Source organism: Phyllobates terribilis, unplaced genomic scaffold (genome assembly GCF_046119375.1).
Source record: "Phyllobates terribilis strain yellow unplaced genomic scaffold, ASM4611937v1 Scaffold_3__8_contigs__length_932513732, whole genome shotgun sequence".
Lineage (NCBI taxonomy): Eukaryota > Metazoa > Chordata > Amphibia > Anura > Dendrobatidae > Phyllobates > Phyllobates terribilis.
The window spans coordinates 613056848-613345205 of record NW_027362763.1 but is presented as its reverse complement, the minus strand read 5'-3'; the positions used below and the strand labels follow the sequence as shown (position 1 = coordinate 613345205).

The 288358-nt window shown below is 45.2% G+C and overlaps 1 protein-coding gene across 4 annotated transcripts; it reads right to left on the bottom strand.

The window, feature by feature from the left end:
* Positions 1 to 73879: 73879 nt before the first annotated feature.
* PDCD2 (programmed cell death 2) lies at positions 73880 to 244596 on the bottom strand. 4 transcript variants are annotated; one of them, XM_073671480.1, is made up of 6 exons: positions 244246 to 244590; positions 236673 to 236918; positions 196064 to 196225; positions 150380 to 150501; positions 127165 to 127278; positions 73880 to 76985 (listed from the first exon to the last, which is right to left on the bottom strand). In XM_073671480.1, the coding sequence occupies exons 1-6, from the start codon at positions 244529 to 244531 to the stop codon at positions 76824 to 76826; spliced, it is 1092 nt and encodes a 363-aa protein (XP_073527581.1). In that variant the 5' UTR covers positions 244532 to 244590; the 3' UTR covers positions 73880 to 76823. The 4 variants fall into 4 exon arrangements, with proteins under 4 accessions (XP_073527581.1, XP_073527583.1, XP_073527582.1 ...); XM_073671482.1 differs by lacking the exon at positions 196064 to 196225 and having other exon boundaries at positions 244246 to 244596; XM_073671481.1 differs by lacking the exon at positions 127165 to 127278 and having other exon boundaries at positions 244246 to 244592.
* Positions 244597 to 288358: the final 43762 nt, after the last annotated feature.

Below are 288358 nucleotides of genomic sequence, written 5' to 3'. Positions count from 1 at the left end.
TTGTCATTCATATTCTCTGAAACAAGGCCATGAAAAGAAAAAATCTGCCAGGGTATGTAAACTTTTGAGCACAACTGTGTGTGTGTGTATCTATCTATATATATATATATATTGTGACAAAGACACTGGTAAAGTGCTAGAGGGGAGATATGTTTCCCTGAGGCTTTTGGCGTCAGTGAATTAAAACCGTTAAGTTTCCTCCAGCACTTATATGTGCAAGGAGGGGTTGTCTCCATTTCCAAAGGGCGTGTTTTTATGAGAACAACCATAGAGCAGGTGGGAGGTTGTTTTCCATATGAGGAACCAGGAATATATGTCATATTTCATGCAGTGCGTGCTGTCTCCAATACGTGGGATGTACGTGTACTCACTTGAAAAAACGCATCAGACGGCATTTATCAGATGCACATAATAAATTAAGTATCAGGTGTTCTGCAGCATCAAGACATTTTTCGTTATGCCATAATGGAGATACTTCAACATTTATAGTAACGGGCATAGAAAAAGTTTTGAAACCTCATAGAGGGGGTGATCATAGGAGAAAACTGCTTAGTAGAGAAAGTTGGTGAATTTATACTTTAAATACACGTGTACCAGCAGGTTTAAATATCAGACATGATTTGATGTATCATTATGAGTGATTATTTATAGATTATTATGTTTATGTTCTTTTTTTTTTTCTCTTGGATTATTCACATTTATATGCATTGTTTCTATGCTATACGGTTTTAATATGGTATGCGTATTTAAATTTCTGATTAACCTAGCTTAGAACAGGTGCATAGCAGGACATGACATATAAATACCACTTCCTTGCTGTTTTTTTTGCTATGCAATGATTAAGAACTTATAGTTCGAAATGCGTTTGCTGTTCCTCTCCAAGGTGGACTTTTAATATTTTTTGCATGACCCAATAAAATATGGATTTTAGAAGATTTGTTCAGTTGGATTTTCCTGGTTCCTCATTGTTCGTCTGGTAGCACTCCGGCTCCGTGCTGTTGATCTTCTAGGTGGGTGAGCTGATTTTTCTCTTTCTTTTTCTGCCGTTGTTTTCCATATCTCCTCCCCAGGGTGTGGTCTGGGGAAGGTTTAAATACTTGGGCAGCTGAGGCATTTGCTTTGGTTTTTCCTGTTTGCCCAGGGGGTTGTGTTTTCTTTTGTGGACTCAGTGTTGGCTTATGCTGCACTTTTTTAATAAATCAACCAGAAGTTTTAAAGAGACAGCGTACCTGTGTCTACCTCCGGGTGCAGCTGAGCGAGCAATCTACCACAGGTGGTGGTAGAAATGCGGGCAAGAACCTCAGGAAACGATGACAGACATCATGGAGGACCTGATCAAGCACCTGGTGAAAGCTCAGCAGGAGACAAGCAAGATGTTATTGCAAGAGATTCACCAACAACAGCAGAACCAACAGGACCAGCTCTGACAACAGCAGCAGCAGATGGAATTGCTCGCAGAGGTGGTCCGGGCAAGAACAACAGCATCTCCCCCAACTCCAGGTGATGACGCATACGTCCGGAAAACGGTAAGCCGGGCCATGATGTGGAGGCATTTTTGACTGTGTTTGAGCAGGTGGCAGAGCGGGAGAAGCTACCGCCGAAGCGGCGATCGGAGGTGCTGGCCCCATATCTGACTGGTGAGCCCCAAAAGGCTTATTACGACCCAGTCTTGCAGGATGCCTAGGAGTATACTAAACTTAAAACTGAGATACTGGCACGTGCTGGAGTGACTATGTCAGTCAGAGTCCAAAGGGTTCACCACTGGGCATATTGCGGTGATAAACCCCCTCGCTCCCAAATGTTCGATCTCCTCAATCTTCTGCAGAAGAGGTTGCAGCCAGAGTCCTCCACCCCAGCCCAGATGGTAGAACGGGTCGTGATGGACAGGGTTGCCCAAGGTGACCACTGGAATGCGGATAACCTGGTAGGCCTCGTAAATGCCAGGTGGTCGAGAGGTCTCTAAAGAAGACGGGTGGTGCTGTATCCCCATACTGGGAAACTCAGAGGGAGCCCGAGTTCCAAAAGAGGGGTGATAGAGCCACTGGGGGGGGAGGGGGGAGAGTCCGAGGCCCCAAGGGTCTGCCAAAAGCCGCTGGGAAAGACTTGATCTGCTGGAGGTGCCACGGGCCTGGACACGTGGCCGCCCATTGTCCTATGACCTCTGAGCAGATGGATTGCAGCGTTGGAAGGCACTGTTCATACTACGCATACCCTTCCTGCAGTGTGGACTATCAGCCCATTGACTCTGTTAAGGGCCACACTTCCACACCAGTTGATCCCTGGGAAACACGGGGGCGTCGGCTGTATCCAGGAGACACCAAGGACTACCCCGTAGCCCAAGTGACTATAAAAACGAGACATGGTACTGGATCCCATGAGGTCGGGGTAGTCAGAGACTTGTTAAACCAGGTTATAATCGGGCAGGACTTCCGGCTGTTCTGGGACTTGTGGGGATAGGCGAGGGTACCCACTTGCTCAGACAAGAGCCGGTTCGTCCACGAAGAATTCCCATTACAGCCAGAGGCGGATGCGTTCCCCCTGTATGTCCTTGCTGGTGACGAGGATGAGACAGGGACCCATGAGGATGAGATTCCTGAACTGGGGTTTCTGGGGGGAATTTTGGTACTGCACAAATGCAGGATCTTACTTTGAAAGCGGCATGGGACAATGTGGCGGTGATAAATGGAGTTGCCCGAGAGTCGGGGGCTGACACCAGGTTTCCATATTTTTCAATCAATGAGGATTTGCTTTATTGGGTCACTAAACAGAGAAGGGAAGTGTTAGAGCAGGTGTTGGTACCAGAAACCTATAGGTGTGGGGTGCAAGACCTAGCTCTTTCTCATGTCTTGGTCAGGCATCTGGGCATAGACAAAACCCAAGAGTGGGTCCTTCTAAGGTTTTACTGGCCTGGGTGTCACCGGGAGGTGGTCAGCTATTGTTGGTCCTGTCCTACGTGCCAGCTAACTGCTCCCATGTCCCACTTCCGTAGGATGTCGTTGTACCATCCACAGACGGATGGCCTGGTGGAGAGGTTCAATAAGACCCTGAAGGCCATGCTTAAAAAGGTCATGGAGAAGGATGGTCGAGACTGGGATTGCTTACCCCCCTACCTGCTAGTTTCCATTAGGAAAGTTACCCAGGCCTCTACGGGGTTCTCACCCTTCGAGCCGCTTTATAGACGGCACCCTCGAGGACTGCTGGACATTGCGAAGGAGACCTTGGAAGCCGAGGTAACACCCCACCGGAGCGTCATCGAGCATGTGGCCCAGATGCAAGACCAGATTGCGAGGGTGATGCCGATTGTGAGACAGAGCATTCTTCAAGCCCAAGAGGCCCAGGCAAGAGTCTACAATCGCTTAGCGAGACTGAGGCAGTTTAGTCCTGGAGACCGGGTGTTGGTGTTGATCCCCACGTTGTAAAGTAAATTCATGGCTAAGTGGCAAGGGTGATCGAAAAGTTGAGCCCTATTGTCCTGGTGCCGAAGCAAGATGTAGAGTGGCGGTTCTGCAATGACTACCAGAAGCTGAATGAGGTATCAAAATTTGACGCGTATCCGATGCCCCACATCGATGAGTTTATTGAGAGGCCAGATATATCACCACCCTGGACCTAACAAAAGGGTACTGGCAGATTCTCTTGTCCCCAAGCGCCAAGGAGAAAACGGCCTTCTCTACTATTGATGGATGCTTTCAGTACACCAGAATGCCTTTCGGTCTGCAGGCAGCACCAGCTACCTTCCAGAGGGTCATAAATCGGATACCAGCCACTCATAAGAAGTATGCCGCAATTTACCTGGATGACATTGTAATATTCAGCCCGGATTGGGAAAGTCATTTACAGAAGGTCCAGGCGGTACTGGATACGCTAAGGAAAGCAGGGTTTACGATAAACCCAAAGAATTGCGCCATCGGGAAGGAAGAAGCAAAATACTTGGGCTACGATGTCGTAAAAGGGCAAAATAAAGCCGCAAGTAAAGAAGGTGAAGGCTATCCAAAACTGTCTGCAACTGAACTCCAAGAAGCAAGTTTGTGCGTTTCTGGGAATTGTGGGGTATTATCAACTATTTATCCCAAATTTCGCCAGGAGAGCCCCCCCCCGACTGATCTTCTTAAGGACACGAAGACATCAATGACCAAGTGGTCCCCTGAAGCGGAGATGGCCCTATGTAAACAGCCAGTCTTAGTAGCACCTGACTTCACTAAGGAGTTTATGGTTCAGACTGACGCTGTCACGCTAGGTGTGGGAGAACTTAGTGCAACACAGAGGGAAAAGGGAAACGGAGCCCAGACACTAGGGAAAGGGGGGAAGTGCAGACCTCCTAGTCTGGTCTAGCATCACCCTGTCTCAACTAACATCCCTATATTGCCTCCTCAGCAATCGCCGCATGCATGCCCCACCCTACTCTTCCTTGCATATGGCTACGGCTAGAGATGGAAGGAGATGAGCACTAGTCAACCTCCACTAAACTCTATAGACAACAAAGCTGGACAAAACAGGGGAAATAGCTTAGGTTTAGATGAACTCCAAATAAGCACACGGCTTCAAGCTCCAGAGAGGACGGAGTACTGCTCTTGCTAAGCTTCACAAGTAGAAATGGACATAGCCGGCGACTCCCTCTCAGACACACCAGGTATATATACACCCAGGCCCGAGAGCTAATTAACAAGAGAGAGGTAGCCGCTCGGTGCTAAAGACAGCCTCTTATCTAAGAAGCTGTCTGTAATGCCAACCGTAGAGATCTCCTGCAACCCACTGCAGGGCGACTGTCTGTCACCTCTTACACACTCGTGATAGACGCCTCCGAGGTTGGTTTGGGAGCCGTGTTGTCCCAGGAAATAGATGGGGACAAACATCCAGTCCTACTGCTGAGTAGGAAACTCTCCTCCTGTGATAAGGACTATGCCATCGTAGAGAAAGAGTGCCTGGCCATCAAATGGGCCATTGAAACCCTAAGATATTACCTGTTAGGCCAAAATTTCAGGCTAGTGTCAAACCATGCACTCCTGAGATCGATGAGGGAAAGGAAGGGGAACAATGCCCGGATAACTAAGTGGTTCCTACACTCCAATATTTAAGTTTTCATGTAGAGCACAGGCCCGGGAAACTACATGGAAAAGCAAATCCCCTGTCCACACTTCCCTGTTTAGCGAGTGAAGGTGCCTAAGCCCCCGGCTTTGGGCGAGGGAGGGGGATATGTGACTGGTAAAGTGCTGGATGGGAGATATGTTTCCCTGAGGCTTTGGCGTCAGTGAATTAAAACCATTAAGTTTCCTCTAGCACTTTATGTGAACGGAGGGCATTAAGTTTCAATTTCCAAAGGGCGTGTTTTTTGAGAACAACCATAGAGTGGGTGGGAGGTTGTTCTCCATATCTCCTCCCCAGGGTGTGGTCAGGGGGAGGTTTAAATATTTGGCCAGCTGAGGCAGTCAGCGTTCAGTAGGTCTGGAGTGAGGAACTCCAGAACTGTTTATGTGGAGTTATCCTGAACCACACAGAGTATCTGCACTCTGAGCAGGCGGATCCCTGCTTCCACAAAGACTATTCTTTTGTGTTGCCATTTTGCTTTGTCTTTTCCTGTTTGCCCACCAGGCTGTGTTTTCTTTTGTGGACTCAGTGTTGGCTTATGCTGGACTTTTTTAATAAACCAACCAGAAGTTTTAAAGAGACAGCGTACCTGTGTCTACCTCCGTGTGCAGCTGAGTGAGCGATCTACCACAATATATATATGTACCGTGGGGGAAATAAGTATTTGATCCCTTGCTGTTTTTGTAAGTTTTCCCACTGACAAAGACATGAACAGTCTATAATTTTAAGGGTAGGTTAATTTTAACACTGAGAGATATAATATCCCAAAAAAATCACATTGTATAAATTAGATACATTTATTTACATTTTGCAGTGAGAAATAAGTATTTGATCCCCTACAAACCATTATGAGTTCTGACTACTACAGACCAGTTAGACGCTCCTAATCAACTTGTTACCTGCCTTAAAGACAGCTGTCTTACATAGTCACCTGTATAAAAGACTCCTGTCCACAGACTCAATTAATCAGTCAGACTCTAACCTCTACAACATGGGCAAGACCAAAGAGCTTGCTAAGAATGTCAAGGACAAGATCATAGACCAAGCGACAGCCTCAAAATTTTATTGATTTAGAGATGATCTGCAAAGAGGAGTGGACCAAAATTCCTCCTGACATGTGCACAACCCTCATCATCAACTACAAAAAACGTCTGACTGCTGTGCTTGCCAACAAGGGTTTTGCCACCAAGTATTAAGTGTTGTTTGCCAGAGGAATAAAATACTTATTTCTCACTGCAAAATGCAAAAAAAATTATCTAACTTGTACAATGTGATTTTCTTGATTTTTTTTTGGACATTCTATCTCTCAATGTTAAAATTAACCTACCCTTAAAATTATAGACTGTTCAGGTCTTTGTCAGTGGGAAAACTTACAAAAACATCAAGGGATCAAATACTTATTTCCCCCACTGTATATACATATATACATACACACACACACATATATATATATATATATATATATATATACACAGCACAGACAAAAAGTTTGGACACACCTTCTCATTTAAAGATTTTTCTGTATTTTCATGACTATGAAAATTGTACATTCACACTAAAGGCATCAAAACTATTAATTAACACATGTGGAATTTTATACTTAACAAAAAAGTGTGAAACAACTGAAAATATGTCTTATATTCTAGGTTCTTCAAAGTAGCCACCTTTTGCTTTGATGACTGCTTTGCACACTCTTGGCATTCTCTTGATGAGCTTCAAGAGGTAGTCACCGGAAATGGTCTTCCAACAATCTTGAAGGAGTTCCCAGAGATGCTTAGCACTTGCTGGCCCTTTTGCCTTCACTCTGTGGTCCAGCTCACCCCAAACCATCTCGATTGGGTTCAGGTCTGGTGACTGTGGAGACCAGGTCATCTGGCGTAGCACCCCATCACTCTCCTTCTTGGTCAAATAGCCCTTACACAGCCAGTAGGTGTGTTTGGGGTCATTTACCTGTTGAAAAATAAATGATGGTCCAACTAAACGCAAACCGGATGGAATAGCATGCCGCTGCAAGATGCTGTGGCAGCCATACTGGTTCAGTATGCCTTCAATTTTGAATAAATCCCCAACAGTGTCACCAGCAAAGCACCCCCACACCATCACACCTCCTCCTCCATGCTTCACGGTGGGAACCAGGCATGTAGAGTACATCCGTTCACCTTTTCGGCATCGCACAAAGACACGGTGGTTGGAACCAAAGATCTCAAATTTGGACTCATCAGACCAAAGCACAGATTTCCACTGGTCTAATGTCCATTCCTTGAGTTCTTTAGCCCAAACAAGTCTCTTCTGCTTGTCACTTGTCCTTAGCAGTGGTTTCCTAGCAGCTATTTTACCATGAAGGCCTGCTGCACAAAGTCTCCTCTTAACAGTTGTTGAAGAGATGTGTCTGCTGCTAGAACTCTGTGTGGCATTGACCTGGTCTGTAATCTGAGCTGCTGTCAACCTGTGATTTCTGAGGCTGGTGACTCGGATAAACTTATCCTCAGAAGCAGAGGTGACTCTTGGTCTTCCTTTCCCGGGGTGGTCCTCATGTGAGCCAGTTTCTTTGTAGCACTTGATTGTTTTTGCAAGTGCACTTGGGGACACTTTCAAAGTTTGCCCAATTTTTCACACTGACTGACCTTCATTTCTTAAAGTAATGATGGCCACTCGTTTTTCTTTACTTAGCAGTTTTTTTCTTGCCATAATACAAATTTTAACAGTCTATTCAGTAGGACTATTAGCTGTGTATCCACCAGACTTCTGCACAACACAACTGATGGTCCCAACCCCATTTATAAGGCAAGAAATCCCACTTATTACACCTGACAGGGCACACCTGTGAAGTGAAAACCATTTCCGGTGACTACCTCTTGAAGCTCATCAAGAGAATGCCAAGAGTGTGCAAAGCAGTCATCAAAGCAAAACGTGGCTACTTTGAAGAACCTAGAATATAAGACATATTTTCAGTTGTTTCACACTTTTTTGTTAAGTATAAAATTCCATATGTGTTAATTAATAGTTTTGATGCCTTTAGTGTGAATGTACAATTTTCATAGTCATGAAAATACAGAAAAATCTTTAAATGAGAAGGTGTGTCCAAACTTTTGGTCTGTACTGTATATACATACAAACATGTATATATATATATATATATATATATATATATATATATATATATATATATATATATATATCTACATATATACAGTATATATACAGTGGGTACGGAAAGTATTCAGACCCCTTTAAATTTTTCACTCTGCTTCATTGCAGCCATTTGGTAAATTCTAAAAAGTTCATTTTTTCTCATTAAAGTATACTCTGCACCCCATCTTGACTGAAAAAAAAACAGAAATGTAGAAATTTTTGCAAATTTATTAAAAAAGAAAAACTGAAATATCACACGGTCCTAAGTATTCAGACCTATTGCTCAGACACTCATATTTAAGTCACATGCTGTCCATTTCCTTGTGATCCTCCTTGAGATGGTCCTACTCCTTCATTGGAGTCCAGCTGTGTTTAATTAAACTGATAGGACTTGATTTGGAAAGGCACACACCTGTCTATATAAGACCTCACAGCTCACAGTGCATGTCAGACCAAATGAGAATCATGAGCTCAAAGGAACTGCCCAAGTAGCTCAGACAGAAATGTGGCAAGGCACAGATCTGGGCAAGGTTACAAAAGAATTTCTGCATTACTCAAGGTTCCTAAGCGAACAGTGGCCTCCATAATCCTTAAATGGAAGAAGTTTGGGATCACCAGAAGTCTTCCTAGACCTGGCCGTCCAGCCAAACTGAGCAATCGTGGGAGAAGAGTCTTGGTGAGAGAGGTAAAGAAGAATGCCAAGATCACTGTGGCTTAGCTCCATAGATGTAGTAGGAAGATGGGAGAAAGTTCCACAAAGTCAACTATCACTGCAGCCCTCCACCAGTCGCGCCTTTATGGCAGAGTGGCCCGAAGGAAGCCTCTATGCAGTGCAAGACATATGAAAGCCGAAAAGAGTTTGCTCAAAAACACATGAAGGACACCCAGACTATGAGAAATAATATTCTCTGGTCTGATGAGACGACGATAGAACTTTTTGGTGATAATTCTAAGCGGTATGTGTAGAGAAAACCAGGCACAGCTCATCACCTGCCCAATACAATCCCAGCAGTGAAACATGGTGGTGGCAGCATCATGCTATGGAGATGTTTTGAGGGAAACATGAATGCGGCCAAGTACAGAGATATCCTGGATGAAAACCTCTTCTAGAGTGCTCTGGACCTCAGACTTGGCCAAAGGTTCACCTTCCAACAAGACAATGACCCTAAGCACACAGCTAAAATAACAAAGGAGTGGCTTCAGAACAACTCTGTGACCATTCTTGACTGGCCAAGCCAGAGCCCTGACCTAAACCAAATTGAGAATCTCTGGAGAGACCTGAAAATGGCTGTCCACCAATGTTCACCATCCAACCTGACGTAACTGGAGAGGATCTGCAAGGAAGAATGGCAAAGGATCCATAAATCCAGGTGTGAAAAACTTGCTGCATCATTCCCAAGAAGACTCGTGGCTGAACTAGCTCAAAAGGGTGCTTCTACTCAATACTGAGCAAAGGGTCTGAATACTTATGACCATGTGATATTTCAGTTTTTCTTTTTTAATAAATTTGCAAAAATTTCTACATTTGTTTTTTTTTCAGTCAAGATGGGGTGCAGAGTGTACTTTAATGAGAATAAAAATGAACTTTTTAGAATTTACTAAATGGCTGCAACGAAACAAAGAGTGAAAAATGTAAAGGGGTCTGAATACCTTGAGTACTCACTGTATATCTCCCCTATATAATCTTATCTGTCCCCCTCTCTACCACGGTCCCTGAGGAAGCAACAGCAAAACGGGGTTGCAGTGGTGCGAGGGGACTGTGGTATGTCAGTTTATTTGATTTGTGTTCTTTAATCACTTTAATCATGCACTTGGCAATGTGCTTTAATCATGTACCTGGTGATTATTCCCATCCATTTGGTCATCACTAGTGTACTAGTGTTGATCATTCCGATACTGAAACATCGGGTATCGGCCGATATTCGCGGTATCGGAATTCCGATACTTAATTCCGATACTTTTGCAATATCGTATACCGGAATCGGAAGTTCCCATAATGCAATGAGCCATTTTCATTTTATTCAGCCAATGAGGATCCTAAGAAGTGTGGGCACATCCTGTTAGGCATGTAGGCATCTTAACTAATGGCATGGCTGTGATTGGCTGCTGAAATGATGTCATGATGCACTATAAAAGCCGCCGCCGCCATTTCGAGCTCACTCTGCTGTGAATTCAGTTAGGGATAGGACGCTGTTGTTCTGAGGGACAGTTTTAGCTACCTATTTGGTCTATTCTGCTTTACCCAAGCTACTTTATAAATCGCTGTGCCTTGCAGTGCTAGTGCACAGTTCTCTGTGCTGTTCACCGCTTTCTGCAAGGTCTCTGTGTGTAAGTGCAGCTCACCCTGTAGTGTGTGCTTCAACCACGTCTGGTTGTAGTGCACTCAGTGTGTGTCACTGCCTCATACATTGTCCTTTTTTGCCAATTCATAATTTTTCCTGATATCTCCTATTAGTGTGGTGGTTCCATCTGTATTCAGCTAAATTGGTTCCAAGCACACTATATAGGAGTAGATAGAGAAATTTTTTTGGTCTTGCAGCGCTAGTGCACAGTGCTCTGCATCTGTACTGTTCACCGCTGTCTGCAAGGTCTGGTGTGTGAGTGCAGCTCACCCTGTAGTGTGTGCTTCAACCCCGTCTGGTTGTAGTGCACTCAGTGTGTGTCACTGCCTCATACATTGTCCTTTTTTGGCAATTCATAATTTTTCCTGATATCTCCTATTAGTGTGGTGGTTCCATCCGTATTCAGCTAAATTGGTTCCAAACACACTATATAGGAGTAGATAGAGAAATTTTTTTGGTCTTGCAGTGCTAGTGCACAGTGCTCTGCATCTGTACTGTTCACCGCTGTCTGCAAGGTCTGGTGTGTGAGTGCAGCTCACCCTGTAGTGTGTGCTTCAACCACATCTGGTTGTAGTGCACTCAGTGTGTGTCACTGCCTCATACATTGTTCTTTTTTGGCAATTCATAATTTTTCCTGATATCTCCTATTAGTGTGGTGGTTCCATCCGTATTCAGCTAAATTGGTTCCAAACACACTATATAGGAGTAGATAGAGAAATTTTTTTGGTCTTGCAGCGCTAGTGCACAGTGCTCTGCATCTGTACTGTTCACCGCTGTCTGCAAGGTCTGGTGTGTGAGTGCAGCTCACCCTGTAGTGTGTGCTTCAACCACATCTGGTTGTAGTGCACTCAGTGTGTGTCACTGCCTCATACATTGTCCTTTTTTGTCAATTCATAATTTTTCCTGATATCTCCTATTAGTGTGGTGGTTCCATCCGTATTCAGCTAAATTGGTTCCAAACACACTATATAGGAGTAGTTAGAGGAGCCTTTCTGCAGCATTGGGCCCTGCAACCCCAGCCAGATTAGTATTAGCCTATTTTTTGCAGCCTCATCTATTGCATTGTAGGTTACCTTCCTACATTGTAATAGCTACAAAAAGTTTGTGATACTATCGTTATTACATCTTTAGGCACATCCAGTGTCTTTTTGTGACAAAAAAAACCTAAATAAAGTTCACCAAACACTCCACTTTACAGTTGTGTAGGCCACATTAGCTCATATTAAAGTCTAGTCCACACTTTATAAAATTAGTGTTTCTTATACCTGTTAGCAGCTGTTCAGGAATAAGCACACTAAGCCCTTAGTACTTTTCTGCCTATCTTTATCAGTCTACCAAGATGAAGAAGGCAGGGAGTAAGGCATGTGGTCGTGGGCGTGGGCGTGGAGTTTCTGCAGGGAGAGGACGTGAGGATTCTGTGCCGGCAGGGAGAGGACGTGGGGATTCTGTGCCTGCTGCGGGCACCAGTGACTCAGCATCCCCCAGTTTTACCAGGGAACAGTCCTTTATGCGCAGCTTTGTAGGAGCTAGCCGTACCCCACTGCTGCGCGAGGACCAAATTGAAGCCGTTGTCGGATGGATGGCAGCTAACGCATCGACTTCAATTAGTTCCAGATCCTCTCAGGTCCTGAGCACTGAAGAGCACCCATCTGTCTCTTCACCACCTGCCAAATTGCCCAGGCAGTCAGAGAGCCCTGGACAGGAGCCATCTCTACTTCTGTTCTCTGAATCTCTTGGCTTGGAAAGAGGGGGCCAGCCAAGCAGAATTCGAGAATTTGAAGAAGAGGTAGTATGCAGTGATGCGCAACCGTTTTGTCTCTCTGAATCTGAAGAGGCGGGTGGGCCAGTGCCTATGGTCAGCAGCACACCTCAGTACGCATCTGATGATGAGACTCAGGTGCCACTTTCTGGTGCGTACTGTGCTGTCGAGACTACCCAGGAGAAGCAGTTGTTTGAAGAGGGTGGTGTAGATGATGAGGTCCTTGACCCATCATGGCGTGAGGGACAGGAAGGTGGTGGGAGCAGCTCTGAGGAAGAGATTCCCCGAACGGCCCAAAAAGGAGGGAGAGGGAGGGGGCAGACTTGGTTGCCTGTAGCCTCCACTTCGGCACCCATTAGGAGCATGGCTCTTCCAAAATCCAAAGCGGGCGCTCCCAAGACTTGCAGTGCCTGGTCCTTTTTTGACACAGTTGCAGATGACATTTGCTTTGTCAAATGCAAGCTGTGTAATCAGAAGGTGAAAAGAGGGAAAAGTGTCAGCAACCTCAATACCACAAATATGTGGAAACATGTGCGGACCAAGCACGTGGTGGAGTTACAAAAACACACAGAAGACCTAGGTCAACCTACAGCGCCACCTACCACCTCTTCAGCTCGTGTTGTAGCCTCTTCCTCCAGCTCACACACAGCTGGTTCGGCTTCCTCACAGGATCGCCATGGAAGAATCTCTGGCTCTGTTGTACAGAGACACAGTGTAATTCCACCCACAGCACCACTTTCCCAGTCATCCTCACACTCCCAGGCCAGTCTACAGCCATCGTTAGCACAGGCATGGGAGAAAAGGCGCCCATACTCAGCAAACCACCCCCGAGCACAGGCTCTGAATGCTGGCATTGCTAAACTACTGGCCCTTGAAATGCTATCATTCAGGCTGGTGGAGACTGACACATTCCGTAACTTTATGGCATTGGCAGTCCCACAATACAACGTGCCCAGCCGATTTTATTTCAGCAGGCAAGCCGTCCCTGCCCTGCAACATCATGTGGAGGGAAAAATTAAACATGCGCTACAAAACGCCGTCAGTAGCAAGGTCCACCTGACCACCGATGCGTGGACCAGTAAGCATGGACAGGGACGATACCTTTCCCTCACTGCCCATTGGGTAAATGTTGTGGAGTCGGCTACAGATCTAGAGAGTGGCGCTGTACGTGTTCTGCCAACTCCAAGGATTGCAGGAATCCAGTCTGTACACATTGACTCCTCCTCATACTCCAGTTCCTCTGAATCAGCGCTGCAGGAGCCGTCACGGTCTACCTCCACATCGACCCGTGAACGGTTGGTTGCCTGTTATGGTGACCAATATGAGCACAGCCGTGGCCAAACGTCAACAGGCCGTATTAAAATTAATTTCTTTGGGGAATCGAAGCCACACAGCGCAGGAGCTCTGGAATGCCATCAAGCAGCAGAGCGACATGTGGTTTGTGCCAGCGAATCTCCAGCCAGGCATGGTAGTGTGTGACAATGGCCGAAATCTGGTGGCAGCTCTGGGCCTAGGCAACCTCACTCACATCCCATGTCTGGCACATGTGCTCAACTTGGTCGTGCAGAGTTTTTTGAGGGACTATCCGGATCTTGATGCACTGCTTCACAAGGTCCGCATAGAGTGTGCTCACTTGCGGCGTTCCAGCAATGCAAGATCACGCATTGCAGCTCTGCAGCGCCGATTACGTCTTCCGGAACATCGCATCATATGTGACCTACCCACCAGGTGGAATTCAACGTTACATATGTTGGAGAGGTTGTGTGAGCAGCAGGCAGCAGTAATGGAGTACCAGCTGCAGCAGGCGCAAACAAGTCGCAGTGCGCGCCGTTCACACTTCACCACCACTGAGTGGGCCTCTATGAAGGACATTTGCCACGTTTTGCGTGCCTTCGATTATTCCACGCGGATGGCGAGTGCAAATGATGCACTAGTCAGCATGACTATCCCCCTTATCTGCCTGCTTGAAAAAACACTGCAAGCACTAAGGGACGAGGTTTTGGAAGAGGTGGAGGATGAGGAGTCACAAATGCCATATGCTTCTCTACAGTCTGCGCAACGTGGTTCCTCACAAAGGCCTAGGCAGGGGACACTTTGTGAGGAGGATGAGGAGGAGTCAATGGATGAGGAAGACATCTGTCCAGAGGAGGGAGGTACACAATGCTCTAGTAGTCAGTATCTAGAGCGAGGGTGGGGTGATGCAGAGCAGGCAGAGATCACACCTCAAGCAGGGGACAGCGTTTCTTGGCCAGTTGGCAGTCTGCAGCACATGGTTGATTTCATGCTGCAGTGCCTGAGAAACGACCGCCGCATCGCCCACATTCTCAACACGGCTGATTATTGGGTGTCCACCCTCCTAGATCCTCGCTACCGGGACAACTTACAAAGCCTCATAACACCGTTGAACCGGGAGCGTAAAATGCGGGAGTACCAAGACGCACTGGTGCATTCCATCATGTTCTCCATTCTAACCGAGAGCAGTGCTGCTAGTGCTTTACAAAGCAGCTCAGTGCATCGAGGCAGTGGAGGAAGCTCTGCACAAAGAGGGAGCAGAAGCAGCGCCTCAGCACAAGGCAAGACCAGTATGGCCGAAATGTGGCAAAGTTTTGTGTCCCCGCCGCCACAAATGTCTACACCATCACAGACGGCAACGTTTCCGTCAGATGGTGACAGACTACATGTCTTGCCCTCTTAGTGTACTCCCAGACGGCTCTTCTCCCTTCAAGTTTTGGGTCTGTAAGCTGGATACATGGCCAGAGCTTAGTCAGTATGCATTGGAGGTGCTAGCTTGCCCTGCTGCTAGTGTATTATCGGAACGTGTCTTTAGTGCCGCAGGTGGTGTACTAACAGACCGTCGCATGCGACTATCCTCCGATAACGTTGACCGGCTTACTTTTCTCAAAATGAACAAGGCCTGGATCTCTCATGAATTTGCCAGTCCTCTTCCAGAATAAATAATTGGTTGGCAACAGTATCCAGGTCTCCTGTTCTGTTCATGTTTCTACCACCTGAACTGTAATCCCTGAGCTCCAACACCGCCAGTTAGCACTCGGAAGTGCCGTCTGCACAGTCAACACTTGCTGCCATGTTATTTGGGTTCAGTAACGTCAGCTGTTCCCCTGCTGTGCGGACGGCAATTTCTCCTGCTCTGTCCACATTCTCACTACTACAGATTTTAAAGTTGCTCCAATTACACCTCTGGCTCCTCTGTTTTCAGTATTATCCCTGAGCTCCAACACCGCCAGTTGGCGCTCGGAAGTGCCGTCTGCACAGTCAACACTTGCTGCCATGTTATTGGGGTTCAGTAACGTCAGCTGTTCCCCTGCTGTGCGGACGGCAATTTCTCCTGCTCTGTCCACATTCTCACTACTACAGATTTTAAAGTTGCTCCAATTACACCTCTGGCTCCTCTGTTTTCAGTATTATCCCTGAGCTCCAACACCGCCAGTTGGCGCTCGGAAGTGCCGTCTGCACAGTCAACACTTGCTGCCATGTTATTGGGGTTCAGTAACGTCAGCTGTTCCCCTGCTGTGCAGACGGCAATTTCTCCTGCTCTGTCCACATTCTCACTACTACAGATTTTATAGTTGCTCCAATTACACCTCTGACTCCTCTGTTTTCAGTATTATCCCTGAGCTCCAACACCGCCAGTTGGCGCTCGGAAGTGCCGTCTGCACAGTCAACACTTGCTGCCGTGTTATTGGGGTTCAGTAACGTCAGCTGTTCCCCTGCTGTGCGGACGGCAATTTCTCCTGCTCTGTCCACATTCTCACTACTACAGATTTTATAGTTGCTCCAATTACACCTTTGGCTCCTCTGTTTTCAGTATTATCCCTGAGCTCCAACACCGCCAGTTGGCGCTCGGAAGTGCCGTCTGCACAGTCAACACTTGCTGCCGTGTTATTGGGGTTCAGTAACGTCAGCTGTTCCCCTGCTGTGCGGACGGCAATTTCTCCTCCTCTGCCCACATTCTCACTTCTATAGATTTTATAGTTGCTCCAATTACACCTCTGGCTCCTCTGTTTTCAGTATTATCCGTGAGCTCCAACACCGCCAGTTGGCGCTCGGAAGTGCCGTCTGCACAGTCAACACTTGCTGCCATGTTATTGGGGTTCAGTAACGTCAGCTGTTCCCCTGCTGTGCGGACGGCAATTTCTCCTGCTCTGTCCACATTCTCACTACTACAGATTTTATAGTTGCTCCAATTACACCTTTGGCTCCTCTGTTTTCAGTATTATCACTGAGCTCCAACACCGCCAGTTGGCGCTCGGAAGTGCCGTCTGCACAGTCAACACTTGCTGCCGTGTTACTGGGGTTCAGTAACGTCAGCTGTTCCCCTGCTGTGCGGACGGCAATTTCTCCTGCTCTGTCCACATTCTCACTACTACAGATTTTATAGTTGCTCCAATTACACCTCTGGCTTCTCTGTTTTCAGTATTATCCCTGAGCTCCAACACCGCCAGTTGGCGCTCGGAAGTGCTGTCTGCACAGTCAACACTTGCTGCCATGTTATTAGGGTTCAGTAACGTCAGCTGTTCCCCTGCTGTGCGGACGGCAATTTCTCCTGCTCTGTCCACATTCTCACTACTACAGATTTTATAGTTGCTCCAATTACACCTCTGGCTCCTCTGTTTTCAGTATTATCCCTGAGCTCCAACACCGCCAGTTGGCGCTCGGAAGTGCCGTCTGCACAGTCAATACTTGCTGCCGTGTTATTGGGGTTCAGTAACGTCAGCTGTTCCCCTGCTGTGCGGACGGCAATTTCTCCTGCTCTGTCCACATTCTCACTACTACAGATTTTATAGTTGCTCCAATTACACCTCTGGCTCCTCTGTTTTCAGTATTATCCCTGAGCTCCAACACCGCCAGATGGCGCTCGGAAGTGCCGTCTGCACAGTCAACACTTGCTGCCGTGTTATTGGGGTTCAGTAACGTCAGCTGTTCCCCTGCTGTGCGGACGGCAATTTCTCCTGCTCTGTCCACATTCTCACTGCTACAGATTTTATAGTTGCTCCAATTACACCTCTGGCTCCTCTGTTTTCAGTATTATCCCTGAGCTCCAACACCGCCAGTTGGCGCTCGGAAGTGCAATCTGCACAGTCAACACTTGCTGCCATGTTATTGGGGTTCAGTAACGTCAGCTGTTCCCCTGCTGTGCGGACGGCAATTTCTCCTGCTCTGTCCACATTCTCACTACTACAGATTTTATAGTTGCTCCAATTACACCTCTGGCTCCTCTGTTTTCAGTATTATCCCTGAGCTCCAACACCGCCAGTTGGCGCTCGGAAGTGCTGTCTGCACAGTCAACACTTGCTGCCGTGTTATTGGGGTTCAGTAACGTCAGCTGTTCCCCTGCTGTGCGGACGACAATTTCTCCTGCTCTGTCCACATTCTCACTACTACAGATTTTATAGTTGCTCCAATTACACCTCTGGCTCCTCTGTTTTCAGTATTATCCCTGAGCTCCAACACCGCCAGTTGGCGCTCGGAAGTGCTGTCTGCACAGTCAACACTTGCTGCCGTGTTATTGGGGTTCAGTAACGTCAGCTGTTCCCCTGCTGTGCGGACGGCAATTTCTCCTGCTCTGTCCACATTCTCACTTCTATAGATTTTATAGTTGCTCCAATTACACCTCTGGCTCCTCTGTTTTCAGTATTATACCTGAGCTTCAACACCGCCAGTTGGCGCTCGGAAGTGCCGTCTGCACAGTCAACACTTGCTGCCATGTTATTGGGGTTCAGTAACGTCAGCTGTTCCCCTGCTGTGCGGACGGCAATTTCTCCTGCTCTGTCCACATTCTCACTACTACAGATTTTATAGTTGCTCCAATTACACCTCTGGCTCCTCTGTTTTCAGTATTATCACTGAGCTCCAACACCGTCAGTTGGCGCTCGGAAGTGCCGTCTGCACAGTCAACACTTGCTGCCGTGTTATTGGGGTTCAGTAACGTCAGCTGTTCCCCTGCTGTGCGGACGGCAATTTCTCCTGCTCTGTCCACATTCTCACTACTACAGATTTTATAGTTGCTCCAATTACACCTCTGGCTCCTCTGTTTTCAGTATTATCCCTGAGCTCCAACACCGCCAGTTGGCGCTCGGAAGTGCCGTCTGCACAGTCAACACTTGCTGCCATGTTATTAGGGTTCAGTAACGTCAGCTGTTCCCCTGCTGTGCGGACGGCAATTTCTCCTGCTCTGTCCACATTCTCACTACTACAGATTTTATAGTTGCTCCAATTACACCTCTGGCTCCTCTGTTTTCAGTATTATCCCTGAGCTCCAACACCGCCAGTTGGCGCTCGGAAGTGTTGTCTGCACAGTCAACACTTGCTGCCGTGTTATTGGGGTTCAGTAACGTCAGCTGTTCCCCTGCTGTGCGGACGGCAATTTCTCCTGCTCTGTCCACATTCTCACTACTACAGATTTTAAAGTTGCTCCAATTACACCTCTGGCTCCTCTGTTTTCAGTATTATCCCTGAGCTCCAACACCGCCAGTTGGCGCTCGGAAGTGCCGTCTGCACAGTCAACACTTGCTGCCATGTTATTGGGGTTCAGTAACGTCAGCTGTTCCCCTGCTGTGCAGACGGCAATTTCTCCTGCTCTGTCCACATTCTCACTACTACAGATTTTATAGTTGCTCCAATTACACCTATGACTCCTCTGTTTTCAGTATTATCCCTGAGCTCCAACACCGCCAGTTGGCGCTCGGAAGTGCCGTCTGCACAGTCAACACTTGCTGCCGTGTTATTGGGGTTCAGTAACGTCAGCTGTTCCCCTGCTGTGCGGACGGCAATTTCTCCTGCTCTGTCCACATTCTCACTACTACAGATTTTATAGTTGCTCCAATTACACCTCTGGCTCCTCTGTTTTCAGTATTATCCCTGAGCTCCAACACCGCCAGTTGGCGCTCGGAAGTGCCGTCTGCACAGTCAACACTTGCTGCCGTGTTATTGGGGTTCAGTAACGTCAGCTGTTCCCCTGCTGTGCGGACGGCAATTTCTCCTCCTCTGCCCACATTCTCACTTCTATAGATTTTATAGTTGCTCCAATTACACCTCTGGCTCCTCTGTTTTCAGTATTATCCGTGAGCTCCAACACCGCCAGTTGGCGCTCGGAAGTGCCGTCTGCACAGTCAACATTTGCTGCCATGTTATTGGGGTTCAGTAACGTCAGCTGTTCCCCTGCTGTGCGGACGGCAATTTCTCCTGCTCTGTCCACATTCTCACTACTACAGATTTTATAGTTGCTCCAATTACACCTCTGGCTCCTCTGTTTTCAGTATTATCACTGAGCTCCAACACCGCCAGTTGGCGCTCGGAAGTGCCGTCTGCACAGTCAACACTTGCTGCCGTGTTATTGGGGTTCAGTAACGTCAGCTGTTCCCCTGCTGTGCGGACGGCAATTTCTCCTGCTCTGTCCACATTCTCACTACTACAGATTTTATAGTTGCTCCAAATACACCTCTGGCTCCTCTGTTTTCAGTATTATCCCTGAGCTCCAACACCGCCAGTTGGCGCTCGGAAGTGCCGTCTGCACAGTCAACACTTGCTGCCATGTTATTAGGGTTCAGTAACGTCAGCTGTTCCCCTGCTGTGCGGACGGCAATTTCTCCTGCTCTGTCCACATTCTCACTACTACAGATTTTATAGTTGCTCCAATTACACCTCTGGCTCCTCTGTTTTCAGTATTATCCCTGAGCTCCAACACCGCCAGTTGGCGCTCGGAAGTGCCGTCTGCACAGTCAATACTTGCTGCCGTGTTATTGGGGTTCAGTAACGTCAGCTGTTCCCCTGCTGTGCGGACGGCAATTTCTCCTGCTCTGTCCACATTCTCACTACTACAGATTTTATAGTTGCTCCAATTACACCTCTGGCTCCTCTGTTTTCAGTATTATCCCTGAGCTCCAACACCGCCAGTTGGCGCTCGGAAATGCCGTCTGCACAGTCAGCACTTGCTGCCGTGTTATTGGGGTTCAGTAACGTCAGCTGTTCCCCTGCTGTGCGGACGGCAATTTCTCCTGCTCTGTCCACATTCTCACTGCTACAGATTTTATAGTTGCTCCAATTACACCTCTGGCTCCTCTGTTTTCAGTATTATCCCTGAGCTCCAACACCGCCAGTTGGCGCTCGGAAGTGCAATCTGCACAGTCAACACTTGCTGCCATGTTATTGGGGTTCAGTAACGTCAGCTGTTCCCCTGCTGTGCGGACGGCAATTTCTCCTGCTCTGTCCACATTCTCACTGCTACAGATTTTATAGTTGCTCCAATTACACCTCTGGCTCCTCTGTTTTCAGTATTATCCCTGAGCTCCAACACCGCCAGTTGGCGCTCGGAAGTGCAATCTGCACAGTCAACACTTGCTGCCATGTTATTGGGGTTCAGTAACGTCAGCTGTTCCCCTGCTGTGCGGACGGCAATTTCTCCTGCTCTGTCCACATTCTCACTACTACAGATTTTATAGTTGCTCCAATTACACCTCTGGCTCCTCTGTTTTCAGTATTATCCCTGAGCTCCAACACCGCCAGTTGGCGCTTGGAAGTGCTGTCTGCACAGTCAACACTTGCTGCCGTGTTATTGGGGTTCAGTAACGTCAGCTGTTCCCCTGCTGTGCGGACGACAATTTCTCCTGCTCTGTCCACATTCTCACTACTACAGATTTTATAGTTGCTCCAATTACACCTCTGGCTCCTCTGTTTTCAGTATTATCCCTGAGCTCCAACACCGCCAGTTGGCGCTCGGAAGTGCTGTCTGCACAGTCAACACTTGCTGCCGTGTTATTGGGGTTCAGTAACGTCAGCTGTTCCCCTGCTGTGCGGACGGCAATTTCTCCTGCTCTGTCCACATTCTCACTTCTATAGATTTTATAGTTGCTCCAATTACACCTCTGGCTCCTCTGTTTTCAGTATTATACCTGAGCTCCAACACCGCCAGTTGGCGCTCGGAAGTGCCGTCTGCACAGTCAACACTTGCTGCCATGTTATTGGGGTTCAGTAACGTCAGCTGTTCCCCTGCTGTGCGGACGGCAATTTCTCCTGCTCTGTCCACATTCTCACTACTACAGATTTTATAGTTGCTCCAATTACACCTCTGGCTCCTCTGTTTTCAGTATTATCACTGAGCTCCAACACCGTCAGTTGGCGCTCGGAAGTGCCGTCTGCACAGTCAACACTTGCTGCCGTGTTATTGGGGTTCAGTAACGTCAGCTGTTCCCCTGCTGTGCGGACGGCAATTTCTCCTGCTCTGTCCACATTCTCACTACTACAGATTTTATAGTTGCTCCAATTACACCTCTGGCTCCTCTGTTTTCAGTATTATCCCTGAGCTCCAACACCGCCAGTTGGCGCTCGGAAGTGCCGTCTGCACAGTCAACACTTGCTGCCATGTTATTAGGGTTCAGTAACGTCAGCTGTTCCCCTGCTGTGCGGACGGCAATTTCTCCTGCTCTGTCCACATTCTCACTACTACAGATTTTATAGTTGCTCCAATTACACCTCTGGCTCCTCTGTTTTCAGTATTATCCCTGAGCTCCAACACCGCCAGTTGGCGCTCGGAAGTGTTGTCTGCACAGTCAACACTTGCTGCCGTGTTATTGGGGTTCAGTAACGTCAGCTGTTCCCCTGCTGTGCGGACGGCAATTTCTCCTGCTCTGTCCACATTCTCACTACTACAGATTTTAAAGTTGCTCCAATTACACCTCTGGCTCCTCTGTTTTCAGTATTATCCCTGAGCTCCAACACCGCCAGTTGGCGCTCGGAAGTGCCGTCTGCACAGTCAATACTTGCTGCCGTGTTACTGGGGTTCAGTAACGTCAGCTGTTCCCCTGCTGTGCGGACGGCAATTTCTCCTGCTCTGTCCACATTCTCACTACTACAGATTTTATAGTTGCTCCAATTACACCTCTGGCTCCTCTGTTTTCAGTATTATCCCTGAGCTCCAACACCGCCAGTTGGCGCTCGGAAGTGCCGTCTGCACAGTCAACACTTGCTGCCGTGTTATTGGGGTTCAGTAACGTCAGCTGTTCCCCTGCTGTGCGGACGGCAATTTCTCCTGCTCTGTCCACATTCTCACTACTACAGATTTTATAGTTGTTCCAATTACACCTCTGGCTCCTCTGTTTTCAGTATTATCCCTGAGCTCCAACACCGCCAGTTGGCGCTCGGAATTGCCGTCTGCACAGTCAACACTTGGTGCCGTGTTATTGGGGTTCAGTAACGTCAGCTGTTCCCCTGCTGTGAGGACGGCAATTTCTCCTGCTCTGTCCACATTCTCACTACTACAGATTTTATAGTTGCTCCAATTACACCTCTGGCTCCTCTGTTTTCAGTATTATCCCTGAGCTCCAACACCGCCAGTTGGCGCTCGGAAGTGCCGTCTGCACAGTCAACACTTGCTGCCGTGTTATTGGGGTTCAGTAACGTCAGCTGTTCCCCTGCTGTGCGGACGGCAATTTCTCCTGCTCTGTCCACATTCTCACTACTACAGATTTTAAAGTTGCTCCAATTACACCTCTGGCTCCTCTGTTTTCAGTATTATCCCTGAGCTCCAACACCACCAGTTGGCGCTCGGAAGTGCCGTCTGCACAGTCAACACTTGCTGCCATGTTATTGGGGTTCAGTAACGTCAGCTGTTCCCCCGCTGTGCGGACGGCAATTTCTCCTGCTCTGTCCACATTCTCACTACTACAGATTTTATAGTTGCTTCAATTACACCTCTGGCTCCTCTGTTTTCAGTATTATCCCTGAGCTCCAACACCGCCAGTTGGCGCTCGGAAGTGCCGTCTGCACAGTCAATACTTGCTGCCGTGTTATTGGGGTTCAGTAACGTCAGCTGTTCCCCTGCTGTGCGGACGGCAATTTCTCCTGCTCTGTCCACATTCTCACTACTACAGATTTTATAGTTGCTCCAATTACACCTCTGGCTCCTCTGTTTTCAGTATTATCCCTGAGCTCCAACACCGCCAGTTGGCGCTCGGAATTGCCGTCTGCACAGTCAACACTTGCTGCCGTGTTATTGGGGTTCAGTAACGTCAGCTGTTCCCCTGCTGTGAGGACGGCAATTTCTCCTGCTCTGTCCACATTCTCACTACTACAGATTTTATAGTTGCTCCAATTACACCTCTGGCTCCTCTGTTTTCAGTATTATCCCTGAGCTCCAACACTGCCAGTTGGCGCTCGGAAGTGCCGTCTGCACAGTCAACACTTGCTGCCGTGTTATTGGGGTTCAGTAACGTCAGCTGTTCCCCTGCTGTGCGGACGGCAATTTCTCCTGCTCTGTCCACATTCTCACTACTACAGATTTTATAGTTGCTCCAATTACACCTCTGGCTCCTCTGTTTTCAGTATTATCCCTGAGCTCCAACACCGCCAGTTGGCGCTCGGAAGTGCCGTCTGCACAGTCAACACTTGCTGCAGTGTTACTGGGGTTCAGTAACGTCAGCTGTTCCCCTGCTGTGCGGACGGCAATTTCTCCTGCTCTGTCCACATTCTCACTACTACAGATTTTATAGTTGCTCCAATTACACCTCTGGCTCCTCTGTTTTCAGTATTATCCCTGAGCTCCAACACCGCCAGTTGGCGCTCGGAAGTGCCGTCTGCACAGTCAACACTTGCTGCCGTGTTATTGGGGTTCAGTAACGTCAGCTGTTCCCCTGCTGTGCGGACGGCAATTTCTCCTGCTCTGTCCACATTCTCACTACTACAGATTTTATAGTTGTTCCAATTACACCTCTGGCTCCTCTGTTTTCAGTATTATCCCTGAGCTCCAACACCGCCAGTTGGCGCTCGGAATTGCCGTCTGCACAGTCAACACTTGGTGCCGTGTTATTGGGATTCAGTAACGTCAGCTGTTCCCCTGCTGTGAGGACGGCAATTTCTCCTGCTCTGTCCACATTCTCACTACTACAGATTTTATAGTTGCTCCAATTACACCTCTGGCTCCTCTGTTTTCAGTATTATCCCTGAGCTCTAACACCGCCAGTTGGCGCTCGGAAGTGCCGTCTGCACAGTCAACACTTGCTGCCGTGTTATTGGGGTTCAGTAACGTCAGCTGTTCCCCTGCTGTGCGGACGGCAATTTCTCCTGCTCTGTCCACATTCTCACTACTACAGATTTTAAAGTTGCTCCAATTACACCTCTGGCTCCTCTGTTTTCAGTATTATCCCTGAGCTCCAACACCACCAGTTGGCGCTCGGAAGTGCCGTCTGCACAGTCAACACTTGCTGCCATGTTATTGGGGTTCAGTAACGTCAGCTGTTCCCCTGCTGTGCGGACGGCAATTTCTCCTGCTCTGTCCACATTCTCACTACTACAGATTTTATAGTTGCTTCAATTACACCTCTGGCTCCTCTGTTTTCAGTATTATCCCTGAGCTCCAACACCGCCAGTTGGCGCTCGGAAGTGCCGTCTGCACAGTCAATACTTGCTGCCGTGTTATTGGGGTTCAGTAACGTCAGCTGTTCCCCTGCTGTGCGGACGGCAATTTCTCCTGCTCTGTCCACATTCTCACTACTACAGATTTTATAGTTGCTCCAATTACACCTCTGGCTCCTCTGTTTTCAGTATTATCCCTGAGCTCCAACACCGCCAGTTGGCGCTCGGAATTGCCGTCTGCACAGTCAACACTTGCTGCCGTGTTATTGGGGTTCAGTAACGTCAGCTGTTCCCCTGCTGTGAGGACGGCAATTTCTCCTGCTCTGTCCACATTCTCACTACTACAGATTTTATAGTTGCTCCAATTACACCTCTGGCTCCTCTGTTTTCAGTATTATCCCTGAGCTCCAACACTGCCAGTTGGCGCTCGGAAGTGCCGTCTGCACAGTCAACACTTGCTGCCGTGTTATTGGGGTTCAGTAACGTCAGCTGTTCCCCTGCTGTGCGGACGGCAATTTCTCCTGCTCTGTCCACATTCTCACTACTACAGATTTTATAGTTGCTCCAATTACACCTCTGGCTCCTCTGTTTTCAGTATTATCCCTGAGCTCCAACACCGCCAGTTGGCGCTCGGAAGTGCCGTCTGCACAGTCAACACTTGCTGCCGTGTTACTGGGGTTCAGTAACGTCAGCTGTTCCCCTGCTGTGCGGACGGCAATTTCTCCTGCTCTGTCCACATTCTCACTACTACAGATTTTATAGTTGCTCCAATTACACCTCTGGCTCCTCTGTTTTCAGTATTATCCCTGAGCTCCAACACCGCCAGTTGGCGCTCGGAAGTGCCGTCTGCACAGTCAATACTTGCTGCCGTGTTACTGGGGTTCAGTAACGTCAGCTGTTCCCCTGCTGTGCGGACGGCAATTTCTGCTGCTCTGTCCACATTCTCACTACTACAGATTTTATAGTTGCTCCAATTACACCTCTGGCTCCTCTGTTTTCAGTATTATCCCTGAGCTCCAACACCGCCAGTTGGCGCTCGGAAGTGCCGTCTGCACAGTCAACACTTGCTGCCGTGTTATTGGGGTTCAGTAACGTCAGCTGTTCCCCTGCTGTGCGGACGGCAATTTCTCCTGCTCTGTCCACATTCTCACTACTACAGATTTTATAGTTGTTCCAATTACACCTCTGGCTCCTCTGTTTTCAGTATTATCCCTGAGCTCCAACACCGCCAGTTGGCGCTCGGAATTGCCGTCTGCACTGTCAACACTTGGTGCCGTGTTATTGGGGTTCAGTAACGTCAGCTGTTCCCCTGCTGTGAGGACGGCAATTTCTCCTGCTCTGTCCACATTCTCACTACTACAGATTTTATAGTTGCTCCAATTACACCTCTGGCTCCTCTGTTTTCAGTATTATCCCTGAGCTCCAACACCGCCAGTTGGTGCTCGGAAGTGCCGTCTGCACAGTCAACACTTGCTGCCGTGTTATTGGGGTTCAGTAACGTCAGCTGTTCCCCTGCTGTGCGGACGGCAATTTCTCCTGCTCTGTCCACATTCTCACTACTACAGATTTTATAGTTGCTCCAATTACACCTCTGGCTCCTCTGTTTTCAGTATTATCCCTGAGCTCCAACACCGCCAGTTGGCGCTCGGAAGTGCCGTCTGCACAGTCAACACTTGCTGCCGTGTTATTGGGGTTCAGTAACGTCAGCTGTTCCCCTGCTGTGCGGACGGCAATTTCTCCTGCTCTGTCCACATTCTCACTACTACAGATTTTAAAGTTGCTCCAATTACACCTCTGGCTCCTCTGTTTTCAGTATTATCCCTGAGCTCCAACACCGCCAGTTGGCGCTCGGAAGTGCCGTCTGCACAGTCAACACTTGCTGCCATGTTATTGGGGTTCAGTAACGTCAGCTGTTCCCCTGCTGTGCGGACGGCAATTTCTCCTGCTCTGTCCACATTCTCACTACTACAGATTTTATAGTTGCTTCAATTACACCTCTGGCTCCTCTGTTTTCAGTATTATCCCTGAGCTCCAACACCGCCAGTTGGCGCTCGGAAGTGCCGTCTGCACAGTCAATACTTGCTGCCGTGTTATTGGGGTTCAGTAACGTCAGCTGTTCCCCTGCTGTGCGGACGGCAATTTCTCCTGCTCTGTCCACATTCTCACTACTACAGATTTTATAGTTGCTCCAATTACACCTCTGGCTCCTCTGTTTTCAGTATTATCCCTGAGCTCCAACACCGCCAGTTGGCGCTCGGAATTGCCGTCTGCACAGTCAACACTTGCTGCCGTGTTATTGGGGTTCAGTAACGTCAGCTGTTCCCCTGCTGTGAGGATGGCAATTTCTCCTGCTCTGTCCACATTCTCACTACTACAGATTTTATAGTTGCTCCAATTACACCTCTGGCTCCTCTGTTTTCAGTATTATCCCTGAGCTCCAACACCGCCAGTTGGCGCTCGCAAGTGCCGTCTGCACAGTCAACACTTGCTGCCGTGTTATTGGGGTTCAGTAACGTCAGCTGTTCCCCTGCTGTGCGGACGGCAATTTCTCCTGCTCTGTCCACATTCTCACTACTACAGATTTTATAGTTGCTTCAATTACACCTCTGGCTCCTCTGTTTTCAGTATTATCCCTGAGCTCCAACACCGCCAGTTGGCGCTCGGAAGTGCCGTCTGCACAGTCAATACTTGCTGCCGTGTTATTGGGGTTCAGTAACGTCAGCTGTTCCCCTGCTGTGCGGACGGCAATTTCTCCTGCTCTGTCCACATTCTCACTACTACAGATTTTATAGTTGCTCCAATTACACCTCTAGCTCCTCTGTTTTCAGTATTATCCCTGAGCTCCAACACCGACAGTTGGCGCTCGGAATTGCCGTCTGCACAGTCAACACTTGCTGCCGTGTTATTGGGGTTCAGTAACGTCAGCTGTTCCCCTGCTGTGAGGACGGCAATTTCTCCTGCTCTGTCCACATTCTCACTACTACAGATTTTATAGTTGCTCCAATTACACCTCTGGCTCCTCTGTTTTCAGTATTATCCCTGAGCTCCAACACCGCCAGTTGGCGCTCGGAAGTGCCGTCTGCACAGTCAACACTTGCTGCCGTGTTATTGGGGTTCAGTAACGTCAGCTGTTCCTCTGCTGTGCGGACGGCAATTTCTCCTGCTCTGTCCACATTCTCACTACTACAGATTTTATAGTTGCTCCAATTACACCTCTGGCTCCTCTGTTTTCAGTATTATCCCTGAGCTCCAACACCGCCAGTTGGCGCTCGGAAGTGCCGTCTGCACAGTCAATACTTGCTGCCGTGTTATTGGGGTTCAGTAACGTCAGCTGTTCCCCTGCTGTGCGGACGGCAATTTCTCCTGCTCTGTCCACATTCTCACTGCTACAGATTTTATAGTTGCTCCAATTACACCTCTGGCTCCTCTGTTTTCAGTATTATCCCTGAGCTCCAACACCGCCAGTTGGCGCTCGGAAGTGCCATCTGCACAGTCAACACTTGCTGCCATGTTATTGGGGTTCAGTAACGTCAGCTGTTCCCCTGCTGTGCGGACGGCAATTTCTCCTGCTCTGTCCACATTCTCACTACTACAGATTTTATAGTTGCTCCAATTACACCTCTGGCTCCTCTGTTTTCAGTATTATCCCTGAGCTCCAACACCGCCAGTTGGCGCTCGGAAGTGCCGTCTGCACAGTCAACACTTGCTGCCGTGTTACTGGGGTTCAGTAACGTCAGCTGTTCCCCTGCTGTGCGGACGGCAATTTCTCCTGCTCTGTCCACATTCTCACTACTACAGATTTTATAGTTGCTCCAATTACACCTCTGGCTCCTCTGTTTTCAGTATTATCCCTGAGCTCCAACACCGCCAGTTGGCGCTCGGAAGTGCCGTCTGCACAGTCAACACTTGCTGCCGTGTTATTGGGGTTCAGTAACGTCAGCTGTTCCCCTGCTGTGCGGACGGCAATTTCTCCTGCTCTGTCCACATTCTCACTACTACAGATTTTATAGTTGCTCCAATTACACCTCTGGCTCCTCTGTTTTCAGTATTATCCCTGAGCTCCAACACCGCCAGTTGGCGCTCGGAATTGCCGTCTGCACAGTCAACACTTGCTGCCGTGTTATTGGGGTTCAGTAACGTCAGCTGTTCCCCTGCTGTGAGGATGGCAATTTCTCCTGCTCTGTCCACATTCTCACTACTACAGATTTTATAGTTGCTTCAATTACACCTCTGGCTCCTCTGTTTTCAGTATTATCCCTGAGCTCCAACACCGCCAGTTGGCGCTCGGAAGTGCCGTCTGCACAGTCAATACTTGCTGCCGTGTTATTGGGGTTCAGTAACGTCAGCTGTTCCCCTGCTGTGCGGACGGCAATTTCTCCTGCTCTGTCCACATTCTCACTACTACAGATTTTATAGTTGCTCCAATTACACCTCTGGCTCCTCTGTTTTCAGTATTATCCCTGAGCTCCAACACCGCCAGTTGGCGCTCGGAAGTGCCGTCTGCACAGTCAACACTTGCTGCCGTGTTATTGGGGTTCAGTAACGTCAGCTGTTCCTCTGCTGTGCGGACGGCAATTTCTCCTGCTCTGTCCACATTCTCACTACTACAGATTTTATAGTTGCTCCAAATACACCTCTGGCTCCTCTGTTTTCAGTATTATCCCTGAGCTCCAACACCGCCAGTTGGCGCTCGGAAGTGCCGTCTGCACAGTCAACACTTGCTGCCATGTTATTGGGGTTCAGTAACGTCAGCTGTTCCCCTGCTGTGCGGACGGCAATTTCTCCTGCTCTGTCCACATTCTCACTACTACAGATTTTATAGTTGCTTCAATTACACCTCTGGCTCCTCTGTTTTCAGTATTATCCCTGAGCTCCAACACCGCCAGTTGGCGCTCGGAAGTGCCGTCTGCACAGTCAATACTTGCTGCCGTGTTATTGGGGTTCAGTAACGTCAGCTGTTCCCCTGCTGTGCGGACGGCAATTTCTCCTGCTCTGTCCACATTCTCACTACTACAGATTTTATAGTTGCTCCAATTACACCTCTGGCTCCTCTGTTTTCAGTATTATCCCTGAGCTCCAACACCGCCAGTTGGCGCTCGGAATTGCCGTCTGCACAGTCAACACTTGCTGCCGTGCTATTGGGGTTCAGTAACGTCAGCTGTTCCCCTGCTGTGAGGACGGCAATTTCTCCTGCTCTGTCCACATTCTTACTACTACAGATTTTATAGTTGCTCCAATTACACCTCTGGCTCCTCTGTTTTCAGTATTATCCCTGAGCTCCAACACCGCCAGTTGGCGCTCGGAAGTGCCGTCTGCACAGTCAACACTTGCTGCCGTGTTATTGGGGTTCAGTAACGTCAGCTGTTCCCCTGCTGTGCGGACGGCAATTTCTCCTGCTCTGTCCACATTCTCACTACTACAGATTTTATAGTTGCTCCAATTACACCTCTGGCTCCTCTGTTTTCAGTATTATCCCTGAGCTCCAACACCGCCAGTTGGCGCTCGGAAGTGCCGTCTGCACATTCAACACTTGCTGCCGTGTTATTGGGGTTCAGTAACATCAGCTGTTCCCCTGCTGTGCGGACGGCAATTTCTCCTGCTCTGTCCACATTCTCACTACTACAGATTTTAAAGTTGCTCCAATTACACCTCTGGCTCCTCTGTTTTCAGTATTATCCCTGAGCTCCAACACCGCCAGTTGGCGCTCGGAAGTGCCGTCTGCACAGTCAACACTTGCTGCCATGTTATTGGGGTTCAGTAACGTCAGCTGTTCCCCTGCTGTGCGGACGGCAATTTCTCCTGCTCTGTCCACATTCTCACTACTACAGATTTTATAGTTGCTTCAATTACACCTCTGGCTCCTCTGTTTTCAGTATTATCCCTGAGCTCCAACACCGCCAGTTGGCGCTCGGAAGTGCCGTCTGCACAGTGAACACTTGCTGCCGTGTTATTGGGGTTCAGTAACGTCAGCTGTTCCCCTGCTGTGCGGACGGCAATTTCTCCTGCTCTGTCCACATTCTCACTACTACTGATTTAAAACCTCCTCCAAATACACCTCTGGCTCCTCTGTTTTCAGTATTATCCCTGAGCTCCAACACCGCCAGTTGGCGCTCGGAAGTGCCGTCTGCACAGTCAACACTTGCTGCCGTGTTATTGGGGTTCAGTAACGTCAGCTGTTCCCCTGCTGTGCGGACGGCAATTTCTCCTGCTCTGTCCACATCCACTGTACTACGGATTTAAAACCTTCTCCAAATACACCTCTGGCTCCTCCGTTTTTAGTATTTACCCTGGGCTCCAATACCGCTAGTTGCTGCTCAGAAGTGCCGTCTGCACAGTCAACGCTTGCTCCAGTGTTATTGGGGTTCAGTAACGTCAGCTGATCCCCAGCTGTGTGTCCGGCAAATTCTCCTGCTTTGTCCACATCCACTGTACTACTGATTTAAAACCTCCTCCAAATACACCTCTGGCTACTCCGTTTTTAGTATTTACCCTGGGCTCCAATACCGCTAGTTGCTGCTCAGAAGTGAAGTCTGCACAGTCAACGCTTGCTCCAGTGTTATTGGGGTTCAGTAACGTCAGCTGATCCCCAGCTGTGTGTCCGGCAAATTCTCCTGCTTTGTCCACATCCACTGTACTACGGATTTAAAACTTGCTCCAATTACACCTCTGGCTCCACTCTGTTTTTAGTATTTACCCTGGGTTCCAGCACCGCCAGCTGGTTCTCGGTAGTTCCATTTGCTCTTGTACCTTCTGCTACCCATCCGGGTTCCAGTACCGTCAGCTGGTTCTCGGCAGTGACTTTGGCACGGGGACTTCCTCCTGCCCAGCCTGGTTCCAGCACGCCAGCTGTTTCCGGGTAGTGTCAACGTCACTTTGCCTCCAATGCGTTGTCCTGTCGTGTTGCGGTCGGGTTAGCCGACTCTATGGTGCCTGCAGTTTAGGTGACTCCTATGTGGGCTGCGGGATCTGGCAATGAAGGCTGGTTCCATAGTGCCAATAGGACAAGCACCCCCTGTAGGACTGTGGGTTTTGGTAACTGCGGCCGGCTCGCGGCCTTGAACTTTTTTTTACATGGGTACCTTCTGCTACCCATCCGGGTTCCAGTACCGTCAGCTGGTTCTCGGCAGTGCCTTTGGATTAGGTGCCTCCTTCTCGGTATCCAAGTTCCACCAACGTCTGCTGGTCCTTGGTAGTGCTTTCTGGCATAGGTACCTCCTGCTTAGTAACCGAGTTCCAGTACCGTCAGCTGGTCTTCGGCAGTTCCATTGGCTCTTGTACCTTCTGCTACCCATCCGGGTTCCAGTACCGTCAGCTGGTTCTCGGCAGTGACTTTGGCACGGGTACTCCCTCCTGCCCAGCCTGGTTCCAGCACACCAGCTGTTTCCGGGTAGTGTCAACGTCACTTTGCCTCCAATGCGTTGTCCTGTCGTGTTGCGGTCGGGTTAGCCGACTCTATGGTGCCTGCAGTTTAGGTGACTCCTATGTGGGCTGCGGGATCTGGCAATGAAGGCTGGTTCCATAGTGCCAATAGGACAAGCACCCCCTGTAGGACTGTGGGTTTTGGTAACTGCGGCCGGCTCGCGGCCTTGAACTTTTTTTTACATGGGTACCTTCTGCTACCCATCCGGGTTCCAGTACCGTCAGCTGGTTCTCGGCAGTGCTTTTGGATTAGGTGCCTCCTTCTCGGTATCCAAGTTCCACCAACGTCTGCTGGTCCTTGGTAGTGCTTTCTGGCACAGGTACCTCCTGCTTAGTAACCGAGTTCCAGTACCGTCAGCTGGTCTTCGGCAGTTCCATTGGCTCTTGTACCTTCTGCTACCCATCCGGGTTCCAGTACCGTCAGCTGGTTCTCGGCAGTGACTTTGGCACGGGTACTCCCTCCTGCCCAGCCTGGTTCCAGCACGCCAGCTGTTTCCGGGTAGTGTCAACGTCACTTTGCCTCCAATGCGTTGTCCTGTCGTGTTGCGGTCGGGTTAGCCGACTCTATGGTGCCTGCAGTTTAGGTGACTCCTATGTGGGCTGCGGGATCTGGCAATAAAGGCTGGTTCCATAGTGCCAATAGGACAAGCACCCCCTGTAGGACTGTGGGTTTTGGTAACTGCGGCCGGCTCGCGGCCTTGAACTTTTTTTTACATGGGTACCTGCTGCTACCCATCCGGGTTCCAGTACCGTCAGCTGGTTCTCGGCAGTGCCTTTGGATTAGGTGCCTCCTTCTCGGTATCCAAGTTCCACCAACGTCTGCTGGTCCTTGGTAGTGCTTTCTGGCACAGGTACCTCCTGCTTAGTAACCGAGTTCCAGTACCGTCAGCTGGTCTTCGGCAGTTCCATTGGCTCTTGTACCTTCTGCTACCCATCCGGGTTCCAGTACCGTCAGCTGGTCCTCGGCAGTTCCATTGGCTCTTGTACCTTCTGCTACCCATCCGGGTTCCAGTACCGTCAGCTGGTTCTCGGCAGTGACTTTGGCACGGGTACTCCCTCCTGCCCAGCCTGGTTCCAGCACGCCAGCTGTTTCCGGGTAGTGTCAACGTCACTTTGCCTCCAATACGTTGTCCTGTCGTGTTGCGGTCGGGTTAGCCGACTCTATGGTGCCTGCAGTTTAGGTGACTCCTATGTGGGCTGCGGGATCTGGCAATGAAGGCTGGTTCCATAGTGCCAATAGGACAAGCACCCCCTGTAGGACTGTGGGTTTTGGTAACTGCGGCCGGCTCGCGGCCTTGAACTTTTTTTTACATGGGTACCTTCTGCTACCCATCCGGGTTCCAGTACCGTCAGCTGGTCCTCGGTAGTTCCTCAGCTTTCTTGTACCTTCTGCTACATTTCCAAGTTCAAGCTTTTTGAAATGGTTCTTGGTAATCACTCTAGATCTCCCTGACGAGGACCCTGAAGACGAGGACCCTGAAGACCAACCCTAAGAAGACGAGGACCCCGAAGACGACGACCCTGAAGACGAGGACCCTGAAGACCACCCCGAAGAAGACGAGGACCCTGAAGACCACCCCGAAGAAGACGAGGACCCTGAAGACCACCCCGAAGAAGACGAGGACCCTGAAGACCACCCCGAAGAAGACGAGGACCCTGAAGACCACCCCGAAGAAGACGAGGACCCCGAAGACGAGGACCCAGAAGACCAACCCGAAGAAGACGAGGACCCCGAAGACGAGGACCCCCGAAGACGACGACCCTGAAGACCACCCCGAAGAAGACCAAGAAGATGACCCTGAAGAAGTTGACCAAGAGGACAAAGAAGAGAAGACAAGCACCAAGATACAGAAGAACAAGAGGCAGAAAACCAAGAAGCAGAAATACAAGAAGCTGCAGAACAAAAAGCGGAAGAACATTAAGCATAAGACTAAAAATCAGAGCAAACGATAATATCTAAATTATAAGCAGAAGATGACTAAGCAGTGTATGGGGGTGAGTCCGTTCCTCCTCGTGGTGCCCCTGGAAAAGACCTGCTGCTGCAGGCCAAACTGAACGCGGACAAATCCTGTTGTAAATCTTTTGTGACGGGCAGAACGAAAGGTGTAATGTCCAACCTTTTATAGATAACAACTACAGGAATGCCTGCCACAAATAAGAATATGATGAAGAAGAAGAATATGAAGAAGTAGAATATGAAGAATGTAAGAAAAAAGAATAATACGAAGAAGGTGAAGAAGAAGAAGATGAAGAAGGTGAAGAAGAAGTGGATGAAAAAGATGCTGAGGATGATGAAGGAGAAAGTGTGGGAGAAGTAAAAAAGAAGGTGAAGAGCATGGAAGTAGTGAAACATAAATATCTGACAAAATATAAAAATACTTAACATAGTTAATATTTCCGTAACTCAGAACGTCTTAAAAAAAAAAATTAATTCCTGCTATTCCATTTGATTGGGCTAAACCTCTATGCCTTTATTGTCTCCCCCACCTCCCCCAATACATTCTACATTATTCTTAGTGGTTTTCCTTCATGTAGAATTAACCTACAAGGAAAGAAAGGGTTTATTTTCATTCCGATATTTCTGTCCCATTGACTTGCATTGGTTTCCGGTATCCGAATCGGCGATATCCGATACTTTTTCGGTATCGGTCCGATCCAATCCGATCCGATATTTCCCGATATCGGAAGGTATCGCTCAACACTAGTCATCACCTATAATCACTAACTGCAAAGGCAAAATCTTGTCCATGTCCATAAAGGTATATCAGTAGGTTTAAAATTTAATCATGGGTCTTGTTTGTCCATTGAATTTTGGTAATATTGTATTTATGCACTTGCACTTTCTGAATTGATACATTTCCATGGACATATAGTTCTAATTATTATTTCATTGTACTATGCATTTGCATTGTTATGGAATGTACATTTTCATGGTTGTGCTTCACCTTTTTTATGTATGGGTGATGCACTAATTGCAGCCAGTGTTATGAGAATATGGTTACAAGACACTATAAGGATATGGTTGTAAAATGTTTATATTCGTAAAATATATATTTATTAGGGGTATATCTGACATGCCACCTGCTCCCCTCATTTGAGCTACTTTTTTATTTTGTCTGTATTGTTTTGTGTATTTTAACTTGTCTTTGTATTGTGTCCTTTGTTTTTATCTATATGAATTGTTAATAAAATATAGATTATTCATACTCTTTATTTGCATCCCTTTGAATATCAATTTTTTGGTTTGCTATGTTGTTGTTTTGATATTTTGGACTTTATTTATAGGTTACATTGAGAAACTCCTTCTGTTTTGTGGGGTTTATTACCGGACGGTAGTTGCCTGGATTCACCTTTCTTAAATATCAGTACCACATCAGCCATCCTACAATCCTGCGGCACCACCCCTGTTACAAGAGTTTAAGAATTATGAAATACATGAGTATGTCAATTACTGAGCTCAATTCCCTCATTATCTATGGATAATTGCCATCTGAGCCTGGGGATTTGTCAATGTTTAAATTTGCTGAGAAGCAGGCATACTTCTTTTTGTTTTAAACTAGTTATATTTGATTTTTGCCTTGCAGAAAGATCCTTGGAACAGACAGTTCATTGGTGAACATGGATAAAAAGTGCCGGTTTAATAGCTTAGCCTTTTCTTTGTCCTCTATAATGATCTTGTTATTATCATTTTTTAAGGGGCCGATGAAATCTGTTTTTTTCTTTTGGCACTGATTTATTTATAAAAATTTTTTGGGATTTATTTTAATGTCGCTGGCAATTTGTTTCTCTGTAGATAACTTTGCTAGCTTGATTTATTTTTAACATTTATTTAGATCTTTACACTCCTGAAATGCTATATCTATATTCTCGGCCTTCAAGATTTTGAATGCCCTTTATTTTTGTCTTATTAACCCCTTAACGACCACCGCAACACATTTTCATGGCGGCAGTTAAGGGTACTTATTCCTCAGCGCCGTGAAAATGCGACGCTGAGGAATTAGGCTGTAGTGCCCCTCAGAGTCAGAAATTCTCTGGGGTCTCAGCTCAGGGTTAGGGTTTGCCCAGGGTTAGGGTTAGGGTTAGCCCAGGGTTAGGGTTACGGTTAGGATTAGGGCTAGGATTGCGCTAGGGTTGTGATTTTTTCAAAAGTAAAGAAAAAAAATGATGACCATATGGCGACTAGTGTTGAGCGCAAGTGCTCGCTACTTGAGTTTGCATCGGGTGCTCGGTTATGCACAGAGTATCGCGGGTGCTCGAGTGACATGCTCAAGTCCTTGCCCCGTATGTTTTGCGGTTCTTACACAGTCAAAAAAACACGCGGGCATTGCCTGCCATACACGAGCGAAAACTCGTATGTTTTTTTGGGTGTCTAACAACCGTGAAACATGCGGGGCAGGGACTAATGACAACTTATTCAATATGATCACGTAATGTTATCAAGTTCTGTGTCGTACCTCTGACTTCAAAATTTCAAAGAAATGTTACCACTATTATGAAGTACAATATGTCACGAAAAAAACAATCTTGGAATCAGCGGGATCCGTTGAAGCGTTCCAGAGTTATTTCCTCATAAAGTGACAGTGGTCAAAATAGTAAAATTTGGCTTGGTCATAATTGGCTCCGTCCTTAAAGGGTTAAACTTTGTACTGTCTTATTTATCCAACGTTTCTTTTTAATCCTTGACATTTTATTACTAGAGGGTATACGTTTTCTACAGGATTCTAGTAGAATTTCCTTAAACATGCCTTATTTATGTCCAGTCATCCAGATTAACCTCTTCTCTTAACCCCTTAAGCCCCGAGGGTGGTTGGCACGTTAATGACCAGGCCAATTTTTACAATTCTGACCACTGTCACATTATGAGGTAATTACTCTGGAACGCTTCAACGGATCCCCCTGATTCTGAGATTGTTTTTTCGTCACATATTGTACTTCATGATTGTGGAAAAATTTCTTCGATATCACTTGCGTTTATTTGTGAAAAAAAAGGAAATTTGGCGAAAATGTTGAAAATTTTGCAATTTTCAAAATTTGAATTTTTAAGCCCTGAAATCAGAGCGATATGTCACACAAAAGAGTTAATAAATAACATTTCCCACATGTCTACTTTACATCAGCACAATTTTGGAACCAAAATTTTTTTTTGTTAGGGAGCTATAAGGGTTAAAAGTTGACCAGCGATTTCTCATTTTTCCAACAAAATTTACAAAACCATTTTTTTAGGGACCACATCACATTTGAAGTCACTTTGAGAGGTCTTTATGACAGAAAATACCCAAAAGTGACACCATTCTAAAAACTGCACCCCTCAAGGTGCTCAAAACCACATTCAAGAACTTTATTAACCCTTCAGGTGCTTCACAGGAATTTTTTGAATGTGGAAGAAAAAAATGAACATTTAACTTTTTTCACAAAAATGTTACTTTAGACCCAATTTTTTTTATTTTCACAGGGGTAACAAGAAAAAATGGACCCCAAAATTTGTTGTGCAATTTCCCCTGGGCACGCAGATACCCAATATTTGGGGAAAAAACACTGTTTGGGCGCACGGCAGGGCTCGGAAGGGAAGGAGCGCCATTTGACTTTTTGATTGTAAAATTTGCTTGAATAATTAGCGGACGCCATGTTGTGTTTGGAGAGCCCATGTGTGCCCAAACTTTGGAGCTCCCCCACAAGTGACCCCATTTTGGAAACTAGACCCCCCAAGGCACCTTTCTAGATGCATAGTGAGCACTTGGAACCCCCAGGTGCTTCACAAATTGATTCGTAAAAATGAAAAAGTGAAAAAAAAAAACACTTTTTCATTTTTCTGAATCAATTTATGAAGCACCTGGGGTTCCAAGTGCTCACTATGCATCTAGATAGGTGCCTTGGGGGGTCTAGTTTCCAAAATGGGGTCACTTGTGGGGGAGCTCCAATGTTTGGGCACACAGGGACTCTCCAAATGCAACATGATATCCGCTAGCAAATTGAATGGAAAATCGGCTCAAATTGTTAGCGGACACCACATTGCGTTTGGAGAGCCCCTCTGTGCCCAAACTTTGGAGCTCCCCCACAAGTGACCCCATTTTGGAAACTAGACCCCCCAAGGCACCTTTCTAGATGCATAGTGAGCACTTGGAACCCCCAGGTGCTTCACAAATTGATTCGTAAAAATGAAAAAGTGAAAAAAAATTTTTTTTTTCATTTTTATGAATCAATTTGTGAAGCACCTGGGGTTCCAAGTGCTCACTATGCATCTAGATAGGTGCCTTGGGGGGTCTAGTTTCCAAAATGGGGTCACTTGTGGGGGAGCTCCAAAGTTTGGGCACACAGGGGCTCGCCAAACGCAACATGGTGTCCGCTAACAATTTGAGCCAACAATTTGTTAGCGGATATCATGTTGCATTTGGAGAGTCCCTGTGTGCCCAAACATTGGAGCTCCCCCACAAGTGACCCCATTTTGGAAACTAGACCCCCCAAGGCACCTATCTAGATTCATAGTGAGCACTTGGAACCCCAGGTGCTTCACAAATTGATTCATAAAAATGAAAAAGTGTTTTTTTTTTCACTTTTTCATTTTTACGAATCAATTTGTGAAGCACCTGGGGGTTCCAAGTGCTCACTATGCATCTAGATAGGTGCCTTAGGGGGTCTAGTTTCCAAAATGGGGTCACTTGTGGGGGAGCTCCAATGTTTGGGCACACAGGGGCTCTCCAAACGCAACATGGCATCCGCTAACAATTTGAGCCGATTTTCCATTCAATTTGTTAGCGGACACCATGTCGCGTTTGGAGAGCCCGTGATGTGCCTAAACAGTGGAGCTCCCCCACAAGTGTCCCCATTTTGGAAACTATACCCCTCAAGGATTTTATTAAGGTGTATAGTGAACATTTTGAACCCAGAGGTACGGCACAGAATTTGTTTACATTAGGTCATCATATTGAATAAGTTGTCATTATTCTTGAGCGCAAGTGCTCGCTACTTGAGTTTGCATCGGGTACTCAGGTATGCACCATGTACAGCGTGTGCTCGAGTGACATGCTCGAGTCCCTGCTCCGCATGTTTCACGGTTATTAGACACCCAAAAAAAACCATGTGGGGATCGCTCGTGCATGGCAGGCAATCCCCGTAAAGTTTTTTGGCCGCGAAGCATATGGGGCAGAGACTCGAGCATGTCACTCAAATACCCACGATACTCAATGCATACCAGAGCACCCGATGCAAACTCAAGTAGCGAGCACTTGCTCTCAACACTAGTCGCCATATCGTCATCTTTTTTTCTTACTTTTGAAAAAAATCCCAACCCCAGCCCTAACCCTAGCACAACCCTAACCATAGCGCAACCCTAGCCCTAGCACAACCCTAGCCCTAGCACAACCCTAGCCCTAGCACAACCCTAGCCCCAGCACAACCCTAGCCCCAAACCCAGCCCTAGCCCAATCCTAACCCAAGAGTTTATTTTTGGCGCCGTTCCTTGTGCGGTATAAGTGATTAGATGACTTTATTCTTCGGGTCGGTGTGATTACAGCAATGCCAGAATCATATGGGGTTTTTATGACTGACAGCTGTCACACACTAAAAGACGCATTTTTTGTAAAATCTAGTTTTTGCATCGCCATATTTTGAGAGCTATAATTTTTCCAGATTTTGGCAGACAGTTATGTGACGGCTCGTTTTTCGCGGGATGACTTGACGTTGTTATTGGTACCATTTTCAGGCACGTGACATTTTTTGATCGCTTTCTATTCCGATTTTTGGGAGGCAGAATAAACAAAAACCAACAATCCAGGAATTGTTTTTTTTTTTTTCTTTTTTATTCTGTTCCGCGTGTGGTAAAATTGATAAGGCAGCTTTATTCTTCGGGTCAGTACATTTACAGCGGTACCACATTTGTATAATTTTTCTATGTTTTGGCACTTATACATAATAAAAGCTATTTTATAGAAAAAAATATTTTTTAGCATCGCTTTATTCTGAGAGCTATAACTTTTTTATTTTTTGGCTGATGGAGCTGTATTGCGGCTTGTTTTTTGCGGGACGAGATGACGTTTTCAGCGGTACCATTTTTATTTATATGCGTCTTTTTGATCGCGTGTTATTCCACTTTTTGTTTGGCGGTATGGTGATAAAGCATTGTTTTTTGCTTTGTTTTTTTTTTTTTTACCGTGTTCACTGAAGGGGTTAACTAGTGGGACAGTTTTATAGGTCAGGTTGTTCCGGACTCGGCGATTCCAAATATGTGTACTTTCATTGTTTTGTTTTGTTTTTTTTTATAATAAGATTTATTGATGGGTACATTATATTTTTATTTTTGGTGGATTATTTTTTTTATTTTTTTTTTATATTTTTGCAAATGTTTTTTTTTTTTTTTTTTCCACTTTCACACAGTTTATACACTTTATTACTTTGTCCCACTCTGGGACTTTCACTTTTTTTTTTCTGATCGCCTGCATGGCACAGGAATGGAGCACCATCCCTATGCCATGCAGGCTGTCAGCGGTGCACAATGTGAAGATTGCTTGGAGATGCACTGCGCATGTCCAAGCAATCTTCCTGCTCTCTGGTGACCCGGATGTTGTCATGACGACATCGGGTCGTCATGGCAACACCCGGGAAGCCTTTGCAGACTGCGCTGGAAGCCGGAAGAGGAGGTGAGTATCGCCGATCACCTCCCCTTGCCCCTGCAATGCCGCGATCGATTTCGATCGACTTCGATCGCAGCATAGCAGGGGTTAATGTGCTGGGAGCGGTGCAGGACCGCTCCCTGCACATAGTACCAGGTGTCAGCTGTGACAATCAGCTGACACCCGGCGGCGATCGCGCCCGCACAGCCTGTGTGCTCGCGCGATCGCCATGACGTACTAATACGGGTCTGGCTCTTAAGTCCCAGGGCACAGACGCGTATTAGTACGTCAGATGTTGTTAAGGGGTTAATTTGTGGAAATCAGCTTTCCTAAAGTTCCAGGCAATTGCATTTTCACTTTTGAATGTTTGTTTGGAAATTACAATAAAATTTACTATATTATGGTCACAGCATACATATGCTCACTGACCTGTAGATATGAAATTGTATCTAGTCTATTTGACAGAACCAGATTCAGCAAATTATCTCCCCTAGTTGGTTCATCTACAATTTGAGTGAGATTATGGTCTTGAACTGCGAATAAGAACTTGCATCTTTTAGCACAACCAGAAGATTCTACGTCCCATTGAATGTCTGGATAGTTAAAATCCCCCATAATGAGGACCCTATTATTATTTGCCACCTTTTTAAATTTGATGAAGCATTTCATCCTCTACTTATTCAAATATATTTGGCAAACTCCAATTAGCAACTTTCTATTATTGCCATCCCCATATACATTTACCCATACTAACTCAACATTGTCGCAGCTCCCTCCAATTGAGCACAGGTTTTAAGTTGGATTTTACAAAAATACACACTCCTCCACCTTTTTTGTCTTTCCTGTCCTTTCTAAATGTAGTGTAACCCTCTACGTTTGTCACCCAGTCATGGCTTTCATCCAGTCAGGTTTCCGTAAAGCCCATCACATCATATTCTGAAACCTACAGAAGTGTCTCCATTTCATTCATTTTGTTTGAAACTTGCTGCGTTTGCTAGCAGACATTTAATACTATTAGCCCATTTGTTACTCCTACTCAGTTCCCTACTTTCCTTGCAATTCCCAGCCCCCCTAAATCCTTATTAGCCCCTACTGTCTCACTCTCTTGGTCTACTCTATCCCCTTATTAGCACAATTACTCTCCCTCCCCAGATCCTAATTTAAAAGCTCCTCCATTCGTCTGACCATTTTTTCCCCTAAGCACAGTTGCACACTCCCCACTAAGGTGCTGCCTTTCCCTACTGTAGAGCCTGCAGCCAACAGAGAAGTCAGCCTAGTTCTCCATGAACCCAAACCCTTCTTTCCTGCACCAATTTCTAAGCCACTTCCTTATCTCCCTAAACTCCAACTGTCTTTCTAGTGATGCTCGTGGCACCGGCAGTATTTGTGAAAACACTACCTTGGAGGTCCTGGACTTCTGCTTCTGTCCTAGATCACTGTAATCATTTTTAAGGACCTTCCACCTCCCTCTAACTTTGTCATTAGTACCGATGTATACCATGACCGCTGGGTTTTCACCAGCCCCACTCAACAATTTGTCTATCCGATCCGCAATATGTCGAACCTGAGCACCTGACAGACAACACACCTACCCCTACCACGAACATCTGTCTGGTCTTTGCTGCACTTTTATTTCCCTCCTTCCTGCAGCAGCAGTTTTCCTGGTTGCTAGTAGCAACGTCCTGCTGTAGTGATCCCAGTCCTGGTCTTGCAATCCAGGCATGTTTACTAGGTTGTGCCCGATCAGGATTCCAGGTTTGCAATGCTTTTGAGTGTTGCAAGCTGTGCATTAAGATCCAGCAACTGGGCTTCCAAACTTGAAACTTGCTGACATTGTGCACAGACATATTCGTCTCAAATGGCTGTTCACAGCTTGCATATACAGGTGCATCTCACTAAATTAGAATATCATCAAAAAGTTAAATTATTTCAGTTTTTCAATACAAAAAGTGAAACTCATATATTATATAGAGTCATTACAGAGTGATCTATTTCAAGTGGTTATTTCTGTTAATGTTGATAATTATGGCTTACAGCCAATGAAAACACAAAAGTCATTATCTCAGTAAATTAGGATAATTAACAAAAAACACCTGCAAAAACTTCCTAAGCGTTTAAAAAGGTCCCTTAGTCTGTTTCAGTAGGCTCCACAATCATGGGAAAGATTGCTGACTTAACAGATGTTCCGAAGGCAGTCATTGACACTAAGTAAATCCAAAGTAAATTTTGCATTTCATTTGGAAATCAAGGTCCCAGAGTCTGGCACCTGTCCACATTGCCAAAAGTACCAATACCTGGTTTAAAAACAACAGTATTACTGTGCTTGATTGGCCAGCAAACTCGTCTGACCTTAACCCCATAGAGAATCTATGGTGTATTGTCAAGAGGAAGATGAGAGACACCAGACCCAACAATGCAGACGAGCTGAAGGCTGCTATCAAAGCAACCTGGGCTTCCATAACACCTCAGCAGTGCCACAGGCTGATCGCCTCCATGCCACGCGGCATTGATGCAGTAATTGATGAAAAAGGATCCCCGACCAAGTATTGAGGGCATTTACTGAACATACATTTCTGTAGGTCAACATTTCGGATTTTAAAATCATTTTTCAAGCTGGTGTTATAAAGTATTCTAATTTACTGAGATAATAACTTCTGTGTTTTCATTGGCTATAAGCCATAATCATCAACATTAAAAGAAATAAACACTTGAAATAGATCACTCTGCAATATTCTAATTTAGTGAGATGCACCTGTATCTCACAAGATGCACACCTGGTAGCATTGTCCACGGAGCACAAATTAAATGGGTATAAACAATACACAAAAAAGCAGAAAAAAAACAATGGAAAATGAGTAAGGAAAACACCAAACTATTCTTTTATGTTAAAACTATGATAGAGTTTTATCTGCCACCTCCGCACTTTAATGCAGCCTCTGCTCTGCAGCTTCATTGGAATTTGTAGTCCTCAAAAATAGAACAGCACAGGTGTAGCTGCTAGAATCTACTAGAACAAGCGATTAAATCACAGACACTTCATCACATAGACCAATCACAGGGTCCCCTTTTTTCCCTTTAAATAAGCATTAACCTGTCCACAGACAAACAGATACTTTAAAAATCATAAAAAGAAAATAGATGCGCTGCAAACCACTCATAAACTACAAAAAGAATGATTCCTACCTGTCTTAGAGAAAATGGTAGTCCAAACGAAGATATATGCGTGCAGCTTCCAGGGGTCCTTTGAAGAAGTCACAACTGCAACTAAAGGTGATCAAGCCATGAGTATTGCAGAAAATGGTTTCAAATGGCGTATTAACGCCAGAGATAGAGGGCTGCAGAGACTCTCAGAGACTCTTGGTTTCAGGTACATGCAGCCGTTGCACTAGGTGGATACAGGGCATATGGTGCTTTGAGATTGCGGCTCTTTGCCTATCTAATCTTACTATAGCAGCAGCACTACTGCAGTTTTTTACATTTTACTTTAAAAATCAATTACAGCAATTATACAGTTATCACACACTATGATATTGTGTTGAATTATGCACTTATCTGCCACGTCCACACTTAAATGCAGCCTCTTCTCCACTCTGCACCCTTGCTTAGACTCACTGGAATTTGTAGTACTCCAAAACAGCACAGCACAGTTGTTAAGTGCCCCCAAGAAATTTATTTAGCAGAAACGAGCAACTATAGTTCAATATTCCCATTTTAAAGAATTTCTGGTTTCCGTATCCTATCCAAGTATTAAGAGCTGATACAGTGGGGAAAAAAGTATTTATTCAGCCACCAACTGTGCAAGTTCTCCCACTTAAAAAGATGAGGTCGGCCTGTAATTGACATCATAGGTAGACCTCAACTATGAGAGACAAGATGAGAAAACAAATCCTGAAAATCACATTGTCTGATTTGGAAAGAAAATCAGACAGCATGATCATAAATGCAATTAAAATGCAACATAGGCTAAAAATACCACCAGAGGGTCCGTGTAAGGACCATCAATCCTCCTCCAATGTGCTCACTAAGGAAAAAATCCACAGTAGTGGATAAGTTGTCACAGGGATAAAAATACAATACCCTTAAAGGTACAAAACATATAAGGAATACATCTACTGTATGCTTATTATGAAGAACAATGTGTAAACAAGGCAAAATACAAGGTATATAATCATGAAATCTTCATTATATAAACCGCATGAGTACTGCTCAGGAGAGTGATGGCCACAACCTTTCAATACATACCATCCAAATAACCATAAAGATATTCAATGTGAGAGTATGAAAAAATATGAAGGTATATCAAGAGTGCATAGTGATATAAATAGACAAGAGCAAGTTTGCTAAGGCAAACTAATTCTATATAAAATCAATATAAGGTCAGGCTCAAGAGTAGATGTAGCCTACATTCTGATGCACAATTAAGCATGATAGAGCAAAAGAGTAAAAAAATCAAGAAAGAGGTTAGGCTTATGATTCAGGTCAATAAATTATAGTGGAACCTGTTTGCGGTATGGTAGTGGAGGAAGGACCTCATGCATATCGCCCACTAAAAGTGTGACTTCCTCAGGGGTAAGAGATAGATAGACTAATTCAAATTCGTTCTATATATATGACGCGCCCCCTGGGACATATTCCTTTTGAGGGGAATACCCGGCACCGGATCAGATGGGGGTTGTAGTCTCCGAGTGGCTGTGACCCGGCCCGTGCCCAGGGTGTCAAACTCAGTGTTATGTGGCAGTCCTACAGATGTTGTAAAGTTCTTCATGTCGACTACGCCACCCGTTGTGTTGCGGTCACTGTGGCCGCCGCTGCAGCAGGGTCCGCTGAGGCTGATGGTGTGGTGCAGCTTGGTAGGATAACCCCCAACGGGAGGGGTATAGCCTCAGGGGGACAGGTGCAGAGGATGGGGGTTGTGGTGGTGCTGTGCAGACGGCAATTAAAGACAGAGTCGGGTTGTGCAGTTTAGGGTGTTTACTCACTGCTGATGTCCCGGTCACTCCAGCTTCAAGTGACCACCCGAGCCGTGCTGCGTCCACCAGGTCCTGGATCCGGCCAACCCCCAAACAAGTCCGGAGCGTGGCCCTGAGCTCTCCCTCTGTCCTTTCTTCAGCCGTCCCCACCAGGGATCCACCTAGGTCCAGCTCCCTCGGGCCTTCTGTTGGGAGACCCTTGGCCTTGGGTTCCCTGACCCTCCACGTGGTATGCCTTCGGGGTGGATGTGGTGGGTGGCCGTGGCAGACACTGCCCACGGCCTCCGGTCTCTGGCTAGGGTGTGTTTTTGCCCCCACCAGTTTGGGTTCCGGTACCCTTGTGCTGACTCCTCACCCGGTGCTCTAATTTGGGTTCTTGGGTCCCTTCTGCTTTCCCCCTCTGGGTCCTTCTCTGCTCCACTCTCTCTCTCCAGGGCCACTCTTTCCTTCAGCTCCTCCTCTCTGCTTGCTGTCTGCTTCTCTCTTGCTGACTTGTTCTCTGCATCTGACCCTGATCCTAGTTGGTGCCCTCCTTATATATCCCTCTATGTGTGAGCTCAGGTGACCAGCACCCAATGAGCTCCTATCACTACCCAGACTGCTCCCCCTATCTGCCCCTACACTACAGGGATGTACCAACCCCCTCCCACTCCAGCCAGGGACAGACACGGTCGTACCTGCACATTTCTAAGTGGGAGTACCGTCGGCCTGCCCCCCGGAAATGGGATGTATGTAGTGCATGCAGCCTACCGAGCTCAGTTCCATACTCCATCCTTGCCCGGGAGTGGAATATCACACCTCTGGCTGAGGTGCAATACTCCTGTAGCAGCCGAATCCTCAGGGTGCTACATATACAGTAAATAATGAGATAATTATTACCATATGGAGTTGGCGAGTCCATGTTGACAAAGCGGCATAAGGAAGTACAAATTGTGCATACGCGGCCAGCATACCACAATCCCAGCGTCACCACTGGTGATGACGTGAAGAAATTACAGCGGATGCACGAAGTTGATTGAAAACAACTGTGTAGGTGTATAGTGTAAATAATGCACCTACTACGCCTACGTGTTGAAAGACCTGCATGCTAAGTGTGCAGGTGTGTGACATCACTAATAAGGTTGTCGGCAAGTTCTCAAAGCAGCGTCAGACAATACAAATTGTGCATGAGCACCCGACATGCTATAGTCCCAGCGTAACCACTGGGGGTGAAAGGAATCAATTATGGCATATGCACACAATTGAATAAGTGCAAGTATGCATGCGTGAGGTGAGAGTGATACACCTACTCTGCCTGCAGGTAGAGAAAGACTTTACATAGTATGTGCACAGGCATATGACATCACTGGTCAGGATGTCTACTGCAACTGCGCATAGGAATAAGTATAGAGCTGTGGCCACTGAATGACCCTAATGTAATGAGTACTTAGCATAATGTAATGAGTACTTAGCACGTACGACACAGATATTTAAGCAAAATAAGGAAGTGTGTCAGTCACATAATACCATGCTGAAACAAACTGCATGGATGCAGTTTGTTGTGACTAATCAATTTATAAAACACATAGCAGCAAATATACAGTCAACAGAGTTAACAAAATATGGATAAATAAAAAAGTTAAGTCACTAAAGTGACTAGTACACGCAAAAATTGTTAATTATCGATGTTAGCGGATATTGGGGTATATAGAAATTTTAGGGCGAGGATTAATTGTAATAAACAGGTAGAAAAATGGCCATTTTGCCATAGAGGAAGTTATCACTATTGTTGCAGTTGTCCAAAGCTATACGTGGGCCAAACTGGTCAGGAACTCTGTCGCAGAATCCAGCAACATATCTCTAATATTACAAAAGGTCTTGTAGACAAAAATTATTGTAGTATTACCACACTAGCATCCCAATTTTAGATCACCATAATGGATCTCCGAGACAGTTGCATGTTATGGTAGTGGATAAACTTGATTCGACAATCAGAGGTAGACGCAATAAATAGTTTAGCACCCAGAGGCATAAATGAGAAATTACTTTCCACTGGCTTCTATAAAAAGTGAGACATGTAGAACTTTTTCCACAGGGTTTTGATCACATCATACTTTGTCTCCATAGCCTTCGGCATTGTAATTATCACACCATTGTTATTATTTTTTCACTATTAGAATAGTATGTGTTCTGTGCTCTTATTAGGTCTATTTTATTTACTTCTTGTCACCCATTTTACCTCTCTCTCCCCCTGCTTAATTCCTATTTATTTTACAAACATTTTTTTACATCCCTCCATTGTGTCAATCGCACTGTCATTTATATTTTTTTAAATGTGTTTTATAGCACCAGTAACATTCGCTACTGTTTACTATATGATACACAATGTGTTGTGTCATTTAACATATGCATTTACTTTTTGAATGATTCTGATTATGGTACTATATCTTGCATACAAGATATATACAGCTGCATCTCACAAAAGTAGAAGATCATCAAAAAGTTAATTTATTTCATTTCTTCAATACAAAAAGTGAAACTCATATATTATATAGTCATTACACACAGAGTGATCTATTTCAAGTGTTTATTTCTGTTAATGTTGATGATTGTGGCTTACAGCCAATGAAAACACAAAAGTCATTATCTCAGTAAATTAGAATACTTTATAACAACAGCTTAAAAAAGGATTTAACCCCTTTCTAGCACATGACGTACTAATACGTATCTGCGCCATGGGGCTTAAGAGCCTGACCCGTATTAGTACGTCATATCTTTATTGCGGCACCACAACTTTGGTTGCAGTGATCGCATTAAATTTTCGGCGCTACCTTACCTCAGGGTAGATGGCGCCGTCATCCACCCCCCGATCGCTGTGATTGGCTGTTAAATTCTGAACAGCCAATCACAGCAATTCTCACTCTTTCTGGCAATCAGATTGCCAGAAACAGTGATGTGCAACCTAGGATCGGCGCTCCTAAGAGCACCGATCCTAGGCTGTTGCTAGGAGACCCCAGCCCTGGCCCCAACCCGCTATGATTGTTGCGATCGCCGATCACATCGATCATAGCGCTACCGCGCGGTAAAAGGCTGGTTGTGACCTGCCTGTCACCACCCCATGACCCCCTGTAATGTGTACAGAGGCCCCAGAAGCTCTGATTGGATTGATCGATGATGACATCGATTGCTCCAATCAGAGTACCTGAACCTACAGTACAGACCAAAAGTTTGGACACGCCTTCTCATTTAAAGATTTTTCTGTATTTTCTTGACTATAAAAATTGTACATTCACACTGAAGACATCAAAACTATGAATTAACACATGTGGAATTATATACTTAACAAAAAAGTGTGAAACAGCTGAAAATATGTCTTATATTCTAGGTTCTTCAAAGTAGCCACCTTTTGCTTTGATGACTGCTTTGAACACTCTTGGCATTCTCTTAATGAGCTTCAAGAGGCAGTCACCGGAAATGGTTTTCACTTCACAGGTGTGCCCTATCATGTTTAATAAGTGGGATTTCTTGCCTTATAAATGGGGTTGAGACCGTCAGTTGTGTTGTGCAGAAGTCTGGTGGATACACAGCTGATAGTCCTACTGAATAGACTGTTAGAATTTGTATTATGGCAAGAAAAAAGCAGCTAAGTAAAGAAAAACGAGTGGCCATGATTACTTTAAGAAATGAAAGTCAGTCAGTGCGAAAAATTGGGCAAACTTTGAAAGTGTCCCCAAGTGCAGTTGCAAAAACCATCAAGCGCTACAAAGAAACTGGCTCACATGCGGACCGCCCCAGGAAAGGAAGACCAAGAGTCACCTTTGCTTCTGAGGATAAGTTTATCTGAGTCACCAGCCTCAGAAATCACAGGTTAACAGCAGCTCAGATTAAAGACCAGGTCAATGCCACACAGAGTTCTAGAGGTAGACACATCTCTTCAACAACTGTTAAGAGGAGACTTTGTGCAGCAGGCCTTCATGGTAAAATAGCTGCTAGGAAACCACTGCTAAGGACAGGCAACAAGCAGAAGAGACTTGTTTGGGCTAAAGAACACAAGGAATGGACATTAGACCAGTGGAAATTTGTGCTTTGGTCTGATGAGTCCAAATTTGAGATCTTTGGTTCCAACCATCGTGTCTTTGTGCGACCCAGAAAAGGTGAACGGATGGACTCTACATGCCTGGTTCCCACCGTGAAGAATGGAGGAGGTGTGATGGTGTGGGGGTGCTTTGCTGGTGACACTGTTGGGGATTTATTCAAAACTGAAGGCATACTGAACCAGCATGGCTACCACAGCATCTTGCAGTGGCATGCTATTCCATCCGGTTTGCGTTTAGTTGGACCACCATTTATTTTTCAACAGGACAATGACCCCAAACACACCTCCAGGCTGTGTAAGAGCTATTTGACCAAGGAGAGTGATGGGGTGCTACGCCAGATGACCTGGCCTCCACAGTCACCAGACCTGAACCCAATCGAGATGGTTTGGGGTGAGCTGGACCGCAGAGTGAAGGCAAAAGGACCAACAAGTGCTAAGCATCTCTGGGAACTCCTTCAAGATAGTTGGAAGACCATTTCCGGTGACTACCTCTTGAAGCTCATCAAGAGAATGCCAAGAGTCTGCAAAGCAGTCATCAAAGCAAAAGGTGGCTACTTTGAAGAACCTAAAATATAAGATATATTTTCAGTTGTTTCACACTTTTTTGTTAAGTATATAATTCCACATGTGTTAATTCATAGTTTTGATGCCTTCAGTGTGAATGTACAATTTTCATAGTCAAGAAAATACAGAAAAATCTTTTAATGAGGTGTGTTGAAACTTTTGGTCTGTACTGTAGGTGACAGGGCGGTGACTGGCTTATGATCAGCCTGTCACCTCCCTGTGACCCCCTGTGGTGCATGCCCAGGCCCCAGCCATCTCTGATTGGTGCGATCGATGTCATCATCGATAGCACCAATCAGAGTACCTGACCGGGAGGTGACCGGGCTGTCACCACCCTATCACCCCCTGTGACCACCCTGCAGATCCTCACACTTGGTGAGGATTTCTACAGAGTGGTCACACTGATCTGCCCTGTGCTGGGTCTTGTAGTGCCACAGAATCTTCAGTGGCACCACAAGACCTTCTTCTCACCTGCAGTTGCTGCTGCTCCGGCGTCCTAATGCGGACTCCTGCTCTGTGTTCTTCTGCTGCGGATCCTGTTCCAGAGCCTGTTCCAGAACCTGCTGCTGATTCCCCTTCCCCCCATTTTTTTTTTTCGTGCGTACTGATCAACGTCTGTGCTCGCTGCTTCTCAGGACGTTTTTTTGTCCCTGTCAATTCCCCCCCCCCTCACTTTGCACCACCTCCGTGCTTGCATCCAGCAAATAATGATCAGCACTCGCACTCGCTCCTTTACCATTTTTTTCAACTAACCTTTTTTCTTTTCTAGAGGGCGGTCGCGCTGTCCGATTGTGCGCCGTGTGCAGTGCCACAGATCCCTCTTCATCCACACCAATCCCCCTCTCGCCCTCCTCCCCTTCCCATCCCCTTACTGCCACCAAGTGCTGATCATTACTTGATCAGTACTTGATCGCTCAATTGTTGTCCGTTTTTTTTTTTTCGTGCTTCCAGCAGTGGCCAAGCACTGATCAGTGACCACCGATCACTTATTCACACTCATGCTCAGTTTTTACACATCCTTGTCCTTTGCACCACATCCGTGCACACACCCAGCAGCTGCCGAGTGTTGATTGGTGACATAGTTCACCGATCCGCACTCGTGCTCGCTGTTTGCACCACCTACAGTAGTTCCTTTTTTCCCCTTTTTTTTCAGAAAAAAAAGTTCACACCAAGCACACTGACACAAACACACTCTAAATAAAGTACTGACACACACGCACCACATACATAACAAAAACAAAATGTTCCGCTCATCCCAAACTCGCTACTCAGCGGAGGAGGTATATGCTTTTCTTGCCTCTGACACTGACAGCGAGGATCCCTCCTTTCTATATTTTTCTGATTCCTCATCATCCTCCTCTTCCTCCTCAGGTGCTGCTGAATTGCCCCACAGTCGTCCTAGGAGAGATGAACCAGTGCCCCCCACTACTGACCCCGTATGGACCTCGCCCCCTGAAAATTATGAGTCACTGATTCCTGATTTCGTGGCGGAATCAAGTTTGACACCACCGGCTTCACAGAAATAGACTTATTCAAAGTCTTTTTCTCTGAGGATTTCATAAACCTCATGGTGGGCCAAACTAATTTATACGCTCACCAATTTTTGGAACAAAACCCCTCTTCATCATCTTCTAACTGGTCTCCTGTAGACGCAGTAGAAATTATGAAGTTTTGGGGCCTGGTCCTTCATATAGGGATCCTGAAGAAGCCAAAACTTCGGCAATACCGGAGTGTTGACGTTTTGTATAACACTCCAGTGTTCCGAATGGTCATGACCCGGAAATGTTTTCAGGCCATCCACAAGTTCTTGCATTACAACGATACTGTCCGCAAAGATCAGAGAGCCCTCCCAAAGACGCTAATTGAGCAGCTGCTCAAAAGGGGTGAAAGCAGAGCACAATGTAGCGACCACCTTCTGGTGGTCAACTACAAGAGGTATGTCCTTTTCTTGACCAATATACATGGTGATAGCAGCACCCTCAGCACTGTACGAGGTTCCACTACACAGGTCGTCAAACCAGACTGTGTAAGGGGGTTCAAGTACATGGGGGGAGTTGATCTCTCTGATAAAGTCCTCCAGCCGTACAGTGTTTTGAGAAAGGCCAGAGTGTGGTACAAGAAGCTGGCCATGCATATCGTTCAGATGGCAACGCACAACGCTTTCCTTCTGTCACAATATGCAGGCCAAACTTCTGTGTAGTACCTTCAGTTCCAGGAGGTAGTGATCAAGACTCTGATATTTGGCAGTGGTGATCGAGCGGGCCCCAGTACTTCTGGAACTGAAGGACCTCAAATTGTACCAGGCCAGAATTTCCCGGGAGAGGTCCCTCAAACAGGAAAAAAAGGTAAGTCACAAAAGAGGTGCCGAGTGTGTTATAAAAGGGGAATACGCAAGGACACCATTTATCAATGTGAAACCTGCCCCGACAAACCTGGCCTTGCATGAAAGAATGCTTCAAAAGGTACCATTCTTCCATGGACTACTAAATTCATATCTGACTTATGACAACCTGACAAACACTACACAACTGACGTAGTGTTCGTCAGATTGTCATACCTCAGTTCTGTAGAGTTCGTCGGGTTGTCCTACACAACTGACGTATGACACTACATTATGTAATTCAAAAATCAGGTATCGGTTCTAAATAGGGGGCACTTATTGGGCATTTCCACTGTCAAGGCACATCACGGGCTCTGAGAACGTGACATGACGCCTACAGACAATTCAATCAAAGTCTGCATTCCAATTCCTTCCCTTGAGATTTTAAGGTCCACTGTTACCCTTAAGAAACAAATTTTTTTTTTTTTAAGATTTTTGTGGAAAAAATGTTTTTTTGTTTCTTTTATTTTCACAAATCAACATGATAATTTTCTATGAAGCACCTGGTGATTCAATGTGCTCACCACACATCTAGATAAATTCACTGGGGGTCTAGTTTCTAAAAAGGGGACACATATTGGGCATTTCCACTGTTTAGGCACATCAGGGGCTCTGAGAACATGACATGGCGCCCACAGACAATTCAATCAAAGTCTGCATTTCAAAGCGTCACTCCTACCCTTCCAAGCCCTGCTGTGCGTCCAAACAATTGCTTTCCCCCACATATGGGTTATCAGCATACTCAGGAGAAATTGCACAACAACTATTGGGGTCCAATTTCTCCTGGTACCCGCTTGAAAATAAAAAAATTGCGGCAAAATTATATATTTTTCCACAAAAATGTTTTTTTTTTTCACGGCTCTACGTCATAAACTTTTGCAAAACACTTGGGGGTTCAAAGTGCTCACGACACATCTAAATAAGTTCCTTAAGGGGTCTAGTTTCCAAAATGGGTCAGTTGTGGGGTGTATTCCACTGCTTAGGCACATCAGCGGCTCTCCAAACGCGACATGGGGTCCACTGTCAATTCCAGCAAGTTTTGCATTGAAAACGTCAAATGGCGCTCCTTCCCTTCTGAGCTCTGCCGTGCGCCCGAACAATGGCTTTGCCCCACATATGGGGTATCAGCGTACTCAAGAGAAATTGCACAACAACTTTTGGGGTCCAATTTCTCCTGTTACCTTTGTGAAAATAAAAAAAATTAGAGTCTAAAGTAAAATTTTAGTGAAAAAAAAAATGTTAATTTTTTCCTTTCACATTCAATTAATTACTGTGAAGCACGTTAAGGGTTAATAAACTTGTTGAATGTGGTTTTGAGCACCTTGTGGGTGCAGTTTTTATAATGGTGTCACTTTTGGGTATTTTCAGTCGTAAAGACCCCTCAAAGTGACTTCAAATGTGACGTGGACCCTAAAAAAATGGTTTTGTAAATTTTGTTGTAAAAATGAGAAATCGTTGGTCAACTTTTAACCCTTATAGCTCCCTAAAAAAAAAAAAAATTAGTTTCCAAAATTGTGCTGATTTAAAGTAGACATGTGGGAAATGTTATTTATTAACTATTTTGGGTGACAGATCTCTCTGATTTAAGGGCATGAAAAACCAAAATTTGAAAATTGTGAAATTTTCAAAATTTTTGCTAAATTTCTGTTTTTTTCACAAATGAACGCAACTGATATTGAATAAATTTTACCACAATCATGAAGTACAATATGTCACGAAAAAACAATCTCAGATTCAGGGGGATCCATTGAAGTGTTCCAGAGTAATTACCTCATAAAGTGACAGTGGTCAGAAGTGGAAAAATTGGCCTGGTCATTAACATTATTTCGAGGGATGCCGAAGCAAAAACAACGAGTCTAAGGCCCATTATATGAAAAAGTAGAAAATATTTTATTAGACATTATTGTTTAAACAGTATCCGGAGTGACGCAAATATGCAACCAATACGTGAATAAATTAAAACATACTAAAAAATATATATATATATTGCAGCAGATCACCACAGGTTGCCGGTGTATATCTCACTGATATCCCCATTTCACCACTCATTATCACATAGAGAAAATACATATAAGGGGAAAAGGAGAAATCATCCCAATATCAAAGATTGTCATATCCAATGACTACTATATATAATGATCTCCCTCTCCTCCCTAGAAGCAAATGAAGAGTGGAATCTGATTACCTTTGTAGCGTGGCACCGGTACACTGTGTGATTCCCCGACGCGCGTTTCGGCGCTATTGCCTTTCTCAAGGGGAGATCATTATATATAGTAGTCATTGGATATGACAATCTTTGATATTGGGATGATTTCTCCTTTTCCCCTTATATGTATTTTCTCTATGTGATAATGAGTGGTGAAATGGGGATATCAGTGAGATATACACCGGCAACCTGTGGTGATCTGCTGCAATATATATATATTTTTTAGTATGTTTTAATTTATTCACGTATTGGTTGCATATTTGCGTCACTCCGGATACTGTTTAAACAATAATGTCTAATAAAATATTTTCTACTTTTTCATATAATGGGCCTTAGACTCGTTGTTTTTGCTTCGGCATCCCTCGAAATAATATTGATTTAAACGAGTGGTCAGAGATATATATCCATGAGTAGGTTGCAAAATGTATGGTGTATATATTAGATATTTAATCATATTAAGCAACTTAGTACTCTGTTCTAATTCTTTCTCTCTGGTGATTAACATGCAAACCACCTTGGGGGGCTAAAGGGGTTAAAATCCGAAATGTTGGACTACTGAAATGTATGTTCAGTAAATGCACTCAATACTTGGTCAGGGCTCTTTTTGTATCAATTACTGCATCAATGTGGCGTGGCATGGAGGCGATCAGCCTGTGGCACTGCTGAGGTGTTATGGAAACCCAGATTGTTTTGATAGCAGCCTTCAGCTCTTCTGCATTGTTGGGTCTGGTGTCTCATCTTTTTCTTGACAATACCCCATAGATTCTCTATGGGGTTAAGGTCAGACGAGTTTGCTAGCCAATCAAGCACAGTAATACTGTTATTTTTAAACCAGGTATTGGTACTTTTGGCAGTATGGACAGATGCCAAGTCCTGCTGGAAAATTAAATTTCCATCTCCAAAAAGCTTGTCGGCAGAGGGAAGCATGAAGTGCTCTAAAATTTCCTGGTAAACGGCTGCACTGACTTTGGTCTTGATAAAACACAGTGGACCTACACCAGCAGATGACATGGCTCCCCAAACCATCACTGATTGTGGAAACTTCACACTAGACCTCCAGCAGCTTGGATTGTGGCCTCTCCACTCTTCCTCCAGACTCTGGGACCTTGATTTCCAAATGAAATGCAAAATATACTTTGCATTTACTTAGTGTCAATGACTGCTTTCTGGACATCTGTCAAGTCCGCAGTCTTCCCCATGATTGTAGAGCCTACAGATACAGACTAAAGGACCTTTTTAAGCGCTTAGGAAGCCTTTGCATGTGTTTTTTGTTAATTATTCTAGTTTACTGAGATAGTGACTTTTGTGTTTTCATTGGCTGTAAACCATAATCATCAACACTAACAGAAATAAACACCTGAAATAGATCACTCTGTTTGTAATGACTCTATATAATGAGTTTCACTCTTTCTATTGAAGAACTGAAATAAATTAACTTTTTGATGATATTCTAATTTAGCGAGATGCAGCTGTATATAGCCATAATTATTTATAAATATTTAACTTTGTGTTCAACAATAAAGTGAATACTTCCATGGAAAAATGGGCATTTTCCTATCTAATCTGTTTATTGCAATTAATCCTCGACCTAAAATTTCTATATGTCCCAACATCAGCTAACATCGATCATTAATGATTTGTCACTTTAGTGATTTTACCTTTTTATTTATCCATATTTTGTTAACTCTTGACTGTATATTTGCTACTAGGTGTTTTATAAATTGATTAGTCACAACAAACTATGCATCCATGCAGCTTATGTTTCAGCATGTTATGTGACTGACATACTTACTGTTTTTGCTCAAATATGAGTCGTACGTGCCAAGTAGTCATTACATTAGGGTCATGTGTTATTCAGCTCTATACTTACACTTATTCCTATGTGCAGTTGCAGTAGACATACTGACCAGTGATGTCATACACCTGCGCACTTACTATGTAAAGTCTTTCTCTACCTGCAGGCGCAGTAGGTGTATCACTCACACTGCATGCATGCTTGTACAATTGTGTGCATGCGCTGTAATTTATTCCTTTCATCCTCTGTGGTTACGCTGGAATCATGTTGGGTGCACATGCGCAATTTGTATTGTCTGACGCTGCTTTGAGAACATCAACTGGCCGACAACCTTATTAGTGATGTCACACATTTGCGCACTTATCATGCAGGTCTCGTTCTCTACACACAGGCGTAGCAGGTGCATTATTTACACTATACACCTATACAGTTGTATTCATTCAACTTCACGCATGCGCTGTAATTTATTCACGTCATCCCCAGTGGCAACGCTGGGATAATGCTACGCTGGGTGCGCATGCACAATTTGTATTTCCTGATGCCACTTTGTCAACATGGACTCACCGACTCCATATGGTAATAATTCTATTAAATACTGTCTATTCAGAATGAATTTGGATCAGGCCCTCCAACTTTTACCCCTGAGGAAGCCACACTTTTAGATGGCGTTATGCGTGGGGTCCTCCCTCCATTACCATGCCGCAAACAGATTCCACTATCATTCATTGACCTGAATCATGAAGCTGACCTCTTGATTCTTTACCCTTTTGCGCCATTATGCTTAATTGTGCATCGTAATTTAGGCTACATCTTTTGGTAAACTGAAAGGGTTCGGTGGATGGGAATTGAGAGGAATACAGACTAAAGATAATATATTACATAATGGAATGCTCAAAAGTTTCAATAAACTTCAACAGGAATTCAGGCTCCCCCATGTATCCTTCTTCCAATACTTACAATTGAGACATGCGTTTCAAACTCCGTTTGGGAATACCATACCTCAGATTCAAAAAACCTATGTCCGTGAGTCATTAGTAGCTACAAAATTTACGTCCAGCCTAATCTCTATGTTATATATGCAGCTCGTGCAGTCTCTTTTCAACGAACATAGATCGAAGGTAAAATTGAAGTGGGAATCAGATAAGGGACAAATTACTCATGAACAATGCTAAGAGGTAATGGAGCATGTTCCTAGACTTTCTCATTGTGAGTTTCAGAGACTTTTGCAGCTATTTCTCATACACAGAGTGTATAGAACACCAAGTTTTTTATTTAAAATTGGGGTTTGCTCAAATGTGGATTGCCCTAGATGTGGCGCAGAGGATGTCCATCTAATGCATATGCTTTGGGAATATAGAAAGCTGGGCCTATACTGGAAGAATACCCTGGTTTTGTTACACAGGGTGTTTGGAATAGAGTTTTAGGCGGACCCTAAGACGTGTGTTGGGATATTTGGGTGAGTCAACTGATCTCGAATCTCCACTAGCCATTGGTGTGACACATATGTTATATCAGGCCTGTAAGTTAATCACAGTACATTGGTCGGATGTCCATCCCCTGTCAATAAATGAACTTATAAATAGAATAAATAACAACAATGTCTGGAAAAGGGAGTTTACAGAAAAAGAAACGCAATAAGGAAATTTGAAAAAATTAGGGGACCCGGGTTGAATGTTCCTTGCCTTTCGTCTGGAGTGTTGTTGCAAGATAGAATATAGCAATTGATGGTATCAAGATAAAATGCCCCAATAATACTTAGGAATTGACAAAATAACAAGACAAGGGTCGAAATGAGTAAAGCTGACTCCAGGAATTTTTGTGGTGCATTGAAGTATTTAAGTGGTTTGAACTGGTGCATTATCGGGGGGAGGGAGGGTGGTTCTTTTCTTAGTTTAGATTTTTCATATATTTCTAGTATAATAAAAAAAAATAAGGATGACTACAGTGGTGGCCAAAAGTATTGGCACCCCTGCAATTCTGTCAGATAATACTCAGTTTCTGCTTGAAAATGATTGCAATCACAAATTCTTTGGTATTATTATCTTCATTTAATTTGTCTTCAATGAAAAAACACAAAAAAGAATTGTCCTAAAGCCAAATTGGATATAATTCCACACCAAACCTAAAAAAGCGGGTGGACAAAAGTATTGGCACCCTTTGAAAAATCATGTGATGCTTCTCTAATTCGTGTAATTAACAGCACCTGTAACTTACCTGTGGCACCTAACAGGTGTTGGCAATAACTAAATCATACTTGCAGCCAATTAACATGGATTAAAGTTGACTCAACCTCTGTCCTGTGTCCTTGTGTGTACCACATTGAGCATGGAGAAAAGAAAGAAGACCAAAGAACTGTCTGAGGACTTGAGAAACCAAATTATGAGGAAGCATGAGCAATCTCAAGGCTACAAGTCCATCTCCAAAGACCTGAATGTTCCTGTGTCTTCCGTGTGCAGTGTCATCAAGAAGTTTAAAGCCCATGGCACTGTGGCTAACCTCCCTAGATGTGGACGGAAAAGAAAAATTGACGAGAGATTTCAACGCAAGATTGTGCGGATGGTGGATAAAGAACCTCGACTAACCTCCAAACAAGTTCAAGCTACCCTGCATTCCGAGAGTACAACAGTGTCAACCCGTACTATCCGTCGGCGTCTGAATGAAAATGTGACTGTATGGTAGGATACCCAGGAAGACCCCACTTCTTACCCCGAGACATAAGAAAGCCAGGCTGGAGTTTGCCAAAACTTACCTGAGAAAGCCTAAAACGTTTTGGAAGAATGTTCTCTGGTCAGATGAGACAAAAGTAGAGCTTTTTGGGAAAAAGCATCAACATAGAGTGTACAGGAAAAAAAAGAGGCATTCAAAGAAAATAACACGGTCCCTACAGTCAAACATGGCGGAGGTTCCCTGATGTTTTGGGGTTGCTTTGCTGCCTCTGGCACTGGACTGCTTGACTGTGTGCATGGCATTATGAAGTCTGAAGACTACCAACAAATTTTGCAGCATAATGTAGGGCCCAGTGTGAGAAAGCTGGGTCTCCCTCAGAGGTCATGGGTCTTCCAGCAGGACAATGACCCAAAACACACTTCCAAAAGCACTATAAAATGGTTTGAGAGAAAGCACTGGAGACTTCTAACGTGGCCAGCAATGAGGCCAGACCTGAATCCCATAGAACACCTGTGGAGAGATCTCAAAATGGCAGTTTGGAGAAGGCACCCTTCAAATATCAGGGACCTGGAGCAGTTTGCCAAAGAAAAATGGTCTACAATTCCAGCAGAGCATTGTAAGAAACTCATCGATGGTTACCGGAAGCGGTTGTTCGCAGTTATTTTGGCTAAAGGTTGTGCAACCAAGTATTAGGCTGAGGGTGCCAATACTTTTGTCTGGCCCATTTATGGAGTTTTGTGTGAAATTATCAATGATTTGATTTTTGCTTACATAGTTACATAGTTTATAAGGCCGAAAAAAGACAAGCGTCCATCCAGTTCAGCCTATTTCTTGTGCACTGCAGCTATTCCGCAGCGTTGATCCAGGGGAACGCAAAAAAAAAAAAAAAAAAACAAAACAAAAAAAAAAAAACATGCGGTATAGGCCAATTGACATCATTGAGGAAAAAATTCACTTCCCGACACCAATCTGGATTAATTAACTATCACTAAGCATAAGATGTCATTTTATTGTTCTCAAGAAAGGCGTCCAGTCCTCTCTTGAACTCATTAAGTGAGTTGGACATCACCACTTCCTCTCCCAGAGAGTTCCAGAGTCTCACGGCTCTGACCGTAAAGAATCCCCTTCTATGCTGGTGCAGGAACCTCCTTTCCTCCAGACGCATAGTGTGCCCCCTCGTCTTTGTCACCATCCTTGGTATAAACAGGTCATGGGAGAGATCTCTGTACTGCCCCCTGATGTATTTATACATGTTTATGAGGTCTCCCCTAAGCCTTCTCTTTTCCAACGTAAATAGGCCTAATTTTGACAACCTCTCTGGGTATTCTAGTCCCTCCATTCCCTTTATTACCTTAGTCGCCCTCCTTTGTACCCTCTCTAGCTCCAATATGTCTTTCCTGAGCACCGGAGCCCAGAACTGTGCACAATATTCTAAGTGCGGCCTTACCAGCGCTTTATACAGAGGAAGAACAATGTTCTCATCATATGCCCCTATTCCTCTTCTGATGCATGCCATGACTCTATTTGCCTTCGCAGCTGCTGCCTGACACTGGGCACTCCAATTTAATTTGCTATTAACCAAGACGCCCAGGTCCTTCTCCATGTCAGATTTCCCCAACGGTTTCCCATTTAATATGTATGGGTGACTGCTGTTTTTCTTTCCCATGTGCATGACCTTACATTTATCGGCATTGAACCCCATTTGCCATTTTTTGGCCCAACTCCCCAATTTATCTAAATCCTCCTGTAGCTGTGCCCTATCCTCATCTGTGTTAACTACTTTACAAAGTTTAGTATCATCCGCAAATATTGCTATTTTACTATGCAACCCTTCCACTAGATCATTAATAAATATATTAAATAATATAGGGCCCAAGACAGACCCTTGAGGCACCCCGCTAGTAACCCTGACACACCCTGAGCTTACTCCATTGATAACCACCCTCTGCTTTCTATCACTCAGCCAACTATTTACCCACTTACACACATTATCCCCCAGACCAAGCATTCTCATTTTATATACCAACCTTTTGTGTGGCACGGTATCAAACGCTTTGGAGAAGTCAAGGTATACAACATCCACTGACTCTCCCCGGTCCAGCTGTGAGCTCACCTCCTCGTAGAAGGCAATCAGGTTTGTTTGGCAGGAGCGATCTCTCATGAATCCATGTTGATATGGAGTTAGACAGTTATTATCATTAAGATATTCTACAATAGCATCTCTAAGAAATCCTTCAAACAATTTACCCACAACAGACGTTAAGCTGACTGGTCTATAGTTCCCAGGGTCACTTTTAGACCCCTTTTTGAATATTGGTACCACATTTGCTTGGCGCCAGTCTAGTGGGGCAGTCCCTGTCCATAAAGAGTGCTTGAATATAAGATACAGCGGTCTGTCTATCACATTACTTAATTCTTTTAGTACCCGGGGGTGTATGCCATCTGGGCCTGGTGACTTGTCTATTTTGATATTATTTAGGCGTTTCTGAACTTCCTCCTGGGTTAGGTGGGTGATATTTAGCGGAGGGTTTACTTTATCACTTTGCATTTCCTCCGATAAATTGTTTTCTTTTGTGAAAACAGTGGAGAAGAAGCTATTGAGTAGGTTTGCTTTACCCTCATCGCCCTCTATGATTTTACCCAGGTTATTTTTCAATGGGCCAACTCCATCAGTTTTAATCCTTTTACTGTTTATATAGTTAAAGAACAGTTTGGGATTCGTTTTACTTTCCTTGGCAATTAGTCTCTCTGTCTCCTCTTTTGCTATTCTTATTTGTTTCTTACAGATTTTGTTTTTTTCCCTATAAGATATTAGCGCTTCCTCGCTGCCTTCTTGTTTAAGTTTACCGAAAGCCCTTTTTTTGTTTTTCATTGCCCTCTTGACTTCCTTATTTAGCCACATTGGCTTCCTCCTATTCCTAGCCCTTTTATTCCCATAAGGTATGTACCTTCTACAGTGACTATGTAGGACTGTTTTGAAAATTTCCCATTTTCTATCCGTGCTCCTATTACTGAAGATACTATCCCAGTCTATAAGGTGAAGGGCATCTCTTAGCTGATCAAACTTTGCCCTCCTGAAGTTCAGTGTTTTTGTGACTCCCTTGCTGGGCACCCTACTGAAGCACATGTGGAATTGTATAATGTTGTGGTCACTATTTCCCAGGTGCCCCCCAACCTGCACCTCAGTTATTCTGTCTGGCCTGTTAGTTAATATTAAGTCTAAAAGGGCCGTCCCTCTAGTTGGTTCCTGCACAAGTTGTGACAAATAATTGTCTTTGATAATTGACAGAAACCTGTTTCCTTTCTGAGATCTACAGCTTTCGGTTTCCCAGTCTATATCGGGGTAGTTGAAGTCCCCCATAATAATCACCTCGTTATTTTTTGCTACTTCGTCTATTTGTCTCATTAATAGACTTTCCGTGGCTTCTGCTATATTTGGTGGTTTATAATAGACTCCTATGATAATTTTATTATTGTTTTTTGCCCCATGTATTTCCACCCATAAGGACTCGACCTCCTCATTTCCCTCCCATACATCCTCCCGTATTGTAGGCTTTAGACACGTCTTTACATATAGACAGACTCCACCCCCTTTCCGATTTCTTCGATCCCTTCTAAACAGACTGTAACCCTGTAAGTTAACTGCCCAGTCATAGCTTTCATCCAACCATGTCTCGGTTATTCCCACTATGTCATAGTTACCTGTAGATATTTCTGCTTCCAGTTCATCCATCTTGTTTGTCAGGCTCCTGGCATTTGCTAGCACGCAGTTTACACGATTTTGTTTTGTTCCAATCTTCTCCCTGTGGATTGTATTAGAAATTTTCTTACCTTCCTTCCAAGTATCTTGTCTTGGACCTTCTTTGTCGCACTTCATATCTTTCATTAGTATGTCCTCTGGTTGCATGTTCGTGTCCGGCGTTTTTCTTCCCATCCCCTCTTCTTCTAGTTTAACGCCCTCCTGATGAGTGTTGCGAGTCTCCTGGCGAATGTGTGTTTCCCGGGTTTGTTGAGGTGTAGTCCGTCTCTGGCAAGGAGTCCATCATAGAGGTAATTCACACCGTGGTCCAGGAATCCAAATCCTTGTTGTCTGCACCATCGTCTCAGCCAGCTGTTCACATCAAGGATCCTGTTCCATCTCCTGACGCCATGCCCGTCTACTGGAAGGATAGAAGAAAAAACTACCTGCGCATCCAGTTCTTTTACTTTCTTCCCCAATGCTTCAAAGTCCTTGCAGATTGTCGGTAGGTCCTTCTTTGCCGTGTCATTGGTGCCAACATGTATCAGAAGAAATGGGTGGACATCCTTGGGACTGATGAGCTTTGGTATCCTATCGGTAACATCCTTGATCTTCGCCCCTGGGAGGCAGCATACTTCTCTTGCGGTTATATCCGGTCTGCAGATAGCTGCTTCTGTTCCTCTCAGTAGTGAGTCTCCCACCACCACCACTCTTCTTCCCTTCTTGGCTGTCCTTTTTCTTGTCGCTTCTGGGTGTTTCTGGGTGCTCTTTTCTTTTTTGCTTGCTGGTAGTTCCTCATCCTTAGGTGTGTCATCTTCGTCCTCCACAAGTCCTTGGAATCTGTTTCTCAGTTGTGTGGTTGGTGGTGTCTCCATGGTCTTCTTGCTTCTTTTGGTCACTTGCCTCCACTTGTCTGCCTCTGGAGGTTCTCTGACGCTTCCTTCACTTTCTGTGACCAGTAGTGACGCTTCTGTTCTGTCCAGGAAGTCTTCATTTTCCTTGATGAGTTTTAATGTCGCAATTCTTTCTTCCAGTCCCCGCACCTTTTCTTCTAAAAGAGCCAGTAGTCTATACTTCTGGCAGGTGAAGTTGGTTTCAGCTTCTGGTCGATCTGTGAACATGTAGCACATGTTGCAGCTCACCATGTAGGTTGTCACATCTGCCATGCTGCTCCTTGTCCCTGCTGACTTGATGTCTGTCTTCTTTCTTGTGGTAACCTAGGAGAAACAAATTCGCGCGCCGTTAGGCGCGCGGTTTGGCGATGCTTTCCAAGCAGCTGGTCCCGGCTGTACCCAACGATCTTCTAGCTGAAGGAGACTCTTCGCTTTTCCCAGAAGGCACCTGGAATATGCAAATTGCCCTCTTCAAGCTTCAATCCCTGGTTTGGCGATGCTTTCCAAGCAGCTGGTCCCGGCTGTACCCAACGATCTTCTAGCTGAAGGAGACTCTTCGCTTTTCCCAGAAGGCACCTGGAATATGCAAATTGCCCTCTTCAAGCTTCAATCCCTGGTTTGGCGATGCTTTCCAAGCAGCTGGTCCCGGCTGTACCCAACAATCTTCTAGCTGAAGGAGACTCTTCGCTTTTCCCAGAAGGCACCTGGAATATGCAAATTGCCCTCTTCAAGCTTCAATCCCTGGTTTGGCGATGCTTTCCAAGCAGCTGGTCCCGGCTGTACCCAACGATCTTCTAGCTGAAGGAGACTCTTCGCTTTTCCCAGAAGGCACCTGGAATATGCAAATTGCCCTCTTCAAGCTTCAATCCCTGGTTTGGCGATGCTTTCCAAGCAGCTGGTCCCGGCTGTACCCAACGATCTTCTAGCTGAAGGAGACTCTTCGCTTTTCCCAGAAGGCACCTGGAATATGCAAATTGCCCTCTTCAAGCTTCAATCCCTGGTTTGGCGATGCTTTCCAAGCAGCTGGTCCCGGCTGTACCCAACGATCTTCTAGCTGAAGGAGACTCTTCGCTTTTCCCAGAAGGCACCTGGAATATGCAAATTGCCCTCTTCAAGCTTCAATCCCTGGTTTGGCGATGCTTTCCAAGCAGCTGGTCCCGGCTGTACCCAACGATCTTCTAGCTGAAGGAGACTCTTCGCTTTTCCCAGAAGGCACCTGGAATATGCAAATTGCCCTCTTCAAGCTTCAATCCCTGGTTTGGCGATGCTTTCCAAGCAGCTGGTCCCGGCTGTACCCAACAATCTTCTAGCTGAAGGAGACTCTTCGCTTTTCCCAGAAGGCACCTGGAATATGCAAATTGCCCTCTTCAAGCTTCAATCCCTGGTTTGGCGATGCTTTCCAAGCAGCTGGTCCCGGCTGTACCCAACGATCTTCTAGCTGAAGGAGACTCTTCGCTTTTCCCAGAAGGCACCTGGAATATGCAAATTGCCCTCTTCAAGCTTCAATCCCTGGTTTGGCGATGCTTTCCAAGCAGCTGGTCCCGGCTGTACCCAACGATCTTCTAGCTGAAGGAGACTCTTCGCTTTTCCCAGAAGGCACCTGGAATATGCAAATTGCCCTCTTCAAGCTTCAATCCCTGGTTTGGCGATGCTTTCCAAGCAGCTGGTCCCGGCTGTACCCAACGATCTTCTAGCTGAAGGAGACTCTTCGCTTTTCCCAGAAGGCACCTGGAATATGCAAATTGCCCTCTTCAAGCTTCAATCCCTGGTTTGGCGATGCTTTCCAAGCAGCTGGTCCCGGCTGTACCCAACGATCTTCTAGCTGAAGGAGACTCTTCGCTTTTCCCAGAAGGCACCTGGAATATGCAAATTGCCCTCTTCAAGCTTCAATCCCTGGTTTGGCGATGCTTTCCAAGCAGCTGGTCCCGGCTGTACCCAACGATCTTCTAGCTGAAGGAGACTCTTCGCTTTTCCCAGAAGGCACCTGGAATATGCAAATTGCCCTCTTCAAGCTTCAATCCCTGGTTTGGCGATGCTTTCCAAGCAGCTGGTCCCGGCTGTACCCAACGATCTTCTAGCTGAAGGAGACTCTTCGCTTTTCCCAGAAGGCACCTGGAATATGCAAATTGCCCTCTTCAAGCTTCAATCCCTGGTTTGGCGATGCTTTCCAAGCAGCTGGTCCCGGCTGTACCCAACGATCTTCTAGCTGAAGGAGACTCTTCGCTTTTCCCAGAAGGCACCTGGAATATGCAAATTGCCCTCTTCAAGCTTCAATCCCTGGTTTGGCGATGCTTTCCAAGCAGCTGGTCCCGGCTGTACCCAACGATCTTCTAGCTGAAGGAGACTCTTCGCTTTTCCCAGAAGGCACCTGGAATATGCAAATTGCCCTCTTCAAGCTTCAATCCCTGGTTTGGCGATGCTTTCCAAGCAGCTGGTCCCGGCTGTACCCAACGATCTTCTAGCTGAAGGAGACTCTTCGCTTTTCCCAGAAGGCACCTGGAATATGCAAATTGCCCTCTTCAAGCTTCAATCCCTGGTTTGGCGATGCTTTCCAAGCAGCTGGTCCCGGCTGTACCCAACGATCTTCTAGCTGAAGGAGACTCTTCGCTTTTCCCAGAAGGCACCTGGAATATGCAAATTGCCCTCTTCAAGCTTCAATCCCTGGTTTGGCGATGCTTTCCAAGCAGCTGGTCCCGGCTGTACCCAACGATCTTCTAGCTGAAGGAGACTCTTCGCTTTTCCCAGAAGGCACCTGGAATATGCAAATTGCCCTCTTCAAGCTTCAATCCCTGGTTTGGCGATGCTTTCCAAGCAGCTGGTCCCGGCTGTACCCAACGATCTTCTAGCTGAAGGAGACTCTTCGCTTTTCCCAGAAGGCACCTGGAATATGCAAATTGCCCTCTTCAAGCTTCAATCCCTGGTTTGGCGATGCTTTCCAAGCAGCTGGTCCCGGCTGTACCCAACGATCTTCTAGCTGAAGGAGACTCTTCGCTTTTCCCAGAAGGCACCTGGAATATGCAAATTGCCCTCTTCAAGCTTCAATCCCTGGTTTGGCGATGCTTTCCAAGCAGCTGTTCCCGGCTGTACCCAACGATCTTCTAGCTGAAGGAGACTCTTCGCTTTTCCCAGAAGGCACCTGGAATATGCAAATTGCCCTCTTCAAGCTTCAATCCCTGGTTTGGCGATGCTTTCCAAGCAGCTGGTCCCGGCTGTACCCAACGATCTTCTAGCTGAAGGAGACTCTTCGCTTTTCCCAGAAGGCACCTGGAATATGCAAATTGCCCTCTTCAAGCTTCAATCCCTGGTTTGGCGATGCTTTCCAAGCAGCTGGTCCCGGCTGTACCCAACGATCTTCTAGCTGAAGGAGACTCTTCGCTTTTCCCAGAAGGCACCTGGAATATGCAAATTGCCCTCTTCAAGCTTCAATCCCTGGTTTGGCGATGCTTTCCAAGCAGCTGGTCCCGGCTGTACCCAACGATCTTCTAGCTGAAGGAGACTCTTCGCTTTTCCCAGAAGGCACCTGGAATATGCAAATTGCCCTCTTCAAGCTTCAATCCCTGGTTTGGCGATGCTTTCCAAGCAGCTGGTCCCGGCTGTACCCAACGATCTTCTAGCTGAAGGAGACTCTTCGCTTTTCCCAGAAGGCACCTGGAATATGCAAATTGCCCTCTTCAAGCTTCAATCCCTGGTTTGGCGATGCTTTCCAAGCAGCTGGTCCCGGCTGTACCCAACGATCTTCTAGCTGAAGGAGACTCTTCGCTTTTCCCAGAAGGCACCTGGAATATGCAAATTGCCCTCTTCAAGCTTCAATCCCTGGTTTGGCGATGCTTTCCAAGCAGCTGGTCCCGGCTGTACCCAACGATCTTCTAGCTGAAGGAGACTCTTCGCTTTTCCCAGAAGGCACCTGGAATATGCAAATTGCCCTCTTCAAGCTTCAATCCCTGCTTCATTCTCTTTTGTGTTTTTTCCTTGCAAGCAAATTAAATGAAGATAATAATACCAAAGATTTTGTGATTGCAATCATTTTCAGGAAGAAACTGAGTATTATCGGACAGAATTGCAGGGGTGCCAATACTTTTGGCCACCACTGTATATAAAAGGTTGGATATGCAATCAAACGCAAAAATGATAATGCGAATCCCTGATGTGTACATATTTATATGCATGATATTGTTTTATAAATGACGTGTATAACAAATGTTACGCATCATGTATGTTTAATAAAAAGATCTGATTAAAAAAAAAGAATTTAGGTTACATCTACTCTAGAACCTGACCTTATATTGATTCTATAAAGGAATTAGTTCGGCTTAGCAAACTTGATCTTGTCGATTTATATCACTATGCACTCTTGATATACAGTTGAAACAAAAAGTTTACATACACTATATAAAAAGACACATATGCATGTTTTTCTCAATATCTGACATGAAATAGAATAAACCTTTCCCGTTTTAGGTCAATTAGGATTACCATAATTTTTAATATTTGCCAAATGCCAGAATAATGAGAGAAAGAGAGAGAATGTTTAAGGCATTTTTATTACTTGCTGCAAAGACAAAAGTTTACATACACTAAGATTACTATGTCTTTAAACAATGCGAATGCCCATATGATGATGTCATGTGTTTGGAAGTTTCTGTTTTGTGGCAACATCTGAGTTAATTAGAGAGATGTATTTTAATGCACACCTGAAACACACTGCTTGTATGTGTAAATGGGAAAGTCTAAAGAAATCAGCCAAGATATCAGGAACAGAATTGTTGACTTGCACAAGTCTGGTTCATCTTTCAAGATACCTGAAGGTGCCTCGTTTATCTGTACAATTATACGCAAGTACAAACATGATGGGAATGTCCAGCCATCATATCGCTCAGGAAGGAGACTGGTTCTGTGTCCCAAAGATGAACGTGCTTTGGTCCGACATGTGCATATCAACCCAAAGACAAAAGCAAAAGACCTTGTGAAGAGGATGGCGGAAGATGGTACAATTGTGTCAATATCCACAGTGAAACGAGTACTGTATCAACATGGGCTGAAAGACCACTTTGCCAGGAAGAATACATTACTCCAAAAGAAACATAAAAATGCCAGAATAATGTTTGCAAATGCACACAGGAACAAAGACCTTAATTTTTGGAGACATGTCCTGTGGTCTGACGAAACTAAAATTTTACTTTTTCGGCATAATGACCATTGTTACGTTAAGAGGAAAAAGGGAGAAGTGTGGAAGCCTAAGAACACCATCTCAACTGTGAAACACAGGGGTGGGAGCATCATGTTGTAAGGTTGTTTTGCTGCAGGAGGGACTAGAGGACTTCACAAAATAGATGGCATCATGAGAAAAGAAGATTATGTGGCAATACTGAAGCAACATCTCAAGACATCAGCCAGGAAGTTAAAGTTTGGGCGGAAATGGGTCTTCCAAATGGACAATGACCCAAAGAATATTGCCAAAATGGTAACAAAGTGGCTTAAGGATAACAAAGTCAATGTTTTGGAGTGGCCATCACAAAGCACTGATCTCAATCCTATTGAAAATGTATGGGCAAAGCTGAAAAGGCAGGTACGAGCAAGGCGACCCACAAACCTGAATCAGTTACACCAGTTTTTTCAAGAGGAATGGGCCCAAATTCCAACCAACTATTGTGAGAAGCTTGATGAGGGATATCCCAAACATTTGACCCAAGTCATTCAGTTTAAGGGCAATGGTACCAAATACTAATGACATGTATTGAAACCTTTGACTTTGCAGGAAGTAATAAAAATGCCTTAAAACATTCTCTCTCTCATAATTCTGGCATTTGGCAAATATTAAAAATGATGGTAATCCTAATTCCCCAAAAACGGGAAAAGTATATTCTGATTTCATGTCAGATATCGAGAAAAACATGGATGTGTCTTTGTATATAGTGCATGTAAACTTGTTTCAACTGTACCTTCATCATTTTTTTCATATTTTCACACTGAATATCTTTGGATGGTATGTATTGAAAGGTTGTGGCCATCACTCTCCTGAGCAGTACTCATGTGATTTTAGAATGAAGGTTTCATGATTATATACCTTGTTTTTATTTTGCCTTGTTTACACATCATTGTTCTTCATAATAAGAATACAGTAAATGCATTCTTTATAGGGTATTGCATTTTTTATCCTTGTGTCAACTTATCTATTACTGTGGATTTTTTCCTTAGTCAGCATATTGGATGATTGCCAGTCCTTATAGGGACCCTCTGGTGGTTATTTTTAGCCTATGTTGACTTTTTAATTGTTTTTATGATTATGCTGTGTGATTGATCATTAATAAAATTCTTTAGATTTTACCATTGGTAATCCGATCCTGAATATTCCATACACATTTCATTTTTTCCTTGTTATATTGCATTCATATTCCAAGTGTGTAGTTAGTGATCCAGGAAGATTAATTGTGCCCTCAGTTTTTTCCTTGCAAAAGGCCATTTTGTGACTCCAACTAGGAGCCTTAATTGACTCCTCAACTAGGAGGGTAAACTGAAATGTTATTTATCAACTTAAATGCTTAGCAATCCATCTTATGACACCAGAAAAGGAGGATCAACAGGACTTTCCTTGCTTTTGTTAAGTTACAAATCCCACTGGAAAGATAACCTGGAACCTAAAATGATTAACAAACTTAAATGCCAACCAGTCCAAATTATGACTCCAGACCACAAAAGATTAACTGGATTTACAATTAATTAATTTGGCTTATCACAACTATGACCAACTCCAATTAGAAGGATAAGTGGGATATAGATATTTTGCCAAAGTCACTAAAAGTCGACCAGTCCATTTTGAGACTCCTCACACTGGACTTGCAATGGTTTCATTCTGATTAGCACAACCATTTACACCTCTTACCAAAAGGAGAAACTTGGACATAGATGTTAAATGCAGATCAGTTCAATATGCTGTCCAAGTATGAGGGATTGGCTGGAAATCTGTTGGACTCACTGGTTACCCACAGGACTGTTTAATAGAATCACCACAGACCAACTGCATCATCCAGAAGCCACCCTAATATCAGCAGTATTCTTAGTAAAGGGAAGTGAAGCTCTCAGACCGTAGTGAAAAAAGACCTACAAGCCTCAAGTTGGCTGGCTAATCGAGCAAAAGCCATGGCCCTTTAATTTGTACATACCACTGAAAGTCATACTCCACCGAAGGCCCCATCAAGTCTTGCCGTGAGGCAGAGACGGCCGAAGAAAACCCTAGACCTGAGGTGGCAGGCTATTCCACACTATGGAGCGGCCGGAAACTCTTCAGACAGGCAAAACACGAGACAGGAGGTGGTAAGGCAAATATGAGACATTAGGCCATGCCTGAGGCAGTAGGCCCAACACACAAGGCCAGACATGAAGCAGCCGGCCCCACATCAAGGCCAGACACTACTAAGAATCGAACACAGTATCTGTTGACTAGACAGAATCTTTAACCAACTAAGCCACAACACCTAAACGAAAAATGCAAGGCTGCAGGCCGTGGTAGAATCACTAGGCTGCAGGACTACTGAAACACAAAAGCCCCTGAGGCAGACACCAGCACCTTGGTCAGACATCAAACATACAGGTGCTTCTCACAAAATTAGAATATCACCCAAAAGTTAATTTCAGTTCTTCAATACAAAAAGTGAAATTCATCATACAGAGTCATTACAAACAGAGTGATGTATTTCAAGTGTTTATTTCTGTTAATGTTGATAATTATGGCTTACAGCCAATGAAAACACAAAAGTCATTACCTCAGTCAATTAGAATACTTCATAACAACAGCTTGAAAAATGATTTTAAATTCCGAAATGCACTCAATACTTGGTCGGGGTTCCGTTTGCATCAATTACTGCATCAATGCGGCGTGGCATGGAGGCGATCAGCCTGTGGCACTGCTGAGGTGTTATGGAAGCTCAGGTTGTTTTGATAGCAGCCTTCAGCTCGTCTGCATTGTTGGGTCTGGTGTCTCTCATCTTCCTCTTGACAATACCCAATTCTCTATGGGGTTAAGGTTAGGCGAGTTTGCTGGCCAATCAAGCACAGTGATACTGTTGTTTTTAAACCAGGTATTGGTACTTTTGGCAGTGTGGACAAATGTTGGCTGCTGGAGAATGAAATTACCATCTCCAAAAAGCTTGTCGGCAGAGGGAAGCATGAAGTGCTCTAAAATTTCCTGGTAGAAGGCTGCGCTGACTTTGATCTTGATAAAACACAGTGGACCTACACCAGCAGATGACATGGCTCCCCAAACCATGACTGATAGAGGAAACTTCACACTAGACCTCAAGCAGCTTGGATTGTGTGCCTCTCCACTCTTCCTCTTCCACTCTGGGACCTTGATTTCCTAATGAAATGCAAAACTGACTTTCATCTGAAAACACCTTTGACCACTGAGCAACAGTCCAGGTCTTTTTCTCCTTGGCCCAGGTAAGACGCTTCTGACGTTGTCTATTGGTCATGAGTGGCTTGACACAAGGAATGAGACACTTGTAGCCCATATCCTAGATACTTCTGTGTGTGGTGGCTCTTGAAGCAATGACTCCAGCAGCAGTCCGCTGCTCCCCCCAATTTTTGAATGGCCTTTTCTTAAAAATCCTTTCAAGGTTGCGGTTATCCCGGTTGCTTGTGCATCTTTTTCTACCACACTTTTTCCTTCCACTCAACTTTCCATTAATATGCTTGGATACAGCACTCTGAACAGCCAGCTTCTTTAGCAATGACCTTTTGTGGCTTACCCTCCTTGGAGTTTGTCAATGACTGCCTTCTGGACATCTGTCAAGTCAGCAGTCTTTCCCATGATTGTGGCGCCTACAGAAACAGACTAAGGGACCTTTTTAAACGCGTAGGAAGCCTTTGCAGGTGTTTTTTGTTAATTATTCTAATTTACTGAGATAATGACTTTTGTGTTTTCATTGGCTGTAAACCATAATTATCAACAATAAAGGTGGTTGTCCACTACTTTAGATTACCCCCCCATTGCATCCCCCTGGGGCCCCTAAGACTTTTTGTAAATACCTTCTGTTACAGATAATGCCTTGAGTAGCGCCATCACTGGCCACTCACAGGCATCACGTGACCCCCGGCTGCAGCCGGCGCAGACATCCGCTGATGTCACGATGAGTGCTGGCAGCAGCCGGGGTTCTTTGGCTTCCTGGTTCCACGGTGGATGCCAGGCTGTGGACGGGGTTACCCCCCCGCGTCAGACCCGGCATCCACCATACGCTCTGCCCCGCCCACAACCCAGCGGCCACTGCGGGGACCCCAGCGCTGAGTCACACCTCACTTGTTATGACGTCAGCGTGGTGTCATGTGAGGCCTGTGATCGGCCACCGATAGCGCTGCTCACAGGCATTATCTGCAATGGAAGGTATTTACAAAAAGTCTTAGGGACCCCGGGGGGATATATTGGGGGAATAATATAAAGTAGTACACAACTTCTTTAACAGAAATAAACACTTGAAATAGATCACTCTGTAATGACTCTATATAATATATGAGTTTCACTTTTTGTATTTAAGAACTGAAATAAATTAACTTTTTGATATTATAATTTTGTGAGAAGCTCCTGTAGGTTTGTACTGAATTGCTAAACATAGATTTTCCCAGACTGATGTTAACATTTCAGCACCCAACTGGGCCCCTGTAAATCACTGCCATACTTACTAAAGATTGCTATAGAACACGCCATGGTGTTCTAGGATTCACAGCTACTCCAGCCATGTGTTCAAGACTCCTACATCCAAAGAACAGGAAACCACATTGAAGGAGGATGTGGGAGTTGCCTTTTTATTTTGTGCTCTTCCTGTCCAGTGATAGTGGCGTATCTCACTCGCTCAGGTGGTGTCATGGGTGAGGGGAAAAACAAACCATACTTAGAACAGAACAGAATATACTTTATTAAAAAAAAGTGCAGTCAAAAACACTTTGGGCATATAGCTACATCTAGATGGGAGATTATTATCATAGTAGAATGATTTACATCAAAATGTGATACCTTGGTAGGAAATTAATACATTGATTCATGTTCTAACTTAAAATCGTAAGTGGCAATCACTGTGGGTGGTTACAAGGTTTCATAGTTATAAAGGTTGAAGGTACATCGAATTCAAGGTGTCGTGAATTGCATAAGAGAATTTAATTTGTAATGAAAAGCAGACAAGGTACAGGAGAAAAGCTGAAGATCTTGGTTCAAGAGGTTTAACAATCAGAATGCAGTGATGGTATCAAATAGGAAATGTCACTGAAATATACAGTTCTAATACAGCACATACTTGTAAGCAAGAGTTAGTTTTATCTTTCAAAACTGGCACAAGGTATGTTGCATTGCTTTTATTAAAAAAATATGTAGTTTATTAAATAATTACACAGTTTTATGTAAATTTTACCCACAAAGCAAAGTGAGTTTGTACGCTTTAGAAACACCGTCCTTTCTAAGATCAGTATATAATTGACAGACCCATTTAGAGCATGTGTTAACAAAATGATGTAGTGTAAATGGTGTTAGTACATAGAGAAAAAAATTACATTTTCATAAAATAAAGAATCCACCTCCATGCTGGCAGTCCTAAGAACAGGACTGCTTAGAAATTCAATTAAAGAGCACTGTTCTATGAAACAGCGTCTGCTTCCAAACTTCCCCCTACTACAGTGGCCCCAACCTATATAACCATGAGAGCAACATTCAACTCTGAGAGAGGGTCATGAACCATATTCCGTTCCGACAGAAGGTCACGAGCCACATCCAGCAGGAGAATTCGCGTAGCATGACGCCAGTGGATGTGTCTATGAGTGGTGGTTAAGCTGCCACTAGTCTGCCAGTCCACGTCTATCCTCTTCCTCAGCAGATGAGAGTGGCTTTCTCCTCAGCCACATCCAGCACCCACCCTTCCTCAAAGTAGTGGCAACAAAAGCCTCCATTACAGGTATAATGATAACCAAAGTTTTTCCACAGAAATCACCCCAAAGCAGTTTACCAAGATCCAGGGGTTCCCACAATACCCCCATTTAGTATTCTCCCTTCAAGCACCCCCAACACACTGTCGCATCCAGCTTCAAGCACCTACTCTGACAAGTAGTATTATCCTGTCTCCAGCGTACCATACTTAAATTATCTCTAAACCCTTAAAGACCAGTGTATATGTGCATCCAGATCTGCTCTTCTGTGCTGGGCTACTCCCAAAATTCACCATTTTGAGATGTGTTCTTCATTCTTGTTTGCTAGACCTGGAGCTGATGCACCAAGCTGGCATACAGCCATGAGCCACAATTCATGGGACCACGAGCCACATATGACTGCAGAGCTACAGGTTGGGGACCTTTGCCCCACTATATGTTGGAGCACCTATTCCAAACTAAGAATATTGAGATTGAGTATCAAAACTGATGAGAATAAGTATCCATGCTGCTCAAAGACAGCAATCAACATCCAGTTTTCCTTTTCTGAACAGCACTGTTTAAAAGCAATCTGTCAGTAACATCAACCCTCCAAAGCCACTATATGTAGGCCTGCTGGTCTTTGAAATGTAGATCCATTGACAGGTTTATATCTTACATTTGTTGCTATGTGATTAGCATCTTCATGCACATGAAAATACTGCAGCAGGTAAGGAGCTATTGCATCCTCAGCTTTTCCCTGCCTAGCACCAAGCTCTTTAGCTTGATTTGTAGTTCACATTCAATTAATCAAGCTAAAGAAGTTGTTTCTAGGTGGGAAAACAAAGTGGGGAGACAGTGGTATTTTAAAGTCCTCTGCCATATCCAGGGCACTTAAAGGGGTTTTCCCATGAATGAAAGTTGATTTTAATCAATAGATCTTGTCATAATAATAACTTCCACAATTTAATGTGTTTAAAAAAAATGTTCCTGTGGTAAGATAATCTTATAAATGTGCCGAAACACAAACAAAGTTAACTGCGACGCTGTTAAGACACTGGTGAATCTGTGTCTATTACTGTGCAATGATGGTGTCTGACCATGTAGGAACATGGTCTGATCATACCACATCAACTGGGCAGAGGATGCAAGAGAGTATACAGACATTACAGCACGGGATCACAGCTGATTCTTTTTGTGAGGTAAAACATTTCCCTGCCTGTTTTTAAACAATGTTTAACTTCACAGAAAGAATCAGCTGCAAATCCCTGCTGAAATGTCTGTATACTCTCTTTTGCTTCCTACCCTGCCCAGAAGCAGTGGTATGATCAGACCATGTTCCTGTACATGGACAGACACCATCATTACACAGGGGAACATTTATAAGATTATCTCTGCACAGGAACATTTTATTTAAATACATTCAATTGTGGAAGTTATTAGTCAAAGTTCTATTGTTTAAAATGAACTTTTGTTCCTGGGAAAACAAATTTAACGCCTCATTTGCATGAAAACTATAGTTACTTGGCAATGCAGGAATAAAGATATAAATATTTCCATGGTTTTACATTTCAAAGACCATTGTGATCATGTATGCAGTTTGAGGTAGGAGTTTGATCTTACTTACAGATTTCCTTTACTGAGCATTGTGTATTCTATAGGTAACAGGTATGTGCTTACAATACTGAAATCCTCTGTGCATTAGTTTCACTCACCTTTAGTATACTGTATCAATCGTCTAAAAAAAACAGTTGCTATTTGAAGCAGCTGTACAAACATGTCATACATCTTCTTGAAGATGTTAACTTTCCCTATCAAGGCATAACTATAAAAAAACTGTCTGCAAACTTAACCAATGCCATGTTCAAATATGCAACAAATGTAACCAAGAGAACAATGTCCTTTTAGGTAGCACATGACTGTCAAATATCCGTGCTGTGTACTTTACATTTTGTCTGCTGGCATATCTTGTTTCCATAAAAACTCTTCAACATAATGGGTTTCCGCATTGCAATTAGCAGAGCAAGTGTAGACCGCCAGTACACCCCAGTCAATGCTCTGCTGAAGGCTATCCACTTTCAGATGGTTCAGTAGCTGTGGCATGACCTGGAATAAACCAGAAGTATAAAGTGGCATTCAACTCAACTAAAAAAATTATTCAATAAATTATCTACAAAGACAATATTGCAGGACATAGTTACATAGACCTAGGTCCATCAAGTTTGACTTTACTCCACCAATTATACATGGTCACTAAATCTATAATATAGAGGGAGATGTGTCCATCTGTCTGAAGCCCCTATAGACTGCGCATGCGCCTGCACAGTCTGGCCCCAGAAAGAAGAACGTATGCAGCTGTTACAGGTAAGATAAGTATATGGTGCTGGAGGTCGCGGTATGCGTAGGCACTGAACGTATACCGCGATCTCTGGTGCCATACCTAACCAGGAGAGTGTTGCTGCGGCGCCTCTGTTCGGAGGCCAGAAGAGGAGTGTGGTATCGGAATCGGCGCACGCGCATAGGGCGCTGTCTAGTGCCATTTTAGTGAAGACACTGTGTCTTTAACAAAATGGCGTCGGACAGCGCGATATGGACACACGTGTACTCCAGCGCCACACTCCTCCCCCGACCTCCGGATGGGGGTAGCACAAAAGAGGATGGGGGCAGCACAGAAGAGGATGGGGGCAGCACAAGAGAGGATGGGGGCAGCACAAGAGAGGATGGGGGCAGTACAAGAGAGGATGGATGCAGCACAAAAGAGGATAGGGACGCAGGATGGGGGCAGAACAAAAGAGGATGGGGGCAGCGCAAAAGAGGATGGAGGCAGCACAAAAGAGGATAGGGGTAGCACAAAAGAGGATGGGGGAGCATATACCAATAAAAATGATCGCCACCCGGGCACAGAACGGGTTCAATAGCTAGTTAACTATAACCCACCATCTTATGTGTACTGAGGAAATCTGGTACTAAAACTTAAGTTTTAGTCAAGAGATTCAAGGAATCTGGTAACCCTAACAAGGCCTTGACTAGCGTTCCTACAGGCCGACAGGCCCAGGTACTGCACCTGCTCAAATTATTAAGGATCATCAAACCATTTCCCGTGAAATAAGCCCCCCTCCAAAGGACAAGATCTGGACCATAAGAAAGCCTTGTAGTGTCAATGATCACCTAACTCTATGCTATCAAGTGTAGATTGAGCATCCCAGAATGTCAAAGAGATTCTAGAAACCAGAAGAAATATTTAGTACTATATTATAATCCGACTTTAACAATCTCTTTTTTTTTGCATGTGTTCCTTAGGATGTAATGTTACATAGGTTGAAAGAAGACCTAGGTCCTTCAAGTTCAACCTTCCTCCACCAATTGTACATTTTGTCACTAAATGAACAATAACCCACAATGTTATGTTATGTGTATCGAGGAAATAATCCAACCCTTTTGGAAAAGCTGTTATAGTGTCTGCCATTACTACCTCTTGAGGGAGGTCATTTCACATTATAACTGCTCTAACTGTAAAGAACCCTTTTGTATTTATCTGCCCGAATCATCTTTCTTCCACCTGTAATGAGTGACCCCTGGTTCTTAGTATGGTCTTTAAAAAGAATAAGTCATGTGCCAGTCCTTTGTACTGATCACATATATTTATACATTTAAAGGAGATCTCATCTGAGAATTCTTTTTTTCTAAGCTAAACTAGCACAACTTTTCCAACATAACTAACTTCTAAATATCAGTTTTAAAATGTGGAGCCCAAAACTGGATCCCATATTCTAGATCTGGCTTCATAGGTGATTGATAAAGGAGTACCCATAGGTTGAGATTGCGGGATTTTCTCGTTTTTTATACATCCTAAAATCTTGTTTGCTTTTGTGGCTGCTGCTTGACATTGAGTGCTGCTACTCAGCTACTTGTAACCAGAATATCCAAGTTCTTCTCCAGTTCTAAAGTCCAGAGTATACATCCATTTAATGTATATGTAGCAATAGGATTACTCTGACCTAGGTGCATTACTCTACATGAAATCTCATTTGCCAAGTGTTTGCCCATTCAGACATCTTATCCACATAATTTTGTAATATTTTAATGTCAAGGTCAGATTTTAATATCCTACATAGTTTGGTGCCGTCAGCAAAGACTGTGGATGGGATTGAGAGGAAAGCATCAAAGTCATTAATAAAAGAGATTAAAAACATACATTGCTAGCACAGATTCCGGCAGTACCCCACTGCTGACTATATCCCATTTAGAGAATGTACTATTTACAACAACTCTTTGTCTCCTGTCTTTTAGCCAGTTCCTTACCCATCTACATATACAGGTGCATCTCACAAAATTAGAATATCATCAAAAAGTTAATTTATTTAAGTTTTTCAATATAAAAAGTGAAACTCATTATATAGAGTCATTACAAACAGAGTGATCTATTTCAAGTGTTTATTTCTGTTAATGTTGATGATTATGGCTTACAGCCAATGAAAACACAAGTCATTATCTCAGTAAATTAGAATACTTTATAACAGCAGCTTGAAAAATCTTTTTAAAATCCGAAATATTGCCCTACTGAAATGTATGTACAGTAAATGCACTCAATACTTGGTCAGGGCTCCTTTTGCATCAATTACTGCATCAATGTGGAGTGGCATGGAGGCGATCAGCCTGTGGCACTGCTGAGGTGTTATGGAAGCCCAGGTTGCTTTGATAGCCGCCTTCAGCTCTTCTGCATTGTTGGGTGTGGTGTCTCATCTTCCTCTTGACATTACCCCATAGATTCTCTATGGGGTTATGGTCAGGCAAGTTTGCTGGCCAATCAAGCACAGTGATACTGTTGTTTTTAAACCAGGTATTGGTTCTTTTGGCAGTATGGACAGATGCCAAGTCCTGCTGGAGAATGACATTTCTATCTCCAAAAAGCTCGTCGGCAGAGGGAAGCATTAAGTGCCCTAAAATTTCCTGGTAGACGGCTGCGCTGACTTTAATCTTGATAAAACACAGTGGACCTACACCAGCAGATGACATGGCTCCCCAAACCATGACTGATTGTGGAAACTTCACACTAGACCTCAAGCAGCTTGGATTGTTTGCTGCTTGAGGTCTTGTGTCCATTCTTCCTCCAGACTCTGGGACCTTGATTTACAAATGAAATGCAAAAGTTACTTTGCATCTACTTAGTGTCAATGACTGCCTTCTGGACATCTGTCAAGTCAGCAGTCTTCCCCATGATTGTGGAGCCTACTGAAACAGACTAAGGGACCCTTTTAAATGCTTAGGAAGCCTTTGCAGGTGTTTTTTGTTAATTATTCTAGTTTACTGAGATAATGACTTTTGTGTTTTCATTGGCAGTAAACCTTAATCATCAACATTAACAGAAATAATCAGTTGAAATAGATCACTCAGTTTGTAATGACTCTATATAATATACGAGTTTCACTTTTTGTACTGAAGAACTGAAATAAATTAATTTTTTAATGATATTTTAATTTTGTGAGATGCATCTGTAGTTTCCCCTATTCCTACTTCTGGAGCTCCAGCATAAGGCTGTTGTGTGATACACTATCAAATGTCTTTGCAATTCCACTTTGTTTTCTTTATTTTGATGCTATGCACAAGTTATTTTTTCTAGTCCATCTTAAAAGCAAAATGAAGCAACTCAACTTTGCAAAACCTTTAAATTACAGTATTCTCATTGTTTTGTGCCTTTATTTTCTTGGCATCATAAAAAAACAAAAAACACACACCCTACTATAAAGCAGGAGTGCACAACTGCAGCCCAGGAGCCACATGCAGCACTCAATATCATTATGTGTTTCCCCCAAACATATGGGCAGAAAAATACTATGCAAGAGAATTGAGTCTTTCGACGTGTTCGGTACTCCAGAAAGGAGCAAGTGAATTTGACAGGTGGCCTTCTGTGTCTGCTCCACTGTAGTTTATTAGGCAGTAGTCACTCAACTCTCAACCTCTATTGTAGAGAACTATGTGTAGTCATGGCCTTTTCCTCAGAGAACATTGTTAGGAGGCTGTCGAAGAGTATTTTACTGCAAAAAAGCATAAAAAAAAAAAAAAAAAAAAAAGACAATAGGAGTTGGACCCTTAAAGAGTATTTGACGCAGGTTTTATGTAGATTCAGGAGAAGAATCTATTTCATGATCTTGGTCAAAAAACCTATGTTATCCCACCATTAGAGTGCTGATTAGAAGAAGTTAAGAGTCCTGTAAGTAGAATTTGTACCTATCAGACATTTATAGCATATACTTTAGATACACGATAAGTGTCACAGAAGGTAATACCACTTTAATTTTTAGTGCGGCCCTTTGGGATGGTTTCAGTATGACAGTGTGGCCCTCGGACCAAAATAGATTGTGCACTGCTGCTGTCAATTTTGAGCCTGCAGTCAATTTTACCTGTCCCTTATTTACTGGCCTTCCAAATGTATAGAAACAAAAAGTACGGAATAAAATAAAAGGAAACTATAGATCGTGAAACAGCGTATCAAGCTCAGTGCAGATTTCATTTGTCAAAAGCAGTTTAATCCCTTCACCCCCGAGCCTGTTTTCACCTTTCAGACCAGGCCAAATTTTACAATTCTGACCAGTGTCACTTTATGGGGTAAGTTTAATATGCAAATTGCCTCTTCAGAGAGGAAGAGGACTTGAACTCTATAGCACCACCTGTTGGAAGCAGCAATACTATGTGGCGCCTCTGCGGGTCCAGTCGCCACAGAGATACTGCATCTCAGCCAGAGGTTAAGTAACCCACTCTGTAACATCCCTGGCGGTGTGCTTGCATAGTGCACTGCCTCCCACCATGCAAGACCGCAATCTTACCCTTCAGTCCAGCCTGCAAACCGTGCTCCAGTTCATGCTGTGTGCATTCCTCTGGACTGTCTGCTTAGGGCGGTGGCCCGGTTACTTCCTGATTCTTATAGCTGCTGTGGGCACACCCCTAATGCGCCTCCAGCCTATTGCTGTCAGTTACTGGATATTTAAACCCCCTCCACCCAGAAGGAGGTGCCTGAGCAACACCTTCACTCAGTTTGTTCTTTGCAACTGTATTGCCAGGTCCTGTCCTCTTACAGGTGACTTCTAGTCTGTTTCCGCCTCTCTGGGGGCTGCATTCCCAGACCTGTTACTTCTAGTCCGTTTCCGCCATCTCTGGGGGCTGTATACCCAGACCTGTTATCTGTGACTTCTTGTCTGTTTCCGCCTTCTGGGGGCTGTATACCCAGGCTCGTTTCTGTATCTCGCTGCAGTATCAGTTCCTGTCTGAACTGTCTCCTAGCCTGTTACCTGCTTTTTCTCTATGTCCGTACCCTCCCTTTTCCTGCAGTGTCTGAACCAGCACCTACTCCTACTCGTTGTCTCTGTACTTCAGTTTGTGAGTTTTGTGTCCACTTGCTACTTCATTGTAAGTACCTTGTGTGTATCTGGTTCTGGTTGACCCTTTTCCCTTCCTCTGTATCTACCTCCTCAGCTTTAGCCATCTTCCTGCATCTTCCAGTCTGTTCCAAGTGAACAGAGCCCTGTCCTCTCTGCCAGCACCGTCAGGCCAGTTCTGCTCTGCCTTGCTCACCGCTCCGGCTGTTCCTCTCTGCTCTGCCTTGTCCACCGCACCTGCGGTTTAGTTCTGCTCTGCCTTGCTCACCGCTCCGGCGGTTCCTTTCTGCTCTGCCTTGCTCACCGCTCCGGCGGGTCCGCTCTGCCTTGCTCACAGCTCCGGCGGTTCCTCTCTGCTCTGCCTTGTCCACCGCACCTGCAGTTTAGTTCTGCTCTGCCTTGCTCACCGCTCCGGCGGTTCCTTCCTGCTCTGCCTTGCTCACCGCTCCGGCGGTTCCGCTCTGCTCTGCCTTGTTCACCGCTCCGGCGGTTCCTTCCTGCTCTGCCTTGCTCACCGTTCCGGCGGTTCCTTCCTATTCTGCCTTGCTCACCGCTCCGGCGGTTCCACTCTGCTCTGCCTTGCTCACCGCTCCGGCGGTTCCGCTCTGCTTGTCTACCGCATCTGCGGTTCTGTTCCTGAATCCCAGTCTGTACTGGACCCTATCCTGCCTGCGCTCCAACCTGCTAGTGCCTCCCTGTCTGCATACCAGTCGTGCTTGCCAGTATCCTCCCGTCTGCACTCCAGCCGTGCCTGCCAATACCCACCTGTCTGTGTGCCAGCCTAACCTGCATGTTCCTGTATTCCCCGGTGTGGGTCAACAGCTGTGACCGGGGTCTGACCTGGAGTAGCACCTGGTCCCTCTGCTCGGTTCCTCCTTGGTTCATGGAGTCATTAGCCGCCGTGCGACCTTGGTCGGATCGGGTAGATACTTAGTTACGCCCCTCCAGGCACTCCTCGGCTCATGGTACAGTGGGATCACTAATCATGCTCACGCCAGTCAGTCCGGGCGTGAGCGTAACAGTTTGCTCAGGCCATGGTTCCCGTTGAGCCCCACGGCCCTTCGCTCTCAGATACATTTGAATCCGTATCTGGCGAATACGTGCAGCAAGAAATTTTTTTTTCGCAAGCCGAGGTCCCGGCGATTTACGCACCAGACCAAATGGATCTATCAGCACTCGTTCCTGCGGATCTGCCACGGTACTATGGGGATCCAAAACGAAGCCGTGCGTTTGTGGAGCAATGCATGCTGCATTTCAAGTTCTATGCTCACTATTTTCCTACCTATTGAGTTAAAGTGGCATTTATGATGATGCCTGGAAATGGATCACTCCCTTATGGGAAGCATGGGACCCTAGCGTCTTAGACTTGCAGGCCTTCCTGGTGGCTTTTCTAATGGTCTTCGATGGCCCTAATCCTGAAGCCTCTGCTAATATCCCAGAGCAGCCCCGATGGGTAATGTGTGTAGGTAGTCTACCAGTGCTCCAGCCTGAGGAGACTGCTGCCCACCCTGAATCCACACAGGATGACTATGCTCCACAGAATACTTCTCTTCCCAACTTCAAGAGATAGTCCAGACGTGCAAGGCGTAGAGGTAAACCGTCACGCCAGGTTCTGTCCTCCCAAAGACCTCCTGTTTCCCAGCCTGTAGAGGCAGCTTTCCGCACAGAATCCATGAAGGATGATGTTTTCATTAACAAGTTTATGGACTATAAGCCTTTTTTTTTGGTTATTGTACATTTCTGCCACGTTTGGTGAGCGAATCAGTGTTGTCTCTTTCTTCTTCCCTTTTTTTTGATTATGATTTATCCCTTTTTATTTTTATTTTTCATTTATACTTTGACTTGATTGGAATGGCATTGATGTTGTCATCTCTCAATTGGGCCTATTATGGTACCGGTTTATTCTTTATACTTTGGTTGATTACTGATATTAATATGGTTATTAGCTATTCAGTATGCATCACTTTCTTGTTTCTAAAAATTCTTCCTTTTTGAGAATCCATAAGTATGAGAATTTTCACTTGAGCGATGGTTTGTAATTGTTTCCGCTATATATCGTTTGTTTTGTATAACCGTATGTTATGAAGTGCTGTAGTTCAAGTAACTGGTACGTAGTTTGAGTACCCTTCTTTGTGAATTGCGTTACCTACGCAGCCGGATTTGGAGTTATATGCAACATCCGGAACAATGAGGAACGGCGTTTACGTAGTCCCCTTAGTTTTCTTTGGTGTCTGCGTAACCGGAAGTTGCGTTGAGCGTAACTCCCGGAAATGATATTGAGCTGCGTATGGTGGATATCATGGAACGCTGCTTGCGCTTCAGGAGGTAAGGTAACCATGCTATTAACTGCAGGTGTTTTGCCTGATTTAATATTGGCTTCAATTAAGGGAAGTATATATATATATATATATAGAGAGACCATGTGTATTAGTTCACATACGGTGCTTTTTGAATTATGGAAGCACACATTTGTTGTGCACCTACTATGGGCTTTCTCCTCTGATACCGTCTGTCCCCTGATGAGCCCCATACTGAGGAGGGGGTGAAACGCGTAGGGACTGGGACTAGGTGGATGGGACCTCCTGTTTGGCATATGACTTTGGGACATTCTTTTATGGACTTTCTCTGGATAAACCTGAATGGATGCACCTGCTGAAAACTTCCTATTGTGAACCTTTTTTTGGCTGGATGATCTCCATGGTCCCCTTAGGAGCATTGCCTGGAAGACATCATCTGTCATCTCAGAAGTAGTATGCCTAAGCTAAGTCCATTTATTTAATTTTTGCAACCACTTTGATAGGATATGCTGCATAACTGCTGATGCTGGGATGTTAGTAATGGACATTTTGTTATTTTTTCTGAGAAAAAACTGCTGCATAATTGCTGATGCTGGGACAGTATGAATGGTCGTTTCGTCTCTTTTTTGATATTTTTTCTGAGGGACTATTAAAATTGGAGACATTCATTGATAACCTTCCACTAGTGATCCACTTTTTTATGGCCCCATAGGAAATAATACTGATGAGTATTGATGGACATCTCAGAAGAATCATTCTACATTTAGTTCATTTTTTGCATTTTGTCCATTTATTTAAATGTATCTTTGATATCCTAATCTAAGTCCATTTACTCAAATTTTGCAACTACTTTGATGGGATATGCTGCATAACTGCTGATGCGGGGATGTTATGAATGGACATTTTTTCATCTTTTCTGAGGGACTATCTGTATAATTACTGATGTTGGGACATTATGAATGGACATTTCGTCTCTTTTTTTATATATTTTTTCTGAGGGACTACTACAATTGGAGAGATTCATTGATAACCTTCTATTAGTGATCTATTTTTTGTCATCTTATTATGGCCCCATAGGAAATTATACTGATGAGTATTGATGGACATCTTAGAAGAATCATCTTATATTAAGTTCATTTTTGCATTATGTCTATTTATTTATCTTCTGATATCCTAATCAGTACTTTATGCCTTGAATTTTTCTAGCATTTGACTATAATTGATTATCTCTTTTATGGTCCCATAAGGAGTATTGCCAATAAGTACTAGCTTATACCCCAAAAAACGGGTTATTTATGATTGAGTCTATTTCTGTTATTGTATGTGATTGATATCTTGCTACTTGAGGTCCCTTAAGTAAAATTTTCAATAAGTGCTAGCTGATACCTCAAAAAAAACGGGCTATTGTTTTTTTGAGTCCATTTTTGATATTGTAGTTGATTGGCATTTTGCCATTTGTAACGGGCTATTTTCGATTGAGTCCATTTCTGATATTGTATGTGACTGGCATCTTGCTATTTGATCTGACATTTTGTAATTTCATATTAAGGTAATTTATTATTTTTCTATTGGAATATTTATCACTTGTCTGTGTATGGGGATATAGGGAGAGGTTAGTTATACCCACCGATGAGCGGGGACACCATTTGAACCCTAAGGGTGAATAAATACTCGGCTATTAGGTGGGATATTATCTGCTACTAGGGGAACCTAGGGCAATTTTGGATTGTGGTTATACATCCCTCCCCTTATAGGATTATTGAAATACATTAAAATATATATCTCCTTTTGTGTGTAAATTCTGTTCCATAGGTACTATTGAGTACAATTTTTAAAAATAATTTATTAAAGGTATTTTTTAAGGGTCTTTTTGGTTTTTGGTTGCTTAGCTTTGTACCCTGGTTTTCCAACTTTTGTTGGTTGTTGTTTTTTGTCAAGCTATCTGATAATAAATGGAGAGAGACTTTTTTGCACCCTCTACCTGGTACTTCACCCACTTCATCCAGTAAGCCTGGCAAAGTGAACTTTGAAGCAGTGATTACCCCCGAGTCTCTGCACCCCTCCAACCAGGCGGAGGACCTCCAGTTGTCTCCTGAATGCACCAGGGTGCTACCTGATAACAAATGGAGAGAGATTTTCCTGTGTGCTGTTCCTGGTACTTCACCCACTTCATAGGTTGCTGAGGATGGCTTGATAGGAGGAAGCATCCTAGTCACCAAGATGTTGAGACCAGTTTTGTTTCCTCTAGTGAACAGAAGAAGTAATCCTCTTGAAGAGAAGGATTGGCCTCCAAATTCTCTGCAGAAGACCCTTGCAGGCCTGAAGAAGAGGGGGCGTAAAGGTGGGGGGGTACTGTAACATCCCTGGCGGTGTGCTTGCATAGTGCACCGCCTCCCACCATGCAAGACCGCAATCTTATCTTTCAGTCCAGCCTGCAAACAGTGCTCCAGTTCATGCTGTGTGCATTCCTCTTGACTGTCAGCTTAGGGCGGCGGCCTGGTTACTTCCTGATTCTTATAGCTGCTCTGGGCACACCCCTAATGCGTCTCCAGCCTATTGCTGTCAGTCACTGGATATTTAAACCCCCTCCACCCAGAAGGAGGTGCCTGAGCAACACCTTCACTCAGTTTGTTCTTTGCAACTGTATTGCCAGGTCCTGTCCTCTTACCTGTGACTTCTAGTCTGTTTCCGCCTCTCTGGGGGCTGCACTCCCAGACCTGTTACCTGTTACTTCTAGTCCGTTTCCGCCATCTCTGGGGGCTGTATCCCCAGACCTGTTATCTGTGACTTCTTGTCTGTTTCCGCCTTCTGGGGGCTGTATACCCAGGCTCGTTTCTGTATCTCGCTGCAGTATCAGTTCCTGTCTGAACTGTCTCCTAGCCTGTTACCTGCTTTTTCTCTATGTCCGTACCCTCCCTTTTCCTGCAGTGTCTGAACCAGCACCTACTCCTACTCGTTGTCTCTGTACTTCTGTTTGTGAGTTTTGTGTCCACTTGCTACTTCATTGTAAGTACCCTGTGTGCATCTGGTTCTGGTTGACCCTTTTCCCTTCCTCTGTATCTACCTCCTCAGCTTTAGCCATCTTCCTGCATCTTCCAGTCTGTTCCAAGTGAACAGAGCCCTGTCCTCTCTGCTGGCACCGTCAGGCCAGTTCTGCTCTGCCTTGCTCACCGCTCCGGCTGTTCCTCTCTGCTCTGCTTTGCTCACTGCTCTTGCGGTTTCCGCTCTGCTCTGCCTTGTTCACCGCTCTGGCGGTTCCTTCCTGCTCTGCCTTGCTCACCGCTCCGGCTGTTCCTCTCTGCTCTGCCCCTGTTCACCGCTTCGGCGGTTCCTTCCTGCTCAGCATTGCTCACCGCTTCGGCGGTTCCTCTCTGCTCTGCCTTGTCTACCGCACCTGTGGTTTAGGTCTGCTCTGCTCACCGCTCCTGCGGTTTCTGCTCTGCTCTGCTCACCGCTCTGGCGGTTCCTTCCTGCTCTGCCTTGCTCACCGCTCCGGCTGTTCCTCTCTGCTCTGCCCCTGTTCACCGCTCCTGCGGTTCCTTCCTGCTCAGCATTGCTCACCGCTTCGGCGGTTCCTTCCTGCTCAGCATTGCTCACCGCTTCGGCGGTTCCTCTCTGCTCTGCCTTGTCTACCGCACCTGTGGTTTAGTTCTGCTCTGCTCACCGCTCCTGCGGTTTCGCTCTGCTCTGCCTTGCTCACCGCTCCGGCGGTTCCACGCTGCTCTGCCTTGCTCACCGCTCCGGCGGTTCCACGCTGCTCTGCCTTGCTCACCGCTCCGGCGGTTCCACTCTGCTCTGCCTTGCTCACCGCTCCGGCGGTTCCACTCTGCTCTGCCTTGCTCACCGCTCCGGCGGTTCCACTCTGCTCTGCCTTGCTCACCGCTCCGGCGGTTCCACTCTGCTCTGCCTTGCTCACCGCTCCGGCGGTTCCACTCTGCTCTGCCTTGCTCACCGCTCCGGCGGTTCCACTCTGCTCTGCCTTGCTCACCGCTCCGGCGGTTCCACTCTGCTCTGCCTTGCTCACCGCTCCGGCGGTTCCACTCTGCTCTGCCTTGCTCACCGCTCCGGCGGTTCCACTCTGCTCTGCCTTGCTCACCGCTCCGGCGGTTCCACTCTGCTCTGCCTTGCTCACCGCTCCGGCGGTTCCACTCTGCTCTGCCTTGCTCACCGCTCCGGCGGTTCCACTCTGCTCTGCCTTGCTCACCGCTCCGGCGGTTCCACTCTGCTCTGCCTTGCTCACCGCTCCGGCGGTTCCACTCTGCTCTGCCTTGCTCACCGCTCCGGCGGTTCCACTCTGCTCTGCCTTGCTCACCGCTCCGGCGGTTCCACTCTGCTCTGCCTTGCTCACCGCTCCGGCGGTTCCACTCTGCTCTGCCTTGCTCACCGCTCCGGCGGTTCCACTCTGCTCTGCCTTGCTCACCGCTCCGGCGGTTCCACTCTGCTCTGCCTTGCTCACCGCTCCGGCGGTTCCACTCTGCTCTGCCTTGCTCACCGCTCCGGCGGTTCCACTCTGCTCTGCCTTGCTCACCGCTCCGGCGGTTCCACTCTGCTCTGCCTTGCTCACCGCTCCGGCGGTTCCACTCTGCTCTGCCTTGCTCACCGCTCCGGCGGTTCCACTCTGCTCTGCCTTGCTCACCGCTCCGGCGGTTCCACTCTGCTCTGCTTTGCTCACCGCTCCGGCGGTTCCACTCTGCTCTGCCTTGCTCACCGCTCCGGCGGTTCCACTCTGCTCTGCCTTGCTCACCGCTCCGGCGGTTCCACTCTGCTCTGCCTTGCTCACCGCTCTGGCGGTTCCACTCTGCTCTGCCTTGCTCACCGCTCCGGCGGTTCCACTCTGCTCTGCCTTGCTCACCGCTCCGGCGGTTCCTTCTTGCTCTGCCATGCTCACCGCTCCGGCAGTTCCACTCTGCTCTGCCTTGCTCACCGCTCCGGCGGTTCCTCTCTGCTCTGCCTTGTCCACCGCACCTGTGGTTTAGTTCTGTTCTGCTTTGCTCACCGCTCCTGCGGTTTCCGCTCTGCTCTGCCTTGCTCACTGCTCTGGCGGTTCCTTCCTGCTCTGCCTTGCTCACCACTCCGGCGGTTCCGCTCTGCTCTGCCTTGCTCACCGCTCTGGCGGTTCCTCTCTGCTCTGCGGTTTAGTTCTGCTCTGCTTTGATCACCGCTCCTGCAGTTTCCGCTCTGCTCTGCCTTGCTCACTGCTCTGGCGGTTCCTCTCTGCTCTGCCTTGCTCACTGCTCCGGCGGTTCCTCTCTGCTCTGCCTTGTCCACCGCACCTGTGGTTTAGTTCTGCTCTGCTCACCGCTCCTGTGGTTTCCGCTCTACTCTGCCTTGCTCACCGTTCCGGCGGTTCCTTCCTGCTCTGCCTTGCTCACAGCTCCGGCGGTTCCGCTCTGCCTTGTTCACCGCTCCGGCGGTTCCTTCCTGCCCTGCCTTGCTCACAGCTCCGGCAGGTCCTTCATGCCTTGCCTTGCTCACCGCTCCGGCGGTTCCTTCCTGCTCTGCCTTGCTCACCGCTCCGGCGGTTCCACTCTGCTCTGCCTTGCTCACCGCTCCAACGGTTCCGCTCTGCTCTGCCTTGCTCACCGCTCCGGTGGTTCCACTCTGCTCTGCCTTGCTCACCGCTCTGGTGGTTCCTTCCTGCTCTGCCTTGCTCACTGCTCCGGCGGTTCCTTCCTGCTCTGCCTTGCTCACCGCTCCGGTGGTTCAACTCTGCTCTGCCTTGCTCACCGCTCTGGCGGTTCCTCTCTGCTCTGCCTTGTCCACCGCACCTGCGGTTTAGTTCTGTTCTGCTTTGCTCACCGCTCCTGCGGTTTCCGCTCTGCTCTGCTCACCGTTCTGGCGGTTCCTTCCTGCTCTGCCTTGCTCACCACTCCGGCGGTTCCGATCTGCTCTGCCTTGCTCACCGCTCCGGCAGTTCCTCTCTGCTCTGCCTTGTCCACCGCACCTGCGGTTTAGTTCTGCTCTGCTTAGCTCACCGCTCCGGCGGTTCCTCTCTGTTCTGCCTTGTCCACCGCAGCCTTTCTTTCCTTAAAACAGGCTTTCTCTTCAGCTCCGGTGCTGCATCGCCCGGACGGCAACAAGCAGTTCTTCCTGGAAGTTGACGCCTCCTCCTCTGGAGCCGGAGCGGTACTTACCCAAAAATCGTCTTCCGGGAGAATGGTAACTTGCGGCTTCTTCTCCAAACTCTTCTCCTCTTCTGAGCGCAACTATTCTATTGGAGACTGAGAGTTATTGGCCATTAAGCTGGCTTTGGAGGAGTGGCGTTACCTGCTCGAGGGGGCTCTTCACCCGGTAATAATTTACACTGACCACAAGAACTTGGCTTACCTCCAGAGTGCCCAGAGACTTAACCCGCGCCAAGCCCGGTGGTCCTTGTTTTTTGCTCGCTTTGATTTTGTTCTTCATTTTCACCTGGCTGACAAAAACATCAAAGCGGACGCCTTGTCCTGATCCTTTCTGGAGTCTGATCTCGAGGAGGAACCTAAACATATCATCGATCCCGCCAGAGTAATGCAGGTGGCTCCCTTGAGTCTAAATTGTCTCCCTCCCGGTAAGACGTTCGTCACTGTACCTGATCGGGAGAGGATCCTACACTGGGGTCACTCGTCTAAACTAGCTGGCCACGCCGGTCAGAAAAAGACCCTCCAGCTTATTACCCGGCACTACTGGTGGCCTACCCTGCACAAGGACGTAATAGACTTTGTTTCTGCCTGTGTGTCCTGCGCCAGCAACAAGGTTCCGAGACACCTGCCAGCCGGTCGCCTCCTTTCGCTTCCTGTACCTGCTGCCCCCTGGCAGCATATAGCTATGGACTTCATAACAGATCTCCCTGTCTCTGCCGGTTGCACAGTCATTTGGGTGGTCGCTGACCGCTTTTCCAAAATGGCCCATTTCATTCCCCTGCCAGGCCTCCCGTCTGCACCCGAGCTGGCTAAAGACTTTATCCGCCACATCTTCCGTCTTCATGGCCTGCCTCTCCACATCGTGTCGGATCGTGGGGTTCAGTTCACCTCACACTTCTGGAGAGCCACATGTAAACTGCTAGACGTCACCCTGGACTTCTCCTCCGCTTACCATCCACAGTCCAATGGTCAAGTGGAGCGGATCAATCAGAACCTGACTAGTTACCTCCGGCACTTCGTTAATGCCCACCATTCAGACTGGGTGGATCTCCTGCCATGGGCCGAATTCTCTTACAACAATCATGAGAGCGAATCTTCCTCCAAATCCCCGTTTTTTATAGTCTTCGGTCAGCATCCTCGGATCCCATTTCCCGTCTCCATCTCGGTGGATAATCCGGCTGCGGAATCTCTCGTTAGCGAATTTTCCTCCATTTGGGAGAGTACCCGATCCGCACTCCTTCAGTCGTCCGAGCGGATGAAAAAACACGCTGACAAAAAACGCCTGGATCCTCCACAATTCCGTCCTGGAGATAAAGTCTGGCTCTCGTCCAAGTATGTCTGGCTCAAGATTCCCTCCTACAAGTTAGGGCCTCGGTTCATCGGCCCACTGGAGGTTATCAAACAGATCAACCCGGTGGCCTATAAATTGAAACTCCCGGCCAACCTGCGGATCCCTAACTCCTTCCATGTATCTCTCCTCAAACCCGTGGTACTTAACTCTTTTTCCAAGTCTACAGGTACGCCTCCTGCACCGGTTTCTGCTGAAGACGAGTTTGAGGTAGAGAACATTCTGGCCACCAAAAGGGTAAGAGGAAAGACTTTTTTTCTGGTAGATTGGAAGGGGTTTGGTCCTGAGGAGAGAACGTGGGAGCCCCGGGAAAACATCCATGCCCCTCTCATCCTTGCTAAATTTCTGTCTGGCCTAAAAAAGGGGGGGCCTAAAGGGGGGGGTACTGTAGCGTCGGCGTCCCTGCCTCCTGCTAGGCAGGGACGCTGTTCCCCTCACCTCTCCGCTCAGTGCCCGGCGTCTTCCTCCCGCTCTGCTGGCAGCACGCGCTGCTTCCCGGCCACGGTGCTTAGGGAGCGCGCTCCCCCTCTCTTAAAGGGGCCGCGCGCGCCGTCCTAAGGAGTCCCCGGCCAATGGCCGGAGGACTTCACCATATATAAGGCACCTCCTCCAAAATGGAGGTGCCCGAGCAATGTTGTAGCACAGTTCATCACTCTGCTTCAGCCCTCAAGTCCCGTTTCCAGTTACCTGCCAGTTTCCTGTCTGATACCTGCCTGTCTCGTGTCTACCTGCTTCTATTCCTGCGGTCCGACAGTCTGCCTACCAGCCCTGCCAGTCTGTCTATGGATCCATCTGCCCGCTCACCTGGGAGCGCATATCTGCTGCCTACCTGCTAGCCTACCTGGAGGCTCCGCCGTCACGTGCTGTGACCACCAGCCTGTCCAGAGACTCTTGCCCGCTCACCTGGGAGCACTCACCTGCTACCTGTCTGCTAGCCTACCTGGAGGCTCCGCCGTCACGTGCTTTGACCACCTGCCTGTCCAGTGACTCTTGCCCGCTCACCTGGGAGCGCTCATCTGCTACCTGCCTGTTAGCCTACCTGGAGGCCCTGCCGTCACGTGCTGTGACCACCTGCCTGTCAAGAGACTGTCCCGGTCACTTGCTGTGACCCCCTGCCCGTTTACCCAGAGACTGTCCCGGTCACTTGCCGTGACCACCTGCCCGTTTACCCAGAGACTGTCCCTGTCACTTGCTGTGACTACCTGCCCGTCTTCCCTGGGCGCCACCCGCTTCCTTACAAGGGCCGCCCCCTTGTATAGTTGCTCAGAGGTTCCGCCTCCCAGACCAGTTACACATACAACAATAGTTATCAACATTCACCTTACAGTGTTTACATAAACCAGTGTTTTATTTTTTTATTTTTTTTATTTTTAAAACAGGACGTTTTCCACCATCAACGTAAAAAAGAAGAAAGGGAGGGAAGTAGCACGGTGCTGTCATGGTTCTGGAAAATCAAATTACCGGTAAGCAATTATCATATTTACCCTTCACCATGACAGCACCGTACAGAGAGATTAATATAGATGAAATCCCTAGGGCGGGACCACCGCTGAAAGAACCTTTCTCCCAAAGGAAAGATCAGAGCCCAAGATCCAACCTGTAGTGTCTGAAGAAGGTGGTCAGAGACTACCAGATTGCCGCTTTGCAGATTTGGTCTACTGAGGCATTGGCTCTTTCTGCCCAAGAGGCAGCTATGGCCCTGGTACAATGTGCTTTTATACCCTGAGGGGGATCACGGTCAGACGCAGAGTAGGCTAAAATTATGGCCATTCTAACCCATCTGGCAATTGTGGATTTAGTAGCTGCTTTACCCTTGTTTTCCCCCTGAAAAGAAACAAACATGGCCGAGGACTTCCTCCACTGACTCGTTACCTCAAGGTATCTAAGGATACACCTTCTCACATCTAGGGAGTAAAATGTTATTTCCTCTTGGTTTTTTGGTTAATCACAAAATGAAGGGAGCACTATCTCCTGATTCCTGTGAAATCTAGAGCTCACTTTTGGGAGGAATGCTGGGTCTGGCCTCAATATCACTCTGTCCTGTAAGATGTTTGTAAACGGGGGATTGATCGAGAGGGCTTGTAACTCGCTCACCAGCCTAGCAGAGGTTAGTGCCACCAGCAGTACTGTTTTTAGTGTAAGTACTTTAACCGTAGCGGATGAGATGGGCTCAAAAGGAGCCTTTCTAAGGGTATTGAGGACTAAATTAAGGTCCCAGGGGGCTACCCTAGGACTGGCTATAGGTCTTGATGAAAAGGATGCTTTTATAAACCTACGTATCCATGGGTGATCAGCTGTTTTATGATCAGAAAGCGTGCCTAGGGCTGAAACCTGCACTTTTAAGGAGCTAGTGGAGAGACCCCTCTCTAGACCCTTTTGGAGGAATTCTAGTATTTCTGAAATGGGAACTAGCTGACTTTGGGGAGTCATGACTCGACCCGAAAATTTAAGGAAACTTTTCCAAATTTTCTCGTACTTAAGGGAGGTGAGATTATGTTTTCTGAGAACCCCTTTGCTGATAACAATCCCCTCTCAAGTTTCAGATCGTTAGGTGTAGTCTGGGAACCTGAGGATGGGTCACTGGACCCTGAGATAATAGATCTGGATTGTCGGGTAGGATCCAGGGGTCCGAGGCTGACATGACCCTTAGTCAAGTAAACCAGGCCCTTTCTGGCCAGAAGGGGGCAATCAGTATTACTCTGGCTTTTTCCTCGCGTATTTTCTTTAACACTATGGGAATCAAGGGAAAGGGCGGGAAAGAATATGCCAGGCGAAACCCCCATTCCTGCAGAAGAGCATCCTCCCAGTCTGGTGACTCTCTTGGATTTAGAGAATAGAATTTTTCTACCTGACGGTTTTCTCTGGTGGCAAATAAGTCTATTTCTGGAAGACCCCAGGCTGAACAGATCTGACCGAAAACCCTTCTGTTTAGAACCCATTCTCCTTGACTGAGTGAATGGCGACTTAAATAATCTGTAATGATATGGCACTATTAATATGTCCCTTTTCCTTATATATGATGTCATTTCCGCCACTATTTTGGTAAAAATCCTGGGTGCCAGTGACACCCCAAACGGTAGGCACTGACATTGTAGATGCAGAAAGTCGCCTTGGAACTCTACATCCACCCTGAGATATTGTTGGTGGTCTGGGTGGATTGGGATGTGATAATACGCATCCTTTAAGTCTATTACAGCCATGAAACAGAAGGGGTACAAAAGCTTTACCGTCGATCTCAAGTCTCCATCTTGAATCTTTCTGTTTTTATATATACGTTCAAGGCTTTTAAATTTATTATTGTTCTGTACGAACCATCGGGATTTTTTATTAGGAATAGATTGTTATAAAATCCTTTCCTTTTTTCCCCTTCTGGCACACCGACTAACACACGTTTATCTACTAATTTTTGGATTTCGGCTTCCAAAGCAATCTGCTTTATCTTGCCTACTCTAGTCTCTATTATCTGAAGTGGGGGAACGGAAGAAAAAGTTATTTTTAAGCCTCTGGAAAGAGTATTCACTACCCATTGGGTAGCGGGCAGTGAGGCCCACTGATCGTAAAACTGCTCTAATCTTCCCCCCAGAGGAAGCCTTTTTATCTAAAAGGATCTTTTAGGGAACACAGATCCTCGAAGGTGAGGGGTACCTCCTTAGGCAATAGCCACATCGATCTTCGGGGATTTTTCCCAAACACTAGTTAATTCTTCTTCAAAAGGATATTTCCGTTTAAGTCTGTTTGGGACTGACACTTTTTTTTACTGGTTTCTTCCACTCTTTTTTTATTAGGGAAAGTTCTTATGTACTGGGAATACCCGATGTTTGCGCTCCTTCAGGTTACGTAACATGGAATTCTGCACAGATTTATGCTCCCTCTGGCTTTCTACCCCCATGGTAGATCTAATGATGTTTAATAGCTTTGCCGTTTCTTCTACCGAGAAGCAAGACGGGCCATATTTTCCATCAGAGGATGATGTTTCAGAGATATCAGAATTAACTAATTCTCCTGATTCTTCCTTTTCTTCCTCTGAGCTGATGTCTGAGTGTGTATGAAATATGCCTGGAGAGGTGGACGGCCCCCGGACATATCATATTTCCTTTTTCACAGTATTTTGACCTCGTCTTTGATCAAGGTTTTAACCTCCTGAAACAGAGACGGGGATTCCTCCATAACAGTTTTCTCTATGCAGGGCCCACAAAGTTATTTAGTATAAGACTTTGGTAACGCTTCCTTACATAAGGGACATTCCTTATTTTTTGTCTTGGTCACTGTTTTCCTGGGTCTATCCTAAAATAGACAATGACACTAGTCAGTAAGTGTGCGCAGGAGAAACAGTCACCCGTCCTAAGGCTCCGGAACTACCGCGCCAGGAGCAGGTTTCTGTTCATCCTCATTAGGAACGTTTGGAATTTCCATCTTGAATCCAAGAATACCTCGCCCTCAGTGACCCACACCATGTATTAGCCTTATATCCAGTGTGGGAGGAGTTGTGGCTGCACGGGGAGGGGGCGGGAGTTCCATAAATATCTATACACACTATGTTGCGGCGGTCTTCGCCTCCGAATCCGGAAGTAGACTGTCCGATAACCCCGACGTCATCTCCTAGCAGTCTCTGGCACAGCTCCCTGGAAGTACTTCCCGGCTCAGATCGCCAAACGGCGCCTTCTTACCCCACGATAGGAGCATGCACTACTCTCCTGAGCCTGTGCGCAGCCCGGCCACCACAGCGGCATTCTCTCTGCCGCGCTGCGCTCCTCCCGGCGTCATCCTCTGAACCTAGAGGTGCCTGCCGACGTCCCCAGCTCCAGCTGGAGCAATCGTTTTCAGAAGAGTGCTCCCACCTCTCAGCCCAGCCCTCTGGCCGCCAGGGTTACAGGGATCGCACTTCACCAAGAGAAATCTCCCCAGGTATGTTCTGTAGGTATCCTCTTCCAGGAACAGGAAACCACATTGGGGAGGAAGAGAAGTTTTATTTTGGTAGGTGATTTTGGTAGGTTTCCTGTTCCTGGGGGCGGATATCCTCTCTCTCTGTACTGTGCTGTCATGGTGAAGGGTAAAGAATAATTACATTTTTACCACTAAAATGTTATTTCAGCCCCAAGTTTTTAATTTTTATAAGGGTTAATAGGAAAAAATGGACCTCAGTTTGTTGTGCAATTTCTCCTGAGTGCTTGAAAAATAGTTCTTGATTACATGTAGGGTATTGGCGCACTCAGGAGAAATTGCACAAACTGAGGTATATTTTTTCCTAGCATGTAGAAAAATTCAAAACTTGGGGCTAAAGTAACATTTTAGTGGTAAAAATTTATTCTTTCTTCACCACCCTCTGATATAAAATTCTGTGAGGCACATGTGGTGTCAACATGCTCAATGCACCCCTAGATGATTTCATTGGTGGGTGTAGTTTGTAAAATGGGGTCACTTATGGGGGAGATTCTGCTACCTCAGGGGCTTTTCCAGTGGGTCATGGCAACAGCAAACCATAACAACAAAATCTGCACTATAATATGGCGCTCCCTCCCTTCTGAGCTTTCCACTGTGCCTGAAAAGTAGTACCTAATTAAATGTAGGGTGCTGGCGAACAGGGGAAAGCTCAGAAGGGAAGGAGTGCCACATTATAGTTATAGTGCATATTTTGTTGTTATGGTTTGCAGGTGCCATGACCCAATGGAAGAGCCCCTGAGGTGCCAAAACAGCAGTACCCCCGTAAGTGACCCCATTTTACAAACTTCACCTCTCAAAGTATTCATTTAAGGGTGCAGAGTGATACTGACACCACCACGGGTGTGTCACTGAATTTTATACCATTCGGCAGGGAAAAAAAATATTTTTTACTTACTGTAAAATCTGTTTTTTGTAGTCTTCATTGAGGGACACAGAACCATGGGATAGTCTGCTGCCACCTGGAGGCTGACACTATCATTGCTATTAAATAAAATTGGCCCCTCCCCAGCAGACTATACCTCCCCTGCTCAGTCCCCTTGAGAAAGGCAATAGCGCCGAAACGCACGTTGGGGAAGCACGCATCGTGCAGGTTCCCAGTCTCCTACCCAGGTAATTATGCTGGATTGCGATCATGTGAGATATTAAGGAAAGGGATATTAATCTTTGAGATATGGCTATCAATATCATATAGACGTGTTTTCTTCATGTTTTCCCTTTACATTCGTTATAGTCTCTTTAAGCATATGACAATGGAGATGAAGGGAGTTGTGAGACGGGATACCTGCACCTTATGTGTTACCTGCTTGTTTTTATGTATGTCTTAATGTTTGTATGGTAATTTGGCACCTGGTTTGTCTCTCTAGACACTTTGCTCTATTTTTTATGTAAAAAATCTTTTTGAATTAAGTTTGCACATGTTTTCTACATCATTGGCCATGTGATCGTTGTTTTCTGCTTCGGCACTTCCTAGTTTATAGTTTTTCAACGATTGGCCTCCTATATATATCTAGAGCGTAGGTTGCAGCATGGATGATCCATGCTTACTTTATTTGATATATATAACTACATTGTGCAACCCTATACTCTGTTCTAATTCACATTTTTGTCTCCCCTGCTTGGAGCAGGCTTCCTGAGTTATGTGAAAGAGCAGGAGGAGAAAAGAAAAGGATTAAAGAAGTTGTCCACTATACGTACATTGATGCCCATCAATGGCACCTGCAGGGCTGTGTAGTCGGAGTCGAGGCGTTTGAGTTAATTTTGGTGGAGTAGGTATAAAATGGACCGACTCCAACTCCTAAAATATATAATAAATTAAATACAGTAGTTCAATGCAGTTCTTGGGAAATATTTTTCATAAGAATTTGGGAAAGTTATGAAATGTCCTATAAATGTCTGTCCTATTCCTGATCTAAGGGTCTAGACTTTTAGCAGAGATGAATCTGTGCTACAGTAAATTTATCACTTAAACATGAGCCATGTATGAGGGAATCGGCGGTTTGGCTTACCGACTCCACAGCCCTGGGCACCTGGCACCCCACCTATCAGCTGTCATCGGTGGTGGTGACAGAAAGTGCTTTGCGGAGCTTGGCCGTCTAGTTGTAGTGGCCGCCGCAGGGTACTGTACTTCCGACTCCCGTTGAATTGATAAGGAGGTGTACGTGCAGCTCCACAAGTACAGCTGTGCTCAAAAGTTTACATACCCCGGAAGAATTTTTCCTTTGGAACTTTTGATCAGGGTCATTTGGATATTTTTGGTTATCATTAAGATTTAAAAAGAGAAAACACAGTAGTTTGACAATAAATGGCTTCACCCAACCAATAACCATGAGTGGAGAAAGTTTTTTTTTTGCTATGATTCATATTCTCCGAAACAAGGCCAAAAAAAGCAAAAATTCTGCCGGGGTATGTAAACTTTTGAGCGCAACTTTAAGCCTTTCCGGCTGTTGGCCGCCGGCATCGATAACAGCTGATCAGCGAGGGTGCCAAGTGAGGGACCCCAGCCGATCAGACAATGATGCCTTATCCTACAGATGGGGAATCAATGTAAAAGTAGTGGACAACTTCTTTAAGGCTAAAAGAAACATAACTCTATGCTCAACCGGGTAACCAAGGGAGGGGAGCTATGTCCTCCAATGAAGACTACAAAAAACAGATTTTTTTTTTCTTACCTAAAAATCTATTTTTTCCGTTCGTCTTAACCATGAGACATCTTAAAGTTGTCCCTAGGGTGGGATAGTATTAAATTTCATACCCTTATTATTCCCTAGTTTTCCACTGTAACTTAAGCGAAGTCTGGGCTACTGCTGCCTTTAGTATCTTCCTACTAAAGGAGGAGCAGAGAAAGTGTTAGTAGGTGGTAGCAGGAGAGAGCATGAGGTGGGCTGTCTGTGTGTAGAGACACAGGATTGAATGTTGAGGAATAGTTCCGAGGAGGAGGTGAGATGAATGGGGAGGATGAAGGGAGAGATGACAAGTTCCTTACTAGGTGTAGGGATTAGGAGTGGTTGTAAAAAGTGAAGGATTATAGGGGAGAGAGTGAAAAACACAAACATTGTTTACAGTGTCCAGAATTATAACTGAATTGAACTAAAAGGAAACTGAAGGTAACTGGATATTTGAAGTGCAGAGATTAGAGGAACCTTGTCCTCTGCCCACTCCAGAATCCCTGTGACTTACATCATGGCTAATGAGCTTCGTGTGCCCCCCTGCCAATTGATATAGGCCATAGCTGTAGAATTGTCTGATTGATCAGCAACCCCTGGAGTAAGTGCTGCCAATATAAAAGCCATATGGATAGCTCTGAGCTCCAGCATGTTGATTGGGAGAAATCTCTCCTGTCTGTTCTTAACGCCTTGGACCGTTAAGTGATGGAAAACTGCTCCTCAGCCGGATACAATCCGTCGTGAGTACCTAACACTGAATGGGACGAAAAGAGCGACCTCGAGTTAACTGGGTGCTGTCAACCACCACCTGAGAGACTGGCGGCACTGAAGGGGGAGACTAATAGGCTGATCCAGGGATTGATCTGTCCCAAGATGTTAGGAGCATGTTCTGTAGAGGCCATGAACGAAAATGAGCAAATGGTACTGCCTCGTACGTCAAGGCCATCTTTCCCAGGACCCTCATGCAAAAACTAAGGGAATGTCTGCCTGATCGTTTTAAAAGTTGTGATGGAAGACTAAAAATAATCTCCTCTTCTTCAGAAAAAATACCCATAACGGAACAGTGTCGAGCACCATTCCTAGAAACAGTAGATGCTGTGTTGGAACTGAAACAGACTATGCAAGGGAGGAAGGAAAAAATATCCAGCCTAGTAGAACAATCCCAACAATTGTCAAAACATTTTTTATATGAAACTTTACATTTATTCCATTGTATAAAATCTCCATAGAAGTCCAAAAACAAAGAAGCACTGATGCGAGAGGATAGAGACGGAAAAATTACAGCCTGTACTCTCCGTCGCTATGTGGGTGAAAGAGTGCACAATTACACACTGTTACCCTGAGAAGTCCATCTGAAAAACAACAAAGTGGTTAGCGCCCTACCTAAGACAGGTCTGAGATAGACCTTGCCTTTAACTGACACTACACTAAACTGAGGAAGCCTGCTGGGGAGGAGCCAATTTTATTTAATTGCAATAATATTGTCATCCTCCAGGCGGCAACAGACTATTCCATGGTTCTTTGTCCACCAATAAGGCAAACAAGAAAATTATTTGTTTACTACAAAAAATTTTGTCTTAGCCCCAAATTTTACATTTCCACAAGTGGAAATGAGTTAAAATTACACCACAATTTGTCACACAATTTCTGTTGAACATGGCAATACCCCATATGTGGCTGTACAGTAATGTTTAGCCACACGGCAAGACTCGGGAGACAAAGGGCGCTATTTAACTCTTGGAAAACAAATTATCGTACAGTAGTTTGTGGACTTCATATACAGAGCACTTAAGTGCCAGAAGAGCAGAATTCCCGCTCAGGTGACCCAATTTTGGAAATTACAACCCTCTGGGAATTTATCTACAGGTGGATCTCACAAAATTAGCATATCATCAAAAAGTTAATTTATTTCAGTTCTTCAATACAAAAAGTGAAACTCTATATAATGAGTCATTACAAGCAGAGTGATCTATTTCAAGTGTTCATTTATGTTAATGTTGAGGATTATGGTTTACAGCCAATGAAAACACAAAAGTCATAATCTCGGGAAATTAGAATACTTTATAACAGCTTGAAAATAAACAACCACCTGAAATAGATCACTCGGTTTGTAATGACTCAATATAGTATGAGTTTCACCATATGTATTGAAGAACTGAAATAAATTAACTTTTTGATGATATTCTAATTTTGTGAGATGCACCTGTACAGGTGGAGTGATAATTTTGACTCCATGGACATTTTCCAGAAACAAGCAGCAGTGGATGTTGCCGAGAGAAAATTGCAAATCTGCTTTTGTAGTGCAGGTACATTGCAGTACCCATACATTATACCCAGCACGTGCTTCTCGAGACATGCACCCATAAATTAAGCGGGCTCTCATTGCTACAGGAATGCCAAACATGTTGACAATAAACGTGGTTTAGGCACACTGTGGGTCTCAGAACGGAGGGGGGGCATTTGAATTTGGGAAGCACAGAACTCGCTGGATTTCTTTTGTAGGGCGAGGAGCCATAGTGCTTTTCTAGAGCCTTTGCGCTACCAGTAACATGGAAGCCCCCTATATTTTCATTGACAGATGACAGACCCGAGTGGGGACTTTCTTTTTTGTGGATTGAGTTGAAGCTTAGTCATAGAGAAAGATTAAAATCCAAAAGGCATCTCCAGAAAGGGGGCATTTAACAGCAACCCCTCACATAGAACATCAGGGACAAAGCACTAAAACTCCTTAAAGGGAATGTGTCACCCCCGTCGGCGATATCAGACCTTTACTATGGGCATACAGGTGCTAGAAAAGTAAATCTATACTTACCTGTATGGCCCATAGCAGAGGTCTGATTGCAGAGAAATCTGGTTTTATAAAGTCTGTTTTCCAGAGGCTTGGCATCCGGGGAACGCCAAGCAAACCCCATCTATCTGCTTACTATTCCCCTAAATCGCCACCTCTGTGCTAAATTACCATATTCCCCCCCTCCCCAAATAGTCACAGGTCCCTGTGACATGCCCTGCTCTGCCCCCCTCCCTCGCAAAGCGCAGCTCCCATGTAGCGCGCTTTGTTTCCCTCCGGCCCTGTTTGGCTGCGTACTGCGCCGCAGCCTTGTATTGCGCAAGCGATGGTGAGTCACTGAGAATTACGCTCTTCTGGCAGTACGCAGCCAAACAGGGCTGCGTACTTTAAAATAGATTTACACAGTTGACATAGCTAAGAAGTGACAACTAATTACATAGTCTTCATTCAACCTTAAATACTAAGTCCATCTAGCTCAACCCATAGCATAACATGTTGATCCAGAGGAAGGCAAAAAAAAACCCATGTGGCAACACTAAGCTCCACATTGGGGAAAAAAATTTCTTCCTGACTCCACATATGGCAATCAGACTAGTTCCCTGGATCAACGCCCTATCAAGGAATCTAGTATATATAACCTGTAATATTATACTTTTCAAGAAAGGCATCCAGGCCCTTCTTAAATTTTAGTAGTGAATCACTCATTACAACATCATGTGGCAGAGAGTTCCATAGTCTCACTGCTCTTACAGTAAAGAATCCGCGTCTGTGATTATGATTAAACCTTCTTTCCTCCAGACGTAGAAGATGCCCCCTTGTCCCCGTCTCAGGCCTCAGAGTAAAAAGATCAGTAGAAAGGTCTTTGTACTGTCCCCTCATATACTTGTACATAGTAATAAGATCACCCCTAAGCCTTCGTTTTTAAAAACTAAATAACCCCAAGTGTAATAACCTGTCTTGGTATTGCAGACCCCCCAGTCCTCTAATAACCGTGGTCGCTCTTTTCTGCACCCGCTCTAGTTCAGCTATGTCTTTCTTATACACCGGAGACCAGAACTGTACACAGTATTCTAAGTGCGGTCGCACTAGTGACTTGTATAGAGGTAACATTATGTTCTCCTCATGAGCATCTATGCCTCTTTTAATGCATCCCATTATTTTATTTGCCTTTGCAGCAGCTGCCTGACACTGGCCACCAAACGTGAGCTTGTCGTCCACCAATACATTTTTCAGTGACAGTTTTGCCCAGTGTTTTACAATTAAGCATATAATTATACATTTTATTTCCTCTGCCCAAGTGCATTACCTTACATGTATCCCCATTAAAGCTCATTTGCCATTTATCAGCCCAAGCTTCAAGTTTACATAGATCCTCCTGTAATATAAAATTGTCCTCCTCTGTATTGATTACCCTGCAGAGTTTAGTGTCATCTGCAAATATTGAAATACTACTCTGTATGCCCCCTACAAGGTTATTAATAAATATGTTAAAAAGAAGCCGGCCCAATACTGACTCCTTTGGTACCCCACTGTTAACTGTTACCCAGCCTGAGTGTGTTTCGTTAATAACCACCCTTTGTTTCCTATCACTGAGCCAGTTCTTAACCCACATACAGTCATGGCCAAAAGTATTGAGAATGAGACAAATAGTAATTTTTCCAAAGTTTACTGCTTCATTTTTTGTAATGGCAATTTGAATATACTCCTGAATGTCAAAGAGTGATCAGCTTAAAAGCAATTACTGTACTTGCAAAGTCAATATTTGCCCAGAAAATGAACTTTAACCCCCAAAACACATTTCAACATCATTGCAGTCCTGCCTTAAAAGGAGCAGCTAACATCGTTTTAGTGATTGATCCATTAACACAGGTGTGGGTGTTGATGAGGACAGGGCTGGCGATCAATCAGTCATGATTAAGTAAGAATGACATCACTGGACACTTTAAAAGGAGGCTGGTTCTTGGTATCATTGTTTCTCTTCAGTTAACCATGGTTATCTCTAAAGAAACACGTGCAGCCATCATTGCACTGCACAAAAATGGCCTAACAGGGAAGAGTATCGCAGCTACAAAGATTGCACCTCAGTCAACAATCTATCGCATCATCAAGAACTTCAAGGAGAGAGCTTCCATTGTTGTCAAAAAGACTCCAGGGCGCCCAAGAAAGACCAGCAAGCGCCAGGACCGTATCTTAAAACTGTTTCAGCTGCGGGATCGGACTACCAGCAGTGCCCAGCTTGCTCAGGAATGGCAGCAGGCTGGTGTGAGTGCTTCTGCACGCACTGTGAGGCGGAGACTCTTTGAGCAAGGGCTGGTTTCAAGGAGGGCAGCAAAGAAGCCAATTCTCTCCAGAAAAAACATCAGGGACCGACTGATATTCTGCAAAAGGTACAGGGAGTGGACAGCTGAGGACTGGGGCAAAGTCATTTTCTCTGATGAATCCCCTTTTCGATTGTTTGGGACATCTGGAAAACAGCTTATTCGGAGAAGAAGAGGTGAGCGCTACCACCAGTCTTGTCTCATGCCAACTGTAAAGCATCCTGAAACCATTCATGTGTGTGGATGCTTCTCAGCCAAGGGAATCGGCTCACTCACAGTCTTACCTTAAAACACAGTCATGAATAAAGAATGGTACCAGAATGTCCTCCAAGAGCAACTTCTCCCAACCGTCCAAGAGCAGTTTGGCGCCCAACAATGCCTTTTCCAGCATGATGGAGCACCTTGCCATAAAGCAAAGGTGATAACTAAATGGCTCATGGAACAAAACATAGAGATTTTGGGTCCATGGCCTGGAAACTCCCCAGATCTTAATCCCATTGAGAACTTGTGGTCAATCATCAAGAGACGGGTGGACAAACAAAAACCAACAAATTCTGGCAAAATGCAAGCATTGATTATGCAAGAATGGACTGCTATCAGTCAGGATTTGGTCCAAAGTTAATTGAGAGCATGCCAGGGAGAATTACAGAGGTCTTGAAGAAGAAGGGGCAACACTGCAAATATTGACTTGCTGCATTAACTCATTCTAACTGTCAATATAAACTATTGGTACTCATAATATGATTGCAATTATATTTCTGTATGTGATATAAACATCAGACAAACACTAATAAAAACCAGAGGCCAGCAGATCATGTGAAAATATAATTTTGGTGTCATTCTCAATACTTTTGGCCATGACTGTACATATATTTTCCCCTATACCCATTGTTCTCATTTTATGCATCAACCTTTTGTGCGGAACCGTATCAAAAGCTTTTGAAAAGTCTATATACACAACATCCACTGCATTTCCTTGGTCCAGTCCAGAACTTGCCTCCTCATAAAAGCTGATCAGATTAGTTTGACAGGAACGGTCCCTCGTAAACCCATGTTGATATTGGGTCATGAGGTTATTCTTCTTCAGATACTCTAGTATAGCATCTCTTAGGAAACCCTCCATGATTTTACCCACAGTAGAGGTTAAGCTTACCGGCCTATAATTTTCAAGTTCGGTTTTTGTCCCCTTTTTGAATATGGGCACCACATTTGCTATAAGCCAGTACTGTGGTACAGACCCTGTTATTATGGAATCTTTAAAGATTAAAAATAATGGTCTATCTATGACGTTACTTAATTCCTGCAGTACTCGTGGGTGTATCCCATCCGGGCCCGGGGATTTGTCAACTTTAGTGATGTTTAGACGCCGCCGTACTTCCTGCTGGGTTCAGCAAGTGACATTTAATGGAGAATTTTTGTTATCACTGATCATGTTTTCTGTCATGCGATTTTCTTGTGTAAATACTGTTGAAAAAAAATCATTTAGCATATTGGCTTTTTCCTCATCCACCATTTCACCCAGACTATTTTTAAAGGGGCCAACACTATCATTTTTTAGTTTTTTACTATTTATGTAGTTAAAGAATATTTTGGGATTATTTTTACTTTCTCTGGCAATGATTCTCTCTGTCTCAATCTTTGCTGCCTTGATTTGTTTTTTTACATAATTTATTTAATTTTCTACATTTATTTAATGCCTCATCACTACCTACTTGCTTTAGTTCTCTAAATGCTTTCTTTTTGTCACTTATTGCTCCCCTTACAGCTCTATTTAGCCATAGTGGTTTCCTCCTATTTCTTGCATGTTTATTCCCATAGGGTATATATTGTGCACAGGTCCTATTCAAGATGCTAAGAAATGTCTCTCATTTGCCTTGTGTAGTTTTATGTCTCAGGATATTGTCCTAGTTTATTGCACTAAGATCATCTCTCAACCGTTGGAAATTTGCATTCCTGAAGTTTAGTGTCCTTGTAACCCCTCTACTACACATCTTTATTAAAGGATACATGAAAATGTATTATTTTGTGATCACTATTACCTAAGTGACCCCCAATTCATATATTTGATATGCGGTCTGGCCTGTTGGTTAATATTAGGTCGAGCAGTGCCCCCCTTCTTGTTGGGTCCTGAACCAGTTGTGAAAGGTAATTGTCTCTCATAGTTGTCAAAAACCTATTACCTTTGCTGGAACTACAGGTTTCTGTTCCCCAATGTATTTCAGGGTAGTTAAAGTCCCCCATAATAATGACTTCTCCTTGAGTCGCTGCTTCATCTATTTGCTTTATGAGGATATTCTCCGCTGCTCCCATTATTTTTGGAGACTTATAACAAACCCCTATCAGTAATTTATTATTTTTTCCCCCTCTCCTTATCTCCACCCACAGGGACTCTACATTTTCATTAGAGTCACATATATTCGCACGCAAGATGGGTTTTAAAAATGATTTTACATATAAACACCCCCCCAACCTCGCTTGTTTGTATGGTCATTTCTGCACAGACTATAGCCCTGTAAATTAACTGCCCAGTCATGGCTCTTGTCCAGCCATGTCTCAGATATCCCCACTATGTCATAATTATTTTCTAACAAAATTATTTCTAATTCCTCCATTTTGTTGGTGAGGCTTCTGGCATTAGTGTACATGCATTTTATATATCTCCCTGTACCTCTATTCCTTCTTACTATATTGACTGTTCTAACCTCACCCCCAATTTCTTTATTTGTGCCCAGATCACTATCTGCACTATCTTCCCCACCTATAAAATGAATACCCTCCCCCCATCCCTAGTTTAAACACTCCTCCAACCTTCTAGCCATTTTCTCCCCCAGCACAGCTGCACCCTCCCCATTGAGGTGCAGCCCGTCCCTAGCGTAGAACCTGTAGCTGAGAAGTCGACCCAGTTCTCCAGGAACCCAAACCCCTCCTTCCTACACCAATTCCTGAGCCACTTATTTATCTCCCTAATCTCCCGTTGCCTCTCTGGCATGGTACAGGCAGTATTTCAGAGAATACCACCTTGGAGGTCCTTGCTTTAAGCTTGCAGCCTAATTCCCTGAAATCATCTTGAAGGACCTTCCACATACCTCTAACTTGGTCATTTGTGCCAATGTGCACCATGACAGCTGGGTCATCACCAGCCCCTCCCAGTAATCTGTCAACCCGATCAGTGATGTGCCAGACTCGAGTGCTAGGTAGGCAGCACAGTGTTAGACGATCATTGTCTTTGTGACAGATTTCCCTATCTGTTCCCCTAATAATTGAGTCCCCCACTACCAGCACCTGCCTGGCCTGCTCTCCTATTTCCCCCCTTACTGGAGCTGACACTTTTAAGGCTTTCAGAGGACATGCCTTGCTGCAGTAGTGCTACCCCTGTACTGACACCCCCCTCATCTGCCAACTTTGCAAACTTATTGAGGTGTGCCAGATCAGGACTAGCCTCCCTGGCACTCTTCTCTTTACCCCCCCTTCTAACTGTCACCCAGCTGGCTGCATCACTATCTTGCAGCTCCCTACTACCACCCTCACCCACATCTACCCCAGTGAGCAGCTGCTCAGTGAGCAGCAGACTCCTTTCCATATTGTCTATGGATCTCAGTGTTGCCATCTGCTCATTTGGATCCAGTACCTGGGCTTCCAAACACACAACGTGCACACATCTCGTACAGCAGTATGCACACATGACTGGCTGTTCAAGGATTGTATACATATGGCAAGATATACACTGGATAGCATTGTCAATAATGGAGCTCATTTCCTAATGGGGATTACACTAGCCAGAAATGTTAAGTAAAAAGAAATGTAAAGAATAAAATACAGATCGCAATTGAGGTCAAATTCCTCCCTTCCAAACTCCCTGAATCCAAAGTCACTGAATCACAAGTCACACACTTACTTCTGTTTACACTTAAGCTCCATTCACACTCACTAAGGAAGAAGATTTAAAGAGTTTTTTTTTTTTTTTGCCCCCCCCTTTAGCAGCAATCCATCCTACAGCTCAATGCAATTCCAAAGGGATTAAAACTTCTTTTAAAGCCAGAGGCCCCCTGTAGTGCCCAGGCAACCGAAACAGGATATCTATTGTGGGAAACAGACAGAGCTTAAGGTTTGTAAATTAAAGAGGCAGAAGCTGCTATGATGAAAGAATCTGTTGAATACAGCAGTCTCCGATGCTCAGATAGGAATATTGGGGTCTCTATCGATCCGATACTGATGGAATATGCATTTTCAACTTCAAGACTAATAGGGGAAGAATATGCATATTTTTTTCATAACCGAGACATGCCTATAAGCCCTTAATTAATAAATTGTGGTCAGATAGCTGACAACAGCCATGCCAGGTTTCCCATCTATGGAAAGATAAAATCACGATAAAAAATATGATGTTGATATCGAACACCTGTGATCTTTTGAAGAGAAGATATTGTGAATGATGGGAATATCATAATTCTCTGAAACTGAAGCTACATTCCATGAGCAGCCCTGTCATGAGTCATCAAGGGGAGGTGTGTGGGTGTAATTTAGGAGGTGCAGCTAACTGCGGTTCTGTCAGGTGTACCTCCCTCCATAAATCTCAAGCCATTGCAGTGACGTCAGGTTTAGTAAGTTTCTTGTGTTAATGCTTTTTATTTTATGTAATTGTATATGCTGTATTGTTTTGTCCCCTTTTGTAAAATCTTTTGTATTCAGGACTCTGAATATTTTTGATTACATTTTGCCCACTTTCAAGATGGCGTCTTGTCTCATGTGACCCTTGTCTTCCTGCCTTATAAAACTCCACCCCAGCCTTTAGTCAGTGCTACAGTATTCTGCCTGTGTCCTGTTCCTGGTGGCTTCCTGCTTTCCCCTGCAAACCTGTGTGAATCTCCTGTTACCTGCTATCTGAGATTCTGCTGCATACACTTGTTACCAGCACTCCTCCTTCTCCTGGCTGCTCGTGCTGCTTCCTCTGAGCCTCAGTCCCCACATGCATTAGCTAAGGGTATGTGCACACGATGCAGAAATGAAGCAGAAAATTTCTGCATCTCCCTGGCAGAAAAAACGCATGCAGATTGGGCATGCGTTTTTCCTGCAGAATACATGCGGATCCACATGCGTTTCCGCATGCAGATTGACAAGCGCTTTCCAGGCGATTTTAGCATCACCTGGAAAGTGCTTGACAACTAGGTCACACTGTATAAATCCATGCAAACAGCATGGATTTATATAGTGTGACCCGAGAAAGTGTATATACTTACCTCTGATGGCCCGCGCTGTCCTGCTTACACTCCGTTCTCCCGGCTGCCGGCAACTTTGAATTGAAAGACCTGCCGACGTCAGCGTCACGTGACCCGTCACATGACTCTGACGTCACCGCAGGTCCTACAACTCACTGCAAGTGCCGGGAACAAAGCACGAGCGCTGCACGGGCCGACAGATGGTAAGTATATATATATTTTTTATTTTATTCTTGTTTTTACAGCTTTTTCTATGGTACCTGGGTGTGGACGAGACTCTCCTCTCCTCTACACCCGGGTACCATCCGCACATTAGAACGCACCAATTACGCAAGTACAGATGCAGTCTTGCGGAATTGGCGCGTTCTAATGCAAGTCAATGGCGGCGAAAACGCCGCGTTTCCGCAAAATTAAATGACATGCTGCGGATTTTTGAGCGCAGCGTTTACGCTGCGGAAAAATCCGCATCATGGGCACAGCACATGCGGATTTCAATTGGGGAACATTGCTTCCCTTCTACCATGCGTTTTTCATGCGTTTCCGCAACTGCAAAAACGCCGCGGAAACGCATGAAATACGCATCGTGTGAACTCAGCCTAACATGTAAGCTGGTTTCTGCTCTGACTCGCCTTCATTAAATAGATGCAGAGCACGGGACTGTACTGCACTATCTGAGATTTCCCTCCCAGGCCTTCCTGGATGATCTAATATATTGTATGGACTTACGTGTGTGTGTGTGTGTGTGTGTGTGTACACACAGTACAGACCAAAAGCTCATCAAGAGAATGCCAAGAGTGTGCAAAGCAGTCATCAAAGCAAAAGGTGGCTACTTTGAAGAACCTAGAATATAAGACATATTTTCAGTAGTTTCACACTTTTTTGTTAAGTATATAATTCCACATGTGTTAATTCATAGTTATGAAAATACAGAAAAATCTTTAAATGAGAAGGTGTGTCCAAACTTTTGGTCTGTACTGTATATATATATATAATATAATATATTGACTTGATAAAGACTTACTTGCTTACTTGTTTTTTTAGCATCCTCAAGTGTGAACTGCGCTTTACAGACTGCTCCGCTGATTGACTTTCCCCCTGAGTGTTTATGGACTTTGAGTTTTCGTCAGCACTTGTTTGAAACACTGTGTTTATAATATAGACTTTGCCACCTATAAACTGTGTTCTGTAGTATCTTTGTTCCACACAAAGACTCCCGAGTTATCCATTATAACTTTACACTATCTTCCTGGATTAAACATAAAATGTAATAGTTCTGTTTCTTTCGTTTTGTAAACCATACGCTACCGGTGAAGGGTGTCCAATCGGCCTGTGAAATGATTGGTGGTGGCAGCTAATAATCTTTCTTGGGTCATTGTGGAGTTCCCAGTGACTGTACCGAGGTGTATATATATTACATGTGTTGGAATCGGTTGCAATATATACACAAGCATACACACTGTGAGCTCCCCAATAACTGGCCTAGTAGTGATAACAGCCACAGCCTCCTCAGTTAAATCGGTCAATTGCATAAAATTCCCGGACAATAGGGGGCAGCAAAGGGCTGTTTGTGACAAAAAGATAACAGTTCAACGCTACCCCCCCTGCCGCTCCCGGCTGTGTACCCTTGACAAGCTTTTATTAGGAACATTTTCCATAAAATTTTGGATCACGTTTATCCTGCGCTCTACGCTGAGCACTTACATCAGGGTTTTCATCTACATCTCCGAATGATGCGATTCAGAAGAAACTCCCGAGGGATCCATCTATATATATAATCGTCTTATCCCGTCTGTCTGTCCAGGAAATCCCGCGTCGCTCATTGGTCTGGCAGCGGCCAATCAGCACCGCGGGATTTCTGAAAAAAGATGGCGGCCGTTAGCGGTTCATCTGCGGGACGGAGCTCAGCAGCGATACAGCCGGGAGATGAGCGCAGCGAGGCGCTCATCTCCCGGCCGGTACCAGCAGAAGGACCTCGACCGCCGGACCCATCTGCGGGACGGAGATGCAGCCGGGAGTTGACCGGCGCGAGGCGCTCATCTCCCGGCCGGTAGCAGCGGAAGGACCGCCGGCGTCGCTGACCTCCATGCGTAAGGGAGGACCGGGGAGCGGCGCTGCGGGTCTGGATACTTCTGCTGCGAGCGCCCGCTCATGTCCTGGGTTCTCGCTGCGGAAGTAGCCGCACAGGCAGCGCCGCTCCCCGGTCCTCACCAAGACGATTCGATGATTGGTCGCGCTCTTCGGACCCGACCAATCACTGATCTTGCAGCAAAAGTTAAACACTACTGTGCTGATTGGTCGCGGACGCTGCCCGCGACCAATCACCGATTTGGGCGCCAAATTTAAATATCGGCCGCGACCAATCACCGATCTTGGCTCCACATTTAAACACCGCTGTGCTGATTGGTCGCCGACGCTGGGCGCGACCAATCACCGATTTTGGCGCTACATTTAAATAGCGTCCGCGACCAATCAGCACAGCGATGTTTAAATGTGGAGCCAAGATCGGTGATTGGTCGCGGCCGATATTTAAATTTGGCGCCCAAATCGGTGATTGGTCGCGGGCAGCGTCCGCGACCAATCAGCACAGTAGTGTTTAACTTTTGCGGCAAGATCAGTGATTGGTCGGGTCCGAATAGAGCGCGACCAATCATCGAATCGTCTTGGTGAGGACCGGGGAGCGGCGCTGCCTGTGCGGCTACTTCCGCAGCGAGAACCCGGGACATGAGCGGGCGCTCGCAGCAGAAGTATCCCGACCCGCAGCGCCGCTCCCCGTTCCTCCCTTCACACCCTAGCCGCTGATGTCCCCACAGTATAAGCATGGTGTTACAAAGGTCCGGACATTTGTGTTAAAAATCGCTGATTGGTAACTGGCGCGGACGCTATTTAAATGTGGCGCCAAAATCGGTGATTGGTCGCGCCCAGCGTCGGCGACCAATCAGCACAGCGGTGTTTAAATGTGGAGCAAAGATCGGTGATTAGTCGCGGCCGATATTTAAATTTGGCGCTCAAATCGGTGATTGGTCGCGGGCAGCGCCAGCGACCAATCAGCGATTTTTAACACAAATGTCTGGACCTTTGTAACACCATGCGGATACTGTGGGTACATCAGCGGCTAGGGTGTGAAGGGAGGACCGGGGAGCGGCGCTGACATCCATGCGGGTAGGGTGTGAAGGGAGGACCGGGGAGCGGCGCTGCGGGTTGGGATACTTCTGCTGCGAGCAGTCGCTCATCTCCCGGCTTCTTGCAGCGGAAGTAGCTGCACAGGTAGCGCCGCTCCCCGGTCCTCACTAATACGATTCCGCTCCCCGCTCCTCACCAATACGATTCGCTGATTGGTCGCGTTCTCCGCCCGCGACCAATCACCGATTTGGGCGCCACATTTAAATAGCGGCCGCGACCAATCACCGATCTTGGCGCCACATTTAAACACTGCTGTGCTGATTGGTCGCGAACGCTGCCCGCGACCAATCAGCGAGATTGGCGCCAAATTTAAACAATGCTCTGCTGATTGGTCGCAGCTGGCAGCCGCGACCAATCAGCGATATTGGCACAAAATTTAAACAACGCTCTGCTGATTGGTCGCGACCGCCAGCCGACTGCGACCAATCAGCGATATTGGCGCCAAATGTAAACAACGCTCTGCTGATTGGTCGCGACTGCCGTGCGCGACCAATCAGCGATTTTGGTGCAAAATTTAAACCCCGCTCTGATTGGTTGCGGTCGGCGGCCGCGAACAATCAGCAGTATGGCGCCAAATTTAAACACCGCTCTGCTGATTAGTCGCGGTAGTTGGCCGCGACCAATCAGCAATATTGCCACCAAATTTTAACAACGCTCTGCTGATTAGTCGCAACCACCGGCCGTGACCAATCAGCGATATTGGCGCCAAATTTAAACACCGCTTCGCTGATTGGTGGCGGTGGCCGGCCGCGACCAAGCAGCATTATTGGCGCCAAATTTAAACCCCGCTCTGCTGATTAGTCGCGACCGCCGGCCGTGACCAATCTGCGATATAGCCTCCAAATTTTAACACCGCTTTGGTGATTGGTCACAGTTGCTGGCCTCGACCAATCAGCGATTTTGGCGCCAAATTTAAACACCGCTCTGCTGATTGCGCCCTGTCGGCAGCATACATATTCTAGAATACCCGATGCATTAGAATCGGGCCACCATCTAGTTCTCTATAATGAGGCAGTTTGGCTGATCAAACTTTTGTACATGCTTAAAAAAAGACTGACACAGCCGGCTCATAGGCCAAACGGTGTCCACAGTGTCTATCTGCCTCATAAGGAATCTTCAGCTGGGGGTTCCATTTGAATCACGTATTTCACAGATTTACACGGAAACCCAGGTGTAAGCCCTTAGAGTAGAGAGCTGGATAAATGTGAACCGAGCCTTACTACGATCTTTGAAAGACAGAATGAACAAATCAACTGCAGGTCAAGAATTTGTTTTATTTATTTTTTACGCAGTTTCTCATGTGGTGTAAGTGATTATAGATGACTTTATTATTCAGGTCCATGAGATTACAACAATAGCAGATTTATATTGGCTTTTATTTTTGGCTGCTGTCACTCTAAAAAACATTTTGTTTTGCAAATAAAGTTTTTGCATCGTCACATTTTGAGAGCTATAATTTCTCTATATTTCTGCTGACAGTCATGTGAGAGCTTGTTCTTTGCAGGACGAATTGACGAGTTTTTATTGGTACCATTTTCGGGCACAAAATTTTTTGATCACTTTGTATTCTCATTTTTGAGAGGCAAAATGAACAAAAATCAACAATTCAGGAATTTTTCTTTGGGGTTTTTCTTATGTTGCTCACCTTACGGTAAAAGAGCTAAGACTGCTTTATTCTTCGGGTCAGTAAGATTACAGCGATGCCACATTTATATAATTTTTTTATATTTTGGCAAGCCTACACAAACTTTTATAGAAAAATGAATTATCTTTGCGTTGCTATATTCTAACAGCTAAAACTTTTTCATTTTTCTGCTGACAGCTGTATCATGGCTTGTTTTTTACAGGACAAGATGACATTTTCAGAGGTACCATTTTTATTAACATTCAACTTTTTGATCGCGTTTTATTCCACTGTTTGGTGGTATGAAAAGGCAGTTTTTTGTCACTGTTGTATTTCTTTTATTTTACGGCGTTTACTGAAGGGGTTAAATACTATAATATATTTTGTATATAATGTATTTTAGGTCAGGTCGCTCTGGACTCTGATACCAAATGTGTATTTTCTTTGTTTACTTTTGTGTTGACATACAGTACAGACCAAAAGTTTGGACACACCTTCTCATTTAAAGATTTTTCTGTATTTTCATGACTAAGAAAATTGTACATTCACACTGAAGGCATCAAAACTATGAATTAACACATGTGGAATTGTATACTTAACAAAAAAGTGTGAAACAACTGAAAATATGTCTTATATTCTAGGTTCTTCAAAGTAGCCACCTTTTGCTTTGATGACTGCTTTGCACACTCTTGGCATTCTCTTGATGACCTTCAAGAGGTAGTCACCGGAAATGGTTTTCACTTCACAGGTGTGCCCTGTCAGGTTTAATAAGTGGGATTTCTTGCCTTATCAATGGGGTTGGGACCATCAGTTGTGTTGTGCAGAAGTCTGGTGGATACACAGCTGATACTCCTACTGAATAGACTGTTAGAATTTGTATTATGGCAAGAAAAAAGCAGCTAAGTAATGAAAAACGAGTGCCCATCATTACTTTAAGAAATGAAGGTCAGTCAGTCCGAAAAATTGGGCAAACTTTGAAAGTGTCCCCAAGTGCAGTTGCAGAAACCATCAAGCGCTACAAAGAAACTGGCTCACATGAGGACCGCCCCAGAAAAGGAAGACCAAGAGTCACCTCTGCTTCTGAGGATAAGTTTATCCGAGTCACCAGCCTCAGAAATCGCAGGTTAACAGCAGCTCAGATTAGAGACCAGGTCAATGCCACACAGAGTTCTAGCAGCAGACACATCTCTACAAAAACTGTTAAGAGGAGACTTTGTGCTGCAGGCCTTCATGGTAAAATAGCTGCTAGGAAACCACTGCTAAGGACAGGCAACAAGCAGAAGAGACTTGTTTGGGCTAAAGAACACAAGGAATGGACATTAGACCAGTGGAAATCTGTGCTTTGGTCTGAAGAGTCCAAATTTGAGATCTTTGGTTCCAACCATCGTGTCTTTGTGCGACGCAGAAAAGGTGAACAGATGGACTCTACATGCCTGGTTCCCACCGTGAAGCATGGAGGAGGAGGTGTGATTGTGTAGGGGAGCTTTGCTGGTGACACTGTTGGGGATTTATTCAAAATTGAAGGCATACTGAACCAGCATGGCTACCACAGCATCTTGCAGCGGCATGCTATTCCATTCGGTTTGCGTTTAGTTGGATCATCATTTATGTTTCAACAGGACAATGACCCCAAACACACCTACAGGCTGTGTAAGGGCTGTTTGACCAAGAACGAGAGTGATAGGGTGCTACGCCAGATGACCTGGCCTCCACAGTCACCAGACCTGAACCCAATCGAGATAGTTTGGGGTGAGCTGGACCGCAGAGTGAAGGCAAAAGGGCCAACAAGTGCTAAGCATCTCTGGGAATTCCTTCAAGATTGTTGGAAGACCATTTCCGGTGACTACCTCTTGAAGCTCATCAAGAGAATGCCAAGAGAGTGTGCAAAGCAGTCATCAAAGCAAAAGGTGGCTACTTTGAAGAACCTAGAATATGACATATTTTCAGTTGTTTCACACTTTTTTGTTAAGTGTATAATTCCACATGTGTTAATGCATAGTTTTGATGCCTTCAGTGTGAATGTACAATTTTCATAGTCATGAAAATACAGAAAAATCTTTAAATGAGAAGTTGTGTCCAAACTTTTGGTCTGTACTGTAAATAAACCTAATTTATTGGTTTGACCCCTTAGTGACTGAGCCAATTATGTTCAAGCCTAATTTTACAATTCTGACCAGTGTCACTTTATGAGATAACTCAACGGATCCCACTGATTTTTTTTGTAACATTGTACTTCATGGTAGTGGTAAAATTTCTTCAATATGACTTGCGCTTATTTGTGGAAAAAAAAAAAATGGAAATTTGGTGAAAACGTTGCAATTTTGAAACGTTTAATTTTTATACCCTTAAATCAGAGTTATGTCAAGCAAAATAGTTAATAAATAACATTTCCCACATGTCTACTTTACATCAGCACAATTTTTGAAACATTTTTTTTTCGTTAGTTATAAAGGTTAAAAGTTAACCAGCGATGTCTCGTTTTTCCAACAAAAATTACAAAACCATTTTTTTAGCGACCACATCACATTTGAAGTGACTGGGGGGTTTGGATGACAGAAAATGCCCAAAAGTGGGGTATGTGCCCACGATGCAGAAATTTCCTGAGCATTTCTGCATCTCTTTGGGAGAAAAAACGCATGCGGATTTTACATGCGTTTTTTTCAGCATTTTTTAAGCGTTTTTACATGCGTTTTTTTTCAAGCAGTTTTCCAAGCCATTTTGAGCATCACTTGGGAAAGGGCTTGACAAGTTGGTCACACAATATAAATCCATGCAACAGGCATGGATTTATATTGTGTGACAAACTTATGAGGAGATTTCTGCTTTAAATCGTGCATCTAGTGTAAATAAAAATAATTAAAAAGGAAAAAGAAAAAAAAAAAAAAAACCTTATACTCACCTCTCCGGTGGCCCCCGGTCTCCTCCCGGCGGCGATCCTCTCTCTTCGGCGGCCCGCGGTGTACTGGTAGGGCCTGCGGTGACGGCATTTAGTCAGCTGATGGTCACTAAATGCCGTCACCGTGGGTCCTGCCAGTACACCGCGGGCCACAGAAGAGAGAGGATCGCAGCCGGGAGGAGACCAGGGGCTGCCGGAGAGGGGAGTATGAATATTTATTTTTATTTTTAAACTTTATAATTCTTTTTTAAATTGCAGGTACGATGGTACCCGGGTTGGATGGGAGTTTCCTCTTTTTCCAACCCGGGTAACATCCGCGCATTAAACCGCATAATATGTGCATGTATACATGCGGATGTAATGCTATTCAATGCAAGTCAATGGGTGCGATTTCGCAATGATAATCCGCAGCAGAAATTTTTGCAGCATGTGCGCAGCACATGCGGATTATCATTAGGAAACAGGGCAGACATCTTAACAAGCGATTTTAATGCGCATTAAATCTGCATCGTGGGCACCCAGACTTAACTTTTTTTTTTTCACAAAAATTTTACTTCAGATCCAGGGTAACAAGAGAAAACTGACCATAAAGTTTGTTGTGCAATTTATCCTGATCACGCAAATACCCCAATATGTGGGGGAAAACCACTGCTTGGAAACATGGCAGAGCTCGGAAGGGAAGGAGCACAGTTTAACTTTTTGAATGCAAAATTGGCTGCAATAGAGAGCGGAAGCCATATCTGTTTTGGAGAGCCCCTGATGTGCCTACAGTTGCAGTGACTTATGCAACATCCTTGCTAGGTTTTTTTTTCTTCTGGAGAATTGCAAATATGTCTTTTTTAGTTCTCATAAATTGTGCCCCCATAAACTGTAAAGCCCCCATATATTGTGCCCAGCTTGTGCTTCTGGCACTACGCACCCCGTAAATTGTTAAGCGCCCTCTCCACAATACAATAATGCCAAACATGTGGCTGCCTAAGGAGGTTTAGGCAAAGAAGGGCATTTAGTGTTGGTAGCGCAGAATTTACTGGATTTTATTTGAGGAGCGGGAGCCATATCGCTTTTACAGAGTCTTTCTTCTACCAGTAACGTGGGACCCCTTATAGTTCCAGTGACAGGTGACGGACCTGAGTGGGGGCTGGTTTTGTGCAGGATAAATTAGGGATTTTATTGTTAACACTTTGGGGTACATAATATTATTTGTTCGCTTCCAGGAGGCTGGATCACATTCTTGTGTCCTACGCTGAGCACTTACGTCTGGGTTTCCGTCTAAGTCCCACAAAAATACGATTCAGACAGAACCCCCAACGGACCCACCCACCACAATGAGATTATGCAATTCCTCTGCAGAAATGCTTAAAAAACGTTTGGCAGAAGGTCTGCCATGTTAGCCAATGATAACCAGCATGTGCTGTGCACATGCTGCGGAAATTTACGCTGCGGATTATCATTGTGGAAAAATCCGCAGCACTACCAATTATTTTCCATAATCGCGTCGTTTTCGCCGCCATTGACTTGCATTGAATTGCATAATATCCGCATCACTACATGTGCACATGCAGATATTAAGCGATTCAATGTGCGGATGGTACCCGGGTTTGGAGAAGAGGAGACTCTCATCCAGACCCGGGTACCATAGAACCTGTTAAAAGAATTTAAATAAAAAATATACATTGTACTTACCTTCTGATGGCTCCCGAAGGTCTAAAAGGACCTGCCATGACGTCATTTAGTCATGTGACGGGTCACGGGACTGCTGACATCGGCAGTCGCGTGACCCGTCACATTACTAAATGACGTCATGGCAGGTCCTTTTACATAACCGCGAGACACCAGGGAGACCGGACGCATCGGATAAGGAGACCATCAGTAGGCAAGTATAATATTTATTTTTTACCATTCTTTTACGGCCACACTATATAAATCCATGCCGGTTACATGGATTTATATAGTGTGACCAAGTTGTCAAGCACTTTCCAAGTGATACTAAAAATCGCTTGGAAAGTGCTTGACAACCCGCATGCGAAATCGCATGTACAAAACGCTTCAAATACGTTTGTCCCTGGCAGGAAAAATGCATGTAAAATCCGCATGCGTTTTTTCTGCCAGGGAGATGCAGAAACACTCAGGAAAAATCCGGAGCATTTCTGCATCGTGGGCACTTAGCCTAAGCGCTCAGCGGAGAGCGCAGAATAAACGTGAGCCGATACTTGTTCTGATTTTTGGGCGGCAGAATGAACAAATAGACAGCAGTACAAGAATAGTTTTTACTTTTTCTCAGATCACAGTGCGGTATAGGTGATAAGGCGGATTTATTCTTCGGGTCGGTGCGATTACAGTGATAACAGATTTATATTGGTTCTTTTTTAGGTTTTGCTTCCATCACACAGTAAAAATGCTTTTTTATTAAAAAAAAAAAAAAAAAAAAAAAAGTAAATTTTTTTCATCACCATATTCTGAGAGCAGCAACTTTTTTATATTTTGGCGAACAGTGCTGTATGAGGGTTTACTTTTGGCAGGACGAGTTGAAGATTTTTTTTGGTACCAGTAATTTTTTATCACTTTTTATTCAGATTTGAACAAAAAACAGAAATTCAGCCATTGTTTTTATTTTTTCCATGGTAAAAGCGATCAGACAGATTTGTCCGTCGGGTCAGTACGATTACAGTGTTATAGCAGAAGATGAGGCCTCTCAAGTTCAAAGACCCCATCTATGCTATATAAGTCTGACAGTTACTTTAGGTCAAAACAACAACAGCTGAATGTTCCTTCCTTGTATCAATGTGTCCTTGCTAGAAGATAACGTGTCCTTCCTAGAAAGATACGCCTAATTAAATGTTTCAAGGCATAAGAGAACAGAAACTAGTTTTCTTTTTTTGCTTACATAGTTAAATTGTATAATCGAACCATATATGGTAAATCCGTTTCCTGCCTCCAGGGTGCATATAAACCCTATGCTTTGTAATAAAGTTAGAGCTTGTTGACACATACATCCTGTCCTGTGTCTCATTCTCTCCGATATCGTAATCCAAGGATAGAAGACCCAGAATGCAGCAACGTCAACAGCGATACCAGATTTATACTTTTTTCTTTTTTATGCTGTGCTATTTTGACAGGCTAAAACCAGTATTTTACAAAAATCAATTTCCTTTTGAATAGTCCTTTTCTGAGAGCTGTAACTTAATTTTTTTTGCCGAATTAACCATTTTACAGCTTGTTTTTTGCGGGACGGCTTGGCGTTTTAGTTTGTCCAATTTTTTTTACATTACTTTTTGATCGTTTTTTATTCACTTTTTTGTGAGTCAGCATGATGAATAAGCAACATTTGGAGCGTTTTTTATTTAATTTTTTTATGGCTTTCACCATACGAAATAAATAACATGCCATGGGGATATCTGAGACATGACTGCGCAGTTAATTTACAGGGCTATAGTCTGTTCAGAAATTACCATACAAACAAGCGAGGGGGGGTGTGTTTATATGTAAAATCATCCTTAAAACCCATCTTGTGTGCGAATATATCTGAATCTAATGAAAATGTAGAGTCCCTGTGGGTGGAGATAAGGGGAGGGGGAAAAAAGTAATAAGTTACCGATAGGGGTTTGTTATAAGTCTCCAAAAATAATGGAAGCAGCGGAGAATATCCTCATAAAGCAAATAGATGAAGCAGTGAGTCAAGTAGAAGTCATTATTATGGGGGACTTCAACTACACTGAAATACATTGGGGGACAGAAACCTGTAGTTCAAGCAAAGGTAATAGGTTTTTGACAACTGTGAGAGATAATTACCTTTCACAAGTGGTTCAGGACCCAACAAGAAGGGGGGCACTGCTTGACCTAATATTAACCAACAGACCAGACCGCATATCAAATATACGAGTTGGGGGTCACTTGGGTAATGGTGATCACAAAATAATAAGTTTTCATGTATTCTTTAATAAGATGTGTACAGTCATGGCCAAAAGTTTTGAGAATGACACCAAAATTATATTTTCACATGATCTGCTGGCCTCTGGTTTTTATTAGTGTTTGTCTGATGTTTATATCATATACAGAAATATAATTGCAATCATATTATGAGTACCAATAGGTTATATTGACAGTTAGAATGAGTTAATGCAGCAAGTCAATATTTGCAGTGTTGCCCCTTCTTCTTCAAGACCTCTGTAATTCTCCCTGGCATGCTCTCAATTAACTTTTGGACCAAATCCTGACTGATAGCAGTCCATTCTTGCATAATCAATGCTTGCATTTTGCCAGAATTTGTTGTTTTTTGTTTGTCCACCCGTCTCTTGATGATTGACCACAAGTTCTCAATGGGATTAAGATCTGGGGAGTTTCCAGGCCATGGACCCAAAATCTCTATGTTTTGTTCCATGAGCCATTTAGTTATCACCTTTGCTATAAGGCAAGGTGCTCCATCATGCTGGAAAAGGCATTGTTGGGCGCCAAACTGCTCTTGGACGGTTGGGAGAAGTTGCTCTTGGAGGACATTCTGGTACCATTCTTTATTCATGGCTGTGTTTTTAGGCAAGACTGTGAGTGAGCCGATTCCCTTGGCTGAGAAGCAACCCCACACATGAATGGTTTCAGGATGCTTTACAGTTGGCATGAGACAAGACTGGTGGTAGCGCTCACCTCTTCTTCTCCGAATAAGCTGTTTTCCAGATGTCCCAAACAATCGAAAAGGGGATTCATCAGAGAAAATGACTTTGCCCCAGTCCTCAGCAGTCCACTCCCTGTACCTTTTGCAGAATATCAGTCGGTCCCTGATGTTTTTTCTGGAGAGACGTGGCTTCTTTGAGCAAGGGCTGGTTTCAAGGAGGGCAGAAAAGAGTCTCCGCCTCACAGTGCGTGCAGAAGCACTCACACCAGCCTGCTGCCATTCCTGAGCAAGCTCGGCACTGCTGGTAGTTTGATCCCGCAACTGAAACAGTTTTAAGATACGGTCCTGGCGCTTGCTGGTCTTTCTTGGGCGCCCTGGAGCCTTTTTGACAACAATGGAAGCTCTCTCCTTGAAGTTCTTGATGATGCAATAGATTGTTGACTGAGGTGCAATCTTTGTAGCTGCGATACTCTTCCCAGTTAGGCCATTTTTGTGCAGTGCAATGATGGCTGCACATGTTTCTTTAGAGATAACCATGGTTAACTCAAGAGAACAATGATACCAAGAACCAGCCTCCTTTTAAAGTGTCCAGTGATGTCATTCTTACTTAATCATGACTGATTGATCGCCAGCCCTGTCCTCATCAACACCCACACCTGTGTTAATGGATCAATCACTAAAACGATGTTAGCTGCTCCTTTTAAGGCAGGACTGCAATGCTGTTGAAATGTGTTTTGGGGGTTAAAGTTCATTTTCTGGGCAAATATTGACTTTGCAATTCAGTAATTGCTGTTAAGCTGATCACTCTTTGACATTCAGGAGTATATGCAAATTGCCATTACAAAAAATGAAGCAGTAAACTTTGGAAAAATTACTATTTGTCTCATTCTCAATACTTTTGGCCATGACTGTAGTAGAGGGGTTACAAAGACACTAAACTTCAGGAACGCAAATTTCCAAAGATTGAGAGATAATCCTAGTGCAATAAACTGGGACGATATCCCGAGACATAAAACTACACAAAGCAAATGGGAGACATTTATTAGCATCCTGAATAGGACCTGTGAACAATATATACCCTATGGGAATAAACATACTAGAAATAGGAGGAAAACACTATGGCTAAATAGAGCTGTAAGGGGCGCAATAAGTGACAAAAAGAAAGCATTTAGAGAACTAAAGCAAGTAGGTAGTGATGAGGCATTAATAAATACAGAAAATTAAATAAATTCTGTAAAAACCAAATCAAGGCAGCAATGATTGAGACAGAGATTCATTGCCAGAGAAAGTAAAAATAATCTCAAAATATTCTTTAACTACATATATAGTAAGAAACTAAAAAATGATATTGTTGGCCCCTTTAAAAATAGTCTGGGTGAAATGGTGGATGAGGATGAGGAAAAAGCCAATATGCTAAATGATTTTTTTTCAACAGTATTTACACAAGAAAATCGCATGACAGAAATACATGATCAGTGATAACAAAAATTCTCCAGTAAATGTCACTTGCTTAACCCAGCAGGAAGTACAGCGGCGTCTAAAAATCACTAAAGTTGACAAATCCCCGGGCCCGGATGGGATACACCTGCGAGTACTGCAGGAATTAAGTAAAATCATAGATAGACAATTATTTTTAATCTTTAAAGATTCCATAACAACAGGGTTTGTACCACAGGACTGGCGTATAGCAAATGTGGTGCCAATATTCAAAAAGGGGACAAAAACTGAACTTGGAAATTATAGGCCAGTAAGCTTAACCTCTACTGTGGGTAAAATCCTGGAGGGTTTCCTAAGAGATGCTATACTAGAGTATCTGAAGAAGAATAACCTCATGACCCAATATCAACATAGGTTTACGAGGGACCGTTCCTGTCAAACTAATCTTATCAGCTTTTATGAAGAGGTAAGTTCCGGACTGGACCAAGGAAGTGCAGTGGATGTTGTGTATATGGACTTTTTAAAAGCTTTTGATACGGTTCCACACAAAAGGTTGATACATAAAATGAGAACAATGGGGATAGGGGAAAATATATGTATGTGGGTTAAGAATTGGTTCAGTGATAGGAAACAAAGGGCGGTTATTAATGGAAAACACTCCGACTGGGTCTCGGTTATTAAAGACGTTGTAGGGGGCATACAGAGTAGTATTTCAATATTTGCAGGTGACACTAAACTCTGCAGGGTAATCAATACAGAGGAGGACAATTTTATATTACAGGAGGATCTATGTAAACTAGAAGCTTGGGCTGATAAATGGCAAATGAGCTTTAATGGGGATAAATGTAAGGTAATGAACTTGGGCAGAGGAAATAAAATGTATAATTATATGCTTAATTGTAAAACACTAGGCAAAAATGTCACTGAAAAAAGACCTGGGTGTATTGGTGGACGACAAGCTCACGTTTGGTGGCCAGTGTCAGGCAGCTGCTGCAAAGGCAAATAAAATAATGGGAAGTATTAAAAGAGGCATAGATACTCATGAGGAGAACATAATGTTACCTCTATACAAGTCACTAGTGCGACCGCACTTAGAATACTGTGTACAGTTCTAGTCTCCGGTGTATAAGAAAGACATAGCTGAACTAGAGCGGGTGCAGAGAAGAGCGACCAAGGTTATTAGAGGACTGGGGGGTCTGCAATACCAAGACAGGTTATTATACTTGAGGTTATTTAGTTTGGAAAAACAAAGGCTTAGGGATGATCTTATTACAATGTACAAGTATATGAGGGGACAGTACAAAGACCTTTCTACTGATGGTTTTACTCTGAGGCCTGAGACGGGGACAAGGGGGCATCTTCTACATCTGGAGGAAAGAAGGTTTAATCATAATCACAGACGGGGATTCTTTACTGTAAGAGCAGTGAGACTATGGAACTCTCTGCCGCATGATGTTGTAATGAGTGATTCACTACTAAAATTTAAGAAGGGCATGGAAGCCTTTCTTGAAAAGTATAATATTACAGGTTATAAATACTAGATTCCTTGATAGCCGTATGTGGAGTCAGGAAGGAATTTTTTTCCACAATGTGGAGCTTAGTGTTTGCCACATGTTTTTTTTGCCTTCCTCTGGATCAGCATGTTAGGCTATGGGTTGAACTAGATGGACTTCGTCTTCCTTCAACCTTAAAAACTATGTTATTATGTTACTATGTATAGAGCGGGTCATTTCGGATGCAGCGATACCAATGTGAACTTTTTTGTTTATTTTCGTTTCATCACAAACGCTGATTTTTCTATAGCGATTTTAGTGATTTGGGTGCACTTTTTTTTTTACATATTTTATTTAACTTTTTTTTCACTTTTTCAGTAAGTCCCACTGTGGGACATGTATAATTTTTATTTTGATCACTGGTCTCATACACTGCAGTACTCGTGTACTGCAATGCATGAGATTGTCGGTGACTCACTGACTGTGCCTGCGAGACCCAGGCTACAGCTAGATCTCACAGGCCACCGTACCCGGAGGTCATCAAATGACCACAGGGTACCATGGTAACCATTGGGACCCGCGATTCTTATCGCAGGGGTCCGATGATTACTAAGAGGGTCGTGCGACCCTCTTGTAACCACTTAAATACTGCTGTCACGATTGACAACGGTATTTAAGGGGTTAATCGGCCCTGATTGGCTTCAAAACATGGCAGGACTCATACTGCCGGGTGTCAGCTATCATATACAGCAGACACTAGCATGAAATTTGGCCACGGGGTGGCGCTGCATTCTTATTCCTTAGCGCAGTGAAAGAGTGGCACTGAGGCAAATTTATGGTTTTTTTTTTAATATTTTTACAATTTTCTTTTTTTTTAGTTTTTTACTTTCCTCTATGGGACTAAATTTTATTAGTCTGATCGCTGGTATAATGCACTGCAATGCATTTTACCTGTGAGTGCTGCACTGACAGAAGCATCTTAGACTGTGCTCTCAGTATGGTCCAACAGGCTTTCTGTAGCTGGGTGACAGTTGTATTCATGACGACCTCAAGTTGCCATTGCAATCGGGCCGTCGCGGTGGCGCCAATTTGAAGGGAGAAGGAACCCCCTCCCACTCGCTGCCTTCTAAATGCCGCGATCACTATCATTCGCAGCATGTATGGGGTTAAATGGCCCAGGGCGATGCGGGCACCACTCCTGGCAGTGACAACCGAGGCTTAGCTTTTACTTAAGCAGAGTTCCCAGTGGCGATCGCACAGGTACTGCTCCAGCGCCCACACGATCACCATGACAAATTTATGTCATTTTACGGGAATCCCTTCCTGACCATGACGTCAACTTACATCAAAAGTCGTGAAGGGGTTAAGGATCAAAAATATGCTTTGAATAACTGCTATAAACAACAAAACCAAGGACAGCAGGCATCAGACACTGGCTGTATGATTTCAGCTATGTATGGTTGTTTAAGTCAAACACTGCAGCATTTCCGTGCAAAACATACTTTACTAGCTGCCTGCTCCCCTGTAGGGCTAGGCCTCTCCTTATACACACACGCAAGCAGAGACCTGTGACTCCAGGGCAGCAGGCAGCAATTAAACCACGTTTTCCCTGAAACACTGCAGCATTTCAGAGTTAAATATTCAGTCGTGATCATAAGTTTACATACCCCTGCAGAATTTTTCCTTTCTTGGCATTGTTACAGAGAATATGAATGATAACAAATAATGGCTTCACCCAACCAATAACCATGAGTGGAGAAAAAGTTTTTTGGTCATCATTCATATTCTCTGAAACAAGGCCAAGAAAGGAAAAATTCTGCCGGAGTATGTAAACTTTGGAGCACAAATGAACCTGGCTGAAATAATGCATGCAGAGTCTGATACATGCTGTCTGTGCATCAGGCATCATGTATCAGATGTCAGTAGTTTAAATACATTAGGTCCAATGACTTCAAAATTAAATCATACTTTTCATCTTCCTACCTGGAGTTCAAAAACTCTTTTGGCACCACAATCACAGTTAATGATATCGTTTTCGGCTGGAACATTTTGGAAAGATATCCAGAGAGGTTCACCACCTTTACTGTATCTCAGGACCTACAGCAAAATTCAACACAAAGCACATTTTTTTTTCCCACAGGCAGATACATGATTAAGTCAAATATAGAAAAGTGCTTGGATCAACATAAAGTTTAGATAAAAAAAAAAATGAACACTTAAAGCGGCAGTGTTATAAATAAAATACATTTTAACTGATAGATCCTGTAAAAAAAAAAAATCAAAAACATAGTTTCTAATTAACCCTCTAAGTTCATCATAAATCAAGTCAGTAAACTAAGAGCTTTGGCTATTGCATTAGCTCTTATGTCATTGATTTATGGCGAGGTCAGAACATGGCGATACAGAAGAAACACTAAATCCTGTGATAAAACCGGCAGGGAAGTGAGCAATTGAGCATTCCCTGCTATGTCATAAGTATCTTCCATGGCTTCTTCCATTTTCTTGCTTCTCCTAATGTTTTTTGACTAACTTAATTCGCTTTTGAGCCTGAAGGTGTGTGTAGCTGGCTGGGGATAAGACAACATTTTAGTGTTTTCTTCGGGTCAGACTCCTGGTGACAGCATATCAAAACCCATGGTCTTTCCTGTGTCCTTCAATAAAGGCTACCAGAGAGATTTTACAGCAATCTTTTTTGCTGTGAACATTATTGGGGGACACAGGAAAGACCATCGGACAGTCATTTGGGTGGGATAAAGATAGGAACAAAACAAGAAAACGAATGACAAAACCTGAGGCTAACTCCCGCTTTGCAAGCACTTTCCTGCCTAAAAGCACTAGTCCGCCGACACGGGGGTCCATACTCTGTAAAACTCTGCAAACCGAAGACCAAGTAATGGCCTTACAGAGATTCTGATCAGTTGCCTGATGGTGCACAGTCCAGGAAGCCACCTATGGCCCAGGAGGAATGAGCCATGACTTTGAAAGGTAGTACTATAGACTTTGCCCAAGAGACCTCTAGAATAGCAGTTTGAATCCAGCAAGAAATGGTAGTTTTCGAGTTGGCTAAGCCACTGTAAGGATCCTACGGAATGTCAAGGCATTTGCGTGTAAGAATGGGGCAGTCACAGACAAAAATTTGTATGGCACTCACCACATCCAATTTGTTTAATGAGGGCAAAGGTCAGAAAGGAGGGAGGATGGATGATCTATTGAAGTGGAAGAGGGTGACAAACTTTGGGAGAAAAAAGTACCAATGCAAAACTATCTGGCCTTTGTGGAGGACAAGGAACCGAGAAAGACAGAAGAAAGACACTAGCTCAGAGACTTGTTTTAAGGATGTGATCGCTACCAAGAAATATCAGGTTATGGTCCCACAGATCCAAGGGAAGCAAGTAGAATGGGATGGAGTGTGCCACATTCTGAAGAAATATCCCGATTTAAGACCTGGAGGTCAGGTTCTTCTGAAAAATGATTGATACTTTGCCCTTGAGAACACGGAGATCCAGGCTGCATTCAATTGCAGACTGTAGAAAGCAAAGAAGAGTTGGAAGGTTAAAGGACATTGGTTTAACACCAACGAACAAGAAAAACAAAAACCTTCCAAGTGTTACAGAAGATATGCAAAGATGAGGGCTGCAGCCTCAAAAGTCATGTTGTTAAATTCAGCAACCATGAATTTGGATGGAGAGGACCTTGAAAAAGAGCAGATCTGGATGATATCCTGAGCCAGTCTGGAGCTACGAGGATGATGGGAACCCCTTCTGACTTGATCTTCTTGAGTAGCAGGGGCAGAGATGGAAACAGTTAATGGAGGGAGAAATTAGACCGTTGGATTGCTAAACCATCAGAGGCAGTCGCCGCAGGATCTTGGGAACTGGACACAAAGTGTCTAAATGCCAACAGATCGAAGTCAGAGGTGCCCCACTTAAGCCAGTTCCGGTTGAAAACGTTCAAGTGAAGAGACCACCTTCCTATGTATAGTCCTTCGCAGTTTCATTCATGGCCCAGTTATCTACTCTGGGCAAGTGGACCACTGACATTGTTGGAATTATTTGTTATACCCTGGCGAAAATCTGCAAGACCTCCACTTTGATGTATGCGATGGCATTGTCGGTTGGGACCTGAACAGGAAGACTTGACAGCTGGTGGCATTGTCGTCCTGGATTCTGAGTGTAAGATCCGGAAACTTATTCAGCCAGTGGAGAAGAAACAGACTAATTGCTCTGAGCTCCAGAACTTTGATGGGCAGTTGAGATTAAGGAGTCTCTCAACGCCTCTGCTAATTAAAAGTCACCCACTGTAGGAGACTGGTGTCACAATATGCCAGCGAATGGAAAGAAAGAAGCAGCCTCACGAATAAAGGAAGTAGTGTGACGAGAGACAGCTGGACGTGCATAGGTAGAAGGACCAGATGCTCCAGGAAGAAGACTGACTTGTCTTAACCAGAAGAGCGAGTGAGCTGCAATGGTATCGTATTAGATTCAAATGGAATTGCGTATACGGCAGCCACTATCTTGCCCAGAACTTATTAGGGTGTGGATGCTGGTTTGGACAGCAGTATTTTCTTCTGGGAAAAAAACCTAAGGCTGTGTGACCACAATGAGTTTTTAACAGCAAATAATTCTGTTGTGTCAAAAACTCAACATTTAACTTACTTACAGTTACAGCAAAGTGGACAGGATTTATAGAAATCTCATGTCCATTGTGATTTTTTACTCAATGTAAACTGACCTGCGGTGCTTGTTTAAAATCAGCAACATGTCAATTTTTCTTGCAGATTTCCCCCATAGAATTGCATTAGTTGTGGGATATATGCAGGTAAAAAAAATTTAGTGCATTTTTGCTGTAGAAACGCAATAAAAATCATATGTAACACACATATGAAATTTTTAAAGCCAAATACCAGGAAGCATAAAAAAGGACAAAACCAGCTTTATATAAAACATCACATACCAAGAAGAGAGAAAAACCTGCAGTGTCAAAAACTAATGTAAAAAGTGCAGCATAGAATATGAATTCAAAAAATGCACTCAAACGCAATGAAAAAAGTTGCAAGTAACTTAAATTTACCTAAATAGGTGCAGAAAATCTTCAACATCAAAAAATCATCAAATGCTCACTGTGGGAATGGAGCCTAAGGGGCAGTGTTGAACAACAACCGCAGAAAGACTAGACGTCGAGCAGGGATCAAAGAGGACTTCAGATTGTTAATGATCCATCTGAAGCAAGTGTCCAAGAAGATCTGTAGACTTCCCAGGTTCTCCTTGATGAGAATAATGTCCAAGAAGTACCAACAGTGTATGGCCAGCGTGATGGGATGCAAAATGTCCCCACAATATGCTAACCTATTTATGGCTAAACTGGGGAAGGAGTTTTCGTCTTCTTGCTCTATTAAACCTCTAGCATACTTCCACTACATCGATGATCTGCTAATAATCTGGACAGGTTCAAAAGATGATTTGCTTACCTTCCACAATAACTTCAACAAGTTCCACCCAACCATCAAGCTCACCCTCAACTTCCCAAAGTCCTAAATACATTTTCTGGACAAGACCATATACAAAAAGGACAGCACCATACAAATATCAGTTTACCATAAGCCCACAGGACGTCCGACATACAGTACAGACCAAAAGTTTGGACACACCTTCTCATTTAAAGATTTTTCTGTATTTTCATGACTATGAAAATTGTACATTCATACTGAAGGCATCAAAACTATGAATTAACACATGTGGAATTATATACTTAACAAAAAAGTGTGAAACTACTGAAAATATGTCTTATATTCTAGGTTCTTCAAAGTAGCCACCCTTTGCTTTGATGACTGCTTTGCACACTCTTGGCATTCTCTTGATGAGCTTCAAGAGGTAGTCACCGGAAATGGTTTTCACTTCACAGGTGTGCCCTGTCAGGTTTAATAAGTGGGATTTCTTGCCTTATAATGGGGTTGGAACCATCAGTTGTGTTGTGCAGAAGTCTGGTGGATACACAGCTGATAGTCCTACTGAATAGACTGTTAGAATTTGTATTATGGCAAGAAAAAAGCAGCTAAGTAAAGAAAAACGAGTGGCTATCATTACTTTAAGAAATGAAGGTCTGCCAGTGCAAAAAATTGGGAAAACTTTGAATGTGTCCCCAAGTGCAGTTGCAAAAACCATCAAGCCCTACAAAGAAACTGGCTCACATGAGGACCGCCCCAGGAAAGGTAGACCAAGAGTCACCTCTGCTTCGGAGGATAAGTTTATCCGAGTCACCAGCCTCAGAAATCGTAGGTTAACAGCAGCTCAGATTAGAGACCAGGTCAATGCCACACAGTCAAGAAAATACAGAAAAATCTTTATACGAGAAGATGTGTCCAAACTTTTGGTCTGTACTGTATCTTAGATGGAACAGCTTTCATCCAAGACAGAAAAAAAATCTATCATCTACAGTCAAGCTCTGAGGTACATTTGAATCTGTTCAGACAGTAAGGACAGAAAACTACAGCTTTTAACACTGAGGCATATATTCCTACAACAAGGATACCATCCACTGGTAATGGATGAACAGATCCACAGAGGTACAACAATCCTAAGAAGCAGCTTCCTGGATTACAGAGACCAACAACAACAGAGCGACTCTTGAGGTCACATACAACCCCCACATGAGCATCCTAAGGAAAATTGGTGCTGATCTCCAACCCAGATTCCACAGACTGAAATAAATATTCCCAGGACTACTACTTCTCTCGTAATAACAGCCCCTAACTTAAGAAAGCTCCTTGTCAGTAGTGTCCTCTAATCACCATCAGTGATGGGCACATTGTCATGTAACAATAAAAAATGCAAAACTTGTACCCACATATTAACAACAAATACAGTCCGCATACCAAATCGAGAGTATAAGATCATGGATTTCTTTTCATGTACGTCCTCCAATGTGGTGTACATGATGCAATTTACAAGGTGCCCTGGAGGTACCTATATTGCAAAACCATGGAAAAACTACAAATAAGGAAGAATCTACACAGGCACACAAGAATGAGCTGGACACGTCTGTGGGAAAACTTCTATGGACCTGGCTACTGTATGACGGATTTAAAAGTCTTCATACTAAAAGGTCATTTTAAGGATGAGAGAGAAGAATTTGGGAATCCAAACTGATAAGGATGTTCAATTCTTTGACAATAGGACTCAATTGAACACCTGGATTTATGACTTACTACATGGACGCAACTCGCACCTCCTCGAGATGGACTCAAGATAACTAAGGGAACATTCCCACCACCTCTCCATTTGTAACTAAAACCCTAATTTGATTTCCTTGACTTATCTTTAGGAGGCATCACCCCTTCCACCTCATGAACAAATGTCATGTAATACATCTCTTAAATGTTGTGCCCTTGTATTTTTAATTCATTTGTGAACCTGCCTGAAGAAGGAGTACCTGTGTCCTTGAAGCTTGCAAATATATTTTTCTGGTTAGCCAATAAAGGCATCACTCAGAAAATACTTTTGTCATTTTTGGGCATAAAAGTATTTACATTGATTTTTCCGGCTAACACAGTACCACAATATAATTTATTGAACGTCATTAATAAAATGCCTGTGAAGCTCTCAAGGAAAGAACAGCACCATGGCACAGGACCAGAAAAAGGAAAAAGAATGGCAGAATAAACAGAAGCCAGAAAGAGAATGAAATGAAGATGAGATATGAAGTAGCAGTTGCGAGGAAATCTATATTGTACCCATCTATTGTATCAAGAGTAGATGACTTCTTTGACCCAGGTGTCATTGACTGCAAAGAGCTACGTGCGTCAGAAGAAGAGAAGATGGCTTCCCAGTCAAAGCTGGTTCCTAGGTGGAGATGCTTAGTTATGTAAGGAAAACTAGCTAGCTCTAGATCTAGAGGACTTGTTTGACTGACATGAACGTCAGAAAGGGGCCTGGTTGAAGGATAGGGTCCTTTTTTCCCAAGGTAGATGTGGTCCTTCTTGGCAGTTGGGACCACCACTTAACCCTCCGTCACATACAATAGGCCTGACAGGCACATCTCTTTTACTTTCATTTCTCCTTCCTCACCAGATTGTGAAGAAATCCCCTCCCTCCAGGTAGTCTCCTGTCTCTAGCAGCTCTGTGAAACCTCATACCACAGTTGGATTGCAGAGCTTCAGGAGGACAGATATAACTGCGCTAATCTCTCAGGCTCATTGTATGTGAACACGTCACACTCAATAAGGTTGGTATTTTATGTTTTTATTCATCACAATTGTTTATTTGGCTTGTTTTATGAATGTATAGCACAAAGTGTGAGGATATTTCATAGAAATAAGGCAGATTAAAAAAGAAAGTGTGCTGCTCAGGCATATACAGTAGTTCCCTAACACATTCCTTCTCTTGCTTCAGATTATCTGCTGAAATGGAGAGGAAAATGTACAATTTATCAAAAAACCTTGATGTTGAGGAAGTAACAAACATGCTGTTAGATGATGCAGACCCCACACTGAATGAGGATTTAGGAGAGGAAAGTGAGATTGATTCTCATGATGAGGTGGAAGTATGTGAAGTGGATTCTGAAACAGAGCAAGATGGTGACAGTGATGAGGGTGAAGATGTAGAATCTTATTATATGGGAAAAGATTAAAAAAAAAGCAATGGAACAAGAAGCCACTCCAGAAAAAACGTAGGGAACCTCAAAACATTATTACTCACCTTCCTGCAGTTATAGGAACTGCAAGTAATGCAAAAACTGCAGTTGAATGCTGGAATAGTTTATTCACAGATGACATTCTGGACTCTATTGTCACATATACCAACCAATATATAGACATTATAAAGGACAAGTTCATCTGCAACAGAACCATCAAGGCCACAGATGAAATAGAACTGCGTGCTTTTTTTAGATTATTATACCTTGCAGGAGCTTATAGGGCAAATAGACAAAGTTTGGAGGAACTTTGGAGTAAAGATGGGGATGGAGTTGAAAAATTTGGCCTTGTTATGTCCATAAACAGATTCAAGCTTCTAATTCGTTGCCTTCGGTTTGACGACAGAACTACCCGAACCGAACGTAAAACACATGACCGACTTGCTCCAATTCGTGATATATTCCAAAAATTTGTTGAAAACTGTAAAAAAAGCTATTGCCCTGGGGAGAATCTCACTATTGACGAAATGCTCCCTGGTTTTCGTGGTAGATGTGCCTTTCGTCAATATATTCCATCAAAGCCTAACAAATATGGAATAAAAATGTATGCCCTTGTTGATGCCAGTAAGACCTACACTTACAACCTGGAAGTTTATGCAGGAAAACAACCAGAAGGTCCTTACTGTGTCAGCAACAAACCCAGTGATGTTGTAAAAAGACTGGCTGAGCCCTTATTTGGATCGGGTCGCAATGTAACAGCTGACAATTGGTTTTCAAATTGTGATCTGATTGATTATCTGAAAATGCAGAAGCTTTCATGTGTCGGAACTGTAAGAAAAAATAAAAAAGAATTGCCTACACAGTTTGTAAGTGTGAAAGGGAGACAACAGTAAAGCAGTATGTTTGCATTCCATAATGGAAAGGTTTTGGTTTCCTATGTACCACAAGCAAAAAAAATTGTACTTCTTCTATCAACACTTCATGATGATGATGCCATCGATCCTGGGTCTGAGGCACAAAAAAAACCGGAGATAATTACATTTTATAATGCAACCAAAGGGGGTGTTGATACAGCTGATCAGATGTGCTCAACTTTCAACGTCAGCAGAAATACCAAACGCTGGCCAATGGTCATATTTTTTGCTATGTTGAATTTGGGTGGTATAAATTCACAAGTCATTTACCTTGAAAACAAGCTTGAACCACTCCGTAGACGATTCTATCTGAAAAAAATTGGCCCATGAACTAGTGCTTGGAGAGCTATGCAGGAGAAGTATGAAAACAATCGGTATCCCCTCTCGCCTTCAAGTTCAGCTCAAAAGATTCCGCCCAGAAGATGATAGTGAAAATTCACCACCTGCACCACCTCCCAAAAGAAGGAGATGCACCACCTGCATCACGGAAAGCAGAATCAGAAGGCTTTCTAATTATGAATGTCACAAATGTCATAATGCAATCTGCCTGACACATGCAAAAATGATGTGTAATTCTTGCTCTTTGCTCTGCAAGTGTAATTTTTCTGGGGAAACTTCAGGATCTAATTCTGATTGAATATGTGTTTAATAGTACTTAAGGTACCTTAAAATTAAGTTTGTTTCCATAAATTTTCTTTGTAGAGTTTTTGGACAGAGTCGAACTGGGGACTATTTGGCGGGAGTTTTGAAATGTTTGTATTTCAGAGTTATTAGTTTTATGTTAAGTAAATGTGTTTTTTTTGCACCTGATTATGTGTAGTCTTTTATTGCATCCCTATGAAGGTCACTGGTCACTTTTAGAGCACTGAAATTGCAAACATTAGATATTATAGGTATTTTTCTAGCCTGCGCCTGACAGTCACATTGTATGTGAACTCATTAGAACCGATATTGTATGTGACGGAGGGTTAAGAAGAGCTGACAAAACTAATGCATCTTGCGCTTGGTATAACAGCGTCTGGGCTTGGACTGTGGGAGCATGGTGCTTTTTCTGCCAGTGGCATCCAAATTTATCTGGTCCAGTTTGTTCTTGAACAGACAGCCCTGAAAGGAAAGAAATGCAAATGTTTTCTTGGATGCGGAGTCCTCATTTCACGGTTTGACCCACATAACTCTGAGGATAGCCAGGTAGATTTGAGGAAAGCGGAGCAGAGATACTTGCCTGCATGAGCAACAATTCTGACTGAAATCCACTTGAGATGCTCATTTTGGTGTTATGGGAGGTTTAGTCTATGTCAGAAAGTGGTAGATTCATGGTTGTGGACTACAGAGACACTGGGGTTTCCACTGAAGGAGAGGCAATCCTGATGGTGACAAGTTCTTCTGGGAAAGGGAAAAAAATAAATCTCTAAGAGCCTCCTTCTGTGAAAGCTACTGCCCAGATGATACACTCTTGCCAACTTTTTGTCAAATTCCTTGTGGTTCAAGAAGCACCTGGCAGCTCGCCTGACTCTCTTAAGGAGATTGTATGCTTTGGAGGGGTTGGCGTGGAAAGTTCTGCTTCCTTAACTTTCAGGATTGGTTTACAGCCTGAATCAGACTATCAATCACGCCTCTCAGTTTAATGCAGGTCCAAATCTGAGACAAGGTTCCATTTTTGCACCTGCTGAGCCTCAGGAGAGAAAGGGAACAAGACAAGGAATAGTACTCTGGCAGTGAGGTAGAGTGGAAGCGAGCAGGAGAATAAACTCTCAAGGCCTCTTGGTCATCCTGCACAATCTGCCCTGTTCGTGCAGACACCATGGTTAGGTCAGCTAAAAAAAGAGAGCTACAGCCCATTCAGGCAGAAATGATGAACTTGCCTTGCAAAAGGGGTGGCTTACGCAAGAGGCACAAAAGGCAGAGAAAGAGATAACTGTGGCAGATAAATGGGTCCCAGAAGGTGGATAATGTCTCTACCCAAGTCAGACAGGTCCTCTGGTCCTGAAGCCCAGGAAAATGCCTGGTGGTGAGGAATAACAGCATCTGGCGGCAAACATTAAAACCTTCAAGTAGTAATGGTGGTATCCTCTTCCAAGGAGGAGCAAGGAGAAGCTTTTTTTCTCTGTGGTGCAGGATAAAAAAATGGTGTCATCTAGAGAAAAAAGGGGAGTCAGTGGGACAGGGGAGAAAATGATAAAAAGCCCATATGAGCCTGATTGGCTAATGGAACGAAGGCTGTGGCCTGCCAGGAGGCTCAACAGAAACTGAAGACAAATTTTTTTGTCCCAACAGTCGAAGAATAAGGAGAGCTGTGGGCCACGATAGATGGTAACAAGGGAAAGAAAGTAAGGGTGCCCCGCTGGAGCTAGCGCAATGCTGGAGCATGGTGTAAAAACGCATCTGGTCTGAAAAGGCGATGTCCTGGAATCCTTGGATTGTTCTTCGTTCCATGCTTTGCGCCACACTGTGGTGGGAGGAAAGGCAATGATCTTGTCTGCCAGGGCACCTGATCACATACTGTGCAAGGGTACATGGACCTGCCATCCAGACCAGAGACAATACAATGTGACCATTTAACACTATGCTCTCCTTCTATAATGGGGTGGCAGAGTAGCCATTCTGCCATTACCCAACCGAAAGCAGAAAAGAGGAAAAAAGTTAGAAAAAAAAACGGTCACTGGAGGAGGCAGACATAAGTCTGGATGCCAGACTTATTTCTATCTATGTTTTTTCTAAGCTAAATGGAGTTAGCTTGGTGCCAATAGGGGAGTATAGCCTGCCGAGGAGAAGTCAACTGTACTGCGCTTTATAAGTGTCAGCATATCAACTCCGATGATCTTTCCTGTGTCCCCCAATGACGGGCAAAGAAATAGGTTATACAGTTGTGCTCCAAAGTTTACATACCCCGGCAGAATTTTTCCTTTCTTGGCCTTGTTTCAGAGAATATGAATGATAACCATGAGTGGAGAAAAAGTTTTTTGTTATTGGTTGGGTGAAGCCATTTATTGTCAAACTACTGTGTTTTCTCTTTTTAAATCTTAAGGACATCCAAAAACATCCAAATGACCTTGATCAAAAGTTCACATACCCCAGTTCTTAATACCGTGTATTGCCCCCTCTAACATCAATGACAGCTTGAAGTCTTTTGCGGTAGTTGTGGATGAGGTGCTTTATTTTCTCAGATGGTAAAGCTGCCCATTCTTCTTGGCAAAAAGCCTCCAGTTCCTGTAAATTCCTGGGCTGTCTAGCATGAACTGCGCGCTTGAGATCTCCCCAGAGTGGCTCAATGATATTGAGGTCAGGAGACGGATATGACCACCCCTGAACCTTCACTTTGTTCTCCTTTAGCCAATGACAGATCGTCCAAGTACGTCCCATGCGCAGCTTCTGGGCTGATGAGTGCAAATTTTCTTCCAGTATTTGCTGATAAGGTGCTGCATTTATCTTTCCTTCAACTTTAACCAAGTTTCCTGTGTCTTTGTAGCTCACACATCCCCAAAACATCAGCGATCCACTTCCGTGCTTTACTGTAGGAATGGTGTTCCTTTCATCATAGGTCTTGTTGACCTCTCTCCAAATGTAACGTTTATGGTTGTGGCCAAAAAGTTCAATTTTGGTCTCATCACTCCAAATTACCTTGTTCCAGAAGTTTTGAGGCTTGTCTCTGTGCTGTTTGGTGTATTGTAGGCGAGATACTTTGTGGCATTTGTGTAGTAATGGCTTTCTTCTGGCGACTTGACCATGCAGCCCATTTTTCGTCAAGTGCCTCCTTATTGTCTATCTTGAAACAGCCACACTGCTAGTTTTCAGAGAGTCCTGAATTTCAGCTGATGTTATTTGTGGGTTTTTCTTTGCATCCCAAGCAATTTTCCTGGCAGTTGTGGTCGAAATTTTTGTCGGTCTACCTGACCGTGGTTTGATTTTTACAGAGCCTCAGATTTCCATTTGTTAATCATAGTTTGAACGCTGCTGACTGGCATTATCAATTTCTTAGATATATTTTTGTATCCCTTTCCTGTGTTATACAGTTCAACTACCTTTTACCGTAGATCTGTTGACAATTCTTTTGCTTTCCTCATGACTCACAATCCAGAAACGTCAGTGGCTGGATGAAAGATGCAAGAGACTGTCTGGATCCCAGAAACTCACTCAGCTTTTATGCACACTCACTGATTACAAGCAAATAGGTCACAAGTGAGGAGTTTACCTTTAGTAGCCATTCAAACCCATTTATGCCAAATTTTGTGCATGTTATCAGGCCAAAATCACAAGGGTATGTGAACTTTTGATCAGGGTCATTTGGATGTTTTTGGTTTTCATTAAGATTTAAAAAGAGAAAACACAGTAGTTTGACAATAAATGGCTTCACCCAACCAATAACCATGAGTGAGAAAAAGTTTTTTTGTTATCATTCATATTCTCTGAAACAAGGCCAAGAAAGGAAAAATTCTGTTGGGGTACATAAACTTTTGAGCAAAACTGTATAAACTTCAAGTTTAATTTTAGTTTATCAATAAAAAAAATATTAAAACAGGTTATCCACTACTTATACATTGATACCCTATCCGACACCTGGCACCCCCGCCGATCAGCTGTTCTCTTATTATCAGTGCCAGCAGTGGCCAGAAGTACTCACTTGCGGAGCTTGGCCGTCTAGTTGTAGTGGCCACCGTGGGGTGCTACATATCCGCCTCCAATTGAATTGAATAGGAGGCAGATGTGAAATACCCCGCGTCGGCCACAACAACTAGACGGACAAGCTCAGTGTAACATCCCTGGCGGCATGCTTGCATGGTGCACCACCTCCCACCATGCAAGACCGCAATCTTACCCTTCAGTCCAGCCTGCAAGCCGTGTTCCAGTTCATGCTGTGTGCTATCCTCTGGTCTGTCTGCTTAGGGCGGCAGCCCGGTTACTTCCTGATTCTTATAGCTGCTGTGGGCACACCCCTAATGCGTCTCCAGCCTATTGCTGTCAGTCACTGGATATTTAAACCCCCTCCACCCAGAAGGAGGTGCCTGAGCAACACCTTCACTCAGTTTGTTCTTTGCAACTGTATTGCCAGGTCCTGTCCTGTTACCTCTGTCTTCTATATATAATCAACAGAGACCAAGCTCAACTATGGTAAAGAAGGGTGCCAGGAATACAACAAATGCATCCGTATAAATAAAGATTCCGGCACACCAAATAATATAGAAAAGTCTCAAATAGGTGATGAAATAATAGATGCTTTATTTCTCCAATATCAACTGGTTCAAATTGTGGTCAGTATACAGTTGCCCGCCCAACGTTTCAACCCCAACGGGGTTTTCCTCAGGGGCATCAGAGTCGCTTAAAAACCAGAAAATAAACAAAAATAAAGACATAAGTGTGATACAATATATTCGACAATACAATGAGTAATATACACCAAAAAAGGTATATATGTGGATGGAACAAGACAAGGGGGAAAAAAAGAGAGAGGGTCAATAGGGGGGGGGGGAAAGGAAGTAGGACAAAGCAAGGGGTGGATGGGGGGGGGGGGGAAGGGGGGGGGGAAGGGGAGAATAACAGAAGTGGAGGAAAAAAAGGAAAAAGGAAGCGATGTATATACATACAAAACAAAGGGGCAGATCGGTGTAAAAACAGGGAAAAGAATACCTAGTTGCTATGCACTGTATAGTATCTGGGAGAATATCCCAGTGGCTGCAGAGAAGCTCAGGAATAATCACAAAAAAGAGAACCAGTAGTAGAAGTGGTGGGGGAAATAATGAGCCGGCGATAGAAGCTGTGGACAAACAGTAAGGTAAAAATGAGATACCAGTAACTCTTTGCTCTTAGGTCCACCTACCATACCCCGCAGGCATATCTCCTCGGTTACTTATGGTTACTGTATATTGACCTTTTTTTCTCTTAAGGCAAGTCCATTTTTGATTAGACACTAGTTTTATCCAGTTACTGGTATCTCATTTTTCCCTTACTGTTTGTCCACAGCTTCTATCGCCGGCTCATTATTTCCCCCACCACTTCTACTACTGGTTCTCTTTTTTGTGATTATTCCTGAGCTTCTCTGCAGCCACTGGGATATTCTCCCAGATACTATACAGTGCATAGCAACTAGGTATTCTTTTCCCTGTTTTTACACCGATCTGCCCCTTTGTTTTGTATGTATATACATCGCTTCCTTTTTCCTTTTTTTCCTCCACTTCTGTTATTCTCCCCTCCCCCCCCCCATCCACCCCTTGCTTTGTCCTACTTCCTTCCCCCCCCCCCCCTATTGACCCTCTCTCTTTTTTTCCCCCTTGTCTTGTTCCATCCACATATACCTTTTTTGGTGTATATTACTCATTGTATTGTCGAATATATTGTATCACACTTATGTCTTTATTTTTGTTTATTTTCTGGTTTTTAAGCGACTCTGATGCCCCTGAGGAAAACCCCGTTGGGGTTGAAACGTTGGGCGGGCAACTGTATACTGACCACAATTTGAACCAGTTGATATTGGAGAAATAAAGCATCTATTATTTCATCACCTATTTGAGACTTTTCTATATTATTTGGTGTGCCGGAATCTTTATTTATACCTCTGTCTTCTAGTCTGTTTTCGCTACTCTGGGAGCTCTACTCCCAGACTCGCTCCTGTATCTCTTCCAGTAGCAGTTCCTGTCTGAACTGTACCCTAGCCTGTTAGTCCGCCATTCTGGGGGCCGTATACCCAGACTTTCTCCAGTATCTCATACAGTAGCAGTTCCTGTCTGAACTGTACCTTAGCCTGTTATCTGTTTTTCTCTATGTCCGTACCTTCCCTTTTCCTGCATTGTCTGAACCTGCACCTAACTCCTACTCGTTGTCTCTGTACTTCTGTTTGAGAGTTTTGTGTCCACTCGCTACTTCATAGCAAGTACCTTGTGTGTATCTGGTTCTGCTTGTCCCTTTTCCCTTCCTCCGTATCTTCCTGTATTTTCCAGTCTGTTCCATGTGAACAGAGCCCTGTCCTCTCTGACTTGCCCACCGCTCCGGCGGTTTCTCTCTGCTCTGACTTGCCCACCGCTCCGGCGGCTTCTCTCTGCTCTGAATTGCCCACCGCTCCGGCGGCTTCTCTTTGCTCTGACTTGCCCACCGCTCCGGCGGCTTCTCTCTGCTCTGACTTGCCCACCGCTCCGGCGGCTTCTCTCTGCTCTGACTTGCCCACCGCTCCGGCGGCTTCTCTCTACTCTGACTTGTTCACAGCACCTGCGGTTTCGCTCTGCTCACCGCTCCGGCGGTTCCTCTCCGCTCACCGCTCCGGCGGTTCCTCTCCGCTCGGCCTAGCCCACCGCTTCGGCGGTTCCTCTCTGCTCTACCTAGCCCACCGCTTCGGCGGTTCCTCTCTGCTCTACCTGTCTACCGCAACTGCGGCTCTGCTCCAGTCTCCCAGTCTGTACTGGCCTCTATCCAGCCTGGGCTCCAACCTGCTAGTGCCTCCCTGTCTGCACTCCAGCCGTGCTCGCCAGTACCCCCCTGTCTGCATACCAGCCGTGCTTGCCAGTAGCCTCCCGTCTGCCCTCCAGCCGTGCCTGCCAATTCCCACCTGTCAGCATACCAGCCGTGCCTGCCAGTGCCCACCTGTCTGCATGCCAGCCTAACCTGCCCATTCCTGCATTCCCCGGTGTGGGTCAACAGCTGTGATCGGGGTCTGACCTGGAGTCGCACCTGGTCCCTCTGCTCGGTTCCTCCTTGGTTCATGGAGTAGTTAGCCGCCGTGCGACCTTGGTCGGATCGGGTTGATACTTAGTTACGCCCCTCCAGACACTCCTCGGTTCATGGTACAGTGGGATCACTAATCACGCACACGCCAGCCAGTCCGGGCGTGTGCATAACACTCCGCAAGTGAGTACTTCCAGCCGGTGCCAGCACCAATAACATGATAACGACTGATCGGCAGGGGTGCAGAGTGTCTGACTCCGGCCAATCAGACACTGATGCCCTATCCTATGGATAGGGCATAAATGTGTAAGTAGAGGACAACTTTAATGTCCATTTTCTGGAACTCGCAAAGTAGAAGTCCTGTTGAAGAATACGGTGCACATTAGGAGAAACTGGCACATTGCTTGGAGTAATTATAGTTTAGCCTAGTAAAATTAACAGCATTATCTAATCACTTAATTTCAGAGCATTGACACTGGGCAATTCATTGAAGGAGTATGCCACTTTATCTTTATTTTAACATGCGGTCACATATTATTGCCAAAAATTAATGTTTAATATGTATTAAAGTTTTTCAATGCACTTGCTGATACGGCTACTCACAGATAGCACAGTTCTTGTCCAATCCCCCTCTATCCACACCTCTTTGGTCAGACCTCATCTGGAATACTGTGTCCAGTTCTGGGCACCCAAGACATTGAAGGATTGGTTTGGGCAGGGGCGTATCTAGGGGGGAAGCCGGGGCATGGGCCCCAGGCGCAGCCGGCAGGGAGGATGCAGTCTGGCCGCCTATTGCAGCGGTCCGATGTGTCTCCCCTGGCGGCTGCGTTCTGCCGCCCCTACGGACTGGGAGTTGGCAATTCTCTGAGCCTAGGTGTCAAGCTAACACCCAGCTCAGAGAAGCAGCAGCGTGCCGACTCCCAGAAGTGAAGCCAGCAGTGTGATCAGGTCATGTGATCATGCTGCTGATGTCACTCACCGGCGCTGCAGCTGCACACATTGGTGGAAAGTGCTCTGCTTCAGAGCTGAAGACACCGAAGATGGAATGTCAGTGAAAATCCATTTGGGGGTGATTTTCCATGGGGGTGAGGTGATTTATGGTATGGCTGAGTGATTTACCATGGTGGGTAATTTATGGTATGGTTGGGGGGTTATTTACTATGGGGGGGGTGTCAGGAAAATATTGAAAATACTCTTTCTCCCCCAAGAGGAGAGCTGAGATTTCTGTCTATATGCAATTAACACATGCCCAAGAAGTGCCTTGTAAACAAATGCCAGCCAAGAAGTGCTTCAACCAAATTAAAATGCGAGGGTCTTTCTCCCTGGCAGAAGCAGGGGATGATTAGACACAGGCTTGCTATCAATTTACACACAGCTGTTGAAGCCTGCTTCCCAAGACGAAAAAGGGAATTTAATAGAAATCTCCAGGACACCCGGCACCGATACGAAATATGGGATAGCTCAAGTTCCATAATTCTGATAATAAAGGGACCCATATTTTTAATGGCAGGGTCAGCCAAGGAACAAGATGCTTATTTTTTAATGGCCGTAAGCCCCTCCGAGAAGCTGTAGCGCAAGAGCACCAGAATCACGGATCGTAGGTATGCCATGTGTGGTCTCTAAATGAAGGTAAAATTATACTAGAAAATATGGTATCACTTTTGGGCTTCTGGGATCAACCAGTGATAAGTTATCCCAAAAACCAGATCTCTTAATAAAAATGTGCAGGCTGGAGACCAGCCCCGTGATGTCAGCACAGGGGGTGTGTGGGAAGGTCTCCCCTTAGGCCTAAAAGAATCCACGGAGCATGGATGAGAACTCATGTTGGAAAGACATATTTATATGTAGAATGGGTCCTGTTCAATAACGGCGAGAAGTGAAGTGCTTCCCTCCACCTATACCGAATCGTTTCCGCGATCTCTATATAAAAGTCTTCTTTAATACTGTTTTATTTTGTGTAAGACTATGCGCCCACGATGCAGAAATGTTCCGGATTTTTCCTGAGCGTTTCTGCATCTCCCCTGGCAGAAAAAACGCATGTGGATTGTGCATGCATTTTTCCTGTCAGGGACATGCGGATGTGAAGCGTTCTTCACATGCATTTCCGCATGCGGGTTGACAAGCGCTTTCCAAGTGATTTTAGCATCACTTGGAGAGTGCTTGTCAACTTGGTCACACTATATAAATCCATGCAAACAGCATGGATTTAGTGTGACCCGAGAGAATGTAAAAAAATAAATCTATACTTACCTTTCAATGTCCCCCGCAGTCTTGCTTCACTCGGTGCTGACTGCCGGCAGATCGCGGTACACTGAAGGACCTGCCGACGTCAGCGTCGCGTGACCCGTCACATGACTATGACGTCAGCGCAGGTCCTTCAGTCCATCGCGATTTGCGGCATGGGAGGAGGAGCGCACCGGGGGCAGTCAGAAGGTAAGTATCATATTTATTTTATTGTTTTTTTCACAGTTTCTATGGTACCCGGGTCCGGAGGGGAGTCTCCTGTCACCCCAGACCTGGGTACCATCCGCACATTGGAAAGCGTGGATTGCGCATCTACATATACAGTGATGAGTAATCCATGCGTTCTAATGCAAGTCAATGGCGGCGAAAACGCAGCACTTCCGCAAAATAATTGGTAGTGCTGCGTTTTTTTCCGCAATGATAATCATTGGGGAACATGGCAGGCCTTCTACCATGCGTTTTTTAAGCGTTTCTGCAGCGTTTTTGCCGCTGCGGAAACTCTTAAAAAAACGCATTGTGGGCACACAGCCTAACTGTATATTCTGTTTTGTAAGGTCTCCTTTGTAAAATCTTGAATATTTTTCCCAAACACTGCCTCCCTTTTGGATTAAATATAAAATGTAATAGTTCCCCAGTTCAAGCGGGGACTGGATGCATTTCTAGATACCAGGCAGATTTCAGCATATACTTAAAAATAGAATAAAATAGTAAGTTGATACAGGGATTTATTCTGACTGCTGGTTTCAGAGTCGGGAGGGAATTTTTCCTCAGGTGAAGATTGGTCATATCATTTGGGGTTTTTGCCCTCCTCTGGATCAACTTTAGCAACTACAGAACTTACAGATCGAACTTGATGGACGCAAGTCTTTATTCGGCTTTACTAACTATGTTTCTTTTGTCCTGAAATCGCTCCCTCCCCTGAAGCCATATACCCTACCAGAACGCAGGGGTCCTCCCAGGCCTGTATTATATTTCAAATCTGGACAGTGGTGGCAGTGAATAATAATTGGGTTATCGTGAAGCTGACAGTGACCGTACGGGGGAGTAAACACATATTCCATGTGTTGGAATCCGGAGGTGTGACGCCATACGCTCACTGTTTGCTTGCCGATACCTACGTAGTGAGTAGTGGAAGCAGTTTGCTCGCGGATCGATGACAAAATCCTGACAGAGTGACGGCAACGGTGAGATACTGTGTGATCTCCCCGGTGTCATCTCTGTGAGTCCCTGACAGGGGGTAATTTATGGTAATGGAGGGTTGATTTACTATGGGGGTAATTAATGGTATGGGGGGTGATTTATGGTATGGAAAGTGTGATTTACTATGGGGGGTGATTTATGGTATGGCTGGGGGGGCGATTTACTATGGGGGTGATTTATGGTATGGCTGGGAGTGTGATTTACTATGGGGGGTAATTTATGATATGGCTGGGAGTGTGATTTACTATGGGGGTGATTCATGGTATGGCTGGGGGGTGAATTACTACGGGGAGTAATTTATGGTATGAGGGGTGATTTACTATGGGGGGTAATTTATGGTATGGCTGAGGAGGGTGATTTATGGTATGTGTGTGGGGGTGATATTTTGTGTTTGGGTGATTGGTGCGGACACAGAATGGGGAGGATGGGTCCATACGCAATATGGGGGGGTGAAGGAGGGGAATGTATGCGGACTCAGTATGGAGAGCGAGGGTGATGGGATGTGTGCAGACACAGTATGGGAAATTGGGGGGATGTGTGAGGGTAAATATAAGAGGAGACAGTATGGTTAGCAGGGGGATGTGAGAGAAGACCGCATGAGGAGGAGGAGGGGAGGGGGAAATAATGGGGGGACAAAATTGTGAGTGGGCACAGAATAGAGACTGAGTAGTGTGTGTGTGTGTTGGCATGGGGAGAAAGTGTAAGGGCACAACCAGGAGAGGACAGTAAGCCAAGGAGGGGGAGTGTGATGAGGGGTCCCAGTATAGAGACTGGGCCCTATGGGGGGGGGCAGTTTGAGAGGACATTGTGAACAGGGGGCCCAGTATGGAAAGGAGAGAGCTGTGTGGAGGGCATGAACCATAAGAGGGACAGTGTGTGTGTGGGGGGGTCATATTTTGTGCAGGGAATATAGCGAGGGGCAATTTTTATTCAGGGGCTCAGCATAGAGCAGATATTTTTATGCAGGAACATTATAGTGACACTGATATCTTTAAGGGCATCGTGTGGGGACGTGCTACAGAAGACCAGAGAAGATGGAAGTCTGAGAAACGAGGTTTGGATGTGAAAAGTCATCATGGCATCTGGACAAGATGAAGAAGAAAGAGGATGTTGTCTCTGGAGTCGTTCTCTATCAGGTACCTGGATGTAAAGGTTTTTTGTGATACTGACTAATTCTCATGCTTTTATTTATGTTAGAAACATTAAAGGGGTTGTTTAAGTTTGTGATCAGTCTGCTGTGACTGCAGACTTCTGACTTCTCACAGGGCACACTGTCAGGATTCTCTGGTGCCGGCGATTTGTATACTTGCGGTCACATGCTGACTAGACATGTATGACCTCACTCAATGGAAATGAATTGAGCAAGGTCTGACACGTCTAGTCGGAATATGGCCAGAAGTATACAAATCACATACTTGTGCAAGGCAGAATCCTAAAATTGCGCAGTGCATGAGTTGTGAGAATTCAGAAGCCTGCAGTTATATAGAGTGACTACAAACTTTCATCTCAAACCTGGACAAGCCCTTTAATGATAAAATGAAGCCCTGTAGCCAATCCTAACAGCGTGTAATATACTTGCTGTCAGGATTCAGCTCTGCTTGCAGGTTCCATCAGTCATCACATGGATACCCCACTCATATGCGATTTTCATACTTAAAGTCAGGTGACAAAGAGCTGTTCTTTCTGCCTCGCTCAGTTTTTCACTGAACATTGACAAGACTTAGGCAGAGCAGCTCGTCGGCACGTGACTAAGGCTATGTGCACATGATGCGGTTTTAATGCGTTTCTGCGGCGGTTTTTCCGTTGCATGACCATCAGGTAATCGGTGACGTCAGCGGTCAGCTGATGCTCACCTGACCCTGAGAACATTGTGAATGTTCCCAGGGTAGTAAGTTCACCAGGGCTCATCAGCTGATGAACCCTAGTGACCTCCTGCAGCATGCATACTGACAGGGGTGATTTTACACCCCCGTCCGTATACAGTGCTGTATTCTACAACTGTGATATCAGTGATTTCTGATGTCACAGCTGTAGAAGTGAACCGGATCGTCGTGGGAGACTCGGCGGTACGTAAACTACGTTGTTGGCGGCGGACAGGTGAGGAATATTGTTGTTTGACTTTTTTTTTTTCAGAAGATCGAGGGCTTCATAAAGGCGTGCAATAATTTTTTTTTTTAAAAACAAACAAAACTTTATTTCAATAAAATACTTTATTCTGGCCGTGTTTTCATTGAAAAGGCGGTGACTATTTTACCACGCGGTTATTAATGGAGGCTTCTTATAGATGCCCTCCATTACTAACCTGGGCTTCACGTCACTCGCCAATACCAGGCTGACGTGAACCCCAACCCCATTGCCACCGCTACAGGGCAGTGGGAAGATCGAGGCTAAGCGCCAGATTTGGCGTATCTTATGGATGCGCCATTTCTCGGACTGCTGAGGGGTGATATAAATAGCTGCGGAGGGGGCTAGTATCCATGGCCCCTTCCCTGGCTATTAATATCAGCCCGCAGCTGTCCAGTTTAGCCTTTGCTGGTTAGATTTTATAGGGGAACCCCACGTCATTTTTTTTCTGGGATCCCCCTGTAATCTAGCCAGTGAAGGCTTAACAAACAGCTGTGGGTTGATATTAATAGCCAGGGAACATTGTTGGCTAATGGTCCCTTCCGCGGCTACTAATATCAGCCCCCAGCAGTCAGCTTTCCCTCTGCTGGTTATAAAAATTGCGCGGGAGCCCACGCCATTTTTTTTTTAAATTTTAGGCTCTGTGTCCATGATTTAGACATATCAGCGCTTTGGATGCAAATTTTTTCTGCGTGCAAAACGTTGCATTCCATTGAACGCAGGTAAATCCGCATGTGTTCACTGAACCATGCAGATTTACCGCATTCTATACTTTCTAGTGGTCAAATTTCTGTTTGGCAGATTAGCGACTCCGCAAGAGAATTTGACATGCTGCGGTCCTGAAAGACGCGCCTCATGTCAGTGTCCGTGGGCGATTCGCAGCCTCTGATGCACGCATAGTGGGCATGGTAATTCTTGAGATACCATCCATTATGCTGTACCATCTGGACGCTGCAGGTTTGATGCTGTATAAACAAGCAGCGTCAAACCTGCAGCGGCTCCTGACCGTGGCCACGTACCCAAACTCACCCGCAGCATGTCAATTTCAGTAGGGAACACGCCAGTCTCCGCTGTAGATTTTGTCCGATTGAAGCGTCATTATACGCGGTGGATACACATGCATCGACAACAAAAGTACGGCATTAGAACACCGCGTTTTGGACGCAACAAACATAAGTTGTGTCCAAAGCGCTGCCGAGTGCTGATCGGGGGGATGTAGCGGCTAATGAACCAGCTATGAGATGTTAATTATGGCCAGGGAAAATGTTTGTCTAATGGCACCTGCCCAGGCTAAAATTAGCAGCTCACAGCAGCCACATGAATTACATGAAAAGAAATGCTAATGAAGACTGGGTGAATGGGACTAGCTAACACCCAGCTCTTTTGCTTGGTTGTGACAAGGTGTCAATGAGACCTTTTCATGACCAAACTTAATTAAAGAGCACAGACACAGAGTAAACACTTTACTTGAAATACAAAAAAGACCCATTCTTTAATAATTTAAATGAACCAATATACTCACCCCAGTTCTTAAACCTCAGGGTTTAAGCAATGTCCCACCAAATAACTTTATTTATCTCCAAAAAGCATTCATTGATGTACAAAAACGCCTCAAAAAACAAATGCAAAAACGCGTCAAAAACGCATGTAAATCCGCATGCATTTTTTCTGCCAGTGAGAGGCAAAAAACGCTCAGGAAATTTCTGCTACAAATCCGCATTGTGCTCACATAGCCTAAGTGTGCAAATCACATATGTGCTTGGAAAAGTTGGGGGCGCCAAACTGAACTTTTGTCCCGGGTGCCAGAAAGCCTAGATACACCTCTGGGTTTGGGAATGTTTAGCTTGCAAAAGAGAAGACAGAGGAGACTTAATAGCTGCCTACAAATATCTCAAGGGCTGTCACACTGTAGAGGAATCAGATTTATTCTCCTGCAGTGGTTAGTTCTCCTTCAATTGAAGTCTTCAAACAGAGGCTGGACAGACATGAGATGACTTAGATGATCTGAGATGATTTAGTGAATCCTGTATTGAGCAGGGGGGTTGGACACTATGACCCTGGAAATCCCTTCAAATGGCTGCTGTGAAGGAGCAGGTGATCAGACAAATCCATCATTCTCCTCCAATAGAAAAGCAGATTTCCAACTTGGTCTTTTTATGTGGACATGAATCCTATGCAATCTGTGAGGAAGTCTAACATAACAAGTGCAGGAGAAGAACCTGTAATATTTATGTATTCGTAAGTGCCACAGAATCATGTTGCCAACACAGCTGTAAAAAAAAAAGATAAAGTGGACAACCCCTTTAATCAATATACTTAACATCTTTAGTTAAAAAAGAATGATTTGCCAAAAGCTGAATAGATGATGAACTGCCAACCAATTTATAAATTACCAAATTAAAAAAAACTAAAATTACTAATGACCATTCACATCAGAATACCTGCTCAGGTTCAATTGAAATCCGCTTCTTGAACCTTCTAAATGCCTTGTCTTCCTCACTTTCATGCTTTGCCATGGCCAGCAACTCATCTTCATTTAATTTCAAATCATCCTTAGAGGACTCTAAGAAAAGTGATGTCAGATACAATGAGGCAGTGTAATAAAACTAATTTTCTGCAAGGAGGACGGCAATGCAAAATGCTATAGAGGAATAGTGTCCTTTCTTACATTAGGGATTTTTTGCACAGCTGTTAGCATTGTAGAGCATTGAAAAGGAACTCAGCTATTCACCCGCAGATATAGGTTAATCTGCAGGAACATAGTACTTAAATCCTGTGTATCCAAAGGATTAGGCTGTGGAGCAGGCCATGCGTCAATCAATGTGCCAAAGAGTGATTAAAGAGAGTTCACTGTGTGTAGTAAGTATTGACTAATAGATTTCTGTCCCGTCTTGATGACTAGAAGCCATTGGATGCATGTAGGATACAACATAGACTCTCCCTGAGTTAGAGTGTGAATAAACGTCCCTGGCAAGTGTGGAGGTGGCTCAAGATCGGAGATCGCTCCACACACTGTGGATGCCAGCTATTCTAGATAGGTGGTAAAGGTCTAAAAGTCACGACCAAGCTGTTAATCATTTATATGCCGTTGTCAATTTCTGGCAGTACATAAACCGAGAGGTTTCAGGTACACCATGGCTCATATCGGCCACCGTGTCACGATTGGGAAAGGGGGTAATCGATGGGTTTTTATAGCAGCATAGTGACTCCTGAAGACTTCCATCTTGATACTCTTGTAAAGCTCAGCCATAGACAAGACAGATTTTCACCATATATTGAAATAAGATGGTATTGCAGTATTTAGTACACATGATCAAACTCAGGTTCTATATCCTCAAAAAGGGCTAAGAAATATAATGTTAAAACAAAATAAAAATTCATAAAAGTTCAGCATCAAAATTGAAAAATTAAGCAACTCCATATGCAAATACAGTAAAGAGGAAAAAATAATAATTGCAGGTATTTTTCGTCACCTCAGCTCATTAACAAACGCAATAAAAAAAACAAAACAAAAAAACACGAATGTACCCATCCCAAATTATTATCAATAAAAACATTGGCTCACCACAAGCAAAAATAAATAAATAAAGCCTTTACACAGCTATATCAATGGAAAAATAAAAATGTTACAGATTGCCAAAAATGGTGACACAAAAGCCATATATTGACTTGACCTGCAGATAGTGTTCACAAAGGAGCATGAAACTGAAAACAATGGAAATCCATTGGTTTCCATGGCTTGATTTTAGAATATGCATCATATGGTAAAAAATTACCTAGCAGTAGGATTTTTCAGGTCAGTAGAATTACAGCAATACCAAACTTGCATAGATTTATTTATTTTTTTTAATTTAACTGTTGGGAAAAATAAAAATAAATTTGTTTGGCACCATTTTCCAAGACTTGTAAAAAGTCTTTAATTTTTTTCATTGATTGGACTTTTCATTACAATTTTTCCCAACCCCTCGACTCCTGTTTTCACCTTCATGACCAGGCCAAATTTTACAATTCTGACCAGTGTCACTTTATGTGGTAATAACTCTAGAACAAATCAACAGATGCCACAAATTCTGAGACTTTTTTTTGTAAAATATTGTACTTCATGATAGTGGTAAAACTTCTTCTATATGATTTGTGAAAAAAAAAAAAAAAAAAAAAAAAAAAAAAAAATCGGAAATTTCAAAAAATTTCGCAATTTTCAATCTTTTAATTTTTATGCTCTTGAACCAGAGTTAGGTCACACAAAACACTTAAATAACATTTCCCACATTTTTTACAACAAAATTTACAAAACCATTTTTTTACGGACATCACATTTGAAGTGACTTTAAGGGGCCTATATGACAGAAAACACCCAAAAGTGACACCATTATAAAAGCTGCACCCCTCAATGTGCTCAAACCCACATTCATGAAGTTTATTAACCCTCCAGGTGCTTCACAGGACTTAATGGAAAGTGGAAGAAAAAAATGAACATTTAACTTTTCTTCACAAACATTTTAGTTTAGGCCCACATTTTACTTTCACAATATTAACAGGAGAAAATGGACCCCAAAATTTGTTGTGCAATTTCTCCTGAGCAAGCAGATACCCCATATGTGGGGGAAAAGTACTATTTGGGCGCACGGCAGGGCTCGGAAGGGAAGGAATTTTATTTGACTTTTTGAATGCAAAATTTGCTGGAATAATTAGCGAACGCCATGCAGCGTTTAGAGAGCCTTTGAAGTGCCTAAACAGTGTAAACGCCTTACAAGTGACCCAATTTTGGAAACTAGACCCCTCAAGGAGCTTATCTAGATGCGTGGTGAGCAGCTTATACCCTCAGGTGCTTCACAGAAGTTTATAATGTATAGCCATGAAAATAAATTAAATCACATTTTTCAGACAAAAATGTTTTTAGCCCCAATTTTTTTTTACACAAGCGTAACAGGAGAAAATGGACACCAAAAATCTGTTGTGCAATTTCTCCTGAATACGTAGATACCCCATAGGTGGGGGAAACTACTGTTTGGGTGAATGGAAGGGCTCAGAAAGGAAGGAGTGACGTTTTGGAACGCAGACTTTGATGGAATGGTCTGCGGGTGTCATGATGCATTTGGAGAGCACCTGATGTGCCTGAAAATAGTAGAAACCCTCCACAAGTGACCCCATCTTGGAAACTAAACCCCTCAACTAAACCCCCTCAAGAAATTTATCTAGATGTGTCGTTAGCATGGACACCGCCGGATCACAGGCCAGACTGCATCCAAAGTGTCCCCCACCTGCCTCATTATAGGGAATCATTGGCCAGAGATTCCATCTGAATCACGTACTTCAGAGGTTTACAAGGTTTACAAGGAAACTCCAGAGTAAGCACTCAGCGCAGGATAAATGTGAGCCGAGCCTTATTGCGATCTTTGGAAGGCAGAATGAACAAATCAACAGCAGGTGCTTCACAGAATGTTACAACGTTGATCTGTGAAAATGAGAAATTATTTTTCTCACAAAAATGTTATTTTAGCCCCAATTTTTTTCATTTTCACAATAACAGGAAAAAATGGACACCAAAATTTGTTGTGCAATTTTTCTAGATTACAGATACCCCATATGTGGTTGAAAACTAATTTTGAGGCACAGTACAGTACAAAGCTCAGAAAGGAAGGAGCGCGATATTGGAGTTCATATTTTGCTGGACTGGCTTCAGGGTGCCATGTCACATTGGTAGAGCCCCAGAGGTGCCCCATAAGTGACCCCAGATCACAGAATTTTATACCATTGGGCAATGAAGAAATAAAGAATTAAATTTTTACCACCAAAATTTAGTTTTAGCCCCAGATTTTAAATTTTCACACTTGGAAATGGGTAAAAATGGCACCAAAATTTGTCCCACAATTTCTGCTGAATATAGAAATACCCCATATGTGGCTATACAATACTTCTTAGCCACACTGTGAGACTCTGGAGGGATGGAACACTATTTGCCACCTGTAGTGCACATTTTCCTAGAATAGATTGCAGACTTCCATATACAGAGACTCTACATGCTAGAAGAGCAGAATCTCCCCTCAAGTGACCCCATTTTAGAAATTACATCCCTCTGGGAATTTATCTATGGGTGTAGTGACAATTTTGACTCCAAGGGGGTTTTTCCAGAAACAAGTAGCAGTGGATATTGCTGAGTGAAAATTGTAAACTGCCATTGTAGTGCCCAGTACGTTGTAGTTACCAGTAAATTGTAATGACCAGCTTATGCTTCTGGAGAGACACAACCATAAATTACCGTATTTTTCTAACTATAAGACACAATTTTTTCCTCAAATTTTGGAGTAAAGTGGGGGGAACGCCTTATAGTCCGAATGTCTATTTGTTGCTGTGGCTAGACGGGGAGCAGCAGAGAAGCAGGGCACAGCAGGCAGGAGGCGGTGGCTGGAGCTCTTGTGTGTGCCCACTGTTAAAAGAAAATGAATATTTACTGTGTAAATATTGGGCGTGGGGAGAACTGAATATTCATATTAAAGTGCATGAATATTCACTACTCCCCACTCCCATAGACATGGAGAGTAGCGAATATTCATGCTCTTTAATAGTGGGCACACGTGATCTCCAGGCCGCTGCAGGACCCACGGCTGAGCTGACACTGTGCGCACTATTAAGGAGAATAAATAGTCACTTCTCTCCACGTACATAGTCCTGGCGTGGAAAGTAGAGACTATTCCGGCAGCTGATCTTGGCATCTGAGGGCGCATGGCAGTGACGTAATGAGTGGTTCACAGGCTGAGATCAGCTGCTGGCAGAAGAACAGGAAGCAGTGCTGGAGCTGAGGGAAGGCAGGTGAGCATAATCCTTTTATTTTGTGTGCACGGTGTTTGGGATGCCATGCATTCCAGGGCTGGGAGTGTCATGCATACTATGATGGTTGTACCATGCTTACCAGAATGGGAACAGGGGCCACTTATAACAGTAAGGGGGGGCATATATACCAGGATGGGGGATACAGATACAGAATTGGGGGACATTACCCCTATAACAGTGTCAGCAGCAGACCCCCTCTCCCATAACAGTGCATCATGATGATCACATTTTTTTGCTTTAATTTTTTTCTATTTTCCTCCTATAAAATGTAAGTGCGTATTATGGTCCGGTGTGTTTTATAGTTCGAAAAATAGGGTAGACAGGCTCTCATCGCTACAGAAATGCCAAGCATGTGGGCTCTAAATATGGTTTAAGCACACTGTGGGGCTCAGAAGGGAGAAGGGCATTTGGGTGATGAGGAGCCATAGTGATTTTCCAGAGCCTGTATGCTACCAGTAACGTGGAAGCTCCCTATATTATGGTTAACAGATGACAGACACGAGTGGGGACTTGTATTTTTTTTTGTGGATTGAGTTGAAGCTTTGTTGGGAACATTTTACATAACATTTTGGATCACATTTATCCGTCGATCTAAGCTGAGCACTTACTTTGGTATTTCCATCTAAATCTCCAAGTGACGTGGTTCAGATGAAACCTTCGAGGGAACCACTCACTATAATGAGGCAGCAGAGTTACTCTGGACTCCATCCGGCCTCTGTTCAGAGTTGTCCTTAACAGAAGTGCACAAAACTGTGGTGGACAGCACTTTTACACATGCCTAAAAAAAAACAGACACTGCCGGATCACAGGCCAGACTGCATCCAGAGTGTCCCTATCTGCCTCATTATAGGGAATATTCTGCCGGAGGTTTTGTCTGAATCAAGTATTTCAGAGATTTACAAGGAAACCCCAATGTAAGCTCTCCGAGCAGGATAAATGTGAGCCGAGCCTTATTGCGATCTTTGGGAGGCAGAATTAACTAATCAACAGCAGGTGAAAAATTGTTTTTATTTATTTTTTATGCTGTTCCTCCCGCGGTATAAGTGAACAAACGACAATTCTTTGGGTTGGTGAGATTACAGCAATACCAGATTTATACTGGGTTTTTAGGTTTTGCTGCTGTTACACACTAAAAGATGCTTTTTATTGCAAAAACAAGATTTTTCATCCCCATAGCTAGATAGCTATAATTTTTCCATATTTCACCAGAAAGAAATCATTAAAATGTTGCTTTAGCGCCAAGTTTTTCATTTTCACAAGGGTAACAGGAGAAAATGGACCACCCAATATTTTGTGTACTTTCTCCTGAGTACACTGAGATGTGGTGGAAAACCATAGTTTGGGCACACGAGAGGGCTCATAAGTGAAGAAGTGCTATTTGACTTTATTTTGACCAAATCCAAGCTCAGACTTCTTTTCAGGTGCCATGCTGCCTTTTAAGAGCCACTATGGTGCCAAAACAGCAGAAACCCCCAACACATGAACACATTTTAGAAACCACACCTCATGAGGAATTCATCTGTCCTTTGCGTACAAGAATATACTATACAGCGCTGCTCACCATTATTGGCACCCCTTCATTTTTCTCATAGACTATACAATATCTTCAAAAATAAATGGAAATGTGCCAAAGTTATATCCTCAGGATTTTTCAATTAGTGGTCCAAAGTAATACAACAATCAAACATTGGAATTGCAATTTGGAAGTTGAAAAACAAAGAAGAAACAGAATAAACAGCATGTGCAGCAATAAAGGCACCCCTAATTAATATTTGGTACTGATGACAGCCTCCAAATGTTTCTTGTAGTCATCTATAAGCTTCTTGCACTTTTCAGCTGGAATTTTCTACCACTCTTCCGTGGCAGTTTGTTCAAACTCTTGAATGTTCGCAGGTTTCTTTTCTCAATGGCAGATTTCAGCTCACCCCAAAGATTTTCAATGGTATTGAAGTCAGGACTCATTGCTGGCCATTTTAAAACAGTCCATTTTTTTCAACCATTCCTGTGTACTTTTGGATGTGTGCTTTGGGTCACTGTCTTGCTGGAGGATCCATGATCTTCGACTCATTCCAGTTTTCTTACACTGGGTAGAACATTTCGCTCTAAAACTTCTTAATAATTCTATGATTTCATGATTCCTGTGATACGGTCAAGGCTTCCATTACAAGACGCACAACCCCACAGCAATATGGATCCTCCACCATGATTAACTGCTGGTAAGGTGTTGCTTTGCAATTCAAAAAAAACATTTGTGGATCATCTGTCCACAGAAAATTTCCCCAGAAGGACAGTGGTTGGCAAAGATCAGTCGTTCCTTTTAATGTCTTTTCTTCAGCAATGGTTTCTTCCTTGGCCTTCACCCATAAAGCTCGGCTTGGTTTAGTGTGCGCCGTATAGTACTTTTTGAAACTATAACACCCACACTGTTCCTGGTTGGCTTTCAGGTGTTTGGATGTTTGACGTGGCGTTTTTTCCACCACTCACACAAGCCTTCAAAGACACCTTTTGTAAATTTTCCTCTTTCTCTCACGTCCAGGGAGGTTCTTGACTGGTTCCATGCTTGGCAAACATCTTAACATTGCGCACTGTTGAAACTGGGATACCCAGGTCTTTGGAGATGGCCTTATATTCTTTGGAAGTCTTGTGTTTGCAAATAATAGCAGTTCTTATGTCTTCAGATAGCTCCTTTGTGTTCACTGTTGTGACAAAGGAACAGGGCCTACCATGTAGCTTTATAAAACACTGAAGTCATCATTAATTGGCTAATTTGTCATATGAGCAATGAAAATTAATCACAGGAGAATCTCTTTTGTGATTTACCACAGGCAAGTCAAAATGTAGTTCCATACTAAATTCATGTAAAAGGCCAATACCAGTGATACAGCAAGCTTTGGGTTTTTCTATTTTCCCTTCCATTGTTTTTGGTTTTAAATGATTGTTTATCATTTGTGGTTTTGCATTTAACACGAGTGCTCTATACAAAAAAAACTGTTTTACTTGATTTACTTTTTTCAGGAGATATTCCACATTATGTACTTAAACTTCATGGGTGCCAATAAATATGAGCAGGACTGTATGTGGCTGGAAACTAGTTTTCAGGCACAGTGCAAAATAAATGTTTTGCGAGTACCATGACCCAGTGGCAGAACCCCTGAGGTGGCAGAACTTCAGAACCCCTCCATAAAAGTGACCCAGTTCACAAACTTCACCTCTCAGTGAATTCATCTAGTGATGCAGTGAGGATATTGACACCACAAATGAGTCACAGAATTTTACACCATTGGGAAGTGAAATATTACATTTTTATCACTAACATACTGTTTTAGCCCCAGATTTTTCATTTTCACAAAGCGAACTGTTTAACAAATTATGGGGCTTTTTTACCCATTTTCTCACGAACATGGCAATACCCAATAGGTGGCTGTACAGTATTGTTTGGCCACACGGCAGGGCTCCGGAGGGAAGGAGCTATATTTGATTTTTGCAGCACAGATTTTTATAGAATAGTTTGCCAACTCCAATTACAGAGCCTCTAAGTGTCAGAAGAGCAGAAACCTCTCTCAAAATACGCCTTTATGAAAACTACACCCCTCTGGGAATTCATCTATGGGTGTTTTCCTTAAACAAAACACGCATTGGAAGTTGAGCACTGTAGCTCAGTGGTTAGCACTGCAGCCTTCAAATTCCACCAAGGACAAACATCTGCAAGGAGTTTGCATGTTCTCCCAGTGTTTGCGTGGGTTTCCTCCGGGTACTCTGGTTTCCTCCCACATTCCAAAGACATTCTGATAGGGCATTTAGATTGTCCCCATAGGGGCTCACAGTGCCCATAATGTCTGTAAAGCGCTGTGGAATTAATGGCGCTATATAAGTGAGTAAAATAAATAAAAATTGCAAATATGACATTGTAGTACCCAGTACATTGCAGTGCCCAGCTTGTGCCTCTGCAGCCAAAATACCCGAAAATTCAGTGTGTTCTCACATTAATGGCAATTGGAATTTGGGAGTGCAAATGGTTTTCTTTTGGTAGGAGCTGTGTCACTTTTCCATAGCCTTGTGCTACCAGTAACGTGGACATCCCCTTTATTTCTGTAAACCCCTTAGTGACCGGACCAATTTTTTTAAAATCTGACCAGTGTCACTTTATGTAGTAATAACTCTGGAATGCTTTGACATATCCCATTGTTATTAAGACTTTTTTGTGACACGATACTTTATAATAATGGTAAATTTAGGTTGATATGTTTTGCTTTTATTGATAAAAATATCAGATTTGACAAATGTTTTAAAAATTGCAATTTTCAAACTTTGAATGACTATCCCTTTAATCCCAATAGTCATACCACACAAAAACATTAATAAATAACATTTCCCTCCTGTTTGCCTTACATTATTTGTAAAGTGTTGTTTTATTTTGTTACCATTTTAGAAGGTTTCAAAATGTAGCAGTAATTTTTTCAAGGAAATTTACAAAAATAATTTTTATAGGGACCTGTCCAGTTTTGAAGTGACTTTGGGGGTCTTATATGTTGGAAAACACCAAAAAGTAATAGCATTTTAAAAACTGCACCCCTCAACCTATTTAAAATTGCTTTCAGGTAGTTGATTAACCCTTCTGGTTCTTTTCAGAAAGTAATGGAAAGTAGCAAGACAAAGATAAAAAGGTTTATTCTTACCAACTAAATGTTGTTAACTTCTGAACAAGCCGCAATAGCCGGCAATTTCTAAGGCCGTTATTTGGCCAAGAACTGCCATGGCAAACATCAGAACCACACAATCAGATCTCAGGGTGCCTATGAGGTTAAAGAGGGAGGCCCCCACACTCTAACTATTTAGATTCTCTAATCACTATTGACAGCAGAATCTAATGGGTTAAACGTTTATGGTCGGTGCGAACACTGATCGTGGCTGATGCAGCAAGTTGTCAGCTATAATGTACAAGTGACAAGTACAGGATTGTCACCTGTCGGGGGAACGCTAGTCTCATATCACAGGTCAGTAAAAAGAGGTCTATTGGTCACTAGTGGGGATTTGTTTTTTTGTGAGTTGAGTCATAGCTTTTATTGGTGGCATCTTGGTGAACAGAACACATTTTGGATCAGGACACATTTCTCCTGTGCTCCATGTTGGCCACTTACCATTAGTTTTCATTTGACCTCTGAAATATGCGATTTAGATGAAACCCCTCGGAGGGAACCCTTCACTATAATGAGGCAGCAGTTACTCTGGACTTCGTTTGGCCTCTGTTAAGCAGTGTCTGGTGTTTGAGAGTTGCACAAAACAGGCTGACCGTGCTTTTGTGCAAACTTAAACAAATGGACAACGCCAAATCAAAGGCCAGACGGAGTCCAAAATTACTCCATCAGACTCATTTTAGAGAACGTTCTGTAAGGGATATTGTGTAAATCATGTATTTCAGAGATTTACACAGAAACCAAAATGTAGGAAATTTGAACAATCTTACTGCGATCTGTGGGAGGCAGAATTAACAAAATTATTTTTTTTCCCTGGGTTTCTTAATGCCATTCACCTTGCGGTATAAGTGATGAGAGTGCTGTATTTTTCAATTCACTAAGAATACAGAGATACCAGATTTATATACTTGTTTAAGGTTTCGCTCCAATCACACACTAAAAATTTTTTTTTTTTGCAAAAAAGGGGGCTTTTGTTTCACCATATTTTGAGAGCTATAGTTTTTCTATTTTTTGGCTAACAGTTGTATGATGACTTTTTTGCAGGATGTGTTGGAGTTCTTACTGGGACCATTTTCCTGCACTTTTTAATCACTTTCCATACTGATTTATGGGAGGCAGAATTTGCAAAAAACAACAGTTTAGGAATAGTTAGCTTTTTGACATTTTGCTCCTTTTACACAATGAAATGAATGTAAAAAATGTTTTTTTGCATTACCTTTTTCTTACAGCTGTAGCTTATTTTTCAGCTCAATGAGGGCTTGATTTACGTGGGACAAAATAAGATTTCAGCAATAACATTCCTATTTACTACGTCTTTGATTTATTAATTTTGTTTTCATATAAATATGCATATTACTTTGATCACTGTTGCAATGCTTTGCAATACACATGTACTGCAATGAATTAGACAAAATGCCTATTAGACCATGCTCCGTTATTTGACCTCAAGTAGCCATGACTAGCATCAGCAGCCTGTGATTACATCACTGGAGTACCAATCGTGCCAGCATGATTGCCATGACGTAAAACTACATCCATTATCAGGAACCAGTTTCTGATCTTAATGTGCAGTTACGTCATATCTAGTGAAGTAGTTAATGGGAGAAAAGATGGGGGTGCAGCAATTAAAATTTTTTAATTTTTTTCAATAGTTTTTTTGAAAACTTTTTCTCATTTCTTATTTTTGGTTTCCTTAGAGCACATGAACCTGCAATACCACAGTATTTCTGTCCATAGTTAAAACTGCAGTCTCTGATAAACTTCAGCATGTGGCTGAGCTTCACAGAAGTACTAAGATTGCAGCAACATGGGGCCCTTCAGCAGCTGCTATAATAGTCCATTAGTGCCCTCCAGAAGGGAGATTAGAGGTGATGTGTGTTTCGCCATAAAACTGTCGCCGTTAAAGATTGAAAGTTTCATTTAAATCGTTAAAGGGGTTTTCCCACGAATAAAAGTTCTTTTTAATCAATAAATCTTTGAATAATAATAACTTCCACAATTGGATGTGTTAAATAAAATGTTCCTGTGCTGAGATAATCTTATAAATGTGCCCCTGCTGTGTATTGTGTAATGGCTATGTCTGACCGTGCAGGAACATGGTCTGATCATACCACATCTCCTGGGCAGGGGAGGGAGCAAAAGAGTATACAGACATTACAGCACAGGATCACAGCTGATTCTTTCTTTGAAGTAAAACATTGTTTAAAAACAGGCAGGGAAATGTTTTACCTCACAAAAAGAATCAGCTGTGATCCTGTGCTGTAATGTCTGTATAGTGTTTTGCTTCCTCCCCCGCCCAGGAGATGTGGTATGATCAGACCATGTCCCTGTACGGTCAGACACAGCCATTACACAGCACATATCAGGAGCACATTTATAAGATTATCTCAGCACAGGAACATTTTATTTAAACACATCCAATTGTGAAACTTATTATTCCAAGATCTATTGATTAAAATCAACTTTCGCTCGTGGGAAAACCCCTTTAACAGCAATTGGATCTCAGCTCCGGTTATGACGGTTAAACAGCATCAGTCGCATGTGTGTTAGTCCCTACGTCCATTCCACACACATTCACGCACATGTACGCAATTTTGCATTAAAAAGACTTTATCAGCACAGAATAACTGTTCAAACTAATGCCCATGGCTGTGTGCTTCCCAGTGGGGCCAATCATTTAAATACACCTTCTCACTTTGCTTGTTTTCCCCTCGGTCTCCAACCCCCCCTCTTCTTTGATTGAGGGTGGAGATAGATGTAAACTAAACAGGTGTGCAGGTGTATTATGATTGTCCCTGCCATGAAGCACTGAGCATCAGTACTTAGTTTGAACATGTGGGCATCCTTGTACCCGTTCTACTACTGTTAAATGAGACAGTTGTAGTGTGGTAGTAGATTTGTTCCATTGTGTGTCCTGAGTTGGGGGATATAATACATTGCATTGTAAATTGTACTTTCCTGCCATCTCCTGGCCAATGTGTGTATATGAAGTAATGATTATTCTTCTGACAACAAGCCGACATAGCAACGGTTGGGAGAAGCCTCCCAGCTCAGGGCACACACTCTGACTGAACACTGGTGCAAACCAGTTGTAGGCAGTTCCTGCGGCCTAAGGAAGATATAAGAGAGACACAAGTCTCTCAGAGAAGAGTTTTCAATGCCAGTCTAGGCTGAGGAGACATTTTTCCTCACATAATCTCCTTCACAAAAAGAGTGAAGTGTCCTCTAGTCAGGAGAGATAAAGCTGTACATGGACTCTCCTGCTCTCTGGTCATCCTGATCGCTTCTAGCCAGGACCAGATCCACGTGGCTGCCACGCCACCAACTTTGCTTAAACCTACCCCTGCGAGAGGGAACGATGGGCTAAAAACTAAGTACATCCACACTTTAGTGTGTTTCCACAGAGAGCCAATCTGTGAAGGTCCCTCCATCAGTAAAACATTTCTTGCATAGCATTTCCTGTACTACAAGTGAAGAAAACGGTGCTCCAGCCGCCATGAGAGGCCATAGCAATACTTGTCTCATGAGGAGAGAACCATTACTTTCATATACACAATATACTGTGAACTTTGCCTGTTAGAGAGACTGTACCCCGTTACCTCCTCCAGTAAAATTGTTATGTTTACAAGATCATCTGTGTGTCTGGCGGCTGGAGATTGCAAAATCATCGCAGGCACTCCAAAAACTGCACCCAGACACCACCGCTACAGGTGTGCCCATGGGGGGGTCCTATACCATCCACAAGTGCCATTTTCCACTTTTGAAATTGTTGTGGACACGAAGGAAGTGTTGAGGGATCCAGCGACCCACTTCAGCTACCATAATAAATAATTATCTGCTACCAGTAAGACCATACACCCCAGCTGGCCCTTCTGCAACATCTGGCGCCTCCCCAGCGGTCCACCACAAACAGTCATTCTGAAAGAGTCCCTTTATGACTGATTAACCCTCCAGATGCCGCAATCGAGAGCGATTGCGACATTTGGAAGGTTGTGAAGAGATGCAGGGGCCAATGACTGTCCCTTGCTCTCTGATCAGTGTGATTGGATAGTTACATTTACTATTCAAGTACAACACAGGCAGCACGGTGGCTCAGTGGTCAGCTCAGTAGCCTTGCAATGCTGGGGTCCTGGGTTCAAATCCCACCAAGGACAACATCTGCAAGGAGTTTGTATGTTCTCCCTGTGTTTGCGTGGGTTTCCTCTGGGTTCTCCGGTTTCCTCCCACACTCCAAAGACATATTGATAGGGAATGTAGATTGTGAGCCCCAATGGGGACAGTACTGATAATGTCAGTAAATTGTCTGAATTGTAAAGCGCTGCGGAATATGTTGGCACTATATAAATAAAAAGATTATTATAACAATGTATGAAATGAGGGAAACCGCAGCACAGCTCCATTTTGGCACTCTGTGATATTGTTAGAGATCGGATCTGTGCTGCTGCCAGAAAGTGTCTAAAGTCCAAAATCACATACATCTCATAGCATCACCCCAGTCTCCCTGTCCCTCCTCCCGTAATTATATATGTATTTAAATTATATATAATTTCCCTATATCTTCATTTTTTTGGGCCGTCTGTCCATCTATCAGTCATTAGATACCCTTAGTTAGGTGCAGGACGGTAGTTCAGAAATAGTTAGCTATGGTTTCATAATATATTATGAAACTTTTTTTTTGAATAATAATAATAATAAATAATAATAATAAACACACAGCTAAAAAATAAAATAAAGAGGAACGCTGAAATACCCCATCCTAAATTTCACGGAACGTAATGTTCTAGTTGCAAATCTATATTCATTACATAGTGGAATGTGCTGAGAACAATAAAATACAAAAAATGATCAATGTAAATCAAAATGAATATGCAATGGAGGTCTGAATTTAGAATGGTACTCAAAATCAAATTGGAAAATCAAATTACAGGCTGATCCACATTCAGTGGAAATGCCTCAAGACAAGGAAATGTTGCTCAGTATTGCGTCCTCCATGTGCTTATATGACCTCCCCTACAACGCCTGGGTATTCTCCTGATGAGGCAGCGGATGTTCTCCTGAGGGATCTCCTTCCAGACCTGGATTAAAGCATCAGTCAACTCCTGGACAGTGTGGTGCAATAAGGCATTGGTAGATGGAATGAGACATGATGTCCCAGATGTTGTCGATTGGATACAGGTCTGGGGAATGGGCAGGCCATCCCAAAGCATCAATGCCTTCATCATGCAGGAACTGCTGACACACTTCAGCCACATGAGGCCTAGCATTGTCAAGCATCAGAAGGAACCCAGGGCACAATGCACCTGCATATGGTCTCACAATGGCAGTCAGGCTACCTCTGGTGAGCACATGGAGGGCTGTGTGGCCCTCCAAAGAAATGCCTCCCCACACCATTACTGACCAACTGCCAAACCAGTTATGCTGGAGGATGTTGAAGTCAGCAGAACGTTCTTCCACGACATCTCCAGACTGTCACATGTACTGAGTGTGAACCTGCTTTCATCCATGAAGAGCAAACGGCGCGAATGTCGAATCTGACAATCTTTGTGTTCTCTGGCAAATGCCAATCATCCTGCACAGTGTTGGGCCCTCATACCCACCCTAATTGAGTCTGTTTCTGCCAGTTTGAGCAGACACATGGATATCAGTGGCTTCCTGGAGGTCATTTTGCAGGGCTCTGCTCCTCCTGTTCCTCCTTGCACAAATGAGGAGGTAGTGGTCCGGCTGCTGGGTTATTGCCCTCCTACGGTCCCCTCCACGTCTCCTGGTGAACTGGCCTGTTGCCCGGTATCTTCTCCATGATGAGCTGCATTACCTGAGCAACTTCTGTGGGTTGTACTGCAGAAGCCGCTTCATGCTACTGTACCTCTAGGGATGAGAGCAATGACAAAATGCAAAAGTGACCAAAACAACAGCCAAAAAGGATGAGAACAGAGAAATGGTTTGTGGTCACACCTGAAGAACTACTCCTTTATAGTGGTTGTCTTGCTTAATGCCCATCTTCCCTACCAGTTGTCTGTTCCATTTGCTGAACCGCAGGAGAAATGGATTCAAAATCAGAGTGGCTTCATAACTGGGCAGGTTGATTTCACAGAAAAGTGATTGACTTGGAGTTACTTTGTGTTCCCTATAATTTTCTTTGAGCAGTGTATAATACAATATAATATATACACACACACACACATTTATATATTTACAGGAGGAGGAGGAAGATGATGGAGAGATTATATAAATACATACACACACACAATGGGGGAAGTAAGTATTGGATCCCTTGCTGTTTTTGTTAGTTTGCCCACTGACAAAGACATGAACAGTCTATTATTTAAGGGTAAGTTAATTTTAACATTGATAGAATATCCCCAAAAAAAAATCAAGAAAAATCACATTGTATTAATTAGATAAATTTATTTGCATTTTGTATTGAGAAATAAGTATTTGATCCCGTACAAACCATTATGAGTTCTGGCTCCTACAGACCAGTTAGATGCTCCAAATCAACTTGTTACCTGCATTAAAGACTCCCACATGAGTCTTTTATACAGACAGTCACCTGTATCAAAGACTCCTGTCCTCAGACTCAATTAATCAGTCAGACTCTAACCTCTACAACATGGGCAAGACCAAAGAGCTTTCTAAGGATGTCAGGGACAAGATCATAGACCTGCACAAAGCTGGAATGGGTTACAAAACCATAAGTAAGACGCTGGGTGAGAAAGAGACAACTGTTGGTGCAATAGTAAGAAAATGGAAGAAATACAAAATGACTGTCAATAGACATCGATCTGGTGCACCATGCAAAATCTCACCTCGTGGGGTATCCTTGGATCATGATGAAGGTGAGAGATCAGCCTAAAACTACATGGGGGGAACTTGTTAATGATCTCAAGGTAGCTGGGACCACAGTCACCAAGAAAACCATTGGTAACACATTATACCTTAAAAGGTATAAAATGCTGCAGTGCCCGCAAGGTCCTCCTGCTCAAGAAGGCACATGTGCAGGCCTGTCTGAAGTTCGCCAATGAACACCTGGATGATTCTGTGAGTTATTGGGAGAATGTGATGGTCAGATGAGACAAAAATTGAGCTCTTTGGCATTAACTCAACTTGCCGTGTTTGGAGGAAGAGATATGTGGCCTATGACCCAAAGAACACCGTCCCCACTGTCAAGCATGGAGGTGGAAACATTATGTTTTGGGGGTGTTTCTCTGCTAAGGGCACAGGACTATTTCACCGCATCAATGGGAGAATGAATGGAGCCATGTACTGTAAAATCCTGGAGTGACCACCTCCTTCCCTCAGCCAGGACATTAAAAATGGGTCGTGGCTGGGTCTTCCAGCAAGACACTGACCCAAAACATACAGCCAAGGCAACAAAGGAGGGGCTCAAAAAGAAGCACAGTAAGGTCATGGAGTGGCCTAGCCAGTCTCCAGACCTTAATCCCATAGAAAACTTATGGAGGGAGTTGGAGATGATCTGCAAAGAGGAGTGGACCAAAATTGCTCCCGACATGTGCACAAACCTCATCATCAACTACAAAAAACGTCTGACTGCTGTGCTTGCCAACAAGGGTTTTGCCACCAAGTATTAAGTTTTGTTTGCCAGAGGGATCAAATACTTATTTCTCACTGCAAATTGAAAAAAAATTATTTAATTTATACAATGTGATTTTCTTGAGTATTTTTGGATATTATATCTCTCAATGTTAAAATTAACCTACCCTTAAAATTATAGACTGTTCATGTCTTTATCAGTGGGCAAACTTAAAAAAAAAACACAGCAAGGGATTAAATACTTACTTCCCCCAATGTATGTATGTATGTATGTATGTACCATATTTTTCGGACTATAAGAAACACTTTTTTTCATCCAAAATTTTGGAGGAAAGTGGGGTGTGTGTCTTCTAGTTCGATATACATAAATACTGTGGCTGTGGGTGGTGGGGTATGTGGGGGAAGCGACAGCGGCGGAGTAGCAGTGCACAGGAGGCAGCAGCTGCCTGCTGCAGCCTACACTGTGCCGCTACTAAAAGAAAATTAAATATTCATAGCTCCCCACGCCCATGAGCATGGGGAGCACTGAATATTAATTTTCCTTAATAACCGGCACACTGTGCCCGCAGCGCGGCTCCTGGTATGTATGGCACCCTTCATCCAGGCATTCTTGGCACTCCCTGATCCTCGTCACACTGTACAGAAAAAAAAAATTATACTCGCCTCCTCTCTCCAGCGCTGTGTTCTGCTCTGTGCCGGAATAGTCACTGCTCCCCACGCCAGGACTGCGTGCATGGGGAGAAGTGACCATTCACTCTCCCTAATAGCGCGGATGCTGTAGCTGCAGCACGGCTCCTGCTGCGCTCGGCTGTCAGTGTGCCCGCTATTAAAGGCCATGAATATTCACCACTCCCATGGGTGTGGTGAATATTCATGACCGTCAATAGCGGGCACGCTGACTGCCGAGTGCAGCAAGAGCCGCGTTGCAGCTAAAGTGTGAGCGCTATTAAGGAGAATGAATGGTCACTGCTCCCCACGCACGCAGTCCCGGAATGGGGAGCAGTGACTATTCCGGCACAGAGCAGAACACAGCGCTGGAGAGAGGAGGGGAGTATAATTTTTTTTTTTCTTTACAGTGTGACAGGGATCAGGGGATGCCAAGCATACCAGGATGAGGGGGCCATACATACTGGAATGAGGCATGAGAGGGGCCATGCATACAGGGATGAAGGGGGCCATGCATACAGGGATGAAGGGAGCCATACATACAGGATGAAGGGAGCCATACATACCAGGAAGAGAGAGGGATGAGGGGGCCATGCATACCAGGATGGGGGATTTGGGTGCCATGCACACCAGGATGGTAGATTAGGGTGCCATGCATATCAGGAAGGGGATGAGGGCCACGTATAACAGGAAGGAGGGGGCCATATAGACCACGATGGGGGATATTAACAGAATTGGGGGACATTACCCGTATAACAATGTCAGCAGCAGACCCCCTCCCCTAAACAGGGCATCATGACCACATTTTTTGCTTAAAAACTTTTTTTTCTATTTTCCTCCTCTAAAACCTAGGTGCGTCTTATGGTCCGGTGCATCTTATAGTCCGAAAAATAGTGTGTGTGCGTACATACACACACACACACACACACACACACACACACACACACACATTATACACTGCCCACCAAGGACAGGAAACCTACAGGCATAAAAGAGTATGCACCTCTCCCATGCATCAGTTGGATTAAAGAGCACGAGAGGACCTCCCAAAAGGTTAATGAACACACAAATTGCATTCACCACAATTTAAACACACGTGAACTATATATTAGTCGAGGAAGTGCTCACCCATGATTGGAGGGAGAATAAGGGTAGGTGAAGTCATCGGTTCCGAAAAATCTCATTACCGGTAAATAGCGAAGACTTTATCGATCACCCATGACGGCACCCCTAGAGAATTGGAGAGAGGGTAAGGATTTCAGGGAGGGATCACAGCCTCAAGTACCCTTGTTCCAAAAGTGAGGTCGGAAGAGGAACCGATATCCAACATATGTCTATAAAAGGTCAAAAGGGGAAGATCAGGTTGCTGCCTCACAGATTTCTTCAAATCGATACGTCTGATCTCTCCATCCAGGAGGTTGCAATAGCACTTTTAGAGTGAGCTTTTAGACCTTTGGGAATCACTTTGCCATTTCCCGAATAAGCCAAAGAAATGGATTCCCTTATCCATCTAGCGATAGTATGTCTAGATGCTTTAAACCCCTTCCTAGGTGCCTGAAAGGATACAGAGAGCTATCCTTTTTCCAAGGATTGGTCAGCACCGGTATTGGAGTAAGCATCTTCTGACATCTAATGTATGAAGTTTTTCCTCCTTCTAATTCCTAGGACTAGGACAAAGAGAGGGGTGAACCATTTCCTGTACCCTATGAAATCGAGATGCCACCTTCGGTAAGTAGGAAGGGTCCGGTTTCAAAATCACTGCTTTCCAGAAACTGGCTGAATGGTGGGATTCTGGAAAGGGCATGGATGTCGCTGACCTATGGGCAGATGTTAGGGCAACCAAGAGGGCTGTTTTAAAGGGACAGGATTTTTACAGATGCTGAATTGATGGGTTCGAAGGAAAGCTCCGTTAAGGCTAATGAGACTAAATTTAGGTCCACGGTACCCCCCTTTCTCTCCGACAACCAGGCCACTGTCACCTGGTTGTCGGAGAGAATCCTTACATGACGACCCTGTAAGGAGACACTGAGTCTTCTTACTGCTAATTCAATGACCAGCAATTCTTTCAGGTTTGAAGAAAAATCTGCCTCCCTGTTTGACTAGGCCCCCTGGACTACCAACTCTCCCAGATGGGCCCCCCATCCCCAAAGGCTTGCATCCGTGGAAACCACCCAAGATATATTTTTCACCCAGGGAACCCCTCTGGACAGATTAGCGACGTTCAGCCACTAAGAGAGTGACTGTATTGTTGTCGGGGACAACATCATCCTACCCTCCAAGCACCCTCCCCCAAGGGAAATGTCATTCTCTAACACATCCCACTGTAAGGCTCTAGTATGGATTTGGGCCTGATATTAGGGAACCTAGAAGGGACCTAGAGGGTAATTGTCGGGCTCTCAACACCTGACTACGGATGTTCTCCTTTTTATTGTTCAGGAGATGGAATTCCTGAGCCTCCGAGTCTAGCAGAAGCCCCAAAGCTTCCTGTAACTTTAGGGGTTGTAATCTAGATATTTTAAGGTTTAACCAGCCTAGAGTAGATATCACCCATTTCAGCTGGGTAGCGCATTGATGGGCCGAATTACCCGCTATTAAAAAAAAAATCATCCAATTACGGGATAATTTGTAGATCTTTTTCCCATATATGGGCCATGACCTCTGCTATCACTTAATTGAATACACGAGGGGCGACAGCAAACGGAAGGGCTCTAAACTAGAAGTATTACTCCTTTAATAGCCACCGCCACTCTAAAGAACCGTTGGTGATCAACATGTATGGGTATATGGTAGTAGGCATCTTTAAGATCCACACCGCCATGAAGCACTGAGGAAAAAGCAATTTTGTCGACCTCACAGTTTCCATTTTAAAGGGATAGACCGTTAAGAATTTATTAAAGGCCTTTCAGATTTATTACTGTTCTAAAGGAGGCATCTGGTTTTTAAAATCAGGAAGTGAGGGGAAAAAAAAAACCTTTTCCGCTTTCTAATTTAGGCACCTCCAATACAACCGCCTTTTGCAACAGTTCCGAGATCTCGGCTTCCAGTGCCTGCTACTCTACTAGTTAAGACCGAGAGGTGGTTTCCTTCGGGAATGAGTGGAATTCCATTTTAAGTCCAGATCTTATTAGGCAGAGGATCCAGTCACTGCCTGATATATTTTACTAGGCTGGGACGAAGGATGAAAGCCTCCCCTTCCACCTGGGGCGGCAGTCATTGGCCTGGCTTTTTTTAGTCCAGGTAGCAGGTGAGGTGCCAAACATGAAACCTCTACCTTTCCTCTTTCGGTCCTCCAATTTGTCCTCATCTCTGGAGGGCTTTTCTTATGGTGAAACTTCTCTTTCTGAAGGAACGTTTATAACCTGAGACAGGGTAGGAAATCTTTTCTTGGCGTCCCCCGCTTTCTCCAATAGTTCATCTAGGGCTGGGCCAATACAGGAACTCACGCTCACATGGGATGGTGCATAGCTTAGTTCTAGCCTGGATGTCCCTTGGCCAGCACATCAACCATAATGTCCTACAGGCCGAATTTAACAGTGCGGTAGATCTTGCCGCTAAATGGACCGAGTCCACTGAGGCGTCTAATAAGAAGACTGGAGCTCCTTGTAGAAGCGGGATGGTATTCAGAATGCTATCCCAGGAAATTTTATCTTTCAGCTGGGTTTCCAGATGATCTAACTAGACCATTAAGGATCTGGCCGTGCAGGTAGCAGCAACTGCCGGGATCCTGCAGATGTCCCCCATGTACCCTTTAATAATTTATCCGCTTTTTTTATCCAGGGGGTCTTTTAAATTTCCCACGTCTTCCAAAGGGGAGAGAGGAACTTCTAGACGCCTTTGCCACCGCTGCATCTAGTTTTGGGGTTTTGTCACAGTATGATGAGGAAGGTTCATCAAAAGGCTATCTTCTTTTGAATAATGGGGGTAGAGAGAGACTCTCTTTTCGGGTCTCTTCCATTCCCTTTGTATCAAGGCGTGAATCTTATCATTCAAGGGTAAAGACCTACATCTTTTATTGTCCAAACCTCCAAACAATGTCCTGAACCGATTTTACAGGTTTGGACTCAACTAACCCCATCGTATTACTGACTGTCTTTATCAGCCTGTCTGTTCTATAGGGAAACAGACAGCCTGTGCTATTATCCGAGGAGGAGAAGGCTGATGAGGATACAAAAGAGTTAACATCCCTTTCTGGACGAACCTCACATGTCTGATACTGGTGACTAAGCTAGGCTTCTTACTTTTTTTCCCCCTAGAAACCTCCTCCTGGGAAAGGGTCTCAAATGACTCTCTAACCTCTGCCCCAATTATTTATCAAAGATCAGTGGCAAAGTTAGGTGTCTCCTCCGCCACAGTATGCTTAATGCAAGGCCGGCAAAGCCTTTTTGGGTAGAAGTCGGGCAATAGGTTCTTCCAAAGCGCACACTCCTTGTGTTTGGACTTTGCAGCACACTTCTTTCACAGATTTAGGGGAGGACACATTTCAGCTCGAGAGGATTGTTTGGCTGACGAGTCACCCACTTTGCTGGAGCTCCTCTAACTGGATCTGCCACTGCTAACAGAACTCCATCTATGACAGACACGGCCGCCGCCAGTACTGCCACGAGGTCAAAGCCGCTCTGCTTGTTGTTGGTGCTTCCTAATCAGCTGCTGCTCAAGTTGTTGCTCGTGCTGCTGCTTGGTATCCATTTCTCCTGGAGAGGACCCGGATAAGGAAGCACTGTTTCTTACCCCAGCTCTCTTTAAATGCTGGGGTTGTCCCACCAATTTAGGCACAGGTACCCTAGGAATTCCGAGTCAGCAGGTCATGGCTTCATTTCCAGGTCCAGGGACCGCCCTGTGACCCTAGCATACCCCCTGTGACTCTAGCATACCCCATGTGACCACAAGGAGCGCCCCTGGCCATGGAGTCAACAGGGCCCGCCGCAGGCGCCACTTCATCAGAGCCCGAGGTTAGTTGCGTCATCCGGGAGCGCCCAAACACCGCATACGCACATGTCAGCAGTCTTCTTCAAACCATCCGGAACTAGCTATACCCGCCTGGTACACCACTCACCTGCATCCGCACACAAGCGTGAAAGTCCCCATGGACCCACTGTGGGGCTTCCAGGGATCCCTCACCGGCCAAAGCAGGGAACACCACTGCTAAAACCGACCGGCTGGGCCTGGGAAATCTTATCTTCTGATCTTCATGTATGCCTGTGTACAGAGGTTCACCAGTTAAGGATAGGAACCCAACTGATGCGTGGGAGAGGTGCCGCCCTTTTAAGCCTGTAGGTTTCCTGTCCTTCGTGGGCGGAGTCCCTCTCTCGTGCTGCAGTCATGGGTGATCGATAAAAATGTCTGGGACCTGGTGCATCCCCTTTTAGATGAGTACAACTTGTACATAGATAACGATTATACAAGTGTACCCCTGTTCAGGTGCCTGTCTCCCAAGAAAACAGTGGCCTGTGGCACCATACGCCGGAATCAAAGAGCATTGTCCAAGACACTGGTCACTGAGATATTATCACACATCCCTAGAATAACTGGATTTATTTTTTTGTTTTTACCCTTGCCACCTTCTGTCATTTTCTCCTTATTCACTTCATATTTCTTTATCACTCATGTATAAATTGGAATACAAAAACAAAACAAAATGAAAACGTTAATGCTCACTATACCCCAGATGCAAACTAAGGGGAATTTGCTAAAATGGCATACATTTTATTTTTCTTTCTGCCTGTTTGTCTATGCCGTGCCATCTAAAGCAGTCATTCTGAATCTGTCTACTGTTTGGTGTTCTAGACATGGCGGATTGCATACAATTAGGTTCCTACCTTGCTGGGTAGGGACTCATACTAGTGTGTCAGAGTCACATGGCACATCTGTCCCGCACAAAGGAATTGATTATGCTATAGAGACATTGTACAACTGGTCCCTTTTAAAAAAAAAAGAAAGATCGGCAGCAGCCCTGGATGTTCTTATATCCTGTGAATGTGCTGACCTATGCAACATTGTTACACTCAGTGGTGGGCTGGGCGAGGAGGCAAATGGCCCCCGGGCCGCTCCCCCATCAGCTGTAAAGGGCTGACCAGACACCTGCTGTGTGATGTCAGTATACTACTGTCTACTGTACTGTGATGCGGCCTGGCCAGCATACTGACACATACAGGCACAGTACAGCAGACAGGCACAATACAGCAGACACGGCAACGCGCATCACCTTCTGTCTTGTAAGCCGCAAACCGCTATTATAAGCATAGACCCGGGGCAGAATGAGCTTTTCAGCTCAGACAGAGGGAGGCCTTGTCTTTGGTTTATCTCTGTGTAATGGCCTTGTGTGAACATGCATTTACATTTTGCATGCAGGTCAATTTACGTTTCAGTTCAGACCTTCAGGTTTTTTCTTTGTACTTCAGTGTGCTTTAGTGCATATAAAAGGGTGTGGTCGCCCTCTGTCTGAGCTGAAAAGCGCATTCTGCCCCGGGTCTATGTTTCTAATAGGGCTCCAGTCTCTCTGCCCTTGTCCATATGTATGTCACTTGACAAATGGTAAGGTTTTTAATATTAGAGTTAGGACTGTCCCAAAAGGGTTGCCTTGACGCGGCGGGATAGCTTTTACATTATTTTGATCAAAATTATGTTAACTAAATACCCTTTATTATTCTTTATTTATTATTATTTTTGCACTGTGCGATCTATCCATTTACTTCCAGTTATTTGGGTATTTTTATTTTTCTTGTCTTTGGTTTATCTCTGTCTAATGGCCTTGTGTGAACATGCATTTACATTTTGCATGCACGTCAATTACGTTTCAGTTCAGACCTTCAGGTTTTTTCTTGATAAAACACAGTGAACCTACACCAGCAGATGACATGGCTCCCCAAACCATCACTGATTGTGGAAACTTCACACTAGACCTCAAGCAGCTTGGATTGTGTGCCTCTCCACTCTTCCTCCAGACTCTGGGACCTTGATTTCCAAATGAAATGCAAAATTTACTTTGCATTTACTTAGCGTCAACGACTGCCTTCTGGACATCTGTCAAGTCAGTAGTCTTTCCCATGATTGTGGAGCCTACTGAAACAGACTAAGGGACCTTTTTAAACGCTTAGAAAGCCTTTGCAGGTGTTTTTTGTTAGTTATTCTAATTTACTGAGATAATGATTTTTGTGTTTTCATTGGCTGTAAGCTATAATCATTAACATTAACAAAAATAAACAAATGAAATAGATCACTGTTTGTAATGACTATATAATGAGTTTCACTTTTTTGTATTTAAGAACTGAAATAAATTAACATTTTGATGATATTCTAATTTTGTGAGAAGCACCTGTATATATAACTGTCCTGCAATCACATGTACGTACAGCGGTACTGGTATCTACCAATATATGGTTACTGTATGTTGGCAATATTGCTCTTTAGTAGCTTTTTTCCTTTAGTATGGTGGTATATTTGGTCTTTGTATAGAGTGTTTTGTTATATAGAGGTAATGGTCATATTAAAATATTATATATTCGCTGTGTAGATGTGATGGTAGGGGACATTGTGTACTCGTATTATTTTGGCCTTGTGTAGTAGTAATTTTGATAATATTGGTGTTTGTATACTGCATTTTTGGTTAGCAACAGAGGTATACTGTAATTATGCATGTATAGATGCTATTTTAAATGGCTGTGCAGAGGTTGTATGGGGAGATATGCACTTTGGGACTTGGGCCCCTGATCTTTTCAGACTCCAGCAATGTCCCTGTCGTACTGTATGTTTACATGTTCATGTTTCTGGAATTGTATGTATATTTGTAAGATGCTGTTAAGAGGCTGTTATACATAGCCGGCATCTTCCTGTAACAGCAGTGATCAGAGCTCACCTCAGTTATAGCTGTTTTAAAGCGGATAGCCGGGAATTTTTTTTTTTTTTTAAACAAAGAAAAAAAATATGCCTAAGCATTAACAGACAGGTAGTTGCTACCTACTTGCCTGTTGTGTGGCTCGGAGTGGTCACAGACCGCTCGTGCCTGCGGCTTCTGTCACGTCAGAGTGGTGGCTTCTTTTTCCGCCCTGTTCTGTTAAAAGGATAAGATTGCTGTTGTCATTCTGATTGTCAGCTGGCTCTCCTCTGCTTAACTGGGGGCGCTCACTATCAATCAGCATGACATTAGCAGTCCCTCACTGTCAACAGAGCAGAGAGGAAAAGAAGACGCCGCTCTGCTTGATGTAACGGAAGCAGCTGAATCGCAGGCAGGAGCGGTCTGTGACCTGTGTGCCGGCGAAGAATGGCGCTGGGCACAATAGGCAAGTAGGTAGCAACTTACTATCTGTTAGTGCTTTAGGCATCATTTTTTTTTAGCAGTCCCGGATATCCTCTAAGTTTTTAAAAGCCCTTGTTAGTCGCTGGCAGCGACAATTAGCGCAATGGTCGGTGCATGTACTCATCAGCTCCCATGAGACCCCGTGACACAGTTGCGTGTTGCCATGTGTTGCTGCCATGCTGGCAGTCATACAAAGCCCAGCCGAAGGCTGGAGCTCCTAGGAAGAGGTTACAATCAAAGTGCTGAGAAGTTATTACAGCACGCTCACTTTTTAGTCAGCGCTGACTGGAACAGCTCCTAAACTGCTACTATGACTTGCAGCGAGTGGCGGCATGGAGAATAAAACATCATTTTCTTCCGGTCGTCAACATTTTTCCAGTAAGCCAACTAACCTGGCTTTAAACATTATTTACTTGCAGACTGACCTTATATCTGCAGATACAGTAAATAGAATTTCTCAAGGTGACACGTTAACTTTAAAGAGGTGTCTAGAACATTTGTAGAATTTCACTGACTTAACATTGTGTAATGTACTATTAGGATTTGTCGGTTTTTACTCTCTCTGCGCTTGTCACATCACTGCTCCATATGCTCGTTGCATCTCATGATATTTCTATAGAGAACACTTTCTTTTCTGCTTCTCTCATTGTTTCAATTGGGTTTATCAGAAAAGGAGGTTGACATGTGATTTTCTATATGCAAACTGCATACAGACCAGTGATGCGACAAGCACAGAGAGAATGTAAAACAGCCATACTAGGTTACTTTTGTATACGTAGTGAGCTGGGTTATGGTACTGTATCTATGCAGTAAGCTTGGTTCTGCTCCTACAATGCTCAACAAAAATAAAGGGAATTATGTGGGAGGCCTGGTTTTCTTGCTGTATCTATGTAGTAGACTTAGTAAGCTAGGTTCTGCTCCCATATCTCTGTAGTAATCTTGGTTCTGCTCCAATATCTCTGTAGTAAGCTAGGTTCTGCTCCTACAATGCTCAACAAAAATAAATGGAACCCTTAAACAACACAATGTAACTCCAAGTCAATCACACTTCTGTGAAATCTACCTGTCCAGTTATGAAGCAACACTGATTGTGAATCAATTTCTCCTGCTGTTGTGCAAATGGAACAGACAACTAGTAGAAATGATAGGCAATTAGCAAGATACCCCCTATAAAGGAGTGGTTCTGCAGGTGGTGACCACAGACCATTTCTCTGTTCTCATCCTTTTTGGCTGTTTTGGTCATTTTTTCATTGCTCTCAACCCTAGAGGTACAGTAGCATGAGGCGGTGTCTACAGTACAACCCACAGACGTTGCTCAGGTAGTACAGCTCATCCAGGATAGCACATCAGTGCGAGCTGTGGCAAGAAGGGTAGCAATGTCTGTCAGCTCAGAGTCCAGAGCATGGAGCAGATACCAGGAGATGTGGGAGGGAGTCATAGGAGGGCAACAACCCAGCAGCAGGACCGTTACCTCCTCCTTTGTGCAAGGAGGAACAGGAGGAGCACTGCCAGAGCCCTGCAAAATGACCTCCAGCAGGCCACAAATGTGCATGTGTCTGCTCAAACGGTTAGAAACTGACTCTATGAGGGTAGTATGAGGGCCCGACGTCCACAGTTGGGGGTTTGTGCTCACAGCCCAACACCGTGCAGGACGCTTGGCATTTGCTACAGAACACCAGGATTGGCAAAGTCGCCACTGGCGCCCTGTGCTCTTCACAGATGAAAGCAGGTTCACACTGAGCACATGTGACAGTGTATGGAGACGCCGTGGAGAGTGATCTGCTGCCTGCAACATCCTTCAGCATGACCAGTTTGGAAGTTGGTCAGTAATGGTGTGGGGTGGCATTTCTTTGGAGGGCCACACAGCCCTCCATGTGCTTGCCAGAGGTAGCCTGACTGCCATTAGGTACCGAGATAAGATCCTCAGACCCCTTGTGAGACCATATGCTGGTGTGGTTGGCCCTGGGTTCCTCCTAATGCAGGACAATGCCAGACCTCATGTGGCTGGAGTGTGTCAGCAGTTCCTGCAAGATGAAGGCATTGAAGCTAAGGACTGGCCCGCCCGTTCCCCAGAACTGAATCCAATTGGGATTCCGATTGGGATCGGGCTACCCGGTAGTCAAGCTACCTCTGGCGAGCACATGGAGGGCTGTGTGGCCCTCCAAAGAAATGGGACATCATGTCTCGCTCCATCCACCAACGTCACGTTGCACGACAGACTGTCCAGGAGTTGGCGGATGCTTTAGTCCAGGTCTGGAAGGAGATCCCACAGGAGACCATCCGCAACCTCATCAGGAGCATGCCCAGGCGTTGTAGGGAGGTCATACAGGCATGTGCAGGCCACACACAATACTGAGCCTCATTTTGACTAGTTTTAAGTTGGATCAGCCTGTAGTGTGTTTTTCCACTTTAATTTTGGGGGCGACTCCAAATCCAGGCCTCCATCGGTTAATAAATTTGATTTCCATTGATGATTTTTGTGTGATTTTGTTGTCAGCACATTCAACTTTGTACAGAACAAAGTATTCAATGATAATATTTCATTCATTCAGATCTAGGATGTGTTATTTGAGTGCTCCCTTTATTTTTTTTGAGCAGTGTATATCTCTGTAGTAAGCTTGGTTCTGCTCCTATATCTCTGTAGTAATCTCCTTTCAGCTCCTGTACCTATATAGCAATCTTGGTTCAATTCTTGTGTCTATGTAGCAGCTTTCTTCTGTTGCATTATCTATGTAAGCAGTATGCTTGGTTCTGCTACCATATGTATGCAGCAAGCTCCATTTTGTCCCCCGTCTATGCATCAGCCTGTTTATAAAGCCTGTTATATCTGCTGCTTTAATGCAGTGGCCAGAGGTAAGCACGCCAAAGGTGTGCCACTGCAACTCGAGGGCCACTGCCTTGTGATTCCCACCCAAGCTGAAAAGTGATAACCAGCCCCTGGTTACACTCAGACATTTTGAAACATGTTGCCCTTCATTTCAATGCAATTTTTTCCAACTCTAATGAAATAACAGTGGTATGTTTTGTCAGCACAGCATAGTCGTATTAACTAGCAAATGTGAAGCTTAGGACATTGTACCATATATTTATATATTCGAAAAAGAAAAAACAAGAAAATTCAGCTTCACTCACAATGAGAAGTCAGAAACGCCCGGATCCAGCAGTGCAACAGTAAAAATATCCAAAGAACAGAAAAAACAGCGTGAAAAAAGTCTAAAATTGAATTTTAATGTAAATCTTTTAAAATGGACATGTATCCAGAGACTAAGATTGCAGTGACACAGGAGGATAAGTTAGAAACAGACGCGTTTCAGAAAACCTTCCTTAATAATTGTTCAATTCAATTCATTAAGGAAGGTTTTCTGAAACGCGTCTGTTTCTAATTTATCCTCCTGTGTCACTGCAATCTTAGTCTCTGGATACATGTCCATTTTAAAAGATTTACATTAAAATTCAATTTTAGAAGTTTTTCACGCTGGATTTTCTGTTTTTTTAGATATATTTATATATGGTAGGGAAAAAAAAAAGTGTACAGGCATTACAGAATGGGATCACAGCTGATTCTTTCTTTGAAGTAAAACATTGCTTAGAAACAGTAAGGGAAATGTTTTTCCTCACAAAAATAATCAGCTGTGATCTCCTGCTGTAATGTCTGAATACTATGTAACATAGTCACCTACCCAGGAGCTGTGGTATGATCAGATCATGTCCCTGCACGGTCAGACACAGTCATTACACAGCACATATCAGGAGCACATTTATAAGATTATCTCAGCACAGGAACATTTAACTTAAAACACATTCAATTGTGGAACTTCTTATTTCAATATCTATTGGTTAAAATGAACTTTTGTCCGTGGAAAAGCCTCTTTAAGTCTCCATAACCCATTTGGTTAAAATAAATCAGCCTCTTCTGGGTCCAAAAATTGAAAATAACTAGTCCACTCAGCTCACTCGTTTAAATGGTAAATCTTCACTCTCAGACTCCAGCAGGGTTTCAGCAGCACATACAAGGCCTCCTCACCTTGCACACACACACACACACAAAGTGAGACAGAACCTGCTGCCTTAAATAGGACATTCCAAGACTGTAGGTAAGTGGGCAGCTGATCCCAGCCAGCTCTTTTATGACCTAAAAAGACAAAGGGTGCCCATCCCTTATGGGCCCCATCGTTCAGTCAAACTACACTAATTAGGTTATGTTTCAGCACAGAAGGAATAGCTCTATAAATTTTGAAGTCCATTTCGTCACTTCTCACTATTATGTATTAAAAATCTGTCCTAAAAATGACGCTTGTGAAAAAAAATAATTTTATTTTTTCACACCCATTTTGAACTAAATCCTTTAATAAAATGTGGGTTTAAAAGACATTGCACCCATAAATGAATTATTTATGAGATGCAGTTTAGTAAATGGAGTCAATTGTGGAGTTTCTGTTTTGTCATGTCAAGAACTCTGCCAAATTTGAGTTACAAAATTCAAAGAGTGCTCCTTCCATTTCGAGAACTGCCATTTGTCCAAACAGAGGTTTCTGACCTCATGTGGGATATTGCCAAGCTCAGAAGAAAGTGGGTAACAACCCGAGTTGTCCATTTTATTTCATGTTCACTCTTGCAAAAGTGAAAAAATTGAAATATTTCTGTATAATTTAACACATTATCTGCAGTAGTGTGGGTTCAAATTCCTTACCAAACCCCCTGGATAAAATCTTTAACGGCTGTAGTCTCAAAAATGCTGTAGTCTCAAAAATGTAGGGGGAAATTCCACTGTTTAGGCACATCAAGGTGTCCTCTACCAATTCCAGCCAATTTTGCATTCCAAAAACAAATGGTGTTCCTTCCCTTCTGAGCCCTGCCATGCCCCAAAACAGTAGTTTTCCATCACATATGGGGTATCTGTGTTCTCCGGCAAAATAGCAGAAAATGGATCATATAATTTGTTATGGTGTTACCCTTGTGAAAATGCTAAATTTAAGGCTGTAGCAACATTTTTGTGGGGAAAAGTAACATTTTTTCCGTTCATATTGCTTTAGTTCCTGTGAAGCAACTGAATGGTTAATAAACTTTTTAAATGTGGTTTTGAGCAGTATGAGGGGTGCAGTTTTTAAAATGGTGTCACTTTGGGTATTTTCTGTCACATAGGCCTCTCAACGTCACTTCAAATGTGATTTAGTCCCTAAAAAAATGGTTTTGGAAATTTTGTAGGAAAAATGAGAAATTGCTAATCAACTTTTAACCCTTCTAACTGCCTAACAAAAAAAAAAAATTATGTTTCAAAAATGAAGATAAAGTAGACATATGATGTAAAGTAGACATATGGAAAATGTTATTAACTATTTTGCATGGTATAACTTTATGGTTTAAAAGGCATGAAAATTCAAAGTTTGAAAATTGTAAAGTTTTCAATATTTTTGCCTAATTTTCATAAATACAAATAATGTCGACCAAAATTTACCACAAACATGAAGTACAACATGTCACGAAAAAAAACAAATCTTGGAATCACTGCGATACGTTGAAGCGCTCCTGAGTTCTTAGTTAAGTGACGCTGGTCAGATTTAAAAAATGAGACTGTCATTAACGTACAAAGTGGGCCAGTCTTTCCGGATTTAAGGGGGGGAGGGGGGGGGGTCTGTCCCTAAAATAAACCCCTCTACACTGTAAACACTGCTACATAGGCAGCAAAGAATCAATGTCATGCTGGTTGACTACAACAATCAGAAACAGAAGTTTCAATTACTAACTTGCCATAAACTAATATGCCAAGTGGTAATTAACCTGTGGCGTGCCGAGCCCTCAGCTGTAATCCCTCCCACGCTTCTCCCCTTTGCTTGAGTGATGGCTCTAGCCCCAGGAGATCAATTGCCCGCTGTAATACACTGGGGACATCTGGCGCATATGACAAGGAGGAAATTAGATTTACGTTTGCTAGTTGCAGTAGGGTTCAGGCTGCAATCTCCATTTACAGTTATATGAAAAAGTTTGGGCACCCCTATTAATCTTAAGCTTAATGTTTTATAAAAATTGGTGTTTTTGCAACAGCTATTTCAGTTTGATATATGTAATAACTGTTGGACACAGTAATGTTTCTGCCTTGAAATTAGATTTATTGTACTAACAGAAAATGTGCAATCTGCATTCAAACAAAATTTGACGGGTGCATAAGTATGGGCACCTCACCAGAAAAGTGACATTAATATTTAGTAGATCCTCCTTTTGCAAAACTAACAGCCTCTAGTCGCTTCCTGTAGCTTTTAATGAGTTCCTGGATTCTGGAGGAAGGTATTTTTGACCATTCCTCTTTACAAAACAATTCCAGTTCAGTTAAGTTTGATGGTCGCCGAGCATGGACAGTCCTCTTCAAATGATCCCACAGATGCTCAATGATACTCAGGTTTGGGGACTGGGATGGCCATTCCAGAACATTGTAATTGTTCCTCTGCATGAATGCCTGAGTAGATTTGGAGCGGTGTTTTGGATCATTGTCTTGCTGAAAGATCCATCCCTTGCGTAACTTCAACTTTATCACTGATTCTTGAACATTATTGTCAAGAATCTGCTGATACTGAGTGGAATCCATGCGTCCCTCAACTTTAACAAGATTCTCGGTGGCGGCATTGGCCACACAGCCCCAAAGCATGATGGAACCTCCACCAAATTTTACTGTGGGTAGCAAGTGTTTTTCTTGGAATGCTGTGTTTTTTTGCCGCCATGCATAACGCCTTTTTGTATGACCCAACAACTCATTCTTGGTTTCATCAGTCCACAGGACCTTCTTCCAAAAATAAATTGGCTTCTCCAAATGTGCTTTTGCATACCTCAGCCGACTCTGTTTGTGGCGTGCTTGCAGAAACGGCTTCTTTCGCATCACTCTCCCATACAGCTTCTCCTTGTGCAAAGTGCGTTGTATAGTTGACCGATGCACAGTGACACCATCTGCAGCAAGTTGATGCTGAAGCTCTCTGGAGGTGGTCTGAGGATTGTACTTGACTGATCTCACCATTCTTCTTCTCTGCCTTTCTGATGTTTTTCTTGGCCTGCCACTTCTGGCCTTAACAAGAACTGTCCCTGTGTTCTTCCATTTCCTTACTATGCTCCTCATAGTGGAAACTGACAGGTTAAATCTCGGAGACAGCTTTTTGTATCCTTCCCCTGAACAACTATGTTGAATAATCTTTGTTTTCAGATCATTTGACAGTTGTTTTGAGGAGCCCATAATGCCACTCTTCAGAGGAGATTCAAACAGGAGAACAACTTGCAAGTGGCCACTTTAAGTAGCTTTTCTCATGATTGCATACACCTGGCTATGAAGTTCAATGCTCAATGAGGTTACAAAACCAAAAAAAGTGCTTTAGTAAGTCAGTAAAAAGTAGGTAGGAGTATTCAAAACAAGAAAATGATAAGGGAGCCCATACTTATGCACCTGACAAATTTTGTTTGAATGCACATTGCACATTTTCTGTTAGTACCATAAACCTCATTTCAAGGCAGAAACATTACTGTGTCCAACAGTTATTACATATATCAAACTGAAATAGCTGTTGCAAAAACACCAATTTTTAAAAAACATTAAGCTTAAGATTAATAGGGGTGCCCAAACTTTTTCATATAACTGTATTTTCTCTTTCATTTTTAGATCCCTTGATGAAGCAATTTGCAAACAGTTTGAGTTTTCCTATTAAATGAAAAGTAGCAGTATTGACAATTTGGAAAAAGAGGTGCACGCCTTTATGGACTTGGGTCAACAATCAATGAATATAGAGAGTGAGGAAGCACATAGAGAGAAATGAACCTACTATAACCCGTCCTCCCCTCTGACTGGAGGCAGACAGAAGGGCTGGGGATCCACAGACAAAGGAGAAGAACCAGTGCACAGTTTAGCCCCTGTGCGCCAAAATCTAATAAAGCAGAATAATTCAAATAGTGATTAAAGAACAACAAAGCAAATTTCTTTAACCCCTTTCTGACGTGTGACCTAATAGTACGCCATGGTGACCTGGGCCGATTGGACCAATGATGTACTATTAGCTCATGGTCTTTAACGCGGTCCCGCGACCAAAGTCGTGGTGATCGCATTAAATTTCCGGTGCCATTTTACCTCAGGGGTGTGTCGCAGCCCCCCCAAGCACCCACGATTGCTGTGATTGGCTGTTCAATTCTGAACAGCCAATCACAGCATTCTCACTGTTTCCGGCAATCAGATTGCTGGAAACAGTGATGTGCAGCCTAGGATCAGTGCTCGTAAGAGCACCGATCCAAGGCTGTTGCTAGGAGACCCCAGCCCTAACCCCAAAGCACTATGATCGGTGCCATCACCGATCACATCAATCGCACCGATCGTAGCGTGACCACGTGGTGACAGGGCGGTGACCGGCTTGTGACCTGCCCGTCACTGCCCCATGACCCCCTGTAAAGCCCCCAAACTGTTCTGATTGGAGCGATCGATGAGGACTTTGATCGCTCCAATCAGAGTACCTGAATACAGGTGACCGGGCATTACCTCCCTGTGGTGCATGCTCTGCCCCAGCCATGTCTGATTGGTGCAGTGGATGTCACCAATCAGATGGCTGGGGCAGAGCATGCAACACAGGGGGTCACAGGGAGGTGGAACCTCCCTGTGACGGCCCTGTCACCTGTATTCAGGTACTCTGATTGGAGCGATCGATGTCATCATCGATTGCTCCAATCAGATTACCTGACCGGGTGGTGACTGGCTTGTGACCTTGCTGCCATAACCCTGTGACCGCCCTCCAGACCTTCACACTTGGTGAGGATTTCTACACAGCGGTCACATCTGATCTGTCTGTCGCTGGGCCTTGTAGTGTCACAGAATCTTCTGTGACACTACAAGACAGTCTTTTCACCTGCTCCACTCGCTGCAGCTGCTGCTCTTGTCTCCTGGTTCTTCTGCTCCGGCGTCCTGGGTCTCCTGCTCCTGACCTGCTACGGTTCCTGCTCCAGATCCGGCTGAATGAAGAACTGAGAAGACTTTGGTAAGTCCATCTCTGTTCTCCCCTCATCCACCACAATCCCCACTCTCCCCCCTCTTTTTACCCCCATCCCACCAGTTTTTTTTTCGTGCGTCCTACAATGGCCGAGCGCTGACCAGTGACTACGTCACTGATCAACGTCCGTGCTCGCTGCTTTTCAGGATTTTTTTCTTGTTAATTCTCTTGGTTATAGTCTCCAGCTCCGGTCCTGGTATCCTGCTCTGGGCACCGACTCCTGCTCTGGGCTCTTCTGCATCGGTCCTGCTGCTGTTCCTGCTCCAGAGCCTGCTGCTGAAAGAAGGACTTACCAAAGTCTTCTCTGTTCATCTCCCCTCATCCACCCCAATTCCCGTCTTCCCACTCACCACACATTCTTGCGCACATCCAGCAGCTGCTGAGCGTTGATCGGTGACATAGTTCACCGATCCACACCCGTGCTCGCTGTTTGCACCACATACAGTAAGTAGTTCCTTTTTCCCTTTTTTTTTTCAGAAAAAAAAAAGTTCACACCAAGCACACTGACACACACACACACACACACACACACACACACACACACACACTCGAAATAAAGTACAGACACACAAGCACCACATACATACCAAAAAAAAAAAAAGTCCCGCTCATCCCAAACTCGCCATTCAGTGGAGGAGGCATACGCTTTTCTTGCCTCAGACACTGACAGAGAGGGCGAGGATCCCACATTTCTTTATTTTTCCGACTCCTAGTCATCCTACTCTTCCTCAGGTGCTGCTGGATTTTTCCTCATGGTGGGCCAAACTAATTTATAAACTCATCAATTTTTGGAACAAAACCCCTCTTCATCATTTTCTAACTGGTCTCCTGTAGATGCAGAAGAAATGATGAAGATTTGGGGCCTGGTCCTTCATATGGGGATCCTGAAGAAGCCAGAAGTTCGGCAATACTGGAGTGTTGGCGTTTTGTCTAACACTCCAGTGTTCCGAATGGTCATAATCCGGACACGTTTTGAGGCCATCCAACGATAATGCAAGGTGTCCTGCATGCGATGACCCGAACTTTGATCGTCTTTTCTAAGTTCGGCCGGTCATCGAACACTTCAACAACAAGTTTGCTGAAGTGTATGTGCCCCAAAGGGACATCTGTGTGGATGAGTTCTTAATCGCTTTTAAGGAGCGGCTTGGATTCCGGCAGTACCTGCCCAGTAAGAGGGCCAGATACAGAATCAAGCTGTATAAACTTTGTGAGAGTACCTCAGGGTACACTCACAAGTTTAGAGTTTACAAAGGGAAGGACTCCCGGACTGAACCCCCTGAATGTCCCCCTGTTCTGGGAGTGAGTGGGAAAATTGTGTGGGACTTGGTGCACCCACTGCTGGATAAAGGTTATCACTTGTACGTGGATAACTTTTATACCACTGTCCCTCTCTTCAAGTCCCTCTCTGCGTGAAGTACCGCAACCTGCGGTACTGTCCGCAAAAATCAGAGAGGCCTCCCAAAGACGCTAATTGGGCAGCTGCTCAGAAGGGGTGAGAGCAGAGCCCAATGTAGCGACCACCTGCTGGTGGTCAAGTACAAGGACAAGAGGGATGTCCTCATCTTGACGACCATACATGGTGATGGCAGTACCCTCAGCATTGTACGAGGTTCCACTACACAGGTCGTCAAACCAGATTGTGTAGTGGGGTACAAGTAGTACATGGGGGGAGTTGATCTCTCTGATCAAGTCCTCCAGCTGTACAGTGCTTTGAGAAAGGCCAAGGTGTGGTACAAGAAGTTGGCGGTGCACCTTGTACAGATGGCAATGCACAACGCTTTCCTTCTGTCACAATGTGCAGGCCAGACTTCTGCGTCATACCTTCACTTCCAGGAGACCGTTATTTGGCAGCGGTGACGGAGCGGGCCCCAGTACCTCCGGAACTGAAGGACCTTGAATTGTACCAGGCCAGCATTTCCCAGGGGAGCACCCCTCAAGTCGCAAAAAAAGATAAGTCACAAACGAGGTGCCGAGTGTGTTATAAAAGGGGAATACGCAAGGACACCATTTATCAATGTGACACCTGCCCTGACAAACCTGGCCTGTGTATCAAAGAATGCTTCAAAAGGTTCCATACTTCCATGCACTACTAAATTAATTTCTGACGTATGACAACCTGATGAACACTACAAAACTGACGTAGTGTTCGTCAGGTTGTCCTACACAACTGACGTATGCTACATTATAAACTTCACAAATCTGATATCAGTTCCAAAAAGGGGGCACTTGTTGGTTATTTCCACTGTTTAGTCCCATCAGGGGCTCTGAGAACGTGACATGACTCCCACAGACAATGCCATCAAAGTCTGCATTCCAAAGCGTCACTCCTTCCCTTCCGAGCCCTGACATACGCCCAAACAGTAGTTTTCTCCAACACATGGGGAATCCGCGTACTCAGGAGAAATTGGACAACAGATTTTGAGGTCCACTTTCCCCTGTTACCCTTGTGAAAATATTTTTTTTAAACATTTTTATGGAAAAAATGTTTTTTTTTTTTTATTTTCACAAGTCAACATTATAATTTTCTGTGAGGCACCTGGGGGTCCAAAGTTTTCACCATGCATCTAAATAAGTTCCTTAAGGGGTCACTTGCGGGGTTTTTTCACTGTTTAGACACATCAGGGGCTCTCCAAACGCGACATGGGGTCCGCTGTTAATTCCAGCGAGTTTTGCATTGAAAACGTCAATTGGCGCTCCTTCCCTTCCGAGCCCTGCCGTGTGCCCAGGTAATGGCTTCCCCCACATATGAGGTATCGGTGTACTCAGGAGAATTTGCACAAGAACTTTTGGGGTCCAATTACTCCTGGTATCTTTGTGTAAAAAAAAAAAAATTGCGGTCTAAAATAAAATTTTTGTGAAAAAATAGTTATATGTTCATTTTTTCCTTTCACGTTCAATTATTTGGTGTGAAGCACGTGAAGGGTTAATAAACTTCTTGAATGTGGTTTTGAGCACTTTGAGGGGTGCAATTTTTAGAATGGAGTCACTTTTTGGTATTTTCTGTCATAAAGGCCCCTCAAAGTGACTTCAAATGTTATGTGGTCCCTAAAAAAAATGGTTTTGTAAATTTTGTTGTAAAAATGAGAAACCGCTGGTCAACTTTTAACCCTTATAGCTCCCTAACCCAAAAAAATTTTGGTTCAAAAATTGTGCTGACGTAAAGTAGACATTTGGGAAATGTTATTTATTAAGTATTTTGTGTGACATACAGCACAGACCAAAAGTTTGGACACACCTCATTTAAAGATTTTTCTGTATTTTCATGACTATGAAAATTGTACATTCACACTGAAGGCATCAAAACTATGAATTAACACATGTGGAATTATATACTTAACAAAAAAGTGTGAAACAACTGAAAATATGTCTTATATTCTACGTTCTTCAAAGTAGTCACCTTTTGCTTTGATGACTGCTTTGCGCACTCTTGGCATTCTCTTGATGAGCTTCAAGTGGTAGTCACCGGAAATAGTTTTCACTTCACAGGTGTGCCCTGTCAGGTTTCATAAGTGGGATTTCTTGCCTTATAAATGGGGTTGGGACCATCAGTTGTGTTGTGCAGAAGTCTGGTGGATACACAGCTGATAGTCCTACTGAATAGACTGTTAGAATTTGTATTATGGCAAGAAAAAAAGCAGCCAAGTAAAGAAAAACGAGTGGCCATCATTACTTTAAGAAATGAAGGTCAGCCAGTCTGAAAAATTGTGAAAACTTTGAAAGTGTCCCCAAGTTCAGTTGCAAAAACCATTAAGCGCTACAAAGAAACTGGCTCACATGAGGACTGCCCCAGAAAAGGAAGACCAAGAGTCACCTCTGCTTCTGAGGATAAGTTTATCCGAGTCACCAGCCTCAGAAATCGCAGGTTAACAGCAGCTCAGATTACAGACCAGGTCAATGCCACACAGAGTTCTAGCAGCAGACACATCTCTTCAACAACTGACTTTGGTTCTTTGGTTCCAACCACCATGTCTTTGTGCGATGCAGAAAAGGTGAATGGATGGATTCTACATGCCTGCTTCCCACCGTGAAGCATGGAGGAGGAGGTGTGATGGTGTGGGGTGCTTTGCTGGTGACACTATTGGGGATTTATTCAAAATTGAAGACATACTGAATCAGCATGGCTACCACAGCATCTTGCAGCGGCATGCTATTCCATCCAGTTTGCGTTTAGTTGAACCATCATTTATTTTTTAACAGGACAATGACCCCAAACACACCTCCAGGCTGTGTAGGGCTATTTGACCAAGAAGGAGAGTGATGGGGTGCTACGCCAGATGACCTGGCCTCCACAGTCAGAAGACCTGAACCCAATCGAGATGGTTTGGGGTGAGCTGGACCGCAGAGTGAAGGGCAAACAAGTGCTAAGCATCTCTGGGAACTCCTTCAAGATTGTTGGAAGACCATTTCCGGTGACTACCTCTTGAAGCTCATCAAGAGAATGCCAAGAGTGTGCAAAGCAGTCATCAAAGCAAAAGGTGGGTACTTTGAAGAATCTAGAATATAAGACATATTTTCAGTTGTTTCACACTTTTTTGTTAAGTATATAATTCCACGTGTGTTAATTCATAGTTTTGATGCCTTCAGTGTGAATGTACAATTTTCATAGTCATGAAAATACAGAAAAATCTTTAAATGAGAAGGTGTGTCCAAACTTTTGGTCTGTACTGTGTGTCTCTGATTTAAGGGCATGAAAATTCAAAGTTTGAAAATTGCAGAATTTTCTAAATTTGTCAAATATCCGTTTTTGTCACAAATAAAAACAAGTGATAACGAACAAATTTTACCACTATCATGAAGTACAATAGGTCATGAAAAAACAGTCTCAAAATCAGGGGGATCCATTGAAGCGTTCCAGAGTAATTACTTCATAAAGTAACAGTGGTCAGAAATGTAAAAATTGGCCCGGTCATTAACGTGCAAACTACCCTCGGGGGTAAAGGGGTTAAAGAAATCAATTTAATTTGTATTACAGAACCTCTCTATCCATGTTTTCACTGTACTTTACAAAATCGAGCTGACAGGTTGTCTTTAAGCAGAGGTGTATCTGTTGGGGGATGCAGCTGGGGCATATGCCCCGGGCGCAGCTGGCTAGGGGATGAAAACGTGCCATATAATACGGTGGTCTGAAGTGTCACCCCGGGTGGCAGCATTTTTGCCGCCCCCCTCGGGTGGGAGTCGGCAGTTCTTTGAGCCGGCTGTCAAGCTGACAGCTGGCTCACAGAATGTGCTGCGTGAAGGCTCCTAGTGTTTAATTGTACTCACGTCTTTCAGACGGGGGCCCAGTATGGTAAGGAAAGGGCAGTGTGGAGAGTATGTACCATAAGATGGACAGTGTGAGGGTTATATTTTGTGCAGGGAATATAGTGAGGGGCAACTATTTATTCAGGCGATCATTGTATGGCAGATATTTTTATTCAGTAGCTTTATAATGACGCTATCTTTAAGGGCATAGTGTGGGGATGTGCTTTAGAGGACAGGAGAAGAAGTCTGCAGAGACTAACTGGGGATGAGAAAAGTCATCATGGAGTCTGGACAAGATGAAGAAGAAAAGAAAGAGAATGACTCCAGAGACCACGTAATTTATCAGATACCTGGATGTAAATGTTTTTTTGGGATATGGACCAATTCTCATTTTATTTATGTTAGGAGCATTAAAGGGGTGGCCCAAGTTTATGATCAGTCTGCAGTCATGCTATGTAGCTGCAAGCTTCTGAATTCTCTCATTGCGCACTGCATGATGGCAGGGTTTTCTGGTGCTGGCGATTTGCATAAAATGAATTGAGCGAGGCAAGACAAGTCTAGTAGGCATGTGGTCAGAAGCATACAAATTGTACACTTGTGCAAGAGAAAATGCTAAAAGTGTGCAGCGCATGCGGTGTGAGAATTCAAAAGCCTGCAGTCACAGAGCGACTGCAGACTTTCATCTCGAACCTGGACATTTATTTTCTGTTTTTGTTACACTGAGAAGAACAAGGCTTTGTTTTGTTTAATTCTGAAAGTGCAGTTTATGCAGCATAATAAACCTGCCTTGGACATTTTAAAGAGACTGTGTCCCGTGCCTACCTCTAATGTGGCTAAGTGAGTACTGAACCCTACAATTTGTGCTAGAAGCACAGGCACGAATCCCAAGGGGCACTGTGACTGCTACAGGAAACAGTTTGTCCTGGGTGAAGGCCGCCAACCAGGGATGTCCGGCAGCATGGAGGAGCTGATTAAGCAACTGGTGCAGGCCAACCTCCAGCAGCACCAAAAGTGGCAACAGCAGCAGCAAGCGCAGCAGCTGCAGATGCAACAACTACAGCACAAGCAGCAGATGGAGCTCCTGCCAAAGGTGATCCGTGGCAGGGCAACCGCCCCACCCCCTACTCCAGTTGATGACTCTCAAGTGAGGAAGACTGTAAGGAGATCATTGCAAAAGATGACCCCGGGTGATGATGTCGAGGCGTTCCTGACGGTCTTTAAGAGGGTGGTGGAATGGGATAAATTGTGGGCGGAGGTGCTGGCGCCATATTTAACAGGGGAGCCGCAGAAGGCCTATTATGACCTGGCCTTGCAGGACGCAAATGAGTATGCCAAGTATAAAAATTAGATTTTGGCGTGCTTGGGAGTAACTGAGTGCACCACTTGGCCTATTGCAATAACAAACCTCCCTGGTCCCAGATGTTCGACCTCCTACACCTGGTCCAAAAGTGGTTGTAACCTGAATCTTCCTCCCCAGCACAAATGGTTGACAAAGTTGTCATGGACAGGTTCATACACTCCCTTCCGAGGTCGGTGCAATCCTGGGTTGCCCAGGGAGGTCCCTGCAATGCCGATGACTTGGTGGGGTTGGTGGAAAGGTACCAGGCGGTTGAGAGTTCCTTGGGGAAATAAGGGGTCGTAGAGTTTTCATACTGGGGTTCCCAAAAGGGGGGGGGGGGGCACCCAAAAGAGGGGAGCTAGAGCCACACCTGCGGTGCGTCCTAGAGCTCAGGAGGGGTCTGAGTTGCTGCCCAAGGTCCCGCCCCATAACGAAGTATGTTGGAGGTGTCATACCCCAGATCACATAGCCGCCCAGTGCCCTATGACAACTGAACCAATGGACTGCAGCGCAGGATGGCGTTGCTCATGTTTTTCATATCCTGCCTGCAGTGCGGTCCCTCAACCAGGCAAGGGACCGCAGGCATGTCTCGTGTCGGTGAATGGTATGCAAGTAACTGCTCTGTTAGAGTCGGGGAGTTTAGTAACCCTAGTGAGAGCCACAGTTCCTCATCAGCTGGTTCCGGGGAAAAAAAAGTCGGCGTCCGTTGTATCCATGGGAATGCTAAGGAATACCCTGTGGCCCGAGTATTCATAGACGCAAACTGTGGCGCCAAGTCTCATGAGGTCAGAGTAGTCAAGGATCTGTTGCATCTGGTTATAATAGGACGGGACTTTGCCCTGTTTTGGGACTTGTGGGAGAATGGGAGGAAGCCGGGTTGTCCAGGCAACAACCAAGTCACCCCTGAGGACACTTCATCACAGGCCGCAGCTGACGGGTTTCCTTTTTGTGTGCTTGTTGGTGATGAGGATGAGACAGCATCCACGGAGGCTGACATCCCTGAACTGGAGGTGTCTGGGGGAAACTTTTCAACTGCCCAGCTCAGGGATTTAACGCTAAAAGGGGCGCTTAATAATGTAACGGTTCTTAATGGTGTTGCTCAAGAGTCGGGTGCTGACACCCGATATCCGCACTTTGCCGTAAATGGGGAGTTACTATATCGGGTCATCAAGCTCAGAGGGGAAGTAATCGAGCAGTTACTAGTGCCAGGGCCATACAGACGCAGGGTATTAGATATGGCCCATGCACATGTCTTGGATGGACATCTGGTAGTAGAAAAAACCCAGGAAAGGATCCTCCAGAGGTTCTACTGGCCCGGGTGTCACCGAGAGATAGTGAAGTATTGCAGGTCATGTCTTAATTGTCAGCTGACCTCCCTGGTGGCTCACTTCTGTAGCCCTTTAGTGTCTCTACTTCTCATTGAGATCCCGTTTGAAGGCATCGCAATGGATCTAGTGGGACCCCTGGTCAAGTCCACAAGAGGACATCAGTACATCCTGGTGGTACTGGACTATGCTACGCAGTATTCAGAGGCCGTGCCCCTACGAAACTCCTCCTCCAAGTGTATAGCCCGGGAGTTGGTCCATATCTTTTCCAGGACGGGGTTGCCTAAAGAGATTCTAACGGACCAAGGAAATCTGTTTATATTAAAGGTGATGAGGGATGAAGATCCTGCAAAGCACACAACTAAGGACCTCAGTTTACCACCTGCAGACAGATGGCTTGGTGGAGAGGTTCAATAAAACCTTGAAGGCCATGTTGAAGAAGGTCGTAGAGAAAGACGGCCAGGACTGGGATTGACTACTGCCGTACCTTCTGTTCTTCATTAGAGAAGTCCCACAGGCCTCTACTAGATTCTCTCCTTTCGAGCTGTTGTATGGCCGACACCCCCGTGGACTCCTGGACGTAGCAAAGGAGACCTGGGAGTCTACACCCTACAGGAGTGTAATTGAACATGTGGCACAGATGCAAGAGAGGATTGCAGAAGTAATGCACATTGTGAAAGAACACCTCCTCAAAGCGCAAGAGGCACAGTTGAGGGTGTACAATAGGTTGGTGAGGGTGAGACACTTCAACCCTGGAGATCAGGTACTTGTGCTGGTGCCTACAGTGGAGAGAAAATTTCTGGCCAAGTGGCAGGGTCCCTATGAAGTAGTGGAAAAGGTTGGTGATGTCAATTATAAAATTCACCAACCAGGGAGGAGAAAGCCCTACCAGGTGTACCACGTCAACTTAATCAAGCCATAGCGAGATAGGGAGGCCGTGGAAGCTCCGTGTTTGGTGGTGAAGTCTGAAGCCGATCAAGGTGGCAGAGTCGCTCTCACGTGCCCAAAAGCAACAGTGCCGACATTTGCAACAGCGGAACAGGGACCTATTCTCCGAACTACCAGGTTGTACCCAGATCATAGAGCATGAGGTCCTTACAGAACCTCATGTCCGGGTAAACCTTAAATCGTATCGGATTCCCGAAGCCCGCCGAGAAGTAATTTCAAAAGAAGTAAAGCGGATGCTAGGTCTGGGAGTCATTGAAGAATCCAAGAGTGGCTGGTCCAGTCCCAATGGAGGTTTTGCAATGACTATAGGAAACTGAATAAGGTCTCTAAATTTGATTCATACCCAATGCCCAGGGTACATGAACTAATTGAAAGGCTAAGGCCGATTACCACCCTTCACCTCACAAAAGGGTACTGGCAGATCCCTATGGCCCAAGATGCCTTTTCAACTCCAGATGGGTATTTTCAGTACACCAAGATGCCGTTTGGGTTGCAAGGAGCTCCAGCTACCTTCCAGAGAGCCATGGACCGGATCTTAGCTCCCCACAAGAAGTATGCAGCGGCCTACCTGGATGATAACATGATCTACAGCCAGGATTTGGGAAGCCATCTGAGTAAAGTCCAAGCAATATTCGATGCGGACGGCGGGGTTTTTAATCAACCCGGACAAAAGTGCCATGGGCATGGAGGAAGCCAGATATTTGGGCTATGTCATAGGTAGAGGCGTGATAAAGCCCAAAATAAATAAAATTGAATCGATCCAGGGTTGGCCACACAACCTCTCTCAAAAAAACAGGTCAGAGCCTTCCTGGGCATCGTGGGCTACTACCGCCGGTTCATCCCTAACTTAGCCATGATAGCCGCCCCTCTGACAGATCTCCTTAACGGGACAAAGTCTGCTATGGCTAAGTGGTCTCCAGAAGCTGAGACGGCTTTCCACAAGCTGAAGCCGGCTCTGTGTAAACAGCCAGTGCCGGTGGCGCCGGAATTCTCAAAGGAGTTTGTGGTTCAGACAGATGTGTCAGATGTTGGACTGGAGGCTGTCCTATCACAAGAGGTGAACGGGGAGGAGCACTCCACAATGTATTTAAGCCGGAAGTTGACATCTTGTGAGAAGAATTACTCCATAGTGGAGAAAGAATGTTTGGCCATCAAGTGGGCGTTGGACACCCTGAAATACTACCTCTTAGGCAAGAAGTGCAGGCTGGTGTCAGACCATGCCCCAATAAGGTGGATGAGAAAGAAAAAGGGGAACAATGCCCGAGAGACCAGGTGGTTACTAGCCCTCCAGGAATTTAGCTTCCATGTAGAGCATAGGCCTGGGAAACTGCATGGCAATGCTGACGCATTGTCGAGGGTCCACTGTATGTTAGCAGAAGGTGCCAAGCCCCCTGGTTTTGGGCAGAGGACGGCGGTATGTAAAATGGCCACCGGACATGTCCTTGAGGGGAGATATGCATCGTTGAGGTTGGCAACTTCAGTGATGTAAAACCAGAAAATCATGCTCCAGCACAAGTAGTGATGAGAGGGTTAATTAGGTGGATCAGGACTGTTTTTTTTCGAGCAGTCATAAGAGATGGGGGGAACTGGCTGCTCACATATCCCCACCCCCAGGGCGTGTGCATAAAATAGAGACCAAGTGTCCCATTCAGTGTCAGTCTCTGACCTCCAGAGTGTTTGTGCCAAAATGACACTGACCGTGACCGTGAGCGGGTGAACCCGCCATATTGTATTGGACTGTTTATTTTCTGTTTTTGTTACACTGTGTCGGACAAGGCTTTCTCTTGTTTACTTCTGAAAGTGCGATTTATGTAGCATAATAAACCTGCCTTGGTCATTTTAAAGAGACAGTGTCCCGGTGCCTACCTCTAACGCAGCTAAGTGAGTACCGAAGCCTACACATGTATGAAAAAAATCTCAAAGGAGCGGAAATATCACATGGGTCAATAAAAAGGTAGATTTCTCTGCCTCACCGTCCATATTTATTGATAGTATGTATTGTAGGTGTTCCCCTCAGTAGCACATGCTGCGGTTCAGGCTACTGCTCACTTCACTAGATCCTATTTACCAGTGCAGATTTATTCCTCTACTTAAGTCTCATTCAATAGTTTACTATGCAAATCCCCTACCCTACACAACCAAGCTGACATGGTGTTTAGTAGTGTGCAATATCTGTTCCTGTGTGTGGTTTGTGAAGTTTTAGGGAGGGAAAAGAGCAAAGATCATCTTTACCAAGATTTGATGATGCATTTGACATCACTGATTCCATATCCATATGACTCAATGTAGAATCTTCATCCAGACTTCTATCAGAATCCAGGTCTTCAGGCTCTGTAACAAGCTCATATTCTGGAAACAAAAATTTATGATCTGCAACCTCAACTTGGTATATGCCTGGAAAGAGAGAAAACATTGATAAACTGTAGGCAAGCTTAACGTCTACATCCTAAATCAGCGTTTCCCAAACTCCAGTACTCAACACAATGTTTCTGGATTTCCTTAGTAGTGCACAGGTGAGCGAATATGTATGGGAATTTGTGATGCCTTGATAATTCAATCACCTGTGCATTACTAAGGAAATCCTGAAAATCAGTTGGGGGCTGCAAAGGCTGTCGTTTGGGGAAAAACTGACCTAATTTATGGTTTCCTGGCCTTCCCCCCCAATTTATATATATATATATATATATATATATATATATATATATATATATATATATATATATATATATATATATATATATATATATATATATATACACACATACACACATCAAGGCATCACAAATTGCCATAAATTCTCTCACCTGTGCACTACAGGGGACCGTGAGGACTGGCGTTTGGGGAAGTACTGACACATTATATAATATATGAGGTCACAGCTGATTCTTTTTGTGAGGTAAAACATTTCCCTGCCTGTTCTTAAACAATGTTTTACTTCAAAGAAAGAATCAGCTGTGATCACATGCTGTTATGTCTGTATACTCTTTCTCCACCTCCCCTGCCCAGGAGATGTGGTATGATCAGACCATATTTCCTATACAGTCAGCCATTACACAGCACACAGCAGGGGCACATGTATAAGATTATCTCAGCACAGGTAGATTTTATTTAAACACATCCAATTGAGGAACTTGTTATTATTCCTAGATCTATTGAATAAAATTAACTTTTGTTCGTGGGGAAAACCCCTTTAACCCCTTAACAACATTAGACGTACTAATACAAGTCTGTGCCCTGGGACTTAAGAGCCAGACCCGTATTAGTACGTCATCGCGATCGCGCGCGCACACAGGCTGTGCGTGCGCGATCGCCGCCGGGTGTCAGCTGATTGTCACAGCTGACACCCGCTACTATGTGCAGGGAGCGGTCCCGCACCGCTCCCGGCACATTAACCCCCGCAATGCTGCGATCGCAGCATTGCGGTGGCTAAGGGGAGGTGATCGGTGCACTCACTTCCTCTTCCGACCTCCAGCGCTGTCTGCCGCGGCTTCCAGGATGTTGCCATGACGACCCGATGTCGTCATGACAACATCCGGGTCACCAGACAGCAGGAAGATTTTTTGGACATGCGCAGTGCATCTCCAAACTATCTTCTCCCTGTCCAGCTCTGACAGCCTGCATGGCACAGGGAAGGTGCTCCATTCCTGTGCCATGCAGGCGATAAGAGTAAAAAAAGTGAAAGTCCGATAGTGGGACAAAGTAAAAAAGTAAAAAAAAACTGTCAGAAAGTGAAAAAAAAAATAAAAAATAAAAAAAAAAAAAATTGTAAAAATATTTAAAAAAAAAAATAAATAAATAATCCAAAAATAAAAATATGATGTACCCATCAATAAATATGAAAAAAAAAACAAAAAAAAAACAATAAAAAGTACACATATTTGGTATCGCCGCGTCCGGAACGACCCGACCTATAAAACTGTCCCACTAGTTAACCTCTTCAGTGAACACGGTAAAAAAAAAAAACCTAAGCAAAAAACAATGCTTTATCACCATAACGCCAAACAAAAAATGGAATAACACACGATCAAAAAGACAAATATAAATAAAAATGGTACCGCTGAAAATGTCATCTTGTCCCGCAAAAAACAAGCCGCCATACAGCTCTATTAGCCAAAAAATAAAAAAGTTATAGCTCTCAGAATAAAGCGATGCTAAAAAATAATTTTTGCTATAAAATTGCTTTTATTATGTAAAAGTGCAAGACAGAAAAAAAACGATATAAATGTGGTACCGCTGTAAACGTACTGATTCAAAGAATAAAGCTGCCTTATCAATTTTACCACACGCGGAACAGAATTTAAAAAAAAAACAAAACTATTCCTGAATTGTTGGTTTTTGTTTATTCTTCCTCCCAAAAATCGGAATAGAAAGCGATCAAAAAATGTCACGTGCCTGAAAATGGCACCAATAAAAACGTCATCTCATGTCGCAAAAAACGAGCCGTCACATGACTGTCTGCCAAAATATGGAAAAATTATAGCTCTCAAAATATGGCGATGCAAAAGCTAGATTTTACAAAAAAGGCGTCTTTTAGTGTGTGACAGCTGCCAATCATAAAAACCCCATATGATTCTGGTATCGCTGTAATCGCATCGACCCGAAGAATAAAGTCGTCTAATCACTTATACCGCACGAGCAACGGTGTAAAAAAATAAACTCTCGGGTTAGGGTTGTGATGGGGTTGGGATTTTTTTCAAAAGTAAGAAAAAAAGATGACGATATGGCGACTAGTGTTGAGCGCAAGTGCTCGCTACTTGAGTTTGCATCGGGTGTTCTGGTATGCATTGAGTATCGCGGGTGTTCGAGTGACATGCTCGAGTCTCCGCCCCATATGCTTCGTGGCCAAAAAAACGTTGCGGGGATCGCCTGCCATGCACGAGCGATGCCCGCATGTTTTTTTTTGGGTGTCTAATAACCGTGAAACATGCGAGGCAGGGACTTGAGCATGTCACTCGAGCACACGCAGTACATGGTGCATACCTGAGTACCCAATGCAAACTCAAGTAGCAAGCACTTGAGCTCAAGACTAATGACAACTTATTCAATATGATGACATAATGTTATCAAATTCTGTGTCGTACCTCTGGGTTCAAAATGTTCACTACACCCCTTGATAAAATCCTTGAGGAGTCTAGTTTCCAAAATGGGGTCACTTGTGGGGGGTTTCCACTGTTTAGGCACACAGGGGCTCTCCAAACGCGACATGGCGTCCGCTAACAATTTGAGCCGATTTTCCAATTCAATTTGTTAGCGGACACCATTTCGCGTTTGGAGAGCCCCTGTGTGCCTAAACATTGGAGCTGCCCCACAAGTGACCCCATTTTGGAAACTAGACCCCCCAAGGCACCTATCTAGATGCAAAGAGAGCACTTGGAACCCCCAGGTGCTTCACAAATTAATCTGTAAAAATAAAAAAGTGTATTTTTTCTCCACTTTTTCATTTTTACGAATCAATTTGTGAAGCACCTGGGGGTTTCAAGTGCTCACTATGCATCTAGATAGGTGCATTGGGGGGTCTAATTTCCAAAATGGGGTCACTTGTGGGGGAGCTCCAATGTTTAGGCACACAGGGGCTCTCCAAACGCAACATGGTGTCCGCTAATTATTCAAGCAAATTTTACAATCAAAAAGTCAAATGGCGCTCCTTCCCTTCCGAGCCCAGCCGTGCACCCAAACAGTGGTTTTTCCCCACATATGGGGTATCTGCGTGCCCAGGGGAAATTGCACAACAAATTTTGGGGACTATTTTTTCTTGTTACCCCTGGATAAATAAAAAAAATTTGGTCTAAAGTAACATTTTTGTGAAAAAAGTTAAATGTTCATTTTTTTATTCCACATTCCAAAAATTACTGTGAAGCACCTAAAGGGTTAATAAAGTTCTTGAATGTGGTTTTGAGCACCTTGAGGGGTGCAGTTTTTAGAATGGTGTCACTTTTGGGTATTTTCTGTCATAAAGACCTCTCAAAGTGACTTCAAATGTGATGTGGTCCCTAAAAAAATGGTTTTGTAAATTTTGTTGGAAAAATGAGAAATCGCTGGTCAACTTTTAACCCTTATAGCTCCCTAACAAAAAAAAATTTTGGTTCCAAAATTGTGCTGATGTAAAGTAGACATGTGGGAAATGTTATTTATTAACTCTTTTGTGTGACATATCGCTCTGATTTCAGGGCTTAAAAATTCAAATTTTGAAAATTGCAAAATTTTCTAAATTTTGGCCAAATTTCTGTTTTTTTTCACAAATAAACGCAAGTGATATTGAAGAAATTTTACCACAATCATTAAGTACAATATGTCACGAAAAAAACATCTCAGAATCAGGGGGATCCATTGAAGCGTTCCAGAGCAATTACCTCATAAAGTGACCGTGGTCAGAATTGTAAAAATTGGCCTGGTCATTAACGTGCAAACCACCCTCGGGGGGGTTAAGGGGTTAAATTCCCCTGTGCTTATTTTATAGCTTTATTAAAAAAGTTATTCCAGCAATAACCTCTCTCCCCAACAGGCTAAAGGGGTTGTCTCAACTTCTAAAATGGGTAAAAATGCAAAATGCTTGTGAAAAAAAGAAACTATAATTTACTTATTAAAAATCCTCTTTGATCTCTGAGAAATAAGGATTTTGAAATTCATATTTTATTGCTCATTGCCTATATATCAGCTACCTCTGCAGTCTAAAAGAGGTTGCCAGTTTCCTAGGTATGACGACAGCATTTAATGGGAATTATCCAGACGTCTATTTTCAGTAGGCCAGGAGACGTAGGCTATTGTCTGATTGTTAACTATTGAATTTAAGTTGACTCTGCTTGTAGGTTGATTTGATATTTATAAAATTGATGAATTGCTGCTAGTTACCTCTTATGTCAGCTCCTACAGTTTATTGTACTACTATGTTTGCAAGACCGGGACATAGAGTAATTGAATAATAGATGTTTGTTAATATGTTTACACATTTTACCAGGCCAGCTAGTTTGTTGACCTGCATAACAGAGGAGGACAAACTAGGCCGATTAATTAAATACTCAAACAATGTCAGTTAATCCCATCACACCTTCCCCTTGACCTGTGGATGATGGCTTAAAGGACAGTTGTGAACTATATAAAGGGAATATGCCTCTGTATCAGATATTTGACAGAAAGGCCAGGTCAACATGGCTCCATCAAGAGGGACATAGCTTTCACATTATACAGAATGACAGTTTAAGGGACCATGGCTCCAGCTGGAAGAACATAGATTTGCGGCGTTCTCCAAATGTAACCCATGGATACATTTGGAGAAACCAGGTTGGGACCCTCTGGTCACCACTCCACGTGCCTCAATGGACTGTCAGCATCCTAATCTTGTCGTTACCTCCTCTCTATGGGTGCCCACCAAAATTGGGTTGCCACAGGTGGGGGTAGTCGGCCCAGGAAGCCCCAAAGTCGCAGAAAAATCCCGGCGAGTCAGCGGAACGCTGAGACTCTAATTTTGTACCATCGTGGGTATTTCGCTGGGACTGTTCTATATGTTATTGTTTGTTTGGGGGTTAAATAAAGTATTGCCACGCTGCTTTACGTTCACCCTGTGTTGTCTGAGTAGTATTATGCCCATGGAAAAGGAGAGTCGACATTCGGTGGGATGAGCCCTGGTCCATACGGTCTCAGGCCAGCGTACTAGATCACCCACTGACCCCTGTTGCCTCCACACTAGACTTGGAGGGTGCTCTCGCCACCTTTAGAGCACCTGCACTCCTCCAATGCTGCAGATATATCGCCTCTGCTAGCAGCAACTAAGAGTACAGATTGGCACATGAATCCGCTATACCACTGGTCTGAACTGTCAATCACGCGCTCATGATAATTGGAAGACGAGAATAACTCTTTAACATATTAAAATAATTGATCACATTCAGATTATGTTCAGCCTCAGCTGCAACTTCTTGAAATGAACAAGTCACATTGTACTAACCATCCCTCGGGTCCACCGGTGAGTCTCAGCTGCTGCTCCGTTACCTAGTATTTGCTGCAGCACAGATGTTACATCAGCAGCCAGAAAGCTCAGCTGCTCTGCCTGTGAAGATGGAACACTCCCTTCAGAGCTACTGAACACACCAATTGGAAGCCATGCTGTCAACCAACGTCAGCGAAGCAACCAATACCAGACAATGGGAACAGCTGCAGAGCCTTTCCGGTTGTTACGCTCGCGCCCGGACTGACTGGCGTGAGCGTGATTAGTGATCCCACTGTACCATGAACCGAGGAGTGCCTGGAGAGGCGTAACTAAGTATCAACCCGATCCGACCAGGGTCACACGGCGGCCAACGACTCCGTGAACCAGGGAGGAACCGAGCAGAGGGACCAGGTGCTACTCCAGGTCAAACCCCGGTCACAGCTGTTGACCCACACCGGGGAATGCAGGAACAGGCAGATAAGACTGGCATACAGACAGGTGGATTTTGGCAGGCACGGCTGGCATTCAAACAGGTAGGTACTGGTAAGCGAGGCTGGTATGCAGACAGGTGGGTACTGGCAAGCACGGCTGGTATATAGACAGGGAAATACTGGCAAGCACGGTTGGAGTGCAAATAGGTAGGTACTTGCAGGTTGGAGAGAAGGCTGGAAAGAGGCCAGTACAGACTGGGAGACAGGAACAGAGCCGCAGATGCGGTAGACAGGCAGAGCAAGGAGGAACCGCCGGAGCGGTTGGCAAGGCAGAGCAGAGGAGAACCGCCGGAGCGATGAGCAAGGCAGAGCAGAGGGGAGCAGGAACAGAGCCGCAGATGCGGTAGACAGGCAGAGCAAGGAGGAACTGCCGGAGCGGTAGGCAAGGCAGAGCAGATGAGAACCGCCGGAGCGGTGAACAACGCAGAGCAGAACTGACCTGACGGTGCAGGCAGAGAGGACAGGACTCTGTTCACATGGAACAGACTGGAAGATGCAGGAAGATGGCTAAAGCACAGGAGGTAGATACAGAGGAAGGGAAAAGGGACAAGCAGAACCAGATACACACAAGGTACTTACAATGAAGCAGCGAGTGGTCACAAAACTCACAAACTGAAGTACAGAGACAACGAGTAGGAGTAGGTGCTGGTTCAGACACTGCAGGAAAAGGGAGGGTATGGAGATAGAGAAAAAGCAGGTAACAGGCTAGGAGACAGTTCAGACAGGAGCTGATACTGCAGCGAAATACAGAAACGAGCCTGGGTATACAGCCCCCAGAAGATGGAAAAACAGACAAGAAGTCACAGATAACAGGTCTGGGTATACAGCCCCCAGAGATGGCGGAAACGGACAAGAGGTCACAGATAACAGGTCTGGGTATGCAGCCCCCAAAGATGGCGGAAAACAGACAAAAAGCAAAATGTCTAGTCAAAAAGTCAAGGAGAACACTGAATGTTAGTGTAGCTCAGGCACCCCATCTGGGTAGAGGGGGTTTAAATATCCAGTGACTCACAGCAATAGGCTGGAGACGCATTAGAGGTGCGCCCACAGCAGCTATAAGAATCAGGAAGTAACCCGGCCGCCGCCCTAAGCAGTCAGTCAAGAGACATGCAACCAGCATGAACAGGAGCAAGGTTTGCAGGCTGGACTGATGGGTAAGATTGTGGTCTTGCATGGTGGGAGGTGGTGCACCATGCAAGCACACCACCAGGGATGTTACAGTACCACCCCCCCTTACGCCTACTCTTCTTCAGGCCTGCAAGGGTCTTCTGCTGCGAATTTGGAGGCCAATCCTTCTCTTTAAGAGGATTACCACTTTTGTCCACTAGAGGAAACGAAACTGGTCTCATCATCTTGGTGACTAGGATGCTTCCTCCTATCAAGCCATCCTCAGCAAAAGATGAAGTGGGTGAAGTAACAGGAACAGTACACAGGAAAGTCTCTCTCCATTTGTTATCAGGTAGCACCCTGGTGGATTCAGGAGATAACTGGAGGTCCTCTGCCTGGTTGGAGGGGTGCAGAGACTCGGGTGTAACCACCGCCATGACATCCAGTAAGCTTGGCAAAGTGTAAGAGGTGGGCGGCATACCAGGTACTGAGTGTAAGAAAGTCTCTCTCCGTTTATCAGGTAGCACCCCGGGGAATTCAGGAGACAACTGGAGGTCCTCTGGCTGGTTGGAGGGGTGCAGAGACTCGGGGGTAATCACTGCTTCAAAGTTCACTTTGCCAGGCTTACTGGATGAAGTGGGCGAAGTACCAGGTACAGGGTGCAGAAAAGTCTCTCTCCATTTATTATCAGATAGCACCCCGGAGGATTCAGGAGGCAACTGGGGTTCCTCCGCGTCTTTGGAGGGCGGCAGGGACTTGGAGGTAGCCACCGCCTTTATGGACTTGAGACCAGATTTATTAGAGATGGAGGGTCCTTGCTTTGTGACCATCTTCAAACTGGTTTCAGAGATGACACGTCTGTGAGGCGGGGTGGTACCTGAAACCAGATCATTGGTACAGTCGTCGAGACTGTGTGGGGACATCGCCTCCGCTTCTCTTCCTTCGGAGACTTCAGCACACAGCGAGTCAGCGACTAGCAGATCTGGTGAAGAAGAAACTGCGGACTGTCCTGAAGATATGGGGACTGGACATCCCTTGTACCTTAGCAGTCCCCCAGGATACACCATGCAGGATCTCCAGACCTGAGCGGGTACTAGATGTCTCGGCTCTGGACGACCTGTGGGTAAGCCAGTCAGCACCTGGAATGTGAACTTCTTCATGTGTAATGCTCCAATCTGGAGCTTAATTTGTACAGACATATTTTGACTGCTTTTGAGTAGGGCTCGTCCTTCTGCTGACAAGGCCCAAACCGGCTTCTGGAGTTGTCGGACGGGAATCAGACACCGACTCTTCAAGGTTTTCAGCCCGAAACTTCCGGTTAATCCGAGGCCTTCACTTCCCACGGAGACAGTCATGGTCATCTGTGGAGAGGAAACACTAACGCCAAGGGCTGCCTCTCCTACAGGCCTAATGTCTTGGGATTCTTCAACCTTCGCTGGACAAAGACAATCAGGTGGTCCCAAACAACCGCAGGGGGACCGCAATTCGATTTTGTGACAGTTCTGGCCTCTGCTTTGCCTGACGAACATAGTCATCCTTCATGGATTAAGTGCGGATAGCTGCCTTTACAGGCTGGGGAACAGGAGGTCTTTGGGAGGACAGAACCTGGCGTGATGGTTTGCCTCTACGCCTTGCACGTCTGGACTGCCTCTTGAGGTTGGGAAGAGAAGTATTCTGTGGTGCATAGTCATCCTATGTGGATTCAGGGTGGGCAGCAGTCTCTTCAGGCTGGAGAACTGGTAGGCTACCTACACACATTACCCATCGGGGCTGCTCCGGGATATTGGGAAGGGAAGCTTTAGCAGAGGCTTCAGGATTAGTGTCATCGAAGACCATTAGAAAGGCCACCAGGAAGGCCTGCAGGTCAAAGACGATAGGGTCCCATGCTTCCCATAGGGGAGCGATCCATTTCAAGGTATCACCCGCTAGGTAAGACATCATAAATGCCACATTAACCTGATCGGTAGGAAAATAGTGAGCAAAGAACTTGAAATGCAGCATGCATTGCCCAACAAACGCACGGCTTTATTTTGTATCCCCATAGTACCGTGGCGGATCCGCAGTAATGAGTGCCGATAGATCCATTTGGGCTGGTGCATAAATCGCCGGGACCTCGGCTTGCGAAAAAAAATTTTTTCTTGCTGCATGTATTCGCCAGACACGGATTCAAATGTCTGAGAGCGAAGGGCCGTGGGGCTCAGCGGGAACCATGGCCTGAGCAAACTCTTACGCTCGCGCCCGGACTGACTGGCATGAGCGTGATTAGTGATCCCACTGTACCATGAACCGAGGAGTGCCTGGAGGGGCGTAACTAAGTATCAATCCGACCCGACCAGGGTCGCACGGCGGCTAACGACTCCGTAAACCAGGGAGGAACCGAGCAGAGGGACCAGGTGCTACTCCAGGTCAAACCCCAGTCACAGCTGTTGACCCACACCGGGGAATGCAGGAACAGGCAGGTAAGACTGGCGTACAGACAGGTGGGTTTTGGCAGGCAAAGCTGGCATTCAGACAGGTGGGTACTGGTAAGCGCGGCTGGTATGCAGACAGGTGGGTACTGGCAAGCACGGCTGGTGTATAGACAGGGAAATACTGGCAAGCACGGCTGGAGTGCAAGTAGGTAGGTACTTGCAGGTTGGAGCGCAGGCTGGATAGAGGCCAGTACAGACTGGGAGACAGGAACAGAGCCGCAGATGCGGTAGACAGGCAGAGTAAGGAGGAACCGCCGGAGCGGTTGGCAAGGCAGAGCAGAGAACCGCCGGAGCGGTGAGTAAGGCAGAGCAGAGGGGAACCGCCGGAGCGGTGAGCAAGGCAAAGCAGAACTAAACCGCAAGTGCTGTGAGCAAGGCAGAGCAGAGAGGAACTGCCGGAGCGGTGAGCAAGGCAGAGCGGAACCGCCGGAGCGGTGAGCAAGGCAGAGCAGAGCAGAACTAAACCGCAGGTGCGGTGGACAAGGCAGAGCAGAGAGGAACCGCCGGAGTGGTGAGCAAGGCAGAGCAGAGAGGAACCGCCGGAGCGGTGAGCAAGGCAGAGCAGAGGGAACCGCCGGAGTGGTGAGCAAGGCAGAGCAGAACTAAACCGCAGCTGCGGTGAACAAGGCAGAGCAGAGAGGAACCGTCGGAGCGGTGAGCAAGGCAGAGCAGAGTGGAAACCGCAGATGCGGTGAGCAAAGCAAAGCAGAACTAAACCGCAGGTGCGGTGAACAAGGCAGAGCAGAGAAGAACCGCCGGAGCGGTGAGCAAAGCAGAGCAGAACTGACCTGACGGTGCAGGCAGAGAGGACAGGGCTCTGTTCACATGGAAATGCCTGGAAGATGCAGGAAGATGGCTAAAGCACAGGAGGTAGATACAGAGGAAGGGAAAAGGGACAAGCAGAACCACATACACACAAGGTACTTACAATGAAGTAGCAAGTGGACACAAAACTCACAAACAGAAGTACAGAGACAACGAGTAGGAGTAGGTGCTGGTTCAGACACTGCAGGAAAAGGGAGGCTACGGACATAGGGAATAAGCAGGTAACAGGCTAGGAGACAGTTCAGACAGGAACTGATACTGCAGCGAGATACAGGAACGAGCCTGGGTATACAGCCCCCAGAGATGGCGGTAGACAAGCAGAGCAGAGCGGAATCGCCGGAGCGGTGAGCAAGGCAGAGCAGGAAGGAACCACCGGAGCGGTGAGCAAGGCAGAGCAAGAAGGAACCGCCGGAGCGGTGAGCAAGGCAGAGCAGGAAGGAACCGCCGGAACGGTGAACAAGGCAGAGCAGAGCGGAACCGCCAGAGCGGTGAGCAAGGCAGAGCAGGAAGGAACCGCCGGAGCGGTGAGCAAGGCAGAGCAGAGCGGAAACCGCAGGAGGGGTGAGCAAAGCAGAGCAGAACTAAACCGCAGGTGCGGTGGACAAGGCAGAGCAGAGAGGAACCGCCGGAGGGGTGAGCAAAGCAGAGCAGAACTAAACCGCAGGTGCGGTGGACAAGGCAGAGCAGAGCGGAACCGCCGGAGCTGTGAGCAAGGCAGAGCGAACCCGCCGGAGCGGTGAGCAAGGCAGAGCAGAAAGGAACCGCCGGAGCGGTGAGCAAGGCAGAGCAGAGCGGAAACCGCAGGAGCGGTGAGCAAAGCAGAGCAGAACTAAACAGCAGGTGCGGTGGACAAGGCAGAGCAGAGAGGAACAGCCGGAGCGGTGAGCAAGGCAGAGCAGAACTGGCCTGACGGTGCTGGCAGAGAGGACAGGGCTCTGTTCACTTGGAACAGACTGGAAGATGTAGGAAGATGGCTAAAGCAGAGGAGGTAGATACAGAGGAAGGGAAAAGGGTCAACCAGAAACAGATACACAAGGTACTTACAATGAAGTAGCAAGTGGACACAAAATTCACAAACAGAAGTACAGAGACAACGAGTAGGAGTAGTTGCTGGTTCAGACACTGCAGGAAAAGGGAGGCTACGGACATAGGGAATAAGCAGGTAACAGGCTAGGAGACAGTTCAGACAGGAACTGATACTGCAGCGAGATACAGGAACGAGCCTGGGTATACAGCCCCCAGAAGGCAGAAACAGACAATTAGACACAGATAACAGGTCTGGGTATACAGCCCCCAGAGATGGCGGAAAACAGACAAAAAGCAAAACTGGACCTGGCAACTTCAGAGTCAAGGAGAACACTGAATGTTAGTGTTGCTCAGGCACCTCCATCTGGGTGGAGGGGGTTTAAATATCCAGTGACTCACAGCAATAGGCCGAGACGCATTAGAGGTGCGCCCACAGCAGCTATAAGAATCAGGAAGTAACCCGGCCGCCGCCCTAAGCAGTCAGTCAAGAGACATGCAACCAACATGAACAGGAGCAAGGTTTGCAGGCTGGGCTGATGGGTAAGATTGCGGTCTTGCATGGTGGGAGGTGGTGCACCATGCAAGCACGCCGCCAGGGATGTTACACCGATTGACCTGGGAAAGGTTAGTACAGCTCAGTTTATGCTTTAACAAACTGCAGCTGAGGCGAAGGGTAGTCTTAAAAGGAGACAACCACTTTAACCCCTTCATGACCAATTACGTATATTTAGGTCATCAGCCGTGTCCCTGCCTTTGATGTGAGCTCACACACCGAGCCCGCATCACCACTTTATGTCTGATTGAATCACTGACAGCGGCATTTAACACACAGACAGGAAGCACGTCATTGATCCCGCCCATCAGTGCCCTTGTCACATAATCGCTGCGATGGATTGTAATGACAGCCGGGGTTCTGCTGAAGATTCCCATGCCAGTCATCTTGGTCCTCCTGTGAATGTCGGCCCATAGCCAGCATTCATAGGAGATCATGATTTTTGCTATATATAGAGGTGCTGAAGCACAGGCCATCAGACAATCGAGCTTCAAGTCTTTTAAGGGGACTATTAACCTTCCTATTGTTAGCTTTCTGTTACTCTTTCTTATGTTAACGGGTCGGTTTTGACCCGTGTCTTAAATCACCCCTAGGATAACTGTTTTTAGGGTATTTATGATCCAATTTGTTTCTTACCTCTTAGTTACCTTGTTAGGGTTTCTCATCCATGGAAGGATTGATTTTAATATGTTTGTTGTGGCCCCCTGGGCCTTTCATTTGAGAGCATACCCTTCATTTTCAATATAAAAATATTGTCAAATGAACCTCAAGAGAATAATATAAACTTAAAAAAGTTTGTTGTATTACCTGACTATTACTGAAGGGTTTTAGAACACATTTCTTAAATGTAAAAAAAAGTATATTATATATTATTATATATATATATATATATATATATATATATATATATATATATATATATATATATATATATATATATATATATATATATATATATATATATATATATATATATATATATATATATATATTATATATATATATATTTTATATTAAGTCTAGTAACATCTATGGTGTTACGGGTCAATTTTGACCCATATCTAACTACTTTATGAGAAAGGCAAAAAACAGATTTTTTTTTTTATAGAACTTTTATACAAATAAAAGATGAAAATTATATTAACATTAATAGCAATAATAATAAAAAGTAGCCTTTCTAGGTCAAACAAACAACAATCAATCAAGCAAATCAACAGAAATCAAGTACTAGTTTTTAGATGCATTAGTATTTAGATGCATGTGTGGCAAAAAGTGACACTTTTTGTGTGTTCTTTGCAGAGGTATTTTTTGCAGCCGAAGCACGATGTGTTTGTCTTTCTGTCCTTATTGCTAGGGCAGACCTGACACCTCTTTCTTTTAGAATCAGGTGGTCTCACTGGGGTTGTGGCTGTTGTGGTTGATGTTAAGGCAGGCCTGGTTGAGGAGGATGCTGGTGATGATGCTCTTTGTGTTGCTGTGGGTGTGGACGAAGCACTTGTTGAGCTCTGGAGTTGTCGGACCAAGGCTGCAGCGGCTGGGTCTCGGGGCACTCGTTCCCTTTGGTCAATGTGCGCCTTGACAAGGGATCTTCCTAGTTCCTCAAGAAACATCCTCCGCTTGTGTTTTTTCTTTGAATTCCATCCTTGGTGAATGTGGGTCCACAACACAAATGAATTGCATGCTGACACATCAAGGATGTTGTAAAATACAACCATTGGCCATCTTCTAGTCATTCGCTGGCAAGTGTAGGTGGCAGTCAGCTTGTCCAGGTTGTCCACTCCTCCTTTGTTTTTGTTATAGTCCAGGATGATTCTGGGCTTTTTGTCACTTCCTGATGACACAGCTGTATCTTTGTGAAGTGTGGACATCAGTACCACATTCCGTCGTTTTTTGGGGCAGTATGAAACAGCAGTGGTGGTGTCTGTAAAAACAAACTTTGAGGAAAGTGGAGCCCTGTCCTTCATCTGCAACAATTCAGCGGGCAGCTCAGGTTTGTTTTTTTTCACTGTGCCCACCATGGTGATTTTCCTCCTGAGAAGTTCTTGTCCAAGGTCATAGCTGGTAAAAAAATTGTCACAAGTAATGTAGTGACCCTGCAGTCCAGTAGTCATATCGAGGACTAGACGTTTTCCTTGTTTTTTTTCAGGGATGCCGCTTGCAGACTTGCCTGTGTAAATCTGTAGATTCCATGCATAGCTAGTTTTTGCATCACAGGCTGCCCAAATTTTTATGCCGTATTTGCCTGGCTTACTTGGCATGTATTGTTGGAAGAGGCATTTTTCGCGAAAAGGGAGAAAAAGTTCGTCTACTGTCACCTCTGGCCCTGGGTTGAACATCAGTGGAAGGAGCTGCACCCATTTCTCCCAAACATCCCTGATGGGAGCAAGTTTGTCAGATTTTGTTCTGGTGTCTCTGTTGTCAAATCTGAGGACTCTTGATATCATTTGAAAATTTTTAAGTGACATTGTTGCCCGGAAAATATTCCTGCCTGTCGATGCGTCCCAGAGACTATCCGTGGCCTCATTGCAGGATTTGTACACTCCAGGAAGGAGAAGAACACCAATGTAGGCATCCAGGACATCATCATGAAGGTCATTCCACATGTTGCCGTGGACTTTTTTTCCTTCAAGGTTTGTCATAGCAATAATGACTTTTTTTATTGACAATGGCATAAACAGATCAAAACATGACTTGATGTCACTTACTCTTGTCACAGCAAACCTTGTGATCCCAGGGGTCATTTTTATGACATTTGCAGCATCTGCCCTGCCATGTACATCTGGAGGTACTGAGCTCCAACTGATCTTGCCACTTTTGGATTTGAATCTTTCAGCGGGAGCAGCTTCAGCACCAGTGACCTCCTCATCAAACTGATCAGAACTGTGTGTCTTCCGGTTGATACTCCACATCATCTTCCTCCTCAGAAACCTGTTCATCTGTATCAGTTTGCTGCTGTGTGTCCTCTGATTCATTATCATCTAAGATATAATCCAGAATTTGGCTTACATCAAATCTTCTCCTCATTGTTGCATGTGTAAACTGGAGATGTATACTCTGCAAAGTACCAACTCTAAGCTGATTTGGCCATACATGCCTGGACATGTCCCTAACTCAAGTTGTTGGAGGTAGAGCTGACTGTGGGCTGTTGGTTTATATTGTGTTTATGAGTTCAGTTTTGGGACTTATTATTGTTTTTTTACTCTTATATTAGACCTAGGTCGAAATTGACTCCAACAACACAAATGTTATAATTTTAATAAGAGCATTTTTACAATTTAGTAAAATAGTTTTATTTATTGTATTTTGTTTAAAAATAAATTCCTGAAAAAGTCAAAAAGTCTTGATGCAATAAACAAATGTATGTAGAATTTGTATGCATTTAAAACCTAAAACGGGTCGGTCACGACCCTAACACAAGAGGAAGGTTAAATAAAGTGGAAAAAAAAAGTTAATAAAAAAAAAAAAAAAAAAAAAAACACAAAAAGTTCAAGCCACCCCCCTTTTGCCCCATTAAATTTTTAAAAAATAAATTAATTAAAAAACCCCACATATTTGGCATTACTGCGTTCAGAAATGCCAGATCAAAACATAAAGCAAATTAATCAGATCCGAAAGTGGCGTAACGAGAAAAAAAAACAAGACCAGAATTAACGTTTTCTTGATTGCTGCAACATTACAATAAAATGCAATAAGGCTATGTGCCCACGATGCAGAAATGAAGCAGAAAATTTCTGCAGCATTTCTGCATCTCCCTGGCAGAAAAAAATGCATGCAGATTGTGCATGCGTTTTTCCTGCAGAATACATGCGTATCCACATGCGGGTTCACATGCGTTTCCGCATGCAGATTGACAAGCACTTTCCAGGCGATAGCATCACTTGGAAAGTGCTTGACAACTAGGTCACACTGTATAAATCCATGCAAACAGCATGGATTTATACAGTGTGAACCGTAAAAATTAAAACAAATAAAGCTATACTCACCCCCGAGGTCCCGGCGTGGCTGCAGCGCTGCTTCCTGGCTGGTTCCCGGCTGCCGGCATATTGCGAGACAGAGCGGTGAAGGGCCTGCGGTCACATGACTGTGACGTCACCGAAGGTCCTTCAGCGCTGCTGGCATTCAGAGAGAAGACGCCGGACAGGTGAGTATAAACTTTATTTGTTATTTTATTCTTTTTTTACAGGTACAATGGTACCCAGGTCTGGATGAGAGTCTCCTCTCCTCCAGAACTGGGTACCATCCACACAGAGACGCATAGAAGCCGCTTGTGAAAATGTACAGTCGCGGTTTCTGTGCGTCTCAATGCAAGTCAATGGCGGGAGTTCCGCTGCACTTCCGCAAAATGAAATGACATGCTGCGGATTTTTGTACGCAGCATAAACGCTGCGGAAAAATCCGCAGCATGTGCATAGAACATGCGGAATCCCCTTGGGGACCATGGGGTGCGGATTACCTAGCGTTTTACAAGCGTTTCCGCTGTGGAAATTCCGCAGCATAAACGCTTGAAAAACGCTACGTGGGCACACAGCCTAACAGGTGATGAAAACATTGCATCTACCCCACAATGGTATCAGTAAAAAAGTCAGCCTCAGGGTGAAAAAAAAATGTATTCCTCATCCAAACCTAGATCGCGAAAAATGAGTAGGTTATGTGTCTCAGAAAATGGTGACAAACGCAGAATCTTTTTTCACATACATTTCATTTCTGAATGTTTAGTATTTGTATACTCGTACTGACCTGGGTTAAGCTCACGCGTCACGCAGGTCCAGTGCACTGTGGTCTTCATGGACAGGCTTTATTGATACCAGTCATATGCGGATCACGTGTTTTTAGTGCTACTGCATATTTTTACATGTGGATTTTCTGCATCTTGTGCAAACAGTGGGGAAAATCCAGACATTAAACACCGCATACTCAGAATAGAAATTGACAAGTTGCAAAATTTTAGATAGACTTAACTCAGTCCTTACTTCTCTACACCAATTAAAGGGTTTGTACTTTTAAAAATATGCCAAATGTGATTTAATGATAAATAGAAGCTTCTTTCTAATTACCTCCTGGTGCTGTTTCTGCCTGTGAGCAGCGCTATTGGTGGCCGCTCACAGGCAGCACGTGACCCCCCGGCTGTAGCGGACTCTGACATCCGCTGACATGACGACAAGTCCAGGCTGCAGCCGAGGGTTCTCTTTCGTGTTCCACCGGTGGCTGCTGGGTGGTGACATTTTTATTGTCGCTTTATGTAATATAAAAATTCCCCTTATCGCTGATTGTTCAGTTTTGCCATTATGTGACTCTTCCCATTTGTCCACAGTCCTGTCCGCAGCACCGACATTGTGAAGAGTGGGCGAAGCTCCGAAAGGAGATGCGTAAAAGAGAGCCCCCGACAGTCATCATAATGTACAACACAGAAGTGACAAATTATTACAGGAATGTCTAAGGTCACTGGAGAACACTGCTGTTATAATTCACGCCACTTTTGTGATGTCATTTATGATGATTCAGTGGGCTGAGTTCAGTCACTGACAGACTTGTGGACAGGAAAATTTGAATTCTCTCAAAACTGAAAAATCAGAGCTGTTTGTAATTTTTTATATTACAGAAAGCGATCATATAAAAATTCACTTTATTAATTAATAAAAAATTCACAAAGTGGCCGAGCTTTCTCTCTCTTACCCTTCATTAAAGGGGAAATCCGAGACTTTATGAAAAACGAAAAGGGTGCCTAAGCACTAACAAGCAGGTAATTGCTACTGTTAGTGCCCAGTGGCAGGGGATTCAGCTACCTCTGCTGATGGGGCACAGCGTGATGTCCGACTCATTCTGATTGACAGCCTTCTTCCCCAGTTAGACAGTGGGAATCCAGCTGTCAAAAAGAATGAGGTCATCAGTCTCGCCCTGTCAACATAGTGGAGCGGAAAAGAAGCATCCGCTCTGTCGACGCGACGTCAGCAGAGGCAGCTGAACGACAGGAACGGATATCCCCTTTAATGAAGGGTGAGAGGGAGACAAGAGACTTCATTGAAGCCAGCAGTGATTGGCAGAACACTGGCCAATCAATGGTAGCCTTGCTTTCTGCTGTAGCCCTTGAGCCATGATAGTTCAGGCTGCCAGCAGTGAGGCGGTCTCAGTCAGGAATATGTTTTATTTCAGTCAGTACACGTGCTGCACCTGATGTTACAGGGGGGCACAGGTCAGCAATATATTGGGGAGAACCTCAGAATGGGATGGGCGGGCATAGTGAAAAGGGGCGTGACTTAGCTTAGCTACAGCAGGAAGAGAGTCTCAAGCTGAGCTGCCCATGGCCAGCAAGACTCCTGCCATCAGCCAGCCAAGAATCAGAAGTCTACAGAATAAAGCAGATAAGTATAACAGAGCGTGATCTGAGGTGTGTCATTGATGTTAGAGTGAGTGTTCAGTGTAGTCCACTGCATAAGTGACACATGTGCTTATGTCTGAATAATGTGTGTACCAAATGTCTAATGTAACAGTGACATCAGAATGCAGTGCGCTATACCGCCAGTGTGCCAGGGCTCGGCGCGCTATACCGCCCGTGTTTGAGTGGTGTGTTTGAAGTGTGGGAAGGGATGAAGCCCAACTGGCTTGTTCATCATGATTTACGTCACTTAGATGGCATTAATTCCACTAAAAATATAGTGGTAATATTTAAGTAACATTTCTGGTAGAGCAGTACAGCATTTGCAAGATGCTCAATAGTCTCCAAAAAGCACATGTTTCTCATGAGGTTGCTGGGCTACTTTTACTGTTAACAGATCAGTAGGATTCTGACACTTGGCATCCCCACCAATCAGCTGTTCCCATTGCTGGAGGCGGTTGGATCTTGGTCATCAACTGTGTATTGACTACTGCCAGGTACATCATTTAAAATAATTAGGAGTGAATCTACAGTACTTCGCCATGGTCACTACACAGTTGATGTTGCTTTGCTGCACTGCCCCACAACTGACAACATCCAGCTGCCGTAGGCACTGAACAGGTGATCGGTGGGTGTGCCAGAAGCCCACCTACCTGATATCATTAAGATAATCAATGTAAATGTAGTGGCGCAAATCTTTAAATGAATTAGAAACATAGTAAGCTAGTACTTTCTTCATTATCATTCCACTACTCGGACAGCCCCTTCTCAATTGCTAAATGTATATTCTATATAAAAAAAACACCTATGCTCCCCACCAGTGCACTGACGCTCCAGGGGCTTGTGTGATGTTATGCCATGTGAGCCGTGGAGCCAATCGGCGGCAGCTACCCTATTATTTCCTTCTGATAAAACAGACATCCAGAAAAAACGAGAGCTGCTCCAGCTTTCTGACTTCTCCTGAATTTCAGTTTCATCTTAAGACGGTGATAGGGAAGCTGCTGCTGATTAGCTGCACAGCCCACGTGGCATAACGTCACGAGACCCCGTGAGAGCCAGTGCTGTCACTGTTGGAACGGCACAGGCACCGGAGGGGTGGACACGCTGTTTTTATTTTATAACAGGGAGTATAGCAATGGTTGTGAGGTTGTACGAGTAGTAGTAAGGAACTGCAGTTTATGTGTGAAGAAAGCCTCAATACATTTTCTTAAAGTATTAACGCAGGTGTCCTGGGCAACGGAGTAAAAAAAAAAAAAAATAATGGAGTGGGGGGCACCAAAGGCAATTTTGCACAGGGTACTATTTTGCCTAAGGCCGGCCCTGGCTGTGACCCCTTGCCAGGTAAAATAAACGCTACAGAGAAGCAATTCTTCACTGCCCTGCAGAGTTTGGAGACACTGCTGTCTCTAATAATTTATGAATAGAAAGGCTAGAAGTGCAGTGAATACTGACACCAAAGTGCACAGTAAGCAGGGGACAAGATTTAAATTACCGTACATTAACGGAGGAAAGCTGACTATTAGCTGATATAGGCATTGCAATGATCAGTGTATGTTCCCTACCACACATGCAGGCTTATATACAGTGTTTTGCAAACAGTACCACACAATAGTGTTGGTAGATAGTATAACATATGAAAGCCATAGCCTAGGTTCACACTTGCTTTTGAGGCACAGTAAGAAGGCACCAACACAAGTTGGATTTGATCCATCTGGCAATCAGCTTCAGACGTACCCCATTAACTATAGCGTGTTAGAGTGTTTCATTTTAATGGCAAAAAAATAGAGCAACATTGATATAATGGACATAATTAATGAGGTCTGTCTGGCACTTTATGTAAGTGGTGGGACAAACCCATTTCCTTGAACAGAAACACTGAGTTCTAGTTGGCCTTTGATACAATAGCAGATACTATCCCACATAAGATTAGATATAACGAAACAGCTGTCAATCATTAGAAGGCTTTCCGGCACATGTGAAAAAGGTGATCGGGTAATATACAACTCCTTCTAAGGGCTCAAGAAGATGTGTGAATTTTCGGCCCGAGTGTGATCCAACAAAACGTCGGTTTGCACTTGGACCAAGGTTATTCGTGTGTGCGATGTGAGGATTCGCTAGTCTGTAGTTACATAGAATGCAGAATTTGATGAAAATCCTGGAGAATCCCTTTAAAATTTGTTTTCGTAGCAACATAAGTCACACTGCCAAACATTACAGTAAGTCGCTCCTACATGGTAGCGTGATGCAGGTCAGCAATCTCTCATTCAGTTCCATACCGCTAATAGACTTTCCGTTCCAGTGTCACGCTTTCAATGATATCTGCATTCTGGATGCACATGCAGTTGAAAACAATGATGGAACAAGGAGAAGAGTTGCGAACCATCCAGAAATTCCAGGACAGTCTATAAAAAAAAAATAAACTGAAAACAAAATAAAAAATCAGGCACTTTTTTTGTTCTGTCCATAAGAAAAAGTTACATAGCTACATAGGCTGAAAAAAGACTTAGGTCCATCAACTTCAACCTTCCTCCACCAATTATACATTTTGTCAACAAATTAATTATAACGTACAATGTTGTGTATTGAGGAAATCACCCAGCTCTTTTTAAAAGCGGTTATTAGAGTCTGCTATTACTACCTCTTGTGGCTGAGAATTCCACATTCTGACTGCTCTAACTGTAAAGAACCCTTTCCTATTTAGCTGCCGGAATAGTCTTTCTTCCACCCATAATGAGTGCCACCTGGTCCCTAGTATGGTCTTTGGAAGGAATAAGTCATGTGCCAGTGCTTTGTACTGACCACACATACAGTAGTGTTCAAAAACAAAGCACAAAATCTTTATACTAATTTTTATTTCCATGCATTGGGAACATTGCACACTGTTTTCTAATTCAAAACATGGAGAAATAATTTTTAACTACTTTACAGAAAATAACAAAAAATTAACATAGGGCAGTTTTTTTTTAGACCTGCATCACATATATGTTGCATAGAGTCAACCAACTTCAGGCACCTGTGAATTGTTATTTCAGCCCAGGATACTTTGACTACATTCCACAATTGTTTGCCATTTGTTGGCTTTGCCTCAAACTGCATTATTGATGTTCCCCCACAAGTGTTCTATCGTATTAAAGGTCCAGGGATTGTGCTGGCCACTCCATAACCTCAATTTTGTTGTACTTGAACCAAGATTTTGCAAGTTTACTGGTGTGTTTTAGGTCATTGTCTTGTTGAAACACCCATTTCAATGGCATATCCTTTTCAGCAGAAGGAAACATGACCTCTTCAAGTATTTTAATATATGCAAACAGGTCCATGATCCCTGATATGCGACAAATACGTCTGGCACCATAGTAAGAGAAACATGCCCATGTCACGATGCTAGCACCACCTTGCTTCACTGTCTTCAGAGTGTACTGTGACTTAGATGCAGAGTTTGGGAAAGGGGGGGGGGGGGGGTCATCTGACGAACTGTCTGCAACCCTTGGACCCAAAATGAACAATTTTACTTTCATCAGTCCACAAAATGTTTCTCTATTTCTCTTTAGGCCAGTTGATATGTTCTTTGGCAAAATGTATCCGCTTCATTACATATCTATTTTTAACAGTGGGACTTTGCGGGGACTTATTGCAAAGAGATTAGCTTCACACAGGTGTCTTCTAACTGTCACAGTACTCACAGGTAACTTCACATTGTCTTTGATCATCCTGGAGCTGATCATTGGCTGAGCCTTTGCCATTCTGGCTATTCTTCGATCCATTCGAATGGTAGTCTTCCGTTTTTTTTTCTCTATGTGTCTCTGGTCTTGTTTTCTATTCTAAAGCATTGGAGATCATTTTAGCTGAACAGCCTATCATTGTCTGTACTTCTTTATACGTTTTACCCTCCCCAATCAACTTTTTAATCAAAGTACGCTGTTCTTCTGAACAATGTCTCGAACGACCCATATTTCTCAAGCTTTCAAGGAGAAATACATGTACAACATGTACTGGCTTCACCCTTAAATAAGGGCCATCTGATTCACATCTGTTTCTTCACAGAATGATTGACCTCACAAATTGAACTCCATTCTATTTTGAATACTTCAATAATGATTCAAATATACAGACTCAAAAACATGCAGATCATGAATGCGGAGTCTGTTGGTTTTCTTAGAATCTACTGCACAAACTGGTAAATGGTTTGACATGCGGTAATACACTCATATGAAAAATTAAAGCATCAATATTTCCAAATTCATTTTGAAATGGAAACAATGGTCGGATTGAAATGAAATTTTGCATGGCTGTAGGCCAGAGCCTGAATTTCATGATACGGAAATTGTTTTGCTGTTTTCAAATCAATTCTAGGGGTTGCAACCTTCTAAACTCCCCAAATTGTAAAGTGCCTAGAACAATTCCAAAGAAATCAACTTTTCTCTAGAACTAACGAATAGATTGGTTTGAAAATCTTGTCAGTGATGGTAGATTGCCTATAATTTGTGATTCTATCAAGTTCAACTGCCTATGATAAAAACTACCCCTCTGGTGCACCCCTAAACTCACACCCTCTCCAAAAGGTTGAAAATGGGCCGACAATGATAACCTTGGTGGAATCAGTATGCCTTCAAAGGCGCCCAAAAATGTCTGGAAGCTTCAAGAAATCGGAATGTTTATCCTCATTTTCAGGGGTTTTGCATGTGTACCCCTTAGAATTTAAACCCTAAAATGTCATGTTATATAAAGGAGCAAACATTATGTTCATCTCCTCGTATCTACTGATCATTGTAACTAATTTGCAGCAGCAGATTACCTCTCAAAAAGCCCCCAAGGGGTACAAACACCCTTAACATCCCACCCTCGTAAAAGTGGGGGTTGGGGAATTTTGGATACAGTTAGCATGGATTGTGGAATGTAATACTGTAGTAAGGCATGCCCCACATTTATTTGCCACTACTGGCACCCCAACCCTCATTTTGGGGGGGAAACAAAAAGGACCCCAAATTTCAACCCCATGAAATTACTTTTCGTAATGGAGGGTGGATTTCGAAACTTGGGTCAAAAGGTGGTGTAAGCCTCCTCTCCATCCTCCCAAAACCCATTACTGTACGAAAGATGAAACCACCCCATTCAAGTCGTTTTTATGTCTGCACTTGGTTCCGTTGAACTCGTGATTTTATCAATTGTCTGTTGGGTTTTTGTTTTTCCTTACAGATACACCTTAAAAAGAGTTGTTATCCCTTACATGGGGGTGGGAGAGGGTTGAAAACCCCTGAGAAGCAATACCTGCATTCTTGGGGTGTTCTCGTTTGTTTGGCCAATATGGCAAGACTAGCGTTCTGTCAGGTTGTCCTCGTGCATTCACATGAGCATTTGAATGTGAATAAACAATTTACTGTAGTGTTCATTTATCGATTTTGTACGCAAATGAAAACTGACAGGATTTTGTTTGGTGCCCATACAGACGTCTACTGTAACTGTATTCTGGCTCTGGAAAACTTCGGCATAACACTGGGAGAGAAGACCCATTAGGAAAAACTCGGGGTTCGTCACTGAAGAAGGAATCCTACTGTACCATCAAGCTTTGCATTGCATTCTCTGGTAAGCATTATTCATTTTTCCTTTATTCTGTTGAAGGATTGCCCCTGAGCAAGTTTGTTCACGATTGATTTGCTTTCCTTAACACAGGCCATGGTCTGTCGAAGTTTCAGCAATGCAGAGGTTCTTTCTTTAATCATCCTTATTGACGACGCAGGCCTCTCACATCGTGAAGTCGCACGAAGACCTGGCCACACTCAGAGCATTGCCACGAGGACTTATCGTTGATATTGAAATACTGGCCAATATGGTCGCCGGTTTGGACAAGGATGGAAGTGATGCGGCTCAGCAAGGGAGGACCGTGCAATAATCCACTCATCTCGGCAGAACAAGAGACTATGCCCCCAAGAACACTCTCACGAACAGAAAGACTCATAAGCCAATCGACCGTCTGTTACCGACTCCAGGCAGCTGGCATTCGGTGTTGATGACCAGCCAAAGTTCAAGCTCCTCAAAATGTACACCGTACAGCTTGGCGCAACTATGTCAACAATTATGGTGACTGGCGTCTGCCTTAGTGGCGGTATGTCCTCTTTTCAGACGAGTGTCGAATCTGTCTCCAAGGAAACGACGATAAAGAGTTTACCGTCGCAAAGGACAAAAGCTTGACCCTGATACGATGAAGTCCCTGACACCACTTAGAGGAGGCTCAATAATGGTGTGGGCAGGCATCAAGATTGAAGGACGTACTGACCTGGTGTGGATTCCACCCGCTGGGTTGAACGCTATGCGCTACATCAACGAGGAGCTCCACCCGCACGTCGTCCCATTCAGTCAATGCACTGGAGAACGATTTTTAGTCCAGCAAGATAATGCAAGACCACATGTAACTCACATAATGCACCAATTCCTTGACAACAACACTACACTTTTGGAACATCCAGTGTGCTCTCCCGACGTGAATTCAATATAACATGCTTGGGATGAGCTCAAAAAAAGACTACGAAAATTCTAACCAAAACCCAGAAACCTTGACGAGCTCTATGCTTAGGCAAGTTGAACCTGGGAACGAAATTTCACAAGTCTTTCTGCACACTCCTATGAAGCATGCCTTCCCGCTGTGCTGCAGTCTGGGACGCATGAGGTGGCAATACGAGATATTGAACTTGACAAGGGCCTAAGTTCTTACTTCTTTTTTGGTTACAGTAATACAGTATTGTACAGTAACAATACATTCATTCTCCTGTAATGTAACGTATGTTTGCTCCGTTGTTGCTGTACAGATCCAGAAGTGACAACGTTTCTTACTCCCTTTTGGAGTAAGAATAAACACTTTTTCGTGGATTCCACACATCACTAAAAAGAGTTAAAGAACAAACAGAGCAAAACAAAAGGAAAAACTTGGAAGGGGGGGGGGGGGTTGTAGGGGGATCTCTCAATTTACTTGCATGTAAACGCCAACGAGCAATAACAAAATGTCCAGTAAATTGTTTATTCACATTCAAATGTTCATGTGAATGCACGAGGACAACCTGACAGAATGCTTGTCTTGCCATATTGGGCAAACAAGAGGACTCCCCAAGAAAGCATGTATTGCTTCTAAGGGGTTTTCAACCCTCTCCCACCTCCGTTTAAGGGGCAACGTTTAAAGGTGTATCTGTAAGAGATCTGTAAAGAAAAACAAAACAGACACCTGAAACAATGGTTAAAAAATCACAAGATCATCAGAAACACAAGTGCAGACTTGAAAACGGCTTGAAAAGGGTGGTTTCATCTCTCGTACAGCAATGGGATTTTGGGAGGATGGAAAGAAGGCTTATACCACCTTTTGACCGAAGTTTCGAAATTTTCCCTCCATCACAAAGAGTAATCTAATGATTTAATGTGATTGAAATTTGGGGTCCTTTTTGTCGTCCCCCCCCCCCAAAATGAGGGTTGAGGTGCCGGTGGTGCCACAAAAATGTGGGGCATGCCTTATTACATTATTACATGCCAGAATCCATGCTGGCTGTGTTTAAAATGCCCCGCCCCCCATTCTTTTACGAGGGGTGTGTTAAGGGTGTTTTGACCCCTTGGGGGCTTTTGACAGGTAATCTGATGATGCAACTTGGGTAGAACGATCAGTAGATGTGAGGAGATGAACATAATGTTTGCCTCCTTGCATAACATGACATTTTTTGGGGTGTAAATTCTAAGGGGTACATATGGAAAACCTCTGAAAATGGGGATAAACATTCTCATTTCTTGACAAGCTTCCAGACATTTTTGGGCGCCTTTGAAAGCATACTGAGTCAACCAAGGTTATCATTAATCATCCCATTTTCAACTCTTTGGGGAAGGTTTGAGTTTAGGGGTGCACCGGAGGGGTAGTTTTTATTGTAGGCGGTTGAACTTTACAGGATCACAAATGAAAGGCAATCGACCATCACGAATGAGATTTTCAAAGCAATCCATTTGACAGTTTCAGAGAAAAGTTGACTTCTTTGGAATTTTTCTAGCCACTTTGCAATTTGGAGTGTTTAGAGGGTTGCAGCCCCTAGAACTGATTTGAAAACAGCAAAACAATTTCCGTATCATAAAATTCAGGGTCTGGCTTACATCCATGCAAAATTTCATTTCAATCCGACCACTGCTTCCATTTCAAAATTGGAAATATTGATATTGGAAATATTGATGCTTTAATTTTTCACAGGAGTGTAGAATTTTTACCAAAAACAGTGATTAATCTGGTTAGTCATACTAGACTTCTATTATTTTGAGCACTACTGTATAGATATACATTTATACAAGTAAATGAGATATCCTCTGAGGCGTCATTTTTGTAAGTTAAACAAGCCCAACTCTTCTATCAATTGTTAATAATCAAGTTCCAAGCCTTTGAACTGACTCACTTCTGAATATCATTTTTAAAATGTGGAGCCCAAAATAGGATACCATATTCTAGATGTGGCCTTAAGTGATTTATATAAAGGGGTAATAATACAATGGGATCGCAGGATTTTCTTTTTTAATACATCTGAAAATTTTGTTTGCTTTTGCGGCTGTTGCTTGACTGAGTACTTTTGCTCAGCTTACTTGAAACCAAAATACCCGAATCCTTCTCCTGTTCTGTAGTTCCGAGTACACTCCCATTTAATGTAAACTGCTTAAAAAAATAAAAGTGAACACTTAAGCACTTCGATCCAGAGCCTGTTTTGGCCTTCGTGACCGGGCCAATTTTTTCAATTCTGACCACTGTCACTTTATGAAGTAATTACTCTGGAACGCTTCAACGGATTCCCCTGATTCTGAGATCCTTTTTTCGTGACATATTGTACTTCATGATAGTAGTAAAATTTCTTCGATATCACTTGCGTTTATTTGTGAAAAAAAAAAAATCGGAAATTTGGTGAAAATTTTCAAACTTTGAATTTTCATGCCTTTAAATCAGAGCGATATGTCACACAAAATAGTTAATAAATAACATTTCCCACATGTCTACTTTACATCAGCACAATTTTGGAACCAAAATTTTTTTTTTGTTAGGAAGCTATAAAGGGTTAAAAGTTGACCAGCGATTTCTCATTTTTCCAACAAAATTTACAAAAACATTTTTTTAGGGACCACATCATATTTGAAGTCACTTTGAGGGGTCTTTATGACAGAAAATACCCAAAAGTGACACCATTCTAAAAACTGCACCCCTCAAGGTGCTCAAAACCACATTCAAGAACTTTATTAACCCTTCAGGTGCTTCACAGGAATTTTTGGAATGTGGAAGAAAAAAAATGAACATTTAACTTTTTTCACAAAAATGTTACTTTAGACCCAATTTTTTTTTATTTTCACAGGGGTAACAGGAAAAAATGGACCCCAAAATTTGTCGTGCAATTTCTCTTGAGCGTGCTGATACCCCATATGTGAGGGAAAACCACTGTTTGGGCGCACTGCAGGGTTCGGAAGGGAAGGAGAGCCATTTGACTTTTTGAATGCAAAATTTGTTTGAATAATTAGCAGACGCCATGTTGCGTTTGGAGAGCTCCTGATGTGCCTAAACAGTGGAAATCCCCCACAAGTGAAACCATTTTGGAAACTAGACCCCTTAGGGAACTTATCTAGATGTGTGATGAGCACATTGGGAGACATAATAAACAAATCAGTAGTAGGTGAAGAATTGGTTTTATTTATTTTTTACGCCGTTCCTCGTGCGGTATAAGTGATGAGATTACTTTATTCCTCGGGTCAGTGCGATTACAGAGATACCAGATTTATATTATGACTGACAGCTGTCAAACACTAAAAAACGTTTTTTTTTTTGCAAAATCTAGTTTTTGCATCGCCATATTTTGAGAGCTATAATTTTTCCATATTTCGGCCGACAGAGTCATGTCACGGCTTGTTTTTTGCGGGACGAGTTGACATTTTTATTCGTACCATTTTTAGGCACGTGACATTTTTTGATCGCTTTCTATTCTGTTTTTTGGGAGGTAAAATTAACAAAAACCAACAATTCAGGAATTGTTTTTTGAGGTTTTTTTTTTGCCGTTCTGCGTGTGGTAAAAGTGATAAGGCAGCATTATTCTTCGGGTCAGTACGTTTACAGCGATACTACACTTAAAAAAAATACAGTATGTTTTGGCGCTTTTACACAATAAAACAATTTTATAGAAAAAATATTTTTTTTTGCATCGCTTTATTCTGAGCTATAACTTTTTTATTTTTCGGCTGATGGAGCTGTATGGTGGCTTTTTTTTTGCGGAACAAGATGACGTTTTCAGCGGTATCATTTTTATTTCCATTTTGCTTTTTGATCGCATTTTTTTCCACTTTTTGTTTGGCAATATGAGGAAAAAGCATAGTTTTTTGCTCCGTTTTTTATTTATTTTTATTACGGTGTGCACAGAAGGAGTGAATTAGTGTGACAGTTTTATAGCTCGGGTTGTTTCGGACGCGGCGATACCAAATGTGTGTACTTTTTTTGTTTTTGCATAAATATAAAGATTTATCGGTTTAATATTTTATTTATTTATTTTGTGATTTTTTTTAACATTTTTATTTAGTCCCTGTATGGGAGATAATTTTTTTTTTTTTCTGATCACTGATCTCATGTAATGTAATAGACATATATTACATTGTATGAGACCACTGCTGACAGTTTCACACTGTGTCTCTAGCTGGACTCAGCTTGCAGGCTGAGCCTAGCAGGACACCATATATGGCAGATCTGGAGGAGGTCATGTGACCTCCAGCTGCCCTAACAACGCCAGGTCCTGGAAGGTATCAGGGGTCATCGGAGAGGTAAGTAGACGACCCCCTCTCCTCTCACTATCTTCTATATGCCGCGATCACTATAGATCGCGGCATATAGAAGATAGCAAAGGGTTAACATCACTGGGACCTGATCCAATCAGGTCCTGATGATGTTCCCTGTCAGAGCTATCGCTCTGCACTGCACCCGCAGCGCTTGCAGGACCCTGGGGGTCTTGAGCGCTGCGGGACCACCCACAGTTTTTAAACGTCAGCGCTGCACAGAGCCCAGGCAGCGCCGACGTTTATATACAGTGGGCGGTCGGGAAGCGGTTAAACAACAACACAATGTAACTGCAAGTCAAATCACACTTCTGTGAAATCAACCTGCACAGTTATGAAACAATGATTTTGAATCAATTTCTCTTGCTGTTGTGCAAATGAAACAGACAACCGGTTGAAATGATAGGCAATTAGCAAGACAACCCCTATAGTGCAGTGGTTCTGCAGGTGGTGAGCACAGACCATTTCTCTGTTCTCATCCTTTTTGGTTGTTCTTTTGGTCACTTTTGCATTTTGTCATTGCTCTCACCCCTAGAGGTAAAGTAGCATGAGGTGGTGTCAACAGTACAATCCACACAAGTTGCTCAGGTAGTGCAGCTCATCCAGGAGGGCACATCAATGCGAGCTGTGGCAAGAAGGGTAGCTGTGTCAGTGAGCAGTGTCCAGAGCAGAGAGTAGATAACCGGAGACATGGAGGGGGCCGTAGGAGGGCAACAACCCAACAGCAGGACCACTACCTCCTTTGTGCAAGGAGGAACAAGAGAAAGAAGTACCAGAGCCCTGCACAATGACCTCTAGCAGGCAACTAAAATTCATGGGTATGCTCAAAGTGTCAGAAACAGACTCCATGTGGGTGATATGAGGGCCAGACATCCACAAGTGGGTGTTGGGCTCACCGTGCAGGGCGATTGGAATTTGTCAGAGAACACCAAGATTGGAAGATTCGACATTGCTCTTCACAGATGAGAGCAGGGTCACACTGAGCACATGTGACAAACGTGAGAGTCTAGAGACGCCGCGGAGAACTGCTGCCTGCAACATCCTCCAAGCATGACCGGTTTGTTAGTAGGTAGGTAATGGTGTGGGGAGGCATTTCTTTGGAGGGCCACACAACCATCCATGTGCTAGCCAGAGGTACCCTGAATGCCACTAGGTACCGGGAAGAGATCCTCAGACCCACTGTGAGACCATATGCAGGTGCAGTGGGCCCTGGGTTCCTTCTGATGCATGACAATATTAGGCCTCAGGTGGCTGAAGTGTGTCAGCAGTTCCTGCATGAAGGCATTGATGCTTTAGACTAGCCTGCCCACATCTGGGACATAATGTATAGTTCCATCCACCAATGCCACTTTGCACCACAGACTGTCAAGGAGTTGACTGATGCTTTAATCCAGGTATGGGTGGAGATCACTCATCAGGAGCATGCCCAGGCATTGTAGGGAGGACACACACACACACACACACACACACACACACAAACACAAACACCATTTCCTTGTGTTGAGGCATTTCCACTGAAGTTGGATCAGCCTGTAATTTAATTTTCCACTTTGATTTTGATTATCATTCCAAATCCAGACCTTTTGACTTGTATTTATCATTTTTAGGTTTTATTATTCTCAACGCATTCTACTATGTAATGAATAAAGATTGGCAACTGGAATATTTCATTCAGCGAAATCTAGGATGTGGTATTTTAGAGTTCCCTTTATTTTTTTGAGCAGTGTATATCAGCAATAGAATTACTCTGTCCAAGGTGCATTACTCTACATTTATCAACATTAAATCTCATTTGCCAAGTGTTTGCCCATTCAGACATCTTATCCAAATCGTTTTGCAATATTGTAATGTCAACGTCAGATTTTAATATCCTAAATAGTATAGTGTTGTCAGCAAAGACTGACACTTCACCTTTTATCCCATCAACTAGGTCATTAATGAAGAGGATAAAAAGAATCGGTCCTAGCACAGATCCCTGCGGTATCCCACTGTTGACTACATCCCATTTAGAGAACATAAAATTTTTAATGACTATTTTTCCTGTCATTTAGCCAATTCTTTACCCATCTGCATAAGGTTCCCCCAAGTCCTTGCTTCTGTAGCTTCAGTATAAAGGCTTTTATGTGGTACAGTATCAAATGCCTTTGCAAAGTCCAGATAAATCACATCAGCTGCATTACCAACATCCAGATTTGCACTCACCACCTCAGGCACCCAACATGTTCGACATGACTACTTCTTCATGAATCCATGCTGGTTGACATTTATTATATTACTAGATGGTGGCCCGATTCTAATGCATCGGGTATTCTAGAATATGTATGCTGCCGACAGGGAGCAATCAGCAGAGCGGTGTTTAAATGTGGCGCCAAAATCGCTGATTGGTCGAGGCCGGCAACAGTGACCAATCACCAAAGCGGTGTTAAAATTTGGCGACTATATGGCAGATTGGTCACAGTCGGCGGTCGCGACTAATCAGCAGAGCGGGGTTTAAATTTGGCACCAATACTGCTGATTATTAGCCGGGGAGCGGCGCTGCCCGTGCGGGTACTTCCGCTGCGAGCAGCTGGGAGATGAGCGGCTGCTCGCAGCAGAAGCATCCCGACCGGCAGCGCTGCTCCTCGGTCCTCCGTTCACACTTGCCATCGGGAGATCAGAGCGTTGCTTAAATTTGGCGCCAATCTCGCTGATTGGTCGCGGCTGGCGTTCGCGACCAATCAGCAGAGCGTTGTTTAAATTTGGCACCAATCAGCAGAGCGTTGTTTACATTTGGCACCAAGATCGGTGATTGGTCGCGGCCGCTATTTAAATGTGGCGCCCAAATCGGTGATTGGTCGCGCTCTCCGCCCGCGACCAATCACTGATTTGGGTGCCACATTTAAATAGCGGCCGCGACCAATCAGCGAATCGTATTGGTGAGGAGCAGGGAGCGGAATCGTATTAGTGAGGACTGGGGAGCGGCGCTGCCTGTGCAGCTACTTCCGCTGCGAGAAGCCGGCAGATGAGCGACTGCTCGCAGCAGAAGTATCCCGACCCGCAGCGCCGCTCCCCGGTCCTCCCTTCACACCCTAGCCGCATGGATGTCAGCGCCGCTCCCCGGTCCTCCCTTCACACCCTAGCCGCTGATGTACCCATAGTATCCGCATGGTGTTACAAAGGTCCGGATATTTGTGTTAAAAATCGCTGATTGGTCGCGACCAATCAGTACAGCGGTGTTTAAATGTGGAGCCAAGATCGGTGATTGGTCGCGGCCGATATTTAAATTTGGCGCCCAAATCGGTGATTGGTCGCGGGCAGCGTCCGCGACCAATCAGCACAGTAGTGTTTAACTTTTGCTGCAAGATCAGTGATTGGTCGGGTCCGAAGAGCGCGACCAATCATCGAATCGTCTTGGTGAGGACCGGGGAGCGGCGCTGCCTGTGCGGCTACTTCCGCAGCGAGAACCCGGGACATGAGCGGGCGCTCGCAGCAGAAGTATCCAGACCCGCAGCGCCGCTCCCCGGTCCTCCCTTCTGCATGGAGGTCAGCGACGCCGGCGGTCCTTCCGCTGCTACCGGCCGGGAGATGAGCGCCTCGCGCCGGTCAACTCCCGGCTGCATCTCCGTCCCGCAGATGGGTCCGGCGGTCGACGTCCTTCTGCTGGTACCGGCCGGGAGATGAGCGCCTCGCGGCGCTCATCTCCCGGCTGTATCGCTGCTGAGCTCCGTCCCGCAGATGAGCCGCTAACGGCCGCCATCTTTTTTCAGAAATCCCGCGGCGCTGATTGGCCGCTGCCGGACCAATGAGCGATGCGGGATTTCCTGGACAGACAGACAGACAGACAGACAGACGGGATAAGACGATTATATATATAGATTCTCTGCAATATATTTCTGCAGGTCATCTCTCATAATGCCCTCAAAAACTTTGCACACTACTGATGTCAGGTTTACTGGATGTTAGATACCTGGATCCACTTTCTTGCCTTTCTTAAATATCGGTACCACGTGAGCCATCCCCCAATCCTGTGGCACCAACCCTGTTAAAAGTGAGTCTAAGAATAGGAGATACATCGGTATGTCAATTACTGAGCTCAATTCTCTCAATGTCCATGGATGAATGCCATCTGGGCCAGGGGATTTGTCAATGTTTGATTTGCTCAGACACAGGAGTACTTCTTGTGTTAAAGTTAGTTATATTAGGTGGTGAACTTTGATTTTTGCCTTGTTGAAAGATCCCATTGACAGTTCATTGGTGAACATGGATGAAAAGTATCTCAGCCTTGTCTTTTTCCTCTATAATTATCTTATTATTATCGTCTTTTAAAGGGGCAGATACCATCTGTTTTTTTCTCTTTTTGGCACTGATGTATTTATGAAATTTTCAGGGATTATTTTAAGGTCGATGGCGATTTGTTTCTCTAAAGATAACTTTGCTAGCTTGATTTTTATTTTTACATTTCTTATTGAGATCTTCTTACTCCTGAAATGCTACTTCTGCATTCTCGGCCTTTAAAATTTTGAATGCCCTTTGTCTTGTCTTATTAAACGTTGTACTCTCTTATTTATCCACAATGGTTTATTTTATTACTGGACACTATATTACTAGAGGGCATACGTTTTCTACAGGATTCTAGTAGTATATCCTTAAACATGCCCCATTTATGTTCAGTATGCCCAGTTACCTTGACAAGGTCCCAGGCTACACTTTTTTTGTCTTTCCTGTCCTTTTTAAATGTAGCATAACACTCTACATTTGTCACCCAGTCATTGCTTTTGTCCAGCCAGGTTTCCGTGATGCCAACCACATAGTAATCTGTGGGTGACATAAGAGTCTCCAATTCATTTAATTTTGTTTGCAAGACGGCTTGCATTTGCCAGCAGACATTTAATACTATTAGCACATTTATTACTCCTCCTCACCTCCCTACTTTCCATTCATATCGGAGTCACCATAAATACTCATTAACCCCTACTTTCTCACTCTCAGTCTACTCTATCCCCCTATTAGCACAGCTACTCTACCTCCCCCCAGATCCTAGTTTAAAAGCTCCTCCATTCGTATGACCATTTTTTTCCCCAGCACAGCTGCACCCTTTCCCCATTGAGGTGTAGCCCGTTCCTACCGTAGAGCCTGTAGCCAACAGAGAAATTGTCCCAGTTCGCCATGAACCCAAACCCTTCCTTCCTGAACAAATTTCTAAGCAACTTATTTATCACCCTAAGCTCCCGCTGTCTTTCAAATGACACTGTTGGCAACAGAATTTTTTCTGAAACCACCACCTTGGAGGTCCTGGGCTTTAGCTGCTCTCCTAGTTCCCTGTAATAATTTTTAAGGACTTTCCACCTCCCTCTAACTTTGTCATTAGTACTGATATGTACCATGACTAATGTTGAGCGAATTTGTTCGGCATTTCAAATTCGATAACATCAAATTCGATTCAGATAACTGCGTGACAGCGTGGCAAATCAGGGATGTTCATGGGCGGAGACGATCTTTTGGTGCAAACAAGCAGGAACCCCGAACACGAACCCGAATTTGAAATGCCGAACAAATTTGCTCAACACTAACCATGACCGCTGGGTTTTCCCCAGCCCCACCCAGCAATCTGTCTATCCGATCCGCAATATGCCGAACCAGAGCACCCGGCAGACAACACACTGTTCGGCATTCACGGTCTCAGAGGCAGATGACCCAGTCTGTCCACTTAATTATCGAGTCCCAGTGATCCCAGTCCTGGACTTACATTCCTAATATCAGCCAAATAGGCTAGGTTGTGCCAAATCACTACTGAGCTCCTTAGCATTTTCCCCCCTACCCCTTCTTTTAACATTTATCCAGCTATGTAATTCAGGGTCCTGATCTTCCCCACCTCCATCCTCTCCTCCATATCACTGGCATTAGCCAGGGAATGCTCAGTGAGCTCTAAACTCCTCTCCAGGTTTGCAATGCTCCTCACTATTGCAAGCTGCACACATGGTTACATTCGCCATGGAGCACATACTAAATGGGGATAAACAGTACACATAAAAGCAGAAAAACAATGTAAAACTGGTAAGGCATCAGTGATTTTTTTGAAGCCTAAGAAACATACATATTATTTTTACTGCAATTATCAGGTTTTTACAGTTTATAGTGAATGCATCTGATGTTGTCATAACAGTATTATGAGCTGTAGACATTAATCACTTACAATCAATGACTTATTATGGTTTTCCAACGCATCAGTAAAAAAAACAACAAAAAAACACAACTGTCTTCCATGATTTTAGATAAGCTGTCCAGAAAAAATATAATGCCAAGTTGGCCACCCTGTCAGGGAGCCATAAGCTCCCTTTTCCATCATCGCTGTGCATCTGAGCCTCGGCACAGCAGACATGATAATGACACTATAACCCTTTTAAATAAAATGTATGTGTCAATATATATATACACTTCTCTGTATAAATTACATAACGGAAAAATTCAGACTAGATATATGCATGCATGTATCACATATATATTGTACACAAGAGAGAAATATATTATATAGTGAAAGATAGAGATCTATACCTACACTGCAAAAAAAAATATAAAGGGAACAAGAAAATACCACATCCTAGATATCACTGAATGAAATATTCCAGTTGCAAATATTTATTCATTACATAGTGGAATGCGTTGAGAACTATAAAACATGAAAAATGATCAATGCAAATCAAAATTAATATCCAATGGAGATCTGGATTTAGAATGGTACTCAAAATTAAAGAGGAAAATAAAATTATAGGCTGATTCAACTTCACTGGAAATGCCTCAAGACAAGGAAATGATGCTCAGAAGTGTGTGTGGCCTCCATGTAATGCACACGCCCGGGCTGAGCGGCGTGTGCGTGTGATTGTAGTGATTCCACTGGACCGTGCCGGAGAGTGAATGCCTGGAGGGGCGTAACTAGGTATTCACCCGATCCGACCAGGGTCGCACGACGGCATACGATGCCAGTGCACCAAGGAGGAACCGAGCAGAGGGACCAGGTGCTACTCCAGGACAGACCCCGGACACGGCTGTCGACCCACACAGGGGAATACAGGAACAGACTGGTTAGGCTGGCGCACAGACTGGTGGGTATAGGCAGGCACGACTGGTATGCAGGCAGGTGGGTATGCAGGCAGGGGGGTACAGGCAAGCACAGCTAGAGTGCAGACAGGGAGGCACTAGCAGGTAGGGACACTGGCGGGATAGGACCCAGTACACACTGGGACTCAGGAACAGAACCACAGATGTGGCGGACAAACACAGCAGAGTGAGGCCGCCCAGAGAGGTGAGCGAGAACAGGGCAGGACAAGACCGCCTGGAGCGGTGAGCATGAGTAGAGCAGGACAAGGCCGCCAGGAGCGGTGAGCAAAGGGTCAGAGCTGAGCGAGACTGCCGGAGCAGTGAGCAAGAGTAAAGCAGGACGAGGCCGCCTGGAGCGGTGAGCAAGAGTGGAGCAAGACTGCCGGAGCAGTGAGCAAAAGGATAAGAGCGGAGCGAGACTGCCGGAGCAGTGAGCAAAAGGGTCAGAGCGGAGCAAGGCTGCCAGAGCAGCGAGCAAAGGAGTCAGAGCAGGCTAGAACCGCCGGAGCGGTGAGCAAAGGAGTCAGAGCAGGCAAGAACCGCCGGAGCGGTGAGCAAAGGAGTCAGAGCAGGCAAGAACCGCCGGAGCGGTGAGCAAAGGAGTCAGAGCAGGCAAGAACCGCCGGAGCGGTGAGCAAAGGAGTCAGAGCAGGCAAGAACCGCCGGAGCGGTGAGCAAGGGAGTCAGAGCAGGCTAGAACCACCGGAGCAGTGGGCAAAGGAGTCAGAGCAGGCTAGAACCGCCGGAGCGGTGAGCAAAGGAGTCAGAGCAGGCTAGAACCACCGGAGCAGTGGGCAAAGGAGTCAGAGCAGGTTAGAACCGCCGGAGCGGTGAGCAAGGCAGAGCAGGGGGGACAGGGCTCTGTTCACACGGAACAGGCAGGAAGAGAAAGGCAGAGCCAGATACCCACAGGGTACTTGCAGTGAAGTAGCGAGTGGACCACAAACTCACAAACGGGAGTACAGAGACAACAAGCAGGAGTTAGGTACGAGTTCAGACTCTGCAGAAAAAGGAAGGGAACGGACATAGAGGCAAAACAGGTAAAGGATAGGAGAGAGTTCAGACTGGAACTGAGTGTACGGAGGAGACCGACACTGCAGAGGGATACAGGAGCGGGTCTGGGAATACGGCCCCCAGAGAGGCGGGACGAACAGGCAAGGAGCGTGTTCAGACAGGACAGACAAGATACAGGAGCGGGTCTAGGTAATCAGCCCCTAGAAGGCGGGAGGAACAGGCTAGGAGCGTGTTCAGACAGGCCTGGAAATACAGCCTCCAGGAAAGGCAGACAAGAGAACACAGAACGGGACCTGGCACCTTCAGAGTGCAAGCACACACTGAATGAAACACTATGCTCAGGCAGGGATAGATGGGAGCAGCTGAGCTATATACCAGGTGACAGACAGCAATAGGCTGAGGACGCACAAGGGGTGTGACCCACAGCAGGTACAAAAAGCAGGAAGTGATCGGGCGCCGCCCTTAAGCAGCAGAAACAGACACAAACAGACAGCATGGAGGTAAGCCAAAGAGACATTCTGGACTGGAGATCAAGTGCGCGCTCTTGCACAGTGGGAGATGGACCACCATGCAAGGACGCCGCCAGGTATGTTACACTCCACATGCCTGTATGACCTCCCTACATTGCCTGGACATGCTACTAATGAGGCAGCAGATGTCCAACTGAACATATGCTCAGTGTGAACCTGCTTTCATCCGTAAAGGGCACGAGGCGCCAATGTCGAATCTGCAAATTTTGGTATTCTCTGGCAAATGCCAATCGCCCAGCACGGAGTAGACATCGGACCCTCATGGAGTCTGTTTCTGACAATTTGAGCAGACACATGGATGTTAGTGGCCTGTTGGAGGTAGGGCTCTGCCACTGCGATTCCGGTTCTTTCTTGCACAAAGGAGGAGGCAGCGGTTCTGCTGCTAGGTTGTTGCCCTCCTATGGCCCCCTCTGCGTCTCCTGGTGTACTGGCCTGTCTCCTAGTAACTGCTCAATGCTCTGCACTCTGAGCTGACAGACACAGATACCCTTCTTGCCATAGCTCACATAAATGTGCCATCCTGGATGAGCTGTACTACCTAAGCAACTTCTGTGGGTTGTACTGTAGACACGGCCTCATGCTACTGTACCTCCAGGGGTGAGAACAATGACAAAATGTAAAAGTGACCAAAACAACAGCCAAAAAGGATGAGAACAGAGAAATGGTCTGTGGTCACCACCTGCAGAACCACTCCTTTATAGGGGGTAACTTGCTAATTGCCTATCATTTCTACTAGTTGTCTGTTCCATTTGCACAACAGCAGGAGAAACTGATTCACAATCAGTGTTGCTTCATAACTGGACAGGTAGATTTCACAGAAGTGTGATTGACTTGGAGTTACATTGTGTTGTTTAAGGGTTCCATTTATTTTTTTTGAGCAGTGTATACACACACATATACATAACTGTGGATGTGATGTATAGTGATTGGAGCTGCACTGCCAAAGCTTAGAGCAGCAGGATATTTGCTCTGTCACTTTCAATGCTAGTATGAATGACAGAGGTCAGTACTGAGGCAGATACTAACAATCAATGAGCTTGTAGTGGGTGAGCAGAGGGCGGTGCTGGAGACGGAAGTCAGGGGCGGGGCTAGCTCTGGATGTGAACTGAGAAAAAGAAAAAGCATGGGGAGCTGGTTTACCAGCATGTAAACAAGTGAGTGCAGGAAATGAAGATGAAATTCAGTAGGAACGAAAGGTAGAAAACAAAATTTATAGGGGTGCTGTATATTACAGTATAGCACAGATTAGCTGAAAACATCTTTGGGATTTCAGGGTCATAACCTCTTTAACCCCTGCACGACCTTGAGGTTTGCACTTTTTTGTGGTTTCATTTTTCGCTCCCCTTCTCCCCAGAGTGATAACTTTATTTTTAAGTCAATATAGCCGTATGAGGAATTTTTTTTTTGATGGACCAGTTGTACTGTTGAATTACACCATTAATTTTACCATATGTTATACTGGAAAACGGGAACAAAATTCCATGTGCGGTGAAAAAAAAAGTGCAATTGCACCATGTTTTTTTGGGCTTTTAATTTGCCATGTTCACTAAATGATAAAACTGATCTGCCATTATGATTCTCCAGGTCATTAAGAGTTCGTAGATACCAAACAAGTAAAGGTTCTGTTTTAAGCTGTGAAAAAAATCCAAAATTTGGAAGCGAAAAAAAAAAGTTGCTATCTTCCAAGACCCGTAGCTTCTCTATTATTTGTGATCTGGGGTTGAGTTGACTTTTTTTTTTTATTGATACCATTTTGGGGTAGACACAATGTTTTGATCGCCTGTTAGAGCATTTTATTGCAATGTTGCGGTGACCAAAAAATATAATTCTGGCGTTTTGATTTTTTTCTCGTCACACTGCTAACCATTCGGTTTCATTTATATTTTGATAGAACAGACATATCTGAACACAACAAAACCAAATATGTGTATTAAATTTTTTTTCATTGTTATATTTTGAACTATACCAAGCACCACTTGTTCTTTTTGATAAATAAAAAACACCATACCCCCAATAATTCCTGATCCTTCCCTTTGCATTGTATATGTGCTATATATTACCCTCTCTCCCCCCCTCCCTTTACTACATTCTGTATGGTTTTCCTTGTATGTTCATGGCTATGATATATTTGACTTTATTCTTAGTTTTATTGTTAAAACTTATTATACAATAAACATAAAAGAAAAGCTATATAATAAATTTGCTCAGTCTTTCCTGCAGATCAGACACTATGGTCAATATGACAGGTTACCTTTAAATGTATCATAGGCTTGCTCAGAAATTTAATATTTCAAAATATCATCAGCCAATTCATCAACGCTTTCAAACCAGAATTCTGGCAGGAAACGTTTGACAATTTGCACAATTTAGGCGCAACCCACTGCACTTATATTTTGCTACTTCTGGCTTCTTCACGCCAGTTTCTCCCAGCTCTGACGAAATTCAAGACAAGTGGCAGCATTTGCTAAGCCATAAATCTTACTCCAGCAGGAACTGGGGTATGATTTGTTGCAAGGCGCACATGAAGTGCACACCACTCATCTGGCGCTCCTGATTCACAGGCGTATGCCTTTTAATGAATTAGGAGCATCTGACTACCCCTAATTTCAATGTCAGATAAAAAATACCATACCAGTATACAGCTTACCAAACACGTTTCCACACAGTTGCTTGTGCTGAACCTTCCAATCCATCAACTGGTGCAGTCTGTCACAGTAATTCACCTTATGACATCTGGAACAAGACTTTGGCCCCAGGCAGCCACATACCCTACACAGGCTAGGACCACATTTCAATTGGAAGTCTGTAAGGTGTTCTCCATGGGGTGGTGGAGAGTCTGGAGGTGGACCATAAGAATAAGTGTCATTTTTCCTTGGCAGCTGATTTCTAAAAACTGGAAAAAAATATGAATGCTTAAATTGCAATGTACGAATAGGAACAGCGCAGATTTCATCTTTTGTATTTTAAACTTTAAAAGCACCACTGATTCTATATATGTAAAGAGGGTTTACATACAAACTACATAAATTACAATGAAGAAAACAACTGACAATCGGGTACAGAAGGGAAAAGACTCTGGCCTTACAGACTTATAGTTAAAGGGGTGGTGTCTCCATATAATATGTATTTAATGCTGCACATATCTTAGAAAAAAACTTTTTCAATTTATATGCATTAACAATTATGCTCTACTCAAAAGATATGTCCGTGTGATGCTTGGCTTAGCTCCCCCTAGTGGTAATATTGCTGAACGCTATGTCGGTCCTGTCTCCTACAGGTCGAGTATGTGCAGTCCCCTGTCACTATGAAGCAAGCTGCTGCTTCACCCATCTAGTAAGCTTGATCCATTCGCCTGAGCAGGAGAGATGACAGAGGAGTCCCTGGGAACCGAGAACTCTAGCACCAGGTGATATTCGGCACTGCTCGATACTAGTATTAAAAAAAATGTATCCTCATTATGCTGATCACCTTTCCCTACGCCCTCACATTCTGTAATCTGGTCGGGGGAGGGGGGTGAGCGAAGCTTGTTTCCAGCTTCCCCATGATAAAAATATTTCTAATGTGTCTGTATGTCTGAGTGTGCATGTATGATTTGTATATCTATTGTAAAGTGGCTAACGGATGCATAGTTGATGGGAGGTAAGTATCACAGAGATGGCTGTCCTCTGATGTAACCAGGAATGTTGCTATAGTGCAAAAAAGTCCTTAGAAGACTGGTGCACCTGGGTTCATGTTATGGGTAGGTTGGAGAAGTGGGTGGGTCCAGCTACCCACATACCTCACCACTGCGTGTGATTAGCAACCTATACAATGGAGGTCGTTGTTCGGCACATGGTCTGTTTTGGAGAGAGAAGGCCTCCTGTGTGTTGTTATCTCAAAACTGAGACAGTGAGCTGAATGTTATCCAGTCTGTGTGCCCACAGGGCTGGCTAACCAGAGACTTTGCCTTAAGGACTCTTTACTTTGTTTTGCCTGAGTTAAAAGTCATTGTATTCCTTTTTCCTTACATGTAATAAAGCTGTCAAACAGCTGCAAATCATGCACACGGGAGCAATTTAACCATATCACCCAGCAGCTATAAATACTCGGAGCTCGGCCCGAGCATACTCGGTGAAAGGGTTAATAGAACATACTCGCTCAACACTAATTAATAAACTTCTTGAATGTGGTTTTGAGCAGCTTGAGGGGTGCAGTTTTTAGAATGGTGTCACTTTTGGGTATTTTCTGTCATAAAGGCCTCTCAAAATCATTTCAAATGTGATGCGGTCCCTAAAAAAATGGTTTTGGAAATTTTGTTGGAAAAATTAGAAATTGTGGATCAACTTTTCACCCTTATAACTTCCTAATCAAAAAAAAAATATTTCCAAAATTGTGCTGATGTAAAGGAGACATGTGGGAAATGTTATTTATTAACTATTGTTTGTGACATTTCTTTGATTTAAGGGCATGAAAATTCAAATCTTGAAAACTGCGAAATTTTCGCCAAATCTGAGTTTTTCTCAAATAAACAAACGCAAGTCATAGCGAAGAAATGTTACCACTATAATGAAGTTTTTCATGACATATTGTACAATCTCAGAATCAGTGGGACCTGTTGAAGCGCTCCAGAGTTATTACCGTATTTTTCGGACTATAAGACGCACTTTTTTCCTCCAAAATTTTGGAGGAAAGTGGGGGTTGCGTCTTATAGTCCGAATACTATATGATTGTATGGCCGCATGGTGGTGGGTGTGGGGGAGTGGCAGAGGGGGGGGCGGATCAGCAGGGCACAAGAAGCAGCAGCCACCTGCTGCAGCCTAGCTGTGCCCACTACTAAAGAAATTGAATATTCCCTGCTCTCCACGCCCATGGGCTTGGAGAGCAATGAATATTCATTTCTCTTAATAGCCGGAATACTGCTGCCGCTCTGCGGTCAGTGTGCCCGCCAATAAAGCTCATGAATATTCGCTACAACCCACTCCCATGGGTTGTAGTGAATATCCATGGTCTTTAATAGCAGGCACACTGACCGCAGAGCGGCAGCAGGAGCCATGCTGCGGTACAGTGTGCCGGCTATTGAACAGGCTGAATGGTCACTGCTCCCCACGCACAGAGTCCCAGCGTGGGGAGCAGTGACTATTCCAGAACAGCGTCTCACACTGTGTGAGGGTGCATGGCAAGGACGCCATGCGCACCCTGCCATGCGCGGCTCACACAGTGAGAGTGTCGGCAGCAGAGCGGGACAGCACTGGAGGAGAGAGGAGGCGAGTACGATTGTTCTTTTATTTAATTTTTTGTAGGCAGCATGGATGGGGACTCAGACGGGAGCCACGCACACCAGGATGGGGAGCCACGCACACCAGGATGGGGAGCCACGCACACCAGGATGGGGAGCCACGCACACCAGGATGGGGTGCCACGCACACCAGGATGGGGACTCAGACGGGTGCCACGCACACCAGGATGGGGACTCAGACGGGTGCCACGCACACCAGGATGGGGAGCCACGCACACCAGGATGGGGAGCCACGCACACCAGGATGGGGAGCCACGCACACCAGGATGGGGAGCCACGCACACCAGGATGGGGAGCCACGCACACCAGGATGGGGAGCCACGCACACCAGGATGGGGAGCCACGCACACCAGGATGGGGAGCCACGCACACCAGGATGGGGAGCCACGCACACCAGGATGGGGAGCCACGCACACCAGGATGGGGAGCCACGCACACCAGGATGGGGAGCCACGCACACCAGGATGGGGACTCAGACGGGTGCCACGCACACCAGGATGGGGACTCAGACGGGTGCCACGCACACCAGGATGGGGACTCAGACGGGTGCCACGCACACCAGGATGGGGACTCAGACGGGTGCCACGCACACCAGGATGGGGACTCAGACGGGTGCCACGCACACCAGGATGGGGAGCCACGCACACCAGGATGGGGAGCCACGCACACCAGGATGGGGTGCCACGCACACCAGGATGGGGACTCAGACGGGTGCCACGCACACCAGGATGGGGACTCAGACGGGTGCCACGCACACCAGGATGGGGACTCAGACGGGTGCCACGCACACCAGGATGGGGACTCAGACGGGTGCCACGCACACCAGGATGGGGACTCAGACGGGTGCCACGCACACCAGGATGGGGACTCAGACGGGTGCCACGCACACCAGGATGGGGACTCAGACGGGTGCCACGCACACCAGGATGGGGACTCAGACGGGTGCCACGCACACCAGGATGGGGACTCAGACGGGTGCCACGCACACCAGGATGGGGACTCAGACGGGTGCCACGCACACCAGGATGGGGACTCAGACGGGTGCCACGCACACCAGGATGGGGACTCAGACGGGTGCCACGCACACCAGGATGGGGACTCAGACGGGTGCCACGCACACCAGGATGGGGACTCAGACGGGTGCCACGCACACCAGGATGGGGACTCAGACGGGTGCCACGCACACCAGGATGGGGACTCAGACGGGTGCCACGCACACCAGGATGGGGACTCAGACGGGTGCCACGCACACCAGGATGGGGACTCAGACGGGTGCCACGCACACCAGGATGGGGACTCAGACGGGTGCCACGCACACCAGGATGGGGACTCAGACGGGTGCCACGCACACCAGGATGGGGACTCAGACGGGTGCCACGCACACCAGGATGGGGACTCAGACGGGTGCCACGCACACCAGGATGGGGACTCAGACGGGTGCCACGCACACCAGGATGGGGACTCAGACGGGTGCCACGCACACCAGGATGGGGACTCAGACGGGTGCCACGCACACCAGGATGGGGACTCAGACGGGTGCCACGCACACCAGGATGGGGACTCAGACGGGTGCCACGCACACCAGGATGGGGACTCAGACGGGTGCCACGCACACCAGGATGGGGACTCAGACGGGTGCCACGCACACCAGGATGGGGACTCAGACGGGTGCCACGCACACCAGGATGGGGACTCAGACGGGTGCCACGCACACCAGGATGGGGACTCAGACGGGTGCCACGCACACCAGGATGGGGACTCAGACGGGTGCCACGCACACCAGGATGGGGACTCAGACGGGTGCCACGCACACCAGGATGGGGACTCAGACGGGTGCCACGCACACCAGGATGGGGACTCAGACGGGTGCCACGCACACCAGGATGGGGACTCAGACGGGTGCCACGCACACCAGGATGGGGACTCAGACGGGTGCCACGCACACCAGGATGGGGACTCAGACGGGTGCCACGCACACCAGGATGGGGACTCAGACGGGTGCCACGCACACCAGGATGGGGACTCAGACGGGTGCCACGCACACCAGGATGGGGACTCAGACGGGTGCCACGCACACCAGGATGGGGACTCAGACGGGTGCCACGCACACCAGGATGGGGACTCAGACGGGTGCCACGCACACCAGGATGGGGACTCAGACGGGTGCCACGCACACCAGGATGGGGACTCAGACGGGTGCCACGCACACCAGGATGGGGACTCAGACGGGTGCCACGCACACCAGGATGGGGACTCAGACGGGTGCCACGCACACCAGGATGGGGACTCAGACGGGTGCCACGCACACCAGGATGGGGACTCAGACGGGTGCCACGCACACCAGGATGGGGACTCAGACGGGTGCCACGCACACCAGGATGGGGACTCAGACGGGTGCCACGCACACCAGGATGGGGACTCAGACGGGTGCCACGCACACCAGGATGGGGACTCAGACGGGTGCCACGCACACCAGGATGGGGACTCAGACGGGTGCCACGCACACCAGGATGGGGACTCAGACGGGTGCCACGCACACCAGGATGGGGACTCAGACGGGTGCCACGCACACCAGGATGGGGACTCAGACGGGTGCCACGCACACCAGGATGGGGACTCAGACGGGTGCCACGCACACCAGGATGGGGACTCAGACGGGTGCCACGCACACCAGGATGGGGACTCAGACGGGTGCCACGCACACCAGGATGGGGACTCAGACGGGTGCCACGCACACCAGGATGGGGACTCAGACGGGTGCCACGCACACCAGGATGGGGACTCAGACGGGTGCCACGCACACCAGGATGGGGACTCAGACGGGTGCCACGCACACCAGGATGGGGACTCAGACGGGTGCCACGCACACCAGGATGGGGACTCAGACGGGTGCCACGCACACCAGGATGGGGACTCAGACGGGTGCCACGCACACCAGGATGGGGACTCAGACGGGTGCCACGCACACCAGGATGGGGACTCAGACGGGTGCCACGCACACCAGGATGGGGACTCAGACGGGTGCCACGCACACCAGGATGGGGACTCAGACGGGTGCCACGCACACCAGGATGGGGACTCAGACGGGTGCCACGCACACCAGGATGGGGACTCAGACGGGTGCCACGCACACCAGGATGGGGACTCAGACGGGTGCCACGCACACCAGGATGGGGACTCAGACGGGTGCCACGCACACCAGGATGGGATGGGGGCCACTTATACCAGGAAGGAGGGGGCCATACATACCAGGATGGAGGATATTAACAGAATTGGGGGGCATTACCCCAATACTAGTGTCAGCAGCAGACCCCCTCCCCCATAACAGGGCATCATGACCACATTCTTTGCTTAAATTTTTTTTTCCTCCTTTAAAACCTAGGTGCGTCTTATAGTCTGAAAAATATGGTACCTCATAAAGCGACAGTGGTCAGAATTGTAAAAATTGGCCTGGTCATTAACGTCCAAACCTCCTTCGAGGGTAAAGGGGTTAATGTGTCACAAAGAAATTACCTCAAAATCACTGGGAAATGTATTAGCATTTAATAGTTATTACCACACGAATTGACCCTGGTCAGAATTGAAACATTTGGCCTGGTCAGGAAGGTGAAAATAGGCTTTAGTAGGAAGAGGACTATCCAATTAAAAAAAAAATTATGATCTACACAGGTAATAAACTATTGATCGGTGGAACCCAAGCTGATTAGGGAATCCTTGTTACAATTGAGAAGCAGTGTGCATGGTCGAACTGCGCTCCATTCATTCCCTGCAGATAGGTGATTGACAGCCCCTTCCATGGGAGTCTCTCCACAAAGTACCAATTTAACATTTACACGCACTTGACTCTATAAAAAGCATACTAACCATACACATTATATTTGTAGAAAAATCTTTTAATATGTAAATGGAGGCTCTTCGGTGCACTCTGGGTGTGGCCTATGTTCACCGTTTTGCCCTCCTGTACCAGTCCCTGGCTCGTTTTTGTTAAAATTATTGTACTTGTTGTTTGCTATGTATACCCCTTTTAAACATGTAAAGCGCCATGGAATTAATGGCGTTATAATAAATATCAGGGCCATTGCCTTGTATTGATTGAAAGTGCTGGTTTATCTAAAGCCAATCTCCATTTCTGCACTTACACAATGACACTAGACACGCCCAGCAGAGCATTTAGCACCTAACATGGTAGCAAGCAATGCTGACGTGGGCTCTTGCGACACGTCTTCAGGGCCCTCTCCTCCATTGTGAAGTTGCTTGCTATACTTGCAGATTTATCAAAAATCTGCTGCAGACAGGTAGGGGCCAATTATCATCGAGTACACACAGCCACATGGAGTGCGCGATAACACTGACGTCGCTGCAGAGCTCCTCCACTCTCAGAGCTCAGGTGTGGAAAAGGAGGTTGACATCTCCCACTTGTCTAAAACCAGGGGAATGGTTGCAATATGCAAATCAGAGGGCATAATGGTGCACCAAGCCATAGGTCAACCCAAGGGTATGTGCACACTGTCCAGAGCAGCCTGTGGCCCTGACGCAGCAGAATAGCCGTAAATAAGCGGCGCCATTTTTTTTTCCCCTTCACCGGTGGACTTTCCTCATAGAGGTTAAGTCTATTGGGAAAGTGGGTATGTGGACACAACGGAGGAATTGACATGCTGCGGTCTGGAATGAAGCACCACAAGTTAGTTTCTGATCCCTATGCTGTAACATCTAGCTGCTGAGGGTTTGATGCTGCATAAGCACGCAGCGAAAAACCCACAGCGGCTCCTAGATGTGAGAACATACCCCAAAGGTGCACCAAAGCTATGGATGTGTCCACAGAAAGGTCCAGCCCTTCCCATTACCATAACTACTGGTCAGTACAGCTACATGTGAAGGCGCAGAATGACCCACTGCTTTGCATAGTGCCACATTCTCCTGGCAGTCTTTAATACCAACACCATACCTTTATAGCAGCGTCTCTCTCCTGTCCGGTGACACGTGGGATCCCGACAGATAAACAGGAAGATAGTCCGATGGAAGCTCCCGGTACACGGAGCGTAAACTTGAAGAAGGAAAGCCAGAGGTTTCATACAAACCCCACACTGCAGTCTTTCGAGTCCAGGCAGCCCCACTTCACCTAGCCACGCTGGTCGCCCCCCTACTTTACTCGGGAACTGAGGGCTAAGCAGCCGCCAGGGTTCACATTCTTGCACGAAGCCTAGCTCCATAACAGTAACGGAAGCAGCCATCTTGGCGAGCGCAGCACAATGAAGCCGCTCCAGATCAGATGACGCGCATACCACGTGGTCTCCTCTCAGCGTCAGCGCGCAGGCTGAGGCAGCAGAGTGCTGTGGTCCGAAGGCAAGAAGTCGCCTCCTCAGCACTGAGCGCAAGACAACGCAGAACAAGAGCTGTTTACGGAGAAGCAGCCCGCTGTGACAGTCCTGTGCTGTGCTTTTCCCTAGTTCAGTCACTGGGTAGCACGTGAGACCACATACTGTATGGCGGGAAGCCCGACTGGGAACTGTATGTTTATAGTCTGACCCAGGAGCGATCACTGAGGCTGTGTGCCCAGTATGCGTCTTGGCTGCGGTATTTCCACAGCGAAAACTCATAAAAATACGCTTGGTAATACGTGCCCCATGTTCCCCAATGATAATCCTCATGTGCTGTGCACATGCTGCGGAAATTTCCGCTGCGGATTATCATTGCGGAAAAAAACGCAGCATGTCCATTAATTTTGCGGACACGCGACGTAAGGGTATGTGCACACGATGCAGAAATGAAGCAGAAAATTTCTGCATCATTTCTGCATCTCCCTGGCAGAAAAAACGCATGCAGATTGTCCTGCTCACTCCATTCTCCCGGCTGCCGGTAACTTTGAATTGAAAGACCTGCCGACGTCAGCGTCACGTGACCCGTCACATGACTCTGACGTCACCGCAGGTCCTACAACTCACTGCAAGTGCCGGGAAGCAAGCAGGAGCGCTGCGTGGGCCGACAGATGGTAAGTATATATATATTTTTTATTTTATTCTTGTTTTACAGATTTTTTAATGGTACCTGGGTGTGGATGAGACTCTCCTCTCCTCCACACCCGGGTACCATCCGCACATTAGAACGCACCAATTACGCAAGTACAGATGCAGTCTTGTGGTATTGGCGCGTTCTAATGCAAGTCAATGGCGGCTAAAACGCCACGTTTACGCAAGATTAAATGACATGCTGCGGATTTTTGAGCGCAGCGTTTACGCTGCGGAAAAATCCGCATCATGAGCACAGCACATGCAGATTTCAATTGGGGAACATTGCGGCCCTTCTACCATGCGTTTTTCATGCGTTTCTGCGGCGTTTACGCAACTGCAAAAACGCCGCGGAAACGCATGAAATACGCATCGTGTGAACTCAGCCTTATTGCATTGAATCGCTTAATATCCGCATGACTACATGTGCACAAGCGGATATTCTGCGATTCAATGTGCGGATGGTACTCTGGTTTGGAGAAGAGGAGACTCTCCTCCAGACCCAGGTACCATAGTATCTGTTAAAAGAATAATTTAAAGTAAACATTATACTCCCCTTCCAATGGCCCCCGGTCTCCTGTACGATGCGTCCGGTCTCTTATACGGCTCGCGATGGTCTAAAAGGACCTTCCATGACGTCATTTAGTCATGTGACAGGTTACACGACATACAAGAGACTGGACACACCGTAGAAAACCCCGGGGGCCATCAGAAGGCATGCATAATGTTTGTTTTTTACCATTTTTATTCTTTTTTTTAACTATTTCTTGGTCACACTATATAAATCCATACTGTTTGCATGGATTTATATAGTGTGACCAAGTTGCCAAGCACTTTCCAAGTGATGCTAAAATAGCTTGGAAAGCGCTTAATATGCGGAAATGCATGTGAAGAACGCTTCACAAACGCTTCTGCCTGGCAGGAAAAACGCATGCGTTTTTCCTGCCAGGGAGAAGAAGAAAAAATCTGCAGCATTTCTGCATCATGGGCACTTAGCCTGAGACCAAACCAAAGGATTGTGTATGCCCCCCACCCCTCTTAAAGGGGACTTTCACTTTATTTATTTTGCTCATCAGCTTGCGCTAGGGAAAAAATAATAAAATCAGAGTTACTCATTTTCTCCTAGTCTATTGATGGCTCTCTGCTCCTGCTCTGTCTATGTTTACAGGCTGCAGTGGTGATATGGCATATGACAACTGAAGCCAATCACAGGGCTCAGCAGCTTGTGCTGTCTACCTTGGCATTACTGCTGAGCTCAGTGATTAGTTCCAGCGGTCACGTTTTTAGTCATGACATCACGGCTGTAGCCTGAAAACAAAACCAGGGCAGTAGCAAAGAGGAATTGCTGACCCAAAGGAGGATGAGTATCCCTGATTTTATTGTTTTTCCCAAGGACCAGAGGCGTAGCTAGTGTTGGTTCAGGGGGGGGGGGGTACGGGGACTTCTGAGTGGGCCCTTTGCCAGGTAACCCTGATTACAGCTATGGTGGCGCACCCAGATAGTGGATGTAGGAAAACCTCAGCAGATGACCGACTGTTACTAAAAATAATCTCTATACAAAGACCAGCACTGATACTAACGCCATATGATGACATATTGATATATACCAGTCCTGCAGAACATATAAGAGATCACAGCACGGTTATATATTGTAACTTACAGCTGATGTTCTTTCTGATTAAATTGTTAATTTTTCCCGTCTTTTCTATCTGGCCCAGACCAACACGACAACTCCTCCATCCAGGACTCAGTCTCAGGTCTGCAGAGATCACAACAAAGACACATTTGACTCCTTATATTTCAGGCTCCATCCCCATCTATTCCCAAACCTGCTCAAACGCCTCATCGTGCTGATAACCCAATACTAAGCAGCTGCTGCCGTGTCCCTATTACTGCACCTGCTGTGTGCCCTCTAGATGGTTAAACAACCCTCTAGAATATAGTGATGCCATGTGCAAGTGCCCTAGAAAACCACATTTTGCCCCCTCGAAACTAAAAATGCTCTCTGACAGTCATAATAACCTGAGTTCCCCTATAAGGATAAGTGCCCACTTAACATTAAAAATGTCTTGAGTCTCCCCCCCCATGTACAGCCCCCCTCTACACAGTATGATGCTTTCCTATACATTGTATAATGCCCCCTCACTGTATAGTACCCCCACACAGTATGCTGACCCCTTAGTAGCCTCTAAACTGATGGCTCAAACACTGCATGATGACCCCCACACCGTGAAAAGACCCCACATTACCTCCCATACTGTATGATGGCCCCACATTATACAAAAAAACACATTATCTCCTACACTGTATGATGGCCCCCACACTTTACAAAGACCCCACATTATCTTCCACACTGTATGAAAGCCCACACACTGTACAAAGACCCCACATTATCTCCCACATTGTATGATGACCCCCACACTGTGCAAAAACCCCACATTATCTCCCACACTGTATGACCCTAACTGTAATCCCCACACTGTATAAATAGCCTACATATAGTATAATGCACCAGATAGACCTTCATATAGTATAATCAAGTATAGATTGGGAAGGGAAAAGAGGAAAAGATGTGAATGGAATATAAAATTTATTGAAAATTACTATTAAAATAGTAATAGTAATTCTCTTCCCAATCTATACTCGATATAATTATGGTGGTGCACACCAGTGAATGGCAGTCTAATGAGATATGATTTCTATTTCCATCTATATATATAATCGTCTTATCCCGACTGTCTGTCTGTCCAGGAAATCCCGTGTCGCTCATTGGTCCGGCAGCGGCCAATCAGCACCGCGGGATTTCTGAAAAAAGATGGCGGCCGTTAGCGGCTCATCTGCGGGACGGAGCTCAGCAGCGATACAGCCGGGAGATGAGCGCCGCGAGGCGCTCATCTCCCGGCCTGTACCAGCAGAAGGACCTCGACCGCCGGACCCATCTGCGGGACGGAGATGCAGCCGGGAGATGACCAGCGCGAGGCGCTCATCTCCCGGCCGGTAGCAGCGGAAGGACCGCCGGCGTCGCTGACCTCCATGCGGAAGGGAGGACCGGGGAGCGGCGCTGCGGGTCTGGATACTTCTGCTGCGAGCGCCCGCTCATGTCCCGGGTTCTCGCTGCGGAAGTAGCCGCACAGGCAGCGCCGCTCCCCGGTCCTCACCAAGACGATTCGATGATTGGTCGCGCTCTATTCGGACCCGACCAATCACTGATCTTGCCGCAAAAGTTAAACACTACTGTGCTGAGGACCGGGGAGCGGCGCTGACATCCAAATGGTCGCGGCTGCTATTTAAATGTGCCGCACAAATCGGTGATTGGTCGCGGTCTTGGGCCGCGACCAATCAGTGATTTTGCCGCAAAAGTTAAACACTACTGTGCTGATTGGTCGCGGACGCTGCCCACGACCAATCACCGATTTGGGCGCCAAATTTAAATATCGGCCGCGACCAATCACCGATCTTGGCTCCACATTTAAACACCGCTGTGCTGATTGGTCGCCGACGCTGGGCGCGACCAATCACCGATTTTGGTGCCACATTTAAATAGCGTCCACGACCAATCAGCACAGCGGTGTTTAAATGTGGAGCCAAGATCGGTGATTGGTCGCGGCCGATATTTAAATTTGGCGCCCAAATCGGTGATTGGTCGTGGGCAGCGTCCGTGACCAATCAGCACAGTAGTGTTTAACTTTTGCGGCAAAATCACTGATTGGTCGCGGCCCAAGACCGCGACCAATCACCGATTTGTGCGGCACATTTAAATAGCAGCCGCGACCATTTGGATGTCAGCGCCACTCCCCGGTCCTCCCTTCACACCCTAGCCGCATGGATGTCAGCGCCGCTGCCTGTGCGGATACTTCTGCTGCGAGCGCCCGACCCGCAGCGCCGCTCCCCGGTCCTCCCTTCACACCCTAGCCGCTGATGTCCCCACAGTATCCGCATGGTGTTACAAAGGTCCGGACATTTGTGTTAAAAATCGCTGATTGGTCGCTGGCGCTGCCCGCGACCAATCACCGATTTTGGGCTCCAAATTTAAATATCGGCCGCGACCAATCACCGATCTTGGCTCCACATTTAAACACCACTGTACTGATTGCAGCGCCAGCGACCAATCAGCGATTTTTAACACAAATGTCCGGACCTTTGTAACACCATGCGGATACTGTGGGTACATCAGCGGCTAGGGTGTGAAGGGAGGACCGGGGAGCGGCGCTGACATCCATGCGGCTAGGGTGTGAAGGGAGGACCGGGGAGCGGCGCTGCGGGTCGGGATACTTCTGCTGTGAGCAGTCGCTCATCTCCCGGCTTCTCGCAGCGGAAGTAGCTGCACAGGCAGCGCCGCTCCCCGGTCCTCACTAATACGATTCCGTTCCCCGCTCCTCACCAATACGATTCTCTGATTGGTCGCGCTCTCCGCCCGCGACCAATCACCGATTTGGGCGCCACATGTAAATAGCGGCCGCGACCAATCACCGATCTTGGCGCCACATTTAAACACTGCTGTGCTGATTGGGCACGGACGCCAGCCGCGACCAATCAGCGAGACTGGCGCCAAATTTAAACAACGCTCTGCTGATTGATCGCGGACGCCAGCCGCGACCAATCAGCGAGATTGGCGCCAAATTGAAACAACACTCTGCTGATTGGGCGCGGCTGCCAGCTGCGACCAATCAGCGAGATTGGCGCAAAATTTAAACAGCGCTCTGCTGATTGCGCCCTGTCGGCAGCATACATATTCTAGAATACCCGATGCATTAGAATCGGGCCACCATCTAGTATAGTATAATCCCCTCATAGGCAGAGTCCATAGCATAATCCCTCCCCCCATAGGGAGTCTGTAGCATAATCCCCCCCCCCCATAGGGAGTCTGTAGCATAATCCCCCCCATAGGCAGTCTGTTGCATAATCCCCCCCATAGGCAGTCTGTAGCATAATCCCCCCATGGGCAGCCTGTAGCATAATCCCCCCCCCAATAGGTAGTCTGTAGCATAATAGCATAACCCCCCCCCCCATAGGCAGTCTGTAGCATAATCTCCCCTCCCATAGGCAGTCTGTAGCATAATCTCCACCCCCCATAGGCAGTCTGTAGCATAATCTCCACCCCCCATAGGCAGTCTGTAGCATAATCTCCACCCCCCATAGGCAGTCTGTAGCATAATCCCCCCCCATAGGCAATCTGTAGCATAATCTCCACCCCTCATAGGCAATCTGTAGCATAATCTCCACCCCCCATAGGCAATCTGCAGCATAATCTCCACCCCCCATAGGCAGCCTGTAGCATAATCTCCACCCCCCATAGGCAGTCTGTAGCATAATCTCCACCCCCCATAGGCAGTCTGTAGCATAATCTCCACCCCCCATAGGCAGTCTGTAGCATAATCTCCACCCCCCATAGGCAGTCTGTAGCATAATCTCCACCCCCCATAGGCAGTCTGTAGCATAATCTCCACCCCCCATAGGCAGTCTGTAGCATAATCTTCTCCCCCCCCATAAGCAAAGTATGTAGCATAATATCCCCCCCCACCCAATAGGAAAAATTAATAAATATACACAGTACTCACCTCTCCTCCTCGTTCCCTCGCTGCTCCGAGCGCCCGGCCCTCACACATCTTCAGCACAGCGGCCGGGCGCCAGGTTATGACATCATTGACGTCAGACGCAGAGGGGGGACTGATTGGAGAGGGAGCGTCGCGCCCCTTCTATCATCAGTTAATTTGCAGCGGTGACGGGCAGGGGAGCCCGATGCTGCTCAATGGCCGCATATCGGCCTCCGGGCAGTGCAGGGACATCGAGTCTCCCTGCTCTGCCCGGAATGTAACTGTAAAGGCGTGCTGTACATATCATAAAGATCACAAGAATAAGCCGCACACATATTACAAGTACTCCACACATATCACAGAAGTGCCGGACACACCAATGAACATATACATCAGATAAACTCACAGCATGCACACAATTATGACTGCACAGACTACATCAAAAACAAGTCAGCCACACCGCTTTATTACAGGCAGATAAACACATAGCGTATATTCAGGCTGATACACACATATACAGGCACATACACATATACAGGAGCGTACACATACCACATATACAGTTAGATGCACATATACACATATCAGATACACAGGCAGATACGCACACACACGCGCTTATACACATACCAAATATACAGGTAGATACACACATATACAGGTACAGTACAGACCAAAAGTTTGGACACACATTCTCATTTAAATATTTTTCTGTATTTTCATGACTATGAAAATTGTACATTCACACTGAAGGCATCAAAACTATGAATTAACACATGTGGAATTATATACTTAACAAAAAAGTGTGAAACAACTGAAAATATGTCTTATATTCTACGTTCTTCAAAGTAGCCACCTTTTGCTTTGATGACTGCTTTGCACACTCTTGGCATTCTCTTGATGAGCTTCAAGAGGTAGTCACCAGAAATGGTTTTCACTTCACAGGTGTGCCCTGTCAGGTTTAATAAGTCGGATTTCTTGCCTTATCAATGGGGTTGGGACCATCAGTTGTGTTGTGCAGAAGTCTGGTGGATACACAGCTGATACAAATTCTAACAGTCTATTCAGTAGGAGTATTATGGCAAGAAAAAAGCAGCTAAGTAATGAAAAACGAGTGGCCATCATTACTTTAAGAAATGAAGGTCAGTCAGTCTGAAAAATTGGGCAAACTTTGAAAGTGTCCCCAAGTGCAGTTGCAAAAACCATCAAGCGCCACAAAGAAACTGGCTCAAATGAGGACCGCCTCAGGAAACGAAGACCAAGAGTCACCTCTGCTTCTGAGGATAAGTTTATCCGAGTCACCAGCCTCAGAAATCGCAGGATAACAGCAGCTCAGATTAGAGACCAGGTCAATGCCACACAGAGTTCTAGCAGCAGACACATCTCTTCAACACCTGTTAAGAGGAGACTTTGTGCAGCAGGCCTTCATGGTAAAATAGCTGCTAGGAAACCACTGCTAAGGACAGGCAACAAGCAGAAGAGACTTGTTTGGGCTAAAGAACACAAGGAATGGACAATAAACCAGTGGAAATCTGTGCTTTGGTCTGATGAGTCCAAATTTGAGATCTTTGGTTCCAACCACCATGTCTTTGTGCGACGTAGAAAAGGTGAACGGATGGACTCTACATGCCTGGTTCCCACCATGAAGCATGGAGGAGGAGGTGTGATGGGGTGGGGGTGCTTTGCTGGTGACTATGTTGGGGATTTATTCAAAATTGAAGGCATACTGAACCAGCATGGCTACCACAGCATCTTGCAGCGGCATGCTATTCCATCCGGTTTGCGTTTAGTTGGACCATCATTTATTTTTCAACAGGACAATGACCCCAAACACACCTCCAGGCTGTGTAAGGGCTATTTGACCAAGCAGGAGAGTGATGGGGTGCTACGCCAGATGACCTGGCCTCCACAGTCACCAGACCTGAACCCAATCGAGATGGTTTGGGGTGAGCTGGACCGCAGAGTGAAGGCAAAAGGGCCAACAAGTGCTAAGCATCTCTGGGAACTCCTTCAAGATTGTTGGAAGACCATTTCCTGTGACTACCTCTTGAAGCTCATCAAGAGAATGCCAAGAGTGTGCAAAGCAGTCATCAAAGCAAAAGGTGGCTACTTTGAAGAACCTAGAATATAAGACATATTTTCAGTTGTTTCACACTTTTTTGTTAAGTATATAATTCCACATGTGTTAATTCATAGTTTTGATGCCTTCAGTGTGAATGTACAATTTTCATAGTCATGAAAATACAGAAAAATATTTAAATGAGAATGTGTGTTCAAACTTTTGGTCTGTACTTTACGTATACACATACCAGATATACAGGCCAATATGAACATATACAGGCGAGTATACACATACCAGGTATATAGGCAGATGCACATACATACCAGATATGTAGGAACATACACAAAAATTACAGGCATATACCATATATACACAGAATACAGTATATACAGGCATATAATACATACCTTATATATAGCCATATCCACATATACTGTATAAACTTACATACACCATATATAAAGTATGCACATACACAAATACAGGCACATATACGCCTTTCAAAATCACAGATTATAATGGAAGTGTATAGTATTTAAACAATTTCAAAGAAAAAATGCACCTAAATTTTAAGTTTATTGGTATCATTAAAAGTTCAAATGTAACTGACCCTCAAAAAAGCAAAACAAAAAAAAGGATGTAAAATATTCTCAGTCCTAAAAAAGAGATCATCATAAAGTGGGGAAGGGGCAATGCCCTAAACTGACCCCTAATCTGTCCCTACCTCACAATGGAGGTTGGCACCCTCTTGAACTCAAATGGCGCCCCTGCGGGTGGGGTAAGTGCGAGTGGCTGCCATTTGGCATGAACATCATAGGAATGGGGCATCATCCCCCCTGTTTGCACTGAGCACTTTATCACTATCTCCACTGCCACATCTGAGGAGCGACTTGCACGAGGCACCTTACTGAGAATACCAACATGATTCATCTAAGCTAAGTCTCTCTTATTAAGCATTCATGTTGTATTATCTGAATTTATAGGGTATGTGGCTCCTGATGAGCCGATTAGCAGGAGAAACACGCCCGCGTCGAGTGATACATGCCTGCATCTGTACTTGAACTTTGCGGCGTAGTTGTGGGGTTGGTCTATTTGCATTTCTATTCTTGTCCCTATGAATAGGAGGGTCAAAGGACACCTGCATACTATATTTCTTGATTTTCTGGCTGACTAGTGAATCTTTTTATGCTTATTGTGCTTGAAGATTGGTCTATTGTATATATTTCTATAAAGTGACATCTACAGTAGGTGCAGAAAGTATTCAGACCCCTTTAAATTTTTCACTCTTTGTTTCATTGCAGCCATTTGCTAAATTCTAAAAAGTTCATTTGTTTTTCTCATTAATGTACACTCTGTACCCCATCTTGAATGAAAAAAACAGAAATGTAGAAATTTTTGCAAATTTATTAAAAAATAAAAACTGAAATATCACATGGTCATAAGTATTCAGACCCTTTGCTCAGACACTCATATTTAAGTCACACGATGTCCATTTCCTTGTGATCCTCCTTGAAATGCTTCTACTTCTTCATTGGAGTCCAGCTGTGTTTAACTAAACTGATAGGACTTGATTTGGAAAGGCACACACCTGTCTATATAAGACCTCACTGCTCACAGTGCATGTCAGACCAAATGAGAATCATGAGCTCAAAGGAACTGCCCAAGAAGCTCAGAGACAGAATTGTGGCAAGGCACAGATCTGGTCAAGGTTACAAAAGAATTTCTGCAGTACTCAAGGTTCCTAAGAGCACAGTGGTCTCCATAATCCTTAAATGGAAGAAGTTTGGGACCACCAGAAGTCTTCCTAGACTTGGCCGTCCAGCCAAATTGAGCAATCGTGGGAGAAGAGCCTTGGTGAGAGAAGTAAAGAAGAACCCCGAGATCACTGTGGCTGGGCTCCAGAGATGCAGTAGGGAGATGGGAGAAAGTTCCATAAAGTCAACTATCACTGCAGCCCTCCACCAGTCAGGTCTTTATGGCAAAGTGGCCCAACGGACTCCTCAGTGCAAGACATATGAAAGCCCTCATAGAGTTTGCTCAAAAACACATGAAGGACTCCCAGACTATAAGAAATAAGATTATCTGGTCTGATGAGACGAAGATAGAACTTTTTGGTGATAATTCTAAGCAGTATGTGTGGAGAAAACCAGGCACTGCTCATCACCTGCCCAATACAATCCCAACACTGAAACATGGAGGTGGCAGCATCATGCTATGGGGGTGTTTTTCAGCTGCAGGGCCAGGACGACTGGTTGCAATTGAAGGAAACATGAATGCGGCCAAGTACAGAGATATCCTGGATGAAAACCTCTTCCAAAGTGCTCTGGACCTTAGAGTTGGCCGAAGGTTCACCTTCCAACGAGACAATGACCCTAAGCACACAGCTAAAATAACAAAGGAGTGGCTTCAGAACAACTCTGTGACCATTCTTGACTGCCCAGCCAGAGCCCTGACCTAAACCCAATTGAGCAAAAGACTCATTGCTGTGCTAGCTCAAAAGGGTGCTTCTACTCAATACTGAGCAAAGGGTTTGAATACTTATGACCATGTGATATTTCAGTTTTTCTTTTTTAATAAATTTGCAAAAATTTCTACATTGCTGTTTTTTTCAGTCAAGATGGGGTGCAGAGTGTACTTTAATGAGAAAAAAATGAACTTTTTAGAATTTAGCAAATGGCTGCAATGAAACAAAGAGTGAAAAATTTAAAGGGGTCTGCATATTTTCTGTACCCACTGTATATATAATTGTATAATTGCTGGTATTATATGCGAGAGGAGGTATTTGTCACTCAGGATGCTCTCCTGTGTGAACTCAGACCTTCTGAATTTCTGCCAGCATGTTATATGCTGGGGGTTACCTCTTTTAAAGGGTGTGGTTATATGGGAATAACGTAGAGATGGGAGGAAAGTCATTCCCCATACCTCCACCTCATGGTGTGGCTGGGCAAGTTTTAAATGTTCAGTCCTGTTTTTTTTTTCTGTGTTGTGTTTGGAGAGGCCAGGTCTCCAGACTGGACAGAGAAAACCCAGGTTTCTGAGTTTACTTCCAGAAGCGCCCGTATGAGTCATCTTACCACAGTTGGTGTGAGAGTGCGAGCAAGATCCCAGGAACACGTGTGCCTGCTATAAGAAACGGTGTATGTCCTGGAAGCAGGCCACCACCTGGCAAGAGAAGGCTGACAGCATGGAGGAGCTCATTAAGCACCTGGTGCAGAGCCAGCAACAGGTGCACCAGCAGCACCTGCAAAGCCAGCAGCAGCACCAGGAAACGACCAAACTGTTGGTTCAACAGATCCAGTTGCAGCAAAAGGCGCAGCAGCTGCACCAGCAGGAGGCGCAACAGCAGATACCGCTTCTGGCGGACGCCATCCAAGGCAGGGCAACCGCTCCACCACCAGGGCCGACTGATGATTCCCACGTCAGGAAGGCGGTAAGATGGGCCATGCAGAAGATGACCCCTGGGGATGATGTAGAAGCATTTCTGACTGTCGTTGAGACGGTGGCTGATCGGGAGAGACTTCCACCAGAACAGTAGGCAGAGGTTCTGACGCCATATTTGTCTGGTAGACTCCAAAAGGCATATTACGACTTGGCACTGCAGGATGCCAAGGAGTATGCCAAGCTAAAGACAGAGATCTTAGCACGCCTGGGAGTGAATATGGCAGTGAGAGCCCAGCGAGTCCACCACTGGGCGTATGTCAGTGACAAACTCCCTTGCAGATGTTTGACCCACTGCATCTTATTCAGAAGTTGTTGCAACCAGAGTCCTCCACTCCAGCCCAGATGGTTGAACGGCTGGTGATTGACATATTTGTGCATTCCCTTCCCAAACCAGTACAGACCTGGGTTGCTCAGGGCGATCCCCAGAACTCAGATGACTTCACTGCCCTGGTAGAGAGGTACCAGGTGGTTGAGAAATCCCTCAGGAAACTGGATATAGTCACTTATCAGTACTGGGATACCCAAAATAGGGCGGGTTCACCACTGAAGGGGTCTAAAGCCACCACTAGGGTGTCCCACTGAAGGTGCCACAAGGCCTGGGATTAAGGATGTAGTCTGTTGGCGGTGTCACAACCCTGGACACGTAGCCGCCAAGTGTCATATGTTCCCTGAGCCCATGGAATGCAGCTTAGGCAGACGGGTCTCCTATTATGCTTACCCAGCCTGCATTGTGGACTATCAACCCGGCGAGGGGCCGCAGGCGTGTGCCGTATCCATTAATGGAGTAAAAGTGCTTGGGCTGTTAGACTCTGGGAGTCTGGTGACCTTAATCAGAGCTACCCTTCCCCACCGGTTGGTCTCTTCCAAAACTGTGAGCGTTCAGTGCATCCATGGCGACGCCAAGGACTGTCCTGTGGCCACAATGACAGTGGGAACTGTCACGCCAGGTGTGGGAAAGACTTAGTGCAACACAAAGGGAAAGGGAGCCCAGACATTAAGGAAAGGGCAAAGTGGAGACCTCCTAGTCTGATCTGGCATCACCCTGTCTCAACTAGCATCCCAATATTGCCTCTTCAGCAATTGCCGTACACATGCCTCGCTCTACTCTCCCTTTCGTATGGATACGGCTAGGGATGGGAGGAGATGAGCACTAGTCAACCTCCACTAAACTCTATAGACAACAAGGGTAGACAACACAGGGGGTAAACGGCTTAGCTTTAGATGAACTCCAAATAAGCACAAAGCCTCAAGCTCCAGAGAGGACGAAGTACTGCTCCTGCTAAGTTTCACAAGTAGAAATGAGTATAACCGGTGACTCCCTCTCAGACACACCAGATATATATATATACACCGAGGCCAGAGAGCTAACTAGCAAGAGAGAGTTCTCCTTTAACCCACTGGAGGGCGACACACCCGTGAGAGTACCCCCCCTCTACGAGTGGCCTCCGAACACTCAGGACCGGGTTCCTCAGGAAAAGAGGTGTGGAATGAGCGAACCAATCTGGGAGCATTCACCTCTGATGGTGAAACCCACATCCTCTCCTCTGGACCATAGCCTTTCCAGTGCACCGAGTATTGTAGAGAACGACGTTGGAGACGAGAATCTACATTCCTTGAAATCTGGAACTCAAGATTACTGTCAGGAGTCCCACCGCTGCCACCAATTTGTCAGGAATCCCACCGCTGCCACCAATTTGTCAGGAGCATGCCGGCCGGTGGGTGCAGCTCTCTGGCGCCCCCTTGCCTCTCAGGTCAGTCAAGGTACTGCACCTAGAGTAAGTAGTGCCAGGAAGCTGCTACCAGCGGGGGAAAACACGGTGGTGTGTTGTCCCTTACACGTCACCAATCCGTGACGCCACAATACAGGCACAACTCTCTGGCGCCCCCTCGCCTCTCTGGTCAGTCAAGGTACTGCACCTAGAGCGAGTGGTCGCCGGAGAGGCCGTCCTGTAGCCCTCTGGGTATTTGAGGCCCTCTGCAGTGAGGGCGGTATATATATATTTCCCTGGCTGCGCCAGTAATATATATCCACACCTCCGACCGTCACTGCCAGCCTTCCTCAAATCCCCCAGATGGTATACTGCCACCAGTTCTGGTTTGATACAGCCCGGTATTAATGGACTTGTATCGGGTCAGGAACCAACCCGGTAGCGTTATGGCTTCGGGGAGGAGAACGATTACAGAACAAAAAAAACAGAACTATTAAATTTTATATTTAATCCAAAAGGGAGGCAGTGTCTAGGAACAATATATACAAGGATGTTACAAAGGGGACATTAAAATACATAAACAGTTACATAAAATAAACAGGATAAAAAGTGAGAATTACTTACACTACACGATCGCGGAGACTATTCAATATAGTGGGAGGGGGGGTTCTCCAGATTCCTGTTATTGAACAGGACCCTTTGCGTATAATTTGTATTCCCCCCAGCAATGAGTACTTCTGTCTTCTCCATAGACTCTTTTATGCCTAAGGGAGATCTGGCCACACGCCCCTTGTGGTGACATCATATGGGCCGGTCTCCAACCTGTACATTTTTATTAGAAAATGCTAGCTTCTGCGATAACTCATCGCTCGTTGATCGCAGAACCTTGCAAACTACGCCATATTTTCCCTTATGATTTTATCTTTCTTTTGATATCATGCATCCCATAGCTGCAGTCTACTATTCAGGTGTTTTTGCGCTGCAGCTTCCTGATTGTGGTTACAGCCGTGGAAAAATACCTGCATATTCCGGGGCTGATTTGGTCACTACCCATTTGGGTCTCGTTATTGTCGGACCTATGGAACTCCTAATATCACATAATTCATATCGGAGTCATCATGTCTGCCAATTCCCCTTTGAAGCTGGGGAACTAGCTTTCAACAGTTACATACAAATTAGGGCCAGCCTGCATTCTAATTACCCCCTGCTCTCTCAGAGACAAGAGGCTTGGTTCCCTAATGAAGTTTTCACACTTCTTCCCTGGCCGTGTGTGAATAACTATTTATCAGTCGTGCGTTAATTGGGGCTTTGTGCTGGCAGAAGGAGAATAAGGGAGGGGGGTGAACATGTGTGTCACGCAGATGGAAGGACATTTTCCTGATATTAATATTTTATAAAATTCCTGACAATTACCATCAACCATTACTGGGGGCGGTGGTGGAGGTGAGGGCTCAAGAGGTTCCACATACCTGTAAAACACATTGTGGATCTTAAGGGCCTGAGGAAGTTCAAGACGAAACGCTGGTGAGTTAATGACGGCGGTTATTTTATAGGGGCCCATAAACCTAGGTCCCAGCTTCCAAAAAGGAGCTTTCAATCTTATATTCCTGGTAGACAACCACACAAAGTCATTCACATTCAGGTCCAGACCTGGCAAGTATTTTCTGTCAGCCATACGTTTATACCTGTCTCCCATGGTCTTTAAATTACACAGAAAAATCTGCCATACCGAGGAGAGTGACGAAGCAAACCGTTCCTCCTCAGGAACTCTTGAAGCTCCTACCCCACTGAAGGTCCCAAACTGTGGATGATAACCATATGCACCGAAAAACGGTGACCTGCCAGTGAATTATTGATGATGATTATTGATGGCAAATTCTGCCAGCAGTAAGGAGGATGACCAATCCTCCTGATGTTCGGAGACGAAACACCTGAGGTATGTCTCCAAGTTCTGATTAATACGCTCGGTCTGACCATTCGACTGAGGGTGGAAAGCAGAGGAAAAGGACAGCTGCACCCCCAATTGAGAACAGAATGCCATCTAGAGCTTGGAAACAAACTGGGTTCCCCGATCAGACACCACATCGGAGGGAACCCCGTGAGGCTTCACAATCCCATTTATGAACACCTGAGCAATTGTCATTGCATTGGGAAGTGCAGGTAATGCGACAAAGTGAACCATTTTACTGAACCTATCTACTACCACCAAAACCACCGTTTTGCCTGCAGAAACCGGTATGTCAGTAATAAAATCCATGGACAAGTGTGTCCATGGCCTACTAGGGACAGGTAGAGGAAGAATAGTACCAGACGGACGGGTATGCGAAACCTTAGAACGTTCACAAATACTACAAGCCGCTACATGTTCAATTACACCCTGATGCTACCTGTGCCACCAAAAACTACGAGAAAGGAGGTCCGCGGTTGTATTACCACCTGGATGCCCAGCAAGAACAGAGTTATGATGTTCCTTGATTAGTTTGTGGCGCAGATCAGATGGTACAAATAACTTTCCTGAAGGGCAGGAGACAGGGGCGTCCCCCTGAGCCTCCAACACCTCACCCTCCAGTTCAGGATAAAGAGACGAAATGACTACCCCTTTCTATAATATTGGGGCAGGGTTCTCATGGTCACCACCACCATGAAAGCTCCGGGGCAAAGCATCAGCCTGGACATTTTTGACCCCTGGACGAACAGTGACAACAAAATTGAACCTAGTAAAAAGCAGGGACCATCTGGCTTGCCTAGGGTTGAGACGTTTAGCTGACTGGAGATAGGACAGGTCCTTATGGTCAGTAATAACAGTAATAGGATGGACAGACCCCTCCAGCCAATGTCGCCATTCTTTGAACGCCAATTTGATCGCCAAAAGTTCCCTATTACCCACGTCATAATTTCTCTCAGCCGAAGACAATTTTTTAGAAAAGAAAGCGCATGGACGCTATTTAAAAGGGGACGAACCCTGAGAAAACACAGCCCCACCCCCGACATCCAAAGCATCAACCTCCACAATAAAGGGTTGAGAAAAATCAGGTTGACTGAGTATAGGTGCAGTGGCAAAATGATTCTTTAAAGGAAGTAAAAGCCTGGAGGGAAGCATTCGACCATTTGGAAAAATCAATCCCCTTCTTAGTCATGTCAGTAAGGGGTTTCACTATAACAGAGTAACTTTTGATGAATTTCCTACAAAAATTAGTAAAGCCCAGAAAACATTGTAGAGCCTTTAGGTTCTCGGGACGTTCCCAGTCAAGAACTGCACGGATCTTCTCCGTATCCATCCGAAAACCTGAAGATGACAAGAAGTACCTCAAAAACTGCACCTCCTAAACAGCAAAAACACTTTTTTCTAGTTTGGCATAAAGTTTGTTATCCCTTAATATCTGGAGCAGCTTAACATGCCCCTGTGAGTCTCAAAATCAGGTGAATAAACCAAAATATCGTCCAGATAGACCACCACAAATCTCCCCACCAAATTATGGAAATTATCATTTATGAAATGCTGGAATACGGCAGGTGCATTGGTCAAACCAAAAGGCTTAACCAGACTCTCGAAATGTCCTTCAGGGGTATTGAACTCTGTCTTCCATTCATCCCCTTCTTTGATTCTAACCAGATTGTATGCTCCCTTTATATCCAACTTGGACAATACATTAGCTCCCACAACCTGGCTGAACAAATCAGTAATCGGAGGAAGAGGGTATGGATCACGGATGGTAATTTGATTTAATTCCCGGATATCTAAACAGTCCCTGTAGACCGCCATCTTTTTTCTTCACAAATTAAAACCCTGCCGCCATGGGCGAAGATCAGGGTCTGATATGTCCCTTCTCCAGACTTTCCGCAATGAAATCCTTCATGGCTTGTCTCTCAGGGCCAAAAGGATTATACAGTCTGGACTTCGGTAGTTTAGCTCCGGGGGTCAGGTTAATAGGACAGTCATAAGCACGATGAGGAAACAAATCCTGTCGCCCCTTCTCAGAAAAAACGTCCTCAAAACCAGACAGAAAAGCAGGTAATATTTCCATAGAAACAGTAGCAATGCATATATCTAGACAGTTCTCATGGCAGTAATCTTCCCATTCAATAATCTCCCCGGTTTGCCAATCCACCAATGGATTATGTTTAACAAGCCAAGGTATACCCAAGACAATCGGAGTAGGAAGATTGTTCAGGACATAGCAAGGGATGATTTCACAATGAACTGACCCCACCCTCAGTTTTACATTATATACAATCTGAGTAAATGCTTTCTGTGCAAGTGGCGCCGAGTCAGTGGCAAAGATGGGAATAGGTTCAGCTAAAGCACAGCAAGCAAGACCATGAGTTTTCACAAACTCAGCATCAACCATGCTGATTCCGGCTCCACTGTCAACAAACACAGAATTGTTTTTGGTTTTGCTCTCTAGCACCACCTCTGCTGTCAGGACAAAGTGGGAATTGCAGTTTGTCCACAAATGCACCCCTTGTTTATCCAACTCCAGACTACCAAGAGTTAATCGAGTCTCCTTTTGTTTAGGAATTGAAGGACAGGTCCCAACAAAATGTCTCTTTTTCCCACCAAAAAAACCATACGCCTTTTTTCTTGTGAACCTCTTGAGAGATTTATGATGTAGAGACACCCCCTAACTGCATAGGTTCCTCCCCCAGTACTGGTTCACCCCCAGGCCGCTCCCCCAGCAGAAGCACCAAACCCCGGCAAGAATGCCCCGGAGAAGGTGGTCGCAACCGTCTATCCCGAAGGCGTCTATCAAGACGTATGGCCAAAGACATGGCTGCCTCCAAGGACTGAGGAGTTTCATATACAGCCAAGGAATCTTTCAACCGTTCAGTAAGCCCCTCACAAAATTCATTTCTAAGGGCTGAGTCATTCCATTTGGAATCCATTGTCCATCTACGGAATTCCGAACTGTATGTTTCCACTGACCGAATTCCTTGCTGAAGGCGACGTAGCCTAGACTTAGCCCAGGCAACTCGGTCAGGGTCATCATAGATGAGGGCCAGGGCTCCGAAAAACCGCTCCACAGATTGGAGACAAACCGAGTCCTGCGGTAATAAAAACGCCCATGACTGAGGATTGCCCTGCATTAGAAAGATCACAATACCAACCCGTTGCTCCTCATTACCGGAGGAGTAGGGACGAATTTTAAAATACAATTTGCATGCCTCCTTAAATATAAAAAACTTGTCCCTACCTCCTGAAAACCTGTCCGGAGAGGCAACCTTGGGTTCAGGCTGGGCAGGCCTACCTACAGAGACCCCCATATTGGTGACCTTAGGAGCTGCTCTGCAAGCTCTGCAGCTGAACCCATACCAAAGGGAGAAAGGAAAGAAAAAAAGATGCACGCCCAAAAACTCACAAAGAAAAAGAAAAAAACAAAAATGTCAGTTCCCTTTTTTAAAAAAAACAAAAAAAACAAAACGTGCTTGGCCGGTTATAATGTCACGCCAGGTGTGGGAAAGATTAGTGCAAAACAAAGGTAAAGGGAGCCCAGACACTAGAGAAAGGGGATAGTGGAGACCTCCTAGTTGGATCTGGCGTCACCCTGTCTCAACTAGCGTCCCTATATTGCCTCTTCAGCAGTCGCCGCACACGTGTCTCGCCCTGCTCTCCCTGGCGTATGGCTACGGCTAGGGATGGGAGGAGATGAGCACTAGTCAACCTCCACTAAACTCTATAGACAACAAAGGTAGACAAAATGGGGAAAACAGCTTAGCTTTAGGTGAACTCCAAAAAAGCACACAGCCTCAAGCTCCAGAGAGGACGAAGTACTGCTCCTGCTAAGCTTCACAAGTAGAAATGAGTATAACTGGCGATTCCCTCTCAGACACACCAGGTATATATACACCCAGGCCAGAGAGCTAATTAGCAAGAGAGAGATCTCCTTCAACCCACTGCAGGGCGACTGTCACCTCTGACACACCCGTGAGAGTACCCCCCCTCTACGAGTGGCCTCCGGACACTCAGGACCGGGTTCCTCAGGAAAAGAGGTGTGGGATGAGCGAACCAATCTGGGAGCATTCACCTCTGATGGTGAAACCCACAGCCTTTCCAGTGCACCGAGTATTATAGAGAACGACGTTGGAGACGAGAATCTACAATCCTTGAAATCTAGGATCTAGCCACATGGGCTTGTAGTATCGGCGTCTCTGCCCCCTGACAGGCAGAGACGCTGTCCCACTCACCGCCGCGCTCCCTGCCTGGCGTCCTCCGGCGCTCCTGCCTCTCTTGCTGCCGGCACGTGCAGCTCCCCGGGCACTGTGCTTAGGGCGCGCGCTCCCTCCCTCTTAAAGGGACCACGCGCGCCGTCCTAAAAAGTCCCCGGCCAATGGCCGGAGGACTTCCCCTATAAAAGGCACCTCCTCCAATATGGAGGTGCCCGTGCAAGGTTGTTGCTCTGTATGCTAAAATTTGCTTCAGCCCACAGGTCCTGCTGCCTGTCTGACTACCAGTCTAGTCCGTCTGACTATCAGTCCAGTCTGCCAGCCTGATTACCAGTCCAGCCCGACAGTCTGCTTACAGCCCAGTCCACTAGTCTGTCTATGGGCTTGGCCAGTCCACTTATCCTTAGCCTTCACCTGCTACCTGTCTCCACCTGCCAAGGACACTCTCCAGCCCGGCCGTCTGCCTATGGTCAAACCCGCCAATCTGTCTATGGACTAGGCTAGCCTACCTAATTGGAGAACTTGTCTGTTACCTGGAGGCTCCTGCCTGCACCTGCCGTGTATGCCTGACAGCCTACCTAGAAGCTCCTGCCCGTCACTTGCCGTGACCACCTGACAGCCTACCTAGAGGCTCCTGCCTGCACCTGCCGTGTATACCTGACAGGCTACTAAGAGGCTCCTGCCCGTCACTTGCCGTGACCACCTGACAGCCTATCTAGAGGCTCCTGCCTGTCACTTGCCATGACCACCTGACAGCCTACCTAGAGGCTCCTGCCTGTCACTTGCCGTGACCACCTGACAGCCTACCTAGGGGCTCCTGCCTGTCACTTGCCGTGACCACCAGACAGCCTACCTAGAGGCTCCTGCTAGTTACCTGCCGTGCCTGCCAGCCCGTCAGCCCGGATCTCCCGTCAGCCTGCCTGCCGTGCTCATCTGCTGTACCTGTCAGTCTCTGCCTTCTGACCCATGGGAGTCACCTGCTCTCATACAAGGTCGGTCCCCAGAGTAGCACCTGGTCCCTCTGCTCGGTCCTTCCCTGGTCACGGAGACGATTGAGCCGCCGTACGGCCTTGGTCGGTCCGAGTTGATACCTACTTACGCCCCTCTGGTCCCTCCTTGCACCGTAGCACAGAGGTTCCACCACCCGGATCTGTAACAGGGCTATTAAAGACAATTTTTTCACCATCCGTTTGTGTGCTGGCTCCACTCTCTTTTTGGATAATTAGCGAGAGAGAGATAGCCGCTCGGTCCTAAAGACAGCTTCTTATCTAACGAGCTGTCTTCAATACCGAACGTAGAGATCTCCTGCAACCCACTGCAGGGCGACTGTCACCTTTGACACACCTGTGACTGGAACACACTGGTGCCCAGTCCCACGAGGTCGGGGTGGTTATGGACCTGATGCATCTCGTCATACTGGGCCATCATTTTGCTTTATTTTGGGACTTGTGGGGGAAGGGAACCAGACTAAGTAGCATATGCAAAAGCCAGGTCCCTGGAGAAGAACCCCCGACAAAGTCTCAAGTGGATGAGTTCCCACTGTGCGTCCTTGCCGGAGATGAGGGCGAGGCAGTGACCAAGGAGGCCAACCTTCCTGAGTTAGATGTGTCCGGAGAGAACTTTGGGACTGCTCAAGTTCGAGACCTGACCTTAAAGGAGGCGTTTGACCAGGTTACTGTGTGTAATGGGGTTGCCCAAGAGCCGGGGGCCGATACCAGGTTCCCCCACTTTGCAATTCAGGGGGAGTTGCTAGATCGGGTGGCTAAACTAAGGGGTGGTGAGACAGTGGAACAGCTGTTAGTGCCGGAGCCATACAGAAGGAGGGTACTGGATATGGCCCATTCCCATGTTCTGGGGGGACACCTAGGGGTCGAGAAAACTCAGGAGAGGATTTTAAGAAGGTTTTATTGGCCTGGATGTTACCAGGAAATTTTCAACTATTGTAGGTCCTGCCCCACCTGCCAAATAACCACTCCCTCTTCCCACTTCCGTAGCCCCTTAGTTCCACTACCTGTGATAGAGGTTCCCTTTGAGAGGATTGCCATGGACCCCGAAGTGGTACCCCTATGAAACTCGTCCAGTAAAAGTATAGCCCGAGAGCTGGTCCAGATTTTTTCTCGAACAGGTTTGCCCAAAGAGATTCTTTTCTTTTCAAAATTCTTTTTATTATTATTATCAAAGAGTAGATTCCACATACATGTTCGAGTCTAACACAAGGAACAGAATTAAGTAATGTATAATAAACGATTGTTAAGCAATATGGAAATAAGCAAGCAGAAAATAGAACTCGCACTATAATATTATTACAGTTCTCGGAGAACCGGACGGACCCGTTGTAGTGCGGAGTGTAAGTCTAATACAAAGGTAAAGTAGAACATATAAAGTCCACTCATGTGTTCCAAACTTGCCTGAAAAACAAGGTGTTTAGAATCAGCAAAATGCAAAAATTTAGATAATAATAGAGAGAAAGATGGAAGAGAGAGTAGAAATGAAGAGTAGATACAGTAGGAGGGGGGATAGATGGAAAAAGAGAGAAGGATATGGGAAGGAGGTGGAAGGGGGGGAGGCACGATATGTCACGGAGTGTGATAAGGTGAGATTAATTTAATTTATTGGGGGATGGGGATCTATAAGTAATCCATGGTTGCCAAATGTCTAGGAAGGAGGCCTGAGTGTGATTCACCAGCGACATTGTTTCTGCAACGTGGTAAAGCATATGTTCCTTGTCCTGGAGGTGCAGTAAAGTGGGAAGGTTAGTGGTTTTCCAGTGGATCGGTATTAACAGTTTGGCCGCAGCAATAATATGTTGCGCCAAGATCGATGTCTTTCTATGATCAGGCCAGATCAAAAAGTTTAACAAAGCTGTCTCTGGTTTCAGTCACAAGTTTTTCTTTACCACAATGTGAATAAGATTCTCTACTTGCTGCCAGAAGTTGAGGATGAGGGGGCATTGCCACCAAATGTGAAAATAGCTACCAGAACCAGTTCCGCATGTCCAGCACGAAGTTCATGCATTTGCATTCCAGCCAGAACTCCGGAGAGGTGTATAAAACCATCTCGTGACTATTTTGAAAGAGTTCTCATGTGCACGGACACACTGGATCGGGCCGTGGGAGTGCTTATAGATATAGAGAGTCTGGACCGTTGTGAAATGGTAACCTAAGTCTCGTTCCCAATGAAAAATAAATGCTCTCTTTGGGCAGATGTCAGAGGTTAGTAGGGTCTGGTAGATAGTAGAGAATATTTTTTTGGGTCTAGTGATCCTAGAGCAAAGCATTTCATAATTGGTTAGAGATCTGTAAAAATTGGAATGCTTAATATGTCGTTTTATAAATTCTTTGATGGAACCGTAATGGACAAAGTTTAGCGAAGATAGAGTCGGGTGAAGCTGTAAATCCGATAGTGGGGCAAGTGAACCATCCCTTAGTAAATGATCGATAGAGATGTTAGAGTATTTTAGACGGTCTCTAGTTTGCCCTGAGTGTGAAATTGAATGGGCTAGTATGTCTAAGTATGGGGGAGAGAGACGGGGTTAAAATGGCACTGGAATCTTTCCAAACTTTGAGTGTGACTGTAGTATGAGAATTTGGTATAGAAGTGTTAGGTCGATTGTGGGACTGTGTTAGGAAAAGGGATCTAAGAGGGAGAGGGGCAAGTGCCTCCTCCACCTCGACCCACTGCTTATCTTCGGAGCCTCTTATGATGTCCACCGTTCTAGACAGAATAGCGGCTCTGTAGTAGCTCCTGATGTCTGGTGCACCCATTCCTCCACACGTCTTTGGTAGGGCCAACAAGCGGTAGGAGATGCAGGCCTTTCTACTCTTCCAAATGTATGAAGAGAAAAGAGAATTCACCCTCTGAAGAAAAGACAAAGGTATTTTTGTGGGCAGCATCTGAAATAAGTAGGTAAATTTAGGCAGAATCAAACTTTTCAATGTATTTTTCCTCCCCATCCACGATAGATAGGAGTCTCTCCACTGCTTAATGAGATTCACTGTGGAGTCAAGCAGAGGGGGAAAGTTCAATTTAAATAAATCTCCGTCCATTCTGCCTATCTTCACCCCAAGATATGTGATATGGGTCTTAGGCCAAGTGAATGGGTATAAGTTTTTCAGTTTTGCTTGGGAGGGTGTGGGTATATGAAAGTCCCAGAGCTTCCGATTTGGAGAGGTTTATTTTGAAATTAGAGAGACTGCCATATTGCTCCACCAGCGCCATCAAGGCAGGGAGACCCTTTAGAGGATTGGTTAAGAGGACCAGAGGGTCATCAGCAAAAGCTGCCGTTTTAAAATTTGAGTTATGTATTCTGATGCCCTCTATCCACTGACTTTCTGGTATTGAGATCAATAAAGGTTCCATTGCCAAGACAAACAACAGTGGAGACAATGCGCAGCCTTGTCTGGTCCCATTGTGTATGGTGAATGTGTTTGAGAAGGAATCGTTGATTTTGATGCGTGCAGTCGGGTTATGATACATAGCCATAATGGCAGTAACCAGTGCTGGTGGTAAGCCGAAGCGTAGAAGTGCCCCCTCCAAGTAGATCCAGTCCACCCTGTTGAAGGCTTTCTCAGCATCTGTACCCAGTAGTACCAAAGGGATCTTGTGGGCTTTGGCGTATTGAAGAAGGTGCAAAATTTTGTGAGTATTGTCCTTTCCCTCTCTCCTGCCCACAAATCCAGTTTGATTCAATGAGATAAGATTTGGCAAGAACTCAGCAATCCTACGTGCAAACATACTGGCCAGCAGTTTCAGGTCAACATTCAATAGGGATATAGGTCTGTAGCTGCTACATAGGGTCGGGTCTTTGCCATCTTTATGTATTAATGATATTTTGGCTTCGAGCATTTGTTGTGGAAGGGGTTGACCATCTAACGTTTCATTACAAATCTTCAGAAGATGGGGCAAGAGGAGAGGGGCGAAGGTTTTGTAGTATTGCGCAGAGAACCCATCTGGGCCAGGGGCTTTGCCTTTCGGGCACCTCGACAAGGTGGACTGAAGTTCCTCCAGTGTGAAGGGTTTAGATAGTTTGTTTTGTTGAGATGTTGTTAGTACAGGGAGATTCAGTGTTCGCAGAAAGTGAGCAGTATCTGACTTTCTCTGCATCTCATGAGCTTCTGTGTCATTTGGGCGTAGATTATATAGCTGTGAATAGTATTCCAGAAAGGCCGTGAGTGGGGTTCTGTGTTGTAACACCGCTGGAGTTCACAATGGAGTGGATGTGGGTGCGGGCTTGTCTTTTGCGGAGCTGAGATAAAAGAAATTTAGAGGCCTTATCTCCGTGTACAAACATCCTGTTTTTCCACGACGCATACATTTTCACCGAACTGGCATTAAGAATATCTTTCAATTTTTGTCTCTTATTAGTGATGGTGGCCAGAGTTGTATCGTCATTGTTTTTTTTGTGGTTCAGCTCCAGCTCAGCTATATCGTCGTATAAGTTTTGGACTTCTTGATGTCTCTTTTTGTTATAATAAGATGCAATGGAGATAAGTTAGCCTCTTAGCACAGTTTTATGTGCTTCCCAAAGGGTCTGGGGGGAGGTCCCCTCTATTTCGTTTTGTTGGAAGTATTGGTGAAGTTTATTACTCAGTCGCGCCTGGATAGCAGGTAAGCCCAGTAGTGTTTCATTTATCTGCCAAGATCTGGGACCTGAGCGCATTCCGGGTGTAATTATTGAAAGTAATACAGTGGCATGGTCTGAATAAACGTTTGGGGTTATATTTGCAGTAGAAAGTCTAGGCAGGAGCGATCTTGGTACAAAAATGTAATCTATACGGTGGTAGGAATTGTGAGGATTGGAATACAAAGTGTAATCTCGTACGGAGGGATTTAAGTATCTCCATGAGTCAATTAGCTGCATACAATTAAGAGTGGTATGCAGTCTCACTAAATCTCTAGAAGAGATGGTGCTTTTCTGTTTGGAAGTGTCCAGCATAGGTTCCAGAGCAATGTTGAGATCACCTCCAATCAAGAGAACACCCTCTCTAAAGCTTTCTATCTTTTTTAGAGTCGATATTAACCATTTAACCAATTTTTTGTTGGGTGCGTATAGGCTACATAGGGTTACCAATGACCCATTGAGTAATCCCTTAGCACATATGTAGCGCCCTTGAGAATCTACGAGGGATTCTCTGGACTGACATGGGACTCCCCGCAGCACAGCAATGGAGACTCCTCTCAAGCCTGATTGAGTTGAGGTGGCATGGTACCATGTGTCATAGAGTGAACGCTCAAAGTTTGGCAATCTGTTGGGTTTAAAATGGGTCTCTTGGATGAATAGCACATCCGCTTTTTGTTTTTTAAGTCTATGTAGTGTAGGGTGTCGGGAGCTCGGCGAGTTTAGACCATGGGCGTTTAAGGATGCAAAAGTAATTACCTTATCGGCATCTGTCATGGTGGTATAGGTCTTTCTCAGATGGCATTTCCCGTGGAAAGAAGCTATTTGTACCTATAGGGATTAGGAGATGGAGGGGAATAGGAAGAGGGGAAGAAGGGGGGGGAAAGACTAGAGATCAAAGAGAAATGGAAAAAGGTGAGTATTAGTTTAGATGATTGAAAACAATATATAACAATTCCAGATTCAAATTCAAACCACATATATAATGCGTAGCATTGGTAGCCAGTTTAGGGGAGCATGCCCAATTAACAAATATATATTCAATGAAAACATTCTTGTAGAGCATTACATAACAAGAGATGGGACAGCAGCGAGTGTCAGAATCGCAATGGTGATATCAGGCCTTTTAGGGGTCGGAGATTTAGCTGACTTTCTCCTCGCGCGTTGTGTTTTCGGGGTCGCTTGTTGCCAAGGGATTGGGTTCGGAAAGGGTTAAATCAGCGTCGCAGAGTGAAATGACTCCAGATCAGGGTCGGATGCAAGAGTTATGTCAAGGGATTTGCAGGCAGCTTTAACATCTGCAGAAGATCTGGCGACGATCTTCGTGTCTCCTGCTGTCACATGAACTCCGAAGGGGAATAACCAATGGAAACGGTGACCCCTCTGCAGTATAGCATCCATGAAAGGTTTCAGCAACCTTCGTTTTTTCAAAGTGATAGCCGACAGATCTTGAAAGAGCTGGATCCGTGTGTCTTCATAGGAGATCTCCTGTTGTTGTCTTGCTCTGCGGAGGATCAGATCTTTAACTCGGTAATCCAAAAAGCGACATAATACGTTTCGGGGTGCCTCTCCTTGAGGTGGCTTGGGTCGGAGGGCCCTATGGACCTGGATTAGTTTGAATTCTCGGGGGTCATCATCAGCAAGTATGAAGATCTCCCTGAAGATCTCTACTGCAGCTTTGCCCAGAGCTTCAAATGCCACCGATTCGGGAAGGCCTTTAATTCTAATATTGTTGCGTCGCTCCCAATTCTCGTGATCTTCCTGAGTATTATGGATCAGATGTAGTTGTTCATGAGCGTTCAAGTTGTCAAGCAGCGCATTGGCTTGTTGTGAAAGTGCAGTTTGGGATTGTTCAAGCGTCTCCATCCTATGGGCCTGTTGAGTAAGGTAATTTTTTATCTCTGCCAATTCTCAACTGATTGGTTCAAGGGTTTTAGCCAATATTGGCTTTATGAAAGAGCAAGTAATCATGGAATCCTTAGTCGAGCATTATCCATCTGAGTCACTTTCCACCTCAGAGTCAGAATCGTCCATGTTTGTCATATCTAAGCGTTTGGCGGTCTTTGTTGATTCTGTTGTAGTGCCCTGTTTCCTTAAGAATTGATCAACATCAGCTTGGGTGACGGATGTCACAGCTTTAGATGCATTTTTAGGGGGCTTAACACTGGACTTCCCCATAGTGTTACTGGAGAGCTCTATAGAAGAGAATATAGTCAAGTTATGGTGCGATAGCTCCCCCTGCTGGCTTAGGAGTGTTTAATACGACATATCTTATCAGGCAGTGCTATATGGTCCGAATCTGAATATATTACTGGTAGATCCTACTGGTGGGAGTTGTAGTACACCAGAAAAAGAGAATAAAAAGCTGTACAAACCACTAGGGTGAGAGCTTATATTAGTGTGCAATAAAGCTCTATGCACAGCCTCTCTATTGCCTCTAAGATGCACAAGACGTCAGTCCGAGGACATAGCTTGCAGGCTCAATTGGGGCTAGAGGAGTGGGCTGGTGATAGAATGTCAGTGGATGTCCAGTTGACACTGGGGCCTGTTGTATTGATTTATATATAAAAGTAGCAGCCTCAGCCTTTGTGTCCTTAATTGTTCTTCAGCCCTGCTCAGATTTGGCCAGGGTCTGTAGTGCTAATTTTAATAGAAGAGCTGCGGCCTCAGTCGCAGGAGTCACCACTTCTCCCCAGCACTGCTTAAGTCCCGCGCCCCCAGACTGGGCCCCTTTGCTCTTGCGCCGGGTCTGAAGGAAAACTCAGGCCTCCGTGATCTCCGGAGCTCTCACCGCTCTTCAATGGTGTCGCCCCTCCCGCCTCTCCGTCACTCCCACCGAGGAAGCCGCACAATCTGCTGGTTGTTGGAGCCGAAGGTAGACGCGGATGTGTCGTCCAGGATGCGCTCCTCTCAGGGAGCAGGATTGCGTGCACGCTGGGTCAAGATGGCGAGGGGCGGTGGGGGCTCACAATGCAAACCCACTTGGGGTGAGCGGTAAGGCTTCTGCAGCTTTATTTGTTGGGCTTCTCGGGTCCCAGAAGCTGTGGACAGCAGGCAACAAAGATCCAGGGGGTGGATGGCGTCTTTGCGAGGATAGATGGCTCAGATGCTGTAGGTCTGGAGAGGAGCTCTATCTGCAGCAGCCTCCTCGGTCAGCAGCCATCTTGGATCTCTGCCAAAAGAGATTCTGACTGACCAAGGAACCCCCTTCATGAGCAAGGTGATGAAGGAGCTTTGCAGAATCCTTCAGATAGCTCAGATTCGGACCTCGGTTTATCATCCTCAGACGGACCGCCTAGTGGAACGCTTCAACAAGACCTTAAAGGCGATGCTCAGGAAGGTCATTGAAAAGGTTGGGCGAGACTGGGACTACCTGTTCCCATTTCTACTTTTCTCAGTCAGGGAAATTCCTCAAGCCTCCACTGGCTTATTTCCGTTTGAGCTCCTATATGGGCGGCATTCAAGAGGTCTCCTAGATATCGCCAAGGAAACCTGGGAGGCCGAGGTCACGCCACACTAGAGTATCATCGAACATGTTGCCCAATTACAGGAGAGAATGTGAAAGGTGATACACATTGTGAAGAAACATCTTCTCCAGGCGCAGGAAGCCCAGGCGAGGGTGTATAACCGGTCGGTGAGACTAAGACAGTTCCAGCCCGGGAACCGTGTTTTGGTGCTAATCCCTACAGTCGAGAGCAAGTTCCTAGCCAAATGGCAAGGTCCATACGAGGTGGTGGAGAAAGTCAGCGAAGTTAATTCTAAAGTCCACCAGCCTGGCCGAAGAAAGCCTCACTAAGTATATCATGTGAACTTGCTCAAGCCGTGGCGGGACCGGGAACAGGTGGAAATTCCTTGCCTGGGAGCCACTCCCGAAGGCAAAGTGGAAGAGGTCACTATAGCAGAGACTCTGTCGCCAGCTCAGAGGCAACAGTGTCGAGAACTACTACAGCGAAATCGGGAGGCGTTCTCAGAATTGCCGGGTCATACTCAGGTGGTAGAGCATGACGTGCTGACAGAGCCACATGTAAGAGTGAATCTGAAGCCGGGATTCTGGAACCCCGCCGAGAGGTGATCTCTGACAAGATGAAGAGGATGCTAGACCTCGGGGTGATAGAGGAGTCAAAGATTCGTTGGTCGAGCCTAATTGTCCTCGTGCCAAAACCCATTGGAGAGTGGAGGTTTTGTAATGACTACCGCCGGCTGAATGAGGTGTCCAAGTGTGATGCATTCCCGCATCGATGAACTCATCGAGAAGCTTGGACAGGTAAGGCACATCACCACTCTTGACCTAACGAAGGTCTACTGGCAGAACCCCATGTCCCAGACCACCAAGGAGAAGATGGCTTTCTCAACAGCTGATGGGTGCTTTCCATACACTCGGATGCCGTTCGAACTACAGTGGGCCTCAGCCACCTTCCAGAGGGCTATGGATTGGATCCTAGCCCCACATAAGAAGTATGCCGCAGCATACCTGGACCACATTGTAGTCTTTAGCCCAGACTGGGCTAGTCATCTACCTAAACTACAGGCCGTTCTGGATGCTCTAAGGAAGGTGGGATTTACAATAAATCCGAAAAAATGCGCCATTGGAAAAGCATAGGCCAAGTACTTGGGCTATGTCGTCGGGAGAGGCAAAATAAAGCCGCAAGTCAATGAAGTGGAGGCAATCCAGACCTGGCCCCAACTGCTCTCCAAGAAGCAAGCAAGAGCATTCCTGAGAATGGTGGGATATTACCGGCGGTTTATCCCAAATTTTGCCATGATGGCCACACCACTGACGGATCTCCGAAAAGGCACCATATCAACCATTGTGAAGTGGACGGAGGAAACAGAGACCGCGTTTCAACTGTTGAAGTCAGCACTGCGTAAACAGCCGGGCCTGGTAACACCAGACTTTAAGAGTTTGTGGTCAACACAGAAGCTTCAGAGGTTGGTCTAGGAGACGTACTCTCTCGAGATAAATGGGGAAGAACATCCCACTCTCTATCTGAGCCGGAAGCTTTCATCCTGCAAGAAAAATACGCAATAGCAGAAAAGGAGTGTTTAGCCATAAAATGGGCCTTAGATAAACTAAGATACTACCTACTAGGCCAGAAGTTTAAGTTGGTGTCAGACCATGCCCCATTGAAATGGTTGAGGGAAAAGAGGGGTAAAAATGCCAGGGTAACTAGATGGTTCCTAGCTCTTCAGGACTTCAACTTTCACGTAGAGCATAGGCCCGGGAAGTTGCACGGGAACGCAGATGCCCTTTCTAGAATTCTGGTATCAGAAGGTGCCCAAACCTCTGGCTTTAGGCAGAGGGTGGGAATATGTGACAGAGTCACTGTTATTATATGAGAGGGGAGGTATGTGTCACTCAGGATGCTCTCCTTTGTGAACTGACACCTACTGAATTTCTGCCAGCATGTTATATTCTGAGGGTTACCTTTTTTAAAAGGTGTGGTTTTATGGGAATAACGTAAAGATGGGACGGAAGCCATTCCCCTATACCTCCATTCATTAGTTTTAGCCATTGAAAAACGTCCTGTTACTCGTATACCAGAAATGGTTGAAGGTATAGGCTGAATGCAAACAGATAGCAGCTCACCCTCTTTGAATCTTCTTTAGCATGCTAAAAGGAGCAGGAAAATGGAAAAAAAATTCAGAATTCTACCTTTCAAAGCAGAGAAATGACTGTTTGTGCAATGACATTATTCATTGGTTTTAGCCATTGAAAAACGTCCTGTTACTCATATACCAGAAATGGTTCAAGGTATTGGCTGAACGCAAGTAGCTGGCAGCTCACTTTCTTTGAATTTCTTTAGCATGCTAAAAGGAGCAGGAAAACCTAATAAATTTCAGAATTACACCTTTCAATGCAGAGAAATGACTGTTTGTGCAGTGACATTATTCATTGGTTTAGCCATTGAAAAACGTCCTGTTACTCATATATCAGAAATGTTTGAAGGTATTGGCTGAACGCAAGTAGCTGGCAGCTCACTCTCTTTGAATTTCTTTAGCATGCAAAAGGAGCAGGAAAAAGCAAAAAATTTCAGAATTCCACCTTTCAAAGCAGAGAAATGACTGTTTGGTTTTAGCTTTTGAAAAACGTCCTGTTACTCATATACCAGAAATGGTTGAAGGTATTGGCTGAATGCAAACAGATAGCATCTCACCCTCTTTGAATCTTTTTTGGCATGCTAAAAGAAGCAGGAAAAAGCAAAAAATTTCAGAATTCCACCTTTCAAAGCACAGAAATGACTGTGCAATGACATTATTCATTGGTTTTAGCCATTGAAAAACGTCCTGTTACTCATATACCAGAAATGGTTCAATATATTGGCTGAATGCAAACAGATAGCAGCTCAACCTCTTTGAATATTCTTTAGCATGCTAAAAGGAGCAGGAAAAACTAATAAATTTCATAATTCCACCTTTCAAAGCAGAGAATTGACTGTTTGGTTTTAGCCATTGAACAACGTCCTGTTACTCATATACCAGAAATGGTTGAAGGTATTGGCTGAATGCTAACAGATAGCAGCTCACCCTCTTTGAATCTTCTTTAGCATGCTCAAAGAAGCAGGAAAAAGCAAAAAATTTCAGAATTTCCCCTTTCAAAGCAGAGAAATGACTGTTTGTGCAATGGCATTATTCATTGGTTTTAGCCATTGAAAAAGGTCCTGTTACTCATTTACCAGAAATGGTTGGAGATATTTGCTGAATCCAAACAGATAGCAGCTCACCCTCTTTGAATCTTCTTTAGCATGCTAAAAGGAGCAGGAAAAAGCAAAAAAATTCAAAATTCCACCTTTCAAAGCAAAGAAATAACTGTTTGGTTTTAGCCATTGAAAAACGTCCTGTTACTCATATACCAGAAATGGTTGATGGTATTGGCTGAATGCAAACAGATAGCAGTTCACCCTCTTTGAATCTTCTTTAACATGTTAAAATGAGCAGGAAAAATAAAAAAATTTCAGAATTCCACCTTTAAAAGCAGAGAAATGACTGGTTTTAGCCATTGAAAAGCGTCCTGTTACTCATATACCAGAAATGGTTGATGGTATTGGCTGAATGCAAACAGATAGCAGTTCACCCTCTTTGAATCTTCTTTAGCATGCGAAAAGGAGCAGGAAAAAGCTAAAAAATTCAGGATTCCACCTTTCAAAGCAGAGAAATGACTAGGGCTGTGGAGTCGGAGTCGTGGAGTCGGAGTTAGTTTTTGTCGGAGTCGGTAGAAATGTACTGACTCTGACACCAGCTTTAAAAAAATGTATTAATATTTCATAATTGAACTTTCATATGAATTTTATAAATGTTGCTCAAATATATATGTTCTATCAAACTATGAACAACAGTGATAAGCAGTTCTGCTGTAGATAGAGACATTTCTTACTTCTTGTGTGTCACTGTTCTCCACTGCCCTTATCTAATCTTATACTTGGTTAACCTCATGCTGCCCCAACTCCCCTACTTACAATGTATGAAACTGAAAGTGAAAATGTGTTGCAAATTCTTAGTAGTAAAGCTCCTCCTCTAGACTAGATGTTTACTAGGTGTGCAACTTCCAAGCATCTCACAGCTGCTACTCAGAAGAGGAAGACTGTAAGAAGTATTATCCTTTCAACAAACCTTGCATCAGTTAACTGTGAGTACATGAGGAATAACAGTATTACTGACCACTATATCAGTTGTACGACCTGGCAATAATTTTGTACAATTGTTTTTAGGAAAAACAATTGTCATTCGGATTGTGAATGCAGAATTAAAAACCTGAGAATGTCAAAGAAGCGTCACATTAAATTAGCTGTATTTGAACATTTCACCATCACTCAAGATAGAAAACATTATGTCTGTCAGTGTATGACAAATGATCCAGACGAAAACAAATGCTGTGAAGCCAAGATCAGTGCATATTCAGGCAAAGATAAAAATGCTCCTACCAGAGCTTCTAATCTAAAGAGACATTTACAGCGCTTTCATCCAGAAGTACTGAAAGCAGTGGATGAGAAAGACTGCATCCAAACCAATGAACCAGTGCCCAGCTCTTCCAGCCAAACAAAGGAGCAGAGAACTTTTCAGCCATCAGTTGCAAGATATTTTGTCAGTGACAAAGTTACTGTGACAATGACAGTAGATACATTTAAAAAACAGATCATAGAGCTTGTTGTAAACAATAGTGTGTCTATTTCATCATTTTCACGACCAGCTTTTATGTGTCTGAATGGGGAAATGGCCCGCAAGCTTGGTGTTTCTCTGGAGAGAGAGAGAGTATTAGAAAATTAGTAATCGAAGAAGCTTTTAAACAAAAGGAAGACCTTAAAAAAACTCTTAAGGGACGCTTTCTGTTTCTTAAAATGGATGCCTGTGACTCGCCCCCTGGGCCATGTTGTAGTGCGGCGCACGTGTGCGCTGGAGAATACCCGGAGCCGCATCCGATGGGGGTTGTAGTCTCCCAGTGGCGGGGACCCGGTCCGTGCCCAGGGTGGTCAAACCGACGGCAATCTATTTGTAATGTTGTTATAGAGTTCGACTACGCCACCCGTTGAGTGCGGCTATGAAGCCGCCGCTGCAGGGCAGACCGCTGAGGCCGGTGGTATGGTTGCGCAGCGTGGATGGTATAACCCCCAACGGGAGGGGTATAGCCTCAGGGCAGCTGGTGAAGCAGGAAATGATGATAGTGGTAGTGGTGGTGTGACAAGGAAGCTCAGAGACGTGCATTGCAGTTTTCACAGCTTTACTCACAGTTGGTGTTCAGATCACTTCGGCCAAGAGTGACCACCCGAGCCGTGCTGCGTCCACCAGGTGCGGGACTCGGCCAACTCCCAGGCAGTTCCAGAGCGTGGTCCTGAGCTCCCCTCTCCTCCTTCCTACTGGCCGTCCCCACCAGGGATCCACCTTTGTCCGGCTCCCTCGGGCCTTCTGGTGGTGAAACCTTTCCCGGCTTCCCTGACCCTATACGTGGTATGCCTTCCTGGTGGATGTGGCGAGGGGTCGCGCCAAAACGTGACCACGACCTCCGGTTCCTGGCTAAGGATAATTGGCCTCCACCAGTTTGGGATCCGGTACCCTGCTCTGCCAACCCTTCACCCGTTATCTCGTGGGATCTTAGGGTTCCCTCTTTACTTGCGTCTCTGGGCCTCTCCTGGTGTTCCTGTTCCTTCTCCTTCCTCTGTCTCTCTGCTTCAGGCCTCCACTCCAGGCCTGACTCTGGAGCTGGGCCCAGACTGAGCCACAGCTCCCTGTCAGCCCTCTCTGGCTGAGCTCCTCTCTGAACACACCTTCTGTCTGACTTTTCTTTCCCTCTAAGATGGTGCCCACCTATATACTCCCTTCTGACACCCGAGCCCAGGTGACTAGCACCCAATGGGCTCCTACCTATGCCCAGAGTCCCTCCCCTCTCTGCTCCTACACCACTAGGATGTTCCTCCCCCCTCCCCACTCCAGCCAGGGACAGAAGCTGTCGTACCTGCACATCTATCTGGTGGGAGTACCGTTGATCTGTCCCCCGGAAATGGGGTGTATGTGGTGCATGCAGCTAACTGAGCCCAGTTCCACGCTCCATCCTTACCCGGGAGTGGAATACCACACCTCTGGTTCGAGGTGCAATACCCCTGTAGCAGCCGAGTCCTCGGGGTGCTACATTCCCCCCAGGTAAATCACAGCACGTCCTCGGGCTGGAAAAGAGCAAAAGCAAATTAAAACATACAAAAATTTTTAAAGTGTACACTCGCATGTAAGACATATTAACTTTCAATCATCCCTTTATGGGAGGTACTCTGTTCTTCTTAACGTTACAGGTATAAAACATTACGGAAACATTATCAGACTTTCTGCACACACTTATAAAATACCATTAACTCTTTTAGCATCATATAAAACTTTTTCATATAAAACATTCTTGACCAACACGTTCTTGATCTCTGGCCACCGTGCAACATGTGACCAGGTAAAGTGCAACAGTCACTAATTCCGTGGTAGAAAAGCAGTTCTTATAAAACCAGTAGGGGGCGCTTTAGGAAGCGCAACTATTTACAGGGTGTGGCCGCTCTCAGTCCTCGGCCAGTGGGGAATAAGGAAACGGCTGCTCACAGTCCTCAGCCTGGTTAGGGATAGGGGCACACAGGAAACAGTTCTTTAACAGTTCCACGCTAGTCCCAACGGGGACCACACTCCAATTAGCAGCAGGTCAGGTACCCTGACGGGTAACTATATACAGTTTCAGTTACCGTTCATTAGTAACGATGTCCTCCTGCTCCTTCCTGAGGGTAGTCCTCAGACCCGTCCGGGTCCTCTTGGTCTTCCTCATCCTGCAACTCCTCCTCAGTCAGCCGGTGTACGTGGAGGGCGTACGGTCCTTTAGCACACTGTTGCCGGGTGAAGGTGACCACATCACCCGGGTAGAGGTCACGTCCACGGTGTCCCTCCGGCAGGTGGCTCTCGACATCCCTGCGGGTGACAAAGACGTCGCCGGGGGTTCGGTGATCCCGGATAAAGCCCCAGCCGTTCTCCAGTTGAAACTTTATTACGGTCCCGTGGGCGCGGGGACCGTGGGCCGTACGGGGGTTTCGTCGGGCCCGGCGTTTCTGCTCCGCGCTTCGGGCCTGCAGCTGTTCCTCGCGGATCCGCCTCTCTCGCCGTTCTCTCCCAAAGACCTCTAGCTGTTGACGGCAGCACTCCTCACGCCGGGCTGCGGCCGCCCGGGTCTCCTTGGTGAACCCCATGAGGTCCTCACCGGTCGGATCCCATGCGAATTGGGCGTCCTCCAACGGGAGCGGGACAATTTTGGCGGGCACCGGTGCCGGGATCAGAGGCTCACACAGGGGCCGTTCCCTCCGGAGTCGGGGGTTGATGTACTCCGGTGGCCACACGAAGGGCAGCCCGTCCGGGCTAGTATGCTGCGCGAAGAGATCTTCGCCCAGGGGCAGCACTGTGGAGGTCGAGGGCGCTGTGGGGGCAGCGGTGCCCGGAGGTACTCGGCCTTGCGTCCAGGCCGGAGGCATCCTCTTTGGGTCCAGGTATGGCACCTTTGGGGAGGAGGGCGCTGGAGGGGCAACGGCGCCCGGATGCACCAGGCCGGTGGCACAGTGGAGGTAGAGGGCGCTGTGGAGACCGCGGCGCCCGGGGGTACTCGGCCTTGCGACCAGGCCGGTGGCACTTCCTGTTTTGCCGCGCTCGGGGTCGAGGGGCGTGGCGTAACAGAGGGCGCGACCGCGGCTCCTGCCGCTTGAGACCTAGTTGGGAGCAGCGGCGGTGCGGCAACGGGCGCGGTGAGTATGACTTCGGGCTCTGCGACGGGGAGCTGGGGCAGGCTTACGGCTACTGGGCACGGGGTGATGACGTCCCCATTACCTGCTTCCATCCTTGCGGCTCCCTCCGCGGCGTCGTCTCCGGCCTTCGTCCCTCCTGCACCATCCTCAGGGGCAGACATGCCCCATGTTGCGGGTGGCGTCCTCTGCTGGCAGGTTCCAGCCTGCTGGGCCATCTCCCTTCTCCATTCGGCCAGTGCTTCCTGCTGTACTCTGGCCATCTTCCGGGCCAAGGCCTCCAGCGCGGTCTGTGCACGCTCCCGATCTCTGGGGAGCTGTGCCAGGATCTCCACCAGGCCTTCTGGGGTGGCGGCCTGCAACAGGCTCCGGACCACGGGGTCGGTGCTGCTCGACTCTTCCTCCATCCCCGGGTGCGATCTGTCCAGACTCCTCCAGGCCGCACCCATCTTCTCAACTCTGTTCTCTATCCGCCCCCATTGGGAGTGGCCCCGGGACAACTTGGCGACTGTCAGTTTCAGGGGCAGCCCCCCTACTCTGATAGACATCTCCATTGTTGTAGTCTCTGCTGGTGGGGGCGGTCCCCACTTTTGGCGCCCTTCTGGGACCATGCCCACGATGGGAGGTGGTCTCTTGCCACCCTCTGGCACGCCCACAATGGCGTCCGCTCTGCCAGGGTGGGAAATCGTCTCAGATGGCGGGAATCGTCTCCTAATGGCGGGAAACTCCGCGGATGGCGGGCAAAGGCTGCAGATGGCGGCCAAACGGCGGGAAACGACCCGAGATGGCGTCCGATGGCGGAGACCCTCTGGAATTGGCGGGAGACTTCTTCTTACGGTACCTGTGAACTTTTCTTCAGGCACGCAGTACCCGGTGGTTGCGGGCACGAGATCCTGCCGACTACGCCAAAGTTGACTCGCCCCCTGGGCCATGTTGTAGTGCGGCGCACGTGTGCGCGGGGGAATACCCGGAGCCGGATCCGATGGGGGTTGTAGTCTCCGAGTGGCGGGGACCCGGTCCGTGCCCAGGGTGGTCAAACCGACGGCAATCTATTTGTAATGTTGTTATAGAGTTCGACTACGCCACCCGTTGAGTGCGGCTATGAAGCCGCCGCTGCAGGGCAGACCGCTGAGGCCGGTGGCATGGTTGCGCAGCGTGGATGGTATAACCCCCAACGGGAGGGGTATAGCCTCAGGGCAGCTGGTGAAGCAGGAAATGATGATAGTGGTAGTGGTGGTGTGACAAGGAAGCTCAGAGACGTGCATTGCAGTTTTCACAGCTTTACTCACAGTTGGTGTTCAGATCACTTCGGCCAAGAGTGACCACCCGTGCCGTGCTGCGTCCACCAGGTGCGGGACTCGGCCAACTCCCAGGCAGTTCCAGAGCGTGGTCCTGAGCTCCCCTCTCCTCCTTCCTACTGGCCGTCCCCACCAGAGATCCACCTTTGTCCGGCTCCCTCGGGCCTTCTGGTGGTGAAACCTTTCCCGGCTTCCCTGACCCTATACGTGGTATGCCTTCCTGGTGGATGTGGCGAGGGGTCGCGCCAAAACTTGACCACGACCTCCGGTTCCTGGCTAAGGATAATTGGCCTCCACCAGTTTGGGATCCGGTACCCTGCTCTGCCAACCCTTCACCCGTTATCTCGTGGGATCTTAGGGTTCCCTCTTTACTTGCGTCTCTGGGCCTCTCCTGGTGTTCCTGTTCCTTCTCCTTCCTCTGTCTCTCTGCTTCAGGCCTCCACTCCAGGCCTGACTCTGGAGCTGGGCCCAGACTGAGCCACAGCTCCCTGTCAGCCCTCTCTGGCTGAGCTCCTCTCTGAACAGACCTTCTGTCTGACTTTTCTTTCCCTCTAAGATGGTGCCCACCTATATACTCCCTTCTGACACCCGAGCCCAGATGACTAGCACCCAATGGGCTCCTACCTATGCCCAGAGTCCCTCCCCTCTCTGCTCCTACACCGCTAGGATGTTCCTCCCCCCTCCCCACTCCAGCCAGGGACAGAAGCTGTCGTACCTGCACATCTATCTGGTGGGAGTACCGTTGATCTGTCCCCCGGAAATGGGGTGTATGTGGTGCATGCAGCTAACCGAGCCCAGTTCCACGCTCCATCCTTACCCGGGAGTGGAATACCACACCTCTGGTTCGAGGTGCAATACCCCTGTAGCAGCCGAGTCCTCGGGGTGCTACACCTGCACATGTCACAGAGTGAACTATTTTGCCATCAATGTCCGATTTGTTTGTGACAAAAATGAAATAGTTACCAAGACATTGGCAGTAAAAGACACCAAAGCTCATCACACCAGTGAGTTTCTCCAGGTCTTGGTGGAAAAGGTTCTGCAAGACTATGAACTTAAAAAAGAGCAAGTTCTTTCTGTCGTAACTGACAATGCTTCAAATATGATAAGTACTATTAAGCTAATGAATGAGAGTAATGATGGTGACCAGCAGCTAGAAGAACATTCTGGGTCCACAGACACAGAAATGTTTGAAATAGAGGAACACAGTATTGTAACTGAGGAGCAAACTGAAGTTGCTTCAGATGAACAGCAACATGATAGTTTAGATGATCTTGTTGAAACTGTGTCAATACGTTCTTTCATTCATCACATGCGCTGTGTTGTGCATACGCTACAGCTGGCTATAAGAGACTGTCTGCAAGAAGGACATGCTGCTGCACTGATTGGCAAGGTGAGAAAATTGGCTACTGTTGCCAGAACCCCTAAAGTTGACTCAATTTTGAAGAGACGTGCTGGAAAAGGGGCAATTATTGATCAAGCCACACGATGGGGCAGTACTTAATGATTCAGCGCTTGGTTGAACTGAAAACCTTTCTTTTAGACATGGCTAACCCTCAACTGACGCTAAATGAAAGTCAGTGGAATCAGGTGACTGAGCTGGAAAAATTGCTAGAGCACCCATTTACAGTGACTAAAAAATTACAGGCAGAGGACTTAACTCCAGATATTTTCTTAAAGGAGTGGAAGAACCTGATGTTTCGCCTGTCCCAAAGAGGAGGGTTAATTGCAAGTGGCATTGCTACATCAATGAAACAGAGAGAGAAGCTACTATTACAAAATAACATTCTTTTGGCAGCTGTTTATGTAGACCCAATGCATCGGATTCTTCTAGATGATCAACAGCTAACTAAAGGAAAAGAAGCTCTGTTTGAAATAGCAGTAAGGATGAAAGGGTTGCAGAACAGTCAGGAGGAACAAGAAGAATTTGGTCGTCCTGCCACATCTTCACCCTCATCATCAACTGATGAAGAATTTAATTTAGAAAAATATTTGGATCACAAGGACCGTGCAAAGCGTTCCCGCATAGAAGAAGAGTCATCCCCATCAAAGAACACAGCCAGTATATTTCAGCAGAATTTTTCATGTGCACTAAAAGAAATTGAGAAATTTAACCGTTCATCAAAAATAACAGTGCAACAAGCTATTCCTCTGTATCCTGACATTGTCAGAGATATTGCCCGAGTGGTTACTGCTTTGCCACCCACCCAAGTTAGTGTAGAGAGGTTGTTCTCTGCTCTCAAAATAATTAGATCAGATTTGAGGGCATCCATGAAGGAAGATCTGACAGAGGCAATACTTTTTCTGAGGACAAATTTATAGATTTCTTCTTATTAACTGCATAACAGTGTTTATTGCATATTTACTTACAAGAGTTTAGAAAAGTTTCTAAAAGTTATTTACTATGTTCTATTTGTATTCTAATAAATATAGTTTTTGCTCTAAGTGGTCTGATTACTTATATGATGGTGAGAAACTGAATAAGCACGATGTTAATATTTTACAACAGTAAATTTATTGTTACGAATTGGCTATTTATGAAGGAGTCGGAGCCGGAGTTGGAGCCTGAGTCTGAGTCGGAACCTGATAAAATCCAGGAGTCGGAGTCGCAACTGTGGCTTACCGACTCCACAGCCCTGGAAATGACTGTGCAATGACATTATTCATTTTTTAGCCATTCAAAAACTTCCTGTTACTCATATACCAGACATGGTTGAAGGTATTGGCTGAATTCAAACAGATAGCAGCTCACCCTCTTTGAATATTGTTTAGCATGCTAAAAGGAGCAGGAAAATGCAAAAAAATTCATAATTCCACCTTTCAAAGCAGAGACATGACTGTTTGGTTTTAGCCATTGAAGAACGTCCTGTTACTCATATATCAGAAATGGTTGAACATATTGCCTGAATGCAAACAGATAGCAGCTCACCCTCTTTGAATCTTCTTTAGCATGTTAAAAGGAGCAGGAAAAAAACAAAACATTTCAGAATTCCACCTTTGAAAGCAGAGAAATGACTGTTTGTGCAATGACATTATTCATTGGTTTTAGTCATTGAAAAATGTCCTGTTACTCATATATCAGAAGTGGTTGAAGGTATTGGCTGAATGCAAACAGATAGCAGTTCACTCTCTTTGAGTCTTCTTTAGCATGCTAAAAGGAGCAGGAAAGGGCAAAAAAATTCAGAATTCCACCTTTCAAAGCAGAGAAATGACTGTTTGGTTTTAGCCATTGAAAAACGTCCTGTTACTCATATACCAGAAATGGTTGAAGGTGTTTGCTGAATGCAAACAGATAGCAGCTCACCCTCTTTGAATCTTCTTTAGCATGCTAAAAGGAGCAGGAAAAAGCAAAAAAATTCATAACTCCACCTTTCAAAGTAGAGAAATAGTTGTTTGTGCATTGACATTATTCATTTGTCTTAGCCATTGAAAAATGTCTTGTTACTCATATACCAGAAATGATTGAAGGTGTTGGCTGAACGCAAACAGATAGCAGATCACCCTCTTTGAATCTTCTTTAGCATGCTGAAAGGAGCAGGAAAAAGCAAAAAATTTCAGAATTCCACCTTTCAAAGCAGAGAAATGACTGTTTGGTGTTAGCCATTGAAAAATGTCCTGTTACTCATATACCAGAAATCGTTGAAGGTATTGGCTGAATGCAAACAGATAGTATCTCACCATCTTTGAATATTCTTTAGCATTCTAAAAGGAGCAGGAAAAAGCAAAAAAATTCGGAATTCCACCTTTGAAAGCAGAGAAATGACTGTTTGTGCAGTGACATTATTCATTGGTTTTAGCCATTAAAAAATGTCCTGTTACTCATATACCAGAAATGGTTGAAGGTATTGGCTGAATGCAAACATACAGCAGCTCACCCTCTTTGAATCTTCTTTAGCATACTAAAAGGAGATGGAAAAAGCAAAATATTTTAGAAATCCTCCTTTCAAAGCAGAGAAATGACTGTTTGGTTTTTGCCATTGAAGAACGCCCTATTACTCATATACCAGAAATGGTTGAAAGTATTGGCTGAATACAAACAGATAGCAGCTCACCCTCTTTCAATCTTCTTTAGCATGGTAAAAGGAGCAGGAAAAAGCAAAACATTTCAGAATTCCACCTTTCAAAGCAGAGAAATGCCTGTTTGTGCAATGACATTATTCATTGGTTTTAGCCATTGAAAAACGTCCTGTTACTCATATACCAGAAATGGTTGAAGGTATTGGCTGAATGAAAACAGATAGCAGTTCACACTCTTTGAGTATTCTTTAGCATGCTAAAAGGAGAAAGTAAAGGCAAAAAATTTCAGAATTCCACCTTTCAAAGCAGAGAAATGACTGCTTGTGCAATGACATTATTGATTGGTTTTAGCCATTGAAAAACGTCCTGTTACTCATATACCAGGAATGGTTGAAGGTATTGGCTGAATTCAAAAAGATAGCAGATCTCCCTCTTTGAATCTTCTTTAGCATGCTAAAAGGAATAGGAAAAAGCAAAAAATTTCAGAATTCCACCTTTCAAAGAAGAGAAATGACTATGCAGTGACATTATTCATTGGTTTTAGCCATTGAAAAACATCCTGTTACTCATATACCAGAAATGGTTGAAGGTATTTGCTGAATGCAAATAGATACCGTGTTTCCCCGAAAGTAAGGCCCTGTCTTACATTAATTTTACCCCCAAAAGTCCCACCCTGCCTTACTTTCGGGGGAGGCCTTACATTGGGAAAAAAAACAGGCTGAACAGTATGCAGCCTCCCCATACAGTGGTTCTGCCCCCCACTCTGCCACCACACACACACACACACACACACAGCCCCATACGGCACCCGTACACATATCGTATACACACACACACACAGCCCCATACGGCACCCATACACATACCGTACACATATCGTATACACACACACACACACACACACACACACACACACACACACACAGAGAGAGTTTCGGAACTTACCGTTACTTTCCTTCTGTTTCGATCTCCTCTGCGGTGCCGGGCTGACGATTCGGATGCCGGGGAAGCTGGACCAATCGGAGCGAGCCTGCAGGCGGTGACGTCGCAGCTGATTCGGCCAATCAGCTGCGAGCCGGCTAGGGAGCCTGTGACGAACAGGCTGATCGGCCAATCAGCTGCGAGCCGGCTAGGGAGCCTGTGACGAACAGGCTGATCGGCCAATCAGCTGCGAGCCGGCTAGGGAGCCTGTGACGAACAGGCTGATCGGCCAATCAGCTGCGAGCCGGCTAGGGAGCCTGTGACGAACAGGCTGATCGGCCAATCAGCTGCGAGCCGGCTAGGGAGCCTGTGACGAACAGGCTGATCGGCCAATCAGCTGCGAGCCGGCTAGGGAGCCTGTGACGAACAGGCTTACATTCCCCGGCCCCCCCCCCCCGCTACCCTGCCTTACAATCGGGGGGTGCCCTACATTGGCGGACCCCCCCGAAACCCCCCACCCTGCCTTACTTTCGGGGGGGTCTTACTTTCGGGGAAACACGGTAGCAGCTCACCCTCTTTGAATCTTCTTTAGCATGCTAAAAGGAGCAGAAAAAAGCAAAAAAAATCAGAATTCCACCTATCAAAGCATAGAAATGACTGTTTGTGCAATGACATTATTCATTGGTTTAAGCCATTGAAAAACATCTCGTTACTCATATATCAGACATGGTTGAATGAATTTTCTGAATGCCAACAGCAGATCACTCTCTTTGAATCCTCTTTAGCATGCTAAAAGGAGCAGGAAAAAGCAAAACATTTCAGAAATCCAACTTTGAAAGCAGAGAAATGACTGTTTATGCAATGTCATTATTCATTAGTTTTAGCCATTGAAAAAGGTCCTGCTACTCATGTAACAGAAATGGTTGAAGGTATTGGCTGAATGCAAACAGATAGCTGCTCAACCTCTTTGAATCTTCTTTAGCATGCTAAAAGGAGCGGGGAAAAGCAAACAATTTCATAATTCCACCTTTCAAAGAAAAGAAATGGCTGTT

Excerpts from the sequence above, each read along its gene's own strand:
- PDCD2 (XM_073671480.1), bottom strand. The coding sequence starts at position 244,531 with ATGGCTGCTTCCGTTACTGTTATGGAGCTAGGCTTCGTGCAAGAATGT. Across the intron at positions 196,226-236,672 it reads ACTGTGTGGAAACGTGTTTG|GCATATACCAAGTTGAGGTT; the intron begins GTAAGCTGTATA and ends CTCTCTTTCCAG. Across the intron at positions 76,986-127,164 it reads AAAGAGTTTTTGAACTCCAG|GTCATGCCACAGCTACTGAA; the intron begins GTAGGAAGATGA and ends GGTTTATTCCAG.